Source organism: Rhipicephalus sanguineus, chromosome 1 (genome assembly GCF_013339695.2).
Source record: "Rhipicephalus sanguineus isolate Rsan-2018 chromosome 1, BIME_Rsan_1.4, whole genome shotgun sequence".
Classification (NCBI taxonomy): Eukaryota; Metazoa; Arthropoda; class Arachnida; order Ixodida; family Ixodidae; genus Rhipicephalus; species Rhipicephalus sanguineus.
In genome coordinates, this window is record NC_051176.1 from 25094116 (window position 1) to 25382473 (window position 288358).

Below are 288358 nucleotides of genomic sequence, written 5' to 3' on the forward strand. Positions count from 1 at the left end.
AAGATGTATATAATTATCAATTGTAGACAAATATGCCAGTTGCGTTTGGCAAGGTGCCCTTTGTTGCAATATTTGTGTTTGAGAAAAATGATGTGAAATATTTTTCCCGTCGTTATATTGTTTCCTGAAGCATACTGGTTTATATTAACAGAAGTTGTTGTAATGGTTAAGCAGCACTGTTCCAAGAGCTTTTTATCCACTGTGCGGGGGTGGCAAAAGCACACCTCAATTATGTGCTTATCTAAAGTTCATGTTTCTTTTGTGAGCTTTTCTTAAGGCAGCATGAAACTGAAAAAGCGCTCTTATTTGCAGGTTGTGCGACTAAGACGTAGCATTCATTGTGAGAGTGCTACTTTAATTTTATGAAGTAATTATTATGGGAAACAAATCTAAATTCTCATATGTAACTATGTGTGCAGAAGTTTAGAGAAGGCTGACAAAAGTGGTTAACGGTTTTTTCTTATGGCTTGCAGCACTACAAATTCAAACCGATATTCCAGGCATTGATTGGCTTTAACACGACTAGAATTACTTTCCTAAACGGCTCAAATTCATCATATAATACAATATGTAAAGCTCGGCATTATGGAGTGTGCACATGGGCCACACATACTCTTATTTTATCAATTTATGCATTTTATATTGTGTAGCAGACCTGATGTAATTTTCGTCATTTAAATGACCTATATCGTAATCTGCGTTCTCCAACCACATAGTGTTTACTAAGTACATAAGTTTCTGAAAGTTCGGCTTGCAATGGCACCATTACAGTTGTCTGCCATGAGCCGTTGCTCAGGTTATACTTGTTCTTATAGCGCAATCTGAGTCCATCATTCAAGGCCCTTGCTGGTATATAAACATAGACTTGCCTGAATACATTGTATGTATTGTGTGTGAGCTGTAAGGTCTGTGTGGTGCGCCAACTCATGAATGTTTTCTGGTATCCTTTACATATGTACCCGGTGATCTCACCTGTTCGTGGAACTGAAGCAGACGACAGCTTGCAGACGAAGATGGGAGCGTTCTACCTGTGAGCGTGGTCGAGCTTATATTTTATGGTAGGCATTTGTTTTAATCTTTACAAAGAGCTTCGACATGTTGCGCCTGCTCATGAACCTATTGCAACTTTTTTGAGGAAATTCTAAGATCAAAGAAACAAGACCCTAGACGTAACTCCATTAATGTATACTTGATGCTGGACTTGACCTTCTGTGTTGTTTTCCTGTTTTCTTACAGGATTTGCTGAAAGTTTCTATTGGAAATGCGATATAAGATGCAATTTTGACTAACTCTTAACTTCACAAAAGTGCTTTTTGTCAACTACCTGCACGGGGCCTTGGCAGTACATCTAAGTGTTCTAAGGTGCACGATGTGTTTGATAAAGTTTTCTTTGCAACTCTTATATATTTACTGCGATCTTTCGTGCAGGATACACATGCATGGATACACATACATGGATTTCCTACAAGGACCCTGCGCATCAAAAGCAATCTTTCATCAATGTTAAGTAGACAGATTAAACGAAACGAAGATATGACAGGTGTACACCATATTTTTCTTTCATTTAACCTCTGCATGTTTCCCAGTCAATAAATGTTTTTATCCATTTTCTTTTGTTGAGAAATGTCTTTGTACAGCACAAGTGTCGTAGAAGGTGCATACATGCACTTTTGTATGATGCTTGGCTGCATGTGTATCAACCAGCAAACACATTGTCAGGCACAACTAATATGTGATTCCGTACTATCATCCGGACATATCATAAATCTTATCATGCACTGTAATAGTTCTGTTTCAGGAATGTTATGAATGTCATTGGCCACGAAGCACAAGCTTGGCCGAGGGTCATTGCAAACAGGATGTTTCATACTCACAAGAAAGTCACTCATAAGGACACATTAGAATGACGGTGGCCAATATGTTTTTGAATGACATTATGAGTACATTAAAACAATTCTGAAGAAATACATTAGAGAATCAAATGAGTGTTGATGTCAAAGGTCGTTTCATGCTCACTAGACTATCACATGTTAATACGCATCGGACTATCACATGTTAATCCGCATCGGTCTATCACATGTTAATACGCATCGGACTATCACATGTTAATCCGCATCAGACTATCACATGTTAATACGCATCAGAATGATCGGCCAATATGTTTTTGAATGGCATTTCAAATACATTACCAAATTCTAAAGGGACACATTAGAGCGTCAAATGACTGAAATGTCAGAAGTCATTAGACTTTCTTTTTGAACTCGTCTCACATTTTCATAAGGGTGCATGACGGTAAAGCAAAGGTACTGCTGACAAACTTCAGCCACGAATATAGGCACCTCAACATGGGTGCGACGGTTGCCTACATCGACGAATGTGTAGTCGCCAGCGATGCTTTCGCCCTCTTCGATGCTGCCGAACCTGCTTCGACGAATAGAGGTCCCGAACCGGATTTTGACGTCAACCCGAGCCTTCCGAAGGTCAAGCAAGACCAGGTCAAAACCCTGCTCCTGCAATACAAGGACTGTTTCTCGTCGTCATCGCGGGTCCGACAAACGCCCCTTGCTAAGCACCGAATTATAACAGAAGAAAATTCTCGACCACTCCGACAGAGCCCCTACAGAGTTTCGACGCGAGAACGTGAGGCCATAAAGAAACAAGTGGACGAAATGCTTCGCGACGACATCATCCAGCCTTCAAAGAGTCCGTGGGCATCACCTGTGGTGTTAGTGAAGAAGAAGGATGGGACACTGCGCTTCTGCGTTGATTATCGGCGCCTGAATAAAATCACGAAGAAGGACGTGTACCCCCTCCCACGGATAGATGACACCCTGGATCGACTTCACAACGCGACGTACTTTTCGTCGATGGACCTCAAGACCGGCTATTGGCAGATCGAAGTAGACGAAAGAGATCGAGAAAAGACCGCTTTTATAACGCCCGACGGCCTCTTTGAGTTCAAGGTCATGCCTTTCGGTCTTTGCTCGGCACCTGCGACGTTCCAGCGCGTCATGGACACCGTACTGGCCGGATTGAAGTGGCAGACGTGCCTTGTGTATTTGGACGACGTCGTCGTGTTTTCCTCGTCCTTCGACGAGCATCTCCGGCGGCTTGAGGCAGTACTTCAAGCAATCAAGACCTCTGGACTGACCCTGAAGCCAGAAAAGTGCCGATTCGCATACGACGAGCTCCTGTTTCTGGGTCATGTGATCAGCAAGTCTGCAGTGCGCCCAGACCCGCGGAAAACAGCTGCCATCGCCGACTTCGCGCCACCCACCGACAAGAAGGCAGTGCGCCGATTTCTCGGCTTATGCGCCTATTACAGACGCTTCGTCAAAAACTTTTCACGGATCGCCGAACCACTGACGCTTCTCACGAAGGCTAACGTGGAATTCAGGTGGGAAACGGCGCAAGTGCAAGCATTTCAAGAACTTAAACGACGCCTGCAGACGCCACCCATACTTGCGCATTTCAACGATTGCGCCGATACGGAAATACACACCGACGCAAGCAGCGTAGGACTCGGTGCCGTCCTTGTGCAAAAGACTGACGGGCTTGAAAGAGTTATCAGTAATGCTAGCCGGTCACTATCCAATGCAGAAGCCAACTATTCCACAACAGAAAAGGAATGCCTTGCCATCATCTGGGCTACGTCAAAGTTTCGCCCCTACCTCTATGGCAGGCCCTTCAAAGTTGTCAGTGACCATCACGCCTTATGTTGGCTAGCTAACTTGAAGGACCCTTCTGGTCGTCTCGCACGATGGAGTCTCAGACTTCAAGAATTTGACATTACCGTCGTGTACAAGTCCGGACGAAAACACTCTGACGCCGACTGCCTGTCCCGAGCCCCCGTCGACGCGCCGCCGCAAGAGGACGACGACGACTGCTTCCTCGGAACTATAAGTGCCGACGACTTCGCCGAAAGGCAACGAGCCGACGCGGAACTGGGGGGCCTTATGGAGTACCTCGAGTGCAAGACCGCCGTTGTTCCGAAGGTATTCAAGCGAGCACTGCCGTCGGTTTTCTTACGGAACGGCGTTCTCATGAAGAAGAACTTTTCGGCACTTCGAACCGACTACCTTCTTGTCGTGCCCTCATCATTGCGACCAGAGTTCCTGCAGGCCCTACACGACGACCCGACGGCTGGGCACCTCGGTGTTTCCCGCACGCTCGCCAGAATACAGGAAAAATACTACTGGCCACGCCTTGCTGCCGACGTCGCCCTCTACGTTAAGATTTGCCGAGATTGCCAGCGACGGAAGACACCACCGACGAGGCCCGCGGGACTTCTGCAGCCAATCGAACCACCTCACCGGCCGTTCCAGCAAATCGGGATGGACCTACTGGGGCCGTTCCCGACTTCGACTTCCGGCAACAAGTGGATCGTCGTAGCAACCGACTACCTCACCCGCTACGCCGAAACAAAAGCCCTGCCCAAAGGCAGTGCCGCTGAGGTAGCCAAGTTCTTTGTTGAGAACATCGTCCTTCGACACGGCGCCCCAGAAGTTCTCATCACCGACAGAGGTACGGCGTTCACGGCTGACCTGACTAAGGCGATCTTGGAATACAGCCACACAAGCCACCGCCGCACCACCGCGTACCACCCACAGACCAACGGCCTCACCGAGCGTCTAAATAAGACGATCGCCGACATGCTGGCCATGTACGTCGACGTCGAACACAAGACGTGGGACGCCATCCTTCCGTACGTGACCTTCGCGTACAACACGGCCGTACAGGAAACGACGCAGATGACGCCATACAAGTTGGTCTACGGACGGAGCCCGGCAACGACGCTCGACGCCATGCTACCAAACGTGACCGACGAGGAAAACATCGACGTGACCACCTACCTACAGCGCGCCGAAGAAGCACGACAGCTCGCCCGCCTACGGATCAAGAACCAGCAGACGACTGACAGCCGCCGCTACAACCTTCGACGACGCCACATGGAATACCAACCCGGTGACCGTGTATGGGTATGGACGCCAATACGCCGACGAGGACTTAGTGAGAAGCTTCTTCGACGATACTTCGGACCGTACAGGGTACTTCGACGCCTCGGCGCACTCGACTATGAGGTTGTCCCTGACGGCATTACGAACTCTCAGCGGCGCCGTGCGCGACCTGAAGTCGTCCATGTCGTGCGCCTTAATCCGTTTTTTGCGCGTTAGCGATCCTGGGGACTCTATTTTTTTCCTTTGTTATTGTACTAATTTATTTGTGTATGCACTTGTTTTTTTTTCTCTTCTATGTTCTTTCACAAGCATCGGGACGATGCTTTTTCAGAGGGGGGCAATGCCACGCCCACTTCTTGTCTTGTTTTGATGTATTCGGGTTTGACCGGCAGGGACGGTTATCAACGCTCGACGCTGTCCGCGAAGTAGTGTTCTAGAAGCGTCGCGATTGTAGTAGATCGGTTTGTTAAGATTGCGCCCCGCACGCGATTGTTCCAGCTTTGTCTAGAGATTACGCCGCCACCAGCGATATTGCTGGAAAGTTCGATAGCGCCTGTTTAAAAGCCGACGCGCGTGACCGCTTGTCAGTTGATCGACGGTCGACGCTCTGTTCGACGCTATCAGTGTATTGCTGTAGTTTGACTTTCATTTTCCCGGCCACAAGTTCGGCCAAATAAAGTTTCTTCTCGGACGTGCTGACTGCTGTATTCGTCGACGTCACGACCACGTGACAATATGATCACTTTCCTTGCGTATCAATGTGTGTGTTCACGGTTACTGTGTTGGTTGAGACTCTGTATCAACTGCGGCACACATCCGCATAACCTGAACTCTGGTATGCGGGTATGTGCCACACGTGACTGAGAGAAAGGGTTTCATGACGTACGCGACATGTATTTTGCGTCATTCATGTCATGAACAGTGAATGGTGTTCGTCATACACCGGTCCCCTGCTGTGCCAATTTTGGTAGATTACAAGTTATGGAGACGACCAGGAGAGCACCCGGACGTAGGCGGCTAGATAGATAGATAGATAGATAGATAGATATATAGATAGATAGATAGATAGATAGATAGATAGATAGATAGATAGATAGATAGATAGATAGATAGATAGATAGATAGATAGATAGATAGATAGATAGATAGATAGATAGATAGATAGATAGATAGTAGGTAGATAGATAGATAGAAACGCCCAAAGTGCATGAGGTTCGCTAAGAAATGCTTCGCATTTAAAATCAGGACATTTATGCCATGTACGGCATGACTTACATGTGACACTCATGGTGCGCTCGCGGCTATTTCAATCATTGGATATATACCAAAATTTCCATCACGTGACGTGACTGCGTGATGAGCATAAGTGACAGGTCCTAACATGAAAATCATAACATGCATCTCATTTACGGTACGATTGACGCGGCACTGTCGTGGCGCGCTTCCGGCCGTTTCGTTAACTGGATATATACCAAAATTGGGATGTCACGACATGAGTGCGTGACGAATACCAATGACAGGTCATGCATTGTATATTAGAATATGCGTTTCGTTAGCATGGTATATACCAGTTGTACGCCCGTAGGCAGAATAAGTCGGGACGTGCCAGCGACGATCGCAGTCAGATAAAACCGCATCGCCGCACCATCTGACGTCGAGAGTGCACATGCGCGTCCTTTCAATTTCGCAGCCATATGTTTTTACTCGCTTGCAGCTGACCAGGTGATTACATGTAGCGTTTTGCGATAGGCGTCGCTTTCTTTGTTCAATCCGTGACGCGCTCAGTTCAACGGGGGCATGCATAGTGGCGGTGAGGTGCACGCGGCTCGCTTCATAGGCAACGCAGAGCAGCCGAACTTTTCGTTTAACGCGCTGGTGTTAAAACCTCCTTTCGCAGAAATTCCGCTGTCGGTGTCTACGTAAGCGTTGTTGGTAGTGCGCGAAAAATCAGCGCGTTCTGAGTAGCAGAAATGTGTTCAATATTACGCGCACAAACTTTCTTTTCCTCACGGCAAGTTGACGCTAATTATGGGGAAGGCGATGCCAACTAGGCCCGATCGTGTTCTACTCTTGGAGGCAAAGCTCAAGCGTCCTACTCGTGTTATCGTGGTTCGAGGAGCTCCCGCTTAGAGTAAAGAGAAACGGGGAACTTCTTCTCATTGATGAACACGCTGTGTTCTTTTGAGCTGTCACTCAGCTTTTTTGAGTTCATCACTGCTGCCACGTGTTTTTGTAACTTTCTGCAGCCACGCGGAACGCGTAGTGATTTCCATGCTCTCTATATGCTCGCCGATTACAGCGAGCGTTTTTACTTTTTTTCTAGTCCATTCGCCTATTTCGTTGCATGTGCAAGCTGATCTGCCTGCCACTTGTTGTAATATGTTATTAACCTGAAGCATTCTTTCGGCTCAACGCCTTTTCGTTTTCTGTGCCCTCGTTCGTGTTTCATTCTCATATGGTACGCTTCAACTAAAACGAACGTGCAGAGAAGAGAAGTAATGATGTGTGTGGCGCCGGTTTGCCACTGAGAAAAGATATGCTATCTCTTTTATTAGGGCATAGTACACTTCACCGCCACTGTGCCCTCGTCGAATTGAGGATCGAAGAAAGAAAGCGACGCCTAGCGCAAAACGCTACATGTAATCGCTGGTCCGCTGCAAGCGAGTAAAAAGATGAGATTCGCTCCGTGGATTTCATGAGCAACGGTTGCGTCGTCCGCGACGCCGAGCACCGCTCACCGATCGAGTTTCGACTCTTCGTGATGTCCTCCGCCTATCACCGATCGTCGTGCCGTGACGGTTGCTTCGTCCGCCAAGCAGAGCACCTCTCGCCGATCGTTGCCCCGTCCCTGAACTCTGCTGACCGGATCCCCCTACTCTTTCCTATTATTCTTTTAACCCCTCCTTATCCCTTCCCTCTGAGAGCTAGTGCTGAGGTCTCATCCCAGAGATAGACAGTTGTGGGGCTCTCAAATTTTCTTCTTTTCCTCTTTTTTTTTATTATAAGGAAAAAGATATGGCTGCGAGATTGAAAGGATGCGCACGCGCACTTTCCACGTCAGATGGCGCGGCGATGCTGTTTTATCTGATTGCGGTCGTCGCTTGCGCGTCCCGACTTATTTTGCCGACGGGTGTACATACGTGCATGGCCAACATGCCACAATAAACTACGTGGCATGACATGAATGCCTTCAATTACCTTAAAAACAAACAAGGCGATGTATGCAGCCCCTTGCTAACTATTTCGCAATTACATCAATTCCCACATTGAGTGGGGTCTGCCGGATTTTTTTCGACAGTAGTATAGCAGGATAGATAATACCTTGTTAGCAATTTGGGGTAGTTCTTGTTACCGCTAATTAGTAAATCCTTCTAAATACAAACAATTAGGAGTCTGCAGCTTAGTGGCGATATGTTTCAAACGAAAGGTATGAAGGAAAGAAGTGTTAATATCAAGGGCTCGTTTTCTTTGTTATACACAATATTAATGAGAACTAACAGACAATAATGCCAAGGAAAGTATAGGGGATGTTTTTAGTAATAAATGTAAGGTAATTGTGAAGAAAGAAAAGTGGACGAAGAGATAGCTTGCCGCGGGCAGGGACCGAACCTGCGACCTTCGAATAACGCGTCCGATGCTCTACCAACTGAGCTACCGCGGCGGCCATCCCCCCGTCCACTTTTTGGGGTATATGTGTGCATTTAAACGTGGGAGCGTCAGTCAGCGCCGCCAGTAGCCATGACGGCGAGTGTGGAACACTCTTTTTCTGCCTTGTTGGCGTCACGTAGCACGTGAACTTATTACGAGCTGGCAGCTGACCAATAATCCTTGGCATTATTGTCTGTTAGTTCTCATTATTATTGTGTATAACAAAGAAAACGAGCCCTTGAAATTAACACTTCTTTTCTTCATTCATAGCGAGGGTCTCGTTCTTGCAGACTTGATGCTTTCAGGTGGTATGCGAGGGATTATTGGTCAGCTGCCAGCTCGTAATAAGTTCACGTGCTACGTGACGCCAACAAGGCAGAAAAAGAGTGTTCCACATTCGCCGTCATGGCTACTGGCGGCGCTGACTGACGCTCCCACGTTTAAATGCACACATATACCCTAAAAAGTGGACGGGGGGATGGCCGCCGCGGTAGCTCAGTTGGTAGAGCATCGGACGCGTTATTCGAAGGTCGCAGGTTCGGTCCCTGCCCGCGGCAAGCTATCTCTTCATCCACTTTTCTTTCTTCACAATTACCTTACATTTATTACTAAAAACATCCCCTATACTTTCCTTTTGCATTATTGTCTGTTAGTTCTCATTAATATTGTGTATAACAAAGAAAACGAGCCCTTGAAATTAACACTTCTTTCCTTCATTCATAGCGAGGGTCTCGTTCTTGCAGACTTGATGCTTTCAGGTGGTATGCGAGGGATTATTGGTCAGCTGCCAGCTCGTAATAAGTTCACGTGCTACGTGACGCCAACAAGGCAGAAAAAGAGTGTTCCACACTCGCCGTCATGGCTACTGGCGGCGCTGACTGACGCTCCCACGTTTAAATGCACACATATACACTAAAAAGTGGACGGGGGGATGGCCGCCGCGGTAGCTCAGTTGGTAGAGCATCGGACGCGTTATTCGAAGGTCGCAGGTTCGGTCCCTGCCCGCGGCAAGCTATCTCTTCGTCCACTTTTCTTTCTTCACAATTACCTTACATTTATTACTAAAAACATCCCCTATACATTCCTTGGCATTATTGTCTGTTAGTTCTCATTAAACGAAAGGTATGTAAGAGATGGCAATTCTAGTTTATAATTATTAGTACTGGTGACTACATTTATTACGTTTCCGTAAACATTAATTTATTTACTCGATCGGGTGTCAATGTATACATACGAAATTGAAAAGGGGATGATGACTGCAGTGAGTCCTAATTTAGAATTAGCAATTAGGTTTCTTTAATTATCGCAATACGTGAACTAGAATTCTTAATCTGCATTCAGAGAGAGTAATGATTATCTGACCGCATTTAGGCACACTTGTGTCCTGATATGGGGGGAACTAATGAATCGTAAATATGAACTTAAGTTGTTTAAGCTCGTGCATAAAAGCTGTCATTGCAGAGGGACATGATAGTACATATGGATAATATTTCAAGTACAAAATAAGATAAAACTATAGATAGTAGTACTGTATCAGTAACTGCTATTATTGATAGATAGCAATAATTAGAGATCCGGTGTAATTAATAACTCATATTAGTAACACCTTTAGGCGAAGCGTGTAAAATAAAAAGTTTACAAGAGGTGACGATGATAACTCGTAAGGAATAGTTGTGTTATTTATGGTTAATTAGGAAATGTGGAAGTAATAACGCATTTATTAGACGATCTCGTGATGTGTCAAATGAAAACGGAGTGGGAGATCATGAATATATTGAGAATCTTAAGTGGTTAATTAGTAGGAAGATTATCCTTAACCATAATTAAGTGTATTTAATTACAAGAAATGAGAACGACTCAGAATAAGTAGCAGTTGATAAGATTTACTCAGCAGCAATTATTGATATTCGCTCCCTGATGTAGTAATTAGTGACCAATGTAAATAAGGAAATCACTCATTAGAAGCGTACCATTGAAAGCTGTCCATATAAGAGGATATGTATAGTATACGTAAATAGCACTTCAATATGCGGCAATATAATACCAGATAAGGGCAACACATAATTTGTAGTGTTAATTATCGATAATTAGTATCAAAGAAAATTTTGGCTGAAACCCTTGGCAAGTGGCCGATTAAATGCGTCAAGTGACAGTTGCCTAAGATATGAGGATTATGGTAACTGTACTGATTGTTACAGGTAATAACAAGAACGTGTACAGAACAAAGATTATTTCGGCATATACTTGTTACGTATTAAATGAAAACGTACAGCGTGAGTGTGAATGCATTAAGAGTCTTCTTTGCTCATTAGCAATTAGAAGTTCTTTATCCTAATTAGCAAATTTTGCGAAAAATTAGAATGATCCAGAAAAATTGGCAGTGGCAAAGAATTACTCAGTAATTCGGTGGATGACTGAGGAGGATTTATGCTTGCTTAAGTAGCGTCATTGAGCACCATATTTTCGTATGAACGCGTCGTTCTGCAATAACAAAGAATATCACTGTTTCGGCATAATGGATACAGCAGTGAATGCGAGATCAAAATGTTATACGAATTAAGGCTAGCAGATCACTCCTTTAGCATGAGACCTGACGTAACTCTAACAAAACGCTGGCGTAAGTAAACGGGGCCGCTGCAGAGAGGGAAGCGACATTCGTGCTAGATGAGGCTTCCGCGCAAACCTTGCGATGAAAACACAACACGCACAAAGGTATGAACCGTCGGCTGATCCCTTATGAAGATAAGGCGCGAGCGACCATGGGTGACTAAAGGGGGACCTTACGGGTGACCACGTCCGGCAGTTCAAAGAACGTAATTTCTCTTCCCGGGAATGCAGCCCCCCCCCTCCGGCACCCCTCCAGGTACCTTTCGCGCGACGGAGACGGCCGGCTCATTTCATCTCGGCTAGAGTTGCGGCCTTCGGCAGTGCTCGCGCGCTTGCACTCGCACATAGAAGATACGACGCGTGGGGTGATGCTATTGATTTGGACTTTATACGGAACATGACGGCGGCGGGAAAAATGAGCCTGGAGTGTTTATTAACTGTCGCATAAAAACACTAGATCACAGAATTACATCTCAAATCGCTTGGCAATTAAACGCCTATTCTCGACTATACTTTCTTTCATTCGTTAAATTACTGCGTTCTGTGTGAAGCAACTTCATTCGTTGCTCTGGTGAGAACTCAGCAAATAACACGCAGGGGCGCCTGCGCAAGGAGGCTAAAGTGGTTGCTTGGGCGAGTTGGTACGACATATTGGAGGCAAACAGCGCGAAAGGCGAAAGACCAGACAGAGAAGGACACATACATGTTTTTCTCTGCCTGGTCTTTCGTCTTTCGCGCTTTTTGCCTCCAATATGTCGCAAGGAGGCGTTTGGCGTGTAGCGACACCACGGACCCGAGCTAACGGGGGCTCTCGACCCTTCTTCCCATGCCTCGCCTTGCGTGGCTTTGCCGTTTCCGGGGAAAGGGGGATCCTGGTGGTTGAGCCCACACCAGGTGATTGGCGCTATTAGGCCCCCGGCAGAGGCAACCCGCCCCTTTGGCCCCGGATTCACGTAGACGGCACCGCCGGGGTGACCCACCCAGGGGAAATCGGCAGTCGCCTTTTCCTATCTGTCTCTCTGCGCACCTTCGCCTTGCACTCCCTATTTTTGGCTTTCCTGTCCTCTCCTCTCTTCCAGTAACTTCTTTTTCCTGGCGACAAGGGTTAACCTTGTGTGGGTACCCAACTTTGGCTACACCACATTTGGTTATAGCCACCACATTTGGTTATTGAATTATACACCGATACCATTTATTAAAAACGCGAGAGACTGACGCAGACACATAGGGCCCATTCGAACCTCATCGTCTTCTTCTTTTCTCTACGAGCCCCCATCCTTTATTAAACCACTTCTTTTTCTACATTCTCCCGGCCCGCCGAAACTGATGGTATTTCTAGTGGGTACAGTTTTTGCACAGGCCTCGTAATCTTTCCGCCTTGAGTTTGAACTCGGCATGCTCGTACCAGTCCGTCGCGTCCAGGATATACCTCTGTTATTCTTCCGAGTGGCCAAACACATCGTGAGGCATTGGGTTCCTCGACGATCACTATGTCGTCCACCTTTAAGCCCTTATCTCTCGCTGTTGGGTAGTGATGAAGTGAACGAAGCTCAAGTAAATATTCTTTCTTCCAACGAAGCCACAGGTGCTTGAGGAGCTTGTTCCTATGTCGTAGTTTTTTAATTAGGTTTTCCTGGCTTGTCTGCAATATTCGGCTCTGGCATTCCTCGCCGCTCTCCACCGGTTGAGCCAATAGAGATTTTCCGACTAAAAAATTGGATGGACAAATCGGAGCAGGTTCTCTTGCATCCGTATACATACAAGTCAGGGGCCTCGAATTGATTACGGCCTCCACTTCCGTCAGTAGTGTTCTGAGCTCTTCGCTATCGAGCGTTTGTTTTCCAAGTGTCTTGCGAAGCGCTGTCTTCACTGACCGTATCAATCTCTCCCACCATCCTCCCCACCATGGTGCACTAGGTACAATGAACTTCTATTCGATGCGATAGGAAGCAAGAAAAGTGGAAAAGGGGGATCCATTCATGACTGTCCAAAAGTCTTGCAAGTCTCGCGATGCTCTCTTGAATGCCAGGGCGTTGTCAGAGTAAATAGTAAGAGGAATTCCTCTGCGTGATAGAAATCTGCGAAACGCAAGGAGGAAGACCGCTGATGACAGGCCACTTGTCAGTTCAAGGTGTACCGCTCTGGTACTCGCACAAGTGAAAAGCAATACGAAAGTCTTCGCAGTGCCAGACTTCGACTCCCTTTGCTTGACGTATAGTATTCCATTACTGACTTAAGAGTAAACTCAAAACTGTCGCAGTTTGTATTCCACTGCATACCCAATACAGCCGTATTGCCCAATACAACCGTATTAATACCTCCATCTATCGGCTTTTCTTTCGCCAGAAACACTTCTTGGAGTGAGTCGTCATTGGTTCTCCATTTTCGAAGATTCATCCCAGCGTCATTCATGATTGACTTCGTTCTTCGGTAAACTTCAAGGGCTTCGTTGAACGTATCTGCTCCAATGAGCAAGTCATCAACATAAAATGACTTCTTCAGATTCGCCGCACGCTTCTCGTCTTCAGGACCAGCGTTGTCTAGGTGGTTATGGATAGTAGCCATCAGCAAAAATGGGCTTGACGTTGACCCAAAAGGCACGCGCGTCATGCGCCATTCGACAACGTTAGCGTTCTTCTCGTTGGGTGTCTTATCGAACCAAAGAAATCGAAAGGCGTCTCTGTCTGGCTCTTGAATCTCAATTTGCAGGAACGCTTTTTCGATGTCCGAGTTCAGGGCGAATAAAAACCATCGAAAACGAAGTAGCACACGCAGAAGCTCTGGATTTAGATTAGCTCCCTTTTCCAGACAGTCGTTGAGTGATAGTAGTCCTGGGCCATGGGATGATGCATCGAACACAACCCGGAGTTTGGTGGTCAGTGACTCTTCTTTGATGACCTCCCGGTGTGGCATGTAGTAAACAGGATGGTGATCGCGAACATCCTTGGGCACAACTTCTGCGTGACCATGCAACATATACTGTCGAATGACTGTATCGTAGCGGTCAAGCAAGCCTTCTTGTCGCGATAGTCTCTTCACCAGCTTCTGTAGACGGTTGACGGCAATGTCGCGTTTGTCTCCGATGAGGTGCTTGCATTCCTCTTTCCACGGCAAAGCGACAGCATATCGGCCATTGGACTTTCGTGTGGTCTTTCTGAAGTGATCCAAGGACTTGATTGCAGATGATTCATAAACGTCCTCAATGCCCATTGTTTCCAGTTCCCAGAAAGATCGTAAAACTTGAGAAGTCCTTTGATCTTCTACTTCGCTGGTGTCCACTCGCATAACATAAACCATCAAGTTAGTGCTGTGATCGAGAAAGCCTCTCTGACGAACCGGTCCGTGCAGTGTCCAACCGAAGCAAGTGTTGACGGCTGTGAACCCTTGAACTTTCGTGCTGCGAATGACTTCACCAGTCAGAATGTTCCACAGATAGTCAGATCCGATAAGAACACTAAGTTCTGGCTCTTCATCGACTTGTAGGATCATACGGTCGTCAGCCAGGAACTTGTTTTCCAAACGCAGCTGTTGTACGAAATGGCTGTCAGCTGATGGCGCAGCGATGTCGTGGCATATCACCGGAACAACAATAGCTTGTATACGGTAAAGCCCGGTGCCTTGTTGACTGCGTAAAGGTACTTCAACTATTTTCCGACGTTCAGCTCGAGAAGGAGATTCGCTGCCGAACGTGTTGAACGATGTCCTTGTCTCCCCTACGACCTTGAGACTCATCTTCATGGCTACTTCTTCTTTGATGAAGGACCTCTGGCTTCCACCATCCAGAATGCCTCTGACACAGCGGTGCTTGTTATTTTGGATGATCAAAGCACGAAAGGTCTGCAGATATACTTCAGTATCCTTGTTGTTTACTCGCTGCCCACTGCACAATAACTCTGTGGAATTTGACACTGCTGTTTCGGGGGAAACGAATACTGCTGTGCAGCTTCCTGATGAATCGGCATCGACCCGTGGTTTGCGGTACGATGAATCGCACATGCTTGTTGCATGCCTTCCATGGCAAGATGAGCACGTTAGTTTATATTTGACAGGCTCGTGCCTGGTGTCCCCTGGACGTGCAGCGAAAACATCGGTTGTCCTTGGAAAGTTTCTCCTTCTTAGAAGCAAGAGACAGGTGGCTGTCACAAGCACGCGTGCCATGCTTCTTGGAGAGGCAAAAAAAAGCAGTCCGCTTTCTTTACAAATGAATTGTGCAAAACCGAAGCCGTGGCACCTCTTGTTGTCGTTTCAGGTCCTTCACAACGTTTTTCGCTTGGCGTCATGCATTGCTCACGACTTTCCAACTCGACACGAATGAATGCCAGTAGTTCTTTCAACTTGGCATCTGAAGAAGCCGCTGCTGAAGCTGATTCAGACACAACTTGGGTGCCGCCAGATGAGTCACTCCTCAATGCTTTAGTTCGTTGCTCTCTAGTAAACGCAAGAACGATGTCGTACGGTAGAGCCTTTTGCAGTATGTCAGTAAGCATGGCGGAGAAGCTTAGCGTAGGCACGTTGAGAGAATTCAGGCAACGAATGTGCAGCTGTGTAGTATCGTACAGCCGTCTCAGACCTCGGACGTCAGTGCCTTGCATAACGTGACTAAGGTTCCTTAGAGCGGCTAGGTGATGCTGCTCGATTCGATTTCTGTCCCCAAAGCGCTCCTTGAGGATATCGATAGCGTCGTTGTAACAAGACTCAGATGTTGGCAGTCCTGCTATGGCCGCTGCTGCTTCTCCGGCGAGATATCGCCGCAGGTAGAAAAAATTCGTTGTGGACGAGAGGGCGTTATTTAGGTGAACTGTCTGCTCAAACTGTTCCCAGAATCCAGTCCACTCATTTATGTCTCCCTTGAACGTTGGCATATCGAGCTTGGGAAGACTAGGTCGACAGAAACTGCCTTGTAGAACAGCGTTATTCGTGACGTTAGGCTGCACAGGTGGTGCTTGCGAAGGAGTAGCGCGATCTCTCTCAACTCTTTCCATTGCCTCGATCCGACAAGTTAATTCGGCAAGTATGCTGATTGCCTCGTCGTTGTACTCGGCAGCAGTCGCATATTCGACTCCTAACTCATCATCCGGTATGTGTTCCTCGATCTCGTCATCGATCTTCGATAGCCTGTCGTTACTTGAAGAAAGACGATCACGCATACCTTTGAGCTTGGGAATGTCAACATCGGGCGTACTCAGAAGAGATCTGGCTTCCTGAATGACCTTGGTGTTCTGTGCTCGTCGGGAGGCTCGCTTGGCTTTCAGTCGATCCATTCTTTCAAGTTAGGTGCGTTCTCGCAGCTGGCTTGCACTGGAGTCAATCTCCGCGTCGGCGTTTATCGTTCCTCACCAGTACAGTGGCAGAGTAGAAAGCCCCTCGATGCATGCGAAGAGAGTACGACGTGTCCGCACGGGGTTTTCGGCACCAAAATATATTAAAAACGCGAGAGACTGACGCAGACACATAGGGCCCATTTGAACCTCATCGTCTTCTTCTTTTCTCTACGAGCGCCTATCCTTTATTAAACCACTTCTTTTTCTACACCATTGACTTCTCAATCATGCGAGAAGTTAGAACATATCAGTTATAAACACATTATGATCTTCTTGGAATCGCACCAACTACTATCTAACAGGCAGCATGGGTTTAGACGTGGCTTCAGTGCCACAACACAATTAGTCGAATTCACGCATGATATTTTTCTGAACCTTGATCTTGGCAACCAGGTTGACGCTGTATTTATTGACTTCTCAAAGGCCTTCACTATAGTATTGCATTCTAAACTCCTTGCTAAACTCGATGTCATATTAAGCAATCCTCTATTGGTTAGCTCGATATCTAGCTTTTTGTCATCCCGCTCTCAGTTCGTGTCTCACAGGTCAACCAACTCTACTGCCATTGATGTAACATCTGGAGTGCCCCGAGGGTCCGTTCTTGGGCCTCTACTTTTCGTAATTTACATAAATGATTTGCCTGTGTGCACCTCCTCTTTCATTCGTTTCTATGCGGATGATTGCGTTTTATAAGAAGTTGAAACACACGCTGACCATTACCACTTGCAGGTGTCATTTGCTGGTTTTTGCAATTGGTGCAGGACCTGGCAAATGAACATTAATTTAAAAAAAAACCGTACTCCTGTCCTTTTGTAATAAATCTCCTTCTGCAGGAAAAAATTGTAGAGCAGAGCAACACGCGGACAGACAGAGAGGACGGGACTGGTGCCAGTCCCGTCCTCTCTGTCTGTCTGTGGGTTGCTCTGCGCTACGATTTCTTCCTTCAAAAGTCATGAACCAACTAGCCCAACAAAACGTATTGCTAAGCCTGCTTCTGCTTTTGATTACTATTTCGATAACCGTGCAGTAAATAGGGCTTTTGATTATAAATATGTAGGGGTCATTTTTACTCATAATATGACATGGTCCAAGCACATTGACTATGTATCTAACAAAGCTATCTACGTCGCACTCTATCTAAATCTTCGAAGGGAACTAAGCTTCTCTTATTTAAATCACACATTCGCCCAGTAGTAGACTACGCATCTGTCGTTTCGAACCCGTACAAGCAGTGTGAGATTAATAGGATAGAAGCAATTCAGAAAAAATCGGTAAGATTCCTATGTCATCGCTATGACCGTGACTTTTCACCCTCTTCTACTCTTTCTTCACTGAACTTAACTTCGCTCTCTCCGCGTCGCCGAATAGAGTAATTAAAATTCTTGCATAGCATCGTGACGTCTTAAGTTAAACTATCAAATAACAACGACTACATAAACTTTGCACCTCATTCAACGACAAGAAGCTATCACAACTTAAACTTAACGCATTACTATGCTCGAACTAACATGTTCAAGTTGTTTTCCCCCTTCTATTGAAGACTGGAATTCGTTACCTGGTTCTATTCGTTCACGCCCATCGCCTAATTTTGTAACCGACATCCATGACATGCGTCTGTAATATACCCTCGTCTGTTTGCCATGGTGTTAGCTCTTGAGTTGCATTGTTTCTTTGTTCCATTTTCATTCACGTTCATCACATGTTTGTGCACTTTTGACCTTGTATAATGACACATCTGTATTATTTTATCTGTTTACATAATTTTCATTCTTGTTTGTTAAAATTCCACGTATCTTTGTACACCCACTCCTGCCGTAGCCCATTAGCGCTGTAGTATGTATAAATAAAATAAATAATAAAAATAAAAAGGGTACACACCGATGCCACTTTCCTGCTCTCGCCAAAAAACAAGGAAATGTTTCCGAAATTCCCTATCATCCATTGTGAACAACCATCCACAAAAACTCGAGCAATCTCTGCATTTCTTGTGGCAAAATGTTTAAGGTACACCATCGAAACAGGTTATAAAACCACAAAGCTGACAAGTGGTGACTTGCTCCTTTAACTCAAAGATAAAGACCAATATGACAAAATCGCGCACGTTGTGGCATTTGGTAACAACCCTGTCTCGGTTAGCGGTCATCGAACCATGAACACCGTTAAGGGCGTAGTCTCTGACGATGACCTAAAGAACTGACTGAAGAACTGCTTGATGGGTGGAGGGACCACAACGTAATCCATGTGCAACGCATCAAAATTAGACGAGAAAACACAGAAATCCCAATGAAGCACCTAATACTTATATTTAGCTCCACTACTCTATCCAACACCCTTGAAACAGGATGTGTCATGCTCCCTGTCAGATCGTCCATTCCAAACCCGTGACGTTGTTTTAAATGTCAAAGGTTTAGACACGCGCCCCAGAGCTGCCGAGGGCAGCTTACCCGCGCAACGTGTGGCAAAACGGGTCACTCTTCATACGACTGCAGTGATGATGTATATTGAGCGAACTGCGATGGTCCTCACCCAGCGTACTCCATAGCTTGCCGAGCCTGGAAGAAGGAAAAGTAAGTAATACCTATAAAAGTAAAGGAAAACGCAACCTTCCCTGAGGCGCGGCAGCGTATTTTGTTGACATTTTCAAACAGACCATATTTCGCCGAAGTGGTGCCACAGGGAGCAGCACCACAACGGAATTTTGCGGTTGCCCGGACCACGCGCAGCGTATCGACGCTAGCGCCTCCTGCTCCCATGGTGGGTGTTGAAAATGGAAGACAATGATGGTCTCACACCACGCGCCTGCAATCATCATTAGGATTAAGGTGCAATAAAGGGGGAGGAAGAAGGCAGCCATGCCATTGGTCTCTGTTCTTTATATTTATGATCGTGAAACCCGCTACTACGACACCGGCTTGAACTGAGACCGAGACGGTGACTCATGGATTGATGAGGCAGCGTCCGTAGCTTGGAGGTTTGCGAGGCGGGAGCTCATTATGGGAGCCCTTGCCCTTCAAGACAAGGGCCCGAGATTCGCAAGGCTAGGATAACCATAAAGAAAGAAGAATCACATCCTGTCAGCCCAGCCTTCGGAGCAGTCAACAGTGTGTCTGCCCATCTACTAGATTTTCTCTTTGGTGATAATTTCGAGATTCACGAGGCCAGGATGATCACGTTTTGCTACGATGACGCCCGTCCTGCTGGCCTAGCCCTAGAAGCTACCAACTGTTCACTAGTCGACCCGCTGTGCATACATGACGATAGTCAATTCAAGGGTCTCGAAGTCGGAATGCTGAAGCTTTTTAATGAGAGTAATCGTGAAGGCCCTGCCCTTGGATTACATTGCGCCACGCCAACATCGTCGATGTTAACGCGTAACGACTGTGCAATCACGAGCGCGAAAGAGACAAACACGATTGACGAGAACATGAAGCGACTCCAAGATATCCGAAGATCATTGCGTACAGCCATTGAAGTAGTCCTAATAGAAAGTGACATTGTATTTTTTTCTACATCACCGCAAATCGGCAAGCTAAAGGAATATTGCTTATATCTTGAATTGATTAGGCAGGAATTGAAGAAAGTGGACCGCCACATTTATGATGCTATACCTCTTGAAGAACTGGAAAGCGACGTCGAGAGTTGTGAAAACTTTGACTTCGACATCTTAAGGGCGATATCAGACCTTCAGCTTCGATTAGAAGAATTAGAGAAAAGACCGTTGTGCGCACTCGGACAACCAACAGGATGTTCAGGGACGAGGCTTAAGCCGAACTTGACTTTCTCGCAGAGCGAGAGAATGCCTATCAACGGCAACAGAGACAAAACTGTCAGTGCAAGGAATTCCGCTGCCAACTCGCTACAGGACCTAAGTTATGTAACTCTCGGAATAAGCTGTGCAGAAAATGAAAAAGTGATGTAAGCTCCTCTTGAGCAGAAGTTGCCTGAAAAAGTTCCGACAATTGTACCAAAACTAACGTCGTAGAACTTGATGCTCTATCGTCTGTCCTTTGTGGGAGCCTTGAAGACATTTCCAGTAATGCTTTAAGTGGAGCTCACGACATATCTGATACGACTGCGATACAAGCGTCAAACGTTTGTCACGAAGACCGAAGGACCAAGCCAAGGAAAAATGGAAGTTTTCCGAGAGAACAAGCACGCAAATACTGTTCGACATCACACGTGTGGATCACTATCAGCCGCACCTCGGCTATCCAGACGACAAGCCTGAAGGAGAGTGCACACTTCCGTGGTACGCGATTGAAGAGACGCCATCATGCTCAAGGCGTACAGAACAAAAGAACCAAACGAAAACACCTGACAGCTCGGAGAGGCAGAATGGTGCCATCGAAAGGAAAGAAATTCAGGAAGAGAATGAAACGATCGCCTACTCATGTCAGAGCCAAAGAAGAACTGAAAGCAAAGAAAGTAAGAGCAAGTAAAGACTTCCAAAGAGGTCACTTCATACCAAAACCGCGCGAGACACCTGGTGACCTAACGACATGCAAGCAGCTACTTCGTGTTGGAAGAGGACTGTAATTCGGAATCGCTCCAAACGCTTCAAACATCAATAGAAAAGAAAATGTCCTTCCTTATATTTAGAGAGTGTCGGCTTCATAGCGGGACTATGGACTGAACTAGGACTATAACGAACTGTGTTTTAGCAAGAACGTAAGGATCACCACTGCGCGTACGTGGATAAGCTGCAAACGGTAAATGGTGGTTAGTGCAGGCGATTGAGTATATCATAGATCCATAAATCTGCAGCCAGTGAACGAAAAGACAGCGCAACATGTTACAAGTTGTTACAGCGCAACATGGACACTGAAAAGTTAACAGGAGCACTTGATCGATACTACGACATTTTCGAGACGCTGTCAGATATATCTGATGTAGATAATCTGTGGGAGCAATTTAAATGTAAACTGTTTGAGTTACGTCACCAGTATGTACATTCATGGTTGATGTCAACGCGACGCAGCAAAAGTAAACCCTGGTTTACAAGAGATATACAAAGATTAACTCGCAAGCGGCAGCATGCGTACAATAAATTTAAAAAGAAACCAAACGAAGAGGCAAAAAAAAATTACTAATTATCACGGCAGAAATGAATGACGCCATAAAAAAGGCAAAGGCCAATTACTTTGAAACTCTAGAATTGAGGATAAAAAATCACCCAAAAGAACTGTGGAAAGTTTTCAAAAAAATGGCAAAGACGATCTAACCATGCCGACTATTGATGACAACGACACGTTTGTGTATAACAATCGAGAGAAAGCTGAATGCTTTATCTCTTTTTTTAGTTCGGTCTTCTCCAGGCATGCGCATACACTAGGTAAGGTTACTAGAAAAGTTTGTGGCGTTTCTATGAGCAAGGTTGAATTTAGTTTGCACGGAATCGAAGCCTTCCTAAAAAAATTAGATCCCACAAAAGCTAGCGGTCCAGACGACATACCGAATGCTTTATTGAAATTAGGTGCGCACTCATTATCTAAATATTTATGTCTACTTTTCAATAAATCGATAGAGGAAGGCTGCTTACCTTCTGATTGGAAAAAGGCACATATTGTGCCCATTCACAAATCTGGACCGCGTAACTTGGTTTCGAACTACCGTCCTGTGTCGTTAATCAGTACTGTATGTAAGGTGATGGAACATGTACTCTTCTCAAGCATAATGAAACATCTAAATGAGAACTCTTTATTAAACAACTGCCAGCATGGTTTCCGCTCTGGACTTTCCTGTGTCACACAACTAACAGAGTTGACTCATGACCTATCAAGTGCACTGGACAGAGGTGACACCATTGATTGCATATTTCTCGATTTCCAGAAGGCCTTCGATGTTGTGCACCATGATGCGTTAATAGAAAAGCTATCGTGGTATTGTATTGACAGTTCTGTGATTTCATGGATTAAAAATTATTTGCAGTTTAGGCGCTTAAGAGTTATAATTAATGGGGAAAAATCGGGCGAGGCTGACGTTACCTCAGGAGTGCCGCAAGGGTCGGTGCTTGGCCCCTTGCTCTTCTTCATTTATGTGAACCACATCAGTGATAATATTGTTTCTTCTGTACGCATGTTTGCAGATGACTGTGTGCTGTATAGAGTAATTCATGACAAAAGTGATTGTGCAATTTTGCAAGGTGATATAGAGAGGATTACACAGTGGTGCGCAGATTGGCATATGAAACTGAACGTTAAAAAAAACAGTACACATGTGTTTTTCTAAAAAAAGAACTCAACAATTTCACACTTTTTACAACATTAATGGAACACAGCTATTGTCCGTACGCGAATTTAAGTATTTGGGAGTGTTCTTTACGACCGATTTATCATGGACAGGACATATTGACTACGTTACTGCCAAAGCAACTCGTGTGCTCGGGTATCTCAAAAGGAATGCCAAACTATTTCCAGTCAATGCAAGGGCTCTGCTATATCTTTCCAGCGTACGATCAGTGCTTGAGTGCGCCAGTACGGTTTGGGATCCCTGGACACAAACGAACATAGACAAGCTTGAACGAATACAGAGTAAAGCAGTGCGGTTTGTTTTTCGAAACTATTCAAGGCAATTCAGTGTATCCGAGGCAAAAAAGTTAATTGGATGGGAAAGTCTTCAAAAACGACGCTGTACTCATAAATTGAAATTTTTCCATGACATCTACCATTCACGTACTGGAATCGACCGCGCGAAATATTTATGTATAAAAAGTCCTTTTTCCCCAGTTCAATTACAGCCTGGAATCGGCTACCATCAGACATTGCGAGGATAAGTTCAAATGCGGCGTTTGTCCAGGCGCTCCATGATGTTGTTGTATAGGCATAACCATGTTGTGATGTACTAGTATAGTTATGATCATGTTTCTCTTTCTACGCATGTAACCTGTATTTTTGTATTATGTACTTTATGTATCCCCCCCACTGTAATGCCTATGAGGGCGCTGTGGGTGTCTGATAAATAAAATAAATACAAGTAACGTGAATTCGATCTATCGCCCAGCCAGTGCGGTGGCTCTGCAGTGTTTTGTTGTATTGTGCCATCTTTTCCTTTTCGCTTCTTTGTCGCGGGCGGGAAGATGTTGAAAATGGAAGACGATGACGGTCTCACACCACGCGCCTACAATCATTAGTAGGATTAGTGTGTGGAATAAAGGGAGAGGAAGAAGGCACCCATGCCGTCGGTCTCTGTTCTTTATAGTGGGTGCAGCCAAGGCTGTCCTGCCTCCCCCAAATGGACCGCACCAGAGGCGTCTGCAACGTCTTGCCGCAGCCAGGGCTGTGTAGAGACAAAGGATGTCCCTTCGATATTTGGCATGGTAGGATCGAAGGCCTCGCATCTTGAGGCGAGGCCTAGACGGCGTACCGGTCGCCCGTTAGAGCGAGTGTCCAACGTTTCATCTCAACCCATCGACACTACACCTAGTGAAACGGTGCAGGCAGCGCCTAAGGAGCGGCGAGTCTCCCTCGGCGTCTCCAAGAAAGAGAAAACTACAATTGCAGGGCCTGAGAAGGCTCTGTACATTGAGTCAACCTCCTTTCTGAGACACACACGCAGAGCATAGGTTAATTTCAAGATGGATACTATAATTCAATGGAACGTCAGAGACCTAGTGCACAACCTCGATGACGTCCGAGAACTTCTAAAAAAGTTTCAAGCGAAAGTGCTGGGTGAGCACATTATTTATCGCAAAGATTGCGTGGATGCTGCTACATCATCTGGTGGTGTAGCCATCGTAGTCGATAAAAATATAGCTGTCCAGCATTTGGCACCCCCAACGGCCTTTGAAACAGTGGCAGTTCGAGCAATACTTTTAAATAACCTCGTTACGATATGCCCCTTATATATAGCGCCATATTATCAGCTCCACAAACACGATTTAGAATCAATAGATGAGCTCCCAGAGCCCTTTTTTATTTTTGGCGATTTTAATGCACACAATGTCCTGCGGGGCGATTCCCGCTGTGACGCTCAAGGACGTCTCATTGAACAGCTTCTTTTACCGTCCAGGTTATGTATCTTGAATACGCAGGAGCCCACGTGTTTTAGCCTTGAAAAGAAATCATACTCCGCGTTAGATCTTAGCATTCATCGCCGTCGCCTTTAACCTATTTTAAATGGAATGTTTTTAAAAGCTCATATGAAAGGAACCATTTTCCGATAATTCTAAGTACACAAACTCAAAGTAACCTTGCGCAGTCCCCTCGGTGGAAGGCTGACTCAGCTGATTGGGAACAGTACCGATATCTTTCTCGCGTGGCGTGGCTGACATGTCTACCCTAAGCAATGATTATTCTGTAAAATATTTTGCACTTTTAATTCTTGATGCCGCTTCTAAATGTATTCCCCAAGTTAACGGCGTGGATTCCAAGCGACGGGTTCCCTGGCGGAACGATGCATGCAGGAGTGCGCGGACGAAGCAGAACAAAGCATGGCGATTGCTCCGCGATTCCCCGACAGTAGAAAACTTGGGAAACTTCAAGCACATCAAATTCCAGGCGAGGAGAACGCGCCGTCAATCTAGACGAGAGAGTTGGAAAAAGTATATATGAAGTATCAAGTCGTACTTAGATGAAGCAAAAGCATGAAATACAGTAAAGGTAAACGGTCAACAAACGTATTCACTACGTTTGCTTGGTTTTGTTTCTTAAAACTAGCTTCTGTTGCTACGTATTCCTACAAAAAAGTAACGAATAGGACTTTTAAGGGCTCGTTTTTCTTTGTTAGACTCAATTATAATGAGAATTAAGACATTATTGGCAAGGAAATAAAGGGGTTGTTATTTGTAGCAATTAGGATATAAATGTGAACAAAGTAAAGCGGACGATAACTTGCCGCCGGCAGGGACCGAACCTGCGACCTTCGAATAAGGCGTCCTATGTTCTATCACTGAGCTACGGCGGCGGTCATCCTCTCGTCCACTTTATGGGGTATATATGTGCAATTAAACCTAGGAATGTTAGTCAGCGCCGATCGCAGCCATGGCGGCGAGTGTGGAACACTCTTTTTCTGCCTCTTGGTGTCACGTAGCACGTAAGCTTTTTACGAGGCGGCAGCTGACCACTAATCCCTCGCATACTACCTGAAGCAATCAAGTCTGCCAGAACGAGACCCTCGCTATGAATGAAGGAAAGATGACTTTTAAGGGCTCGTTTTTCTTTGTTAGACAAAGTTATAATGAGAACTAACAGACAATTGCCAAGGAGAGTATAGGGGGTGGTATTTGTAGCAATTAGGATATAAATGTGAAGGAAGTAAAGTGGACGAAAAGATAACTTGCCGCCGGCAGGGACCGAACCTGCGACCTTCGAATAACGCGGCCGATCCTCTACCACTGAGCTACGGCGGCGGTCATCTTCTCGTCCACGTTATGGGGAATATATGTGCATTTACACCTAGGCGTGTGAGTCAGCGCCGATCGCAGACATGGGTGCGTGGTACGGCGTGGTACTTTCCTTGGCGAGTTCTCATTAAAAAGTAACCTAAAATGTGAAATCTCGTTTCGAGTCGCGTATTCGCAAAAATCTCGGATACGTTTTTTACGTTTACGTTTTTTAGTTTACGTTTTTTTTCAATCTCGGGTGGTGGCGCTGCAAATAACTATGCTCGCTGTCAGATTTCTTCTATTTTACTTCACATTTTGCGTTACTTTTTGAAGCAACACGTAGCAACTGAATCTAGTTTTAAGAAACAAAACAAAACCAATACAGCTATAAAAGGTGACACTAACAATAACAAGCCAACATCCACAGCTGCGATTCGAACCTGGCAGGGGCGTAGCCAGAAATTTTTTTCGGGGGAGGGGGGTTCAACCATACTTTATGTATGTTCGTGCGTGCGTTTGTATGTGTGCGTGCCTATATACTCTAGCAAAACTGAAAAATTTCGGGGGGGGGGGGGGTTTGAAGCCCCCCAACCCCCCCCCCCCCCCCCCCCCCTTGGCTACGCCCCTGGAACATGGGCCTTTTGAGTTGGAAGTGGGCATTCTACCCTGAACCACTTCGGCGGAGCCACGCGCAACTCTTAAACGACGACACATTGTGGACTACCGATCGCAGCGCCGCAAGCAGATTGACCCAGTTTGGGCTTCACTTTTTGAAGCTCGTTCCCAGCACTCCCCTGTTCTAGTACACTCTAGTTCGGCGCAGTTTGTCATGAACGTTTGGTAATAGGCAGTCAAGCCAAGGAATGACTGTACTGCCTTCTTTCTTGTAGGACATTTATCAGCCAGAATCTTTTCCGTTGTTTTGAGAAGGGGTTCGACTGTAGCCTTCCCCATGCGATGTCGCATAAACATTACGCTGCTTTCTCCTACTTCGCATTTCGTTGGCTTCATCGTGAGATTGGCTTGTTTGATTCGATCAAACACTTTTCTGAGGGTGTCTGTGCGTTCTTGCCATGTGTCGGTAGCAATTACAACATCGTGGAAGTAATGATGAACATTTTCGACACCACCAAGTACATATCTCATCGGGCGCGCAAATACGGCCGGAGCCGTCTTGATGCCAAAAGGCACGTAAAGTGGTAGAGACCAGACATGCTGGAGGAAGCATGCTTCCTCCAGACATTGGTACTTGCTAATATCCTTTCGTGAAGTCAAATGTGGAATGAATCCGCTTTCGACCAACAAGCGCAAGCACGACATCAAAGCGTGGTATTGGCTCACAATCTGGGATGAGTATCTTGCTTAGTTCCCTGAAGTCTATGCAGAGCCGAAGCGTGTTGTCTACTTTCTTCACCACAACAATGGGTGCGTGGTACGGCGACAGACTTCTCAATGATACTCAAATTTAGCATCCCTTGCACTTCGTTTTCAACCTTTTCTTGCAAGGCAAATGGTATAGGATACTGAGGAACGTGCACCAGTTTATCGCATGTAAGACGAAGGGAACACTCCACGAACGCAGTCTTTCCAGCCAGGTCTGAAAAAATGTCGGTATACTGTTCCAATAAGGATTCCACTTCTTCAACCTATTCAGTAGTAAGGTCTGTGGATAGGTTGAGATGGGAGCAAAATTGCGTGCGATGCACGTTCAGTACTGGCATAGGATTCACTTCATCTCCTTGTCCTTCGGTAGTGTTTTCGTTAACCTCTGTGACAAATGACATCTGTTGCGGCTCGCTAGGGTCCCGTTCTTCGTACTTCTTGAGCATATTTATATGAAATATCTTGTTTTTCCCGAACACGTCAATGACGTAATCCACATCATGTCTTCGCTCAATTACTAGGAATGGTCCTTTCCATTGCGTTGCAGCTCATTGTAGTCGGTAGGCAACAATATGAGAACTTTATTGCCTGAACGCAATTTCCTAGGACGACTCTTCTTGTCGTAGTATGTTCTTTGCTTGGCGCCAGCTTTCTCTAATTGTTCGTGCGCGATCTTGCACGTCTCCTCCAGCCGATTCCGCAAGTCAAAGACACACGTGTATGTTGTCTGTATTACTCCGTCCAGTTTCTTTTCGTCCACAGCTCTCTTAATACTGTCAGTGGACCTCGGACATGACGGCCATAGATAAGCTGAGTGGGAGAGAAACCGAGGCTTGCATGTGGTACTTCACGGTACGCAAAAAGCAGCGGGGTGAGGTACCTGTCCCATGATCGTGGTTTCTCTGGGCACATTCTCCTCAACATCATCTTCAAGGTGCCATTGAAGTTCTCGACGAGGTCATTCGCCATGGCGTGGTATGGCGTCGCCTTGAGCATCTTCACGGAGGGAAGTCGACTAACCTCTTTCATTAGGGCGGACGTAAAGCTTGCTCCCTTGCCGGTGACTACTTCTTTGGGCAAACCACTGCGAAAAACATTTCTACAAGCGTTTCGGCAACATGAACGGCATCAACTGCAGGAAGTGCTGCAACATCCGGATACCTAGTTGCGAAATCAATTAGGGTAAGAGCATATCGGTTTCCCCGCTTTGACATTCGTGAAAAGGGGCCGATCAGATCCACTGTCACTCTCTCGAACGGTGTGCGCATCAGAGGCATGTGGCCCAATGGAGCGACTCCTATTTTTCCTTTAGGTGTTGTTCGTTGGCATATGTAATATGATTTTACGAAGCGCTTTACGTCTGCGTGTAAATCAGGCCAGTAGAACTCTTGCAAAATGCGATCGGTTGTTCTTTTGATTCCTTGATGCCAGCCATGATGTGTTCATGGGCAAATTCTAAAATATTTCGTCTAAACGCCTTCGGAACTAGCACCTGCTAAAATGTTCTACCTGTCGCAAGGCGATAACGACGCTAGAGCTATCCATTTTCTTCCACGAATTCATAGCTGTGACCACTTCCAGATCTAAATTCCCTTCGGACTTGTTTTAGCAAAACTTTGGTTTGGGCGAGCTGGTTCATCGTCGGACTTGTTTGGGGCAGCGCTAAAGAACACACGGACAAAGACACATAGAAGACGCCACGGGCGCTGACTTACAACTGAACTTTATTGCCTTTATCAATGCATTTATATGTGCCATAATCGCTCGCTGTGATAGCCACGTTGCCCAGAACTAACAAGCAGCGATAAACAACAATCTTAACAATCTGTTTAGCTATAGCAGAGGAATTTCACATGGAACATGCGTGCAAGAGAAAAAAAAGGAAAACAAAAAACAAAAAAACAATAACAACAACATAGTAAAATAACAACTGACGGACGCTTCGCGTGTAAAAGCATAAAACGATGAAAGATCACATGACAACAAGAGGGAAGTGCAAGTGAGAACCACGCTTAAATAAAACCTTTGAGATAATCAATCTCAGCGTCAGACAAAACGATTGAAGGCCTGCTAACGCAGTTGTCACCTGCCTTATGTATGAGAAAGGCTTCCATGATTTCGCGCTCGGTTTTATCTTTCGCTTTCTTGAGGAACTGTGTACGATGAAAATCAGGGGTACAACCACAGCGTTTGCAGTGCTCACCCAGGAATCCTCCAGTTTGATTGCGCACGTTCAAATTATGCTCCCTAGCTCTCTCGTTAAAACATCGGCCGGTCTGACCAATGTAGCGGCGACCACAACTCAGGGGAATGCTGTAGACGACATTAAAAACGCACATTGTAAACTTGTTCCGGTGTTGCGTGACGCAAACACGTCGCTTCTTACTGTTAGTCAAGGCACACAACTTTGAGAGTTTGCATGGACCGGAAAAAACAACCTGGACGTTGTGTTTGCTTGCTATTCGTTTAATATTGTGCGACACTTGGTGTATATATGGGATGACCTTAACCGGCATGTCCGCTTTGTTAGGCTTGTCGTTTGCTTTCGGACGTTTAATATTTTGCAGGAGGGACTCACAAACGGCAGTGATAAGTTCTGGGGGGTAACCCGCACGCTTTAGTCTCAGAACTTGGGCACAGAAACTGCTCGCCCAAACCAAAGTTTTGCTAAATTCCCTGTTCGCTTTAGTAAAAAGCAATTTCAACTTCTGGCCCTTCTGCTGTGCTTCAATGAGTTGCGCTTTGGTAATGTCACTCGACACAACTTCTGGGACGCACAAGGGACGCATCTTGTTTTTGTTGCTGAGCTTTGGCTTTAGGCGCGCCTGAAGCCTGTGGAGGGTTCCTGGTCACGTTCGTTCCCTTCCACAACTCCTCCTTTTCCTCAGTCGTAACGACTCGCTCCCACTCAAAATCAGGATCGTGTGGTCTTCTGACGCCTGGAAGGTTTCCTAAAACCACGCCGTACAGTGGGTGGTTCATACAAGTCACTTTTATATTGCCTGAAAACTAAGGCATTGTCACTTGTACGATGGCTTCGGGGAGGCGATTACTTGAAGCATCAAGGAAAACGACATTGCTTGTTTTGCCCGTCAAGCACTCCTCCGGAAGTAGTTCTCACCTGGCAGTTGCTGTATTGCAGCCTGTGTCGCAAAGCACGCGAACCTTTCGTCCTGCAATCGCCCTTCAACTACTGGCATCCCATCGCTTAGGAAAGGTAAAGCGTTTTTCCTGCTCTCGTCGTGGTTACTTGAGCGGCTAGTTTGCTTTCGTGGGCACTTTTATGTTTTGACCTGACGAGGTCCAGTCGTTTGTGCTTCAGTGAATGCACAGGACGAAGTCGGTTTATCGTCTGCGCGCTGACCTCTGCAATTTTCAGCTATGTGTCCCGGCTTGCCAAACAACTTGCATTTTACCATTTGTTTAGGTGGGCTGCGACAGCCAGGAGCCGAATGGCCGAATCGACTGCAGAGCATGCACTTCACTGGCTGTTTCCGGGGTGCTTCATTAAGTTTCCCACCGAAATTCTACCCGGTATCGGAATCTTTTCCTTTTTTTGCAAATTGTGTGCTTCGAGGAAGCGATCTCGTCAGCTTAGCGAGCTCGTCAAGTGATTTGCACTCTCGCTCCTTCAAGAAGATAACTAGTTTCGGTGGCAACAGCGTAGAAATTGCTCGGGGATTATATGATCACGTAATCCTTCGTACGTTTTCTACACGTTGGTCATGTCCATCCAGTGATCAAAATAACTCGCAATTCTCACTGCTAACTGCGTTCTAGTTTCGCCATCCCCAGCTCTTGCCTTGCGAAACTTGTCTTGGTAACCCTGCGCCGTAAACTGGAACTTCGGCAGCAAGGCTTTCTTCACCTTCTGGTAGTCCAATGAATTGGTGGCAGTCATCCTACCGATCACAGTTAAAGCGTCACCGCTGAGGCACATGCTCACAGCAAGGGCCCATTTCTCTTGCGGCCAATCCTGAGCGGTCGCTACTCGCTCGAACCTCCGCAAGTACCCGTGCAAGACGTCGTGTTTTCATCAAAGACAGGAAGTACATTCTGTGGGTTAAGCGGTGATGAAGCTCTGGATGCAGGCAGAACGTCATTATCGGCGGCCGGTATATTCCGAGCTCCTTCCTTTAGCTTGAGGATCACAGGCTGCCTCTCATCAGCTAAGCGCGCTCTCGCCGCACCTTCTTTCGGTGCCTCTTGTTCCGCAGCTCTCTAATCCCTTTGCTTTTTCTGCTGAGCCTCGACACACCTGCTCAGTTCCGCTCCTGTCAGCCAGAGTTGAATTCCTACAGCGGTAAGCTTTTGTAAGTCCATGTTGGAGTCCGAACGTGTACTGGTGCACGAGCGAAACTGCCTTCTTTTACTGTTATTGAGCGAATCCTGGCAGGCTCACCACTTTGTCATGTTATGTTTGGGTTCAGGATTCGCTCCAGAAAGCATGACGCAGCACGCATGTGGACAAGCACACGTAGGACGTATTTACACACACGAAACGACTCAAGGAATCGTAAAAAACAGTTACATTCGACATGCTGGCTGCTACGCGAGATAGTCAAACAGTGTCGTACAGTTTGTTGTCGGAGCCGACAAGGTCGCCGAGTTGAAGGCATCGTGCGTACGCCATCTGTCCGATGCCGTAGCTCGGTGCTTTTTCCTGACCGCGTACAGTCACGTAGTTCCGCTCCGCGGCCGTTGATGCCGGCACTCTGTGCCCAAGGGACCTGCTCCACGGTTGACGCCCTCGGCCTATGCGTGCTCGTGAGCCGAACCCTGAGTGTGCCTGTCTGCACATAGCATCAAGACTTGGCCCGGCCTCGTGCCCGGTCCCTGGCCCGATCTTCTCGTAGCGGAACAGGCGGGAGCGCTCTGTTAAGTCGAGGCAACAGGAGGTAGGGCTGCAGGTTCTCCCATAGACCGGACGCCCAGCGAAGAAGAGCGCAGCCCTGAAATCCGACTCTCGCGCACGGCCCACGCACTGATCACGCTTTATTGAGGCACGCCGCGCACACGATCGCCGTCCTCTTCGCCCCCGCACGGCACATACGCCATTCGGCCCCGCATGGCACACACTCCGAAAAGCCCACACAAGTCTCCACAGAAGTCGCCACAGTAGTTGCCACCGCACAGCGCGCTGTTTTGTTTTTGCCTATTTTAAACGCGTGCGCACCATATATTTTCACGCTAACTTCCTGGGAGCACATTTTGAACACACATGTACCCCTTCACACTACTCCGAAACCTTCCAAAGATACAAATCACGTATAACGAAACAGACGTTAGAACGTAAATGTTCAAAAATTAAATTAGGGGACCCTTAAGCTTCGCCTTTAAGAGTTGAACGCAATAGCGAAATCCGGCCCATAGTGCGCACTTCAACCACTAAGTGCATACTTATTAATATGTATTGTTACACACGCACGCACACAGACACACACGCGCGCGCGCGCGCGAATGGTACAGGTTTTTGATTTAAAGCAAGAGTCGCATGGCCTCCAAGATACACGACGCGCGCTCGCCATCTCGGAGGCCATGATGAGTCTCAATGCCTCACAGATGGCAGCACATTATCTAGCGTTTGCTGTTTGCTTGTTGATATGCTTTCCGCTAGATGGACATAGTTGTCCATCTTTAGAGCTTTTTGAAAGTCCGTGTGTGTTTTTAGCGGCGATGGCTGCACTATCCCGGCCTTTTTCGACATGAAAATAGGCATGCCTTAAATTGGCATGCATTACAAATTTTTAATATAAACACCTGTCGTCTTGTGAATAATTAAAAAGTTAGTCAACGAGTTTTTGTTAATTATTCGCAACAGTGTCATTTTAAATACGACAAAGTATTTCCGCCTCGATCCTGGGCCTAGACCTGAAGAGTGCTTTTGACAGTGTCAGCCATTCCGCCATTCTGAGATGGATATCCGAGCTCGACCTCTGTGAGAGGATTTATAACTATGTTAAAGATTTCCTCACTGGAAGGTAAGCCATCCTTCTAGCGGGCGATATCGCAAGCGAAGAACAGGAGCTCGGCAGCAGAGGGACCCCGCAGGGCTCGGTAATCTCTCCGATGCTCTTCAGTTTGATCATGATTGGCCTTGCCAAAAGGCTCCAAACAGTGAGCAACGTCAATCACACAATATATGCGGATGGTATCACGATCTGGTCCTTTAAGGGTAGCGACAGACAGATCGAGACGGCCCTGCAGGATGCCATTGAGGTAGTCCAGGAGTACCTGGCTGGCACCGGTCTTCGATGTTCTCCCAAAAAGTCAGAATTCTTGCTGTACCGGCCTACCCTCAAGGGCAGGCCTCCCAAGAGTTGCGTTAACACAACAGAAAACGAAGAGGTCCAATTACAGACCAAAGACGGGGGCACCATCCCTATTGTCAATCGCATCCGAGTCCTTGGAATGATTATCGAATCCAACGGGCTGAATGGTGAAACTATAAAGAGACTCACTCACAAGACCACCAACGCCGTCAGACTTCTCATTTGTCACATCGCATATGTAGCGTCTATGCACAATTGGTATAAAGGCGAAAGAATAAGATTAACACTATCATCCGCAGGGTATACAAAGTCGCCCTCGGCCTACCGGAATCCACCAGCACTGAGAGGTTACTCCAACTGGGGATCCATAACACTTTGGACGAGATAGCGGAAGCGCAAAGAATTTCACACCTCGAAATGCTCACCATCACCAGCACGGGAAGGCATATATTACAAGCGTTGGACATCACGTATCACCGACAGCACGGTGACAAGGCGGACATACCTAAGGGGATAAGAGAGAAGATACAAGTCACCCCGGTGCAAAGAAACATGAACCCGATATACAACCCAGGTCGCAGAAAAGCCAGAGCTACACTTCTACTGAAAGCATACTGCACGGATAAGAACGCGCGTTTCACTGACTCCGTGCGCTATCCGGACGGACGAGGGTTCACTATCGTCGTGATCAACACAGAGAAAACGACAACGCACGCAGCTAGTGTCAAGACCCGAAACCCGTAGGTAGCTGAAGAAACGGTCATTGCTCTGGCCATAACTGACGCTGACACTCAGACTGTACTCAGTGACTCGCGCACAGCTGTACGGAATTTCGCTAAGGGTAGGATTTCGATCGAAGCCCTTTGTATACTAGCGAATGCCGGCCATGTTTTTCAGGCTACCTTGATCTGGTTTCCCGCCCATATGGGCGAAGTCTGCCCGCATTTCCCCAACCTTAACGAGGCAGTGCACTCCGCCGCACGCGACGCAACAACCCGTGCGGGAGGAGCTGGCCTTGTCGAAGAGTTCGCGGACCAGAATCGACTTACGGGATGCAACGAACTGACCAAGACCTCCTACTTGGCCCGGCGATGCTACCCTCGACCTCGTGGCAATTTATGCAGAGCTCAAGCGGTTACCTGGAGACAGCTGCAACTAACATTTACCCTAATCCACTGCTATATCACCGAATATACCCCGAGATCTATAACACCAGCATCTGTAAGGTCTGCCAGACACACAGCTACGCTTAAGCATATGCTCTGGGAATGCGAGGCTAAAGCCAAACGTATTAATCCCGATGCTCTCTCGGCGAGGTGAGAAGCCGCTCTGAGCAGCTCCAAGCTCGCCGACCAACTCTGGGCAGTCCAGCAGGCCCGTGAAGCGGCGGAGAGGCAATGCCTTGACGTCCCGACATGAGAGACCTGAGCCCGGGCCGTTAATCTGCCGGACAAACAATGAAGTTCTTCCATCCATCCATCGACGTGGCGTTTGTGTGGAAAAACGACACGAGCCTTACCCTCATAGGATTTTTGGAAAAAACATGTAATAAAAAAAAACACACCCCGTATAATAATTGCGTATAACTAGTACTAACATACGGAGTTGAAACTTCCATAACAAGAAACTGGAGAAGAAAGTTAGTACCGCGCATTGTGTGACGGAAGAAAAAAATGACCCACATGATGGCACCGAATGATCACCAGACGGAATAGGCGAACAAACACGCGTTGCCGACACCCTGCATTTCTAAAAAAAAACGGTAGTAAAAACGTAGTAACTGCAGCATGCACTACCCCCTTGAAACGTTTATTATCTTTAGAGGAAGTTTTCTCTTGTAAAATGGTAAATATTGCCGTACTACTTAGCGTGCCAGGGGTAGTAGAAGTTACTACTTCCGTACGTGACGGGTTAGTAAACGTTCCTACCCCAATCGGCTGCGGTGTGTTATGCTGTAACTGTGACAGTGTTATGAAAATTTTACCCAAACTATGATTTTTTAACAATTTTGTTCGAATAATAGTTTTATACTAAGTCATGACACACGCATATGCAAATGGTAAGGTATAAAAACCCGGATGCAAAACATCAAATGCAAGCCCAAGTTCGTGGTCAGCTCACCTGTACAACCTATGCTACTCCAAAGTAGGCCTATATATATCGTTAGGGTTGCTGTAGAATGTGTTTCACGAAGGTTTCATCAAGACGTCAAAATGGCGCCACAGATTGCTAAAATTTGTGAGGTCATCATGGCGTCACAAACTCTGGCGTAAGGTCATGTGACGTAACGCCACACAATGCCGTTGTAGCGCCCTCCTTTGGGTGGCGAACAAAACCGGAGAGCGCGCGAGCTCAAGAGAAGAAAATAAAGACGGCGCTTCACTGCGGCACGTGAGGCCACGGCTCCTGTTCCCTCCTGGCGTCAATTTAGGTTCAGCGGTCACGTTTCTTCTTTCCTGTGACATAAGCCTACACCGTCATCACATGACATCGTAGCTTGGTCAAAGGTGGGCTGATCACGGAGGCAGCGCATAACCAGGTGAAGTGCCTCCTATCCTGGAGGCAGTGCGAAACCACGCTAGGTGCACAAAGCTTTCGGAGGGTGGCGGGGCAGGATTAATACATCTAGGGAGCCCACATGACCGGCCGTTCATTTAGACTCGCTAATACATCGACTGAAGAAAAAAAGAATGGTTTTCGCCTTCGAGTCGTCTTAGGTGAATGCGCAAGGCACCCTGTGATTTTTTGAGCTTGTCAGGGCAGTAAAGTTACCAGCTTTGTATTACTATTTCCCTGTAGGTAGTAACCGTTAGTAAGTGTCATGGTAGTAAGGTTACTAACTTGTCAGTTGCTAGCTCCAGTTACTACGTAAGTAGTAAATATTGTGACAAGTGCTTACTACCCCAGAGTTAGTAAGTGGCACTACTTTTTTTGATGAGTGCAGGTAACATCATAAGAAAAAGTGGATTTGGGCAGGTCACTAATGAGAAGGAAAGATAACTGATAGGCCGTTAGTGCGACGCAATGGATACCAAGAGAAGAGAAACGAAGTCGATGGTGGCAAAATGTTAGGACGGGATTATAAAGTTAAGAATGTCGCAGGAATAAAGTGCAATCAACTGTCGCAGGATAGGGGGAATCTTAGGTCGTTAGAGAAAACCTCAGTTTTGAAGTGGTCATTGAATAGGCTGACAGTGTTGATAGTTATGCTTATGATGCTCACAGAGGCTTTTCTTGAACTGACCGAAAGAGCGCTTAATTACAGCTGAATGAACGGTGTTTCTTAGTTGAATATCGAATTTATCTGGATTTACCGTAACCTAGCGTTCTAGCCTATAAACCCGGTGAAATACGTCAAATGAGTTAAAAGTCGATTTTTATTTGTCAACTCATAAAACTGCTAATGTAATCATTTACCCTCAATTACGTCGACAAAAATGAAAGCTCAGAAACTTTTCATTGAAACTCGCTCAACATTGTCTCGTGCACCGGTGTAATGAAAATGACATATGCAAGTATTAAGCATCCAATCATGCTGTGCATTCCTCGTCAGGGCGTCTGCGCAAGCAGGCGTTTCGTGATTGCATCACCACGGACCCGAGCCAATGGGGCGATTTCGACCCACGCCTCGCCTTGCGTGGCCTAGCGTGTCCCGGAAAAAGGGAATCCTTGGGGTTGAGCCAACGCCGGGTGATTGGACCTTTAAGGCCCCCCGGCTGGTTCAACACACCCCTTTGGCCTCGGTTTCACGTAGACGGCACCCATGGGCCGTCTGCGTGACCCATCCAGGGGGAATCGGCAGTCACCTTTTCCTGTCTCTTTCTCGCCACATCTTCGTCTCTCTAACTTTTCATCTTTCCTATCCTCTTCTCTCTTCCAGTGATTTCCATTTTTTTTTTTTTGGCGGCGAGTGTTAACCTTGTGTATGTGCCCTCTCTTGCGCAGATTATATTTGGCTATATTAGATGTGCACAGCTGGCGTTGGCATGCCTTATATCAATATAAGTGCTGTCGCGTCCCCATGTTGGGGTCCGCCATCACAGGGTGGCTGGCTGGCATGGCTACCGAAATGATACATAAAGTGTGGCCTAAACCTCATTTCCTTGACTTTATGATCGTCCTCTCCGAAAGAGAGGGTGCACTGAAGAGACTTTGAATGCCTTGCTGAAACAAAAATTAATTTTTCCACGCTTCCACGTGATCCACTGCGAAACAATCGAAAAGAACGCAAGAACGATTTCTCCGTTTGTTGTATCAAAATGCCTCACCAATACACTCGGTCAAGGTTATAAGGCCACAGAATGGCTAGTGGGGACCTTCTCATTGAAGTACATAGTAAGACGCCGTATGAAAAAGTCTCAAAACTTATCTCTTTTGAAAGCACCCCTGTCTGAATAACACCGCCCCAATCTCTCAACAGCTTACGAGGTGTAGTGTCAGACCAAGGCCTGCTCGACTTGACTGAGAGTGATCTCCTTGAGGGCTGGACTGAACATTATGTAACACACGTACGGCGAATTAAGATCAGACGTCACGACAAAGAAATCCCGACAAAACACCTGATTGTTAAACATTCCACAAGCACCCTACTACAATATCTCGAAACAGGCTACCTGAAGCTAAAGGTCAGACCTTATATCCCCAACCCGGGGAATTGCTTTAATGGCCAGCGTTTCGGTCATGGTTCTCAGAGCTGCCGCGGCCGTCAAACCTGTGCCAAGTGCAGTTCACATGATCGCCCTGCAGACGACTGTGTCGAAACTGCACACTGCGCGAACTGCGACGGTGGGCACCGCGCCTACTCTCGCACATGTCCTTCATGAAAAAAAGAAAAAGCAATAATTACACTCAAGGTAACAGAAAAAAATTCTTTTAGGGAGGTGCGCAGACGCGTTTCTTTTGCACAGGGTCCTTTGTCCGTGGACGGGGCAGTGACACAAAGGTTCGCAGCGGCCGCGCGTACCACGCACAGTGGACGGGCGACAGCGCCATCCGCCCCCTCGGCGGAAACAGCCCGTGCGGCTCCGCAGCGAAAAGGCATGCAGACCTCCGGATCTGCAGGCCCAGGGCTTTCCGTTCAGGCTGAAAGCCCCAAAAATCTGGCGCCCGTGCGCGTAATACGCGAGCGGTCCGAGGCGATGGACACAAATGCAAGCCTTACGGTGTCTCAGGCGCCGAAGGAAGTGCGCAGCTCGTTGGAGCGTGGCAAAAAGCGCATCACAGGGCCTGATAAGGGCTCTCTGATTTAGGGCAACAGTTCTTTCAGTACACACAGCACTAATTCGCATTCACAATGGATACACACAATATGCAATGAAATGCAAGAGGTCTTATTAGAACCTCCATGATATCCAAGAAATCTTACGCGAACAATCACCAAAAGTGCTTCGTGTACAAGAATCGCACCTAAAATCTAAGAACACAAATTTTCAACGCCACTATGTCATATTCCGAAAGGACCGGGATGATGCAGTGGCGTCATCTGGTTTTATAGCCGTTATAGTTAATCAAAAAGTAACATGCACGCATTTACCACTCCAAACTTCCCAGGAGGCAGTGACTGTTCGAGCAGCTCTTTTAAATAAACTCGTCACCACTTGTTCTCTCTACATATATCCACACTACCCCCTACACAAACATGAATTCGAGTCCTTAACAGATCAACTACCAGAGCCTTACCCGGTCACAAACATTCTATGGGGCATTCTATGGGGTGATTCTCGCTGCGATGCGCAACGTAGTCTAATCGAAGAATTCCTTTTTTCATCTGGCGCATGTCTCTTGAGTCAGGAAGTGGCAACATATTAAGGACTCGCAAATAAAACATCCTCGTCCATGGATCTCAGCATTACGTCTCCATCACTTATGCCACTAGTTAAATGGAAAGTTATTAAAAATCCTTGCAGAAGTGACCACTTTTCCATACTTCTGAGCCCACCAATAACGAATGAATGTCATCCACAGGTTCTCAAATGGCACATTGACAAAGCCGATTTGGAACAGTTTCGTAAAGTTACCTTTAAGTTGACCGACGTGTGTGATTTAAGCATAGGTGCAGTTGTAGAATACTTTCCAGCTTTTCTTACTGATGCTGCAACTAAGTGTATCCCACAAACATCTGTACTGCCCGGCAAACGACGTGTACCATGCTGGAACGATGAGTGCCGAAATGCGCGCGACAAGCGAACAAAGCACGGAGGTTGTTTCGAGACTTACCTACAGCAGACAATCTTACAAATTTTAAGAACATAGAGTCTCAAGGCAGGAGAACGCGACGACAGGCTAGAAGGGAGAGTTGGCAAGATTTTTAAACAGGTATCAATACATATACACATGATGGTAAAGTCTGGAACATGCTTAGTAGGGTAGCAGGAGGACAAGCATATACACTGCCTCTAGTAAACCCACAAGGCGACAGCTTGGTACACCAAGCGAACTTCCTCGGAACTTGAATGAGTTGAGCGCATACGAGGACACGGACAGAAGGAAGAGACGTACACACACTGGCGCTACTTACAACAATGGTTTATTTCATTCTCCTGCCGATTCATATACCAGTTTTGCGCACGACAGTCACGTGAACACTCTTTCATAAAAAACAACAATTTGATAACAACCAGGGAATTCACCTCACGAGAAGATAAACAGGGTGCACAGGCAATGACAAGCAAATTTAAAGGGGTCATTAACCACTTTTCCAAGTAATGATCTAATGACCTTATTATCGGAGTTTACTGCCTCCCGAATCGATTGCCGCAAAATTTTCTTGAATTCGTCAAGAATCAGCGGAGTTACGGGGGTTTGGCGCACGCTCTCAGCGCTTTCTCTCTTTTCTCGTGTCGACGAGCGCACTGGAAGCTAGACAGGGAGGGATGGCACGGGGGTAAGAAGATACGTCAGCGCGCGTCATGAAACGCGATCGCTCTCCCGCTGTGATTCGCACGCGCGAGTGCGGCTACCGTGTAAAGTTAGCAGACTGAGGAGTGCGGCGCGGGCAAGTGGCGGCCCCCCGTGGCAAGAAGCGCATCTCATCCGGCTATCGGCCAATAAGCATGCTACGCCTCCGCGACGTCAACGTGCAGGCGCCCCGCCCACCGACGAGAGTGAGAACGGGCCTCTGTTTGAAAAGAGGGCGCCTGAGGAAACGGCAACTTCGCGCTCCGCTTGTGGCCTTTACGCGGCGCGCACGACTGTAATATTTTGCAGAGCAGTTCATAGCCGTGTCAGCTTTCCGCAGGTTGTGTTTCTTCAACAAGCCCAAGGGGTGCTTCATGACCCCTTTAATGATTCATGCGCAGACAGTGTAATTCTTTAGCACTCAGGGACATCTTCTCGTGAGGTGAATTCCCTGGTTGTTATCAAATTGTTGTTTTTTATGAAAGAGTGTTCACGTGACTGTCGTGCGCAAAACTGGTATATGAATCGGCAGGAGAATGAAATAAACTATTGTTGTTAGTAGCGCCAGTGTGTGTACGTCTCTTCCTTCTGTCCGTGTCCTCGTATGCGCTCAACTCATTCAAGTATGACCAACCAACAAGCCCGCATCGCCACCCTCGTCGACTTCATTCCTCGGAACACATTTCGAACAAGTGTCCAGCTCGTCGCACTATTCCGAGGCTCTCAAACGGCACAAAACAAGAATATAAAAACAGAAATTAGAGCGGAAATCCTCAAGACGTGAGGCATACAATGAACATTTCTGCGTAGCTGAGCTACAGGCAACGCTAAACTGCTACAATAAATCTGCCCCAGGTTGTATTTGAAATGTCGAAACACATGCCCTCTAAAACTCAAAAAGCCCTCATTTCCCTGTATAATGCTGATTGGTTTACCGGCAAGATCCCTTCTGCCTGGAAAGAAGCCAGTATTATTCCGATTCTAAAACAGGGCAAGGACTCATCATCCGTCTCCAGTTACAGCCCTATAGCCCTAACAAGTTGTCTGTGCAAGGTTTTTGAAAAGATGATAAATCGGCGGGCCCTACATTTCCTCGAAGCAAAGAAATCACTTGACCCATACCACTGCGTTTTTCAAGAGGGTAGATCTACCTCCAACTACCTTGTACCTATGGAGGCCAAAAGCGATTGTTTCTTTCGGTGTTCCTCGATATTGAAAAGGCCTACGACACCACATGGTGCTTTGGCATACTGCGAGACCTCTCTCATTTAGGTGTATGACATAGGATGCTGAGCATAATTGAAAGCTACTTGTCCAATCGGACATTCCGTGTTCGAGTAGGCAATGTCTTGTCCCGAACATTTGTCCAAGAAACAGGAATGCCGCAAGGTAGAGTACTGAGTTGTACACGTTTTCTTAATAAAACGAATTCCTTGCGTCAGTGCATCCCGCGTAACATGTTTTATTGTACATGTGTCGAAGATGTACAGATAGCTTTTATATCGTGCAACCTTTCAACATGTCAGTGGCAGGTTCAGCTGAGTTTGAGCAAGGTCTCTAAATGGGCAGACGAGAATGAGTTTAAACTGAGTGCACAAAAAAGCACTTGCGTCTCATTCTCCAGATAGAGAGGCCTTCACCCCGATCCCGACATTGACCTACATGGTTGGCGTATGTCGGTAAAATGGGAGCACATGTTCCTAGGGCTAATTTTAGACACGAAAGTTACCTTTATATCACAGGTCAAGTATATCAAAATAAGTGCATAAAAACTATGACTATTCCAAAAATGTTGTCACGCACTACTTGGGGTAATGACAAGAAGTGTCTGATGAATCTCTATAGAAGCCTCACATGCAGGCGTCTAGATTATGGGGCGATAATTTACCAGTGTGCTACACCAATCGCGTTGAAGATGCTTGACCCTGTCCACCATTTGGGCATTCGTCTTTCTACGGGTCCTTTTCGCACCAGCCCCGTAGAAAGCCTCTTCGTCGAATCGAACGACTTGTCCCTCCAGCTGCAGAGATCTTACATGTCGTTTCTGTGTTATCTAAAAATGAATGCAGACAAGGAACACCCCTCACACTCCACAATTGATTATTTGTCGAGTTCTCTCCTTTTTGACAACCGTCTTTCGGCGAGACAGCCCTACTCACTTCTCGTGAGGGGTCTGACTGAGGGAACGGGTGTGCCACTTCCTGAACACGTAGGGATACGCAATATTTGCGGCCGTCGAACATAGCAAAGAGTTGAACGTGGAGTGGTATACACCGATTCCCTAAGCGTCGTAAAAGCTCTGAAATATCTGAAAAAGCATAAGAACCCTGTCCTGGTTTCCCTCTACGCACTCTTATGCGCGGTCTACGCACTCAAACGGCATGTCGTAGTGTGCTGGGTGCCAGGACACCGAGAGATCCAAGGCAACGTGTTCGCTGACCAGCTAGCAGCTACCGCCCACGAAAAGAGGTCCAGTGCATCCATAGCTATCCCTGTACTAGACCTAACAGCCTTCCTTGAACGAAAGCTCAGGGCTATACGTTATCATGCCGCACCTTGGTAATTGGCTGCCAGTATCAGTCACGCCGCACAGAAGCAACACTTACAAGGCTAAGAACAGAATACACACACAGTACACAATCCAACCTATCAGGTAGTGATCCACCCATGTGCGAGAAATGTGGTGAACCACTCGCCATGCTTCACATTTTAATCTGATGTAGAGAATTAGACACCGTTCGAAGAAAATATTTTCCATTACCCTACCGACAGCAAGTACCTCTCCATCTATCGATGTTCATAGGCTGAGAACCAGTTTTTATTATCAGTCACTGTTTACTTTTAAGGAGATGTCTGCTGTTTTCACGCAATTTACGCAGACAAGCCGTAGCACGACCTTTGAACAGAGGTCGCTGCGGCGGCTGCATATAGAAAGCACCTGCCTCGCGGCCCTTGGACTCAAGGGCCGTTGGCAAGGTATTCGCGTTGATGCATTATCTCCATAGCTTTATTAACACGACCACTTCATGACTTCACGTCACTCTCATGACTCTCATACTTTTATGTTTTACCCGCCTTTAGCGCGCGGAACGTTAAGGCCCCTATGGCAAACGTGCAGCACCTACAGGTGGCGCAAGAGTCCACTGCACCAATGCGCCGCCAGTGCCACGAGTGGCCACTTGCGGCCACTTCATCTTCAACTGGCGCTCACGGACAGTTCTCTGGGTCTGCTACGCCTGCGTTGCATTCAAGTGCGTTCGCGCGAAGGCGACAAATTTGATAAAACGGCTAGGCTTTCATAAAGTTGGCAGTGCATGGTTCTTTTAGGGCCTCAGGCGAAGAGAAGGGACAAATTATACGGAATCAATCATGTTATCGATGTGACAGAAACCACGGATGTGCGACGGAGTGTTTTGAAAGGGCGATTCGTACGGCCGGCCAGCGTAAACCTCGAAGCATAGGCCGTCACCATCGATCATGGGCCGTCATCAAGCATAGGCTGTCACCATCGATTCTTTCGTGTCATTTTGTCTGCTTATTGTTGAGTAAACGGTGAGATTTGTGTTTGACGTGCGTTAGACAACCCCTTGTCAGATGGGCGCATGTAAAACATACGATCGCCGAACTGCACGGGTTTCATTAGTAATGCGTGACAGTTCAGCGAAGTTTTTCGTGCTGTACTTCAGCTTCGTTCTTTGACGTTGCTGAGGCTGCATGAGTCATTGAGTAACTTTGTCACGTGCTAGCTTTGCACGCGAAATCTTAGCTGTCAGGTAGCGCTATAGAACGGCGTTGCGCGGCTTTGCTTGCACGCGCAGTGATGTTAAGGGCAACGGCAGTATAAGGGGAATAAATATTAGCGAGTAATAGCTGGGCACGTTTTCGAGCCAGCGGTGCGAGCGGGCGAGCGGGCGAGCGGAGAGGGCAGCGGAGCACAGCACGAAAGGAAGAGTGGGGCTCTTCGATTTTCCACTTCTGGCTACCCGCGGGCTGCCAGAGCCAGCCAGAGCGCGCTCGTTTTTCTCGGGTTGCTCCGACCCCCCCGCGGTGCACTTCCGGTTGGTGTTCGTTTTTCTCGGGTTGGACGGTTCTGGCGACCCGCGGGGAGCCCGAGGGTCGCCAGAACCTTCCAGGACAATTTAGTCGCGGAAGCTCTCTGGAAGGTTTCGGGCTAGCAGACGCCGAAAAGAGACGATACGCGCTCGCCGCCATCTTTGTGAGGACTCGACGGATTGCAATGCGGGCGCTTGCGGACTACACCTTTGCTTGTCCTTACGCTCGGGCCGCTCGGCGCCGTTCCGCCGTGCGAGATGGCGCGATTACGAGTGGCGGCGAGCATTTGGAGCTGTTTATTGCTTTTCTTACGTGTCCCGTGAATTTTCCTTCCGTGAACAACGCGGCGAACTGTGGCGTTCTAACCATTCTAACTGCGTCGTGCACATGTCCCAAAAGTTATGTACACATTCGTACGAACGCATGGAGACCCCTTTCGAGTTTATTTTTTCGTAGTAGTATTAGATTGTGGTGTCGTGTGTGCTTTATGTGCATTTAGCTGAGACGATTGTGATCGAACTACCTATTTCGCTCCGTCGTATGTTTGCGTGCGTGAACCCCGTCAGAACTTAACTATTTCAACTAGGTCTTCGATGTTGATAAAATGCACTGATCGAATAAAAGCGATCGCGGCACTGTTTTTTGTGTGATCCTTGTTGGTCGCGAACGGCGCGCGAGCGTACTTCAATAAGGTCGAAGTCTGGGTCAGTTGGTACATGACGCTGAGGCAAAAACCAGTCAAACATACATAAGGTTTCCCATAATGTGAAAAAAGTTGCTTTGAGACAGGGCGTAGATGTTGTCTTTTCGGCGCCTTGCAAACTTTCTGCGCTGTGTGCACGTGTCGCTCGCGGAAACACTAGCACTCCGGTGTGTTCTATTCGGCATAAAACCAAGTACACTACCTGCGCGAAACATGTTGTGTATGCGATTCCGCTAACATGCGAAAAAGTATACATCGGCCAAACTGGCCGATGCTTGAATGAACGACTGCGCGAGCACCACAATTCGTTGAACACGTCAGACGGGGCTAATCTTCCCCGCCACTGCCAGATCTGTGGTTGTATGCCGCTGTTTTCCAATGTTAAGATTTTAGGTAGAGGGGGTGGCAAGGAGGAGCGCGAAATCCTTGAGGCTTATCATATAAACACGCACCGCGATGATTGTGTAAGCAGTACGTCTATTTCATTACTGCAGAAGGAATGCGACTTCCTGTCACTCTGGCGGTAGATTCTTGGCCGTTATGTAGGCCAATTTCTGCTTTTGCTTTTTCTTGTTTTGGGTTTTGACTTCATGGGTTTACGTGATTAGCGCATGCGCCGTGGTTCTTCTGGGAGGTGCTGTCAGCTAATAAAGCACAGTTGCTAGTCCAGTCCTTGTGTGTGTCACTTCTTCCCCTTGTCCGGCGTCTTTTTGACTGGTTTTTGCCTGAGCGTACTTCGATCTACGGGCCAGTATATGAGGTATGGTATTATGTTATGCTACGACGCGTCTATGTGAAAAAACGAAGATGAATTCAGAAATGTATACATCCTTCTGTTGCTTATTTCATCGTCGGCTTTGTCTTTTTCCACCTCTTAGTAATAATTCCATGCAGTATGTACGCGGTTATCACCTAGTAGCTCAAATAAAAGCTGAGCTACATGAGATTTTTGGAGTGCCACTTAGGACTGGAAAAGAGGCTCAGGCAACATCTGCCAAAACGAGTCGAAGACGCGTCACACATAAGTTTATTTTAGATATAACGCGCACTCGTGGTACCCATACCGCCGCATGTCTCAAGTTATGACAAAATGCAAGCTGGTCAACGCGTGTGTGCGACGTAGTACGCGATAGATCCTCGAGCTCTTTTGGGGACACGATCACTTTCGCGAGATTTTCGCGTCGTGTTGTGCCGTGACTGTTACACGTACTAAGCAGACGTGAGCTGGTTAAGCCGTCAGCGGCGCGGTAGCTCACCTTGCATCGCTTTCGTGGCGCCGTGCGCCAGCTGGCTGTTTTGTTCGCGGACGGGGCGAGTTGCGCACGATTTTGCGAACGTACGTGATCGTATCCCAAATCCGTATGCTCGAGAATATCACTTCAGCTCTTCAGCAAATCTAGCCACATATTTTCAAGCGGGCAATGCAGAAAAACCAACGCGCACGCGGCGCAAAGTTTCGTTTGCTGCCACGGCGGTAGCGTTTGTTTACGTTTACGCTGGCTGTCCCAGCGTTCGATTTTGTAATCTTGGGACAGCTTCGGGTTGTCTCGGGCTTCCCACACACGTGACCAAGACGCTGCTTCCTGTCCCGACCGGAACTTGCTGGCTGACCCTCTGGCTATCTCTGGCTGCCAGAGAACTGCCAGAAGTCCGAAAATCGAAGAGCCCCAGTGTTAGCTGAGCGACGCCCCGCTTGTTTCAGCGGAGCGCACAACTGCGCCACCTGTTGAACAAGGTTGAAGTGAGCGTCGATCAAGCGGAGGCTTTGCTTCGTCACCTACCGAATAAAATTGAAGTTGCCGCAAAAAGGACAGCGCGAAAGGCATTTTTTATTAGATTTTAATCGATTTGTTGGAGGTGCCGCCGACGGCATGCTGCCTCCGCTTGTGTTGGGGCTGCCATCGTGGTAAACTCTCGAACGCTCGTCCGCTGCGCACGCTTCGCAGGAGACAAAATGAGCGGGCGAGCTCCCTCCGTAAAGACGCCGGCTTCAAAAGCGCACCACGCATGCGCAGTTAGCCTCTCCGGTCGTCCGCTGGGCGCGCTGGCTTGCAAACCAGCGCAGCTATTATTCTCTATCAAAATTCTCGTGGTCCGCGACGCATTTGGCCAGACATGAGGGACTCCTTCCAGAGTGTTACTTCTTACGAACTGCGCCGCTAGACGAACTGCGGTGCGGTGGAAAAACAGCAGCAGCGTACGAAGGAAAAATGATGCATCTGTCGATCGCTTTTCGCCAACAAAATGTAGACTACACAGTCGAGATCACATTTCCGGCTACCACTTGGTTCCGTCAGCAGTGTAAAAATATGAGTTATCTTGCGTGGAGCGTAAATTCAGTGAACTAGCCACATATGCTTCATAAACGTGCCCGCAGGATCACTTGCTTCATTAGCCGTACACTAATGCAGCGTTCCCGCCTGTTTGTGAAGCATGGTCACGGCGGAGAGCTGAAAGACTTTGTTCCTGGTGCGTAATTCTTATAGTTATTGGCACAGTTTGCGACACAGCAACTTATACGCGACACTGCCAGGCACCGCTAACAACCTGACACGGCTCCGCTCATGGGTCGGCCTCTGGGTCGGCTGCTGCGCGGAACACGCCAGTAGCTTTAGTTCACTCCAGCACCGCGGCGTCACCAGCTCAGTGCACGTTTCCTAGAGTTACATTTTGTTTCATTCATAGATGATGATCTACTGAATAAAAAGTGCTCGGAAAACATAAATAACGTAACAATTAATAAACAATAATAAAAAAGTGTCGTATTTTCTGCGTACAATTTAGAAATTCAGTTCAAATTTCACTTCTTCAAAACGGGAGAGCTCTGTGCGCAGAACGTTATGGAGCGCTACAATCACGGCGCGCTTAGGTAAATTTAAACTTTGAAATGAGGAGATTGTTAAAAATATAAAAAATCAAATTCATAAAAATGGTTGGCGTGATTACTACAGAATGGTTGACGTGATTCAAACGCGACTTGAGAGGTACGTAGTGAGGACAATATCCTGTGCATCTAACCTACGCGATCACCACATCTCTAAGCTCAGGTGCGTTATCATAAAAAGACTGATATTTAGCAGGTTTGTCTTGCACACAGTTGAGCATAGTACAGAAAGTTACCGCTCGTTTTCAATCATTCTGCTTGAATGCACAGTGCCACCTATGAAGAAGTAGAACGTGAAATTTTATATGAAAATATTTTTTACAAGAAAACTTATCACTGTTCGCGTAACTGTAGGATGCAAAAAATCTTGTTTTGAGAAAATGGCTTTGAAAATTGGAACCGAATGTACAGGGTCGACCACATCTAAGCTGAACACGTCATTAGTATTCAAACTGGTAAAACTAGAACGTTTCTTATACTTCACGAGTGCAATGCCCGTTATAGAACGTCTTATCATGGTGTCGACAAACATAGTAATGATTTTCCGAATAATGTATTAAACAACAGCTTCAATGAGGTCTTGAATACTAATAAGGTGTTCAGCTTAGATGTGGTCGACCCTGTACATGTAATAAAGAAACATGCAATATGTCTGAAATTCTCCAGCCTCATAGCTCCGGGTCTCCTGTGAAGCAGCACAATCTCCTTTTGAGCGACCTGAAGCATATATTTGTTCTAGCTAGTTTTGCATCTCCACGTGACTTTCATCCACGTGCTCGACAGCGAAACAATATATGCCAGTGTACTGCGCGAATGTTATTGTACACTAAAGAACACCACATGGTAGAAATCTCCGGAGCATGCCTCGTAATCATACCGTGATTTTGTCACGTAAAAATCCCATATATTGTTAATTCTGGCTTCGCAAGTTACTTGTTTATAAAGAGTATTTCGTTTTCCCAATTACCAAGTTGCAGCAATTGCTGTGACGTTGTTTGCAGTTAGAACATTCGTCTTCAAGTTTGGCGCTAAAAATGTTAATTACTACTTGAAAATTCACTGAACCCTTGCTCTCCTCGGAAAAGCACTGGATAATCATATTCTTGCTTTTGCTTTTTCTACCCGTTTTGCAGGCTTCCGTTTCTACGCCGGTGCCGTCATTTACATCGTCTGTTCTGGCGACAGTGTCTTCGCTTTTCGGTGCTCCAATACTGCTGACGCCTGCTCCACCTCCACCTGCCGGGGGTTCCTATGGGATAGTGCCACAGCTACAGCTGAGTATTGCTTTTGACGCAAGCAGTTCTTGTTCAGCTTTTAGAAATCGCTCAGCGACAGTTGCGCGTTGCTCTCCTGTAAAGTTATAGACGCGAGAAAAAAAAGTTTGACAACGACGGCTAAGCCTAACAAGTGCCCACCTTTTGTCGTGTCAAATGCAGAAAACTGTTGTTCTGTCACTGTTCAGAGAGTACCGTTGATGTCGAAGAGAAAGAAGTGTCCGATTGGCGTGCACCTCACTTTGACGATGTAAAAGTAGGGCATCTCTCGTGTAAGTATGCAATCTGTGAGCTGTGTACCGACGTCACCGACCTGAGCTAACGAAGGGTTTAGACCCCTTCGTACGCCTTGCTGACCGTGGCCTAGCCGTGTTCGGGCAATGGGGTATCCTGGGGGTTGAGCCGCGGTCGCGTGTTTGGAACTTGGAGACCTGCCAGCGGAGGCAACACATCCTTTTAACGCGATAGCGTTACAGGGCTCGTGTCGCAGAAATTCCGGTGTCGGTGACGGCGTCGCTACCGACGCTTGTGAGCGAAAAAACGACCGTGACCGAAAATCGAGGAAGATGCAAATAAATAAACAATAAAAATCTGCGGTCCCATTGAGGATCGAACCCGGGCCTTTGCGTGGTAAGCAGATGCCCTACCACAAAGCCACGATGTTACTTGCAAAAGTTTCGGAAAAAAAACACTATATATATAAATAAATGCCATGTAGTGGAAGGAGTCACCTTAACGCATTTTGTTCGGCAGGTGTCACGGTGAAAATGAGCAGATTCGGCGATTTGTAGGCGCATTGGCGAGGCCATCAAACTACGTTTTTTGCGCGACGCCATGCTTCGAAATAAGCCGGGATAGTGCAGCCATCGCCGCTAAAAACACACACGAACTTTCAAACAGCTAAAAAAATGGACAACTATGTCCATCTAGCGGAAAACATATCAAGCCAACTCCTGCTTTATAGAGGAGGCGTTGATCAATCAAACAGCAAACGTTAGATAATGTGCTGCCATCTCTGAGGCATTGTGAGAAATGTCTCGACTCTTGCACAAGGAAATGCTTTAGATCGAAAACCTGTATCATTACTATAGATACATCGCGGGCGCGCGCGCGTGTGTGTGTCTGTGCCCGTGTGTGCGTAAACATAAATATTAATAAGTATGAACTAGGTGGTTGAAGTGCGCACTAGAGCCAGATTTCGCTATCGCGTTCAACTCTTAAAGGCGAAGCTTAAGGGTCCCCCAATTTTTGGTTCGTGCTTCACGTAGACAGCACCGCCGGATTGGCGCGCCCGAAGAGAGTCGGCGGTCGGCTTTTGCGGTCTATCTCTTCCCACACAATATTAATGAGAACTAACAGACAATAATGCCGAGTGAAGTGCAGGGGATGGTATTTGTAGTAATTAGAATACAAATGTGAAGAAAGGAAGTGGACGAAAAGATAACTTGCCGCCGGCAGGGACCGAACCTGCGACCTTCTAATAACGCGTCCGATGCTCTACCACTGAGCTACGGCGGCGGTCATCCTCCCGTCCACTTTATGGGGTATATATGTGCATTTAAACCTAGCAGTGTTAGTCAGCGCCGATCGCAGCCATAGCGGCGAGTGTGGAACACTTTTTCCGCCTATTGGCCTGACGTAGCACGTGAACCGTTTATGAGCCCGCAGCTGACCTATAATCCGTCGCATACTACCTGAAGGCATCAAGTCGTCAAGGCATCGCCGCCGCCGTAGATCAGTGGTAGAGCATCGGACGCGTTATTCGAAGGTCGCAGGTTTGGTCCCTGCCGGCGGCAAGTCATCTTTTCGTCCACTTTACTTTCTTCACATTTCTATTCTAATTACTACAAATACCATCCCCTGTACTTCCCTCGGCATTATTGTCTGTTAGTTATCATTAATCCTTTTGCTCATGAGGTTCACAAAACAAAGGTGAAACAACTGTGCTGACAAAACCCAGATCATGCCAAGGGTGTGCTTGGCTGCCGCTGATCTATTCCCAGCGCCAAAGACTTATCGAGATAAGCCATTTCACTGTTTAGTATGGTAATAGACCGCTGGCTGGCTGACGGACGTGGGAGCATTCTTGTGGATATGAAAAGATTCGATTACTCCTCTCGTTAGCTTGTTTCGGTGCCGGAAAAGAACGGTGGTTTTGTGGAGTGCACCGGCACTGTCGACAGTGACGCGCGAAGTGCGCATAGGGTGCTCCCATAGCCTAATATTTAGGCAACGGCCCGTCTGGCCTACGAAACAATGACCACATGAAAAAAAAATGAGGTCAACCACGTTGAGCACGCAGAAAACAAATGCAATGCTGTTATTAGTGTTACATGTCTGCCTCGTCAACCCCTCGTTACGCAGTCATTTGTGAACAGCAGGGCATGTGAAAATGAGCTTATTCTTGGCATTGAAAACGACGTCGACATTGTATCGGGAGGCCACCTCCTTCAGTCGATGAGAAAGACCGTGTATATAAGTTATGACAGCAGATTTCTTTCTTTCCTCCACCAGAACATTGGGTTCGCCATATGTTCTTTATTTTATAAGCTTTTGGCATTTTTGGCTCGCTGTGGCGATGTTGCCTTCAGGGTAGGTTCAGGGTAGCCTTCAGGTTGCCTTCAGGGTAGGATACAAGCTAACGAGAGAAGTAATTGAAGCTTTCCATATCCACAAAAAATATCCCACGTGCGTCAGCCAGCCGTCTATTAACGTATCAAAAAGTGAAGTGGCTTATTTCGATAAATCTTTGGCGCTGGGAATAGATCAGCGGCAGCCACACACACGCTTGGAATAATCTGGGTTTTGTCACCACAGTTTCACCGTAGCTTTGTGAACCTCATGAGCAAAAGGATGCTTTTCTTATTTTGTTTTGTGGTTATTTATCTTTGAGGTGATACTTTTTCACCAAGTGTCGGTTCGTTGTTTGAACTAGAAAAGCGCTCGTCTTTTCTAGTTCTTGTGTATTTTGTGTGTTTTGCGCTTCCAAGCACCTTCATGGATCAGTACAAACTGCCCCAACTTTCTGTTTTTCTAAAGCTAATTTGTAGTACATAGGGCTCTTTCAGTCATTTTAATGCTCTATTGACTAATCCGGCCATTTTGTCGTCACTGATCGCAATTTACACCTTTCGAGCAAAAACAGCGTCGTGGTACGCCAAGGCTTCTTCGTGTCCATCGGAAGTCCTTTGTGGTCTTTGGTGCCCTTCTGTTGGTCACTACAAGAGAATGTGCCGGGTACTCAATGCTGAATTTTGGCATCAGGCCCGATTCATCAAGGACTGTCTACGCGTTGCATGCCACCTCGACGAAAGCAACAAGAGTGCGACAAGGAACTTCCTTGTGTGGACTAAGGTGTGCAACCAGACTGCGGAATGGCTCTGGCGCCAGGTACGCCCTTTTTTGCCTTCAAAAACAAAGAAATCAGCTACGGTGTCGTGCGGTGAGAATAATTTAAGCAACCAGTACATTCATCCAGAAGAGGAAAGTTTCCTTCGTTTTGGTCCGATGTTCTGCCTCGCGCCCCAGCTGCCGCCAGCGGAATCGCTCACGCTGTCAAGGACGGTAGCGACTCGAGTGGCTGAAAATTCCAGGCCGGCGTGCAATGGGGAATGTGTCAACGCCTTGTCAAAGCTACGTTGACCGTGATCCTGCAAAAAGAGCACAGAATCCATTGTCAAATGTCTTGAATCTTCTAGCCTCATGGCATTTGTGTCTGACAAAGAAGGGTTTTTTCGTCGTTATGACAGAAGGAATGTTCTCCGAGAAGGGAGCGGCAGCTGTACACAAGAACTTCCAGCAGACGTCTGAGAAGCCGCCGAAAGTGAGTGCTCGTGCCACTGATCTTTTTCTCGCTTCAAAAATTAGCAAGTGAAGTTAGGAACAGCAAGGGGTTGCTGATGGATGTGTTTTTCGCCGCTAAGACGCACAAACCCGAGGTTACATTTACAGCGATTGTTTCCGAGAAGGGTACCTGGCTCCACGCGGTGTCAGGTTGCCTACAGAGACACTTCGAGACTCTGCCAATCGAAGACCCGTTCCATGTTTCTCGTTCGTTGTCGGTTGTACAATTTTTGCGCCAGGAGAACCCGGTTGGAGGCAGCGCTTTTAGCATCGACGTAGAGAACCTTTATAATTCTTTGCCCCATGAAGATTTGTTGCTGAGCGTAAGGGAGTGTTCGTGTGGTAACAACGAGAATGAATATATTACTAGGCGTGGCATTTCTGTGGACTGTTTCCTGGAGCTGTTGTCGTTGTACCTCCGCTCTACGTTTATTTCCTGGAAGGGGGACGTATATGCTCAGCGTTCTGGTGTGTGCATCGGGTTTCGTGTTGCACCGATTTTGAGGCACATTTTCTTGCCTAAGGAAAGCCATAGATAGGGGCTTGTGCGGTTTGGCTGTAAAGGTGTTAAGATACGTAGATGATTACCTTATTCTCGTTGACGCTCTCAATTTCAGCCACAGGATAGTGGATGTGTTGAAGGTCTTCAATGAAGAAGGGCTTGGCCTGAAGTTTTCTTTTCAAACCCCCAAAGACCAGACCATCCAGTTCCTCGACCTGCATCTCGTGCTAAGTGGCTCGGACATTTGCTGGAAATACATGCCCCGTTCATCAAAAGCCCTGCTTGACTTCCGCTCTGCGCACTGCAAGCTGGTAAAAAATGGGATTGCTTTGTCTTGCATCCGTTCAGCGTGACCAAGCTATGCCAGCATTTAATGCACGGAAAAGTGAAAAGTGAAAAAGGAAGTGAAAAAAAATAAGGAAAAGTGAAAAAGCTGCGTAAGGCCGGCTACCCTGAAGGCAACATCGCCACAGCGAGCCAAAAATGCTTAAAGCTTATCAGAGCAAGAGCGTATGGCGAAACCAACGTTCCGGCGGAGGAAAGAAAGAAATGTCGTCATAACGTATATACACGGTATTTCTCATCGACTGAGCAAGGTGGCCTCCCGATACAATGTACATGTCGTTTTCAATGCCAAGAATAAGCTCAGTTCCATATGCCCAGCTCTTCACAAGCGCCTGCGTAACAAGGGATTGACGAGGCAGACATGTAACACTAATCACAGCATTGCATTTGTTTCGTGTGTGTGCAACGTGGTTTCCCTCATTCCTTTTTCGTGTCGTCATTGCTACGTCGGCCAGATGGGCCGCTGCCTAAATATTACGCTAAGGCAGCACCATATGCGCACCTCGTGCATCACTGTCGACAGTGCAGGTGCACTCCCGAACTCCACAAAACCACCGTTCTTTTCCGGCACCGAAACAAGCTAACGAGAGAAGGGTAAGGCGAGGAAAAACGCGACAAAAATTTGAAAATAGTGAATTTCTTTTTTTGTTTCACTCGTTACCATAAAATATCAACACAGGAACTTTCTTTTGGGTACACGGTATGTGCTACATAAATATGACCATGCTGTGACGGTTCAAAATAATATTTTAAAAACAAAGCAAAATGCGCCACATATCTCATTTTGCCCCAACCTGCGGGGCAAAACGAGAGGCTGCGTGAGGCCACACGAGACACCGTGAAAAAAAATTATTTTTTCAGTTCTTGCAGTAGAAGCGCTTCCAATTCACTCCGTGGGCCACCGCGCAGTCTTCATGCGCCCAGTCTTTGCACTCCACGCATTGAATCCACAAAGAGCCCGGCGCTGTGCTGCTCCGAAACTCCTGAAAAGCATTCAGTGCTTTTTCCATGTCGTTTTCCTCTCAGGAAACTCTAGATGATATTCTCTTGTACGTCCGCACTATCCTTAACAAACGATATCATATATAATGAGCGTAAATGAATGGTTCACTTAATCAGAAACTCTCTAATGCAATTCAATGCCTTTTTGTCGCGTTTTGCCCCTCTCACATGCCCGAATTCAAAAAAATTTCCCCTTTGGCCCACGGCACCAAATGAACTAAACTTTTGGTGGCATGTAGCTAGCAGTATAAAGTAACAACGTAAATGATTACATTGTTGTACTGATGCCGGAGTAGCTTCATGCACGGATCCGAAAATTTGGTCTAGCAGAATTTCCCCCCCTTTTTGACGGGTCACGAACACACTGACATCAGCCGCGCAATTTTTCCCGCGCGAACGCTGTGAGCAATCAACCAATCAACTTTTACACATAAAATGTCGAAAACTACCGGCACCTATCGCCGAAATAGAGAAACAAAGAAAATGTATTTTTGTATTAACTATAGAGGGCGGCAAAGTCAAAATGTCGCGTTTTGCCATTTATTGTCAGTAAAATTTATTCCTCCTCCCGCGTCTCAATTTGCCCCGCCTTACCCTAATCGAAGCTTTTCATATCCACAAGAATGCTCCCACGTGCGTCAGCCAGCCGTCTATTACCATACTAAACAGTGAAGTGGCTTATCTCGATAAGTCTTTGGCGCTGGGAATAGATCAGCGGCAGCCGAGCACACGCTTGGCATGATCTGGGTTTTTCCACCACCGTTGTTTCGCCTTACTTTTGTGAACCTCATGAGCAAAAGGAAGCTTTTGTTATTTTGTTTTGTGGTTATTTATCGTCGAGGTGATACTTGTTCACCAAGTGTCGGTGTGTTCTGTCACGCATGCGTTTTCCTATTGCTGTTGCTATTTGGTGTCGATAAAACCTCGCCACTTTCTGTTAATACACTTCAGTTTGAAGTGAGCGCTCGTCTTGTCTAGTTCTTGTGTATTTTGTGTGTTTTGCGCTTCCGAGTACCTTCATGGATCATTACAAACTCACCCAACTTTCTGTTCTTCTAAACCTGATTACGATCCGGGTTCGTTCTACTGTTGCTCATCATCCGAACCATATTTGCATGATTTGATATCTACCTCGGAGTCACTTCTCTTCTACTAGAAAGAGCAGAAAATTTGTTTGCGTACGCAACAGAATTGTCGAAGGAACTAAATTAGTGAGAGGGTCTCGCTACCGTTTCGTCTGCCATTTTCGCGAACAAGCCAAAGGAACCGCTAGCCTTGAGTCGCTGTTATGCAGGAAACGCAACATTAGAGCTTAGAGAACGTACTTGATGGTGCAAGTAGTTGATAGAAGTGCCCGTACTTTTAAATTGTCGTTTGGCTAGTTCGGGTCACCGGCGATCTGCGTTCCATAGGCACAGTCACGAAAGAGTTGATATCGCCCTGGCACGAGCTGCTCGCCTGCTCACAATATGCATTTTCACTTATATTCCACAATGGCTCTTATTATTCAAGGGAACTGTAGAAGGCTGACACACAATTCAGATTACATAGATGACATTTCAAGAAATTTCTCTCTTGTGGCCTTGTGCTTACATGAAACAGTTAGGCGAGAAAAATACGAACACGTCGAGCGGCCTCACCGTAGTACAGCAAGACCGTACTTATTCTAGCTGGCTCTCGGGTTGTGTATTCCGTGTTGTCCAAAGGTCTACTCAGTGAGACGTGAATAATTACGTGTAGGTCGCTGCTGTCACCATTGCGGCACCGACCCTTTATTGCGTCTTCATTCCACCGCATAATAATACTGAAGTAAGATATTTACAGCTAATTTAAAGCGGCTGCCAGATCCTTAGGTGTCAGCTCGTGATTTCAAGGCAGATAATTGATGTGAAAGAACAGAGCAAGAGGACAAATCCTGGTAGCTTGTTTCCGAAGAAACATCGTATTCATTCTAAAAGACAGGACGTGCAAACATGGACACGAGAACAAAAGTCAATACACCACAAACGCCCACTAACAACTAACTGCAAAGACGCACAACGGCGGAAAAGAAAGCACGAAAACTTATCTGCGAAAACCCAGGCAATCGGCGATGACTACCAATCCGGCGCACGTGGTGCTCTACGTCAGAGATAACTGTTCAGGTACTTGATTACTTCTTTATGCAAGCCAATCGACGACTGACGCACGCATGCGCTACCACTATTATCGATGTGCCATGGCTCAATCATTTGACGCGTTTCTTAATTCTTGTGCCGCTGCAGAACTGCGCATTCATAGAATTTTGGCGTGCACTTACACTCTTGGCAATGTAAAGAAAGATTAGAAGGTGGACCTCTGATTAGCGACCTCCAATGTTTCAATAATGTCTCGCTCACAGAGCGGCCGCGCCTGTCCTACGTAGAAGTGGTCGCAGCTAAAAGGAACCTTATACACTACACCTGTACGGCAATCAGTAAATTTGTTGGTGTGTTTTACGAAACCAATGTCGGCCCGCTTCCTGTCTGTTACTCGCTCATTCTTTCTCTGCAGAGCTGCACAAATCTTACCAAGCTTATTAGCAGCCGTAAAGGCAGCATTAACACCGTATCTACTTCCCACTTCCTTTATCCTGTGAGATACGCAATGAATGTAAGGAATACCAACGACACGTTTTTGCTATCGCTTTCGCCAACCATGCTCGGATTTAGCAAAACCGACTTTTATAAACGTTCAGTGACAGTGGCCACTGCAACGCGAGGATAACCTACATCTAAAAGACGCGTAACCTGTTCGGTAACAAAGTAGCTGACTGGGCTAGTTGGTTGCACATACTTGAAATAAACAGCGCAAAAACCGGACTGCCACGGCAAGGAAACACACAGGACAAGTGTGACTGTTAGTAATATGCCTGGTTTATATCATTGCATTTTTTTTTTGTTCTGTTCTTGTTTCTCGTTCTAACTTTCCGGTAAGCAGTTATAAGATCTTTCTTGTCAATAAAAATTCAAATGGAAATCAGCGCTTGTCCTGTGTGTTTCCATTCGGTGGCCGTCCGGTTTTTGCGCTGTTCATTTCAAACTGTTCGGTAAAGTTGGCACTCATTTTGTGCTCACACGACTTGGTGAGGGAAGACTTAAGGCATGACATGGCTATACCGTTTCTTAGCACCTCATAATTCTTTGGCAAAAAGTTCGACGAAACATACACGAAAAGTAACGAAACATACAGTGTACAAAGAAACACCTGCCTAAATGGCGGTCTAGTACGCCAAGTGCGCCCTCTACAGCTTCAATGCCTTCAGACTGTGAATTGTACGGCACGCGCACAAGCTCGCTGTTTGCCCGCAAGAGCTCCCATTCTTGCTGTATGGTGGCCCAGAGCTGGTGCATCATGGTAAAACTTCAGCCCAAGCGCCTAGCACTCTGTTTCAGCATGCCTCAAACATTTTCTATTATGTTTAATTTTTAGGTCGGGGCTGCGGCTCGACCACTCAAGCTGCATGACCGCATGGTCACCCAATAAGGCCTGCGCTGCTCGTGCAGTGTGGATGGGGGCGCGGTCATGCTGAAACCAGAAGAACCCATCCGGGAAGGGTCCATCCAGCGCGTAAGGCATGAACACGCGTTCAATGTGTCGACGTAGGCGGCCGCTGTCTTACGGCCTGGCCTACTGTGGATAGGCCCCAGGCACTGGTAGCTGACCGCGCCCCACGGCTGTGCGTCCGCTTGTGCGCCCATCCCAGACATACTGGTCGTCGTAGCTGAATAAATAAATGAATATGAGCCATCCCCGTCTGTGGATGCGCATTACGAACGAAGCTGTTTAGAATACGACACAAGCAAATTTTGTATGGAAGCCCTGGCTATGAACGCGCCTGTAAACGTTCACACCACTGTGCAAAGTTTATCGTAGCACGTCGCCATTAATACAACACCAAGGAGGGGAAAATTACGGTCCTTTTGCTCACCAATCCCAAGACCAGATTCTCCGTTTCGCGATACGCGTCGTGATTTTTTGTTATCCGTAGGCTTCACAACAGCACACAATGGTCGGTAGACAGCTTACAAACACCGCATGACAGGTGACTTCATCAAATGGATGGACGTCGTGGTGTCGTCATCGGTTACTTCACTGATGTCATAACTGAAATAGCGTGGCAATTCAAACCAATCTCTTCTAGCACAAACTTAGCCAACTCAGTATTATTGGCCTGATGCTTGAATATTTCTGCTGATCTCACGGTTTTTCATTCCTTCGGGAACGGTCCGCAAACGGTCCGCAAAGCGAATTTTCAGCGAGATAAACGAATACCCTAGCTATATACAGTTTTGCTGTGAGAGGCGAAGTGTTCTCCTTAACGTACGGTACGAAACGGGCTAACCGGTAGTGCTCAGGACGCCAAACTCTATGTTGGTCCCGCCCCGCGCAAGAAGTCCCTTCGTCGATAAAAACGACGTATTCCCAGTCTTCCGACGTCCGGTCATCGTGAGCTTGAGCACATTGCAGTCGCTGTTGACGATGCGACGCTTCCAACGCTGGCTTTCTCGCGGCGACATGGCTTTGGATGCTCGCGTCATCAAGCCTTCTGCGCACAGTGTCCGCACCATAGGTCGGCAAGCTCACTCATGAGTCAACTCACTCAGACTCAGATCGAGCCGTGAGTCCAGCTGAGGAAAACGTTTAGTGAGTCCCAGTGAGTTCGGTTGGAGAAAATATTTGTGAGTCTGAGACCGAGTAAGCCCTAAGCACAAAATATTTCTTGAGTGAGTCTGAGTGAATCCCATCTTCTATTGCCGACCTGTGGTCCTATCTACTCATCTTCAGCATTACTATCAGTCTTATATCGGCTTGCGTTTATACTCAAGTCCATTCACACATACAGTGGAACATTGGTAATACGATCACGGCTCGAAGGAATTTCGGGGTGGTACGAATTTTTCTGTCGTCCCGGCCAAGGTCCATTAGCCTGCAATGTAATGGAGTACGGTTGTTACGAACCGATTTTCACCCGGTGACGTTTGATACGAACGTACGCTACCACGCAGGTACGAACAGGTCCTGCTCGTGCTGTCGCGGAAATCAAGGCAATCACGCGCGGCCATGTGCGCCGCGCCGCCAGTTTGTCAGAACAGGCCATCAGCGGCGCGTTGTACCCTCCGAGACTGTGCGCGCGAATCTTGGAGGCCTCAATGCGCCTTCATGTACCTTCGCGTTTAGATTAGAGATGACGCTAACGCAGCGCGGGCTCTCTCTCTTTCCTTTTTTTAACGAGTAGACGCGTGCTGCTGTGCTCGAGGCAGCGTCACTGTACTTTGTTTACACGTGCTTGCCACGTAGATGCAAGCCATGTCTTCGCGAAGGAGCTAGGCATGGCAACATCAACTTGCACGACTGTCGGGGACGCGCACACCTGCCAACTCTTCGATTTCCACAGGGGATTCCCGAACTCTGAGTAAACCTCCCGATTGTGCGGGCACGGCCGTAAATTTCTCGAAAAACATCCAAAACATCTTACTGAAAAACCGAAAAGACGCGTACCATCAAGGAAAAAAGTAAGGACAGGACAGAAAGGGCGTCACTAGCAACTAACTTTATTCCCAGAACATCAGCATCATATATAACCACAGCGACCCTGCGGGCGCACATCGCCTCACAAGCTCGTCAGAAACCCGCGATAACAAGATTAACTAATCGAAAAATGAATCGATGAAACTAAATTCACCCCCACGCAGAGCAACAGATGTGTCACTAACACAGCATTCTTTCTTCTTTCTAATATAGTATGCTTCCATAATTTCACGCGCTAAGACATCGTTACTCTTTCCAAGAACGGAAACACTGGCAAACCCAGGCTCACACTTGCAGGAACCACAATGCACAGGCAAATGTGCTGAAAGTTTATTTTTCACCGAAAGTTCGTGCTTCCTCGTCCTGTCGTTTATGCACCGGCCTGTTTGGCCGATATATACCCTACCGCGACTAAGCGGGATCTCGTACACCACGCCAACCGAGCAGGCGACAAAAGGCCTTGCGTGCCTCTTCCCACACGGGCAGGGCCTCGGTGCAGAAGAAATGCGTGGGCACAGGCTAGCCAACTTGCGGGGCGCCGAAAACACCAAGGGTACCTTGTACCTGTTGGCCACATTCTTAAGGTTGTGAGCAACCTTGTGCACATATGGCATAACCATTGGCCTTTTTTCCATAGGCTGCCTATTTCTTCTCGATCCCTTCAGTTTCTGAAGGAGGGTTTCCGAGTCTGCAACGACAGAACCAGGGTAGCCGGCTGAATACAGCCTCGTGACCTGATTATTGAAACTTTCCTGCATTAGATGAGGACAAGATTTCACCAGCGCTCCTTCCAGGCACATGGAAGCAACGGCCCTCTTGACAAGTTTCGAATGCGAGGCATCATAAGGAAGAAGTGCCTTGCGTGAACGTGGGCAATATGCCCAACATATGTGCGTCTCCGAGAAAGTGAGGCGAGTGACGCCGAGTGACGCCCTTTCTGTCCTGTCCTTACTTTTTTCCTTGATGGTACGCGTCTTTTTGGTTTTTCAGTAAGCATGTACCAACTAGCCCAACAAAAAGTTCTATTATCCAAAACACCGTCGCGATAAGAAAGTAATGACAACGAAGGACAGCGGTCCCAAAATTTTCTGGCGTTCAATCGTGTGCAAAGCGCTCCATAAGTCATTTTCGCCGCAGCACTTTGATGTCATGTAAAACGTACTAAGATTTGGAAGGGGCTACTAGCTGTCACGGGTCACAGCACACCTGGGTAATTAATTACACACGCCCAGGCGCCGCATATTTACGAGTACAAATATGATCGTTGACATTCAAAAACATTACTCGCAATCATTTAGAACTGTTCATGACGTTGCTGCGTCCCTGAGAAACAATAAATGAAATCATACGCCACCTTTCTTTTGTCACATATTAATTTTCCATGTTTTCTGGTGATACGAAGTTCGGAAGAGACGAATATTTTTGGTAACTCAGCAAAATTCGTATCACCGATGTTTTACTATTTCACCTCACAAGAGTTCATTCGCCACCTCAATAATATTGATCAGATGTGTTAATTTGGGGGGGGGGGGGTGCCATGACCTCCACCCCCGCAAGCTATTTCACGGGAAGCTCTTGATGAAATATCTTATCATCTCTTAATGCTCTTAATATCTTATCCTCTCTTAATGCTCGGATAGTTCTATTCACAGTGGCAAATGGGCCGATTCACTACACCAGCAATTTTCTGTTGGGGCATTCTTTCAGCCATTAACACTATTTCAAGGCGTTCTTCCCTTGGCAATTTTCGAGGCATCTTTAACCGGCGATTCTTAGATACGTGGTTTTATATCAGCTCACGTGTCACACGTTCCAAAGCATCGTAAATTTCATTGGCTGTCAGCGCGGCTATATCAGCATTAGCGCTATCATGCTGTTCCACCTTGCTATCATCCTGAAGACACGCTACTTCAGAGCACATGAAAGAGCCATAGGTGGTCGAAATTCCCCGGAACCCTCCACTACGGCACCCTTAGCCTGTGTCGCTTTTGGGATATTAAATCCCATAAAACCAAACCAAGTTTGCGTAAACAGTCAGTTTCTTATCCGACAAAATGGCACTTAACGCTTTTCCCTTAACGATGCATGAAACCGGTTTTGTTTGCATCGCATCCATATGTTTTTTCTTCCTCAGGACACACGCAGATCTGACGCTCCGACACATCTTCAGTGCAGCGTGAACTCAACAGGAAGGCAAAGACTAAATTGTGAGAAGGCTCCGACTCACGCTGTCTGAAAATTAATGAATGGTAACTTGAACTACACCAACGCATTTCAGATTTATTTATTGCGCAACTTTTACAAACGTCATGAACCTGTGTTTCCTCTGGTTTTCCAATACACCATTGCTTTCGAGCGCCAGCTGTGATTATAAGCTCGAAAGGTGCGTGAGCTGGCGCACGCTATGGTTGGTTGCCGAGATATGCATACGGCAATAAATTTCATGGCACGCGTGAGAACGCAGCCACGAGCGAAACGTGGTGGAAAGGGACCTGCCAAGTGAGTATATTGCACCCGCAGAAGAAAAACAGAAATTTACCAGTGAAATCGACCCGCACCCCTTCAATCGTTTGCTGCTGCAAATATACCGTGTCCAACGCTTGGCGGCGCTGGCTTCAGTCGAAGCCGGTCAAGGCCACGCGGCGGAGCGTTCGAATTAACCGTGCTGACAACTGTAACACACACACACACACACACACACACACCACACGCACACGCACACGCACACGCACACACACACACACACACACACACACACAGACAGACAGACAGACAGGCGCGCGCACACGCACGCACGCACACACCTTGAACCCTCCACTGCAATGGTTTTTCGGTCACTATACCGTCATGTCTCTGTGTGTAAAGAGACGCGTTTCAAACGCATATTGAAATGCATTTTCTATATTACAAAGTCACTACTTGCCCGGAATTCAACACCGATAGTCAGTCAAGCAATAGCGTTTCATTCAGAGCCCATACATTACAGAAAACATTGCACAGCAAGTCAGCAACCCGAAGCAACTGTCTTCACGGCACGAGCTTATAGAGCATTACGCACCTTAGTCCGAAGCTACAAGATCCGTCATATAAACGTGTTCCGTAAGCGCTGTGAACACAAAAAATAGCAGCAGAAACAGTAAAATATGATAGCCACAGACGTTCCCTCGCTGATATGGGCTGCTTATGTATCTCTAATATGCTGCGAGTCTGGCAGCATGAACAGATGAAATGGCCGCATCTATATCCACGAAAACTAAAAATCCGAGCACTGCTCCCGCCGCCATGGACTTAAGGCGTTCCTACACAAACTGCTCAGGAGTTATTAACAACAGTCTTGGAATGCCGCTGCAATGCACAACAGTAAAGAAGGCACCGCCGCCTCATGTTATCTGTTGTTGTTTGGGTTTTCGCGGTAAATATAACATCTATAATTATTTATTTGCTCACGCTTTAGAAATTTCCATTTGGGGTAAATGCTGCGAAATGCTGACCCTCCTGTGTGTTTCCTTGTAGTGGCTGGACGCTGAAGCGCCTTCAAGGACCCAGTCCAGCTGTCGCTACTGGACTTCTAACTCTAACGTTTTTATTATCAATCGTAAGCGTTTCTTCTGGTTGGATAGCGTTGTCTTGTAACAGATGTTTTATTGTATTTATATTTTGCGCACTTGTACGGTGACTGACTTAATAGATTTTACAGCCTTGCTACATGCGAAATAACGTGCCAATGCTAGTTCATTACTATCATGTTTGGTACTCTTTTGTCATATCCGGCTTTTGGTCTAGTAACCAGCACATATTAACGAAAGTTGCGGCTCAGGTGTTCTCGGACAGCAAAAGGAACTTGCTATACAGGATGTCTTTTTTTAGACAATGCAGATTTTTTAATAAAAATCTTACGAGAGCAAGGCACCTGTCGTTCTCCCACACGAGCTTCACGTCGATGCGAAAATACTTAGCCGCAGGTAAAATGATAGTGTTGCGGTTATTGGACAAAAAATAGTCAATTTTTTAATGATTTATATCAGGGAAAGTATTTTTGTAACAAATTTGTAGTGGGTGACAATTAATGGCATAGCTATTCTTTAGGAATCACAAAGGTTGCACGTAGTTCGAGATATTATGCGTCATGGAATTTCAAGGGCAAAATCGAAATTGATCGCGCAAGGCGCGCACGAAGTGCGACCGTTCAGTTACGTCAGACCGGAACTACATGTTACAAGAGAGGGACGAAATTTGAATGAAGGCGCGCCGCGCCCTATGTTTTCGTGAAAAGCTGCAAGTCATCTCACTTCTCCGCGTATCGCCTTACTTTTGCGCGTAATGTTTGGTGCTTATACGTTTCTTTCGAACTGTGCACAAGAAAACCGCTATGTTACTCTTTTCTTAGTCTGGGAACCATAAAACTCAGGTGCCGCCACTGCGGCGCTTCTTCTTGCTGACAGGTAAAACGGGTTTTCGCGCTTCTTTATAGTTTAAGAAAGAAACAGATACGCACCACCCATCGCACGCAAACATTAGGCTGTCTTCTGGTGTATTTCAGAATGCTTGCCGATTGTTCTGACGAGATTCTGCTTCGGCACGCCTTCATTCAAATTTCGTCAATTCCCTGTCACGTGTCGTTCCGGTGTTCCGCCGAGCTTCGTGCGCGCAGGGCGCGATTTGTTTCATTTTCGCCCTTGAAACTTTTGGATGAATATCTCGAACCATGCGCAACTTTTGTGATTTCTAAAAAAATGGTATGCCATAAATTATCATGCACTGCAACTTCCTAATATAAACTGCACTCAAGTAAATAATTATAAATTAATTAACAAGTTCGTGTTAATTAGTTGCATCAACGTCATTTTAGCTCCGGGAAAGTACTTCCGCCTCGACATATATTTCAAGTGCGGAAACGACAGGAGCCTGATTGCCATTAAATTCAAAATCTCTATGGGCAAAAAAAACAGAAAACACCCAGCACAAAGGAGCAGCGTAGGAACCAGTGTTCGTGCCCTTAACTGCCTCTCTTTGTACCGCAGGAACATCGTCGCCACGGTGAATCTGTGCTGCCCGCTGGATCTTCGCCAAATCGCGCTGCGGGCGCGGAACGCCGAGTACAACCCGCGCAGATTTGCCGCCGTCATTATGCGCATACGGGAGCCCCGCACCACGGCACTATTGTTCCGATCAGGAAAAATTGTATGCACCGGGGCCAGAAGGTATTCATGCCCTTTCTTTTTCTGTTTCCTACACTGCCGTTTGTGGACGCCTCGCGTACTTCGGAACATGGTCTTCAGTCTTTCGTCTGTTATGTTGCTCTATCTTGCAATACTTGCTCTAGCCTAACTAATAACTGTGTCAATGGGGCCAGTTCGATGAGACTTTTAAACTATCAGACGTTACTTGGAGATATAATTTTACGTTGCGGAAAGAACATGAACATCGTGGATAATTGCGTATTTACGAGCTATGTACAAGTAATGAAATACCACATGAACCCGATGCCTGCGGCAGAGCGCTCCCAACCAGACTCCTCAAACAGTCTTCTTTCGTTCACCACTGTCTTCGTGTTTGGACCCACTTTTCGCTACACGGAAACTACACTCGCGGCTGCGAAGGAGCCATTTCGGCGCTAGCTTTCACAGCGGACTTCAGCCGACCGACATGCGCGGCTTCATGAGGATACGGGACACTAGTGGAGCAATATCGTAGTCAACATCGCCAAGCCGTCTGAGTATCGTGTGTGGCGACACACACTGCGCCTATTCCCGCGCAGCTTCCGCCTCGCTATCATTCGGCCCGGCGTAACACGGGTGGGGCCATATTCTCAGACGATCGCAAAAGGCGACAATCGCAAAAGTATCGCCTTTGGTGCTCGCTGATTGGCAGGGGCGTAGCCAGGAATTTTTTTCGGGGGGGTTCAACCATACTTTATGTATGTTCGTGCGTGCGTTTGTATGTGTGCGTGCCTATATACGCAAGCAAAACTGAAAAATTTCGGGGGGGGGGGTTTGAACCCCCCCAACCCCCCCCTTGGCTACGCCCCTGCTGATTGGCTATTGAGCAAAACCGGAAAAGTGAGGGCGCCATCTAGTATTTCCGTCGACGAGACGGTGCTCTACGGTGCTCCTGACATGCTTGGAATAAACGAACACACCTTATCACCGTGGGATGGCGGTGAAGTCTGGTATTTCAGTGACGTAGACGCGCGCTAGCTTCTAGTATTCAATCCTAGGTGGATGAGCGGAGCATTTTTTACGCTGAAGCATTCAGCGAGCATTACCTTGGGGCGTTTTCTGTACTCGTTCTTCGTCAGCGCCTGTTTTTTCGTGGTTTGAACGTTCCAGGAACATGAACCATGCGTAGCTCGCGTGGTTTATCGCACGCCGGCAACATCTTGAGATGTTGAGACGATGTCGCTACGGCGGCACACTACAGCTGAACCCTCTGGTACGCCTTATGATAAACTCTCAACGAAAATACATTTCACGCAAACTTGCATTCTTTAAATATTATACTGTGCATTGAACATTTCCACACCCAGTCAAAAAAATTCATGTGGTCCAATTGGAAAATTACCAATTGGCACCAACTGGTTTTCGACCAATTGGAATTTCGCCACCCATTGGAACGTACCAATTACATTCAATTGGTAAACCAGTTCATATCCAATTGGTAAACCATTTGGGTAGAGCTAGTGGTAATTGGTTGACCAGTTGATATAAACTGGGGCCCAATTGGTCAACCACTTGAACACGCGTGGTCATCCCATTGAAGTTAACCGGTGCCCAAATGGGTAACCAGTTAAAGTGAACTGGTGTTCAACTGGTAAACCAGTTAATCGTAAATGGTCACCCAATTGAAACTAGGCGGTGTTTAATTGGTTAACCAATTGAATAGATGTCATCCAATTGAAGCTAGCTGGTGCACAAATGGGTACCCAGTTTAAGAGAACTGGTGTCCAACTGGTCAGCCAGTTGAAGGTAGGTGGTGTTCAATTGGTTAACGAATTTAATAGATGTGGTAATCCAATTGAAGCTAACTGGTGTCCAAATGAGTAACCAGTTAAAGTGAACTGGTGTTCAACTGGCAATCCAGCTAATCGTAAATGGTCACCCAATTGAAACTAGGTGGTGTTCAACACGAAGAGCCTTTATTACACAACAGTTGTTCGGTGAAAACATCTCATACAGAGGGGGCCTAATAGTACAGCTCTACAATTCCTGCTACCAAGGGTATTCGTTGTCAAACTGTTGCCCGTTCTGCTTCAGCTTCAGGAAACGAGGTCACGGATATATTCCCGTTGCTTAGGGTTCTTTCTTTGTTCCGCGTTGCGTCAGCAATCAGACATGCTGTGTGAAAGAAAAATATGACAAGACGGTGAGGAAAATGAGCTACATGGCTATAGTACAGAGGTTAACACACTTGTCTAAAATGCTGTAACAGCACGCTGTTTCAGATAGCCCACGCTCGAGCATTCATCCTAAGCAGTCATGCACGCAAACGTCGTCAGTGCAGTCCAAAGCGCGCCGTTCAAGTGTTCTAGACAAGTGTGTTCACCTCTGCACGAAGGATGAAAATGTTCAATAAGGTGGTGCATCACATTGTAGATTGTATGAGCGGAAAACAGCAGGAATAGAAGGAAAGAACTTGACAGGACAGACGCTCAACTTCCAAATGCAGTTTATGGGAAATTTTTCTCACAAGTGCAGCCACCTTACCACAAGAAAGACAAGGCCAACAGGAAAGTTACTTATCCGAACTGTCGCCCTTTAACTATTTAGAAAGTGTATTTCTTTATCATTCAGCGCTACCGAGGGAGCACTGATGCACGTGGTTGTGTTCGCTTTAATCTGTACAGCTTCCCTGATTTCGGTGGTCAGTCTGTGTTTTGATTTGCTAAGAGCATTAGTGCTCGTAAACTACCGATCCCGCAATCTCTGCAGTGCAGATAAAGGTGCGTGCCACCTGCGAGAACCTTCCATGACAATGCATGTTCTCCGAGTCTGTCATTTAGACATCGGCCCGTCTGGGCGATGTATACTTTTCGGCAGCTCAACGAAACTGTACACGACCTCATCGGTACAGGGAACAAAGTGCGTGGCACGTGTTTTTGTGCAACCTTTCTGGTTCACATTTCCCTTTCTCTGATTTTTAACCATGGAGCACAGCTTGGCCAGTTTGCAGGGGGCTGTGAGCGCGACGTCAACCCCGTGCTTGCGACCAATCTTCTTCAAATTGTGCTACACAAAATGCACATAGAACATGACCACAATCTTTTCTGTTTTCCTTTTCTCCTGGGTGTTGGTAGTGTTTGTCCTCTTTAACAACGTGCCACCCACTGCAACTAGCAAACCGTCAGGGTAACCCGAGCTGAGCAGGCAACTCGCTTGCGGAAACTGTGTTTTATGTTATGCGGTAGTGCTGAATGATAAAGAAATACGCTTTCTAAATAGTTAAAGGGCGGCAGTTCGGATAAGTAACTTTCCTGTTGGCCTTGCCTCTTGTAATCTTTCCCTGGTGTTTTCCTCTAATGCAGTCTACAAGATGAAAATGTTAGCGATGTAACAAGACTAACCGCGTACAGTAGCTCCCACACGTCATGCTTGTTGCGCCCGTGTACATCCGCCGCAGTCGTGAGACAACACTAGTTAGGGTAGCGAACGAAATGTGCGAAAGCTGCTAATAATGCAACAATTGCAGAACTTCAAAAGTAAAATACTTACCTCGAGTGTAATGAAATCGGGCTGAATCCATGGACCGTTCCAAAATGAATATTTCAAAGACGCGGGATATAACATACGCCGGAGACCTGTGGCATGATATGTCCACAAAAAAGCCCGGTCGATCGCGATGACCATGCTGATGGCACTTGCCGCAACGCACGCACTGCACGCACTTATGAAAATTAAATTTTAAGATTATCGCATTTGGCAACAAACAGTACAAAATTTTGTAAGCAGGCATTGTTTTTTTGTTTTATAGGTTATTTTCACCTTATCTTACTGCTTCAAGTGCAACATTTTTGGAAGGGTTGTTAGAAACCAACGCTTGTTCAGCCGTTTTCTGTCGGTGTTGCGTTCTCGTGTCAGCGAAGTGCGGCGACTGTTCGCAAACTTCGCATCGTTGTAGAGTGCCTAGGCTTGCAGGTGGTATTTAATTGGTTGACCTATTGAATAGAAGTGGTCATCCAGTTGGAGCTAACGGGTTCCCAAATGGTTAACCAGTTGGTCACAAATGGTCATCCAATCGAAGCTAACTGGTGCCTAACTGGTGAGCCAGTTCAGTTAAACTGTCTTTCAACTGGTTAACCGGCTGCATATGGTCATCCAATTTATATATATATATATATATATATATATATATATATATATAATATTTATAAGAGCCTCACCTACCCTATTTCAGGGCGGCTATGTTAGTTACAAACAGATTGCAACTAAATATTTCAAACAATCAGTCTACTACAATTGGCAGTGCTTTTCCAATTCGAATGTGCACATCCAATTGGGAGGCCAATTGGAACGCACTGTTCCAATGGTTTTCCAATTGAAATTTGTGACACCAATTGGAAGAAGAAGCATTCCACTTGGGAGACCAAAGGGCCTTGGTCCTTGGTAACCTTTTCAATATTACCCTTTACTAAAAATGCACAAATTTACATTTAAAACAGAAGTTACAGGAATAACTTTCAGTACCGGTTCACAATATCGAGCGTTCTCACGCAAAAATAGAGGTTACGTTGTACAGTGCACGGTATACTGCTTACACAAAACGGCTTGCAGGAGATTTTATACGGCCAGCGCTCTGTGCCTCTTCTTTCCTTGGCTCTTCTTTCCTCGACACCTTCAGGAGCAGGGGCGTAGCCACGTTAGGGCACACCCGGGCCCGTGCCCCCCCCCCCCCCGAAATTTTTTTTTTGCCACAGCATACAGAGCAGAAAATGACACTCGACCACATCTGCCTGCTCGTCCCCACTACAGATCAAAGAGGTGCCCCCCCCCCCCCCCGAAAAAAATTTCTGCCTACGCCCCTGTTCGGGAGGTGTTACGCTCATCGCATGCTTTGATCAACCAGGTGTACCGCAGCAACGGAAGCACAGCCTTCCACTCTTTCGCACCTCTTGCTTCGCGTGCCTCGTGTTTTTTCCGCGCTTCCTTGTACGGTTTTAATACACCGTCTCTATACGCGCGCTAAGAAATGCCAACGTTTGAGGAAGGTGTCACATGGAAGGTGCTTCTCGGAACATACGTGATGGCCCATTGTAATAATTGAAGTAAATGGCTCTTATAGAACGTGACAGTTGCGGTGACCGAGGCCAAACGCGTCGCCTTCGCTCATTACAAGAGGGAGCCAAAAAAACATTCGCATATTCGAGGCGACTTGGAGTTAGCATGCACTACAGTAATGGTACTTAAACCGCGAGTATTATTAAAATGTGGTCGATTCCGTCAGTATCAATAAAGACCAGAGATTTTATAACAGTATCATGATATACGTGTCAGGCTATCCTCCTTTCGTCCAACTTCTATGCAGTTTAAGCATTATGTCGGCGTGAATAAGACACTAGAATTATTTTGCTCCTGCTGGTGCACTTTCATTGACTGTGTGATTCGTGCTTATCAAACTATGTGTTATGAGATAATAAGTACCAGTCGTCTATTTGTTGTAGGGCTATTTGCCATTTTGTTCACCTACAAAGGCGGTTTCAGCAAGGGAAACGTGGATACTGACAAAACATGAAGTTAGCAAAGCAGTGAAGCTGCTGAAGGCAGAAAAGAAGTGCGCGGAGAATTAACGTCGCTCCTCGCGGCGAAGAGTAGGCAAAATAGATATAAAAACCGCTCGCTATACGCCGCGTTCAAGGCGCATTCACACTTGAGAAGCGAAGAGAAAGCGAAAACGCCACATGAGCCGGAAAAGAGTGCTCCCTCGCGCCGAAAATGTTCGCATTTGTTCTGCTCCTCCTGCATGCCATCGCCGCCGCCGCCTTCGCCACTTCGAGAATGCATTCTATTTTGCCCGTTTCCTGAGCATTTAATTTCTTAATGCATGCAAAACACGGAAGAGAAATGGCTTTCACCTTTTCAAATTGTTGTTTCGGGAGATACCTCAGCAGAAACTACATAAGCGGGCACGCCAGCAGCAGCGGCGGCGGCGGATTCGCCCGGCTGTGTAAAAGCGAGATATGGGCGGCGGATTCGCCCGGCTGTGCAAAAGCGAGATATGTTGGGGCACGCCGACTCGCTGCTGCTTCACCTTCTGCGACTTCCCGTCTTCTCGGCAATCTTAATCCAAACCAGGCTCTCAAGGAACGCGTCCTTGTCGAGGCTGCGAGTTTTGCCGTGCTGCACGGGTAGTTTGCAATTGCGCCGATGCGAGACACCGCCGACGCCCTGGCCGCCATGTTGAATTTGCGGCCGGCCGTTGTTCACATCGCGGCATACGCTAATGCAGCCAAAGCACGGCTTCCCGTGAAGTGGAAAGGCGATCCGTTTTCGCGTGGCGGAACAATCGGTCTCGGACCGATTTTTTCGCATCGGGCTCGTCGCCTGGTTTTCCGACCGCTTAGGTGGCGGGGCGAGTGAATTTCCGGTGAGTTTTGCCGCTTTCGCCCCCTTCGAGGACAAGTGTGAACGCGCCTAAAGTCAGTTCTACGTACTTCTCGCAAAACCAAAGAAATACATGAAATAATCGCGTACTAAATAGCTGGCTGGTACGTGTGTGCTTATTATATATAAATGCTGAATCATATCATAAAATCACGCAGAAATGTAAATGTATGCATGCGCACAAAAACAATGCCAACAGCGCATATCAAGAGCCGGAATGCTATTTTTTCAAGAGATGCAAATTTGCTTAAACATCTACATAATTGGATCAAAAGAGGGTACTTGTTTAACGCAAATGGCACAACTCATAATTAAGAATATCTGTCAATCACCTGCTCTTCTTAATTATCGTTTTTGGGCCAGACCACACTTAAACGACACGATGCTTGTGGTCGAAAGTGTGACGTTATGATGCATGCAAGCTCTAAGCCAACTCCAAAGGACATTGTTTTGTGTTTTTTTCTTGCGATGAAGGAAGCGTACAACTGCCGTGCTCTATGCAGAAATCTACCAGAATTATTCCAAAGCTCCAGCGTGTGCATTCAGAAAAGAACGGGCCATATGGAATCCTCCGTGACAGTTCTCATCACTGTGTGTACATATTTGTACGCTACAAAATAAAGCCGCATAAAGAAGTACGAAAGATTAGGCATGCGCACAAAGAAGCACTAAAGGAAGAGCCACGCTTCCGTTGCTAGGCGACACTTGGCTGCGCCGATCATGCGCGTAGCGACTGGTCAGGAATGTGTCGCAGAAAGAATATTGAAAGATAAAACAGGCACATACCTTTTGTTAGGCGACACCTGGATTGGTGGAGCACGGGTAGACCAGTTATACTGAGTAGAGCCTCCTGCAAATAATAGGTGATCAGAGTCGTGCTTCTCCTTAAGCATACTCATGTGTGCGGTGTATCATAGCTGCTGGCACTCTGCGCATAAGCAGGACGATGAAACCCAGAGGGCAGACAAAAAGAGGGTGATTGTCACTCCTTTACTTTTGTCGCTCAGGTTGTGCGTGGAATGTCTGCATTTTTGTAATTCTGCTAACTCAGTCAAACCACTAACACAGACCACCAGTATGTATAACAATACACGGCTACTCCTCCGGCTTTCTCCTTTGCTGAAATCCAAATGCGCTTTCTTCATTTTGTTCAGGTGATATGTTTTTAATGGTTCAACAGGCAACTCTGTTTGAAAAACGGAAAGCTCTGCCCACGATATCACACCTAATTGCATGTTAAAACTAGTCTTTTTTTTTTCGTGGGTGCAAAACATGAAACTGAGCTAAAACAGCTTTTGCAATATAAGAGCAATGTTCGATTTTCCTCAGCATGCGCTGTAGAACACGGCTTGTGAAGGCGCACAACACTGTAAATAAACGAAAGGTTAATTTAAAGAAAACTTCAAAAAGAGGACCAAATCAAGCATTGTACAAAACTGCTGTGCATAAGGAATTGTCTGGAAAAAAATGCACAATTCAAAGAGAAGTCATATTTTATCGCTTTCATGCCTTCAAAGTAGAAGACGTTAAAGTTAGCGTGATAGTCATTATTACACACAAGTTTATTGATTACCTTTATGAATATTGATTCAGGGACTTGTCTAGATGACAGAAGGCCGCCGGTACACAAAGCGTTTCTCCTTGCTTTCCCCTGTGGTTAGAACAAATTTTTAGAAGCAGGTGGTCTGGATCTGCAGTCAAGCGCACGCACAGTCATGTTTCGGGATCTGCCCGCACAATCATGCTTCATCACTCACTATGTCAGTTGCGGTTTTCGCAATCTTCTTGCTGGGCAGTGCATCCTAAAAGGAGAGAACCATTATTTTACACCATCGCAAGGGCTACTGCCATACTGCACACAACTGCTGATAACATTAAATGTGACTCTTATTTACGCCCCCCCCCCCCCAAAAAAAAATAAATGGGTGTCACTTGACCGATACGTAAGCGCTTCTAAAATTGAGCATCCTCTCCAGTACCTTTATCGGAAATCAAAAATTCTCAATTGAAAACGCACGTTAAGCCCACATGTAATTTACCTCTGTTAAGCACGAGAGTCGGCAATACAATAATGTAAGTGACAGTTTAGTAGCAGAAACACGACACCAGGTGATTAGAAACAGAAATGTTACAATGAACATTTTTCAGTGACCATACTTAGCATTTCACGTGGAGCTTGAATATGTATGTACGTACCTAATAGTTTTCCTCGAGGGTTAAATTCATAACCTCGGCTGCACTTAACAGAAGGGCAGTTCATGACGTCGGCTGCACCGAACGTAAGACATATCGGCGTCTGCAAGTTTTCAAGCTGCCTGATTGGAGATGCTCACAGCATGCCTTGGGTGGGATGTATGCTCTAAACAGTTTAAACACAAAGCACTGAATATGGTAAATAATATTCATCTGCGCTGCATACGTACCTTTAAACATTCTGGCTTTGACATTTACATAACATGTATACCGATTCCTCTTTGCTATCCACAATGACATGTTGCTTCAGCCTAGAACGGAACAAGAACAAAAAAAAAGTTACGTTATTGCGAGAGAACAAAGTCTTATCGCCAAAGAACTAAGAACATCGAAAGACATACCAACCACACTGACCATGTCCTCCTTGGGACTCCAACTTTGCATGATTGCTGGCATTCATGTTATATGAAAAATCATTACGCCATAGCGTATCGCTTATTGCGTAACATCCAATTCTCAATTAGACGTAATCGAGCGACGCAGATCAGATACTGGCGATGACAATGCATTGCGTAAAAGCATGAGATTATTTTTCGGATACGACCCACCTCTTACGATAGCGTAAGCATGAGCATGATTTCAGGTAATCTTTATTTTGAATGCCTTACATTGTGATCTGTATGAGTGCAACTATGGAATGAGAATGACTATAGCATATTGCCACATGCGCTTCTTTTGCTATGTTTATGTAACTGGTCCGTTACACGTATAATCACTGTCTTGAGCAAACCGCGCCCGAATGTACCAAAACCTTGCAGATTATTTCGGAATCTTCTTATAGGCTTGAGTGCGCAAACGCGAACAGGTGAGATTATTCTCGAACTAACGCGGCCACCAGCGATAAGGCTCGAATGTTCGATGGCGCATGTATAAATGCCGACACGCCTTATCGCTGAGCAGTTTATCGACGGCCGACACCCTGTTCGCCGCTATAAGTCTACAGCGTGTATTGCTGTAGTTTGGTTTTCATTTTCCGGCCACAAGTTCGGCCAAAATAAACAGTTTCATCTTGAACACGCTGACTGCTGACTTCGTCGACGTCACGACCCCGTGATATCTGGTGGAAGTGCTGGGTATCGATCCCAGTACCTCTCGCAGATGTCACGAGGTCATGACGTCTGACGAACTATTGTTCTTGGGCCATGTCATTAGAAAGTATGGAGTTCGCCCGGACCCGCGGAAAACAGGTGCCATTGCTGCCTTCCCGCCGCCCACCTACAAGAAGGCTGTACGCCGATTTCCAGGTTTGTGCGCCTATTTTCAGCCGTTTCGTCAAGGAATTTTCACAGATTGCCGAGGCACTGATGCAACTAACGAAGTCCGACGTCAAATTCAGGTGGAAAACGGCGCAAGTTCAAGCTTTTCAGTAATTGAAAGGACGCCTGCAGAAGCCTTCGATACTTGCTTATTTCGACGAATACGCCGATACGGAAATCCACACCAATGAAAGTAGCGTAGGACTCGTCGCCGTCCTTTTGTAGAAGAGAGACTGACTGAGAAGAGAGCCACTCGCTATCAAAGGCAGAAATCAACTATTCCACAAGAGAAAAGGAGTGCCTGGTGTTACGAGTGGCGTCGGTGGCCGACGCGGACCCAGGGGGTAGCGTGGAACTGAGCGGCGGGAGTTGAACCGCAGGCCCAGGGATGTGCACAACAGCAGGAGGCCGAGGCAGAGAGACCAGCGTTGACGAAAACTTAACAGACGTTTATTTACTACATCGTAGAGGACAGGATCGTCAGAACGACATCTAGTTCGATCGATCCGTCCCGAGCAGACGCTCTGCTGCTCCTTAAATACGCTTCATTTCCAAGATAGAGAAACTCCTTAACTAGAAATGTCCAATCACAAACGTGCATGCTTTTGAAGGGTCCGTCCCTCCAACACATAGGTCACCGCCCCCAGGATCGCAAGCCAGGGACCACTGCACTCTACTCTCCACGTCCGACCAGTTCCGAAGAAAGCGGGCGGCAATGCCACTTCGGGGAACTGAAAACTTTTGACGAACAAAGGCACCAGCTTCCACCAAAACACACTCGTTGCAAACACGCGTTCCACGGAGGACACCCGGCTGAAGGACTTGATTGCAGTCACCCTTGCAACATACAGCCGGCATTCCTCGCCTACTGGAGAGGCCCGCGCGTAGCTGCCACCTTTCAGCCGAAGCGCCCAGGTGTAGGTGACCCCGGCGGCAGGCCGAGACCTAGACGTACAAAGGTTAACCACCTTTGTGGAGAGAGGTCGATGAAAACAATGCTGGTGTGCTGAAGCCGTGCACACCCCGATGCTGCTCTGCTGCATTCCTCTGCCACCTCCGGTAATCTGGAACATCTGGTAGCGTCGTCCAAATTTGGAGAAAAGTTCCCGCTCTCTTGGCCAACATTCTTTCTTGAAAGACCGCACATGTGTCAACCACGCGAGAACCACAACCGCCAAGCAGGCAAGCGCCCACACTCACCCTGAGAACCATCAGGCTTTTACTTCAAGCAAAATGACCTGTTCTCAATTACAATAGCAGCAGCAATTCCAACAACCCAACCTGAAATAGGCTGCTCAAATCCACAAAGACATGTCGTGATGAAGCACAACCACAAAAAAAAAACAATTGTAAACCTGTCACATAAAAAAGTGAAGCTAAATACACAAGCCAGAGTACCCGATGGCATCAAGTTCCCTAGAAACAACGACTTTTAAAACTACTCTTATTTAATTACACGAAGAACAACCAAGAACACAGGTTTCACATCAATGCTCCTTAAAGCCTACAGAAGCTATCCGTGCGTATTCTTTACGCTTACTCAAAACATAGCCGCTATTACCTACTTGAGACACTTCCTGACGCACTTGCGAACTCTTTCACAATTAGCGGTCGTACAAATCTTCACTCACGACTAAGGTAACTCATTTTACGCAGTTCTCAAGTGGGCCACTGCTTCTTCACAAGCTACTCTTAATATGGCGCCCACAACGATTTCGCAGAATGCTTATCGGCTCAATAAAAGAAAAACATGCATCGCTTAAAATACCAAAAGTAAAAACTGCTTATCTAAACAAACTCGTCGCCAGAGATAACAGAACAACACTACTTAAAATCTAAAATGATCTTGCCAAAAAAATCACAGCATATCCACGGAGTGAATGATGATGAGTGGGCGAAGCTGCGGAGGTTCATCGGTAAACCGTGAATCTTCCGTGAATTCTGCCCAGTACATCATCACCGACGTGAGATCGGGCGCGTTTATACTAAAGGTTCGATGAGTTATGACGACTTGCAGCTCACTTTAATTTTACATGTACGCTGTGAATTTTCATTGTTTAGAAAACCATTGCTTTAGAAAAATCTGGCGTCTTTCGTTAAGCAGCTGGCGTCTTTTCGTTTTGCTTTAGAAACATCTGGCGTTCTTTCGTTTTGCTTTTACAAAACATCTGGCGTCTTTCGTTGGTTTATTTCATCAATCAACGGCGTTTTGAACAAAATTTTTATTGTTTAATCACGCACAGAAGAAATCTCACCAGGCACAACCTTGGAGGTAAACAATGGCTGCTAATGGGAATGAGAGACAGAAGAAGTCGGGCTTTTAGCTAACACTTACACTTCTACTTCTACTAACGTTTCCTACTGGAACATGCCAATGGCTGCTAATGGGGAATGAGAGACAGAAGAATTTGGCTTTTAATTAACGCACACGCTGCGAATTTTTTATTGTTCAACAACGCACAGGAAAAATCTCCCACGGGCACCACCTTGGAGGTCAAAGCGTAAGACTTGTTACGGACTACGACGACGACGACGACTACGAGGGACGAACGGGTGCCGCCTTAACCCTTTCAGCCCTGGATTTTTTATTTTGGCCGGAGACATTTTTTGTGCGTGTTTACCTAATAGTTAGGACCTCAGAAGACCAAAAACGAAAAATTGAGCCAGTGGTGCAAGTATTTATGGAATAATTAGCATGGAATCAAATTAGGTCATTAGGGCTCGGCGGCCGTGAAATTAGGAAAATGGCTTCTTTATTACTGCTACTCACTAGAGTACACAGAATGTGAACCACGTCTCATTTTTGAGCGTGATACTTCTTGAAACAGCTTCTGTACGACGTCCCGAAAACGGCGCTTAGCCGCCTCACCTGACCCGCCTCGGCGTCACCCATGACTTCGGTCAGGCTTTTTCTTCTTTGTGGCTCCCAGCTCCGCAAATATGTCGCAACTTTGGTGTCAATCACAGCGGGGATCATTGAGGAAGTATTTTCCCAAGAATGAGCAGTTTTGCTTTCATTTTCAAAGTGCTAGGGGAACTTTTGTGCGGTGTCGTCAATTGACGACGCCAGGGCCGAAAGGGTTAAGGAGCTTCGCCCCTAAAAACCTCTCGACAAAATTTGTAACCGTCTCCGACAAGCTTCGTACTCGTGGCGGTCTTGGCGGCCTTCCAGATCGCCAGAGACCCCAATGAGGGCGCGCCATTAGCTGTACTTCTCCGTCACGCCTCATTCGGGAATTCAGACTGCTTCCTTCACAAAGGCGAATGGGACGCCAGAAACGCGGGGGAAAGAGTGGGAATCACCTCTTTTTGTTTGCTCTCGCTCGGCGCTCTGGTCCTCCTGCCCTGCGTCTAGGAATACCTCGACATGGTTGTCCCCGCAAACTTCTACCTGTCGAAGGCACCCTCTGTCGTTGAGATACGCATCGTTCTCCCCCGCTTCCCCTTCTTCGCCGCTTGGACCTTACTGCGCGCTCCGAATGGCGTTTCCCTGAACTGCCCGATGACCTGTCCTCTTCCTTTCTGCGCTGCGGCGGTCGCTTGCACCCGACTGTACGCCTCAAAGGGCGTTTTTTCAAACTTCCCGCTCCCCTGTCCCGTGTTTCTCTCTGCCGTGTACCACCTGTCTCAACACCTCGCGGCGCCGCACGAGTCCACTTTTTTTCTTTTGCGGCGGCGTTTGCGAAAATTTCCCTGATTACGGTGGACATCACACTGGGTTGCGACATCGGGATTTTCACAGCTCGCGGGTGCTGGTGCGCCATTTTCTCTATTGCTTAGGTCATTCGACTTCTCCGCTTCTTTGCACTGTCGGGCCATTTCATCTGTGCTCTCATTTGCAAAACTTAAAACTCGGCCCTTCTCGATAGTACCGCTCTCTACCCTCTCACACTCTGGTGTATTTCCTCCGCTATCAAAAGGAACTTTTCTAGAGAGGCGCATGTCACAACCGTCTCGCCCAGCACCCTCTACTCGCCGTTCACTGTCACCGCGACGCCTCTCACTGTGTCCGATGCGGCCACGTCTGGTCGCACGCGACAGGAAAACTAGTCGTCGCAGTTTACGAGGCAAGGGCTGCGACGCGATCGAACTGCGGAAGCCCTCAGCGACGCCCATCGAACGTGATAGACGTGTTTGTAGACGGTGTTCGTGCATCTGGCCCTTATCGACACTGCAGCCGCCGTATTGGTTACGGACGCATAGCTTAGCCGAATACTGCGAAAAGTGACGACGCCACTTTCCGGGCTCTCCCTCCGTACAGCCAGCGCCTAAAGTATTCACCCTACAGCGGTGTTCATAGCCCGCGTCAATATTCAGGGTGCTCTGTACACCGTCGAATTTAACATAATTCCTGCATGCTCTCACGACGTCATCCCCGGATGGGATTTTCTCTGCCGCCACGACGCCTTCATTCATTGCGCACCAGCCGAAATAGACCTGTCACCATCCTCTAATGTGACGGCGGAAGACAGTCCATCGGCTGCGAGCAAGGTACTCATTAAAGACGACATCAAAGTACCTGCAAACTCGTCAACGGCGGTGTCAGTCTACTGCGCCAGTCTATCCGACACCGTTGCACTCCTCTCGCCATATAACTGTACTTGCACGAGGAGAGGCTTGCTGGTGCCTTTCGCGACCGTTCAAGTCATTCAGGGCAGCACCTCTATTTTTGTCATCAACCCCTCCCCGTACAGTGTTACGTTGGTGCGAGGGGAATGTCTCGGCAGCGTGGAAACCCTCGAAGACGCACAAATTATGGACGAACCCGATGACACGCACGGCCGCAGTTCCAGTACGCTCAGTGCTGTTTCGACGTCTGGTTCATCACCCGCTGACGTGTTTGGTTCTTCCATAGCTGACAACCTTACGCAGGTCCAGCGTTCCCAGCTTCTGGAGCTGTTGGAAGAATTTCACTCTTACTTCGATGTCGCACAAACTTCTCTCGGCCGCACGTTGGCCGTTACGCACGGCATCGACACTGGCGCCCAACCACCACTGCGGCAACGTCCACATCGCGTACCTCCCACAGAACGCCGTGTAATCACCGAACAAGTCGACGACATGCTTCGACGCGATGTTATTCGACCCTCTAACAGCCCCTGGGCGTCTCCTGTCGTTCTTGTTACGAAGAAGGACGGTTCTGTGCGGTTCTGTGTGGACTACAGACGACTCAACAAGATCAGTCGTAAGGACGTGTATCCACTGCCGCGAATAGACGACGCGATTGACAGCCTGCAAGGCACCGAATTCTTTTCATCTCTCGATTTGCGCTCAGGGTACTGGCAAGTACCTATAGCTGATGACGCTCGACCGAAGACCGCCTTTGTCACGCCCGACGGCCTTTACGATTTCAACGTCATGCCGTTTGGGCTGTGTAATGCGCCCGCCACCTTTGAGTGCATGATGGATACCGTTCTGCGCAACCAGAAATGGCACATGTGCTTGTGCTACCTCGACGACGTCCTCGTTTTTGCTTCGGACTTCTCCACCCATCTTCAACGCCTACGGCATGTTTTGACGCGTATGAGCGACGCCGGTCTGCAACTGAATCTAAAGAAGTGCCGATTTGCAGCACGGCAGCTGGCAATCCTCGGCTACGTCGTGTCCAAGGACGGAATTCCTCCCCATACAGCCAAACTTCGAGCCGCGACCGAGTTCCCCAAAACTATGTCCGTCAAGGAACTGCGCAGTTTCGTAGGAATGTGTTCCTACTTTCGGCGCTTCATTCGAAATTTCGCGACTACCATATCGCCACTGACGAAGCTCCTCGGATGCAACGGTTCCCTCCATTCATGGTCGTCAGCATGCGACAACGCTTTCGCAAAGCTCCGTCGTTTGTTAACGTCGCCTCCCATACAACGCCACTACGACCCTACGGCTCCTACAGAGGTCCACACAGACGCTAGCGGTGCTGGCCTTGGCGCTGTCCTTGCGCAGCGCAAACCAGGGTTCCCTGAATATGTCGTGGCATATGCAAGTCGTACGCTTTCTAAAGCCGAGACCAATTACACTGTCACCGAAAAGGAATGCCTGGCGATCATCTGGGCCCTTACGAAATTCCGACCTTATTTGTATGGTCGCCCATTTGATGTCATCACCGCTATGCTGGTTGTCGTCATTGAAGGATCCCTCAGGCCGCCTCGCCCGCTGGGCACTTCACCTACAGGACTACGATATCCGCGTGCTGTACCGCAACGGACGCCAGCATGCTGAGGCAGACGCACTCTCGCGCTCCCCCTTGCCTGACGACAATACCCATAGCTCAGTGTCTCACAATGCCGTTTCTTCCATCGACATTCACACCATCGCTACTGAACAGCGCAAGGATCACTGGATTGCCTCATTGATAGATTTGCTGACTGATCCATCGGCAACACAATGCAATCGCGCGTAGCATCCTCAAGCCCACCATTTCGCCGTTCGCGACGACCTCCTCCAGCGACGCAATTACGGCGACGGCCGCCAGTGGCTACTCGTAATACCCCGCAGTCTGCGTTCTGACATATGCGAGTCGTTCCACTCTGATCTGCAGTGTGTTCGCTCTGGGGTATCGAAAACCTACCACCGCATTCGCCAACGCTACTTTTGGCGAGGGATGTACCGCTACGTGCAGAAGTTCGTTCGCTCCTGCATCGATTGTCAGCGCCGCAAAACTTCAATGCACCTGTCGCCGACAGGTCTGCACCCTCTACCTTGCCCTGACCGGCCGTATGGGCGCGTTGGCATAGACTTGTATGGACCATTTCCTCTAACGTCGGCTGGTAACCGCTGGGCCATCGTCTCTGTTGACTACCTTACGCGATACGCCGAAACTGCCGCCCTCCCAGCGGCTACAGCGCGCGATGTTGCCTCCTTCCTGCTGCACCGATTCATGCTGCGCCACGGTCCACCCCAGGAGTTGCTCAGTGATCGAGGTCGTGTCTTCTTGTCGGAAATCGTCGAAGCCATTCTCAAAGAGTGCAACGTTGTTCACCGGAAAACTACTGCTTACCACCCGCAGATGAATGGCTTCACCGAACACTTCAAGCGAACGCTCAGCGACATGCTCTCGATGTACGTCGCCGCCGATCACACCAATAGACCGATCTCACCGCGAGTTGCACTACGCCACCGCTGCCGCAGTGCATGTACTCGGTACGTTCAGCTGCATATGGCTGGTGCATCGGCGAGCTGCATTATCGAGCTTTCGGGGCCGTATTTGGATGAATCGCGGTGGTTGGGTTCACGTGCTGCATGCTGGGATGCTACAACACTAACCTGAAGCAAAAGGACTCGGATTTTACGTGTTTTCAAAGGATGCCAAGCTGCGACAGGAATGTGTGCGACAGTCAACGAAGTCGGACGGAGCGGCAACTACCGCGCACTTTCAATATTGTTCACCGTGTTTGTGAATTGTGTGTGTAATGCATGGTAATTTAGCAACAATCTATTGCGTCATAACAAGCATTCTGCGCTACTGATGTGCCGGTCAGCGACAGCAAAACTTCATACAACGTGTGCTCGATCCCCTCGTCGGGGCGATCGCCGCCAGCGGCGACAGGTTGGATACAACGTGTTTTCCGGGCAAAACAGGGATCGCTTAAACACATAGGATACAGCGACACCTAAACCGACCTTTCATCAAAAGCGATCACGACTGTGAAGTGTCTAGCGTGCACGATACCTGTGATACAAGCCAATCTTATGTTTACTGCTCGCGCCATGGAGTGCATGGCGAAAATTCGACCGTGCCGGCGTCGCAGCCAACTTCGCCGCCGGGATTTCTCTATTCTTCTCAAAATGTGATATTATCGCGAACGCAGCGTAAAGCAGCAACAGCGGTAGCAAAGCTTAGCTTCTTATATAAGCGTAGGCGGCGCTTAACGTACGTATACATGCAGCTTCGAAGCAGTATAGGCCTAGCGACGATATCGGCGCCGAGCAATCAGCTGAGGCTGCCGCCGCCGGCCTGAGCGGGCTACTGCTCATCCGCCACATTGTGTGTCGCCAAAACCTCTTACTTACTCATCCATCCCTTGTGCAGCAAGAAATATTTTGCCGTTCACAAGATTTCCGTGACGTTAAACTTTTGCAAACGGCATGCCGCCAGTCGTCGCCCCGCGGACGCGCTTCTAACCTGCTTCACGGTGATTATCTCATATTCATTTACGTTTAACGCATCACTGTGCTCCAAGTCCTCCGCTGACAACACAGTGTACGTACATTGAAAGTACTGCTTGAACAAAAAATAAGTGCAAAAAGCTTTCTTTTTTTTTCGTCCCGTCGGTTTGTTTTTTTTTTCCGTCTTCGTAGTCGCGGAGAGCTCTACGTTTGGGCAACTTATTTTCCGTACACTGTAACTTGTATCGCTCGCGTGCTGACGTTCACTAAAGATTTTTGCTCTCATGACGGCAGGAACATGATTTCTCGTCTTTATTTTTTTTACCTAAAACTTATTCAGCGAAGCGACGCGCGCCCATCAACACGGAGACCGACCTGCTAACATGTAAACGTTGTCTACTGTTCTTTTTTTTTCCCCTTAAAGCTAGGATATGCAGTGTAACCTGAAGTAAAATAACATACATGAGAGGTCCGGACACAGTTTAACATAGCGTTCAATTGTCTTCTGTGCCGAGGATTCATGCCAAACGACAATATACCTGAAGCACGCAGCAAGCAGCCGCACCAGCAGAGCTCAGAGTACTCCAACTAAGATGGCGGCAGTGCCGCTGTCGGAAACTCGCGCATGCGCAGATCATCTGGTGAGATCGGTCTATTGGGATGCCATTCTGCCTTTCGTCACCTACTCCTATAATACCGCCCCTCAGAGCGCTACTGGTTTCTCACCCTTTTTCTTATTGTACGGCAGGCACCCGTCCCACACAATCGACACAATTTTTCCATACAAGCCGGATCCGTCTGAGTGTGTGCCTATTTCTGCTACAGCCAGACTTGCTGAGGAGTGTCGGGAGCTTGCCAAGACTTTACTACGCATGACCAAGAGCGGCAGAAGAGCATTCGCGGTGACACCACCACTTCTGCGTACACGTTCCTCCCTGGAGCGCTCGTCTGGCTCTCTGTCCCTACCACTGCAACTGGCCTTTCTTCCAAACTGCTGCCCAAGTACGACCGCCCCTACCGTGTCGTCGAACGCACATTCCCGGTCAACTACCTGACCGAAACCATCTTCGGACATGCGCCGTCGAGGGTGCGACGTTGTCAACGTGGAGCGCCTGAAGCCCTACCATCCCCGCTCATAATGACAAGCAGTTAGATCGCCAGGCAGCTCCCTTTTCGTACCCGGGGTAATTGTAGCGAAGCGTTGGAAGTCTGCAATCGGTCGCCCTCTCGAGCGCTTTCTATTGGGTCGTCCCCTTCGACTCTTCTCTGACAGCACGCTCCTCGCGCTCAGAGTCCGCTCTCTGCCTTGACTGTCGCCGTTGTGCTTCGTCGACTAGTGCCGTCAATAAACGCCTTTAAAATACATTTATCAGGCGCGATTACACTATCCGCGACCTGTCTCTCAGTTTTCTCCGCAGAAGGCTCCGTGCGCCTTTCGCACTCGTAGAGGCGCGTACCTTTCATTTGTGGTACCTCACAAAACGCGGCTTTCTGCATCGCACTCGCCACTTCTTCGCACCTTTCGTGCGCAACACCTGTGGACGTCTGACGTCTCCGTCGCATTACCTCAAATTTACGCTCCAACATTTCAATCTCTTCGACTAAGGCTCGCTCGCGTTCTTCTCTTTCTTTCTCAAGTTTTTCTCTCTCCCTTTTTCGCTTACACTCTACCTTCGCACAATCTGAGAAACGCGTCCCTTTCTCTGTGTCGGTTTCACTAACAACGACCTGTCGCGCGTTTTTCTCCGCGGTAGGACATCTCTGCAAGTCACTGTTGCTTTGCTCTCTATTAAGGGTAATACCGAAGCACCGCAATAAAGCTGCCTTAGTTACTTCGTACATATTGAACTCCTTTTCGGGAAGGCGCCCTATCTTACCTGACAAGCCGCACGGAAAAACACTGTATAATGTAATAGACCAATAGTCACGGTCTAGCCCAGTTCCGTGCAAATCTTCTCGTAAGAGGTAAGGAAACGCTCTATACTTTCACCCTATCTGAATCGATGAATCCTTGAATTTACTTGATACCATTTCCTACGTTGCATTTCTCTTCTCCTTTCTTCACGTTCTCTTTATAGGCTCTCCTTCGCTTCCACTCCGCTAGACGCTTCGTTACCTTCACTACTACTTTGAGCATTGAGCAGCTCGAGTTCAAGGCACTTCATCTCACGATCCCCTTCCAAACGCCTCTTATTTCTTTCCTCAGCTTCGCGCCTCTCCTTTCTTTCTTCCTCAATCAGCTCTAGACACTCTGAGAGCTCGTCGTCGTCTGCCTTAAGGTTTTCAATAGCCTCGATAATCTCTGGCTTTCTCATTTGTTCTCGAACATCCAAACCCAGACTTTTAGCTAACTCTAGCAAAAGCGATTTTTATTCAGTGCCTTCAGATTCATGGTTGCTGCAAGTGCTCGTAACTTCATCGCTACTAGGACGCTACGTTCCCATGCACAGGTCAACGTAGAGTAGTTACCCCAAATTACGACTTTTCATACAAAACTCGAGACAAAGCCTGGTAAAATCTCAGTGAAGAAAAGTGAAGCACTCGCAGCACCCTGCAGCCATGATCTCAGCAGAGACGATCCCGATGCTGGCACGAGCTTGTTGCGACTTGGCGTGAGTAGAATCCCGTCGCTGCCATCCAGCTGTTAAGAGTGGCGTCGGTGGTCGACGCGGACCCAGGGGGTAGCGTGGAGCTGAGCGGCGGGGGTCGTACTGCAGGCCCAGGGATGTCCAGAACAGCAGGAGGCCGAGACAGAGAGACCGGCGTTGACTAAAGCTTAACAGACGTTTATTTACTACATCGTAGAGGACAGGATCGTCAGAACGACATCTAGTCCGATCGATCCGTCCCGAGCAGACGCTCTGCTGCTACTTAAATACGCTTCATTTCCAAGATAGAGAAACTCCTTAACTAGAAATGTCCAATCACAAACATGCATGCTTTTGAAGGGTCCGTCCCTCCAACACATAGGTCACCGCCCCCAGGATCGCAAGCCAGGGACCACTGCACTCCGCTCTCCACGTCCGACCAGTTCGGCAGAAAGGGGGGGGGGGGCAATGTCACTTCGGGGAACTGAAAACTTTTGACGAACAAAGGCACCAGCTTCCACCAAAACACACTCGTTGCAAACACGCGTTCCACGGAGGAGACCCGGCTGACGGACTTGATTGCAGTCACCCTTGCAACATACAGCCGGCATTCATCGCCTACTGGAGAGGCCCGCACCCGGGGCGTAGCCAGAAATGTTTTTCGGGGAAGGTTCAACCATACTCTATGTATGTTCGTGCGTGCGTTTGTATGTGCGCATGTATATATACACATGCAAAGTTTAAAATTTTCGGTGGGGGGGGGGGGGTTGAACTCCCCCAACTCCCCCGCTTGGCTACGCCCTTTCAGCCGAAGCGCCCAGCTAAGGGAAAGAACGGCAGGTGAAGGTGACAAATCCGTTCTCCGCAATGAGGGGGGGTCCAAGAAGCGGGAGGACTGGTTTGTGGATAGCTGGCCCAGGACCCTCGCGTCTGCTTTGTAACAGCTACTGCTGGCGCAGGACCCTTGCTTCTGCTTTGTAACACTGGCCATCATGCGGGTTGCATCCAAGTTTCGCATCTACCTGTACGGCAGGCCCTTCCAAGTTGTGAGCGACCATCACGCCTTGTGTTGGCTAGCTAACCTGAAGGACCCTTGAGGTCGCCTCGCACGGTGGAGCCTAAGACTTCAAGAATTCGACATTACCGTAGTTAACAAGTCCGGACGAAAACACTCTGACGCCGACTGCCTGTCTCGTGCCCCCGTGGACCCGATACCGCAAGGCGACCAGGATGATGACTGCTTCTTGGGAACCATAAGTGCCGACGACTACCCTGAACGACAGCGATCCGACCCGAAACTCAGAGGCCTTATGGAATACCTCGAGGGCAAGACCGCCGTCGTTCCGAAAGTATTCAAGCGCGCACTGGCATCGTTTTTCTTACGCAACGGCGTTCTCCAGAAGAAGAACTTCTCACCACTTCGAACAAAGTACCTTCTCGTGGTGACTTCAAAATTCAAAATTGCGACCACAAATCCTCCAGGGCCTGCGCGATGAGCCCACAGCAGGACACCTCGGTGTTTCCAGATCACTGGCAACAATACAGGAAAAGTACTACTGGCCGCGCCTTGCCGCCGACGTCACTAGCTACGTAAGGACGTGCAGAGACTGTCAGCGACACAAGACACCGCCAACAAGACCAGCGGGTTTTCTTCAGCCGATGGAGCCACCTCGACGACCGTTCTAGCAGATCGGGATGGACCTCCTGGGGCCGTCCCAATGTCGACTTGCGGTAATAAGTGGATCATCGTAGCTAACCTATACCTGACCCGCTACGCCGAAATACGGTCCCTGCACAAAGGCAGTGCCGCCGACGTAGCCAAGTTATTCGTTGAGAACATCGTCCTAGGTCAAGGCGCCCCAGAGGTCCTCATCACGGACAGAGGTACCGCCTTTACTGCTGACCTAACTCAGGCAATTCTGAGATACAGCCGGACAAGTCATCGCCGCGCAATCGCCTACCACCCATTGACAAATGGCCTCACTGAGCGTCTAAACAAGACAATCGTTGACATGCTGGCCATGAACGTCGACGTCGAACACAAGACCTGGGATGTCATCCTTCCGTACGTGACCTTCGCATACAACACGGCCGTGAAACGACGCAGATGACGCCCTACAAGTTAGTCTACGGAAGTAACCCGACAACGACGCTCGATGCCATGTTACCCGACATCCCCGACGAAGAAATCCTCGACGTCACTGTTTACCTTCAGCGCGCCGAAGAAGCCCGACAGCTCGCCCGCCAACGCGTCAAGAATCAGCAGATGACCTACAGAAGCCGCCGTTACAATCTTCGACGACGCTTCGTGGAATACCAGCCCGGCAACCGTGTTTGGGTCTGGACGCCGATACGCCGACGTGGACTCAGTCAAAAACTTTTTCGGCGATACTTCAGGCCATACAAGGTGATTCGACGTCTCGGCGCTCTTGATTACGAGGTTATCCCCGACGGCATTACGAACTCCCAGCGACGACGCGCACGACCTGAAGTCGTCCATGTCGTGCGCCTTAAGCCGCTTTTTACGCGTTAGAGAACTTGAGAACTCTACTTTTTCCTGTGTGATTGTACCTTATTTGTGTATGCACTTTTTTCCCCTTCCGTGTTCTGTTACAAGCATCGGGACGATGCTTTTTCAGAGGGGGGCAATGTCATGCGCGCTTCTTTTGCTATGTTTATGTAACTGGTCCGTTACAAGTATAATCACTGTCTTGCGCAAACCGCGCCCGAATGTCTGGAAACCTTCCAGATTATGATAAGCAGAGGGGCGCGATACAACGGTGCACAAAAGGAAAAGAATGTACACGGGACGACGCGCTACTAGCAACTGAAAATTTTTTTTATTCAGGAATGACATATTTATCCCACGTGCAATCATGTCAACCCCAACGAGTCAACAAACTGATAAGTATGTCTTTCCTGAATAAAAAATTTTTCAGTTGCTAGTAGCGCGTCGTCCCGTGTCCATTCCTTTCCTTTTGTGCACCGTTGTATCGTGCCTCTGCTTATCATGAACCAACATCAACTCGCCCAACTTTTTACCTTACTGACTTCCAGATTATTTCAGAATCTTATAGGCTTGAGCGCTCCAACGCGAACAGTTGAGTTCTTTCTGGAACTAACGCGGCCACCAGCGCTAAGGCTCTAATGCTCGTCGCCGCATGTATAAATGCCGACAAGCCTTACCGCTGAGCAGTTTATCGACGGCCGACGGCCTGTTCGCCACTATGAGTGTTCAGGTGCCCCAAAAGTAAAACCAGAGTCATTCAATTCTCTTTATGGTCACGAAACTGCGCCGTCACGCTATGGGCGAGCTTCATACGCTGCTCGAAAATGCCGCAACGCGCCGCAGCTGTGCCACAGAGACTAGAGTTACTGTATAAGCTACCTTTAGGTAGCAGAGTTGCGCATAGTTCTGGCTAGCAACCACAGCTATGCGGTGAAGTAGCACTCCGTTTGTGCAGGCGACATGCCTACCGAGTCGGCAAGTAACATGTCTGGCGTGTCGAAGACCGGCGATAAATATTGACTATCATTGTCTAGTTTTAATTCAGTTCGCTGCAGTGGCATCGTGGAAAGATGCAATTGGCCCGAGGGTCAACTTCACCGCAATGCATGGTTGCTAACGGCGTTTGGAAGACAGATGCGCAACTCTGCTACCTAAAGGTAGCATATACAGTAATTCTAACAGAGACGATCGTCTGCGCCGTCCGCGTATTGAAATACTCGCGCAGTGCGAGACAAGCTGCTGGATATGATATGTTTAAGTTAGCGTAAGTGTTGTCTCAGGACTAGGATGCCTAACAGATGTTGCGCACCGGGGCGCCGTTTAGGCTACAAGGGAACAAGGAAGGTGTTGTTCTTTTATTTACCATTAGACAAGCAGCAACGCGAGAAAGGGAAGCGGGCCATACTGCAGCAGGAAAGTGGCGATTTTAACTTTGAGTCGGAAGTATACACATGTATGTGCGAACCATTTTGACGCCTCGGACATTGTCACTGCGTATGACTTTAACATCAACGGCGACTACGTGTCCCTGAAACGCTACAAACCAACGCTGAAGGCTGACGCTGTTCCAAGGATTTTCGAAGGACTTCCTTCGTACCTCACGAAGCGTGAACCTCGATCTCGCTCATCGACAATGCGACCACCATGCAAACGACCACGTGAGTCGTCCTGTGAAGAGCTCCGAGCATCGCCGACCCCTGTTTTTACCGCATCGTAGCCACACGAATGGGCGTGTAACAGCTCGTATTTTTGCCTATGTTTACAACTGGCACCGCTGGCACTTTGCTGCGAATGCACGGTGCTTAATTTGATGGAAATTTTAAAAAGCTGTACCTGTCGCAGTGTCGTAGCGTTGAGACGAAAGGAGCTTGCGAGGCCGCAGTGGGCACATTTTGACGGGGTCGCATGCAACAACACCAGTGCGCTGAGAATTAGATACATCTGAAAGGACCCTAGGTGGCAAAAATCATTCTGAAGTCCCCCGCTATGGCGTTCGTAATTATTGTTTTCCTTAAATATCGTTCGTAAGTATTGTTTTGTTAATCCCCGAATGTTCGTATTTTTTGGGCTGATACCACCGCGAGCTGCATGGCTTGAGATGAAGGAAAGAATACTTTTAAAGGCTCGTTTTTTGTTAGACACAGTATTAATGACAACTAACAGACAGTAATGCCAAGGATAGTATATGGGGTGTTATTTGTAGTAATTAGAATATAAATGTGAAGAAAGTAAAGTGGACGAAAAGATAACTTGCCGCCGGCTGGGACCGAACCTGCGACCTTCGAATAACGCGCCCGATGCTGGTTTTTTTTTCTTCCTCCCGGATGCAAATTTTAAAACAGAAAACGCGTTAAGGAATGTATTTATGCATGCCGAGTGCTAAAAGTAAAAATGTGAAAGCAAAGCGACCGTTGCGGAAGTTTAGAAAGCAAAACACCGGGGCTGTCCCACACACAACCCCAGCGATAGCAGCGTTCGCATCGCCTCTCAAGCACAGCTGCGCCTCTGGCGACGGCCGCTGGCTCCATATGAAACTGACGCGGCAGTTTCGTGGCCATCAGAAGCATCGAATGACTCTGGTAAAACGGAGCATGCCAGCTGTGGCCAAACTCGGGAAAGCTACATGCCAGCGCGCTCTATCAGCAGACGCGCTGCAGATAGCGAGCGTGCGTCGGCACATCCGGCTGACGCATCTCGATATTGCGACGCGCGCCTTATCGGCGCCTAGAGCAAAGCCGCGCTGCTACCATGACTGCTCGTCAGGGGAGAAACTGGTGGCATTTCTGGCGAAGCAGAAAGCGCACGCGTCCCAAGTTTTATTCACGACGAGGGAAACAAATGCATAAAGCACTGAAGGTGCCGCTGACGGGCAGTGATGCTAGCAGCGCGACTTCGCTTGAGCCGGCGATAAGGCGAGCATCAGAATATCGGGATGGGTCAGCCGAATGTTTTGACGCGCTCTCGCCATCTGCAGCGCATCTGCTGGTAGAGCGCACTGCCATGCACTTTTTCTTAAAGTCACTGGAACGGGAAAAGTACCGCGACCGTCCTGCGCGCCGCCATATTTGGTCCAGCGCGGCCGAAGCGGCGGCGGTGCGGTGTTGATTTCACGTGGAGTAACGCATGTTTTACGCATTGCGTGCGCTTTTGCAGCCCCGAGAGAAGCATACCGTTGTTCTCTGACTGATTAGGAAAGAAATAGCGCTTGCCTAGATGCGCACGCACGCGTACTCACGCGATAAAGAAATACGAACTGCGCGGCATTTACGCGCTCGGCTGTCTGCATTTATTAAATGCGATGCATTTCTTAGCGAATTTCTGCGACTTTGTACGTATCTATCTATCTATCTATCTATCTATCTATCTATCTATCTATCTATCTATCTATCTAGCCGCCCCCGACTTTGTGCTGTCCTGGCCACTTCGTAAATGGGATGTACACCAAATTTGGTATGACATAACATGACTGTATGACGAATATAAATTACAGGTGATAACATGAAAATAATGACATGCATGCCATGTACGGCATGATTTACATGCCACGCTCATGGTGCGCTCGCCGCCGCTTCGATAGCTTGATACACAACAAAATAGGTATGGCGTGACAAGAGTGTATGACGAACATAAGTGACTGGTTATAACGTGCAAATCATGACAGACATGACACGTAAAACATGATTTACATGACATGCGTACCATTATTTTCATGTTACCGCAGGGTATTTATGTTCGTAATACAGTCACGTCACGCAATACCGATTTTGGTGCATATCAAGCAAGCGAACCGGCTGCAAGAGCATCATGAGCATGGCATGTAAATCATGCCTTACATGACATGCGTACCATTATTGTCATGTTACCGCAGGGTATTTAGGTTCGTCATACAGTCACGTCACGCAGTACCGATTTTGGTGCACATCCAACAAGCGAACCGGCCGCGACAACATCATGAGCATGGCATGTAAATCATGCCTTACATGACATGCGTGCTATTATTTTCATGTTACCACCTGTTATTTACGTTCGCATAACAGTCACGTCATGCAATACCGATTTTGGTGCATATCAAACAAGCGAACCGGCCGCGAGAGCATCATGAGCATGGCATGTAAATCATGCCTTACATGACATGCATACCATTATTTTCATGTTACCGCAGGGTATTTATACCGATTTTCGCAGTACCGCAGTACCGATTTTCGTGCATATCAAACAAGCGAACCGGCTCCGGCTAGGCAAGTTTAGCTAACGCTACAAAAGGTGCATCAACTCGCAAAGTGTGCTCCTCACACTTCACTGCGAGCGCCTACGATGAAGGAGTTGCACTGAAGGGGACAGCGGGCTATAGCCGCCGACGGCTTCGTCTGGACGCGGTGCCTAGCTGCGCTCTGCGGGGTGGCCAGCGGCACGGCAGTGAGGTGAGTACGTTCTGGGTCTAGAGTTATGCCAGGACGTTTTTTTTTTTGAAATAGAATATCGGTGGTGTCAAGGGTAGGCGCGATAGCGAGTGTCGCATGACGGTCCTGGAATTGGCAGTAGCTGTATTGACATCAGCAAAGTAGTCGCACCCGGGCGCACCACGATGCCACTACGTATGTTACTGGGTCCCCAGTGACAGGGATGAACGGCTGACACCAGCTAGTGAAATACGTACGGCGAGTAACGCTATGGGTGTAAGTTGCGCCACTTACGTCGGTCATGATCATGAGCTTTTGCAATTTCAGTCACATTCAGTTTGTTATAAAGCAACAGTCACTTTCACTTTGTTATTAGCCCGTCCAGAAGTAAAGTGAGCGTACATGTGTCATCCATGTTGTGTTGGCCTCGTTTAGTTTGCAGCTGTGAAAGTGCTCGTTTGTTTAGCTTTGATAAAGTTGCACACGTCAGCATTGTAATAGTTGTTACTGTGCAAGCAGCATTTCTTTAGCGGTGCATTTCGATTTTTATGACTCAATCCCTGAGACTGTGCTGTTCTATGCAACCCTTGATATAATTTCAACTTGCAGGTGGCCAAGTCAACTGTCGACCTTCCAGCATCGATGGATGCATCGGAAGAGTTCGTCCAGGTACGGATATCGTACACGACGCTCATTATCAAGAAAAAAACTGCAGCAGGGGGCCAGTTTCCTTTTTTGCTTCTAAAATCGATATCACTGTGAGGCAGTTGTAATATGCAGTGCACTTGTAAACATCAAAGTGAAGTGAAATTGTGCTTCGTGTTTAAAATCTGTTTTATGTGGTTTAGCAGAGTACTATGTTGGACATTGTGTACAGCTAGTCTAGGTAATGTGGCATATTCTAAAGAAATTTGATAAAGAAGACAAAGAGCAGTAAACGTTCAGCTAGTTTCATTTCTGCCAGCAGTAACTAATTTGTTTTGCCAAAGATAAAACGAAGGCACAACAAGGTAGTTAACATTATCTTGTTAAGTAGTAATGGAACAGTAATAGTCATTGCCTTTTTTGCAAATGTGACCAGCTTCGAGCAGCTCTTGTAGCAATGCTTTCTGGCCCTTCATCATTACTATGTCCTAAAATACCATTACAGAGTACTCATACGGAAATTTTGTATCTCAATTTTTTCTGGCATAAGTCGCGTAATGATCAACTTCTTGTGGCCAGAAACTTTGTAAGCTTCAGAATGGAATGGGGAACGTGTTTGGAGATGTTTTTTATAGCACCCATTCACAGCTTTGCTTTCATAAACACAGACGGTGTCCGCCGCGGTGGTATAGCGGTTACGGTGCTCGGCTGCTGACCCGAAGGTCGCGGGTTCGATCCCGGCCGCGGCGGTCACATTTCGATGGAGGCGAAATGGTAGAGGCCCGTGTACTTAGATTTAGGTGCACGTTAAAGAACACCAGATGGTCGAAATTTCCGGAGCCCTCCACTACGGCGTCTCTCATAATCATATCGTGGTTTTGGGACGTAAAACCCCAGATATTATTTAAACACAGACGGTGTTATCTGGAATGTAACCATAGCTTGGCATGTAACAACAGAAAATTGACATGCATGTGGAAACAGTGGCGAGTGAACATGACATTCGATTGACTGAGCTGGAAAAAGTGTGCCTGAAGTTAGTTCAGCACACTCGAATGCTTTGCAGCGCGGTCTTCTGTGTACGTGTAGTAGCACACACAATCTGAATCCACTTCTGCCACTGAAGTCTATCAAAGAGAAATGCATGCATGCCTACAACGAAATACGACTTTGCTGTACCTGCACATTGTGCATGGTCAGTGCCACAAAGTCAACGCAGACGCTGTGTGCAACCTGCAATTTGGCACAACAAAAGCTGTGATAGTGACAGAGGGATCATACAACTGTGAAAGGGAACGCATGTAAGGAGCACGACAGCCAGCACAAATTCCTCATGTAGGTGGGTGTTAGTCGTTCACATTCATGGATTGTTTTTGTTGCAAGGTGGTGCATTGTCGGCTCAGTTGGGCTACATGCACAATAGATGTCTGTGTTTTGGGCTATATTTAATGCTGATATTTTGTAGATACGTGCTTGTCTGCATAAAATCATCCTACCAGTTTTATTTCCTTCAAACTTTTGTGTCAATCCTCCTTTTAGAATGATGTGGGTTCACACTTGATGCCTTTAGATTGCACATTGTGTGGCTCTGTACAGGTGTTTCGGTACACACACGTGTAAGGAAATCACCAGGGGCTATTGTCAGTTTTAGTTACTTCTCTAAAGCTCTTGCATTAACAAGAAAGGTGATGGCTGCATTAGTGCGTCTTCCATTTGTATGTACAAACAATAATCTGAATGCTACACATACACCACACTAAAGAAAAACAGCGCACAAAAACACGCAGACAAGAGAGGGTGCTGCTGTGTCTTCCTCCCTTTCTGATCTATGCTTTTTTTGTGCGCTGTTTTTCTTTTTTTCTTCAAGACTGAATGCGTACGGACTCGCCCAACTTGTCATTTTGTTACATGCTACACACCTTGGAAGTTCGGGCATCCCTTATCACTACAAGTGTGAATGTCTGTTATATTTACATTCTTTTACAGGACGCCTTCCCAGTACATCAGCTGGAGGAGCAATGTCTTCCAATGGATACGGAGCACATTTTCCCTGTAAGACTCACTTATCCCTCGATGAGTTACGCGAAAAGATTATAGTTAGGAGGTCAAACTTTGCTTGATAGATGTGCACTAATTGAACCAACATGCTAAGGTGATGAACACTGTCATTAATTTGAGTGGTGCAGCATTGCCATTCCTCGAACGACACTGTTTGATGAAAAAGATGCAGTGTTGGTTCACAGTAGTGCACCTTCCTGCTGACAGTGGCACCTAAATGCTGACAAATGTGTAAAGCCACATTGTAGCAGTTTGTGTGTCCCTCTCTGTCATTGCGCCATTTGTCCCACTTTCATGTATGCTGTCACATGCTACAGCCACACTCTACGAGACACTGCACTCTGCAAAAGAACTGTGGTATGGAAAGTAGTAGTAATAGCCGAATTAGTTTATTAAATGAAGAATACTCAAGAAATGAACGCATGCTAATTTTACTAAGGAAGACAATGCTTGCCAGCAGCACTGTGGTGCCTGATGCATTTTTTAAAAGTATTTACACATGCAATAGCTGAAATATTTTGGCATATGACGTGCATTTACACTGCTGTCATAATTTTGGAATAGTTCATATTTCAAACAAAATGGAAGCCATTGGAACAATACAGAAAATATATTTTTGTACCATATCATGAACTCACCATATGGAAATTCAAAGCAAACTCTATATTCAGCAGACAGGATTGGAGTTCACAGATCAAGCACATAGAAGACATCCTTTTTGCATTGCACCTTGACAAAATGGTAACATGTACCATCTGTTGTGAGCGTGCTGGAAGACGCACATGTTCAATTTACATTGTTGGCATGTTGCAAGTGCATTGTGTACTTGCCAACCTGTGTACTTTGCCAACCTTGTAACATGTGTACTTGCCACCCTTGTAAATCGGTGTTTACAGGTTCTGTTACAATGTCACTAAACATTATCAGGAATTAACGCCGAAGCGAGGAACACAATCGGCACCTGCCTAAGATGTGCTCATAAATTACAACAATGCTTTTTAGACATCTCTGCAAAAAAATATCGCAATATGTTGCTTTGCATAAACAGCACTAATGTAAACGATGTGCAGTGCAATGCAGTTTTCTAATGTGCAGAGATACATAAATAACTCATGTTCTACACAGTGCTCAAGAAAAAGCTCACTGCCCAGGCAAAGAAGACCGCCTGCCAAGGTTTGCAAGAGTGGGTGCAGCCAGTAGTTAACCATCTTTACTGGTGTGTGGCTGTCAGTCGGGGTGATGGCAAGCTGCTGGCGGCCATATGGAAGAGTAAGCTAAGTCCATTTTATTGCGATAGCAATTATATGGACAGTCTTGGCTGGAAAATGTCCGTCCCCGTCGCCGTCATGCACCGTATATGTATAAGTATGTATATATATACATAAAAGCCCCAAAGAAAAATAATTCGGAAAAATGCTTCCGAAGCGTGGACTCGAACCAGGGACCTCTTGCTCCGCAGCGAGTGGCGCTATCCACTACGCCAGGAAACGCAGATCCTCCACGTAGCTAACGGCGAGCGTTATATACATACCCTTTACCGCTGGACGGACTCAGAGACGGCAGGCGATAATAAGCGTTTCTTCATTACCAGCGAGATGGCGCTAGCAGCACGACGGGCGCATTTAAAAGTCGTCGTCGAGCTCGCTCGCTTCTTATATTTGCGCAGCGAGAACATTGCCCTTCCGTTGTCTGCTCGCGCGGTTTTCTCGCGGTGACGGGAAGAGGAATGTTTCACGCTTTCACCGTGATGTCCGCGCTCATGTTACCGAGCGTACGAAAGTCACTCGAGCTGAAGGGACGCCGCTAAACGAACGAACAGAAGATGAGCGCGAACTATCAAGTGTCACAGCTCGACAGTTGAAGCACGCTAGTTTCCTTCGCTGCTTCGGCCGCCTTTGCAACAGGAACGCTGTTCAAACTGAGAGTATACATTGGCGAGCCTCACTTCGTATAGCATTAATTTCTTGCTATCGCATTCATTGCTTCGCCCTTGCGGCGAAACTGTGACTTTTTTCTTTTATGTTTTCAGTTATACCGTATAAGTGCATGTAATCAGTGCACATGTTCCCCAGATTTGGGGTAAGGAAGTCGAGGTTGCGGCCATTGTGCTTCAACTCTGCTGCCATGTTACTGGCTGTGTCAAAGTATACTGTGGTTCGATCAAAATTGCGAATTTGAGAGAGCAAATGCTCATGGTCTCTGCGCTTATTTATAGCGTATTTGTAAAAAACGAGCAGCTTATTTTCCTACCCTGCGTATCATTATTTTACTATGAAAAAAGTCTACTCTGCATGTTATTAAAGGCATTAAAAATATCAAAGGCATCAAGAAAACTGGGTCTTGCAAAAGCTGGAGCGCCAGGGAAAACACCCAACACTTGCCATGCAAGCACTCACCTTCAAAAAGTGTGCGGTTTAATTAACCGAAAGTGGAAGATCGTGTACTGTTTTATTAGAAAGTAAATATTGTACTACGTTTCACAAATGTGGATTGTAAAGTTTGGTGTTAAACTAATGTCTTGTGTTGCCAGTTAGGACAGTGCATGAAGCGATTGAGTATGTTCTTCTCTCTAACATAGTGAAACGTTTATGCGAGAACAATCGCCAGCATGCATTTCGCAGTGAATTTTCCTGTGCAATCTACACAATTGACTCATCATATGGCAAGGGGGGAACAATTGATCGTATATATATTGACTTCAAGGAGGCCTTCGACACAATGAGTGAGGAATATGTTACGAAGCAATGTCACGACCGCAACTTGGAACTGCATGTTTGTGTGGTAATAAAGTACCCTTCCCACAGACATTGACATGTCATTCTGTGAAAGTAGTACACATTTTAGCATTGGATTCATTCATTGCTAGCTTATAGAGCAATGTATGTATAGGCAATATTAGCGTGATAGCGTTAAAGAGCTTGTTTCGCAGAAATTCCGGCGTCGCATCGTTGGTTGTCATCTTGTGAGATAAAAATTGAGAAACAGACAAATAAAATAATACAAATTTTCGGGTCCGAGTGAGGATTGAACCAAGGCTCTCTGTGTGGCAAGCAGGTGTTCTACTCCGCAGCCACACGCATGCTTGGAAATACTTTGAAAAGAACTGTGCTTTTGCTGCCTCCAAGCACAAACTTGGCAGTGCTGCTTTATTGCGCAAAAGTGTAACAAATGTGAAGAAGAGAACAAAACTAGCACATCGTGTTTTTCACTGCAGACGGCTTTGTTAGGCTTTAGAAAAATGGATGAAACCTTTACTTAGCTTGTTCCAAAATATTATTGGGGGCATTTTCATTACTGATTTCTAAATACAGATTTTACATATATGCGGCCATTATTTCAGCATATATTTTATAATGCGTAATCTATTATTACGCACTCGCTCTAAATTGTACACAGTGCCAATTTTCTGAGCTATTTCTCTTTTTTCGCACTCTCCTGTATGTGAATGTATGCATATTTAGTCGACTTGCAGTCTGACTAATGAAATTCTTTCAAGCTTGCTAAGCCATGTCATTAATGTGCACCATGACCACAGAGAGCCATATCCAATGTGCCTGCATGATGACCTAACAAATGGCAAGCGGCTCCTTCCAGGTAAGGTTATGCGTAATATTATTCATGAAGGGAATGCTTCAAGGTTCAAACATTCTTAGGTACTCCTGCAGACGCGAGTCTTGTCGCAGTAACGTCTCAAGGGACCACTGCTAAAGAACCTGAAGCAGTTGTCGTCATACGCCAATACCTTCAGCTTGGAGTCATACCATAGCCTGAGGATAAGATTTGCCCCCAAGGTAAATCTTATCAGGATTCTTCTAAAGGATTCTAAAAATTTAGAATCCTTCAGCCCTGCTGCTATGATGTCAATGTATGTTTTTGCCACGTGAAAGCATTCATAGCTACTTCAGGCAAAGTCAATATTGTCAGCGATCTTAAAAGGCTGCTTTATTTCCAGAACACAGCTTGCAGCCCTCCATCAAAACGAGAATGTAGGCCGAGAACAGGCAACAACAGAATCTGGAGCGTTAAGATGGAAAAGGAAAACGCTGCGGGCAAAAAAGGGTGAAGAAGTCGTGTGCCCTGTGAAAACGAAGCCAACATATGGTATGTATCCTGCAGAGCAGCATGTCGGGTGTAATTGCTCTTCTCCATGCGGTTTATGTCGGCAAGCTCTTGACACAGATGCTGGATGTATTGTTCCCCATGCAACTTATGTTGGCAAGCTGCTGCAATAAATGATGGATGTATGCGAGTCTTCTCCATCGCTCCAAGCATCTGGAAGAGAAAGAAAAAAAAAGGCACCACTTCTAAAACACGCACGATGATTGACCTACAACAGCCAAGGAAAGGAAAAGCCGAGTTGATCTCCGCACGACAGTCTCGGTTCAGAAGGGCTGGAACGTGAATTTTATCGGCCAGTACGATTTCACAATTTTATAGGGGTCCTGCAACACTTTTCCAAGCAGCCATGGAATGGGTTCACTGAAGGAGCTTATCGCCTCACGAATTCACTGCCGCAAAAATTTTCAGAATCCGTCTAGTAAGAGCGGAGTTAGAGTTAGCCCAACAAACATACCGTTTGTTGGGTTAAGTGTTGCCTCCTTCAGTTTTAGTGGTCCAGTGGCAAGTAGTGTAATTACAGTAATCCCTCAAAAAACGCAAATCTCTTAAACGGAACTGCTGCTTAATTGGAACAAATGGTTCTAATATGACTGGTTTCGTACTCAAAGTCAGCAACCCTGTTCATCTCTCAGTAATTGTAACTCCTATTAAATAGAACATATTTTCCTGCTCCCATAAGGTTCCTTTTAACGAGAGTCTACTGTAACCCAATTTCTGCAGACACATACTTGTTTATGATGATATTTTTTTGGCACGAGGTGAACAAGGAATGATTTGCTGAACAGCTTTGTTGTTGAAATAGTGCAGAATAGAGCAACCTGGAGGGTGCCAGACTCTGTTGAAGAAGGGGAAACTGAAGCGGCATTGAGGGCACGGAGGCGCGTGCACATGGACTGGCAATGAGCGGACGTTTCCCTTCCATGTCTGGGGAAGCAGTCATTTCATAACATTTGTTGGCGCCGCGAAACCTGGGACGGCCCCTCTAGAGATGCCTTCACGTCACGGCCATGGCAAACTCAGACCAGCAGCGCAGGAAGCTTGCATCACTAGAGCACTGACACTTTAACGGGCCAGTCATTTTGTAACATTATTCTCCACACGTAGTTGTAGAATATTCTATCTACCTCATGATCATCAATCGTGTTGGTTCATTTCTTTTACAGTTTTTAGTATTTTAGTTTGCTTCTCTACATTGCCCAAGTAGGCCCAAGATAGCGCCACAGAGCAACTCTTGTGCACTTCATCACTTGTCAGTGTTGAGTCCATATCGAGAAGGAATGAGGCCATTAGCTTCCGGGTGGTAGGCCTGGGTATACACTCTACATGCACTGTACTCATTGCAACTACACTAGTGCCTTGTAGGATATATTCGGTGTATTAAAAAATGTGGGCTACAACTTTCATAAAGCCACATTGCTTCGTTTTGGTGCTGTGAATTTGTGTCCACGTGTAATTTGAAACTTATTTGCATAACAGCATGCTTATGTGTGTTTTCAATGAGGGAAACTGCGCTGCCTATTGACATGTTTTACACAGTGCCATGTCTGCTTCTACTGTCTGAGCATTGTGCCATGTTTGATAGGTGCAAATTTTGGAATGCTTGCAAGCAGTAAAAGTGCATTACACGATATTACGGACACATTATGTGCCTCAGACCACAACCTACTGCTTTAAACAATGATGTGCTTATATCAACGGAAAGTTTGAAACATTTGCCATACGTGAGGGCACACATCTTTGTGCCAGGGTAGGTGGCAAAGAAAAGGCTGCCCACACTGCTTTCATCAAATGTTATGGAAGAGTAGCACTTATTCTTGTAAAGAGCTTGTTTGTGTGTTGATGTGGTTTGCACTTGTGTACATGTAATACATATTGATACGAACCTGTGACTTACATGATATCGTTGGGATAAACATTGTGGTGCCATTTGGCTGCACTGCAAATAATTTATGCTGTGTTTCTAATTTATGACATGCTATTGTTCTCCGAGGCTCACCACACACTTTTATGTATCTTGCTCAATTCTGCAATAAATTTTCTGGTGCGAAGAATGAACCAGCCATGTACTGCATATCTGACCGTTCATTACCCATGACTGTATACTTCCTGTTTTAAAAACATTTTGCACTAATAATTACATAACAGCAATTTAGTTATACATTCTATGTGAACGATTTTAAAATTAATGTAGTTACCATAAATTACCGTCTTCAACTGACTTGCATGCTTTCCTCTAGCCCCAAGAATATCATGTAACCTGTTGCACTAGGGACCTTATTTTGCCTTCCCATCTGTGCAGTAAAGTAGCCATGACAGAGTGACGGGTGCAACAATAATTAAATGCCTACTTTAATTGCAAAGGTAATCCTCTCTGCAAACTAGAGGTTGCAAATAAATTTCAGTTTCTTATTCACAATCGCATGCATTTCCTAAAGGTACGAAAATTGTGAGGATGCCATACCATTGCCAGTCCAAAGCATATCTCATAAATCTGGGTACTTGAAACCCTGGTAGCTTGCTGACGAAAACATTTTACGGATCATCGAGACCGCACATGCAGGAATAGTCTTTCTGTTCCTGGGCCCAAGCCTACCCTACATACATCGTGTGAATTGCCGGTAGGCCGTATATCGATACTTCCTGCAAAATTGCCGAATATACATACCATCACGACCACACATTCACACCCCCCTCACATTCGCTTCCTAATTGCTCGCTTGCTTCCCACAAATGTTAGTATGACTCTTTTCAGCCTAGTGTGGCACCTGAGGGCAACAAGAAAGCTATTAAGAGGCATTAAACTTTTGTGCTCGCTTTTAGCATGGCATCTGACTCGACGTCAACTTTACCATTTATCCCGGCCGTGGTGGCCACATTTGGATGGAAGCCCATGTGCGTGGATTTAGGCTCTCGTAGAAAAACCCCAGGTGGTCGAAATTGCCGGAACCTGCTCACTACGGCGTCTCTCGCACTCATAGCGTGCTTTTTGAAGTAAAACAACGTAGGCTTGACATTTGCGTTATCTGCTGGCGCTATCGCGACGAAAAGAAATGCAAACAGTGCGGCATCTGCACATACTGCTGTTTCGCATTTCTCTTCAGCCGTTAGTAGCTGGAATGATAATCATAATAATAAAAAAACTGCAGTCATACATCGTGCAACCGAGCAGGAAGACCACAGCGCGATGAAATCGGCGCGCCGCGCTGTTCTCATTTCTGTCAATCCCCCCATTACGTGCTCGCGTATTGAAACGACACATGAAAACTTTGAGTGTAAACGCTGGCCTGCATATAAATTCTCGAGTTAAACGCGTCAAGACCCCGCGAATCTGGCCATTAAAAGTAATGTTGGCTTTGATATAAGCGCTTGAGTTGAAATTACGCCAATATAAAACGAGGGTACAGAATACCATGTAAACAAAAGCACGTTGACTGTGTAGACCTAAGTCCTCGCGTGTCAATCCATGAGTGCCGTGCATGAAAACTTTGCGGACACGCACCTAAACACGATTTGCGTGGTCTCGTGCACAATAAGGAAACACTACGCGGCCTTGCACGATAGCGACTAAACAGTTTGCGTGCACTAGTATATTAGTTCAATGCGTCCAAGACGTTCAGCACTACAGTATTAGAAAGCAAATATTACTCGTGGACGTCCACAACGGGCTCCTCTCCCCTTTGTCGAAGCTCACAGTAGGCTACTCGGAGCACCTCAGTGTCTAAGCACATGGTGTAGAACTATTCATCTTCGCATATGCACTCCCCATTCCGTTCTGTGCATTGCCGCATTTCCCGGCAGCATAGACGCTCCGGCGCAGTTGGCATAGGGCGACAACGGCACCTGCGAAACACACAACGCTCAGTTCGGCGCAGTGCTGTCAAAATTAATCAAAGCTTACCAACCAACGCGTTCCGGGTCATCGGGCAGTGGCGGTTCGTCCGGGTCATCAGTCTTGCTCACGCTGCGCGGGGCTTAGCGATGCACTCTCACTTTGCAGTGGCGTGTCCTCCTAAGGCACGACATGCAACGTATCGCTCCGCGCAGGAGTTGGCGCTCGAGATCTGTCAGGTCGTCCATGCTCACTACACAACAAACCGTAGAGCATCTGCTATCCGACGCACGTGGTTCGTCGTAACCATGGTAACGACGCCGTCAAAAAGAGCGGTAGCAAGGTACTGTGTGTAGGCCACCATGAGGTGACATTTCCGGTAGGTCTTTATGAGGCGCGCGCGGTGATTGGGAGCGGTCTTTGACGTCAGCAGGAGAGTGAAATACGAAAGGGAACGTTTCTCGTCGTTGTCTGCTCGATAATAATAATAATATCTGGGGTTTAACGTCCCAAAACCACCATATGATTATGAGAGACGCCGTAGTGGAGGGCTCCGGAAATTTTGACCACCTGGGGTTCTTTAACGTGCACCTAAATCTAAGTACACGGGCCTCAAACATTTTCGCCTCCATCGAAAATGCAGCCGCCGCGGCCGGGATTCGATCCCGCGACCTTCGGGTCAGCAGTCGAGCGCCATAACCACTAGACCACCGTGGCGGGGCGTTGTCTGCTCGAGTTTTGAACTTTGAGGACTCATAACTTCACTTTTTGTGCCCCAATTTACATCATTCTTGTTGCATTTGTCTCAGAATTCATTACTATACGCATTCCAGTGCTAAACAAGGTGGTCGCAAAACTGTCGCAATGCCCCTTTAAGGTAGGTCACCACTTTCAAAAACGTATTTTCTCGAAAAAAAAATTTTTTGGATTCGACACTTTCAAGCTCTTTGTCTACACGAGGATATTTAGAAAAAAAGAATTACGAAGTTATCTGGAGCTGTTCGAATGTTAGGACCATTTTTCCAACCCCTTGTAGCCGCATTCAAACCGAAACTGAAGTTTTCCGATTTCACAACACTTGCCATGTCATCATGAAAGTTTTTCCTTATACATATTACATAATCCCAAGTTGTCTAAGTACATTCCTAAGCTTGTGGGGCATGTTTTCGATTTATTTGAAAATTTCCACTACACGGCTGCGGCACTCTGTTATTTGCGCGCGTTTTCGCTCGGCTGTCTGTGCTTTTTCGTACACCACTTCGAGCTTTTGGAGTTAGTTCTGGCCTTTCAAGGAGAAAGTTATAGTACTCCATGAAATGTGGCAATGTATAGGACGAAAAAGAAGCATCAACGCAAGTTATGGAATCAGCATACCAAGCGTGGACCCGCTGTGTCGCATGTAGGTGACAGTGAGCTGGAGACACAAAACGAGCAAGAAAAAATCCATGTTCTTCAGCTCGCTCAAAAGGAGAATGCGCCGCTTCAGAGGAGGTCTCAGGCTATGATCCTGGAGAATTTCACACATATTGAATGTTTCTTTATTATATGGACATCCCATTCAAATGTTTAAAGGCATTTTTCTCAAAACATGATTTTTTTGCATCTTACGCGAATAGTGATAACTTTCCTTCTGATAAACACTTTCGCATACAATTTTGCGTACTATTTCTTTATAGGTTGAGCTGTGCATTCAAGCAGGATTATTAAAAACGAGCGGTAACGTTTTGTACTAGGGCCAATTGTGTGCAAAACAAACCTGTAAAATATAAACTTTTTCAGTCTTTTTACGATAACGTGCCTTAGCTTAGAAATGGGGTGATCATGAAGGTTTGATGCGCAGTATAGTGTCCTTACTACGTACCTGCCAACTAGAGTTTCAATCGCATCAACCATATTGTAGTTATGACTGTTGGCGCAACATGCACATTTTGATTTTTATAAATTTTGTTTTTTACATTTTTAGCAGTTTCATCATTCTAAAACTTAAATTTACCTAAGCCCTACAAGCCAAATCTATAATTATAACTTTCATAATTATGGATTATAACTTTCATAATAAATGTTTCGCTCCGAACAGAGCGAAACATTTCCAATATGTTGGTCGCTCGCCGCAGCTGCGGCGAGAGCGATCGGCCGTTTTTTTTTTTTTTTTGTTTTGTTTTTGTTTTTTTGCTGCGAGCGAATTCGCAGCCTGAAAATCGCTCTGTTTTGTATCATGTGAAACGGCCTTAACGCCATCGTTGCTGTGCAGGACCGCATGTTTAGCATGACGATGGTTTCTAAACATGTTGTTCCGTCATCATTACTTGTGCGGTGAGGAACGCGGAGTGCACTGTTCACTTCTATAGGATGTTACAGGTTTGATGAGCACCTCGAAACGAATGCTTTTCGCAACGTCGAAGAATTTCTGAACAACGACGCGTTCGGACGGTAATGGTCAAGTTCATTGGCAACTCAGCGACGCGGCTTGTGGAGGCACGTTTCGCTTCCGCTCGTCCAGCTTCTTGGCAGCATGCGGCCACAAAAGTTGCGCTACGTGCATCGCATATCAGAGAAATTATGCTTTTATTTTGATCTCGACGCTTACAATTGTGAAAAGCTTGCTGTACAGATGTTAACCAGCAGAGCACGTTAATGAGAATCGCTGCTGCAGCATATTCACCGACGCTGTCACTATCGGCGCTTTCACAGCTTTCAATGTCCAGTGAAAAATCCTCGTCGTCAAGGTGCACCCTGTTTTTGAACAGCACTGTCAAAATCAATCTAAAGAATTTGCTTCCCCGAGAGCTGCCTCGCCTTCTCCGCGTTCTGGACTCGGAGAACACTGCTTGCAGTGTGCTGCCACTTATCAACAAAGTAACAAACATGCAGTGCAGCGCTCGCTACGAAAGTAACACACGGGTGAAGGACGACGTTGACAGCGGGGCTGTCGAGCAAATTTTGCCAGCTGGGCTCCACTAACGTGGATATACACATATTCCGTCAATCAATCAATTAGGTTTGATCTCCGTCGAAACTCGTCAACTGAGGAGAACATTGAGCCCGCAACGCGGCCGGTACTTGGTCGTAGTTCACGATAGCCGTGGAGCGAGCGCAGCCTCGAATGACTGAATGGTCGCTCGCAAGATTCGTAAAGCTCTTTTTCTGACAAAATGTAAGGCGTTTTAGTTTAGTGTATCACCTATTCATTACGAAGGCCCTGATATTATACAGCTACATAAGAGGACATTGCGAGCTCACGCGACACGCCGCGTATAATTTTATGGGTTTCATACACTACTAAAACACCGACGGATATTATATACAAGCGAAATAGCGCGAGTTTCGACAGAAAAATACAGAATACTAACACTTCACTAACCTTCGTGGCCACAGGGAACTTTGCATTGGCAGCACAACGTGCCCAGGTTGCTTCACCACGTATTTTCACGAAAACTTCACGTCTCGCAACAAAAAATGAACTTTATCTTGTCACGGACGGTCGGTTTGTTCAGTATTCGCGAAACATGCAAACTCGTAGTGTTTCCAACCAACGCGTTGACAATCGTGCTATTACAGCCGAACTAGGGAGTGGCTGCCGGTTTTTCCTCTGTTAACCCTCCTCCTGACATCCGCTTGGTGGCGTGGCAGTCTATGGGCATTGCGATTACGGCAGGAGCAGGCTGAAGGGCACGAAAATTGACATGCTTGTGTTCCTTAACCAGAATGCTTGGCTGACAAAATATAATAACGCTATGGCGGAAAGGAAGCCATTACATGTGGCGGAACTGCACAGCTTCAAATATATATTGCATTCATTATTATTTCAAAATAAAGAGGTGATTAAGTGAGATTAATAATTTTAATGTGTGGCAGGTTAATTTGAATATGAATTTACTGATGGACATATTTTCACCTGTTCACTGCCAAAATAATTTATTTCTTCCCTAGTGACCTTGAGTCTCTGTTACCCAGAGCTTTATTCAGCAAGCTGCAAGTTTTGCGAGGCCAGGGCAACCCTCGAACACATGTTATGGGAGTGTGACAGAGGTGGGGTTCCAGGCGGAGACGCAGCCTCGAACCTAACGCGCAGGGAGTCTGCACTGCTCAGCTTCGCCCTCGAGGACCAACTCTGGGCCGTCCAACGGGCCGAGGCACCACCAGAGCTCAAGGGCTCGTGGCCGACGCCTAGGTGGTGATTTTAGTCCAAATTCCCGAAGAACTCGCCGGACTTCTTTTATTGCGATAGGAATTATATGGACAGTCCGACTGATTCTTGCCGTCGCCGCCGTCATGCACCGTGTATATATATATATATATATATATTTATATATATATATATATATATATATATATATATATATATATATATATATATATAAAGCTACAAAGAAATATAATTCGGAAAAGTTTCCTGACGCGCGGAATCGAACGAGCGACCTCCCGCTTTCCAGCGTGCGGCGTTAGACGGTTAGGCCACCAACAGCACCTTCTGTCAGCGTACTAACGGCGAGCTATTTATATACAACACCTACATCAGCATGCTTTCTTAGTTACCACACAGATGACGCGATGTGCGCGCGTGGCGCGCTTTAAAGATCGTCGCCCCGTTCCTGCGAACGCCGTTACTCTTCGCCCTACAGGGCGTGGTCGCCTTCGTGCGCTTATCTCGAGGAAAGAAGGGGACGGCTGGTGGGGGGGGGGGGGGGGGAAGAGCGGGGGGTTGTATGTCTTGTGCTTTACCCTCGATGTCCGCGCTGAAGTCACAGAGCGTACGAAGGTCGCTTCGCTCAATGCAGCGGCCGCGTTTGCGAAAGGAGCGCGCTGTTCAAACAGAAATAAGTAACAACTGCGGCCGTTCGCGCTCGTCCTGTGTGTACCTGTTCGTTCGTTTCGTGCGCCCTGCTTTATGTTTGAGCAGTGCGCTTCCAGTGTCGAGCTGTGACGCATGATAGTTCGAGCTCGTCCTGTGTGCCTTCTTTTCGTGCGTCCTTTGGGCTCGAGCGACGCGCTGGCAATTTCGAGCCGCTTTCCGTTCTTCGCGTTACATTCCAATTTATTGCTATCGCATTCATTGCTTCGCCGTTACGGCGAAACTGTGACCTTTTTTAATAAAGTTTCTCTCTCTCTCTTTCGCCAAAAAAATATTCATGAATTAAACGAACTGAGTATTACCGATAGTAGGCAGTCGCAAATGTTTTAGCAATACCGCCGACCCAACAACGGTTTAATGATTCACGGCACTATCGTTAGTATCATCGGTAGTTATAATACTGATGGTACTATCGATTGCACTATTAATAATTATATTCGTAGTTTACGATAGTCGTACTATCGATAGTTTCTTTACCCTATCAATAGTTGGAAAAAGCTATCGATGCTATCGATAGTCAATTTATCAATAGTTTTGCATCACTAATGCTGACCCGCAAGTCGAGGGATGAAATCCCGGCTGCGGCGGGCGCATTATCGATGGGCGTGAAAATGCCTGAGGCCTGTTTCTAGGATTTAGGTGCACGGAAAAGAACAGCAGATGGTCAAAATTTTCGGAGCCCTCCACTACGACGTCCCTCTTAATGATATCGTGGTTTCGGGGCTTAAAACTCCAATAGTTATTATTATAGGGGTACTGACACAAAATTTCGCGGCCGAGATAGCCTGCTGGATCGATTCCCGTGTACGTGCGTGTACCATCTGCAAAATATCGACAGCGAATAAAGCTCGGAAGGTATTTTATATGAATTTTGAAGTTCGCGAGCGCGATCCAGCATTATAGGCCGCACTTGGTGCATTGACACCCTCGGAGGTGACCCGAGGTGACCCCCCTACTTCCCCTACGTAACCGTTGCAGCCGGTACAAGTTATGATGACGTCGTAGCCGCCATTTCTGTTTTGACGCGCTTCCCGACGAATCGCTCCTCGCCAGCGGGTCAAACCTGAAGTGATTCGCCATGTCGAAAATTCCTTCCATCCCCGCCGCAAGAAAATCGTCGCCATCACACGACGATGAGCCCGGCGATGACAGACCGCGGGGAAATGCGTCACTGTTCTGTGTGCTCACGTGACCGAGCGTTTCACTCGCTAGGTGGTGATAGTTGCACCCGGCGGCTTGTCGTTTTTGGACCTCTGTCAAACCGAAACTGAGGCTGTGTCGGTAATGAGGAACTTTTAATTAGTTAGCTGTCGCGCGCTGCAGCAAACGATGTGCTGTGTTATGACTAACAGGCCCCCAGCAACACATTGCAGCAAAAAAACGCGGGGCGAAAATGTTTGTGTTATTATTATTATTATTATTATTATTAATATTATTATTATTATTATTATTATTATTATTATTATTATTATTATTATTATTATTATTATATCATTAGTTTTTATGTTGGTATTCGTCTTGCGGCAGACTCGACATCTCATATATGGTGACCCGGACGAAAGACATACCGCACCGCCATGGCCAACTCGGAAGCCCTTGCCGCTCTTCGCGAACAACAACAAGAACTTTAACAGCAACTGCAGGCCCAGCAACAGGAGCAATCTGGCAATGCCTCCACAACCCTGGCCGTGCTTGCCGGCTCCGCTGAGGACGTCAGAGCCCTCACAGACGGCATCCCGCATGTTCCTCCACACGACGTCTGGCGTGCCGCTGCGAAGCTTCCGCCCTTTCGGGTGGACTCGCCCGAGGTATGGTTCGCCGAAGTCGAGGCACACATCACACAAGACCGGACCAACTACGACCACCGACCGACAGTTCAAAGTAGCCATCATCTACCAGCCGCACTCGACCTGGCTCGAGGCTATGGCAGCCGTCGCCCTAGATCTTCGCGCCACCTTCAAGTCGGACATTCAGGCTACACCCGCTGAGCTTGTCAGGGGGCAACCACTCCGTCTCCAGGCGAATTTCTTGCTGCATTGCCATTCATCACCGCGACTTCAGATTCCACCGATTTCGTCGCCCATCTCCGACGCACCATCGCCGCCCTACGCCCGTCACCTGCAGCTGTGAAGTCAAGCTTTCCAAAGATACAAAACAAGAATCGAAAAACAGAAACTAGAGCGCAAGTCCACAAAACACGAAGCATACAATGAACCTTTCTGCATTGCTGAGCTACAAGCATCGCTTAACTGCTGCAATAATTCCGCCCCAGGCTCCGACCGTGTTGTATAAGAAATGCTGAAACACCTGCCATCTGAAACACAAAAAACCCTCCTTTCCCTGTATAATGCTGTTTGGTTTTCCGGCGAGATCCCCTCGGCCTGGAAGGAAGCCATTATTATTCCAATTCTAAAACAGGGCAAGGACCCATCCTCCGTTACGAGCTACAGGCCCATTGCACTAACAAGCTGCCTGTGTAAACTTTTTGAAAAGATGATAAACCGCCGACTTATACATTTCCTCGAAGCAAACAAATCACTTGACCCATACCAGTGCGGTTTTCGAAAGGGTAGATCTATCTCTGACCACCTTATCCGCATCGAGGCACAAATTCGCGACGCTTTTGTCCACAAGCAATTCTTTCTTTCGGTGTTCCTCGATATGGAAAAGGCTTACGACATCACATGGTGCTTTGGCATACTGCGAGACCTCTCACACTTAGGTGTCCGAGGAAAGGCTGACCATAATCGAAAGCTATTTGTCCAATCGCACGTTCCGTGTTCGAGTGGGTAATGTCTTGTCCAGAATATTTGTCCAGGAAACTGGAGTGCCGCAAGGTGGTGTCCTGAGTTGCACACTTTTTATTATAAAAATGAATTCGCTACGTCTGTACATTCCACGGAACATGTTTTACTGCACATATGTGGACGACGTGCAGATCGGTTATAAGTCGTGCAACCTTTCAATGTGTGAGCGGCAGGTCCAGCTGGGCTTGAACAAGGTCTCTAAATGGGCAGACGAGAATGGGTTTAAGCTGAATTCACAAAAAAGCACTTGCATCCTATTCTCCAGAAAAAGAGGCTTTCATCCCGGTCCAGACATTGACCTACATGGTCAGCGTCTGTTGGTAAAAACAGAGCACAAGTTCCTAGGGCTAATTCTAGACACAAAACTTACGTTCATACCGCACATTAAGTACATAAAAAACAAGTGCATTAAAACTATGAATACTCTAAAAGTGTTGTCACGCACTATGTGGGGTAGTGACAGGTAGTGCCTGATGAACCTTTATAAAAGCCTTGTACGCACGCGCCTAGATTACGGGGCGATAATCTATCACTCTGCGACACCAAGTGCCTTGAAGATGCTTGACCCAGTCCACCATTTGGGCATTCGTCTTTCCACGGGTGCTTTTCGCACCAGCCCCGTAGAAAGCCTTTACGTTGAATCGAATGAGTGGTCGTTACACCTCCAGAGATCTTACCTATCTTTTGTATATTTCCTCAAGGTGAACGCAAACAGTGAACGCCCCTCACAAACTGCAATTAATGATTTGTCCAGTTCTGAACTTTTTCACAACCGACCTTCGATAAGACAGCCCTACTCACTTCGTGTGAGGGGCCTAGCTGTAGAAACGGGTGTGCCACTTCTCGAACACTGTCTAATGGCTCCCGCTCCACATCTCCCGACGTAGCAGTGGCAGCATATAGATTGTGATGTTTCTTTCCTGGAAGTAACTAAGCACGCGCCACTTGCACATATTCGTACACACTTCTTCGAACTCCAGCACAAATACACTTGTCCAGAATTCCTTACAGACGCCTCAAAGTCCGATACTTCTGTGTCTTACGCAGCCGTTGGTCCATCTTTTTCCGATTCCGGTATTCTGCACCCAAATTCAAGTATCTTCACAGCGGAAGCTTACGCCATACTTGCGGCCGTTAAACACATACAACAATTAAAACTACAAAAGGCAGTGATATATACGGATTCCCTAAGCGTGGTAAAAGCTTTAAAAACTCTGAAAAAACACCAAAACCCTGTCCTTGTGTCGCTATACTCTCTTTTATGCACGATCTACTCTCACAAACAACATGTCGTAGTGTGCTGGGTGCCAGGGCACCGCGAGATACAAGGAAATGTGCTGGCGGACCAGCTAGCTGCATCCGCCCACGAAAATAGTCAAAATACATCCATGAATATCCCTGCACTAGACCTAAAACCTTTCCTCAAAAGAAAGCTCAGGGCCTTTTGGCAAAGCACATGGGACAGGCATACACAAAATAAGCTACACGTTATCAAACCACACCTTGGTAGTTGGCCGCCAACATCAAAGTCACGCCACACAGAAGTTACACTTACCAGGCTAAGAACAGGACACACATACAGTACAAACTCATATCTTCTGCCAGGCGACGATCCACCTTTGTGTGAGAGATGCGGTGAAGCACTCACTGTGCTTCACATTTTAATCCATTGTAATGAACTGGACATGCTTAGAAAAAAGTACTTTTTACTTCCCTAGCGACAACAATTACCACTTCACCCGTCAATGTTTATCGGTAGGGAACCGGTTTTTAAACACCAGTCACTGTTCGCGTTTCTAAACGAAGTCCATAGCTTTCACATCACACACCCAGGCAGTCCGTAGCACGACCTCTGAAAAGAGGTCGTTGCTACGGGAGATACATTAGAGAAGCACCTGCCTCCCCGCCTTTGGCCTCAAAGGCCTTGAGGAGGTATTCGTGCTCACACCATATCCTAGTTCTTTATCATGACGACCATTTGTCATTCATTCTCTATGCACATGTTTCACGTCACTCCCATGATTTTATTACCTATATGTTTTACCCGTCTTTAGCGCGAGGAATTTTAGGCACCTATACAGCCACTTAACACAACCGTTGTACACTTTCGCTATCTGGTCGTGGCGCTCTTTGGCCATCACATGGCCCTTGCGACAATAAGCATTATATATCATCATCAACCTACAGCTCACCTCTGTCAGCCAGCACCTTTCGTCTTCAAGGAGCTATCAACGTGCAAGCAAGCTTTCCCCTGCGACGCCACCGTCCACAGGTCTTTCCAGCCACGCTACAGTGGATCCTACCAGACTGTCCATCGCGACGAGAAAACACTGGACCTTGCGCGTGAACGGGACCGACGTCCGCGTTTCTATTGACCGGCTGTAACCTGCCTATGTACAGGATCGTCCACTCTTGGTACGAACACGGCGCAGACTGGCCGCGCTCCGCGAAGCGCGAGAGCTCGCGGTGCGACCAAGCATCAAAGCTATTCATCACAGGCGCACCGGGGCTTTGTTTTGTTTCAAAAGCGCGGGAGCGTGCCGTGCCTGTTTTCTGTGAAGCGCCTGAGATAACCTCGAAGGCGTTGCGGGAGTGCGCGCTTCGCGCACTACAGGTTGCTGTGTAGCTGCAGCTTTTGACAACCTTTTCATTATTTTGACAATCTTATCATTACCTTTATACCAGTTAAATATATGCGTTATTGCAAACTTCCGAGGAGCTGTTTCGCTTGGTTTGTGGTGTTTCAAGTCAGGAAACGACTTTGCCATTGAGAGACGCTCTAGAAGATTGTTCCGGTGCGGGCCATTTCGACAACCCGAGGATGTTTAACGTGCACTGAATTTAGGTGCCCACGGGCGCTTTTGCCTGTTTCGCAAAGGAAGATTTAATATTATCGGGTGGATTTTCATGTCTTCATGTCTCTTCGCCTTATAATATCAAACCTTAGGAAAAGCAGGCCACACGCGAATGTAATCTAGCACGAAATATTACAGTTTCAGTGCCTAAATAGCAATAAAATGTTTGTTGCCAGCCACCATGCTGCCTGTAACCTCCCGTAATCTTGTTTAATGCAGTGAGCTACATTTCGCATGTCCCCATAAAGCTGTGTTGGCGAAGAGTTTTAAGCTGGGAGCACTAGAATGACTTCCCCATTATAAATGATGAGAAATCGTTGAACGTGGAATATCGCTAGAGGCAACGTTTCGACGAGCGGACGTTTCTTCACTGAGGCAGGGGGGCGCAAAGGAAGCCTTGACATCCAACAAAGGCTTGTCCGAGTGACATTTCGTGTTTAACAATTTGTTCAAGCCTCCATGTTTCCCTCAACTTCTGTCTTGATTGGATAACCCTTTGCAACAGTAGCATTACGTTCTTGTTGCAGAGGCATGAGATTTCGGTCAAATATTTTGTCACTAAACGTGCTTAATAATGCCAGCAATGCTTCGCATATCAAAACAAACACTTACATTCGTAAGTGAAGACATCCAATTTTTCTATATTTACGTAATGCGCTGTTTATTTCCATGAGGTCGCTGTCACATACAAAGTTGCGTAAAGCACTTCACTAGACTGAATCCAAAAAACGGCAGGAAGTGGAAGATGGAAGCTGCGATGAAAAAATCCGTAAACAGGGGGTGGGTGCTCGAGCCAACGTTTCGACAAGTGGACTTGTCTTCTTCAAGGCTGGAACTGATTTCCTTATGTAATCCTTATGCAATGCGCGAAATAAGTTCCAGCCTTGAAGAAGACAAGTCCACTTGTCGAAACGTTGGCTCGAGCACCCACCCCCTGTTTTACGGATTTTTTTCTTCACTAGATTGAGGAATTTAACATGCAGATCAAGTAAGAAGAGCAATAGTCCATATCCGGGCACATGGCCTTACCACCTGGTGTTGTAAGACATCCCATATGCTTCAGAGCACGCACGCAAAAAATAAAGCATTGCTCCGTGAGCCTCGATACGTGTAGTCAAGTTATCAGAATGCCCCACTGCCGTGGCTTAGTGGTTAGAGTGCTCGGCTGCAATGAGTGGAGAAACCAAATTTGATCCTGGCAGGCGGTGCCGTGTTTCAATGAAGGCGAAATGCAAAACCGCCCGTGTGTACGTAATTTCAGTGCACGCTAAAGATCCTAAGGTCTCAATGGCCGGATCCCCGGTTGTCTCAGTCGCAAAGTTGTTTCGTGAGTTTAAACGCCACACACCAAGCGAAACCACTCCTCAGCAGTTTGCGGTAATGTATGCATTTAATTGGTATTTTGGTACTAAAAAGGCGGGGACTGTTCAATTGTCAAACGCTGGAACTACACAGCACGCTGCAATACGCGAATCGTCCTTTTCCACAACGCCTTCGCTGCTTTCTCGATCTATAAGCATGCAAATAATTAAGTTTGCTTCACAGCAAAAGAGGCACGGAACGCTCCCGCGCTTTTCAAACGAAGTGAAGCCCCGGCTCCAAGCGCCGGTGCGCCTGCGCTGATTAGCTTCGATGCGCAATCGCACCGCGAGCACTGGCGCTCCGTGGAGCGTAGCCACAGGGTGCCTCGATGTGTGCACTTCCTCCACTACAGACACTGCTTTTGGGGGCGCCATATTGGTTCAAAGTTCCCGTTCGCTGGCACTGCCTGGCGCGATTTCAGTGAAATGCTCGGCAATTTGTCTGTTTATCCCTTCTGACGGTAGGGCTTCCTCACATATCGTTAGTAACCAATAGGTTAGGCATTTATTACTAAACGGGAAGCATTTCATAGCAAACCATATGCATTTTGAGCGTATCTGTCTAACTGGCCGCCTAGGTCTTCGTGTTCTCGCGGTGATTACTTTGACGCACGCCAAAATTGGCGTGGCATGCGAAGAGCGTATGACAACCATAATTCACTGGTCATAACATGAAAATCATGTCATGCATCTCACGTACGTCATGACATACATGATCCGGTCATGATGCTCTAGCGGTCGTCATGGTGGACTAGGCGTCGAAGAGTTTTCGCGGGAAGTTTTGGCGGGGCCTGGTGTCTTGGTTAGCATCGCGATGGCATGTCTGAGCTTCGCGTTGTTTTGGCGGAAACGGGTGTCTAACTTCACACGTCCAGAAAACGGCAGGAAGTAGAAGGTGGAAGCTGCGATGAAAAAATCCGTAAACAGGGGGTGGGTGCTCGAGCCAACGTTTCGACAAGTGGACTTTTCTTCAAGGCTGGAACTGATTTGAGAAGGAGAAGACAAGTCCACTTGTCGAAACGTTGGCTCGAGCACCCACCCCCTGTTTACGGATTTTTTCATAACTTCACACGTGTTCGTCAGTGGTGCTTTGGTCGGGTCAATCCGGATGAGCTTAATCCGCGCTAATTCGGATGGGCTTAATCTGGCTGTACTCAGTCATAGAACTAGCTAAGCAAAATTGACTTGTTCATAATTACATTCATCGAGATCAGCTTAATCCGGATCGACCTAATGTGGTCATTACTCAGTCACCGAACGGCTACGCATCTCTACTTACTGAAATTTACTTGTTCAAGATTAGTTGAATCTGGTGTAATGAAGGTAGTGGACACGGGGCTGGAGCAAGGGAGAAGAGAAAGACGACACACTGTGGTCGCTGGCCTGCTTTGTTTTAGCCCTTTTCCAAACTAAACCACTGCTTCGTCGGGTCAACTCCTGCTTGAAAAACACCCCATTTGAACTGGTCGAGGTGCGGGGTACCATCTGGTCCTCACCCCGGAACTGCTGGAACTTCGCAGCCGGGCACTACGACGACCTGTCGCGATGAATGATTCGGGACCGTCTCAGGGCACTCCGGATCCCGCCGTGCACCTCTCTTCTGCCCTGGTGCACTCGGGCAACGTGATGCCCCCACATTTCGTGGTACCGACGACCAAGATGTCGAAGATTGGATTGCCGAATACGAACTGGTGAGCGTTTACAATAAGTGGAACACCAGCGAAAAGCTCACAAATGTGAACTTTTACTTGACCGGCGTCGCAAAACCGTGGTATAGAAATCATTAAAGCGATTTCTCTACCTGGTCAGAATTCGCAGCAACCCTCACGGAAGTCTTTGGCCGTCCTGCTGTGCGTCGGCTTCGTGCTGAACAGCGCTTGCGTGGCCGCGTACAGCGAAAAGCTGAGACTTTTACAAATTAGATCGAAGATGTGCTCTTCCTCTGCAAGCTCGTGAACTCCACTCTGTACGAAGCAGGCAAGATCAAGCACATCATGAAAGGCATCGATGACGGTGCATTCCAGATGCTTGCAGCAAAAAGTCCGCAGACGGTCGCCGATGTAAATCAGCTGTGCCAAAACTACGATGAGCTGCTTAGGCAGCGCGTTTCCACACGTCGCGCCGCTCAAGACACAGCGGATCTTTCATCTGTGAACTTTCGCCATGACACCACCGACCACTCAGCTTTAATGCCATTCATAAAGCAGTACATTTGCGAGGAGGTTGCACGGCAGCTATCTATAATCACGAGATCATCCGAGCCGCTTGCACCCTTTTCACCAGGGGCGTAGCCAGAAATTTGTTTTCGGGGGGGGGGGGGGATTCAGCCATACTTCATGTATGTTCGTGCGTGCGTTTGTATGTGTGCGTGTATATATACGCAAGCAAAATTGAAAAATTTCGGGGGGGGGGGAGGATTGGAACCCCCCAACCCCCCCCCCCCCTTGGCTACGCCCCTGCTTGTCACCTTCCCTTCGTCACGTCATTGAATCGGAAGTTGCCGAGGCCTTGCCACCTAGTCCTGCTCAACCACCTGTTACAGTACCACTGACGTATGCACCCGCTGTTGCTCGGCCACGTGCTTCACCGTCTCTGACTCCATACCAACCAACTCGTAACGTTTACACGTCGTCGCCAACTGCACGCCCGTTTACCGCTTCCTACTCAACCAGCAGTGCTCCTGCCATCAGCCCCTGGCGCACACCTGATAACCGGCCCATATGCTTTTCATGTGGCATCCCCGGTCACATAGCCCGCTACTGCCGCCGTCGCAGCTTCCCTTCTCGTGACAATGCCGGGGCCTCCAACTACATGCCGGCTGAACCTCGATATCCGTTCCTGCCGATTCTTCTACGGGCATACCTCCCAGTCGCCGACCATTCGACTCACGCCGTTCGTCTTCACCCCGTCGCCGATCAATTTCTCCAATGTTACGCCGTCACAGCCCACCCCGAGGGGAAAACTGACAGGTGCAGTTCCGGAGGCAAGAACTGCGTTGTCTGCGAATATTTCAATACCTAATTCCTGTCCCTCGAACGAAATCGAACTCTCTATAGATGGCGTTGACGTTCACGCACTTTTTGACACTGGAGCTGCCGTATCTGTAATTAGTGAAAAACTCTGCCGAAATCTGAACAAAGTAACCACTCAACTTACCGACCTATCTTTGCAGACAGCCACGTCCCATCATGTTCAGCCTTCAGCATCGTGCACTGCGCGAGTCATCATTCAAGGTGTCCTGTATGTCGTCGAATTTGTCGTTTTATTCCGTTCTTCGCACGACGTTATTCTTGGGTGAAATTTCCTTTCGTCAAATTCTGCTGTGGTCGACTGCGCTCGTTCTGAACTCACGTTATCTGTGCCGTGCTTGGACTCCGATGATCGCGCTTCATTTAAAGCGTTTGCTGCTTCTGACGTCGACATTGCGCCTTTCTCAGCCGCCCTCGTCCCGGTATCATGTGCCTCTCCTCCGGAATCACCTGCTTTGTTTATACCATCGGCCACTTCTGTGCGCCGTCGAAATTTCTTGCTTCCGTATGCCGTCATCACTTTTCTGCGATGGTCACGCTGCCATTTATGTGTGCAATTCCTCGGATGGCTCACCATCACTGCTCCGCGGATAATGCCCGGGAAACTACGAACTTTACGTCTGCGTTCACCCGGCTACCATACCTGATCCCACGGCATCCTTCCCGATTTGTGCTGTCACCTCACCCACTGCGGCTAATAATGTTGTGGACGTCTTCTCCGGTGCCATTGTTTTCGAGCTCACACCAACTCAGCGAAAAGAGATCATGAACCTCCTAGAGCGTTTTCGCACTTCATTCGACCGTGACCAGCCATGCTTAGGCCGAGCATCCGCAGTCGTTCGCCGCATTGGCACCGGGCAACAAGCCTCTCTAAGACAACATCCATATCGTGTGTCATCTGCTCAACGCCGCGTCATCGACGAACAAGTGGACGACATGATGAAACGTGGCATCATCGAGCCCTAAAACAGTCCCTGGGCTTCAGCGGTAGTCCTCGTCAAGAAAAAAGACGGGTCCATCAGGTTCTGCGTGGACTACCGCCGACTGAACAAAATAACGCGCAAAGACGTATACCCTCTCCCTCGTATCGATGATGCCTTGGACTGCCTGCAGGTTGCCGACTTCTTTTCTTCGTTAGATTTACGCTCCGGCTATTGGCAGGTGCCCATGGCAGAGGACGACCGCCCACAGAGAGCCTTTGTAACGCCTGATGGATTATATGAATTCACTTATGCCTTTTGGCCTCTGGAACGCGCCTGCCACTTTCGAAAGAATGATGGATACAATCCTGCGAGGTTTGAAATGGAACATCTGCCTCTGCTATTTGGATGATATTGTGGTATTCTCAAGCGACTTTGCGTCCCACCTCAGCCGCCTCGAGCAAGTCCTTACGTGCCTTTCCACGGCGGGACTTCAACTTAACTTGAAGAAATGCCACTTCGGAGCTCGCAAGCTTATCATCCTAGGTCACGTAGTTTCCAAGGACGGTATCCTTCCTGACGCTACAAAACTTAGTGCCGTTGCTGCGTTCCCGAAACCAACCACAATCAAAGAGTTCCGAAGCTTCATAGGCTTATGTTCCTATTTCCGCCGCTACGTCCGCAATTTTGCCTCCAATATCGCCCCCTTGATCAACCTTCTTGCCGGCAGTTCTGATTTATCAGCCTGGTCGCAGGCGTGCGACGATGCATTTCAGGAACTCCGACGCCTCCTCACGACGCCTACCATATTGCGACATTCCGATCCGTCTGCTACAACAGAGGTTCACACGGACGCTAGCGGCGTCGGCCTCGGTGCTATACTTGCCCAACACAAGCATGGCTTTGACGAGTACGTCGTTGCCTCTGCCAGCCGCACCCTCAACAACGCCGAGAAGAACTATTCACTTACTGAGAAAGAGTGCCTCGCCATCATTTGGGCCATCGGAAAATTTCGACCTTATTTATATGGACGTCCGTTCGACATTGTGACTGACCATCATACGCTATGCTGGTTATCTTCGCTGAAAGATCCGAATGGTATTCTCGCTCGTTGGGCATTACGCTAGCAGGAATTCGACATCCGTGTTGTTTACCGTTCTGGCCGGAAGCATTCCGACGCAGATGCCCTATCTCGCTCGCCGTTTGCTTCTGAGCCTGTCTGCTCATCTATCTGCGCGAGCGGTGCCATGGCCATCAACATTTCTGACTTCCCTTCCGAGCAACGCAAAGACCCTTGGATATCTTCGCTTTTGGACTTTCTCTCAAACCGCACGGCCGCTCCCATTTCCCGGACGCTTCGCCGCCAAGCACAACACTTCGCTGTTCGGTATAACCTGCTTTACCGCCGCAACTACAACTCCATTGGCCATAAATGGTTGCTCGTTATTCCTCGACATCTCCGATCTGACATCTGCTCCACGTTCCACGATGACCCGCAATGTGGTCACGCCGGTGTGTTAAAGACATACACTCGCTTGCAGCTTCGGTACTACTGGCCCGGTATGTACCGTTTCGTTCGCCGGTACATCAGGACTTGCCCTGCGTGCCAACGACACAAGACGCCCGCTCAACATACCACCGGTTCCTTGCAACCGTTACCATGTCCCGCCCGAGCTTTTGATAGCGTCGGCATCGACCTCTACGGTCCGCTTCCCTACACTCCTAGCGGCAACCGCTGGATCATTGTCGCTATCGATCACCTTACGCGGTACGCTGAAACAGCTGCATTAACTTCTGCTACCGCAAGAGACGTTGCCAGTTTTATACTGTAAAACCTTATCTTAAGGCATGGATCACCTCGGGAGTTACTAAGCGACCGCAGCCGAGTTTTCCTCTCCGAAGCTACTACAGCGTTGTTGAGCGAGTGTCGCATCATACGCCGCACCACCACGGCATATCATCCGCAAACTAATGGAATGACAGAGCGTTTCAATCGTACACTTGGTGATATGCTGGCCATGTACGCTTCATCCGACCACTCCAACTGGGATAGCATACTGCCTTTCGTCACGTATGCCTACAGCACTGCAACGCAGAGCACCACTGGATTTTCGCCTTTCTTTCTTCTTTATGGACGCGAACCGTCATCCACAATGGACACAATTCTGCCTTATCGGCCGGATCCTTAAGAGTTGACAACTGTCTCACGAACAGCTGCAGATGCTGAAGAATGTCGCCAGCTTGCTCGTGCATTCACGTCCCAAGACCAGACACGCCGAAAACATGGCCATGATGCCTCGACTACGCCTACGTACTTTGCTCCAAACGCATTGGTGTGGTTATGGGTTCTCTAGACTCCTTCGGGACTCTCCCACAAGCTTTCTTCGAGGTACCACGGTCCCTATCGGGTAGTACAACAAACATCCCCGGTCAACTACCTCGTAGAGCCGCTGGACGCATCTGCGGACAAGCGCCGTCGTGGACAAGAAATCGTGCACATCTCTCGGCTCAAGCAGTACCATGACCCTTCTGTGTACACTTGCCCTTAGGTCGCCAGGATGGCTCCCTCATTGCCCGGGAGTGATTGTAATGAAGGTAGTGGACACGGGGTTCGATCAAGGGAGAAGAGAAACACGACACACTGTGGTCGCTGGCCTACTTTGTGTTAGCCCTTGTGCAAACTAAAACACTGCTTCGCCGGGTCAACTCCTACTTGTAAAACACCCCATTTGACTGGATTAGATTCATCCGGGCTTATCCAAATTGGCTTAATCTGGCCATACTCAGTCAAAAACTGGCTGGGCAATCTCAACTTGCTCAAAATTGACTTGTTCAGGATTATATTATACCGGATTAGCTTAATCCGGCGTATTCCGGATCCATGGCGCGGAGTGCCTTGCGTGGTATCGTCGAGGACATCTTCCTACCGCCAATATAAAACAGCCTAGTCTCGGTACGCACTTCTCTTCTGGCGATGTGTTGGCATCGCTCGTAGCAGCGCCAACTTAGCAGACGGGCGCGCACAGGTATTACCGGCAAGTTTCACGAACGACCGGCGACACAGTCGTAAAGGTACCGCTATAGCATACTAGCTGAAATCCGCAGAGAAGACTACTTCGTTGTGAAAGGAAAAGCAATGACTCAAGCGGCAACGTGTAGACCGGGTGTCAATGTTGGTCAAAATTGAACGCCTACAGAAAGACACCACCTTATGAAACTGCTTGGCCAGCCTGACTGTTCCTCATCATCGGGGCAAGTCCGTCAAATGCCGCTGACAAAGCAGTGACGGAGGAGACCGCTAGATATAATCGATGGGATACGTGTCGCGCAGATCGAAAAGAACGAGAGTTCATACAACAGCAAACCAGACAGACGCTACAAGGTCATGTAATACAGCCTTCAAAAAGTCTTTGGGCATCACCCGGGCCTAAAGTCTCGCTTCATTGGAGGGGGGGCCCTGACAGGGCGGCGACCCCCCCCCCCCCACACACACACACACAAACACACCACACACACACACACACACACTATATATATATAGAGAGAGAGAGAGAGAAAGAGAGAGAGAGAGAGAGAGTCCACATACGCTGGAGCGGCCATGGACGCCAACTCCTCCATGATCACGTCGCGCAAAAGAGTGCTGGAGGCGTGAGGTGGACTCGGGGTCCCTGATAGGCCAGAAATTGTAGCTCTTCCCGTATAATCGCGCGGATCATAGCACGCAACGAGGGATCGGCGGTGGCGGTGTTGTCAGGGATGTCCGGCGGCAACCGCTGGGACTCGAGTTCCTCTAGGCGTTGGCACGTGGCAACAACGTCGGTGACTGTTGTCGGGTTCTGAATGGCCAACGCATTGAACGCGATAGTGCCGATGCCTTTCAGCAGATGGCGAACCCTCTCTGATTCGGTCATGGAGGTGTTGAAACGTAGGCAAAGAGCAAGCACATTTTCAATGTAAGAGGTGTAAGATTCGCCAAGTCGCTGCTTGCGAGCGTCCAATGTCTTCTTTGCGAGGGCAGAACGAACTGCCGGAGTGCCGAAAATTTGGCGAAGCTGCTGCTTGAAATGGGTCCAGTCCGTGAAATCAATTTCGTGATTGAAATACCACGTTTTCGCTACGTCCGTGAGGTAGAAAGAAACACGGTGAAGCTTGGCCGGATGATCCCAGTTTGTTGAACTCACTCGGTCGTAGTGATCCAACCAGTCCTCCACATCTTCACCTCGAAGTCCGGCGAGCATGGGGGGATCACGCTGGTGTCCGCTGATTATCCAGGGTGGATAGGCCACGGTAGTCGGGGCCGTGGAGTTATATGCAGGTGCGCCGGTGGGCTCGTCCTGAGGCATGTTACCGGACACCTGGTACAGACGGCGACCTGAGCGGAGCTCCAGGAGGTAGAGCAGGTTGGGAGAGGAAGGAAGATCGCTTAGCAGCCTCCACCACTTGTGACGCAACGGTTAACGCGACCTTTATTAGGCCCCGAAGGCACGGTGAAGCGACCACACCCGAAGCACAGATCTCACAACCAAGCAGCTTTCCCACCACCGATCAAGACGACGAACACCCATGATGATGAACATGCATGAAGAGGGTAGATGTGTCTAATGAACGCCCACAATATATATATATATATATATATATATATATATATATATATATATATATATATATATATATATATTATAATATGGGTCTTTTCATGCCAAGTGTCCCAAATGTGGCGCTCTCACATCGCAGATTTCGCTGATACAATTTATACCATTTTCCTACACCGAATGGAGTATCGTGGCACAACATTTTTGCTCGAAACAAATTTTCAAAACTGTGGCGCAACCTCAAAGTTCGCTTGCTTTTGTTGAACTGTGCCTAATAAACGAATGTATATAAACTCTATTTTTGTTTTTTGAGCTTCGAAACAGCGCTTGCGCTGCTACAGAGGTTCTGTTTAGTTGTGCTATTTAACATTTCCGAAATTTTTGTTTAGCTGCCAGCAATGTATCTTAAAAAGAACGAAAATCTTCAAAGTTCGCGATTTTTTCTTAAGGTAACTGAAACTCTCCCGAAGCAATCTTAATATTGGTGTGGTTTTGAGGAAAGTGTTTTTTCGTACAGAAATGTTTAGCGGTGAAATAGACTTTAAATCTTCGCAAGAAAAATTGAGAAATCAAAGAAAATGTAGGATTTATTGCACATTTAACCGTAATTTTTGTACTGATGCGGTCCAAGTAAAAATCCTCATGATCCGGCGTTTGGTAGAAGACTTCATGGCTAAGTAGAGAAGAAAGTCTATTCAAATCACTTTTTGTTTTAAGGAAGAAAATAATTTTTGAATTTTGCCCCTCTGAACGCACCCTGCATATCTTTGTTGCCACTTCGCCGGAATGCACGTGGTCGCCCTTGCGCCTGGCACTCGTCACAGGAAGCGTCAAGATGCGAGATGCATGCAGAGGCTCGTGAAAGCCCAAAAGTCTTGTCGCCTTGATGTCAAGGCGACGAGTAATGAATTCGCATTACATTGCGAGCTCGCTTGGCGGGCCCAATGGGAAGTATGTACGCCGGACAGCAGATTACGGTATCGTTGGTACATTGTGCTACAGTGTGGTCTGCACAAGTAGAATGCACGAGAAAAAGTGTATACAGTGTGCGTTATTTCTTTCGTTATGTGCATACTCGTTGTGCAGACGACCCTGTGCATCCAGCAGTACGATGGCACCTGTTTCTTTCTTTCTTTGTTTTTCTTTTTTTTATCTGATGCCCCATCAACCGAATAATTGCGATTAAACCATTATTCCACAAATGGGAGAGCTATAATTCCTATGCGCAAAGCACTACTGCCAGAAAAAAAGTCAACTCCAAAGCTTGTCAAATGGGTGCCGCAGTGCTACAGTGTACCTGCCGAGGGGGTCCGAGCACCTCCTTAAAAATTGGAGGGGGGGGGCCACTGAATTTAAGCCCTAGGCATCACCAGTGATGCTTTTAAAAGACGGCAGCTTGCGGTAGTGTACTTATTATAGCGAAATGATTCACGTTAGAAGGAAAGATGTTTATCCTTTGCCTCGAATTTGCATGCTGTTTACTGTGTACGTTGAAAGCAGATACAACCAAGTAAAGATAGATGAATGCGATCGAGAGAAGACTGTTTTCCAGACGCCCGGTGCGTGTCAGAAAAATGTCAGGAAATTCCTTGAGTAACATCTTCGAGTGGCGTAAAACACACAGTAAGCCGCTGTTGTAAGCAGCTCACAGTGCGCCCAAGGAGCCCCGATACGCATAATCTTTGATGCGCAGAATTTTATATATATCTGTTCTGGTATTGGCGCTCGAGGCATAACGCAATACAATAGCAAAGTTTGAAGGGGCCCCATTTGTGCATTGGTTAGAAATTCAGTTAATCAATGATTCTACAAAGTTTCAGTTTGTCCTGCGAAAGCGTTCTGCCTGAGTAAGGAATTGTTGCAGGTCCTATTAACACGAAAGTGTTTTTTATGCCTGGGTCCACCAATACTTCACTGACACATCCGTCACATAAGCGACGTCGGTAAAATGCAGCACACGAACAATAAAAACGAAAGGATATGGTTTCGTTGATTTGGACGACCTAAGTGTCGAACCCACGACCTCTCGGTCCGCGACGATAGGTATCGGGCACTACCGACGCACTTCCACTAGGTTTCACAGACGCACGCTATATCTCTCACACCTCTCACAGTGATCTTTGTTGGCGGGGGCGGTGTGGCCGTCTTGGAGCGGTGAAACGAAACGCTGCCTCGTGACACTAACGACAGGGCAGTAGTCTCAGCGCAGCGGAGACTAGCTCTACGATTTCCACTGCCATTTCCTTTCAGTAACGAAATGGAAGTGCAATCAACTGCTACTGCGAAGACGCGGTTGTCTTTCGTGTTACACCGATTCCTATGACTGAGGAATCAACGATGTTTTTATTATTTCGGAATTTGGAAGTTCAATATTTCGGAAGTGGTTGAAAAATGTATAGGGCTGCAGCAACTTGTGTGTTCTTTTAGTTCTGTTTGATTTGCTAGCGCAGGTACGCCTCTTAAAGTCACTGACGCTGAGGCAAAAACCAGTCAATAAGACGCCGGACAAGGGGAAGAAGTGAGACACACAAAGACACACCCAGTCGTTGTGTGTGTCACTTCTTCCCCTTGTCCGGCGGTCTTTTTGACTGCTTTTTGCCTCGGCGTCATGTACCAACTGACCCAGACTTGGACGTTAAAGTCTGTGCTGAGAATAACATCATGAGTATTCGTTCTTTATTCTTTATTCTTACATATCCCCGCTTTGCCGTTCCAATTGTGCATGATCTTTTCAACAAGAAATGTCCTCCCGCGAATATAAATTTATTTTTTTTTGCATGGCGCCCCATTTTTAACAATATTTATCACCATTTCGCAGTGAACTCCAGGCCCGTACAGCAGCGAGGAAGTTTGCGCGCATCGCACAGAAATTGGGCTACGACGTAAGTTGATTTCTTGCTCGGATTTTTTTTTTAATTTCGAATTAGTTTCCAGAACTGGGTAGGGTATTGTATATGTTCCATTGTGAATGCTAGGTGTTTTTTTATTAATGATTCGTGACTACTCAAGAAGTTAGAAACACCAAACTATGTATGTCCCGCGCAAAAGTGGCCGAAGAAGACATCACTGTTGATTTGATCAATGATGAAGGAAGGATTCTACATTGCAGGAATTTGCGACAGTCTACAGGCAATGTCGTAAGATCTCAAGTGTTCCAGTGAGCTGGAAAAGCACGAAAAGTATATTACACAAGAAGGAAGACTGAAAAGACCTGAATCAATTGCGACCCATTAGCGTACTTTCAGTTTTATGCAGAATATGTACAAACGTGATGTGAAACAGGTTGATAACAACGCTATATTTGACCAACTGTTACATTGTGTTTTTTTTTTGCTTCGCACAACGTGCAGGTTCTTTATTTATTGAATGTCCGAGGCGTCACCTCAAGACACTCCCCAAAAGCACGAGACCCCTTGCAACCCACATTTAATAACAACGCTAAAACCAGAACACACAACACTAACAAAGACGGAAGTTTACAGTATTCCATTACCGAACCCTACAGCTACAGCAAGGTCACTGAGCGACATGCTCCGTTCCTCAACACTCAGTCTATAACGGACCGTTGGTCGCGGTGATAAGTGAAGGCAGGGTGCTGATCTCACCAGGGTCAGTGAAGATGCCACGGAGCGAAGTATGTAGCTGATGCAGTTGCCGTTGCCGTCGAAGCTGAGCCGCTCGATGGCCCGCTGTATCGGCAGCCTCGTTGATGAGGAGACGATGTCGACCCGCTGGCTCCGAGAAGGGGTTCCGGCCGGACAGCCTCCTTCGAGCTCGAGCCCGAAGCCCGACTGCTCAAACCTGTCCACGGGCTCAGGAACGTCGGACCAGGAGCAGCACATGAGCGACTCCCAGCCCAGAACAGCAGCCGGTAGCCATGGTTACCCTCAGGTCACCGGTCGAGAGTGTTAGGGGTCTTGGCTCGGGTCCGAAACCCGACGGCCGAAACGCGTGACCCGTCTTCCTCGCTGCCTCCCAGCTACTGCTTCTTCCTCTTCGCTTTCCTCTCTCTCCGCGTGCTTCCGAACAATCGCTGTGGCTCTCTCTCATTGGCATTTCACTTTTTTATTCTTTTGGCTCTTCTAGACCCGCACAAGTTCCTCTTTCCGTCGTCTTCGATCTTGGTTCCAGAGCGCGCACTTCACCAAATTCCGCGCACTTCACCACACCAACCTAGGGGCACTGTACAAAATGCTCATATGCTGGTGATCAATCAGGTATTTGAGAAATCTGCGTAGCACAAAAATACACATTCTATATATTTGACAGATTACGAAAATGAATTTGACTCAGTGGAGATAGCCGCAGTCTTAGAAGCGTGGCGTCATCTAGCAGTACATGAAACATTTTATACATCTTGGCCAACAATTGCACACGTACCTTGCTGCTTTCAAAACAAAGCAATAAGTAGCGATTGAAGAAAGCTTCACAGAAGGAGGTGCGATCTATTCGATGCTGCTCACTGTACGCCTAGAATGAGTCTTCAAACGACTGTATTGGGAAGATATGGGAATAAAGGTTAACGGAGGAAACAATATTCGGGGCTGACGTAAGTGTCGTTCAGTAATGATGACGAAGCATTGCAAAAAAAAAAAACATGGCTGATCCCTCTGTCATAGGAATCGATATAACACAAAAGTAAAACGTGTCTTCACAGACGTAGTTGAGCATTTGTTGTGCATTGTTTCGCCCCCAGGGTGAAGAAATGAATGCTATAGCAACAAGTTGTAATGTCACGCGAAGAACGGCAAGCAGCTCGAAACTTGCAACGCGCTGCTCAAGCAGAAATGACGCACGGAACGAACATACACACGATGAGCGCGAACTAACAACTGTCACAGCTCGACAGTTAAAATGCGCTGGGCAAATACAAACGAGGACGCATGAAACGAACGCACAAGTATACACAGGACGAGCACGAACTGTCACAGTTGTAACATATTTGTTTGTGAGCAGCGCACTCCTTTCGCGAAAGCGGCCGCTGCAGTGAGCGAGGTGACCTTCGTGCTCTCTGTAACTTCAACGCAAAGTTGCTGTGAGTGCGCAAGACGTACAAGATAAGCGCGCGCGTAAGAGCGACCACGCCCTGTAGAGGCGCCCGTCGCAACGCGCGGGGCGACGACCTTTAAAGCGCGCTCTTCGAGCCCTTCGCGCCATCTCGCTAGTGATAACGAAAACACGCTGATCTACCCGGATCTCTGAGTACCGCCACCCGCACATGATGTATATAAATAGCACGCCGTTAGTGTGACGAAGAACGTGCCGTCTGTGGCGGAGTCGTTTCGAGCTGCGCGCTGGGGATCGAGGGGTCGTAAGTTCGACTCCCGGTGACGAAACTTTTTCTTCTAGTTTTTTCTTTGTGATCTGTTAGTCCAGTGCCTCCTCTATTTTTCAGTGCCTGGGCGAACGCTCTCCTCGGGCCGTCGAGCGCGCGCTCCGCGTCTGCTCGCCGCTGCCGTGTGGTGGCGCTGTGCAAGTAGACTACGGGAAGCTGGCGCTGAACGGCCGCGCGTATCAAGAAGCTCACGAATTCGTGTTTGCATCCGAGTTTAATTGCATTTGTGCTTCTTGCAGGCTTTCACAGGTACAGGGGGATGGAAAGAAACGCGAACGTAGCGGCGCGCTGTTTTCATCACGCTCTAACCGTGGTGTCAATAAGAAGATGCTAGATGATCTTTTATTGTTTCATGGATGACGTCGTGTTCTCATCCGTCATTGAGGCTATAACCACTTAAAAATAGATGCGAAACGGCAAAGAATGCAGATGCCGCATGTTCGCGTGTCTTTCCATCCCCGCTGTAAGTATTCCGCAGGCAGACTGTCAGGCCGTGCTGCCGGTTGGATACTTGCACTCGAGTTTGATAGTATTCGCGTTTTATTTTCTATTTCAGTCTATTGCAACCGCACCAATGCCGTAGTATGTCATACTGTTGTGTTCCACTCTGCAAATGGAACCAAAAGAAATCACGATTGTTTTTTTTATTTCCCCTTATTGATAAAGAAAAGAAAATCTCACAGGGTTCCTTATGCACTCATCTAAGACGACTGAAAGGCGAAAGCCATCTTCTTCTTTTTCTTCTAGTCAATGTATATAATATTCCCTGCCTCCCTCCGAGATATTTCTGCGCCTAACGTGGTTTTCGTACAGCCTCTAGGATCGGAGGCAGTGCAAGCTTTCTGCACATCAGCGGAGGCATGCACTGCCTCCGTGATCGGCCCATTTTGACCAAGCGAAGATGTAATATGACAACGTCACGTTATGTGACGTCACGACGATGTCGCAAAATTTTATTATCTGTGACGTCATATGATGACGTCATCGCGTAATTATTTTTTGGATCACTCGTGCTGACGCCGCCGACGGTCAATTTTCGCGTTTGATGAGGCATCTAAGGCTTTCGCCTTAATACACTGTTCGGCTGTCGTTCCATGAAATTCCAGCTGCCGCTGGTGTTCGGTAGAGGTGGCTTGCAGTAATTAGGCGGGATAATTGGTCTCCTAACACATCTTCAATCTACACTAGAGTATGCAGCCGTCGTTTACGACGCGAAGATTTCATAGAATATAAGAAGCGGCGGCTTAGGAAGGATGCAGTAGCGTCACTCATTACAGACTACCCTTCACGTTTGCAGCCCAAGGTAACAACTGAACCAAGCATGGCAAGTATCCCTAAACGTGACCGTGTTGCGTCCGAACAGTCAACGAATGCATGTAGTACCAGTAGCAACGCTGACTCGCGATCGCCGCCATCTGCATGCAGCGCTGACATTAGGTCCCGAAGCTGAAGAATCGGAGCCCATGGACAATACATGCGCTACCGGCGAAACAACCGACAATCATTATGTACATTGTCACTAGAAGCAGCTTAGTGACATTTCATGCTATTTAGAGCATGAACTCGTGGCTTGCGTATAGTGTGCTACACCAGTAGACGGTAGCACGCATCGGGGAACTTTAAGCGCCCAAGCTTTCAGTATCAGCTCTCGGCAAATGCTGCTTTCGAAAATCGACTTTCAGACAGTCAATAACCGACTCTCAGTCAAGCGAACGTAACGGTGACAAAACAATTTTCCGCGCATCACTGGCATGCACTCTCTGGAATCGGGCTAGCAGACGACGCGCGGAATCAAAATGCCGCGGAAGACACATGCCTTCGAAATGGGCTGGTTGCCCAGAACAAGTGCTTCATGATTCCAGTTTACAAGTTTTCATTATACTTTAAACAACGCGAATACAGCCGAAAACTGAACCATATAGCTGCTTCGAATGCGGCCACGGCATTCATTTCCGCGAGAGAGGACGCGACGGCTAGTCTACTACGGTGGCGGCGCCCGGCGTCTAAAAGCCGCACTAACGCCGACCGTCGGTTCCCATTGCGTTCCGCTCCTTCGCCCAGGCACAGAAAAATAGAGGAGGCGCTGGTAGTCTTTCTATTTTACAACGTCATATCCCTGACGGAAATGCGTCAGTGGAGCCGTGGTGGACCCTGGCATAAAACACTTTCGTGTTAAAAGTTCTTCAGGTCTGAAACCAAGGAATCAGTAAAGTAGGGCTGAATATTAATATTCTCAAGACAAAGGTCATTATTAATAGGGCTGCAAAAGAAAACTAGCGAGCAATTCGGAACCAACACTTGGAGTCTCTACGGGAGTCTGTGTGAGGTCGACTACTGACAGGGGAGTCTGCTCATGAAAATGTAATTTACCGAATAATAAGGAAGGGTTCAAGCGCCCAGTAAAGGCATTCCCAAATATTCGCAGGCAATCTGCCGCTTCTTGCGAAGGGGAGCGCAGAAGCAGTTCACAAAAAATTACGCAGGACAGGAGAGACGCTCACTTGCAAATAATTTTTATTATAAAAAGCTGGCCGCGTACATGCGTGCTTCTTTGCAAATGCCGTCGAAGGACGATAGTCTTCTGCCGGCCGTACTACATGAGTCCTGGTCTCATCCGCGGCCACCCATGATGCTGTTCTCGTACCATTTCCGTCCAGGCATGATAAATGCAATGGAGGTTTGTTTGAACAGATTTCATTTTATCGCATTATCACTACTGGCATGCCATGTGTTCGTACCTCCACGACATGTCAGCAATGTTTGGGTCGCCTGTGGTGCTGTATACCATGATAGTTTGCAAAGAAGAACCATCTGTGAGACATGAATGTATTTACTGCGTGGAAGGCTCAATGGCTCTGCGCATGTACTACTGGTGCATCGAAGTAGGTGCTGATGTGGTTGGGGGTCTGCTCATAGGACCGGGGAGCAGCCTGGCCTCAAGGAGAAGTCGAGCTCAGGAGCCGGAGCTGATAACAGGAACGTTAATTTACATGATGAGCTGGTAGCGTGTCGTAGCGTCGTCTAGCGACGCTGCGTCGCATCGACCGTAGCCTCGACGTGGCCTGTCGAAGCCTCGTGGTAGCTTGTAGACGCTTGCTTGGAGCGTCCCGACGCTCGCGTTATAAAGCCTGGGCCTTCCCATGATTCTCTGTTGGAGAAAACAATGAAGTCCAAGACAGTCCAATCAACACGTCGTCTTCGCCTCCGCCCACTAAACGAAAAGTAAGCACCGCCTCCTTCGCACTCCAGGAAAGAGAGAAGCGACGCATCTGGATGACGGACGCTGCATTTCTGGAAACAGGCTGCGTTGTCAGGTGTGCTTTCAGGTGCAGTCGTTCCTTGCATCGATATCACCGTCGGCGCAGCGGACGGCCAGCTCCTAGTCGGGTCACCATGCCACAAAGGAACCATACACACAATGAACGGATTACTGCGGCGCACATTCCTGAAAATTGGCCGTGACGTCAGGTGTGTTGACAGCCTTGAAGGGTTCAGGACACAATTGCAGTGTTGTCGCCGCATCTGGTACGTTTCGGTGAAAGTTGAGGTCGAAGAAAGCAAGGCTGATGCCGCCATACCATTCCGACGATCCAGCGGCGCCAAGCCGTGAATTCGGATCGTAACAGCGGCTTCCCATCTCCGGTGACGCCAGGGTGTGAGGTATTGATAAAATAGAGGAGGCCCTGCGTGCGATATGGACGCCATCTGGCAGTGGCGTAGGGAAACATGAGCTTGTGCAGAACCCAGGCCCACTGCCAGGTGCCAGCACCATACCGTGGGCAGAGGGCTTTTTCGTGCATAGCCTCGCATTTTCAGCGCAGGCTAAGAAACACTAGGGTCTTCAGAATTACGTATCTATGTATTTTCTAGTAAAGTAACACACCACCTATTACTGAAGTATTGATGTTGCGCCTCAGATATCAGTAATATTTGCTTTTTGATCGAAAATATTCACAAGTAGGAACGCAGCTACCAGTTCAAGATGGCTGGGCGTTCAGCAAGTGCTTAAACTTTGGCCGAGTGGCTGAATCGTGTGACAGACAGACAGACCAAAATTTCTGCGTTGAAGTATCCCAAGAAAGACTATCGTCTTTAAAAACTTTCGACCACCAAAGATTCTGCGCAAGCGCAGGCACAAGTAACTTATGTCCACTCTAGGAAGTTATTTGTAGTAATTAGGATAGAAGTCTGAACAAAATAAAGCGGACGAAAAGATAGCTTGCCACCGGCAGTGACCGAAACTGCGACCATCGAATAATGCGTCCGATGCTCTACAACTGAGCTACGGTGGCTTTCATATCCCCGTCCACTTTATGGGGTACATATGTGCATTAAAACCTAGGAGTGTTAGTAAGCGTCGATCGCAGCCATGGCGGCGAGTGCGGAACACTCTTTTTCTGCCTGTTGGCGTCAGTATCACGCCTGTTGGCGTCAATATCACGTCAATATCATGACGCCTGTTGGCGTCACGTGACAATATCAGCTACCTCTGTTTCTTGCCTTACCGATACTGCTCTCTCTCGCTCTTTTAAATGGGCCCCGCAACACTTTTCCACGCAACCATAGAGTGGCTTCAATAAACGAGTTTATTGCCTCACGAATCGACCGCCGCAAGAATTTTTAGAATCCGTGAAGTACCAGCGGAATTAGAGATTTGGTGCACGCTGTGTCCTCTCTTCTCTCGAACAGACGAGTGCGCTGGAAGCTGAGCAGGCAGCGATGGCACGGGGGAAGAAGCTACGTCACGCGAGCGTCACGACCATCAGCACTTTTTTTTTTTCTTCTAACGCGCGGCTTACTTTCAGTGTGATCGCGAGCTCGCGCCGTGCTGGCCTCCTGCGGCGGCCTCGGCAAGGTCGATCCAAATAGGTCGCGAAGTTTCGGGCGAAACGCGGTTCTGGACCTATTGCCAACGACACCAGCAAGGGGCCTTATGGGTGCTGCGATTGAAGCGCGACTATGTTTGGAGGGAACAAACACTAATAGTCAAAAACCAAGTTTTATTCAAGGGCGAAAGAATGTTTCTGAAATGACATTTAGTTTCCGAACAATATTATGTAGTGCAATATGCCAAGAATGTATCACAATGTTCAATTATTACGCAAAACCTATTTCATAGCGCCCCCTGAAGAGAGGCGCACATCATTCTTATTTAGTTCAGCCCTTGCGGTGCATGGAGAGACGCGCTCGTAAAGTTCGTCTGCGTCGACACGCCCCCTCACCTGTTCTGGCGTTTCGCACTTGCGTGCGTTCTCCGAATTACTGTGGCGAGAATTTGATTTTTGCTGTGCGCGCAGTTGCGAGGTGCGTTTCATCGTTCGTGAACGTGTTCATTGCGGTGTTCAACGAGCAGCGGGACGACGCGGCAACCATTTAACGCTGAACTGCTTTCCTCGGTACTCGTGGAAGCGATGTGGTGTTCAAGGATGCAATAGCAACACGGGTACGCCTGGCGATGCATCGCTTTTAGATAAGACACCGGGGCTGGCTTGCGACGATCTTTTACCAGGGCTGGCTGATGAATACCATACGACGTTACGATCTGGCGTCTGATCCGACATGCGGTGCCGCGGCGGGCGCGGCATGTACGCCAGAAAAGCAACGCCGGTCAACATAACCACAATGCAAACGCATCTCAGGCGATTCTCGCACTTTCGCTTACCTCGGTTGCACTTTAATGTAACAGTGAAAAGTTTTCGACGCTAAAATACGCTTCTTCAACCTTCACCAGCCACTTGCGCCGAGATCGGTCGCACTCCATATGACCCGTACGACTCCCAGCGAAGGTAGGCCTAGCGCCTCTTCCGAGACCGTGTGTACATGCTGTCGGCGCTTCCGTGTTTAAGGATACGCAATTCGGACGTGTAAGAATGAGTGTACAGTAGACCTTTAGTATCGGTTAACCTGAATGAATCATTTTTTCTTGCGTACGGTGTCCGTACAAGAAGCGATGGGCATCTTACGACGCGCTTTCAGCAAACGCACCCCGGCAGCCACCGAAAGCCGCCGGGCGCACTCGCCGGCACATCGCTGACGCAGACTTGTCAATTAGTACGCCTTGTTGAACTCACATGATGGCATACTTTCTTGCACGTTCAATTTGGTGTTTGGCGATTGGTTATGTATATAATTGCAGCTATCGATTGAGATGCAAATCACTACACTGACACGGCCGCTGTACTTGTGTATCGTCGATTGCGCGAGAAAATACGCGTTATTCAATGTCATTCGTGGTCCGCAGCTGTTTGTGTGTTATGGAGACGCGAATTTTATTTGGAAAGGAAGATAGCGTCTATCTTCAGTATGCGACCCGTAAAGATGAAGGCGAGCGGTGAGCTCTGTTTTGACTAGTCTTTTTACGGCAAGAGTGTTGCGCTGGAGCGTGGCGGATTGGTAGAGACTTCGGCTGAGGATCTGATTCCTCCTGCCAAACGTTTTTCTTTTTTTTTCAGCGCTCTTTTTTTATATTGCAGTAATGCTTTAGTGTCAACCTTATTCCAGTGGCAATTAGGCAGGGGCGGCGCCCGGGGAGGGGGGTTATGGGGGGGCTGGAGCCCCCCCGAAATTTCCACCTGCCCCCCCCCCCCTAAAGCAAGCATAGTCAAAACACAATGTATATGTGCCCAGCCTTCCTGCCCCCTGAAGGAACTTACTTGTCGTGGGTGCCCCCCCCCCAGTAAAAAAATCCTAGCGCCGCCCCTGCAATTAGGTTGTGTCGTAAACTAAGTTGGCAATGTGTTAGAAGTTGCCGATGTTCGAGACTTCGAAGCTGCCTCTGTTGGCGTTTCAGAAACCAAAGGCTGAAGATCACAAACACTTTCTTTTGTTATTACTGAAAGCTATCTATCCTATTAATTTGCACATTAAAGTGACATCTGTGGCGTCTACGCTCGGAGGATTATGGTTAAGAGACAGTTATATATCGCTGTGCGGCGTCGGCCAGAAGCTCCCGCTAGTTTGTACTCCGCCTGCTTGGGAGGGAGTTCCCGAACCTGTTCACGCTACGTCGGGGCGGGAGTTCCGTGGATTGGGAACTCTATCTGAGTAGCGGAGAGTTCGCGATCTCTTTCACTTTGCCTTCAAGGAAAGAGTAAGTTCCGCGGCTAACTCTCCACTACTCCCCCACGGCGTTAAAGAACTCTGGCGAGAGTATACAGTCGCTCTACTCTTGCAGTACTCCCTCTACATCTGTGAGTGTGCTCAATGTTGGTAACTCCTATCTATTTTAGATTTCGTTCAAATGAATGTTAAGTTCATGTCGTTTACCAATGACTACGGTACGTTTTTAACGTTTTTATGTTCTCATGTAATACTGATTTACTGCCTTTGCAGTTTTTTGTTGGATTATTCATCTACTTCTGTTGTACACGTAACATTACCTACAATTGTTCGTGTTTTTTTTTCTTTTTTCCCTTTTTTCATAAGTCTTATGAATGTGTATCACTATGTATAATGATGCATAAAGACCAGATCTTTTCATGTTTTTCCTAGTATTCGTTACATTTGTCTCTTCCTGTTAAAAAGTGCATTCAAATCAAATGTTTTATTTCCAGCAAAATCAATTTTTGTGTTGTTGCTCATTTTTGCTGCTGGACTTTGTAGGGGGCCGGAGCTTTGTCAAGCCGCAGTATTGCGGCTTTTTTTCCGTCATCCTCATATTTCTCTATAAGAAATAAAACTTGATTGATTGATTGTTGACTGTGGCGCAAAATACATTTCGTGAAAAAGGGGCGTAGAGAAAAAAAGAAAGTCAAGCGCCAGCGCTCTTTTAAATGGGCCCTGCAACACTCTTCCACATAACCACAGAATGGCTTCAATAAACGAGTTTATTGGTTCAAGAGTGGCTCAAGAGTGTCTCTGCGTCCCTTTTCCACGAAATGTATTTTTCGCCACAGTCAAGTGTACCTAAGCGGTGTCCTCAGTAGCATCGACAACCGATCGGCGGCGTTTTCGGGCCATGCTGAAAAAGTCTTGCAAGGTCCCTTTGATGTTAGGCCTGTCATTTTTCGTTGCATTGCGCGCTGCGTGCTCCTCAACGTTTCCTGAAAGGTCTTTCTTCCTAGTTTTAGACAAATGTGTTAAAGAAGAGGTATTCAATGACTGTACAGTTTCGCTTTGACAAGATCAGTAGATTAACACATAGTGAGTTGTTCGGCTAGTTCGTTCAGTATCTCGCGAAGGGGAGCGCATAAGCGGTTCAGAAGAAAGTAGACAGGACAGGAATGACGCCCACTTGGAATTGAATTGCAAGAAATTCTTGAGGGGGGCAGATTAACAATAATGCAGCCATGTGTGTCAGCGCGATGTCTGTATATTTGATGGTGAAGGAATAGAAGTTCCATTCTAGTACTTAAATTGCTCAGCTGAATGAATAAATGCACCCTATCCAAGCTACATTTCTTACTTTGATATCATACTTCCCTGCAATATGGCAATATTTATGTGATCTTCCTAGAGTGAAGTAAAGGAGATGTACTTGAAGGGCTCGTTTTTCTTTGTTAAACACCATATCAAGGAGAACTAACAGACAATAATGCCAAGGGAGGTATAGGGGATGTTATGCGTAGTAATTAGAATACAACTGTGAAGAAAGTAAAGTGGACAAAAAGATAACTTGGACGGACTGAATGCACCAGAGTGCCTGCGAATGAAGTCCAGCATTTTTGCCGCCTTTCCGGTTACGTAGTTAACCTGCTTCTGCCACGATAATTCTGCGCGATAATTCTATTTCTTGCTGTCCTTTCGAAAACATATCAGCGGGGTTAGATAATATGCAAGACTATATGCAATGTTCTGCTAGCGTGCCTGGACAGCCCTGGATAGGTCAAGACGCTCGCCTTCAGATCGTGGGTACGCGGCTTCGAATCTCGCCTCGTTAAAGAATTTTTCGCCAAGAGTTTTTCTATCGTTATTTCCTTCTTTTTCTACGTATTCGTTCTCTTGCCCATAGAGTTACTGCATCGTGCGCCGTATGAATCGGCACGCATGTTCTGGGAGCCAATCAGAACATGTAGATGACGACAATGATTAAGAGGATGAAGAGAGCGCGTGCCGGTTCATAATGGTAGTTTCTCTTCGCTCTACACAGACTAACGGTCGACTTACACAGCTCCGCTCGTAATAGCCGTGGCGCAGCTTGTCTTCGGTGCTCCAGTGGTTGAAGGTGACGACACGGTAGTACGTGTCCAGCCAGCTTTCTGGGTCTTCATACGATGACCCGTGGAAAGTCGGCGGCTCCCTAGGTTGCGGCATCACAAATGCAGTGCGGGACACAGTAGTCGTCATCGTGGCAGTTGTGTTCATCGCGTAGCTCTCTTAATGGGTAGAGGTCCGTACTCCGGCTGCATACCTGCGGCTAGCTCGTTGCTCCGAGGGGGAGGGGGAGCGCTGGTGTCATCTTCATGTTTTGGACTTGGTTCACGGCTTTTCGTAGTCGTCCGGAACATGGAACCAGCACCTCTACCGGATGTCACGTGGTCGTGACGGTGAAGGACGCAGTCGGGTTGTTCAAGAGGCAACTCTTTATAGCGCAAACTTGTGCCCAGGACATGCAAAGTGAAAGTACAAGCAATGCACGCTGTACAATGATAGGGGCAGTCGTTGGTCGTCGGTAAAAACTGCTCATCTGTGAAACGCGTCGGCTTTTATGCATGCCTTATCCAACCTTCCAGCTTTATCGCTGGTGTTAGCATTAAACCTATAATAAACTCGGTCACGATGACGATGATGATGATAATTCAGGCACTTCGCTGCGGAAGCGACGGACCGTTTGTCGTCAATAAAACGTAGTTTGTCCCACACGCAGTGAGCTTAATATGCAGTGAACAAGATGGTTGCTGATCACGGTGCATGCGTACTAGATTCATAGGATAACCCTGCGACTGGACAACCGCTAACTTCCTGGGAAAGAAACGGATCACGCTGCGCAGATCTACCTGACTCTAACATAACGTGTCATCGGAAAACACAGAGGAAACTCCTACCGATATTCAGGTGCTTGTCAACGGCAGCGATGAACCGTTTCCCGTCACTAAACCGTGTTTTTCCCTCACACAGGCTGGTGTATTTCAATTCTGTATTGCTCATCATCGAATAATCCTGCCGCTACCAAGTAACTTTGAGTACTATTGCATTTGTGTATGCTTGTGCTCACATGATGACCGACACATGCATTTGCCTTGCTTGTAAAAAAACTTCCTGATGACGGCCAGTTCGCTCACTGCACAGGCTGCGAATTTGAGTTTCATTGCGGTGACTGCTCAGGTTGTTATAAAAAAACCCGGGAAAATGAAGAGCGCCAAAGGCAGTTGGAGCTTTCCAACCTGCGTGGGAGCTCAAAGAAGCCGGCAAAGGAGCTGTTGAAAGAACATGAGTGTGAATATGCGGGCGAAGTGTCCACCATCAACGCAAAGCTGCCAGCCCTTACGAAAATGAGAGCACGTTTTTATTGCTGCTACTTTGCATGCGACATTGAAAGGTGTCGAAGCATCGCTGGAAAAAATGTCTAGGAAATACGATGACATCCTCGACAATAAAAACACAAGGACAAAGACATACAAAGTCTTACAAAGTGGCTTACTCACCTGGAAGGTAATCAGCTAAATTCTGAGGTTGCCAGTTTCTGGTTACCACTGATGGTCTAGAACAGTACGGCAGGCGTCAAAACACGGAAATTCACGGCTTGGACTGTCCTGAAAACGAAAATCTACTCACACTTGTTAATGAACTGCGGCGGCAGCATTTTTGATGGAGGCGAAAATGTTTGACGCCCATGTACTTAGATTTAGGTGCACGTAAAGAACCCCAGTTGTTCAAAATTCCCGGAGCCCTCCACTACGGCGTCTCTCATAATCATATCGTGGTTTCGGGACGTTAAACCCCAGATATTATTATTATACTTGCTAATGAGCTGGCAACTGAACTTCACCAAATTGCCCCGAATGATGTAGACGGACTGCACAGACTTCCCGAGAAACGCGGCAAACCGCCCGTTGTCTTGGTATGTTTTCTCATTCGGGCAGTAAACGAAACATCCCTATTGCAAAAACCAGCGCCGTTCCAGTACCCCCAGCGTGATACCAGTACGTTTTCTGGCACTGGATCGCACTGGAAAAGCTGGTATACGCTCGAATTCACTGGGACGCCGGTGAAAGCACTGGTAAAGAGCTGGGTCGCACTGGTAGAGGCACTGGCTTTGCCGCTGTGACGCTGGTGCTCACTGGGAAGCGCTGGAGACGCTGGAATTTTTACTGGCGTGCGCTGGCACATACTGGAGCCTGCACTGTTTCTGCCAGTGCCGCCAGGGGAGTGAAACTTCCTACACCATCCATGGAACGCGATATTCGCTCGCAGCGCCAGACGAACGCCTGGTGTTTGGGGGCGGTACTAAAACATGGCGGCGCATTGCAGACACGCACTGGGGGACGCCATCTTGATGAGGATCCGACTGGCGGGGGAAGGGGGGGGGGGGCGGCGATTTAGCACCAATTTCAATTGCGATGCACCAGCAAGTCAAATTGAGCGAGTGGAAGGTATTCAGGTGGCGAGCGTGCGACCTTCTTCCTGTTGCGCAACCCGCCACATGATCAAAACGGCAATCGTTGCGTTCCGACTGATGTAGATTTGCCCGTCCACCTACTTTTGCACTACTTATTCTAAGTAGGACTTTGTTTTTGTTTACGTGTACCCATAAATTAGACAAGAATAAAGAGCAGAGTATGTTTCAATGTTTTATTGCCGAAACGTATCATTCATACAGTAACTCAAGTATACAGTATATTTCAAGCCGGAAAGCAGAAAATCAGAATGTAATAAATAAATCGTGCACGTGCATGCTCAATTAAATTACACAGCTACTGCTGCAACCGCATCCTGATATTCCGTGCAAGCGTAGAAAAACAAAACGAGCAGCATGCAGATCGTACCGTTCGTAATTTTATGCCGGTGTGGCGTGAAAATTTTCGACACCACTCTGCACAGCATGATTTGTGATGACGGCGTGAATCGATTCATGACTCTGTTTCGCTGAAGCCTGCAAGGGTTTCGCTGAAACAAGCTTTACGGTGGTAAAAGCGGCCTTTGTGACACCGTAGACCGTAGCATACATGGGCGCCGACAAGAAACGCCCCTTTTTCGCCGTGAGAGATAGGGCGGCGCAGTTCCCGTTTTCCACTCCGGGTGGCGCTCATATTTTCGCAATCTCGATCTGCAACCTTTAGGTTCTCTTGCGTAGTAAAAACTCAGGAGTTAATAAGTAACCTGGTAATAAATATAATATGGAACAATAGCGTTCATTTATGCTCGTAGGTATAGTACAGCCCCCAAACATTGGGATCGCTGTGGTCACGGGACAGAAAAACCGCGAAGTTTCATCCCCCTGGTGCCGCGCGCTGCTTTCAGTATCGTGCGCGGCGGAATGCTTTGGTATCGTTGAATATCGAATGTTTGATTCGATGGTACCGCTAGATGCTATCCTAACGGGTCCCAAACATGTGTCACACATTCTAGCTTGGCAGAGAAAGACGATGAGAGGCGCACTATTTTTATGATATACGTGATATATGAAATCACGGTCACATTTCAATGTTTTCCTGACAAATGTGGAGAAAAATATGTTAATAACTAAAAGTAGCCGACACTGATCGTTTTGTTTCTAGCACGCTTGTTTTTTTTATTCATGCAGTGCCAATAACGTCGTTAATTTTTGCGGAGCACGTAGCAGCAATGAATACACATATTGTGCATGCCGCGCATATATATCGGTTTTGCACCCATGATGTGTTGCGGTAATGACTTCATATTGTAATGTTTATAAGTCTGGAGGCGTCGGTCTGAACATACAGAGCAAATCGTTACATCGCCGTGCAGTTGGCAAGAAGTAAACGAGCTCTGGCTTCGCGATCCCTCCCAACGGCGCCAAAAAAACAGCCGTCGTTAGATATCGCCACACCGGAAACGCATCTCGGGCAATTCTTGCACTTCCACGTACTTCAGCTATACGTTAGCTAACAGTTAAAAAGGTTCCAAGGCCAAAATGCAGAAACTTCAACCATCGCAACTCGTCTGCGCCGAGATCGGTCCTAACCAGTGCGGCTCCCAGCGAGCGTTAGGCCTAGCGTACCGACCGAATCCGTCTACATGCCACCGGCGCTTCTTGGTTTAAGAACACGCAATTCCAACGTGTAAGAATTACTGTAAAGTATAGTCTGGACATCCGTTAACCTAAATTAACAATTTTTTCTTGTGTACGGTGTCCGCACAAGGAGCGATGACGAGATGCGACGCGCTTTCAGCAACGAACGCAGGCTCACCGAAATCAGCCGGCCGCACTCGCCGGTACTTCTCTGACTCATACGTGAGAACACATACGTGTCAACTGGTACGCGTTAGTAAACTAGCACACCGGCATCTTTTTTCAACGAATTGTATTTGGTTTTGCTGAGCGGTTTTATAGTTGTAGGTATCGATAGAAGTGCAAATCAGAATACAGCCACGCCCACCCCTAGTAATATTGCCACGGGCGTTTCTTATTATCACTTTGGTTTATTCGTTTCTCGCCCACAAAGACTGTCAGCAACGCTCAGCGCAAACCGCGCCTCATTGTTCGAGAGGCTTCGCGATCATTGTAGATCGTTTTGTTAAGATTGCGCGCAAGGCGCGCACACTGGAGCCTATTCTAGAATTAGCACCAGGGGGTCGGAACGGAACAAAAACCGAAAACGAAAAACGAAAAAAAACGATATTCTGGACCGGAACGAAAACGTAACCGAAACTTTATCTATTATTTCGTTCCGGAGTGAAAACGAAATTTTTTCAATCGTTTTTCGGTTCACGAGAAAACTTCGCAATCCGGAGCAACTGAGCTCGTGCAATGTTAGCATATCTCAGGGTACGGTATTAGCGCGTACCTCAGCCAGGAATTCCGAAGCAAAGATATGTTGAAATTGTGCGAAAAACGAAAACAGTGGCAACCAGAGATGTTTATATTAACGCAAGTGGATTTTTGCGCGCCTGTCACGCAGGCCAGCGTAGAGAGAGCATTGTCGGCGCTGAAGTTTGTTACAGTGAAACCTCTTATGAGATCACAACAGCTGATTTTGGCGCCATAGTTGTCCACCGCCGCCGGTGTCCGTGACCGCTATCGCGTGATATAAAAAAAATAAACGAGAAACAAATTTCTACGATCGGATGGCATTTCAACTCGCGCCCACTGCGTGGCAGTCGGGTCTTCTACCACAGTGCCACGCTAGTGCTTCTATGCTTGCGAGGAGCGCTTCACAAGCGTGAGTGCTGACGAGCAGTGCGGCCCAATGTTCCGTATTCGATACAAAAGCACAAGGTGCCCGAGCGGTGCTCTGTTCCAATTAATACCAGCAGATCTAGAGGGTCTTATTCCTCATTAACCAAATCTTATTTTTCTCCATATTCACAACCGCTCCAGACGCGTGGCAAAACTGCTTAGTCTTCTTGAATACTACTTTTTTCAGCATAAAAATAAGCTACGTCGTCATTTTAGCAGCAACACATTTAAGCATAAACAATATTAAAACAGCACCATTCGTTCAAACATGCTGACCATGCAAATACTATAGGTAGCGGGAGAACTGCCCCTATGGGAATTAGTAGGGTGGTTGCACTGCACGAGATATGTAACCAAGCTAATATCCCTCTACCTTGGTAACCTGTTTTGCGTACTCTTGCAGTTCTTAATGCATCTGATGACATCAGCTTTATGGGGCGTTCATTCTTAACTCAATAAAATTATCAAGATGCCTTTCTTACGTGGAAGAATGACATTGATGGAATTGAACTGCCCTGCCATTCCCGGAGTGCGAATGGGCTAAGTTTTTTCATTCCGAGGAATTGAAAGAAATCGAATTGCGGCAAGTTCTAATTCCCCGTAATGGAATTGAAATAGAATGGAGGCGCACATTCCGCCACACTGCTTCCCACCCACTGCAGTGCTCGGCCATAATTCTTTATCATCATCAGTCACAGCGCAAAGTGCACATAATGCCTTACAGATGTGTAGCGTGTACCACGAGACTCCGAAGAATGACGAAAAATGGCATAGTGGGAACTTCTCTACTTCAGAAGAATTGGGATGATTTATGGCGTAGTAGATACCTTGCATTTGTACTTGTATTATTGCCCCAAGAGACTCTCCATCGGGCTCTACAAAGTCCGCTCTTCCAGCTTTCGTTGTGACTGTGCTGCGTGTTCCGCGCAGGCCTGGCGATCTCTTAATCAGAACAGTGGTCTCGCACATCAGAGAGTACACTCAATGACGTGCTGCTTCTCAGATCGTGCTCACTCCCTTGACACAAAGCATTGAGACCACTAAAAAATTCGTATTTGTCTTTTGAGAAAATAAATACTATGACTTTAAAATTAATACTGACTTGTGCTAGTTGGTAGAAATTCCTGGTAGAGTTACTTCCGCTCCTCTGAAGAACGTATTTTACCCTTGTCCCGCTTTCCTAAGAGCAGGGCAAGTAACTACATCAAAAATCCAATGTTCGTTATGATTACCTTAACTTCAAGTTTTTCCATTAAAAAAACCGTTACGAACCGTTACGGAACATTTTTTTTTTTCGTTCCGGAACAGAAACGGAACGGAACTTTTTGCGGTGGAACGAAACTAAAACCGAAACGAAAAACGTTTCGTTCCGACACCCTGATTAGCACGACAGCCAGCGATAATGCTGGAATATTCGACGGCACATGTTTAAATGCCGACGCGCTTCGCCGCTTGTCAGTTGATCGACGGACGACGCCCTGTTCGCCTGTTCGCCGCTATCATTGTACAGCGTGTATTGCTGTAGTTCTAGTTCTCATTTTCCGGCCACAAGTTCGACCAAATAAACAGTTTCATCCTGCAAACGCCGACCGCTGTCTTCGTCGACGTCACGACCACGTGACATCTGGTGGAGGTGCTGCTTCTTCCATGATCCGGACGCCACCGCGGAGCGCTGACCCAAGCCCAAGCCGCGACGAGGACGACGGCAAGGAAATCCCGGATCGTCGAACAAGCCGCAGGCAGAAGGGACTGCAGCCAGAGCACGGGCTCCTTCCCGAAGAACCCAGGCAGCCGCAATCTCAACATCGACCACAGCGACTATGACCGACCACGTGCAGCCTGCGCCAATCCTTCTTCGCCAGCCCAAGGAGCCGCCAACCTTCCGCGGATCGTCGTTCGAAGACCCGGAAAGCTGGCTCAAAGCCTACGACCGAGTCGCCCTTTTCAATGCCTGGACCAGTGAAGACAAGCTACAGCATGTCTACTTCGCCTTGGAGGACGCAGCTAGAACCTGGTTCGAGAACCAAGAGCGAACCCTGACAACATGGGACGTTTTTCGCACCAGGTTCCTGGCAACATTCACCAGCGTCGTCCGCAAGGAGAGGGCCGAGGCTCTGCTCGAAACCCGCGTGCAGCTGCCTAACGAAAACGTGGCACTCTTCACAGAAGAAATGACGAGACTGTTCCGCCACGCAGACCCCGAGATGCCCGAGGAGAAGAAAGTGCGCTTCCTCATGCGAGGAATCAAGCAGGAGCTGTTCGCGGGACTGATCGGAAACCCACCCAAGACCATCCAAGAATTCCTGGCGGAGGCAACAACAATCGAGAAGACGCTCGAGATGCGCACGAGGCAATACAACCGCCGCATGCCGACGACGAACTACGGGGAAGCACATGCGCTGGGCTCCGACGACTTGCGTGAGACGATAAGGGCGGTCGTGCGCGAAGAGCTCCGAAAGGTCTTTCCTGCATCGCAACCCCAGGTGCATTCCATAGCCGACGTCGTTCGCGAGGAACTTCAGCATTCGCTGGGAGTTGCTGCACCGCCGCAACCTGAGCCGGAAGCCATGAGCTATGCTGCCGTTGCACGCCATGCTGTCGCCACTCCGCGCTATCACCAACGCCCCGCGCCGTCGCATTTCCGTCGCCAGACACCGCCGCCACCTCCGACGCTATCCCGCCCGTCTGCAAGCCAAAGCTACACCCCCCGAAAGACCGACGTTTGGCGCGCCCCTGACAACCGCCCGCTCTGCTACCACTGCGGGGAGGCCGGCCACACGTACCGCCGCTGCCAATACCGACAGATGGGGCTACGCGGATTCGCCGTCAACGCGCCGCGCCCGCAGCCAGGCGAACGGCCTCGCGACATCGACGACTATCTCACCGGAGCACAGCGGCAAAAACGACGACCTTCCCGCTCGCCGTCGCCCGGCCGTTACATGTCACCGCACCGCCGGCAGTACACTGGCCCAAACCTGGGCCGGTCGCCTAGCCCGTATCCGGAAAACTAAGGGCAGCAACCGATGGAGGTGCGGTTGCTGAACGACGAAATGCTGAAGATCCTCCGCCGTCGACGACCACGCCGCGACGAAGTTCCGAGCCCCCGCCGCACGCCGAACGACGTCCTGAAGACGAAACTTTGCGACCAGAAGCAGACCTGACGACGCAACGCGGAAGCAGCGGTGCAAACCGACGTAGCCGTGACCCGACGCCGCGACCTAACCGCAACGCAAGACGGCGGACTAGCGACCTCGACGTTCTGATCGACGGCCACAACGTCACTGCTCTCGTCGATACTGGAGCCGACTATTCCGTCATCAGTGGGCCGTTCGCAGCACAGTTGAAGAAAGTTAGGACTGCTTGGGAAGGCCCCGAGATCCGGACCGCTGGAGGCCATCTGATAACGCCGATTGGTGTCTGCACGGCGCGAGTCACCATCAATAACCGGACTTATCCTGCGAGCTTTGTAATCCTACAAAACTGCTCCAGGGATATGATACTTGGAATGGACTTCTTAAGTGACCACGGCGCCGTCATCGACCTGAGGTCTGAGTCGATAACACTGACCTCAGACAAAGCGCTCCCGCCCCACGCGATGCCAGGCAACCATGCATTGAATGTGATAGAAGAGCAGGTGACCATTCCGCCGCGCTCCAGCGTCATTATTTCCGTCGGCACCGAAAAACCTGCGAACCTTGAAGGCGTCATCGAGGGTGATCAGCACCTACTCTTGAACCGTCAAATTTGCGTCGCACGAGGTATAGCCGAGCTGCGTGACGGTAAAGCAAAGGTGGTGCTGACAAACTTCAGCCACGAATATAGGCACCTCAACTTTGGTACGACGGTTGCCTACATCGACGAATGTCTAGCCGCCAGCGATGCTTTCGCCCTCTTCGATGCTGCCGAACCTGCTTCGACGAATAGAGGTCCCGAACCGGATTTTGACGTCAATCCGAGCCTTCCGAAGGCCAAGCAAGACCAGCTGAAAAGTACTGTTCCTCGTCGTCATCGCGGGTCCGACAAACGCCCGTTGCGAAGCACCGCATTATAACAGAAGAACATTCTCGACCACTCCGTCAGAGCCCCTACAGAGTTTCTACTCGAGAGCGCGACGCGATAAAGAAACAAGTCGACGAGATGCTACGCGACAACATCATCCAGCCGTCCAAGAGTCCGTGGGCGTCACCCGTGGTATTAGTGAAGAAGAAGGACGGGACCCTGCGCTTCTGCGTTGATTATCGGCGCCTGAACAAAATCACGAAGAAGGACGTGTACCCCCTCCCACGAATAGACGACACCCTGGATCGACTTCACAACGCGACGTACTTTTCGTCGATGGACCTCAAGACCGGCTACTGGCAAATCGAAGTCGACGAGAGACCGAGAAAAGACTGCCTTTATAACACCCGACGGCCTCTTTGAGTTCAAGGTCATGCCTTTCGGTCTTTGCTCGGCACCTGCGACGTTCCAGCGTGTCATGGACACCGTACTGGCCGGATTGAAGTGTCATACGTGCCTTGTGTATTTGGACGACGTCGTCGTGTTTTCCTCAACCTTCGACGAGCATCTCCGGCGGCTTGAGGCAGTACTTCAAGCAATCAAGGCCTCTGGACTGACCCTGAAGCCAGAAAAGTGCCGATTTGCGTACGACGAGCTCTTGTTTCTGGGTCATGTGATCAGCAAGTCTGGAGTGCGCCCAGACCCGCGGAAAACAGCTGCCATCGCCGACTTCGCGCCACCCACTGCCAAGAAGGCCGTGCGCCGATTTCTCGGCTTATGCGCCTATTACAGACGCTTCGTCAAAAACTTTTCACGGATCGCCGAACCACTGACGCTTCTCACGAAGAATAACGTGGAATTCAGGTGGGAAACGGCGCAAGTGCAAGCCTTTCAAGAACTTCAACGACGCCTGCAGACGCCACCCATTCTTGCGCATTTCGACGATTGCGCCGATACGGAAATACACACCGACGCAAGCAGCGTAGGACTCGGTGCCGTCCTTGTGCAAAAGACTGACGGGCTTGAAAGGGTTATCAGTTATGCTAGCCGGTCACTATCCAAGGCGGAAGCAAACTATTCCACAACAGAAAAGGAATGCCCTGCCATCCTCTGGGCTACGTCAAAGTTTCGCCCCTACCTCTATGGCAGGCCCTTCAAAGTTGTCAGTGACCATCACGCCTTATGCTGGCTAGCTAACTTGAAGGACCCTTCAGGTCGTCTCGCACGATGGAGTCTGAGGCTTCAAGAATTCGATATTACCGTCGTGTACAAGTCCGGACGAAAACACTCTGACGCCGACTGCTTGTCTCGTGCCCCCGTCGACGCACCGCCGCAAAACGACGACGATGACTGCTTCCTCGAAACCATAAGTGCCGACGACTTCGCCGAAAGGCAACGGGCCGACGCGGAACTGGGGGCCTTATTGAGTACCTTGAGTGCAAGACCGCCGTTGTTCCGAAGGTATTCAAGCGAGGACTGCCGTCGTTTTTCTTACGGAACGGCGTTCTCCTGAAGAAGAACTTCTCGCCACTTCGAACTGACTACCTTCTCGTCGTGCCCTCATCATTGCGACCAGAAGTCTTCCAGGCCCGACCCGACGGCTGGACACCTCGGTGTTTCCCGCACGCTCGCCAGAATACAGGAAAAATACTACTGGCCACGCCTTGCTGCCGACGTAGCCCACTACGTTAAGACTTGCCGAGATTGCCAGCGACGGAAGACACCGCCGACTAGGCCAGCGGGACTTCTGCAGCCAATCGAACCACCTCACCGGCCGTTCCAGCAAATCGGGATGGATCTACTGGGGCCGTTCCCCATGTCGACTTCCGGCAACAAGTGGATCGTCGTAGCAACTGACTACCTCACCCGCTACGCCGAGACAAAGGCCTTGCCCAAAGGCAGTGCCGCCGAGGTAGCCAAGTTCTTCGTGGAGAACATCGTCTTGCGTCATGGCGCCCCAGAGGTCCTCATCACAGACAGAGGTACCGCCTTTACTGCGGACTTAACTCAGGCGATCTTCAAATACAGCGAGACGAGCCACCGCCGCACCACCGCCTACCTCCCGCAGACCAATGGCCTCACCGAACGTCTAAATAAGACCATCGCCGACATGCTGGCCATGTACGTCGACGTTGAGCACAAGACGTGGGACGCCGTCCTTCCGTACGTGACCTTCGCTTACAACACGGCCGTCCAAGAAACGACGCAGATGACGCCGTACAAGTTGGTCTACGGAAGCAGCCCGGCGACGACGCTGGACGCCATGCTACCCAACGTCACCGACGAAGAAAAATGTCGACGCCGCCGCTTACTTACAACGTGCCGAAGAAGCTCGACAGCTGGCCCGCCTGCGCATCAAGACCCAGCAGCGCACCGACAGTCGTCGCTACAATCTTCGACGACGCTTCGTCGAGTACCAGCCCGACGACCGTGTCTGGGTATGGACGCCAATACGCCGACGGGGACTTAGTGAGAAGCTTCTTCGGCGATACTTCGGACCGTACAGGGTACTTCGCCGCCTCTGCGCACTCGACTACGAGGTTGTCCCTGACGGCATTACGAACTCTCAGCGGCTCCGTGCACGACCTGAAGTCGACCATGTCGTGCGCCTCAAACCATATTACACGCGTTAGCGAATCTGAGGACTGTCATTTTGCTTTATTATTGTACTTTCTTGCTTGTGTTTATTGTTTATTGTACTTTGTTGCTTTATTCTTGTTATTTATTGTTGCATGCATTGGCCTCTTCTGTTTTAAGCATCGGGACGATGCTTTTTCAGAGGGGGGTATTGCCACGGGCGTTTCTTATTATCACTTTTGGTTTATTCGTTTCTCGCCCACAAAGACTGTCAGCAACGCTCAGCGCAAACCGCGCCTCATTGTTCGAGAGGCTTCGCGATCATTGTAGATCGTTTTGTTAAGATTGCGCGCAAGACGCGCACACTCGAGCCTATTCTAGAATTCGCACGACAGCCAGCGATAATGCTGGAATATTCGACGGCACATGTTTAAATGCCGACGCGCTTCACCGCTTGTCAGTTGATCGACGGACGACGCCCTGTTCGCCGCTATCATTGTACAGCGTGTATTGCTGTAGTTCTAGTTCTCATTTTCCGGCCACAAGTTCGGCCAAATAAACAGTTTCATCCTGCAAACGCCGATCGCTGTCTTCGTCGATGTCACGACCACGTGACAATATTGTCGCTCGCGCGAGAAAATTACTCTGTGTGAATTCATGTAGGCGCGTGTTTATCGAACGAGTATTCATAAAGCTTCTGTACATGTTGATCATTAGCAAGGGCGAGAAACTGTTATTAAAAATTGGCAGTAACAGCCGTCAAACTGTACCCTGCTCCTCGATCTATTAGATAGTTTTCGGAGTTAAGAAGGGAATTCTTAAAGAAACTTAGCGCTCTTGCCACTTTGGGCATTTCATTCGTTGCCGGCAACTCTTTGTTTGTGTCTAATAAAGAAGCAAGCTTGATTTGGAAAGGAAGATCGCGTGGTCCTGGAATACGCAACAGCAAATTATGAAACGAAACGCTGTCTTACTGTATTGACTAGCCCTTTTACAACTGTGTGGACATGTTTCAGCGTGGCGCAGTGGTGGAGTACTCGCTTCGAGACTTGGAGGTGGCGAGTTCGAGTCCTCGTGGTGGAGCTTCTTTTTTCTTTCATACGGCTTTTTTTTGTCTTTTTTATTGCACTAGTGCTTTCTATAGACGTCAGACTCTGCCCAGGCGGCGCTGCGAAAAACACCGCCACCAGCGCCCTCATCGCAGCCCTGGCACTAACTCGGTAGTGCAAAGAGAGCCGTCCGCAAGCGAATGTGCATAGGCCACAATATATCCCTCCTCTTTCGTTGGTGTCGAGGCGCCGTTTCCTGAAAATCAAGGACCTGGAAAGCTTCTTCCGCCAATCCACGCTTCAGAAACAAAGGAAACTGATCAAAGCGAACTGCGAGTACAATGCAAAATAAGTTTTAGTTATTCCCGCGCGCTGCAACTCGCAAGTACAAGCGAGCATCACACGACATCGAATTCGAGGCAAGCCCTCCCACATCCGTTCTCTAGCACCTAAATGCGTTAAAATCGGGTATATACGTAATGCCACAGCGATAAAGCACATACACGACCAATTTACTTAGCTATGCATCTTACGATCAATGGTACAAAACTCCGTTCGTCAGAGACGAATGGGCCCGGCGATTTTCGCCTTTGCAGTTGCATTCTCCGTTAATTCATCTCTCGCTTCCTGTGCATTGGACTGTTTTATTACGCATCCTCAAATGGTCTCTTGGTGGTCGTCTTCCGGTTGTGTGTACTGCAAATGGGGATACGTGCGTCCACTTTCGCGGGGTACAACCAAAGGCAAAACCGTGGCCTCCGAGATAGCTACGGCAACCGCGGAGGACACGGGCGAAACAAACCTGAAGGTGGTCACGACCAACATTCTGCGATTTACTTGTATGGCGCACGTGTTAGCCAGTTAGAACCAGAACTCTGAGCCTTCAAAACGTACGTCAGCGATGATGTGTTGTGACGACCAACTCGTCGCGGTGTGCGTATCACGCGTCTTCAGCCTGCCTCTAGCTGCTCACTTCGTGTTACACGACAAGCACCGCGGTCAGAGCCTCTGCTGAGCTTCATAGTCAAGGTTACCACGGTTCTCCATCAGGGCTACGCAAAACAACAGCAGCGCAACATTATCACACTTTCTCATGCGACCGGCTGTGGAGAACGCGGGTACTTCGCTTACCGAACACGCTCGCAACATACCATATCCAGCGCTCTCGCCTTTCTTCTTCGTACGACAACTATGGCAATCGTTAAAACTGAACGTTGTCATTCAGTCTTTTACGTCCGTGGCAATTCATAACGCAACAGTGCGTCTTTTGCGGCGTTTCTTCGTAGCGTGCGGAGGGGTCTCGTCTGCTGCTGTTTTCGCCGTCGTTCTGGCGAGTGATCCAGCAAGCACTTCACGACGGTACGGTGGTGCGTCCGACTAGCGGAGAGCAATTCACAGCTTTCGTTCTGTGTTAAATGCGCAAACACACGCGATATTAAGCTCAAACGTTGTTTCGCACTCGCTAGTTGCACCTGGTCCCATAGCAAACTGTGCGAGGGAGTCGGTCTACGCACTACTCAATACTTCTCCGACAGGTGGCGCCACACGTCCCGGAAACTCCAGAGTCTGACGTCTATATGACTTTCTTTACTAATATATTTATGTAGGGGACGCAGGCACCACCGTTTAAACGCTGTAGAGCTGTTTTGCGCTTGAGTACCCAGCGCCTCCCAGTAAAACGCAGCTCCAGCGGCCAAGTATCCAGCGCGACGCTGGGGCCATAATCAGGCGTGGCACTGGACGCTGGTACCCAGTGGCGCTGGGTTTTGCAATAGGGATGGCAAGCTCAATCTAAGGAACTAAGAGAAAAGCGAGGAGGCGTTCGTTTTTTGCGATAACCTCAGGGCTTACAATAAACTGTTACTTTGCCTGACGCGCACGAAAAGCGCCAGAATGGTTATCAGTACACCTGGCAGTTAAAGAACAAGGTTCTCACTAGAAAATACGCACTTGGTAGGGCTATTATTATCACATGTGAGGAAGATCTTACTAAAGTTCCGTAAATCATGGAGGCTTTCTAAGTCCACTCGTTCAATAAGAGTGTCTTACACTACAGAGAGACCAATAAAAGCTCTTTCTCTCTATTTCTTTTAAATGCTCGCAGTCTCAGGAACAAATTTGATGAACTAGCCCAGCGCTTAAGCGACCTTCATGAATCCTTGTACGTTGTAACTTTAACAGAAACATGGTATCATAATGGCTGTGATAAGCCAACCATTGATAACTATAAAAACATACCATGTCTCGAGCACATAAACATGGAGGCGGGGTATGCGCGTGTATCAAGAAAGGTATTGCTTATTCTAACATAGCCTAGTAATGTGTTACCAATAAATAATATTGTCATCATTATTTTGTACCGTCCGCCAATAAAGATTTTTACAGATTTTTTGAAGAGGCATTCCACTATTCGTTGACAAATGCCGGAAAGGTATTTACATTGGCGATATCAACAATAATTTGCTCTCTACTCAAATGTTATCAGTCGATATTCTTGTCATGATACACAGTCATGGATTTGAAAATTGCATAACCCTGCCGACAAGAAGGAACAGATAATTCAGAAAGTCTGACGAATGATAGCGCTGAGAACATTTTGCAGGCATCTTAACGTTTAAGTGATCATATGCCTTTTTTTGCATATTTCCTTGCCATTGAAAGTGCAATCCACAAATCTCTCCGTCTACTTTTGTTCGGACGATTGGTGTGGAAAGCCTGACACATTCTCAAGATAATGTATCCAACAGTGATTGGAGTAGTGTGAATGAAGAAAACGACCCAAACATATCATTTTAGTTGTTCATGAGTATTTTTACAGCGATATACAAAAGTTTTTCCGAAGCAACCATTCGGGAAACAAAAAAACGCAAGAAAACATGGATTTCCCAGAGACTATATGAAAGAATCGTCGAGAAAAACCGTTTATTTGCGCAGTTCATACCGACAAAGGTGCCTAATTTGTTTGTTGAGCATAAAAATTTTGAAATAATTAGGAGCAGACATTAAGAAAGCACGAAATGAATATTACTTAAATTAGTTCGAGACCAGTCATTTCTCAAGACAAGCTTGGTCTATGTTCAAACAATTAATTGGTGATAATAAGCATCGCATTACACACATTTCACGTATGAAGGAGAAATCTTACTGTGTTAATCTAGCATATATACTTCTTGCGCATTTTTAGCTGCAGGTACACCAAATGAGCCACATGACTATTCCATAGATCTAGTGTGTTTCATGTCGGGAACGTATTCCAAATCTATATTTTTATCGCCATGCAGCGAAGATGAAATATTTTGTATCATGCCTTCTCTGAAGCCCAAGTGTAACCCTGGTACAGACAACACAATGAAAAATCCAGTTAAAGTAATCGGTGATATAATTGCGAGTGCCCTGGCACATATTCGTAACGTCATGCTGACCACTGGTTCATTTCCTCATGACGTGAAACTGGCCTGTGTCAGTGTGATCTACAAGGGCGGTAGCAGAGATGACCTAAATAACTATAGGCCCCTCTCTGTGCTCTCAGTTTCTCCAAAAGGTGTTGAATATGTAATTAACAGTCGCCTATATCGTTAGTTTCCTATATTGACATGTTGCTAGACCAACACTTCTGGGTTTAGAAAAAACAAAAATTCAGAATCTGCCCTAATATGTAAACAAAAAAAAATGCCCGACCACTTTAACCAACAATTAGGAACAGTAGGTATATTTTTGAATTTGAACAAGGCATTTGATTCTGTAGCCCATGACACAATAAAAAAATCCACAGCATATCCACGGGGTGAATGATAATGAGTGGGGCGAAACTCCGGAGATAATCATCGGTTAACCGTGAATACTCCGAGCGAAAGTGAAAGCGCGCCAACAGCGAGCGGATTTTATGACAATGGTCCCCCTAGCGTACGTTGCCTTCCACCAATGACACACGCCATATGTGAATCTTCCGTGTATTCTGCCCAGTACATCATCAACGACGTGAGATCGGGCGCGTTTATACTAAAGGGTCGATGAGAGTCATGGCGACTCGCAGCTCACTTTAATTTTACATATACGCTGTGAATTTTTATTGTTTAATCACGCACAGGAGAAATCTCACACAGGTGTAGGGAAGAAGAAGATCATATGCGGCAGTGGGCCACGACCTTAGCTGAAAGAGCCGAGGGCGAGCTGTTGGCATTTGGACTGTGATTCTTGTGTTAGTTTTCGCCGCCCGCCTTCAGCGTCCGTGAGCCTGCTTCTCAAGTGCTACTTGTCGCCAATAAACTCCGTTCCAGAGTGGTGGAGGTGCTGGGTACTCAACCTGGAACTCCGAAACTGGAGACTGCCCGTTCCCCCAGAAATGGCCGACGAAACCACCCAGCAAGGCACGGCCCAACCTCCGATGGTCATCGTGCCCACTGCGCTGCGCCTGCGCGATCCACCTTTCTTTGACGGCACCGATTAACAAGACGTTGAAGATTGGCTGTCGACATTCGAAAAAGTGGGCGCGAGCAACATGTGGGACGATCCGTCGAAACTTCAATATGTGTCCTTCTACTTGAAAGAGGTCGCAAGCCTCTGGTTTCAGAACCACCAGTCGGAATTCGCCACTTGGAGTGCCTTCAAGCAACGCATTGCGGATGTGTTCGGTCGCCCCGAGGTACGGAAGCTCCGTACTGAACAGCGCCTTCGAGGTCGTACACAGCTGCAGGGAGAACGCTTCACAAGTTACATGTTACATCGAAGACGTGCTGGACTTGTGCAATCGCCTTAACCCTTCGATGAGTGAAGGAGACAAGACCAAACACATCTTGAAGGGGATAGACGACGACGCCTTTCAGATGTTGCTGGCCAAGGACCCGCGGACCGTGTCTGAAGTCGCCACTCTCTGCCAGAGTTTCGACGAACTGCGGAAACAACGGGTCTTGGCGCGGCGAGCAGCGGCTACAGACAACACTCTGGCGGCGTTGACCATCAGTGGTGAGCACAACACGCTGCTGTCAGAAATCAAACCATATGTGCGCGAGGAAGTGGCTCGACAACTGTCGTGCCTGTTGTACTTACCAACAACTGAACACGCTACTGAGCGTGTCGCGCCCGCCATCCGACAGGTTATACAGGAGCAGGTCTCCGAGGCACTGCCGTGCGCCTCTCAGCCAACACCTGTCGCCGCGCCACTGAGTTATGCGGCCGTTGCTGCTACGCCACCGCGACCTCTACCTGTGTCGACTGCCCAACCTGTGCGAGCGCCAACGACGTCATTTCCTGGTACACAGCAGTGATATAACGGAAACCCCTGGCGCACACTTGACAATCGCCCAATCTATTACGCATGCGGGTACCCAGGCCATGTCGCACGCTTCTGTCGCCGGCGCTTCGCAGCGACCCCGCCTGTAACGAGACATTCCAACTACTCTTTCCGGGCCCCGTACGACGCGCAACGAGAACTGCCCCCTCAACGTGACCGACTACCAGCTGAACGTGACCCGCTACCAGCCGACCGAGACCGCCAACCTGCTCACGAGTACCGATCATTCGCTCCCCGTCGCTCACCCTCACCACGGCGCCGTTCTCTGTCACCCCTGCGTCGCCGACCGAACCCCCTGGAGACGGAAAACTGACTGCCGCAGCTCCGGAGGCACGAGCTGCGTCGTTGTCACATTGTACAAGTCCTCGCCTGTCCCCCGCCAATGTTATGGAAGTGTTTGTCGAAGGTTTACGAACTCTCGCGCTTGTTGACACCGGTGCTGCCATATCTGTGATGAGCCGAAAACTTTGCCGCTCTATACGCAAAGTAACGACGCCGCCTTCCGAGTTTTCGCTGAGTACAGCGAGTGCGCAACAAGTTCGACCGGTTGGAGCATGTGCGGCCAGTCATCATTCAGGACGTATTGTATGACATAGAGTTTCTCGTGTTGGCCACGTGTTCTCACGACGTGATACTCGGATGGGATTTCTTGTCGCGTCACCACGCCGTCATTAACTGCGCTCGCGCTCAGGTGGAACTTTCGGCGTTTTCCGATGCCCCGTTCACTGACACCGAACTACCTCACATTGGCAAGCTCCGTGTTGCCACCGACACTGACGTTCCTCCTCTCAGTGCCGTCATTGTCCCTGTCTATCGCACTGAATTTTCTGGCTCCACCGTTGTGTTCGCGCCATCTGACGTTTTCATTCGCCGCCACGGTACGTCTCTGCCATATGCCCTTCTGCCACCGCACTAAGATGCGACTGGAATTGTCGTTTGCAACCCACGCTTATGCCCCCTCACCTTACATACTCACGAGACGCTTGGCCACGTTCAGCCTGTACACGACAATTGTATAGTGCCCATTGAATCCCACGAAACTGGCCCAAAACTTCAATTGAACGCTGTCACACCTCGTTTTACGCCGGATGCCATCTCCTCGGATATATTCAACCGCTCCATCGACAGCAAGCTTCCTCCGGATCAACGCGAACAGCTTATCACCCTTCTGGATGAATTTCGAGATTCGTTCGACCTTCCGCAGAAGGCACTGAGTCAAACGAACACAGTTGCTCATACAATCCATACTGGAACTCACCCTCCTTTGCGTCAACGGCCCTACCGGGTATCACCGAAGGAACGTACCATAATTGCGGAGCAAGTCGATGACATGCTTCAGCACGGCGTCATCACGCCTTCTTCCAGCCCCTGGTCTTCCCCTGTTGTACTAGTTAGGAAAAAGGATGGTTCGATTAGGTTTTGTGTGGACTACCGACGACTGAACAAAATAACGCGGAAAGATGTCTACCCTCTTCCTCGCATCGACGACGCCATCGATTGCCTACAATGTGCCGAATTCTTTTCTTCACTGGACTTGCGTTCGGGTTACTGGCAGGTCCCGACGGCAGAGTGTGACCGACCCAAGACAGCGTTCGTTACGCCAGGCGGCCTATACGAATTCACGGTAATGCCATTCCGTCTGTGCAGTGCACCTACAACTTTTGAACGGATGATGGACAGCATTTTACGCGGCCTAAAATAGCAGATATGCTTATGCTGCCTTGATGATGTCGTCGTCTTTTCCCCAGATTTTCCTACACACAACGACCGTTTGCGCACCATTCTTCAGTGCCTTACTAAGGCAAACCTTCAGCTTAATCTGAAGAAGTGCCGCTTCGGGGCTCGCCAACTCACTATACTTAACCATGTTGTGTCGAAGGATGGAATCCTCCCGGACCCGGACAAACTTCGTGCAGTAGCCGAGTTTCCGAAGCCGACTTCGCTCAAAGAACTTCGGAGCTTCATCGGCTTGTGCTCATATTTTCGTCGTTTCGTCCGTAACTTTGCATCGATAATAGCACCACTTACGCAACAACTGGCTGGCCCCGCTAATCTATCTAACTGGACCACAGCATGTGATGAAGCCTTCCGTACACTGCGCCGCCTGCTTACGTCACCGCCCATTCTGCGCCATTATGACCCAGCTGCTCCGACTGAAGTGCACACAGACGCTAGTGGCGCTGTTCTTGGCGCGGTACTCGCGCAACGTAAGCCCGGCATTCCAGAGTACGTCGTCGCATATGCTAGCCGCGCACTCACAAAAGCGGTAGTTAACTACTCAGTCACCGAGAAAGAGTGCCTCGCAATTGTGTGGGCGTTAAGCAAGTTTCGTCCATACTTGTACGGACAGAGCTTCGACGTCGTAACCGACCATCACGCACTCTGTTGGTTGGCTTCGCTAAAGGATCCCTCAGGTCGCCTTGGACGTTGGGCTCTTCGCCTACAAGAATTTGACATTCGCGTCATCTACCGCTCAGGACGAAAACATTCTGACGCGGACGCACTGTCCCGATCACCAGTGAGATCCAACACAGACACGCACTCAAACGCCAACTTTTCCATCTCTGCCATTTCTGTGCCGAACATGTCACTTGAGCAGCGAAAAGACCCATGGATTGCCTCGCTGCTTAACATCCTTTCCGACACTTCAGCGTCTGCATACCCTCGTGCCCTTCGCCGCCAAGCCTCACATTTTGAGATACGGGACGCGCTATTATACCGCAGAAACTACCAAGCGGATGGTCGTAAATGGCTCTTGGTTATACCAAGCCACATGCGGTCTAACATATGTGCGTATTTTCATGCCGACCCGCAACATGCTCACGCTGGCCTGTTGAAAACGTATCACAGGCTCCGCCAGCGTTACTACTGGCGTGGTATGTACACCTTCGTCCAGAAATACATTCGGTCCTGTCAACTATGCCAAAGACGGAAGACATTTGCCCATTCACCCGGATTACTGCAGCCTCTACCGTGTCCTGCACGCCCTCTCGACCAGTGTTGGCGTTGATCTGTATGGACCCCTTCCGTACACTGCGGCTGGCAATCAATGGGTGATTGTCGCCGTCGACCATCTCACTAGATACGTTCAAACAGCGCCGCTACCTTCTGCTAGTGCTCGTGACGTTGCCAATTTTGTCTTACGTCGCTTCGTCCTCCGTCACGGTGCACCACGCGAACTACTGAGCGATAGAGGGCCAGTATTTTTATCCGAAGTTCTTCAAGAACTCCTTCGCGCTTGCCGCACGGTTCACCGCACCTCTACAGCCTACCACCCGCAGAACAACGGTCTAACTGAGCGCGTCAATCGAACACTGGGAGACATGCTCGCGATGTATGTCAATTCGGACCAGTCTAACTGGGACGTCGTTCTCCCATTCGTGACCTATGCATATAATACCGCCACGCAGTCAACCACAGGCTTCTCGCCTTTCTTTCTTTTATATGGTCGTGAACCATGCCTCACCCTTGACACTATTTCACCGTATCGCCCGAACGCCTCCGAATTCAGCCCTGTTTCTGAAATTGTACAGCACGCTGAAGAGTGTCGTCAGTTGGCCCGCTCATTCACCTCGGACAAGCAAGCCCAAGACAAAGAATGCCATGACCGCGACCAGCAAGTCGAGACTTTCGCCGTAGGCTCGCTCGTCTGGCTTCGACTGCCCTTTCACTCCCCCAAGTATCTAGGTCCTTATCGCGTCGTGGAACGTCGATCTCATGTGACGTACGTGATCGAGCCGGTCAACCCATCTACAGACAGGCGCCGCCTTGGTCGCGAGACTGTCCACGTGAGTCGCCTCAAGCCATATCACGACCCGTTCGTCCTTCGTCACCTTGACTCGCCAGGCTGGCTCCTCTTTGTCGCCGGGGTAATTGTAGGGAAGAAGAAGATCATATGCGGCAGTGGGCCACGACCTTAGCTGAAAGAGCCGAGCGCGAGCTGTTGGCGTTTGGACTGTGATTCTTGTGTTGGTTTTCGCCGCCCGCTTTCAGCTTCCGTGAGCCTGCTTCTCAAGTGCTACTTGTCGCCAATAAGCTCCGTTCCACAGGCACTACCTTAGAGGTCAAAATCCAGTGCCTATAGACCCTTTCGCTGTTTGCAAACGCAGCTGCTGGACGGCTTCCGGTTTCGTGCGCCGGCGTAGCCTACAAGCATTCACGCGGAACAAAAACCTTAGCGAGTAGCCCGCACATTTTCAACACTTCTCTTCCTGTGTCTGGCCAAATATTTTAAATAAATAATCCTCTAAGCTGCACAAAAAACATTACAAGAGTCAGTCCTTCACTTTAAGCGCCTTCTTTTTACCTGAAAGCGGAAAAAGAGTCTTTCCTTAATCTGGCACAACTTTAAAAAATTACAGCATATCCACGGGTGAATGATGAAGAGCTTGGGCGAAGCTCCTGAAGCAATCATGGTCTCGGGATTCGCTTCTCGTTGAGCGCGTTTCGCAGCGGCGTCCTTGGCGCGCACCGTCACGGGATCCGCCTGGCTGCCGCCAAGCGAGCGCCCGCCGCTGTGCATCGTCCATGCTCCGCCAACGATCCGACACTCACTGTATCGACACGTACGGCGACGATCCAGGAGAATGAGAGAGGAGCTCGCTCCCCGCACATCCCCGCGCAGCCCGCGCAGCAGCCAATCGGAGAGCAGCGGCACTTCCAGCGCCATCTAGTGTCGATTCACAGAAGCGCCATATTGCACACAATTCTATTGGACCAACGCCATCTAGGAAATGAGACGAGAAATGGTGATGACGACACAGATTGTGTACAGCGCCATCTAGAATATCGTCCCTGAACTGCAGTTTGTATGTACTTCTATGAGACAGCGCCATTTATTGCATCATACGGGGGATCTGTTTACGCCGGACAACGGAGACGTGACAAGGTTAGACTAAGAGGAGCTACGTCCCTAAAACACGCTTTCTGCTTCGGTGTTAGAGAGTGATAATTGAGGTCACCGGAAGTTTCTTGGGGTGCAACACGTGCTGCTGCTGTCGCAATCTTGAAACAAAGGCGAGTATATACGGGGTGGTCAGTGAACGGTTGTGCAGCGCGGGCAGTCGGTTTTTTTTTTTCAATCGGTTTTGCGCGAGCAGTCGGTTTTTCATAGAGCACGCATCTGCAACGCAGCGAGCGCGGAGCGTCGGCGTCGCGAGGCGAGAGAGGGGGGGGGGGGTCTTTACCGATCGGCGCTCGCCCGTTGCCGATCGGGCGAGGTGGCTACATACTACTACTGCTACAAAGGAGCGAACGACCCACACCCTAAGGAGCTTCGCCCCCAAAAAGGAAATTGAGTTATTCCGGTATCAGAGGAGTTGCGTTAGACTTACTCAGTAACTATTGAAATATTCACCAACAATTCACTTCTGCAAATAATATTAAGGCAAACACAGGAATCATCTCAACAGGCTTACCACGAGGGTCTATAGCTGGTCCCGTCTTATTTTTAATATATATCAACGGCATAGCCAACGTACAAAGCACTAACGACATTGTGATTTATGCTGACGACACGGATGTATTTTTCGCCGGACAGAATTGTCAAAAATTGCAGTATACAGCAAACGCATGGTTATCTGAAGTAGCAATATCGCTACAAACAATCGGTCACAATAAAACGTTACTAAAACAGAGTGTGCACTATTCAGGCCTAAGAATAAAACCATTCATAATGAGTTCTGTTTAAAATATCGCGGAAAGAACATTCCACGCGAATCAAATGTCTTGGGGTTGTATTTCATGACAATAAGTTGTGGTCAGAACTAGTCAATTATTTAGCCACTAAAGTTACTCGCTCTATAGGCATAATAAACATATTACGTTATGCATTGCCGGTTAGACTAAAGCTGCTCTTTATTGTACTACTTGCTTGCTTACTGTCATTTCCATTACTACATACTTGCATGGGTAGCGCTGACACAGACTAACGTAATGAAGCTTTGAATACTCAAAAAAGAGCTGTACGTTCTATTGAAAATTTGACAATTCATGAAAGCACGAAAAATACATTTCTAGACGCAGTCTGTTGAAGACTTCACAAACATATCTAAAGAAATCATCAGTTCTTTTACACAATCTTCTCAAAAATGATAAAAAGTGTTGAACAATGGTATCTAAATGTTAACACATCTTACAATTTTCGACATAAATTCTATGACTTCGATACAGCACGAAGAAATTACGGCCTTCAAAACTTTCGGTTATTATGCCTCGTACCTTAAGTGCTCGTCCAAAAATTGATTTTCTAATAAGGTAATATTCAAACTGTAACCTTCCTTCAACTATTCTAAACAGTTTGCTATTAGCAGAAATGTAAAAAAAAACTTAATTTTGTCTTCTTAATATGGTAATATTGTTATGATTTTCGTGTCTAATAAATATTTACCAGCCATTAATAGCTGTCTTAACCTACTATTGTATATATGTGACTGATGAGATATACTTCATTTTGTATTTCTTATTATTGCATTTAACATGAGAGATGCTTTTATTCGATGCAGTGACTTCATAGATTGTAAAACTGACACATTGTATAAGATTGTATGGTATCACCACTGAATAAATTTGTGCAAAATTCATGCTGCCACATGTACATGAACCACCGAAGTGAAGTTGGGCCCTCATCAGGTGTATCGTAACACTCTTAGCCCAATTTCCTCGGTATGCAGTTTTCGCTGTACACCGGAATAAAGCTTTAAAAAACTCGTGGTCTGTGCGTGTATTCTTAGCAGAACAGTCTGTGAAAATTGCGAAGTGTCTAAATATTGTGGCGCGTCCTGCGACGAGCGGTGCTAAAAGTTTTTGTGGCTTAAACCTGATAACATCAAAAAAAAAAAAGCGCGCGTGCCAATATTCTAGATAATGCCAAGCGAAACGAACGTAACTTGGCAGGCCGCATAATGCATAGTACAGACAACTGGCATCAGAGCAACGGAATGTTTATGAACCACCCCTCGGGCTTGCTGAGAAAACGCATCTTGTGAAAAGCAGACACTGCTATGAACTACTGAGCCAAATCTTGCAGTCGTGAGTGGCAAGGAGAGTTTGCAAGCCGAGCGCGAATTTGCCATTGTCTCAGGCGTCCTCTATTCATACACGGACCTGTGACCACCCTTTTCGGTGCTACCGGCGCCTGCTGTATGACGTCGAACAACAGACTGCATGCTATTGGCCAATAGCCGATATAAATGAAGATCGCGGATAGGATCTGATGCACTTCTTGCCACGGGCTGCCGTTACGTGCAAAGCTGCCCTCCATTGTCTAACATTACACAGTAGCCACACTAGCGAGCATAGAATTCACAAGGGGAGACAGCGATCGTGTTTCATCACGCGCGCTGAAGTAACTTCTCTTCCCCCATGCTCTCCCTCTCTGCTTAGCTTCTAGCGCTCTCGTCGGGAAGAGAGAAAGCGCTCAAATCGCGCGGCAAACCGTTGTAATTGCGCCCGTTCATGATGGATTCCAGAAATTTTTGCGCCAATCAATTCTAAAGGCTATATTTCGATACCGAGATCATTCGAAGAATACCTGGAAAAGGTGTGTCATGATTTCTTTAAGGCAAAGGGAACAGAGGGCGGCAGCGAATCAGATAAACCGACGAAATCAAGAAGTTTGTATGGATGAAATGGAATCATATCACGCATCATTGGAAGGGAATTTCAAGGGACCGCAAGAACTGTGCGAATTAACCGAATGCCGAACTATCTAAACTATGAAGAAAACAATAAATGAATGTCTGTCACATCAATGCACTTTTATTTTCTTGAGGAATATGCAAATTGAGTAGTTTATTGCGTAAAGCAGTGCAAAAGCCGCAATTTTCGTCATTTGCGAATTCGCTCACAATGTCAACGCGGGTTCAAGACCACGTGTCTTAATCCGAAACGTGCTCTGAATCCATATCCTATTATGTACCAACAACGTGATTGTGGATGGCGACCGCGCCTTTCTGAAGCTGTCCGCGTACGCCGTTTTCGTTCATTTCGGCCACGCATTTGCGGCACTTCGCGCTTGTGGCGCTCCGAGTATCGTCCGAATTAACTGGGTTGCGGCCAAATATGACGGAATTAACGAGTGTTTGATGCCATTAAACAATGCATATACTGGCCGCGACAAGTGAACACGTCCGAATTATCTGATTTTCCAAATTAACGAGTGTCTAATTAACGAGCTTTTACTTTATTTTCAAAATATTAATTGTCTCACTCTATGTCCAACATTTGTCTAGCTTTAGTTAATCGACGGACATGCGTACACGCTAAAACAATAATGTTTAGAGCGCGCGCGCGTGCTCTCTCTGGAGTGTGCGATCGAGTGTCGTGAATTTAGTTCATATAACTGTATCCAAAGAACTTATCATTCGCAACACACTATGACGTTAGTATTAGTCTGATAATCAGCATCAACCTACTCGAGCAGTCAGTTCTTCTATATGGGCTCGTACCGCTCCGCTGAAATCCGTCACAAGCGGCGCTAACAACGCTCAATCTCGGCGTTTTAAGTGCGGAGCATTTTAGGGACCCGGCTTGTCGTCCATCCATGCATCTCATGTGGCGTGATCACGCTCACAGTAAGGGGCTCAATACAGGCCATAAGAAGGCTAACAATGCTCAAAACCAGGTTAAAATGAACGAACAAGATTTAAAATAATAGAGTAACAGAATAACAAAAAATTAATGGCAATAATTAACTTGAAATTGCTATAAATATTTTATAAACTTGAGGCTGGCTCCTGTGCCGCGCAAGAGAGGGCGCGACCACCTCGCCGAGCGAGCGAATGCTCCTCCCGTTGCTCTTCGCCGGCGCTGCGTCGCTATATCTGATGGGGGAAATACCCTGACGGAACTTGCTGCAGACGACGCGTATCTCAACTGCCGCACCAAGCAGGACATCGATAGCAGAAAGTAGCACACATGTCCCACGCCGAGTTTGGCAATCTCCCTAACAATACTCTACTCGCGCCGGGGAAACCCTGCATGCCTACCTGAAACATTGGCGTCATCTACGCTTTGGCAAACGGAGCAATGGGAAGTCCACCAACGGCAATCGATGGGTGCCCGTGTTACACACTTCCTGAGGTTTCGCCGTAGTGAAGCTGCCATACGTTTTTTTTTAGCTTGTGATTTGTGTATTCGAAGAAGCACATATGACCTCGCTTGAGTCAGTTATGATTGGAACGTTATGATTGAAACTACATTGGAACGGCTAAGAAATTCTTCGTAATTGAATATCCACGTTCTTCACAGCGATCGTGGCACGCGGAGTACAGCTCAAAGGCTAACGGTCAGTTCGGATACATATTCGGTTCGGAAGTACTGCGGATGTAGTACGCGGAACATATACAAGATTGACAGAAAATACACCCAAACGGGTGGCGAAAACTGGTGTTCAATGCGCAGTTAAAATGTACGATATTAACTACCTTCTGCTAGGTTGTCGCGCGCACGGAGAGACAAAGCCGCTTAACTAAACGAGAAAATGAAAATACCGGCCATAGGAATGAGTTATAACACGAAGAAAATGTGGTCATTGATGCGTGGTGTAGCGCTTACGTGTCAGGCTCCCGATCTAAGCTGCCACGAGGTGGTGGGCTCGAATGCCGCTCGATTTTTCTTTTCGCGGTTTTTTTTTTCTTTTTTTGTCGCAGTGCTCGTGTTTTAGCCATAACTACGATCTGAGCATGACCAAAATTCCCACAACAAATTTAAAAGCCCGATTTCGGCCCGGAACCGGTGTCCCAGTGTACCGCGCACCAGCGTCCAGTGTGCCTCGTGCAGTGTGCCAGCGTCCCAGTGCCCAGCACCACACTGGTCCTATAATCATGTATGGCACTGGGACAGCGCCACTGGTTTTTCCAATAGGGTGGTTTGAGGAAGGTGGCCAAATGGGCAGACGAGAAGGGGTTCAACGCCATTGCACAAAAAAGCACCTGCGTCCTATTATTTACAAAGAGAGGCCTACACCTCGATCCCTATGGTCACGTGGTCGTGACGTCGACGAAGGCAGCAGTCAGCACGTCAGCACGTCATGAAACTGTTTATTTGGCCGAACTTGTGGCCGGGAAACAGAAAGTCAAACTACAGCAATACACTGATAGCGGCGAACAGAGCGTCGACCGTCCATCAACTGACAAGCGGTGAAGCGCGTCGGCATTTATACATGTGCCTTCGAATATTCCAGCGTTATCGCTGGTTGCCGCGCAAACTCTAAAATAAGTTCGAGTGTTCGCGTCTTGCGCGCAATCATAACAAAACGATCTACAATAATCGGGAAGCTTCTCGAACAATGAGGCGCGGTTTGCGCTGAGCGTTGCTGACATTCTTTGTGGGCGCAAACCGAATACAGCAAAAGTGATAAGAAACGCACGTGGCACTATATTCACCCACAGGGTAAGCATTTGCCTGTACAAACACAACGTAAGCTCATCGGCTTCATTCTGGACACAAGGCTAACCTTTGTGCCACATTTAAGATATCTAAAAAAAAGTGCTTGAAAACAATGAACATTCTAAGTGTTGTCACGAACTACATTGGGCAGTGACAAAAAGTGACTGCTGAATTTGTACAAGAGCCTTATACACACGCGTCGAGACTAAGGAGCCACAATTTATTAGCCTGCCTCACCAAGCATCTCGAAGATGCTGGACCTTGTCCATCACTTGGTATTCGTGTTTCTATAGGTGACTTCAGGAGCAGCCCACCAGAAAATCTTTACATAGAACGAGACAAGCAGTCGCTTCTTATGCAGAGATCATACTTATTCTTTGTGTACTTTATGAAAGTGAGTGCAAACGATGAACGCGTCACATACCATATCTAGAATGACTTGTCCAGCTCAACCCAGTTTCATATTTGTCCTCGAGTGAGAGAGCCCTACCCTCTGCGTGTGAGCGATCTGGCAGAGGATATGCGCGTCCCATTCCATCAACATCAATTGATGGCTCCCGCAAAGCAGCTCCCACTATGGCAGTGGCGGTTTATAGTGTGTGGAGTCTGTTTTATGGAGGTTACAAAACACGCGCTCATGACACATATCAAGATATATTTTCTCGAACGGCAACACAAATACACTTACTCGGGATTTTTCACAGGCGCATCGCAGTCTCATGCTGGCGTGTATTATGCAGCGGTTGGCCTAGTTTTTTAGTATGTCGGTGTTCTGCGCCCAAGCAAGCATTTTCACAGCAAAGGTTTACGTGATACTGGCGGCAGCTACACACATTAAATACTAATAATAATATTAGCTGGCGTCCCAAAACCAAGATATGATTATGAGAGACGCCGTAGTGGAGGGCTCTGCAAATTTCGACCACCTGGAGTTCTTTAACGTGCACCTAAATCCAAGCACACGGGCCTCAAACATTTTTGCCTCCATAGAAAATGCAGCCTTCGTGACCGGTATTCGATCCCGTGATCTTCGGGTCAGCAGTCAAGCTGCATAACCACTATACCTACATTAAATACCATAGTAGGAATAAGAATGCACTCATATTTACCGTTTTCTTAAGCGTCGTAAAAACTTTAAATACTCTCAGAAGGTACAAAACTAATGTGTTTGTCTCGCTCTACTCACTCATGTGCACTATTTACACAAACAAACAGCATGTAGTAGTACGCTGGGTGCCCAGGCAACGTAATGGCTAACGTGCTTCCCACGTCAGTCCATGCCAACGCTCCGAAATCATCTGTAGCTGTCCCTGTAATGGACTTAAAGCTTTTCCTGATAAAAGAATTAGGTGGTTACTCGCAGCGCTTATGGAATCAAGAAGCAGCAGTTATGGGACACACAGAACACACATGCACACCTTTTGTCCGGTGGCGATCCCCTTCCTCTTACAATGTCCTCGACTGAAGCCAATACGACGCAAAATTTTTTATTACCCTGCCGGCAGCAGGTTCTAGTTCATCCTTCGGTGGTCATTGGTAGTAAAACTTCTTTTCAACATGAATCATACTTTTAGCCCCGCTTCCTTTTTTCCCGTCCTTACAGGCGAAGTTCCATGATTTCAAGGTCCAGAACATCGTAGCCAGCTGCGACGTTGGCTTCTCCATAAAGCTGGAAAGCTTGGCCCTCAACCACGCGCAATTTTCGTGGTACGTATACCAAGTGCTCGTTCATTTCTGTTTTAAACCACAATGGAAGTGTTCTTATTTTGACGCTAGAGCAACTTTCTGTTTTGTTTTTCCGTACTTTACATATAGCGCAGTTCTGTCGATGATTTTATGCGTCATTTTGCTATATAAGTTGGTATTTTCTATTTCAAAGTTTATGGTAAACAGTGCCCCCGGCCGTTGCTTCACAGGACGACGTAAGAGGATGTTTTCACAACAGCACGAAATCGGTCGACAGTGACATCGCCTACGAGGGGACAGGCATTGCACTTGTCACTGCAATCCGCTTCTGCTCCCCTCATAAAATATCTGAAAATTAACTGGCCCAAGATCTTAGCGCATTTATGACTCCGGTTACCACGTCACAATGAAACGGAGACTAGCATGAAAGTGACAGTGCCACGACACAATTACTACTTTGTGCAGACTTCTTCATAAACTATTCTCTCGGTAACTTATTTAGTTTTGCTGGAAATTACATTAGTCTTTGCTAACGGGGGGAATAATATACGCCTTTGGGACAGAGCATCATCATTTGTAGACGAGACTTGCTTTTGCTATTTATGTTCACTATTGGCAAGGCAAAGACGGCAAACACTTCTGGAAATGGTTCGTCGATTGCATCGTTAGATTAATTTTGTCGGTTGTCGCGTGCTCACTCTACTTTATCGTGTCGCCATTTACCATGATGGCTCTTCTCCGCTATTAGCCAAGCTTCACTGGGGCAAATCAATTTTAAATGCAAAAGAGATGTAAGAGCAACTGAAGAAGTTATTTAGCACATACATTTAACCAACATAAGAAGGTCTTTGTTCATGTGCTTCTGCCCATGTCTGTGCGGATTTTATGCCACTTCTTAAATTACGTGTTGTGGAAGCGGGCTCACTTTATTGAACTCCAAGTTTTAATTCATGCCCTACCATCGCTTGACACAGTATCCCGCAATGTAAAATGGCTGCTTCTATGATTTGCTTTTGTGCTGTCAAGACCCGTTCTGTGTATGCATTATCCGCTGTTCACTTGCTAAAGCCAGCCTTTGAAAAGGCAGACCGCGATGTGACACAATGATCAATAAACTTCCACTCCATAGTGTAGGTCCGCTGACAGATGAATCACTGCGCTTTTTATAAGTTAGAATATAAAGGTTACAGTGCATATCGCTGTGCTGTCGCCTCTAAAATGGCACGCTACTCTCAATGTAACCTCTATGTTAAACGGAAATGAAGGAAACACAAAGATAAAATTGTTGTAACAGCCACGTAACTTATAAATTATAAGTTACCTGCCGTTTAATGCTGTCGTAAACGTTAGCGTGATTAGAGTGGAGGGTTGGCAGGTCGAAAAGACAAAACAATAGCCAACTTCAGCCGCGGGCAGTAATGTAACCAGAAGGAGCCACACCTGCGTCAAAACAACTGCGACGTTTTTATTTAAACGACTCAATGCAAGAGCCCTTTCTCGAAAATGTAAGCAAGTACAGCATGAACACTTCAAAATCAGAATTGCTTTGATTCAAGCACAAAGTGTTGACTTTAGCAATCGTTTCGTACAGGATGACTAAGTTTCTTGCGCTGTTGCAAAATGACACTTTCTTTACGCGTCTTGCATGATTTTTCCTAAAAGAACTAGAAGTAACAGCCTTGTGGTGACAATAAAATTGAGTAATGCATGAGAGCGCTCAAAATTGGAGCTGCCGACATTGAAGCGTAAATTGTAATAATTACGCAAGATACCCAATCTCATCTTGCGTATGACGAATCACGAGCAGTTCACATTCCCGAGTCGGAGTCAGTACTTACTTCTAAGAAATAACACGTACGGATAGTGCGTCAGACATTCGGTTTCTAATGTCGATGAGTGCTAAGCGTCCTGGAGCTGGTGGGTCAATTCTTGCAGAAACACCTGAAAAGCCTCCCAGTCCAAGACCCTTACGGTGTTCACTGCGCGTATGACGTCGCGCAGGTGCTCGACGAAGGAATTCCAGGAGCTAATTTCGCCTTTTCAATCGACGTTGAAGATTTATTCTACAGCATTCCACATGACGAACTGCTTTTGGCGGTACGCGATGTAATAGAACTCTCGGGCCGATCGCCTTCCAGAATGACTGTGGTGTGTCTGTTGATGCCTTTTTAGAATTGTTGACGATGTATCTGTCATCCACGGTTGTAGAGTTTAAGGGGTCGATGTTCTTGCAAAGAAGGGGTATTTGCATAGGGTCAAGCGTTGCTCCTGTGTTGTGCAATATATTTTTAGCTCGTTTTGACAACTCGCTTCGGGGCTTGACAGATCATGAACGTGTCTGCCGTATCTTTAGATACGTCGATGATTTTCTCATTGTTTTAAAAGTGTCTTCACCTGACTCCTTACCTGGGGTTGTACACCAGGTCGTGGAAGCTTTTGAGGCTTCCTCTGACGCTCTTAGCTTCACCCATGAACTTCCATGCAACCGGTCCATCAGATTTTTTGAGCTTCAATTAATCTTTCATGGTGATGACCATCTTTGTTGGTGTTTTATGCCTAGGAGTAAGAAAGCTCTTTTGCCGTTTGGGTCAGCACATTCAAAGATCGTTAAAAAAGGCATTATTTCAAACTGTTTTTTAAATGCGCTGAAAAAAAATTGCGCTCACGCTATGAAGACCAGCCTAGACAACCAGTTCGAGAGGATGGAAGCTGCTGGTTACCCTAGGGATCTGCTGTACGCGGTGGCAGAATCTGTGCTACAAAAGATTAAGAGGCCGCAAGATAGCACTGGTCTGCCAGCACAACGCATTCAAGAGAAACCGTTTGAAATTCTACCTTACATACATAAGGTTTCACATAATATCAAAAAGGTTGCCGTGGTGCAGGGCGTAAATATTGTTCTTTCAGCTCCCTGCAAACTTGCTAGCCTATGCTCACGTGTGGCTCGTGGAAAGACTAGCAATCCGGTGTGCACTACGAAGCACGAGCGTTTTTTCGCGAAATGTGCCACACGTGTTGTGTATAACATCCCGTTGACCTGTGATAAGGTATACATCGGCCAAACCAGCCGATGTATTAATACTAGGTTGAGTGAGCATCATGCTTCTTTGAGTTCGAATGATGGGGCGAATCTTGCACGTCACTGTCGGGAATGCGGTTGCTACCCGCTTTTCAGTAATGTAACTTATCTGGGAAGAGGAAAGGGCAAAGAAGAACGGGAAATTGTGGAGGCATACTACATTAGGAAAAGCGGAGATAGATGTATAAGCACACCATCAATTTGCCTAATTGACAAGGAATTTAGTGTGTTGCAACGATGGCAAGAAAGATGATTGTGTAATCTCTTTCACCGGGTGACATTGTAGGTGATACAGACGTGCTGAACATGCGTTGTGAGGTTGCTCGGTGGAATGTTTTTCTTCAATAAAGTCACAGTTGTTAGTTCCAGCGGTGTGTGTGTCTGCCTCTTTCTCGTGTCCCGTTCTTTTGCCGGCTTTCGTCAAGTGAATGCACAGGAGAAGTTGGCGGACATGATGTCTCAATTTTTCAATAAAGACCAACCAATGGAACTTTTTCACACCATCTCTTGGCTATTGGTTTATTTGTTGACTGATGTGCATGGCAAGTGCAGCTCGAATGTTCTTGCCAGTAGCAAAGTGTGCATATGTGGTGTGCGCTGGTTGCTGAAATACTTCGTCATGCAGCTGTGATTCATTGATACATTGCTGCGGCATAGTGTCATTGTAGTGCTCTCAAATATTATTGAGCACACGGCATGCCCTTACAATAATCCGCACATGGCTGATGTCGCACTCCATCTGCTTCATTATGAACCTGAAATAGACTTTCAGCCGTCCAAAGTCATTTTCCACTATTCTGGTTTTTGATAATTGGTAGTTGAAGTGTGTCTGCTCACCAGAAGAGCTTGTGCTGACAAATGACTTCATTACATTCGGTGTGAGGGGAAACGCCTGATCGCAAAGTATCAGTGGCGGCACAGCAACGTTGCTTAATGTGGTTTTTCACTTCCTGAAGATGGGTCCTTCAATCAGGCGCGACAGTGTTGACTGATAATACACATGTGCATCATGGCATCTTCCTGATGACCCAAAGTTGATGAACCGGAACATGTAGTTGTGGTCCACCAGTGCGAGCAGAATCACACTGTACCTGTAAGACAATGCAGTAGTAATTCAATGGTCAAGAGCAAAAAAAAAACTGGATAGCTTATAGTGGAAGCACGCATGACGAAGCAACGTTTTGTAGAAAATGAAGTAACAGCATTATATAGCAATGAATAGTTTATTGTTAGTAGTATACTCAACAAAATACAGTTACCAAGGTCATGTGAGGTATGTGCAACGTAACCTGGATTCAACAGAGCTCATGTCTAGATATTTCATTTCTGTGAAGACAGTTCTGGGTAAATACCCATTACAAGCTCAGAATAAATGGCATTTTAAATGCGAAACATTTCTTAGTGAACCTTTGGCACCTTCAGCGTTTCTATCTACACATCTATCTATCTAGACGCATACGTCTGGGTGCTCTCATGATCGCCTCCTTAACTTGGTGTAGACCAAAATTTGCATGGGAGGGTAAGAGGATTTGACGAATATGACTGTCGGGTCATTACATTGAAAACGTGAAAATCCTGTCGCGTACTTCTTCAAACCCTTTCCACTGGACACGTGTGGCACATACCCGTTTACCATGGGCCACGGTGTACGGGTATGCGCCACAGGTGACTGACAGTTTATATCTACCCAGGAACGGCGAGAACAGACATTGGTAGCTTAAATGCGAGAGCGTTAAGAAAAACCAACATCGGCAGCGTTGACCGGACGAATGGAAAAAATGAAAATTAGGATCCCAGCAGGAATCGAACCCAAGCATTCTGCGTGGCAATCAGGTATTCTACCACAGAGCCACGCCAGGTCTATAAACTGGTTTGGAAAAACAGTCTACGCAGGCGTAATATCGATGCAACGTCAATTGTGGTTGTGGTGCTTGCTATCTAATTTTACATAACACCAATAAACAATACGTGATACTCCTACGATGTGTACTCCTACGATGCAGGCATCACATCAGATTAACGTCTGTAATTCCAGTGTTGGCTCCGCTTTTGTAGCAGTCTAATAAACATTACATTTGTATTCCTATGATTCAGCAAGCTATATTGAAGCATTGCTCGACCCCGGAGGAATACATGAACGAAAGTTACGTATGATATTCACATCACCGCACCGTAAAGTGCACTTAGTCCGCCAGAACGACGCAGTGTCCTCTTCATTTCTTACGAGGCTGGGCGATGGCCTCATGCTAACCGAGGATGATACCATATTGATTGACAGCCGATTTTTAGACAAGACTACGTAGGCCACATACGCCCAGGTAGTCTACGAATACGACAAGCGCCATCCACTGACGTTGGTCTACGTAGCACTATCCAGACCTACCAGTCTCGACGGCCTATACCTCACCTACGCGAAGGGTGACTTCGGGTTCAGAGATGTCGCCGGCTCTATCGACAGACAATTTGTCGACAAAATGACAGAGGCATCCACGAATTCCAACAGCTGTATTATACCTCATACTTCACTACACATGGACCCCTCGTCACCGCGATCACGACCGGATCCTATAAAAAGTCATGACCAGCTGCTGGTCCTCACAGATCAGGGAGATGATTTATTTTTTATTTATTTATTTATGAATACTGCAACCCTAGTACGGGTTTTTGGCAGGGTGGATATACATTTGCTACATTTACAAATCGGCAAACAAATAAATATAAAACAGCTAAGGTATTTATACGCTTTCGGAAGAAAAAAAGCAATGAAAAAGACAATGGTTTGTAATAAACAGGCATAAGAGCAAAAAAAAAAACAGCGCTACATTTAAGATGATCACAAGTGGAGAATCGCTACAGTGATTAAAATAAATAACAGTAGCACATGTAATAGAATTCCGACATTCACTGCTGGAGCTGCGCAGCAAAAAAGGTTTACGGATGACTGGGAAACTTCGTTACTAAGATTATTCCATTTGGTAATTATCCTAGGGAAAAATGTTATTTATTTATATTTTTTTTATTTATACAAGTACCTGCAGCGCCACGAGGGCATTATTACAGGGGGGCAATTCAGGAAAAAATAGATACAATAGCAAAATGTATGTAAATTCACATACAGACATGAAATTGTGAGCAAGCGATGGACTCTGCGTGGAAAATTGGCAACACATGCGAACGAAGAAATCATTTTGAGTGCAGACGCGATTTCGTCAAAAAAAAGTATCAGCAAAAGCAGGCAGACAGGTAAATAATATCTCACGGGAGATCAGAATGTAAAAACGATTGGAATTCGGATAATGTTTCACAATGAGATATCCCCTTTGGAAGTCTGTTCCAGTACATGGAGGTGTGAGGAAAAAAAGAACATTGAAACACATTCGTGCGGCAGCGCATTTCCAAAACCTTACATTCATGATTACTACGTGTAGAGATGAAGTGAGGGGGGAAATGTACAAGTTTTTATTCACTCCTGTGAGATCAAAGTAAATTTGGAAAAAAAGTTCCAATTTAATGGTTAGGCGGCGTTGAGATAGGGTTTTCCAACCAAGGTTGTCTTTAATTAATGAAATGCTGCTTTTATAGGTGAAATTACCAGTGACAAACCTGGCTGTGCGATTCTGGATACGCTCAAGTTTATCAATAAGACATGAGGTGTCGGGGTCCCATGCTGCGCAAGCATACTCAAGAATTGGACGAACATACATATTATATAGTTGTTCTTTAACACTGTTAGGGGCATTGTAAAAATTGCGTCTAATGAGGTTAAGCATCCTAGAAGATTTTAAAGCGACATGTTCAATGTGTCTAGTCCAGGTCAGATTTTCTGAAAAATAATTCCCAAGATATTTATAGTGTTGCACCCGTTCAAGTGATATATGATCCAAATAATAGTCAGATCTCACAGGGGAACGTTTGCGGGTGAAAGATATAAATTGACATTTAGCACTGTTCAAAGACATACACCATTTGCCGCACCAATTTTGAATTGTGTTTAAATCGATTTGTAGACTATTAACATCATGTTCGTTTGTTATATTCCTGTAAATGACGCAGTCATCTGCATATAATCTGACACTGCTTTGTAGACCCTGTACGATATCATTAATGTAAACTAGAAATAACAGAGGTCCTAAAACGGATCCCTGTGGCACGCCAGAGGTAACGGTTGTTTCAGTTGATTTAACACCATTAATCAACACATGCTGTGTCCTTCCGGAAAGGTAATTTCTAATCCAAGCTGCTATAGTAGGATGAATACAAAGAGATGATAATTTATACAATAACAAATCATGGGGAACAGTATCGAAAGCCTTTTTGAAATCTAGAAAAATGCAGTCTACTTGAAAACCAGAGTTGTAGGAGTAAAACAGATCATGGCAGAATTCAACCAATTGCTTTGTAAAGGACAAGCCAGCCCTAAAACCACGTTGAGCGTATGAAAAGAAACTATTGTTTTGGAGGTGTTTCATCACAGCACTGTAAATTATGTGTTCTAATGTTTTGCAGCAACCAGAAGTGAGATTGGCCTGTAGTTCTGTATAGAATGTTTCGGACCACTTTTATGAATGGGAACAACAGCTGCCGATTTCCATTGGGTTGGGACTGAACTGCTGTGTAGAGATTTGTTACACAAGATGACTAAGAAATTGGCAATTTCCTCAGTGCATGCCTTAATTACCTTGGTTGGTATGCCATCTGGGCCTCCAGATGAATTGTTTTTTAGGTTATTAAGCAGTTTAAGAATACCATTATACCTTGCAGTAACTATGGGCATATTCTCATTGTGTAAATCTGGCGTTGCAGGAGGTAGATTAGTGGACATGCTAGAAAATCTCGATTTTAAGTAGGAATTAAAAGCGCAAGCCTTCTCGTGATCATCAAATACTGCTTGACCGTCGACTAATAGATTGGGTATCGCGCTGACCTCCTTGCTGTTAACTTTAATAAATTTCCAGAAGTCTTTGGGATTTTCTTTGAGCCTTACATCGAGCGAAGAAATATATATCTGTTTTTTCACTTTAATCGCATGCTTTATTGTGTAGCCTAAGTTACGCATTTCTTCATAAACAGTCTGACTGCGATGTTTTAAATACGCGGCATATAGGCGGCGTTTTCTGCTAATCAAAGTTCGAATTTCCTTGTTTATCCATGCTTTGTCATTACGGCGACGACTGGTCAGGAGTTTGGAAGGAATGTATTCTTCAACTAAGGTCATCAGTTTACCTCCAAAGGCGGACCACAATTCATCAATGTTTAGCGACTCGGAGAGATTACAGAAATCTGGATAAAAAAGACAAAGTTCTTGAGATAACGAGGCATAGTCACCTCGGTCATAATAGTATACTTTTCGGGGTTGTTTGTGAGCTGCTCTTAGTGACGTAATATTGCAAGTACCAACGACGCAGTCATGATCACTAATACCTGGGATTACAACTACATCACGGAGCAACGACTCAGAGTTAGCAAAAACGCGTCACATAAAACGTCACATAAAAACGCGTCACATGTTTCTGAGGGCACCTCGTGCCCTCAGAAACAAATTGGCTGAGATCATTAGTCATGACAAGCTCCGAGAAAGAACAGGATAGTGAACCAGAGCCGGAGAACTCGGATCAACAGTGCTCCCACGTGAATTTAACATTACCGCTTTTGATCCGGCGGTTGATCGGACCAGCAGTTCAGCAAATCACTGTATACGGTCACATAATCCCAGACGAGTGTTGAGAAGAATTGTTTGCATAATCCAAGCATACTAACACCTCAGAATTTCCGAAACTATTGTGTGCGTGGCAGTATTATTTTGTTTAATTTTCCGGATGTATTAAGTGTTTCTTTAGATAGACAGATTTATCTAAAGTCTCCTGTAGCAGAAAGCGCAATTCTGTCAAATCACCTAAATAATCTGCAAAGGCAGACATAACTTGTACGATAAACGACAATGTAGTTAGTTAATTGAAAACGTCCTAATTTAACTTGTAATCTTCGGGACGCGTGTTTTAATCGTGGAGTCTACGCCAAGTTGTAATGAAGCTAGAACCATTAGCGTAAATTATTTAGCACCGATGTCTTGGAGCACGCGGTGAAAACAACGAACGTCTTGCTCTCGTGCATCACCTTTTTCACGGTAAATCTTCCGTTCGGACGGGAATTCGCCCATTATAAGCTATATTATCCAAACTTTCTACAGCTTACTGAACTTTCGCTAATAGTGTGAACTTCCACCTTCTACCTTGGGAGATTTGCATTGCAAGAATGAGCAGTAATCACCATCGTATCGCGAAAGAGCGGGTACGCGGCGGGCGCAGAAAAAGGCGAGCCTCGGCAGCGGAGCAAGCGAGTCCTTGCCGTGACGTCACATCGCCGCGACTGCCGCGCCGCTAGTGTTCGTTCTCGGGGCTAATAAGGCACTGCGCCGTGTCGCCTAAAGGCAGACAGAAATTAGGTGCCTTTTTCCTTTTCCTCCTGAACCACCAAAAGAAAAAAGCCGTCATGGGATTACCTTGGCCTTGTGAACTCTGCTTCTGAACTGCCCAGCTGTGTCGGTCGTGTGTGCGCGTATTGTGCCTGCTCCTTGCCGCTGGACGTGAAATGCGTGGTTTGACGACAGTGCAATATGCCTTACTGCGGGTCTTACTGCGGGTGGGATATGGTGTGACACTGTCCCAGCGACTGAAGCGAGCCTGCCGCTGTGTATATTACCAAGCAGATGATGGGCACGCTGCGTTCGCGGTACCATCGGGAGCACAATGGTAAGTAATACTAATGTTTCCTCTGTTCGCGCGTCCTTATCGTCGCTCGGGCAGCTGAAGGTATCCGCCTGTACATTGCGTCGAGTGAAAAGTGCAATGAAAAATCGAAAAAGAAAGAAAGAACAGACATTAAGCTCACATAGCGACGATGTGTAATGCGTGTTCAGAAACTCCTGAGAATATAGCACATGCTTCGCACGGCCAGCTAATCAATCGATTCGCGAGTGCGCCTTGAAAAAAGATGTTTGTACAGCATAATTTCCTTCCTTACGATAAAGCATAAATGAAGCAGAGTGCTTTCAAGGAGTTTACACGAAAGCAAAAATAAAAAGCCTCTATTATCACGCTGTTATGCAAAGAAATGTGCATTGAGGCCAAATTTCGTTTCTGTTTTTGCTGTTTTCATGCTTGATTTGCTTGTCTTGGTCCTCCGTCTCGATGTCAATTTGTGCGCGTTGACATGTGGCATAATCGTCACATAATTATGACCATATGATGAAACATAATTATGGCCATATGATGTGACATACGTCCGCTAAGTGACAGTATGTGTTGTGAAGAACGTGCATTTTCTGGTAGTGTCACTTCATTAGTCACATATCAGCACTCGACCTTTCCAGGATTACATATGCATATTTATGGCCTTTAGGAGATGTATTAGTTATGCAAGGCTATTTTATTCACATTGATATAAGCCAGTTGAACCTGTTGAACCACCTCGTTGAATCACCTTGTTTCTTCCCTCTGGTTATTTTGTTTTGAATTATGTTGCCATAGTGTTTATTATCTGTACACAGTATTCTCACTGTTGACACAATTTCTGACAAGGTTAAAACGCTGGCATTGTGTCCAGGTCTTCTTTACCAAGTTGCCCAATATTCAGTCCTAAACAGAGCAGCTCGGGTTGATCAAGAATCTAGTGTCCAATTGTTTAAATACGAAGTTAACCTCACTGACATTAACACCCCTTTACACTATAATGATAACTTGACTGACATCGAAATCTACCCAAATGGTGGTACACAGGACGAAAAGGACAAGAGTAACACTTCTGGTGTTCTTTTGCATTTCTTTACCTTCGTGTATTTTTCGCCCTGTGTACTTGAAAAGTTGACAAGGAACTACTTAGCAGCCTCACAATTTTGCATTTGTTTCATGTTTTGTTAAAAGGTCGGCTGAAAGTATAGTGAAGTGTGAGTCCTTGGCGAGAAATTCATTTTTATGGACACAGAAAGATTAATGAACTTCTTTCTTGTATCATTTTCAGGAAGACATTTCTGGCAAAGCAGCAAGAGTTGCTCGCCCACTGCTTATGTACGAGACAGTGTATTTTTATTTATTTTTTTTTATTTATTTTTACATACTGCAGCCTCAATGAGGCTATTGCAGGAGTGGGAAAAGAAAACAAAACAATAACAGCAAATCAACATTCATGAACATGCTTCCAGAAATTCTTTGATTGGTAAGCAACGCACACTTCCGGGCAACAAATTCCAGGCTTCTATAGTTGCAGGAAAAAAGCTATGTTGAACTATTGTGGGAACACTCCACTGTGCCTCACTGTACACTATCTCGAACATCTCTTACATCTTACAGCATTTGGGTAAATACTGGGATTGATGCAGAGTGTTATGCATGATACTGCATGCAACCTTTCCAGTAGCATGTGCATTTGAAAATTTTGCATTGTTCAAAATGACACTTCGTGGAACCGGCTTTATTCAGAAACTTTATCCTAAAATGGACCGTTGGGCGAGTTGATGTGTATTCATAGTTAAAGAATGTGCAGAAAAAACCCCCACAGCACAGAGAAATGAGAATGAAAGGCACAGGATGATGCGCTACTAGCAACTGAAGTTTAATGCAAACCTTTTTAGGTACCTGCTGACCTTTTAATAAAAAGAAATTCAATCCTGCCTGCATTTTATACACTTGCTGGGCAAGAAGTCGGAATTGCCAATCCTTGCCAAAGGGTCTCATTGGAGGGGCCGTAACTATTAGTGCAACGACATTATGCAACATGTTTTTAATGATTGTGAAAGCTGATGTGGAGGAGAATAAGTGGACAAAGTTTAAGAAATTTAAAAAATGGGTTTTTTTTTTTTAATTGTCGTCAGAAGTTTTCATTGTTCGGTGTTTTCTTGAAGTTAGCCCGATCATATCTCTTTACTGAAAAGTTATATAAATACAAGATTTGGCAGTTTGGTAGATAAGCATGCGAAGAACGTAATGCAGAATTTTTGTCGCTCTGCTACAAGGCATTTTTGAGATAAAGACCTTCAAAGTAAAGAAAGTTTTGCCGATTGGGCCATTTTTGAGGTTTTTTATAAAAACATCTACACTACACATAAAAACTGAAAATACCTGAGCAGAAGCAAACACATGCATATATTTAGGTAAATAAATTTCAGCTACCTAACTTTAATATATTTTGTGCAATTCATAACGGAAGTTGGCCAAAACAGCAGAGCGGATGAGCGCTCCACTCCACCTCTTCGTCATTATTGATTTCCTGTGGTTCGAAAAAATTTTTGGCGGCAAAACAAATTGCGGATCTCTTCTTTCCACTCATCAGGCAATAATATATAAAATTTTGAAATAAATTTGAGAGGTCGACCAGCCATCGTTTGTTCGATCTTACGTGGAATCACCCTATAGGAATTTTTTAATTTTGGGCACATTATTGCCTAATTGCAAGCTCATCTTGAAGCCATAATGCTGGGCTTAATTTTCAATGTGGTAATTATGCATAAGCCATGATGTGAGGAATTAAATATGAAGAACTTTAAGTTGCAGATGGCACTAGCTGGCATGGCTAACATAGATGTTCTAATTATTCATAATAGAAGTATTGGTACATTGTAGTCATGTGATAACGCCGACAAGTAAACATAATTCCAGAAATTTACGTTAGTTTTCAGATATCTGTGAGCAAATATGTGCATCAATATATGAAGGTCGCGTTGTCATTTTGCGGGCATTGCTGAATGCATTTATAAATTGTGGTAACTGGATCTACAATCAATTTTAGACTTTTCTGCAGGAAACTCAACTGTATGATAATGTGCGACATGTTTTGATGCTATAGTGCAATCTAATGCAGTAAAAATACTAGAACATGCCTATCTGCATGGTTGCACATTTCTCAAAAGTAAAGCTAGCCCTATTGTAATAATTTAATTGACTTCATGCGTAGGTTGACACCAAGTTCTTTGTGCATCCCATTTCTTTGAATTGTGCTTAGATACTGGCACTGTGAAGTGCGCATATCAACATGCATTATGACGAGGTTTTACACACTACATTCATGTTGCTTTACTGCTGTGAATTATATATAGTGCTTGGGCTATACTCTATATGTTGTTCCATGTCTTCAGTATTGGGTGGAGGTTCTGTGCACAAAAATGGAAATATACATATGCTTACACTGACATGAGGACTGCTTCTGTTTTGATTCCAATAATATAGTGTAAACACTGTTTCTTGTATCAGTTGAGGTATGACTACCTGTCGTGCATGCAAATGGAAGAAAGTAACTTCTGCATGCAATACAAATTGGTGAAACACTGCTCGCTCAATGTAACGGCCTGTGTTTTATTACGAAACAAGTAAAACAGATGATTTCCACGTTAGAACACATTGTGGACGAGAAATAGGTGACAGGCAGTTAGGCAACAAGTCATCACTGTGTTCTAACGTAGGTTGGGTGGTATTTCATTAATCGTAACATAATTGAAGGTGCCTGTTGTATAAGTAAACTTCAACATAATGTGCAGGTGGACGAGGAAGTGCACATATGACCGAGTTTTTCCAGTTTTGTACCTATTTGGTATAGTCCTCGTGTTTCTTTTTTATGTATGTAACATTCTGAAAACCTGTCTACTGCTGTGAATATAGCATACTATAGCAATTCAAGCGAACCATTATTTTCTGGAGAACAGCTGTTTCATTGAGGAGGACTGTAATACATATTTTTTTTAATTGGTTCTGCGTCATCAGTGCACGGGGAATGCCAAGTACACATGGACGTTCGCAAGGGTGAAGTGCAAGTGCATTAACTTTTTTATTTGGCGGGAGACATGTCACTGGTAAATTTGTGGATGTTGTGCTTGACCAACGTTACAAGATTAGCTTCACATCGGGGCACGCTTTTGGCATTCGCTTTAACGCGGTGGTGTGATTCTTAACAATAACGGTTAATTAGTAAGATAGTAGGTAGTCTACGAGTATGAAAGCCAGTAAATACAAAATATCAGTTATAGAGAACCGCTCTATGCCACGCTAAAGCGCGAATTGCAAATAAGTGCTCATTGCGGATAGATTATCGTTCAGCTGCTCAGAAGGCGCTGTTGCCCCTGCGTGCAGCTCGCGACAGTAGGCGCGCTTTAAAAGCACCTGATATAGACGCGTTACAATATCCTTGTAACTGTGGCGTCTGCGTGTGTAACTTTTATATGCTATGGGAGCGGCAGCCGCGAGCGCACCGAAGGTAGAAGAAAACGATGGACACGGACTCGCTCGCGGCTCGCGCTCAGTGGCCATAGACAGAGAGTCGCGGCCGAGTCTTGAAGTGATAAAGACGTGTTGCTCAGTGCACGGGGAGATCGAGCGGCCGTGCTCAGCGTCTCGTCCTCGTCTCTGAGGGGTTCTGTGCGGCGGCTGGCCCAGACCCCTACAATGCAAACACAGGCGGTCTTAGAACAGCTCAGAACACGCTGCTGCCACTGGACGCGTGCAGCTCGCGGCAGAAATTACTAAAATTGCCCCACAGCATACGCCCATGAAATGCAGATACGTTCGGCCAACTGAAGTTACCTTTGTCACGCTGGCATCCACGAATTTCGGGCGAGCGAAGCATTATCGATAAATGGAGAAGCACTCAAGAGGGCACACGTTTATCATTTTTATAACGGCACGACACGACGAACCGAAGAATTCGGAGCCGAAGGTGTTCACTTCGGCCTGCATGACACCCCACAACTTATGTAGCTTAAACACAGGCCGATGGTTGTTCTTTGAAGACGACTGGAAGCAAAAGTACTCTCAGTGAGTTGGCAGTAGAATTCAGGTTGTATTATTTCAACCTTACCGCTGAATCCATCTTCGGGATATCTTCGACGTGAAGTGTATTATCCAAAGGTCAAAGGATCGTGTGCATTCTCTGTCAACAAAATAATAGTGTGAAAACCCTCACCTATAATTCAACCCTCATGGTTCACGAGAGGCCGCTCTCCGCTCTGTAACTTAAGAACTTGCTTGCAACTCGATCTGTGCACGCACTGATCAAGTCAGCACGAGATCCGTGTCGTTAGACCTCAACGCCACACACAAGTTTGTAAGGTTTGAGGCGAGTTATGACGTACGAGACTACTCAAAACAAACGAGGCACAAGAAACTGCGATACCGAAAAGGTCGTGTGGCCAAATTTAAGTTACAATCGAACGTGCGCGGGCGCACCGAGTTCAGCAGACGACAGTTGGCTTCTACCGGAAGTGAGTCATCTTTTAGAAAACTGGCAACGAAGTTTTTCCATATTTCAGCCTGTTTATTAACTGTTTATTTCAGCCTGTTTATTAAGAACTATTATACACAGTGTCAACGGGAACAAGCGCATCTGATCCAAACACCACTCTTTATTTATGTCGGCTATTGGCCAATAAGCATGCTATGTCTCTTGCGACGTAAACTGGCAGATCACCGACGAGAGTGAGAACCGGCCTCTGTTTGAAAGAGGGCGCCTGAGGAAACGGCAACTTCGCGCTCCGCTTGTGGCCTTTACGCGGCGCGCACGACTGTAATATTTCGCAGAGCAGTTGACAGTCGTGTCAGCTTTCCGCAGGATGTGTTTTTTCAACAAGCCCAAGGGGTGCTTCATGACCCCTTTAAGAAGGCAGGAGAGGCCCCGCCCAGACGACCGAAGCGCGGCTGCCGATCGCCTACGCGACTAAAGGAATAGTCGCGCTCATGCACGCGCCGATCTTCTCCGAAGGCGGAGCCACCGGCCGTACCGCTCATGACGCCAGGTCGCGAGTGCGCGCCCATTGGTGCAGGCTTGTGTTCATCCGCCTTTGAGACGGAAATGCCGCTGCCTTCTAAAGTTGTATCCGACTATAGATAGATAGATAGATAGATAGATAGATAGATAGATAGATAGATAGATAGATAGATAGATAGATAGATAGATAGATAGATAGATAGATAGATAGATAGATAGATAGATAGATAGATACTTTTAAAGTCGCAGAACTTCGCTACGTAAGAACATTTAATTGCCACTAGGAATACCAATGAGAGCTTCACCCGAGTCCCGCCGATTCCTGCATCCAAAAGCGCAGCACCCCGGCATTCTTCGATGCCTTGATAGACTTGTGATGTAAGTCAAAACGATGCCGAATGTCATGATGTTCCTGCACGCTTTTCTCAGGCTATAAAAACAATCGCCCTCCAAAGCGCCGTGCGGCAGCGGAGACACTAGCGAGGCGTGCGAACTGGACTATTTATGTGGCGAAGCCGCCGAAGCGCGCGGCGGCGAAGAGAAAAGGAATGTGGTACTTTTCCCGTTCTAGTGACTTTACGTAATCGTGGCCGCTCCTGCCACCTCGCGGTAGGTACCGAAGTTCAACGCAGCGAGTGCATGGCGGCGGCGCAGCGTCGTTACACCTATACTTCTAACACCGTGGGCAAGAAGACACAATCTCCCTAATATTATACATTGCCTGCTCAAAAACGCCACGCCTGCGCGGAACACGCAGCACCGTCACAGCTAAAGCTGGAAAAGTGGCTCGTCCAGAGCCCGTTGTGAACTCTCTTGGGGAACTACTACAAGTAAACTTGCAGGGCATACACTGCGCCTTAAATCATAATTTTGCGAAGTAGAATAATTAGGAAGGAATAAGAATGAAGAATAACGCTTTACATCTGAGGAGCCTATGGTTCGCATAGGACATTGTGAATTTCGGCATTAATAACAACACATTTTAAACACTTGAAAACCTTACGAAGGAAGCTTTAAATTAGGGTTGAAGATACATATGCAAAGGACAAAAAAGTAGGGCTCTATAAGCAGCCGAGAAAAAAAATAAATCATTTCCAAACATCATTGTAATCTGCTGTTTAAAGTTATTGGACGAATGCGCTGTATGAATGAGCGTAACTTAGCGCTGTGTTCGTGTCGTTCCTTGCGGCCTCTTTTCTGTTGCGCTCGAAAAACTCCGAATAGATTACCGAGATGCCCAGCCAAACGATATTTCAAGGTATATTTCAACAATAGAGACAACTGCCTTCTACCGGCATGTAAGGGTAGCAGATCTGCCTTCTACCGACGTGAAGGGTAGCAGATGTGTGATTCAGTATTTCATCACTGAATTATCGTACTTCCAGGCGAGTTCGTTGCCGCCCGCTTTCACTACTGCACTTTTTGCACGCTGTGCAGCTACGAGCCTGAGCTGTTCCCGGGACTGGTGTACCGCATGGTGAAGCCCTGCATCTTGCTCCTTGTGTTCGTATCCGGAAAGGTGGTACTTACCGGTGAGTGTAAAGAGCGGAACTACAAGTACCACATTCCTCTGGGTCACTACAGGCATTTCGCTTTCAGTTATTTAATGTTAATATTTGAGGCTAGCATCAAATGCTGTTAGGGCTTTTTATGTATGTTAAATGTGGAGCATTTCCTGGCAAAGGCACTTGACCGCGTCTGTCCGTCTGTCTGTCCGTCCATCTGCCTTTCTGTCTGTCCGTCTGTTCATCCGTCCGTCTGTGTCCGGCGTATGTTGCGCAAATGCAACAATGTGCAGTAAAGGGTTAAGTTATTGGACGAATGCGTTGTGTGAATGAGCGTAAGTTAGCGCTGTGTTGGTTAGAGTCCGTCCGTCCGTCCGTCCGTCCGTCCGTCTGTCTGTCTGTCCGTCCGTCCGTCTGTCTGTCTGTCTGTCTGTCTAACCGCCTATGCTTGGGTTCTCGTCTTCTCGTTCTCTTACCTTTGCATGTACCAAAATTGACATAAGGTGACACCAGTAGATGACGAAAATGAATGACAGATCATGAACTGAATAACGTCAAATGCATGCCATGCACGTCATGAAACCCACTCCCCCATCAAGAACAGCGCATACCCGCGTACCATGGCCCGGCGTATGCGGGTATACGCACATGTATTTGAATGTACATTTTATAGCCCATACCAAGCTAGGAACAGCTAGAATAGACACTGAAAATTTTATAGCAACATACTTTGCGTGGGTTAAAGAAATTTGCATAGCCTGTGTTATAGCTGGATATTTTAATGTCCACACCTCACAAGCGGACAATTGCAGAGAAACGTGCAGCGACGACCCTCACCAAGGAACTACACGGTATAGGTAATGAATAAAAGGCTTCAGAATTCGTTAATGGGGGCAATCGCCGGGCAGATTCCAAGGTCTGACGACCGTCTCCCCCACCCGGAACACATCACGGCAGAGCGGACAATTTAGGAGTAGGTCCTGTTAGTGCGGGTTTACAATATTGGGGAAACCATTGATCGAATTACGCTCAAATGCAAGCTCAGGAACTCGAGAAATTCAGGAACACTTAAAGTCCTTTCATACTAACCAGGCTTGTCCAGTCCAGTACGGGGCAACTTTCGGCGCTTCTCGAACATTCCCATTCCGAACACACACGCACGTCACCCCGCGTAAACTGTAGCGCTAACCAGGGATGCTCCTTCGGTAGTTTGCGATTACATGTCTTCAGACTAGTCGCTCATCTCATCGCCAGCCCTTTTTCCTATATCACCTATTTTATATTCAGGAGCGGCATATTTCCAAGTCATTGAAAAAAGCAAGAAATTATTTCTGTGTTAAAAAAAAAGTAGACCGCATTTACATTTCAAATTACAGTCGAACACGAATATATCGAACTCGAATGGGATCGCGAATTAGTTCGATATCAGAAAAATTCGATATAAAAAATAAAGTCCCCGAGACCTTAACAGTGGTGGACGATCACCTACAATCGGCGCATTCAAGAATTGACGACTAATTCCGCACACACGATGCAAGAGAACGTCTTATTTGCGTGAAGAAAATCGCTTATCTTGGCCTGCTTCTTCGTCTTTGAAATGAAGTTGACGACGCTGGCCTCGATCTTATCAAGGCTGTCCAGGTGCGACAGCCCGGTTCCCTCCATGTCGCCGCAACAACGGTGAATCAAACCGAAGGCTGCCGTCATTTCAGCGGCGGAGTATGCGCGTGTAGCCACCGCCTCGTCCGGACAATCTTCTTCGTCACTTAAGCTGTCGGCCTGGGCATCCTGGATCCCTGCGACCGCAGCTACAACGGCTTCGTCAGCGAGGCTCGCAACAGCCTGAACGTTGCAGTCCGCTTCCTCAAAATCGTCCGCAGACACTTCGGGTGGAACGGCAGCCGGGAAGAGGGACGACAACTCGTGAAATGCGTCGTCTATGCGCTTGTCGTCGCCGTCTTCACTGGTTTTCGCAAGTTTCGCCGTCACAAAGCCTGCCTTCCGGAAGCAGTTGGCCACTGTGCCCGTCTTCACGTCTCGCCAGGCGCCCGTCACCATTTAATGGCACCAAGCAGGTCAACCTTCAGCCCACCTTGAAGGACTTAATGAAATCGTCCGCAGACACTTCGGGTGGAACGGCAGCCGGGAAGAGGGACGCCAACTCGCGAAACGCGTCGTTTATGCGCTCGTCGTTTGCCAACGATGTTCTAGCGTTGCTTAAATCGGTGAAGCCACCCGGCGTTGTCGGCGAAATCGTCTTCGCCGAGTGCGGCGGCAAACCATTTGGCCTTAGCCATCAGTATTGGGTCATCCACAGGAATGTTCTTCGCGCGCACTTCTGAAACAGGCATAGAGCGCCTTTTCTACTTTCCCGTGGGCACTAGCGCGCACACGACATGCTCCCGACGTTCGCTGCTCCGCCGCCTTTGCCTTGATATCCGCCTTGTTCTTAACAAGGTGCTCCGTGGTAACCCGATGTCGTCCGCCACCGTCGAACTTTTAGGGGCGAAGCTCCTTTGGATGTGGGTCTGTCCCTCCTCTGTAGTATGTAGTGGCAGTAGTAGTACGTAGCCACCTCTAGTTCTTGGAGTGTTCACTAGCTGGCGCTGTCGTAGCCACCTCTAGTTCTCAGAAAGATCCCTAGATGGCGCGGAGGCGCTCGCTGCGTTGCAGACGCGTGCTCCAGTCGAAGGAGCTCGCGCGGCGTTCGATATATCCGATGGCGGGTAAAAACACCGTTCGATATAAACGTGCGAATTTCTATACTTTTACAAAGTATTGTCAAGGGGATAATTTACGAGTTCGATATAGCCGAAAATTCGATATATGTGGGTTCGATATATCCGTGTTCGACTGTATCCACCTATTGCGATTCTCCCCCTTTTTAGCACGGTTATTGAAAAGTGTATTGAAAAGCGCCGAACTAAATACTACTTCAAGTTTAACATTATTTCCTCAAGTACGTTCCGCTTCAGGTCAGCATATTGGACTGACTAGGCTATACTTTCTTCACAGATAAAATAAGAAGTGCCATAGATGCCGGTTTCTACGCATTATCAGTTTAGATTGACCTGTTGAAAGTGACTGAATCAATAAATCATACTGCCAAACTACCAGTAGGTGTCGATGGGCTAGCATGGAACTTACAAAAAGTTATTTAACACACACAAAATGCTCCAACACATACAGGGTGTTTCAGCTAAGAAGCACCAAGTATTAAAAAATTAAATATAAGTGCTACTCGTCTCCAAGTAGCGCAGTATTCTTCTGAGTCATATAGAGCACGTCAGACTATTTCTTCCATGCGGCCAAGCTCGATAATTAACAAAGATTGCTTATTTACCTTTTTAAATAGTAACTCTAGAGAAAAGTCTTCAATACAAAAGTTGTAAAGCTTGTTCAGAAACATCGAATTTTTTAATCTATGCTAAGACAACTCCCCTGCTTAATTTTTGGCGGCATTTCTTTAAGTGCGAGAATTTCACGAAATACCACGTGACTGCCGCCTAACGCGCGGCGCTTTTAGTGTCCTCAAATGTAAGTTTAACGAATTATCAAAGGCAGCTCCCCGCACGAAGGTCGATTGAGCAGGCTACGTGTGACTGCGATGGACGCTAAATGATAATTGGGGCATACTGTTTAAATAGAAAGAATCTACGAAAAAGCGGCCTTCACGTGTGAGTGAATCTTCTATCTCGGTCCTTCATCGCGCTGTCAAGCTCACCACTTCCAATGCGTTTCTTCATTGGTGCGAAAAGAAAAAAAAAGATGCCTACGCTGCATCAAATGCTACCTACGGTCTCGTGTGGCATTTGCTCCATGGCTGCCGCTTTTTCGTTGAGGACTTTTTTGTTGTTGTTGAAACGTTATGCTCCTTTTGTCTCTTAACGTCCACCGCAGTCACCAATAACCTGCTCCATCGATCTGCGTGCGTGCAGATAAATGGATAATTGATAATTATAATTTGATAATTGATAATTTGTTCAACTTACATTTGAGGGCACTAAAAGTCCCGTGCGTTTGGTGGAAGTCACGTGGTATTTTTCAAAATTCGCGCTCTTTAAAAAAGGCCGCAAGAAAATTAAACAGGGGAGTTAACATAGAGTGAAAAACTCGATGTTTCTGAAGAAGCGCTACAAGGTTTGTATTGAGAATTTTTCTCTAGAGTTACTATTAAAAATGTTCGTTAAGCAATCTTTGTTAATTGCCGAGTTTGGCGGAATGGAAAAAAAATATTCTGACGTGCTCTACATGGCTCAGAACAATACTGCGCTAATTGGAGACGCGTAGCGCCTATGCTTAAAAAATACGTGGTCCTTTTTAGCTGAAACACCCTGTATAGCACCGCAACAGCATTTATTTAATCAGGCCGTCGGTATATATTCGTTCAGCTCATTCAGTTGCTGTGTTTCTAACGTACTTCACAATCACAGGAGACTTCCACTTCACATTCTTGTTAAATATAATTTATTTGTAGTGTTATTTAAAGGGACACTAAAGAGAAACAACGAATGAGTTCAGATCGATAAATTGTGCACTGAGAACTCTAAGGTCGTTAATTTAGCCGTCATAGGTTCATTAATAGAGGAGAAAATCAAGTTCAATTTTTCGGTTTTAAATTCCGCGCCGAAATCTCCCCGCATGACGTCACAGAATTCAAAGCGAATCATATTTTGGCGTTACTGGCTCAAAAAACTACCCAAAAGTTGGTATGTTAAGTCTACCCCCTCAGAGGACAATGTACTTCAGTTTTACCGATTAGGAACTACGTAGACCTTAGCAGCCGTCGAAACATGTGACGTCACGGCGAATGGTGCGGAAACTTCAAAGTGGTGTCGCCACTCACACTTGGTTCTTGCACGTTTTCTGGCTTACTATAAGTGTCTTCTCGCAGCAAGCGTGGTGTTTCTGGTATCGTGAAAGCGTACTTTACTAATATGAGAAAAATCGTTTTGCTGTTTAGTGTCCCTTTCAAATAATATACAATCTTCATCCAGTGGACGTATTTCCGGAGGCTACTCTAGTTAACATCAATCGCACATGAGTCTCAGCTAAGAACAATATATTATTGCAATTATTCCGTACTAATTATGGAAAACACTTTGGTTATTTCCCATCATTGTCGACATGGAACGGCCTGCCTCTAAATGTTAAACAGTCTTCATTGTTAGCACTTTCTTTAATTATTCGCATAATCTTGTTTTCACTTCTTCTACTGCTCTAACTTCCATACCTGCTGATGTTTTTTTCTTTTTTTTTTTGCTCGTCCGTTCATCAATTCAACATCATTTGTATGCTCTGTTATAAAATGGTTTCCTCTGTTGTGAAACACACGCCATCCGCAGGGGCTAAGCTGCGGGAGGACATCTACAAGGCATTCGAAAACATCTACCCCATCCTGAAGAAATATCAGTCCATGTGAAACGATTCTCGCAAGGCTACTATATTGAAATAAATTATTACAAATGCAGATCGCCATGGCGACCTCTCGCGACGAGTCCGTCATTTACTCCTCTCGTGTTTCACCATCAGACCGTAGGTGCAAGAATATGCAGGTGCTACAGAACGTCATTTCTGGAGCAGTGGTACTTTGCTCTTTTTTTTCGAAATGTAAACAAAATTTTTGCTTAAGCTTCTACCGAAAGTAGTAGTTTGAGACTAGAGCTAAGGGTTACAGCCATTACCGAAGAAGTTTAATAAGTGTGGTCGAGTGCGTTCGCGCGAATATGGTTTCATACCCAAACGGTATATGAAAGCGAACTTGAAAGAAGCTAACATGGCGATGGGTGCATAGCTGCTGGGTACTCTTAGATACGAACTGCGCACCATTTCAGCATCCAGCTTTTCAGCGGATAAGTACGGCATTCCCTCAGAGGCATGGGAGTGTGAGTCATCCTGTGAGCCACGCCTTCGCGCCGGCGCCGAGGTGGTTCATGTTCCCCGTTCATCGACCCGGGGACGATGGCCTCGCCGTGATGCAACATGATGCAAGGAGGCATTGCATCTCTAGGCGCGCGCTCTTTGGATCAACGCCGCAAGAAGTACAGTCCCCCGGCAACACGGCTCTGGGTCTCCCATAGGCCGAAAGTGACGCCACCTGTTTGGGACTGCCGATTGCACGAACATGACTTCATCTGGCCCAAGTTCTTGATTGTCTGGAAGTGACGTGTTGTAAAGCTCTCTAAGAAGCACAAACATCGAAAGACGGGTCGTCTTCTCCTGGCCGTGCTCCGCAGCATACCATATGCTGCCGGCCGAAACTATGTGTATCTGCAGTCTTTTCACCATATTCTATTAATTCACATAATGTAAATAAACCCAAGTTTTTCATCGTGCGTCCGCATCATTCACGACCAACTCCCGCACCTCATCGGCGAGATGCCATAGTACTCACAAACCATTTTTAATGCCGACCTGATGCACTCATCTGTCATTAAACTCCGTAGACATACGATGCCCAAAGTTCCCTAGGAATACATGCACATGAGAGACATAAATGAGAATGTGCGTGAGCGCTTTTTATTACAGAAGTACTACGACTTCTAATTGCAGTTGCTAATACGCAGCACGTTGTAGCACAGGCAGACAACGTTAGCTGTCCACCGGATTTTCAGTGACCTAGAGTGCTTTGCAGGATGGCCCGAGTTTGGCGAAACTCGGGATCTTTCCGAGCTCTGGCAACACCCCCTTTTGAACTAGCTAATAGTACGAGAAGGTGAAATTCATCCCTCAACGCGCGCTCCGTTCCATTGGTTACGATGGAACACGGCGTCACGTCAAGGGCGGTCGAGAAGGTTGGGTGGTGTCGTCAAACTTCTTTCATTTGTTTGTCGTTCCACTGAGTGCAGAAGTGCACCCATGCAAGAAAAGTGGCAGAAAGCTCTACTAACTATATTTTTATGTGTGCGCGGGCCGTTTGAATTCATTTTCAAGCGTTTAATGTCTGCACTTAGTATCCTTTAGGATAATAAGCACCGTGTCCTCTGAGATTAGTTCCGACCGAGCGCCTTATAACACAACGGCTAGAGCTAATCGCCGAGGCCACGTGTATAATCACCATGGTCGGCCTGTACATTCTAGCGCGTTGCTCGGCCGGCGCGCGCCCTCGTCGTTCTCTTCTTCATCGTCTGCTCGCTCCCAGAGCACGTGCGCCCCGCTGATTAGCTAATTGGCTGGGCGGTATACCTAGCTAAGTCAGGACGTGCTATGACGAAGCTGATTAGGCCAAATCATGCTAAGGCCGAGCTAAGCCACGTCTTACTAAGACCTTGCTAATGAAGTCGTGTAAAGCTAGGAACAAGGTAATTAAGATCATGCTAACTAACACGACGCTAATTAGGAGCAGGTAATTAAAACCAAGATAATCAAGACCTTACTTACCGAGGTCGTGTTAATTAGGGTCCTGCTAATTAGGATTATGCTAATTACATATGTACTATTCAGGACCTTGCGAATTAAACCTGTGTAATTAATGCTGTAGTAATTAAGACACTATAAAATAATGTTAACACGACGCTAATTAGGAGCGTGTTAATTAGGGTCGTGCTCATTAGAATTATACTAATTACCTCTGTACTATTCAATACCTTGTGAAATAAACCTGAGTCATTAATGTCGCTGGAATTAAAACGTCAACGATTAGTGCTAATTAACACGACGCTAATTAGGGGCGTGTACTTAAAACCAATATAATGAAGACCTTACTCACTGAAGTCGTGTTAATTAGGGTCGTGCTAATTAGTATTATGCTAATTACCTCTGTGCTATTCAGGACCTTGCGAATTAAACCTGGGTAATTAATTCCGTGTTATTAAAACATTAACATTTAAGAAAGGTCATTCAATATCATGTTAGTTAAGACCTTCCTAATCAATAGCACCAATATTAAAACAGAACTGACACGGTCATTACTCCGAAGCAAACCAGCATACTGAGTAGACGAATTCATAGTGCAATAGCGCAAAAACACAGGGACACAGGCAAGAGAGACGATACAGGCGCTAACTTTCAACTGACGTTTATTTTTTCAGAAACACACAGATTTGCTGGTATCAGGGCTGTGACTGGGAAAGTGAAAAAAAAAATTTTTTTTGTCTTTTTAAATTTTTTTGTTTTTGCTGTCGGACGGAGTCACTGCGCATGACCAGTTGTTTGTTTGTATGTATATATGTGTGTTTCTGAAAAAATAAACGTCAGTTGAAAGTTAGCGCCTGTATCGTCTCTCTTGCCTGTGTCCCTGTGTTTTTGCGCTATTGCACTATGAATTCGTACCAACTAGCTCGGCTTTCCGTACTACTGAGTAGACGAGCCACGTAAAAAGCTGGAAGAATCTAGGTGATCACAAGCTCCTCCGATGGCTTCAGCCTTCGCACAAGTAGTGCAAGCTGACCAAAGTATGTTATATGCAAAGAAGCTGCTGAGTAGCGTCCACCGCATAAAACACTTGAAAAGCACACCGGCACTATGACAGTTACGAGATGAACTGGGGCCTTTTCAGAATCAACGAGTTTGTGCCCGAGTTTGCGCGTCAGTCAATTTGATTGACAGACGGCCGCGGCGAAGATGGGGTCCGCCCACTGCGTTTCCTCTTGCCGAGGAACAGTGCTCACGACGCAACGCCAGCGGCACGATTCATCTATGAGCCTAATCGCACAGACTATGCACACACGCACGAAGAACTAAAGGTTATATCATCACGTGGGTACGATGTCTCGCATTCACTTTCACCGATCTCATGACGTACCACTCACAGCTATGAAGCAAGCGCTCCTGGTGGGATTTTCGGCGAGAACTGTTTACTTGTTTACTATTTACTTGTTTGTGGAGGCATTGTTTCTACCGATTCGCTACTACAGAAAAATCTTCAGACGTGTAATGTAAGTATAGCAGTAACCTGTCCATTTATTTATCTGTAATATTCCAGAGAAGCGAAACGAGCTGCACCAGAGGGCTGCGCGTGCGTCCTTGTTGCCTTCGAGAGTGGAAATTTCCATGCTGCAGGTGGAACGAAAGAATTTTCCGAAAGAGGACAAACGCCCACAAACACGTCCGTGGGAGGCGCGATGATCGGTTGGTAAAAAGATAGCGCAACAATCATGCTGACGTCGCTGCACTGTCAAAATGTTGACTGAGTGGCGGCGCTGACACCTTCGCACGCGGTGTTCCTTTGAAAACCGCCGCAAATGCCGCACATGCGCACGTGACGCCATGCTCGTTCTTGTAGCCGTTTTTATCAACGCTGCTATCGCGTGCTCCGCACTGTCTTCCTGTCATGACCGCCGTAATGCAAGCTCGGAGCAAACTCGTGTGCCCGAGAAGCTCGGGCCATCCTGCATAGCACCCCTAGACTGGACACGTCCAATCAGATCGGTCGCCAGTGCTACCTGTACTGGAACAATTCTACGTGGAATGGAAGCTGGAAGTTGAAAACTCGTTCGGCTAAGCCACTGCGATCTGTAGCTTGTTTAAAAGAAATGCAACAAATTACACACTTGACGCTTGAATTTGTCTGAAAACGATCCTTAGGACTTGCTTTACCTGCTCAACGCGTTTGTAAAAAATCGCCAAAGCCGTTCCAGTTTCCCTTCAACACCTAGTGCCCATCTGTTAAAGGTAACCTATTTCGGTATTTTATGAAGGCCATATTAAGAGGTTGTTTGCCTTACACACACCCCGCATGGGCGTCTGCGAAATTGGGCGTTTGGTGAGCGGCGTCACCACAGACCCGAGCCAACTAGGGGGTTTCGACCCCATCCCACGTCTCGCTGTGCGTGGCTTTGCCGTGTCTCGGGAAAAGAGAATTCTGGGGGTTGAGCCAACATTGGGTGCTTGGACCTTTAAGGCCCCCCGGCATGGGCTACCAGTTGTGTAACGCACAAGTTTATACGCAGCGGTTACAGAGGGTGAGCTGTAAATAAGCCTTGGGCAATTTTGTGATCATGCATTTTGGCAGCGTTTACAGTGCGCACATTCTACAATTAGCACCACACTCTTTTATTCTTCGTGTCCATTTATTTCTGCTGTGTATGCGCGCTGTCAACAGCGTCAATATGCTTTAACTTCTGATGCCTCTAATGTAATTTTTATGGTTACGATTGGCTTATTTGTTAACTACTATGTACGAACACAAGTCAGAAATAAAGGAAATTTTGAGAAAACGTACATTTCTTCATGATATAAAACTCAAACATACGTTATTTTTGTTTACCATATGAACCGTTGTATAGGTCAACTCCCCAAGTTCAGGTGACAAAAAGAAATAACAAAATTGTAGTGGCTTAGCTCGGCTATACCAGGATATACGTAGCGTGAGCTAAGGTTTAGCTGAATATTCATAGCTATCCTGGTTGTCTAGGATTAGCTTGAATATCATCTTTACTGCTGCTTAAATGACACACACACACAGTATACGCATTATGTGACACATCTATATTTATTTTTTGCTCAACGCCATTTCTCTGTTGCCACAAAGACTGCTCCGTGGTCAGTGTAGTAACATGCTGCCGTGTCTATGGCCTCAACGTTCCGCGCAGCGTCAGACATCATCATCATCATCATCATCATCAGCCTGTCTACGCCCACTGCAGGGCAAAGGCCTCTCCCATGTTCCGCCAATCAACCCGGTCCTGTGCTTTCTGCTGCCACGTAATACCTGCAAACTTCTTAATCTCATCTACCCACCTGATTTTCTGTCTCCCCCTCACGCGTTTGCCATCTCTTGGAATCCAGTCAGTTACCCTTAATGACCACCGGTTATCCTGCCGACGTGCTACGTGCCCGGCCCATATCCATTTCTTCTTCTTGATTTCAACTATGATGTCATTAACCCCCGTTTGTTCCCTGACCCACTCTGCTCTCTTCCTGTCTCTTAAGGTTACACCTATCATTTTCCTTTCCATCGCTCGCTGCGTCGTCCTCAATTTAAGTTGAACCCTCTTTGTAAGTCTCCAGGTTTCTGCTCCGTAGGTAAGTACCGGTAAGATGCAGCTGTTATATACCTTCCTCTTGAGGGATAGTGGTAGATTACCATTCATGATTTGGTAATGCTTGCCGAATGAGCCCCAACCCATCCTTATTCTTCTAGTTATTTCACTCTCATGGTTCGGCTCCGCGGTTACTACCTGTCCTAAGTAGACGTACTCCGTTACAACTTCCAGTGTCTCGCCACCTATCGCAAAGCGCTGTTCTCTACCAAGATTGTTCCACATTACTTTAGTTTTATGCATATTAATTTTCAGACCTACTCTTCTACTTTCCGTATCCAGTTCAGTAATCATGAGCTGCAATTCGTCTCCCGCGTTACTCATCAATGCAATGTCATCAGCGAATCGTAGGTTACTGAGATACTCTCCATTAACTCTTATCCCTAGCTCTTCCCAATCTAGGGCCCTGAAAACCTCCTGTAAACACGCGGTGAATAACATTGGAGAGATCGTGTCTCCCTGCCGTACGCCCTTCTTTATTGGGATTCTGTCGCTTTCTTTATGGAGGACTATAGTGGCCGTGGATCCGCTGTAGATTTCTTCCATTATGTTTATATAGGCTTCGCCGATGCCTTGATTCCGCAGTGCCTGCATGACTGCTGATGTCTCCACCGAATCAAATGCCTTCTCGTAATCTATGAAGGCTATGTATAGGGGTTGGTTGTATTCCGCGCATTTCTCTCTCACCTGCAGCGTCAGACAGCAACTAGGCAACGGAGGCGCACAGGTGGGTGCGCGCAGGCGCCAGTAAGTCTGCCGCGGCTATGACGTCACCACTCTGGAATGCGCAGATCGGCGAGGCGCGCGCGGCGGCGGCGGCTCCGGTGCGCCGTGTGACGTCACTGCTCCTCGCGCGGGCAGCACGGCTCTCGGACTTCCACGCGGAAACTGCTCCAGCTCGGCCAGTGTAGCTAACGCTACAAAACACAACATCGCCGAAATGCATTTGTTTTCGAATCGGCACCACTCACCCATCATCGGAGCACCCCTCAACCACCATCGGAGCTGCTCCTATTTGTCAGAAGCATCATCACTGGCTTGCGAAGACAAGCGTTTCTCGCTGGTCGCCTCCCACAGTGCGTCGTCTTCTGTGCCGTCCGCCGACTTGCTGATACAAAATTTCTGAAAGAATTTTCCATCATGGCATCTGGCCAGGGCTGGGCAGTATCGCGATACAAGAGTATCGCGATAGTACTTCAGAAATACTTTTGAGTATCTGTATTTCTGTATCGAGATACATTTGAAAAATGTATTTGTATCTCAGTAGTGAAATACTTTTGCGATGTATCGCTTGTATCGCGATACAATGCAGGACACGGGTATCTCGTTATATTTTCTTTTTGTCGGAAATGAATTGACGCGTGTTACCAAGGGGGTATGTCAGTATTTTTTTTTTTCATTTGTTTTCGTGCCAAGACAACCAAAGGCGCGCCGCCGGTCGCCGACAGAAAGGGCGGCGATGGTATCCCCTCAAGCACAGAATGGCCCATGTGGTAAAGCGCGCGACGCCGCAGACGGCAGAATCGCGGAGGCAGTGCTGCCGGCCTCTGCCGACGAAAGTCGATGTCTCTCAAGGCCAGTGCAGCTCGCCTAGTCTTTTTTGGGTGGCAAACCATTAATTCGTGACCTCCCGCGCGGATACCTCCTTGGAACAGCGGCTTTGCAATGCTTCGCGTGCGTTCAGTTCTCAAAGCGGCAGCACTTCTAAAAGCAGTTCCCATAGTCGCGGCGGAAGTGACTAGAAGATGTCGCGCTTTGTCGCGCTTTCAGCCACCTCTCCAGCGTTTCGGGGTGCGTTCCTAATTGATCACAAGCATGAAACGGTCTTTTGTGTTACTAGGCTCCCCCACCGCCGGAGGCGACTTGGCCTGTTGCGGCTTGCTGAAATGGGTGCTGGTATAGCGTCGGTGGTGGTGACACCTTTATTGAAGAGTGACCCTTTCGGCCCAGGCGACGAGTGCTTGCTGTAGTTTCTGATGGGACGCTCTGAGCAGCTGTCCCTGATTCCACGTCTGTTTAGACAGATTGCAGGAGGGACTTGGGAGGGCTTACACCCTCTCACCCCCAAAGAACGTGATTTTAGGAAGCCAATTTTTGGATTGTGCAGTTTCAACATATTGGGCTCCATTGCGCTTATATAATTATGACCGGCCTATATGGGCAGCAGAATCCCCAGTCGTCTGACCCGGCGCCGACCGGGCCAGACGGCTGAGGATTCCGAAGATGGGGACCGACTTCTGAGCGGTCAGAACAACCCACGTGAGGGAGGAAGTGTTTCGGTATCTAGATGGCCCGAGAAGAGATGTCGCCGCGCTCCAGGGCTATCCGGCTATGAAGGCGGTATTTATTCACTATAACACGAATTTGTGCCCGTCTGCAGCGCTAGATAGACTTTTTTTTTCTTTCGCGAGTCTTGTGCTGAGGCCGAATCAACGCTGTCTAGAAAACAGTCTACTTCAGAAGCTCAGTTTGCTTAAACTATGCTATATCTAGCATAGCTCATTTAGTTGTCACCAAGCATGTCGATTTCGGTGCCCAATTCTTGTTACTGTTGCTGTGAAATAGCGTACTTTTTTATTGCGATTGATATGTGTAATTCTGTCATTATGACTAATTATGTACTTTGTAAGCCGCCCCTTCCCGTCTTTGATGCCGTAATGGCGCTGATAGTACTGTAATAAACAAATAAACTAAGAGTTTCAGTGCACTGCAACTTTATTTACACCATTATGCTGCACCTATATATGTCTGCGGAGTACGAGCATATTTGAAATAAAAAACAAGTATTCCAGTATCTGTATTGCTGTATCTGTATTCCGGAATACCTTTTTCTTCCTATTGCGAAAGTATCCCCGGAATATCCCGTTACGCTAAAGGCAAATGTATCTCAGTATCTGTATTTTAGGCTTCCAGTCCATGTATTTCGATATCTGTATTCCGGAATACGTTTCCGAGTATCTCTGCCCAGCCCTGCATCTGGCAAAGAACGCCCGGCGGAAAGCACCCAGCGACAGGCGGTCGCAAGTGGAGGCCTCTGTTGGCACCATCGGCATCTTCGGGTTGTCGCCGGACATCCACTCCTGGTACTTCAGCTGTGCTCTGTCCTTAAAAGGCTTGTTCAGCACAACGTCGAGCGGTTGGAGGGAGGATGTCATACCCCTTGGCATCACGACGAGATACATTCTTTTATCGCTGAGTGCGCATTTCACAGTATCTGTCAGGTGGCTGCGAAACGTATCCAGAACCAGCATGCTGCGAGGACTCAGCAGTGCACTTGGCCGACCGTTCCAGACCACTCGTATCTATTCCAGCATCATGGCCTCATCCATGTAACTGTGGCGACACACTGCGCACAAACCGGCGCAGCCTTCGCCTCGTCACTAGCTAGCCCGGCGTGACACGGCTGCATGCTGCACCACGCCTCCGCTAAGGTACAGCGCCACCGCAGCGTCACCGGAGGCTTACGTCACTGACGCTGGCTATAAACCCAGCTGCCAAGCTCGGCGGTTATCATTCCTTCGCTACCCGACTGAGCGCAACGTTGGTATGCTCACCCCGCTGCTGCTACTACACTTAAAGGTCAAGAAGGAAGCCGACAGATGGATACACGGAGTGCGATAGGTTTCAAACAGGAGAAAGTGCCTCAGAGCAGGCTAGGCGACGTTTCGATAGGTGGACCTATATCTTTGTCAAAGGCACCTTATCATCCTTCGCGTGTTAGTTTTAAAGGGTTAGTGCTGACGTCATGTCCAGCGGTGGCTCTTGTCGCTGTTGCTAATTGAAGCCTGGAAGGAGAAAACTAGAGAGAGGAGTGTAGCCCTTGCCACATCATTTCAAGAAAGTTTGCGACACCGGCGCTCTGGAGTCAGGGGAGCTGCAAAGAAGAAAAAGGAAGAAAGAAAGAAAAAGGAGAGAGCAAAAAGAAAAAAGGCGAAAAAAAAAAGAAAAATGGGGGGGGGGGCGGTCTACCAAAGCGAGGGCCGTAAAGGCACGACAAAGAAAAGAGCGGAGTATGAAATCTACCTGAAAAGGCAGCAGGGCGGCGCGTCTAGAAAAGAGCGGAGTATGAAAGCTGCCTGGAAAGGCAGCAGAAGGACGGTGCGTCTAGACATCACAAAGGTCTGCATAAGAGGGTGGGGGAGGCAACTACAGGCGGGGAAAGCGGGCGGCGTACTTTTAAAAGCCCACATTGATATTGAGTGGGGTGTCTGAAAACCACCTGCTTAATGGGTGAAGTCATTGGCAGACATACGCATCAGGTGTCATCGATGGCCTCAAAAGTTGGGCGGCAGTCCAGTAAGTAGAAAGGATAAAAAGGAGAAAAAAGGGAAAAGGGCCGGGGGGAACAATCGGAATAAGGCACAGAGAACTTCTTGGGAAGGCGAAGACTGTGACAATGCGGGGCAGGAGCGATCGTAGAAGCGCGTAAAGGGGAAAGGGAACCGTCGTCCGAAGGTTTTAGAAAACGAAGGCTACTTAGGAGTAATATATGTATTTAAATATGTACCCCATACATACACATTTATATATGTAAAATTGAAATATTTAAAAAAAAGGAACATTGTTATTCTATTGTGGAGGCTAGTAGGGATTTTATGTGGCGAATAGAATATTGGTCAAGGTTGTTTGAAGGCTGAGCGTACTTTATGTCTCCCAATATTTCAAGAATCATGCTATGGCTTTTAGTGATTGCAAATTACCACGTGCTAGATTTATTCCTGATGGGTGTAGGGTTGAAATTTGTGTATCAAATACGATTCCATGTCTTTCCTCTCACGTGGTGACCGGAAATTTGTTTGTAGAAAGTTAAGTTTGGCTTGATTGAAATTGTGGTCTTGTTGGTTGAAGTGGCTGGCTACTGCTTTTGGTAAATTGTGCTTTGTGTCTGCGCGGTGGCCGTTCAGTCTTACATAAATTGATTGTCCAGTTTCGCCTATGTATTGTTTTTTACAGGTAGTACATTCAATGCAGTAGATCAGGTTGTTTAAGGTACACGTGAAGTTTTTTATTTATTTATTTATACATGTACCTACAGCGCCCTCTAGGGGCATTGTTGTAGGGGGGTTTACAAATCAAAAGTACATACACGTCAAAGAAAAGAAATTGCTCAGTACGGAACAACACAAATCAAAATAGGTAAACCTTGTGAATGTAATCCGATGCTGTGCTTTTTACGTTGGTGGCTGTCTGTATATGTTTGCATGTCGAGCATCTCGAGCGCCCACAGGGACCAGATGTTGGTGTAGTTCTTGTTGCGAGTTTTGCATGAACGAGCATATCTTTAAAATTGGTGTTGTGTCTGTAGGCGACCTTAGGTGGTTCGGGGAAGATTTTTTAAAGTTTCTGGTTGGTTGTTACAATTGGATAGTATTTTGTGAGGATGTTGTTTATGTTCGGAAGTGCGTTTGAAAATTTTGTAGTGAGAAGAGGCGTTGTTGTTGTTGTGGTTTTAGGGCGTGGTTTGAGTGTCTCAGTGCGGTCTAGTTTTAGTGCGTCCGTGTAAGCCTTATGAAGGAACGCGTTGGGATGGCTTCTGTTTGCTAGTGTTCCTTTTAGGGTGGTAAGTCTGTTTACGTGATCCTCATTTTCTACGCATATGCGACGTAACCTTGTTGCCTGGTTCTTGAATATGCCCTGTTTACAATGTTTCGGGTGGTGGCTTGTACAATCTAGGTATTGTTGCTTGTAAACTGGTTTTTTTATACAGAGTTGTCTTCAATATGCCATTCTCAAAATATATGGTTGTGTCAAGAAAGTTGATGCGTTCAGCTAAGGTCTCGGACGTGAACGTTATTGTTGGATGAAAGGAGTTTAGGAATGATGTAAATTTAGTTAGATTGTCCTTGCCATGGCCGTACATTATAAGTATGTCATCAATGTAGCGAAGGTACGTGCGGGGTTTATTCGCGCAGCGAGACAGGAAGTCTGTTTCCGGAATTCCCATGAATATGAACATGAGTTCCTTGTATTTGAAGGTAGTGATTTTCTTTAAATACAAAATAGTTGTGTGATAGTACTACTTCGAGTAATGATATGTATACTTCAGTAGAATGTACATTATGTCGGGATAAGGTTTGCATTATTGAAGATAGGCCCTCCGGGATCGGAATATTCGTGTATAAAGCGGTAACGTCTAATGTGGCGAGAGTGGCGTTTTGTGGTAGTGTGCCTTTGCTAATAATCTCTTCTATTAGTCACAGGAGGTGTGGAGTATACCGTACAAATGATGGAAATGTCTTCGGAATGTCAACGAGAAAGTGGTTTAGGAATTCGGAGAGGCTGTCGGTTGGGAGGCTGTTGTTTGATACTAATGGGCGCCCTGGTATATTGGCAGCGTATAATTCGGTGGATGGTACTTTGTGAAATTTTGGGAGGAGGTAAAACCGCCCTGCTGCTTCGTTGTTTGGTTTCAGAAACTTAAATTCTGATGGAGATATTAATTTATCAGCAAGGAGGGATCTGAGTGTGTTGGTGATTGTGAGTGTGTATTCTTCTGCTGGATCGTTGTCGAGTTTACGGTAGTGTTCTGGGTTATTCAGTTGTCTGTAAGCCTCGTGCTTGTACTTCTGTATTGGCCAAATGACTGCTTCCCGGAGAGCCTAACTTCAATAAAGCAAACCTTATCCCGATATAATGTACAGCATTCTACTGAAGTATACTTATCATTACTCGAACTCGTACTATCACACAACTATTTTGTATTTAAAGAAAATCACTACCTTCAAATACAAGGAACAAGCATGGGTACCCCTTTCGCACCCACTTATGCAAACATATTCATGGGAATTCTGGAAGCAAACTTCCTGTCTCGCTGCGCGAATAAACCCCGCACGTACCTTCGCTACATTGATGACATACTTATAATATGGGGCCATGGCAGGGGCAATCTAACTAAATTTACACCACTCCTAAACTCCTTTCATCCAACAATAAAGTTCACGTCCGAGACCTCAGCTGAACGCATCAACTCTCTTGACACAACCATATATTTTGAGAATGGCATATTAAAGACAACTCTGTATAAAAAACCAGTTTACAAGCAACAATACCTAGATTATACAAGCCACCACCCGAAACATTCTAAACAGGGCATATTGAAGAGCCAGGCAACAAGGTTACGTCGCATATGCGTAGAGAATGAGGATTACGTAAACAGACTTACCACCCTAAAAGGAACACTAGCAAACAAAAGCCATCCCAACGCGTTCCTTCATAAGGCTTACACGGACGCACTAAAACTAGACCGCACTGAGACACTCAAACCACGCCCTAAAATTACAACAACAACAACAACGCCTCTTCTCACTACAAAATTTTCAAACACACTTCCTAACATAAACAACATCCTCACAAAATACTATCCAATTCTAACAACCAACCAGAAACTTTAAAAAATCTTCCCCGAACCGCCTAAGGTCGCCTACAGACACAACACCAATTTTAAAGATATGCTCGTTCATGCAAAACTCGCAACAAGAACTACACCAACATATGGTCCCTGTGGGCACTCGAGATGCTCGACATGCAAACATATACGGACAGCCACCAATGTAAAAAGCACAGCATCGGATTACATTCACAAGGTAACATCGAACTTCACGTGTACCTCAAACAACCTGATCTACTGCATTGAATGTACTACCTGTAAAAACAATACATAGGCGAAACTGGACAACCAATTCATGTAAGACTGAACGGCCACCACGCAGACACAAAGCACAATTTACCAAAAGCAGTAGCCAGCCGCTCCAATCAACAAGACCACAATTTCGATCAAGCCAAGCTTTACATTCTACAAACAAATTTCCGGTCACCACGTGAGAGGAAATACATGGAATCGTATTTGATAACACAAATTTCAATCCCTACACCCATAAGGAATAAATCTAGTACGTGGTAATTTGCAGTCACTAAAAGCCATAGCATGATTCCTGAAATATTAGGAGACATAAAGTACGCTCAGCCTTCAAATAACATTGAACAATATTCTATTCGCAACATAAAATCCCTACTAGCCTCTATAATACGCTAACAATGTTCCTTTTTTTGAATATTTGAATCTTACATATATAAATGTGTATGTATGGGGGTACATATATGTACATATATAAATCTTAAGTATCCTTCATTTTCTGAAACCTTCGGACCATGGCTCCCTTTCCCCTTTGCGCGCTTCTACGATCTCTCCTGCCCCTCATTGTCACAGTCTTCGCCTTCCCAAGAAGTTCTCCGCGCCTTGTTCTGATTATGCCCCCCGGCCCTTTTCCCTTTTTTCTCCTTTTTTTTTCCTTCTCCTTACTGTACTGCCGCATAACTTTTGAGGCCATCGATGACACTTGATGCGCATGTCTGACAATGACTTCACCCATTAAGCACGTGCTTTTCAGACACTCCTCTCAATATCAATGTGGGCTTTTAAAAGTACGCCGCCTGCTTTCTCCGCCTGTAGTTGCCTCCCCCACCATCTTCTGCAGCCCTTTGTGATGGCTAGACGCGCCGTCCTTCTGCTGCCTATCCAGGCAGCTTTCATACTCCGCTCTTTTCTAGACGCGCCGCCCTGCTGCCTTTCCAGGTAGATATCATACTCCGCTCTATTCTTTGTCGTGCCTTTACGGCTCTCGCTTTAGTAGACCCCCCCCCTTTTTTTCTTTCATTTTTTCTTTTTCTTCTTTGCAGCTCCCCTGACCCCAGAGCGCCGGTGTCGCAAACTTTCTCGAAATGATTTGGCAAGGGCTACACTCCTCTCTCTAGTTTTCTCTTTCCAGCCTTCAATTACCAACAGCCACAAGCGCCACCGCTGGACATGACGTCAACACTAACCCTTTAAAACTAACACGCCGAGGATGATAAGGCGCCTTTGACAAAGATAGGTCCACCTATCGAAACGTCGGCCAGCCTGCTCTGAGGCATTTTCGCCTGTTTGAAACCTATCCTACACTAATAAACAGTATGTTGGGATGCGTCCTTCCATCGACACGGCGTCCCACACCTGGTGACCCGGAAACCGAAAGAACCGCACCGCCATGGCCGACCGGGAAGCCCTTGTCGCTCTTCGCCAGGAAGTGGAACAACTTCAGGAACAGCAGCACGCATGCAAAATGAACCGCATTCGCCCGACGATTCCGTACAGCCTCGTGTGGACTACGCCCCGCAAAGCTCCGTTCCAGCAGTCGCTGTCAACGCAGGTGCTGCTACCACTGCGGCCGTTGCCGACCTGGACGTGTGGCGTGTCACTGTCATGCTTCCGCCATTTCGTGCGGACTCGCCGGAGGTATGGTTCTCCCAACTTGTGGCCCAGTTCTCCCTGGCGCCCGTCACACAAGACCGGACCCGCTACGATTACGTCGTTGCCCACATGGACGCCCGCTACGCAACGAGGTCCGGGATATCCTTGCCAAACCACCAACGGCCAGCCTGTACGAATACCTCAAGACCGAACTCATCCGCCGGCTCTCACTCTCGGAAGACCGGACAGTGCGACAACTTCAGTCCGTAGAACTTGCCGAGCGCAAACCTTCGCAGTTACTCCGCCACATGCGTGCTCTCACGGGTAACAGGAAGTCCAGGAATCTTTCCGGAGATCACTTTGGGGCTCCAACGACTTCCACTGCACGTTCAGGCAATTCTGTGGGCTCAGCTGACGCTACCTCCCGACCAACTTGCCGAGATCGCTGATTGGGCATGCGGAAAATGCCAACGGCAGCTCGTAGAGACGGCCGTAAGCTGCCAACCCGGAGGCCGTCGCATCTTCGTCACCGACCAAATCACGAAGCAGCGGTTCCTTGTCGACAGCGGTTCCGACATTTGCTGCTACCCGCGATCCCATGTTCAAGGTCCTCGTCCCCCTACGTTTTTCGAGTTCAGTGCGCCGAACCACTCCACAATCGAGACGTACGGCTCGCTCCGGATGCACGTCCAGCTCAGAAACTTACGCCGCGACCTTCACTGGAATTCGGCCATCGCCGACGTCGCCAAGCCACTCATCGGCTCAGAATTTCTGGCCCGAGGCATGGCCCCTCGAGGGAATAGCCGCGGAACACGTCGCCTCGGCTTTCTTCACCGGCTGGATTGCTCGTTTCGGCAACCCCGCCGCGTAACCACCGACCGATGACAACAGTTCGAGTCGCACCTTTTCAAGCTCCTCGGACTGACCATCGGATTTGAACGCTTGAGGACCACCAGTAACCACCCCTGTGCCAACGGAATGATCGAGCGTTTCCACCGACAGTTCAAAGCAGCCATTATGTGCCACCCGGACTCAACCTGGCTCGAGGACATCCCAGCCGTCATCCTCGGTCTTCGCGCCACTTTCAAGCCGGACATCCACGCTACACCAGCAGTGCTCTTCTACGGGGAACCACTTAGTCTCCCAGGTGAATTTCTCGCTGCACTGCCATCCAGCACTACGACATCCCACCGACTTCGTCGCCCGGTTCCGACGCACCATCGCCGCCTTACGCCCGTCAGCTGCAGCCCCCCACAACAAGCTTACACCTTTCGTGTTCAAGGAGCACCGTGCACGCACGCTTTCCTCCGCGACGACTCCGTCCGTAGGCCTTTCTAGCCACCCTACAGCGGACCCTACCTGGTCGTTCATTGAGACGACAGAAAACTTCACTCTGCGCATAAGCGGGAACAACGTCCACGTCTCGATTGACCGGCTCAAGCCCGCATACATCGCTGCGAGTGAACCAGGCAGCGCCACTCCATCCACAGGCATCTATCCACAGCCGCCGATGTCGCGGCCCGCTCCTTTCACGACACGCTGTCGATGTCTGGTACGCCTCCCAGATTTCGACAGACCCTGAGGGCTCTGCACTCCGCGGGGTGCCTGATGTGGCGACACACTGCGAACAAACTGGCGCAGCCTCCGCTTCGTCACTAGTCAGCCCGACGTGACGCGGCTGTATGCTGCACCACGCCTCCGATAGGGGCCAGCGCCACCGCAGGGTCACCGGTGGCTTACGTCACCGACGGTCGCTATAAACCCAAGCTGTCAGGGGAGTGAAACTTCTTTTACCATCCATGGAACGCGATATTCGCTCGCAGCGCCGGACGAACGCCTGGTGTTTGGGGGCGGTGCTAAAACATGGCAGCGCATTGCAGACAAGCATAGGGGGACGCCGTCTTGATGATGACTCAGCCGCGGGGGGGGGGGGGGGGTGGATTTAGCGCCAAATTCCATTAGGATGCACCAGCAAGCCAAATTGAGCCAGTGGAAGGCATTCAGATGGCGAGCGCGTGACCTTCTTCCTATTGCGCAACCCGTGACATGATCAAAACGGCAATCGTTGCGTGCTGATTGATGAAGGTTTGCCCATCCACCTATTTTTGCACCACTTATTCTAAGTAAGACTGTTTTTGTTTACGTGTACACTCAAATTAGACAAGAATAAAGAACAGTGTTTGTTTGAATGTTTTATTGCCTAAACCTACCATTCATACAGTAAAAACACAACTTGAATATTTTACGCTACTGCTGCAACCGCATCCTGATATGCCGCGCAAGCGTAGAAAAACAAAACGATCAGCATGCAGATCGTACCTTTCGTCCGCCGGGATCCGAAATAATTTTGTGCCGGTATGGCGTGAAGAATTTCGACACCACTCAGCACAGTACCATTTGTGATGACGGCGCGAATCCATTCATGCGTTTGTTTCGCTGAAGCTTGGAAGGGTTCGGCAGTGTCTCTGAAACAAACTTTACGGTGGTGAAAGCGGCCTTTGGGACACCGTAGGCCGTAGCATACATGGTCGACAAGAAACGCCCCTTTTTCGCCGTGAGAGATAGGACGGCGCAGTTCCCGTTTTCCACTCCAGGTGGCGCTCGTATTTTCGCAATCTCGAACTGCAACCTTTAGGTTCACTTGCGTATTAAAAACTCCGGAGTTAATAAGTAACCTGGTAATAAATATAAAATGGAACAACAACATTCATTTATGCTGGTAGGTAGTACAGCCACCAAACATTAGGATCGCTGCGGTCACGGGACAGAAAAACCGCGAAGTTTCATCCCCCTGGTCAAGCTTCGAGGTTATCATTCCTTCGCTACCCGACTGAGAGCAGCTTCGTTATGCTCGCCCCGCTGCTGCTACTACGCTAATAAATAGTCCTTACGTTTTATGTTGGGATGCGTCCTTCCATCGACACGGCACCCTACATAACCCTTTATCTTCACAAGAACGAGAACACTGGGCGGGAACGTTTCCTTCGGCAATGTTTTTTCTTTTGAAAATGACGAAGGGTGGCAACATTCTGCCATCTGCCGTGTAAGCCAACATTCTTGGCATGGCACCGCGCTCCGTGATCGTGGTCGACAAAGGGATGTCAAACCACAGAGCCTTATTGAAAGAATCTATATCTACGGAGTCCGCAGAACCGGAATTATTGGAATATGGAATGCCGTATCATAGGGAAATCCATAAGATGCGGTAATCCGTATCATACGGAATACCATAAGGTATGGATATCCGTATCTTGCGGAAATCCATAAGATGCGTATATCCGTAGCCTGCGGAGATGCGGTACTGAAATATCTGGTCCTCCATCGTGCAGAAAAATCGGTGGATATCTTAATAGAACTGAAATGTAGGTATATACATGCAGCAGAGTAGTGTATATATTGGTAGCAGAGTCGCTCACAATGTGCCTTGGTCCATGGCAAATAGTAGACCTGCTCAGCTAATTATTTATCACAATAAAATTCGTGATACGTATTTTGGCATGTGTTTGAATTGGAAATTTGTTTGGTGTTATTGCATGGTATTCTTCAAGTTATAGTCTGTACAACCAGATAAAGCCATGTTTATGAAGTAATTAATTGGAATCAGAACGCATTCCTTTCAGACATCATTAGAAAAGCCTGAATCAAAAAGCCAGTTACTCATATGTGTTACTTGCACAGATTCTGACTAAGTAATATTAGGCTGCAAAAAGCTGCACACAACAGTTGATGGTTGCACACGCAGATGAACCACCAACGATTTATTCGTTCGGCCTTCTGATGACTTTCAGCTTGCCCGCCAGGTATCGGTACACGCTCCCTTGGAGGAACACGTTTCCCACCCGCTCGTCCGTGTGGAAAGCAACTGAACTAGGCCAGAAGTCAATGCTGTGTGAGCAGAAATTTTCACACTGAGTACAAAGACTGAAATATATTGCCAACTGGAAAGTTAGTCGGAAAGACATTGCAAGGAAAGAAATGAAACGGCCCTTTTCGACAACTTCAATGCTTGTATATTAGCCACTATATACGCGAACTTTTATATATGCTCGATCAAAGAACTTAGGTGAAAACGCGCTGTGTCTGAAAACGTAATTTCGTTTGAACGATGACAAAGGAGCTGAAAACGCGCAAAAATCCAAATCCACAAAGGAGCCTCATCTTTTCTGCCGCCATTTTTTTGTGTTCCAAAGCTCAAAAATTTCGCCTTTATAGTGATTCGGGGTTGTTTTAGTATATACAATGTGTATTTACAAAGAAGAATTGGTAGAAGAGTCAAAATGGCTGACCAGCACACTCGCGCGCCAGTCAGGCTGTTCAGCCTTTCGTCTTCCTTCACTTCATCTCCGTAACAATATTACCCTCCTCCTCACATACAATGGTTGCATTAAAAGGCATAAAAAAGAAAGCAGGTCTGCCGAATTTCATTGTGTTCACGGACCTCTGATTAGCCCATGCTACAGCAATACGCCACCGATGCTTTGGTGGCAACCGGTGCCACAGGTTGGGAGGTCACCTATAGGCCTGCTCTGAAAACGTCGTTGATCCGCTGTCTCATAGTCTGATAAATCTGAGACCGTAAACAGCGGCAAATTGGCACTCACCCTAAAAAGTTCAAAACTAGGACAGCGCAGCAGCATACAAAGAGCAAAGCAAAACCTTCATTTGATAATGTGTAGTGATAAAAAGGAGGCACCTATTTCAAGACTCAGTTGAGCTGGCAAGAGTGCCGAACGAGAAAAGTTCAGTGTGTCGTGCAATCACACACCCCATCAGCAATTTAACGAGGGCAACACAAAACAATGCGTTGTTGATTCATGCACTATACGCGGCAACAGAAAGGTTGCGCAGGTGTGAGCAGTGACGATGCACCTGCGCTCGTTCGCGCACCTCACCGTGCGACCAGTTTTCTTGGCGTTTTGAAGTACGATGCATACTAATCTCAATGTTGGAGAAATAACAAGAGACAGTGTGATGCTCGACCACATACTCAATAACCACTAATGGCAGTTGTGGAATTAACATACAGGATTCATGGTAAAACGGCACAAAGCAAGGTGCTACTGCACTGATTCGCACAGTGGCTGTTTCGCAAGACAGACATGTGGCAGTATAACTGCCATCGTGCAACGGGAAGTTCTGGGTGGGATCATTACGTCGAAAAAAGAATTTTAGAGAAAGATTTCATTACTGCGATCGTTATGCAAGTAAATACAACATGTGCAAACCGTAGCTAACACTAAGCAGCCTAGAAAGAAAAAGCATAACAGTGACATATTGTGGCTTGATATCTACGAATACAAATTGCAGTGAGCAGTGTGTGTGGCACAAGAAGAGACATTTGATGTTGCTGCTGTGAGATTGTCAATTTTTGTATTTTCTTTGGCGAGTATCTGCCAAGAAATTGATGTGGGCGTACATAGGCCAAAAACTGCTGAAGTGTCAGTGAACCATCATGTCCTTGAGATTAAGCCACCACATCCATCAACAAGCACTGCTTTGTTGCCTCCTCACTGAGCTTACGACAAAATGCCACTCGATGTACATTGAAATGGTGTAAACATCGTGTACTCTACACTCGAACAAAGGAAGCAAAGAAAGGAGTGCCAATGCAGAGAGCAACATTGTTAGAAAACATGGCCACCGCATCAATTTCAATAATGCCTGTGTGACTGACACTTAAGCTAATCTCGTGAAGAGGCTTTAGTTAGAATCGCAAAACATACAAACCATGCCAGGAAAACTTAGTAAGCCCAAGGGAACGTTCGAACTGTTTTGTTTTCAGCACATCACCAAAATATGCATATTTTCAGAAATGTGCACGCAGGCAGGGCCCAGCGCATGCAAACTATCACAAAGAACTATCAAAAGAAGCTATAGCATAGCGCTATAAACAATAAACATTCACTCTTGTACAGAAAGACTGAAGGAACACTGATGCATCCATCCCCTTGTGTACGTGATACACTTCAAGCTCTTCACATGCTAATGTTTCCCTGCTTCTTCTTAGCCACGCGTTTATCCAAATAGTAGTGCGCAGCCACACGAAGCACAATGGAACGGCAGGTGTGAACCCACACCATTCTTAATCGATAATAGAGGCTCCCTTAGGTGATCATTGATGCAGCTGCCGGTCTGGCCAATATATGACTTGCTACACCTCAATGGAATTTCGTAAACAACGCCCACCCTGCAATACAGAACTGGTTGGCAATCATTTACAGTTTTTTAAACATGAACCTCTTACTAAACGCTATACATTCGTGTTGAATGTACAGCTCCTGTGCCCATAAGGACCTTCTGCCTTATGAACCTGCTCACTCGAAAACCGTGAAAAGAGCTATGCGAAACTGTATCTCCAGTCTGCGTTATTGAAGTCGTGCGAGCACACTATGGACGACAGTTTCTAGTTACAGATTTCAAGGCTGGTTGCAGCCAGCTACCTTCGATGGTCTTGACCAGTGTATTCGAATCTTTGCTCCGGAAGTTGAAAAGATGAAGCAGGCAGCCCGATGCCGTGCAGAAAAAAAGACTACTGGTTATTTACAGGCACAAGATTGTGCACAATTTTGAAAAAAATTGCAAACAGGTATGATGTCCTTGTTGTTTTCTGGGCACCTTCACAAAAAGTCAAGCTTTCGTGTAAATAGAATCCCACCAGGCCAGTTCTACGTTGCATGGTGGGCGTCGTTTACCAAATGCCATTGAGCTGTGGCTAGTGGTACATAGGCTATACCGGCCGCTGCATTATTAATCGCCTGAGGGACCATTCATTATCAATTAAGAATGGTGTACGTTCACACTTGTCTTTCATCGTGCTTTGCGTATTTGGGTGATGTGCGGAAAATAAAATAGTTGAAGTCTGGAGCCCTATCCTGTCTTCGCTCGCATTTCTTCCTTGTTCTCAGTTGCGCCAAAAATATTTCGCTTAGCTTTCTACCAACTCACTCAACGTTACACTTTGCGTTTGAGAGCACTGGCAGACAGTGCACCGCCAAAACCCCATATGTCTCAAGGGTGATTCCACGAGAGAACGAACATGCATGTCCGGGCGATATCTTTATTTTGTCTGTTTTTATGTGTTGTTTGGGCACATTCAAAGCGCATGGAACCGAAAATTTTGTTTCCAGAAAACGCTCGTAGCACGGCACAAAAATATTTGAAGGTGGCGGCGCAGGCGTTCCTCCTTGCTTACCACAATATTTTCCGATTTCACAGCCGAATTTCATTAGAGTTATAAACGTGTCAAAACTTTCTGCTGCTGGTTTTAATACGCATCACTCATAATTACATCCATGCTTGCCTTATGCTCTCAGCGACAGAGAAAAAATGGCAAACACGGCCCAAATAAAAAAAGTTTGCCAACTTTGATGTGCCTTGACGCGTTTGCTATTTTACAGAGAAACTTAAAAAAAGTGTCAAATATAGAACAAAGCATTTGCAACATTTCTGTAAAAGATGTGTTTTCTGCAAGCCGCGCAAACGAAGAAAAACGTAATTGAAGAAGCGAGTTTTTTTTTAAAAATGCTCATTTTGGAAAAAAAAAACTGAGGTCCAATTTTGACAATTTTTTTAATCTAAGAGCGCTTAGGTAAGTCAAAACACTGTCCTCACAATATCACAAGTCCTCATTTGCTTTGTTCGCAGATTGGAAAATATTGCGGTAAGTAAAAACAGGACACCGGCGCCCCCACATTAAAATATTGTTTTTCCCGCTGAGAGCGCTTTTTTAGGAATTTCGACGCCATGGACACTGAATGTACCCACGCAAGACATTAAAAAGCCTGACAAAACAAAAATATCGATCGCATACGTATGTTCGATCTCTAGTAGAATCACCCTCAAGGAATTACAGATAGAGGCGTGGCTTCCAGTTTCTTTAATGGCTTTTATCACCAGGACTAACTTTGTACTTAGTCGTTGCTGTGTGCTCTGACAATGCTTTTAATGTCACTTTTTTTATCCGCATCGTTCCTATGTTGGCGCTACTGCTATTAAAGTTGGCTATCTCTTTAATGTGGACACGTTCTCCTACCTAGTCCGCTCTGGAGATGTACAAAATTAGAAGTATCTTGGCAGCTTGTCCTTTTCTTTTACGAGTGCGTGCAACAGTTTGCACATGGGAACTTCAGCACCCACAATGTTGTATTTACACAGCATGTGTGATAATATCTTGCACTTTAAGAAAGGGAGCGCAACTCTCATATCAAAAACTGGGAGGCTGGAAATGGGAAAACGCTGTCCCAGAGCTTTCATGAACTCGGGAGGGTAGCCTTCATCAAAAGGTCCTGCCTGCCTGTTGGAATTCTGGTCATCAGATTTCGTGCAAATGCGAGTGGTCCAATAGGAAGGCAAGTACTTTCCTTTCGTGAGTGTCAGGATGTACGGGCATGAAGTCGAGACAGTCAGTATGCGTACTCTTTTTGTAAACGTTGAAAGAATGTGCCAAGTCCCTTTCTTGAAACACATCCAAAAAGCTGGCATGTGGTCTGCCCCATCGCCACCGTGAACTGAATAGGATCTGCTTGATTGTTTTGATGCATGGTGACAGCTTCTAAATGAGAACACTTAATCACGCAAAAAAATTCTCCATGTAGCACACAGACTCTTGGTATTGGTTCAAAAGTGAGAGCGTTATTTTACAGCCACTGCATTGTCAGATTAGCAGCAGCCACCAAGAGAGAGAGGCAACCATTGAAGAGAAGTGTACTTGCTCTTTTACAACCATGTCAATGCGAATGAAAGTGCACAATTCTGTTCACTTCCATTCGGACTAATACGACCACTGAGGTGCATGCTGCTGCTCTCGACACTGGTGGACCCGACAAGAAAGGTCTCAAATTCATGCTCCCGACTTGAGGAGGTAGGCAAGTACAGGCAAGTACACGGCAAGTACACGGCAAGTCGCGTACAGTCAAGTACGCGACACACCAATGGGTGCCTAAGTGACCACTGCGAATCTGATGATGCAGTGGCTGGAAAAGCCTGCCCTCGCTTTTCAGCCCAATATTAAGTAGTCTGGTGTATTATTTAGACTATTCTTTTTTCAGTGATTAAGCTTGCTGCCCTACAAGCTTCAACACGCAACTAAACTATCAAGATCTATTAGGTGAATAGCAAAATGGCGCGTTGTCTGCTACGGTAGTTCCGGTTCGAGGCCGAGCTCTTCGCTGCTTCAAGGTGCCTGCTGTTCAGTGTAATCGGGGTGAACACACGTGAAATTCTGTGAGGCGTTTTTTACCGGTTGTCGAGTGATTGTGTTCTTGAATTCTCCTGCTAATGGATACAAGATACTTCGCAGTTTATAGAACAAAGTGATAGATAGAAATGGGCAAACACGGTGAACGGTGAGAGGCGGGTCTCGAGCGCAGCATGCGAGTGTAGATATACGGTTATGCTTTAAAACACGCCGCAATAGTTTGAAAAAAATAGCTTTATTTAGTAGATGAGCACAAACGGTGCCTACCTTAAAATCGCTCACACATATGAGCACACGTCAGTCAACATACGTAGGTTCGGGAATCATTTAAATACTTCAGACAAAAGTACACGTACAATGCCCGATCAAGTACGCCGATACAATATACTTGCACTGCATATACTGCATCGCCCCTACTTTTAGACAACTTTTTTAAAACTGCTCAGTGCGTAAAAAGCCAGTGGTACAAAACGGCCGCTCAGTTACTGATATCGTACGACGTAAAACTACCGTAGTCACTTTTCAAGCAACGAGTTGCTTAGTAGGGCGTCTCTAGTAATTCGGAGACTTGCAAGCGGGACGTGCCAATACCTTTTAGCGGAACATGAAAGACAAATTTATGTTGAGTGGGCAGCATTTTGCATGCACTAAAACACGATGCTCGAATGCGCGAGGGAGCGACATCTCGCGTGAAGGAAGGTTTGGAGGTGCTAAAGAAAAGCTAGAAAACTGCGAGACTTAATCGTTCGCTTTTAGCGTAAGAAACATTTCACGATTGTCATTCATCATATCGAACCCCCGATGGCATCTTTGCAACAGGAAAGTAAATAGATACTTTTACGAGTTCAGCAAAATGAAAACAGATTGAGCGGATGTTTTATGACACTGTGATGTGCAACAAATCTTTACAGGTCACAAAACATGTGATAAAACACCCTTTGCTGTGAAGCAACATGCATTTATCCGGGGTGCATGCCACTTGAATAAATAAATGACCGTTCGCACCTTTAAACGATCCCGTAGTGATTGCATTTGTTATTCTACTAAGCTGCACATCACTTCAATGTATTATGCAGCAATTTGTGAAAAAATGGGACCGCGACTGCTAGATGGAACACACAGAAAGCGACGGCACTAGCGACAGTGCCTGTTCGGCGGCAGGACGTCTTGAACTGTGGAAGTCGATGCAGCCGGGTGCGTTAGCCCAGAATCCTTTGCGGGAGCCATGATTTTGCTATCCACCTATTGAGGTCACAGGATGGGCGGAGGCTGACTAGAAACTGCCTTTTAAGGATGTGTTGGCAAAAAACAATAGAGCACTTTTCTTCTACGTTTACAGAAAGAGTACATACATTGGCTGGTACTTGAACGTTTGGCAAGTGTCATTCTAACACTTCCCAAGATCAGTAGTTGTCTCTGTCTTGGATCGTTATGTTGTATTTGCGCGAAACCTGAAGAACTGACTTCCTGTATGTAGGAAACCCAAAGAGACTTTCCGACAAACAGTTACACTGCTGCGTTCATGAAGGCTGTGGTAAAGTTTTTCCAAAACCTCCCAGCCTGTCAGTGCCCAACAGAAGAAACGTGCTTCCATACCTCAAGTTCACGGGTTAAGTAAGAGCTCATCATGTGTACTGTGTAAATATGACGTTCAGTTTGCTGACATTTCTATGTACAAACTGAGGCATGAACTCATAAGTGGAAAGGGCAAGCTACCATAAGAAGACTTTCCTGATATTGCTTACAAGAACCCCTGTGCAGACTGGGAGAGCATGTACATAGGGGAGATGGGCCACATTAAACAGCTGCTGTGTCAACATCAGAATGATGCGGATAAAAACAAATGGTGTCAAATGCTCTGGCCGAGCTCACAGCAATGACTGAGCACACTAGCACACTTACTGAGGTCTCGGACAAGGCCACAGTAATCTGCGACGACAGCTGTGGCCATCTGCAACTCTAAACAGCAGCTCCTCTCACGGCCACTAACGGCACCGGTGCAAAACGCGACACTGCCTGGCAAGGACATCTCCACACTTGTCACCCTACTCATTCTAGACATCCTGGCTCAATCTCAGTGTTTTTGCCTGTAACAAAAAGATGATTCAGGGACTCACGCTGCAGTGCATGAAGCTTCTCTAAAGATGATGACCTTCCTCTTTAATGAAACAGCAGCACGGGAAACCAGAGATGATGTAGTTGTGCAGGTTATCGACGCACCACGGTGCCTTTGCTCTTTCTCTCCAAGAGAGCCAGGGAGCCCTCGGTTTTTTCTGGAAGCCACTGCCACTTCTGGTTTTCCATTAAAATTCCTCGGTCAAGGTCAATCTGCACAAGGCCGCACATAAGGTCTATAAAACTGCAAAATGTGACATTGGAGTTTCTGTATATGAAAAAAGAACGATTTTCAGGAGGAAAATTGAGACATCCTTTTTTTAAAGGTAGGGTACGCCTTTGGGCTGGTTGGTTCATATTTCAGTGGAAAACAGTGTAAAAAGACGGGACAAGAAAGGAAACAGACCATGGCACTGACTAACAACGAAATGTGTTTTAGTCTTCCAGTCAGCACATATATACTGCACCACTAACGCAGTGAAACAACAGAAGAAAAATTGCACATCATATCCCCCTACGGGCCACCATGGTGGGATGCGAAAGCATCGCGGGGGGTGCGCATCGAGTTTCCGTTTCTCTTATGTGACTTATGAGACGGTGGTTGTCGAGGCGTTTGAATTAGCGCTTGCCGACGCTGACGTTTACTTTCGGCTTCCCGAGCCTTCCTCTGCTCCGCGGCGGTGGCGCTGCCGCTGCAACTAGCGCCGACGTTGACATTGTTCATGGCGTTTCGCACACCGTTGCACAGAGAGAGAATGACGGAAGCACAGCGAACGCGCGCTTTCACAGCCTCGCAACTTCGATATTCGCTTGCCGGCGTTGCCGTTTACGTTCAGCTTCGCGAGCGTCCATAGCGCCGTTGCGAAGGAGAGTACAAAGGGAGCGAGCGCGCGCCGCATTATATACGAGCGCACAGTTCTGGCGGAGAGAGAGAAACGGGAGAGGAGAAACGAAGCGAAGGCAGTGATCACGCACTGCCTCCGCTTCGTTCTATCATACGAGTTATATCATCTTCAAAACTTTTTGTCAGTGCTCTTTTAATACATAACACTTTGTGCCATCTTTTTACATGTAAGTCAGTATACCACTCAACGCAGTCAAGTGTATATGAGCTGTGCCACTGTGGAACCCAGAATGTCCCACATCGCAGAGCTCAAGCCGAATGTACAGAGTAACCCTAGTTTCACGCTGAACAGCCATTTGTATTTGTTTTTTGTTGTTTTTTTATACTTCTACTTGCCACCAAGGCATGTACGCTTTGGCCTATGTAATACTTTCTGTATGAAAGTATAACTTCAGAGATTACTCAGTCTGAAGTTAAGAAAACGTATTTAGTGCCGCTTGATATAACCAGCCCCCGTGCAATAGCAGAATGACTGATTCTCCAATACAAAAGTTGCTGGCACGAGAAGAGGCAACACTGACAGTGGCACATTCTGCTAGCATATGCAGCTTTTCTGGACACCAGCGGTTTAGTTCGCGCGAACGACACCACGTGGCGTATCGACCTTAAAGACTGGGTAGTGGTGCTGCTAGAGGACGGACGTGTTTTTCGTGGGCTCCGGAATGACAGCGTCAGATAAGTGCTTTTTTTTTTTTTTGCATGATTCGAGCTTGTTTCTTTAGTTAAGCCACTAGATTGCAGCTTAATAGAGCTTACAACTTTGTGCTGTTGGTACAAAGTGGTGTGACAGTCGCTTCGAGTGTTTTTTTTTTTTAATATTTGTTTTTTTGGCCACCACGTGGCTGAAAGGTGCACAGGTGCTTTGAAGTGTAACATACTTGCGGAGTTTTGTGATATCATTTGGCTTTAAGTGTATCTAATCTGCCGCGTGAATGCTCTATAGCCATGGTCAAAAAGACCGTAAAGTGTTCAGGATGCGGAATGGGGCGGAAAATAGAGGTTTGTGAGGATGAGACGACAGAGAGAGCTGACGCCAAGTGTAAGCAATGCGAGTTAGAGGCGAAGATGGAAATAATGATGGCCGCCCAGAATGAGCTCAAGGTGAGAATCTCCGAGCTGGAGAAAGCGGTAGCGACAGAGCGGGAAAAAACGATGGCTATGGCGGAAAGGCTTAAGTCAGCCGAGGAGGGATTGGCAAAGGTAGCCATGCCAGCAAATGTAGCCATGCCAGCAAATGTAGCCACGGGGAACAGGGAAGCAGGCGACAGCGGGAAAAATGGGGCATCGACCCCAACAGTGGTAGGCGCGAAGGGGGAAACAGGTTTGGAAAAGACAGGTGCAAGGGACACAGGACCCACCTTCCGCGAAGTAGTCTTGGGAACGGGAGGGGACAAAACAACAGCAGTAGCACGCGCTAGTAACAGGTGCAGTGGCCAGGTGCGGGAGAGTCCACCAGAAAAGTCGGATCACGTGATAATCGCCGGGGACTCGAACTTAGCTACATGCGCAGAAGCAGTCAAGGAAAGGGTGAGAGGCGACAAACGAGTTTTAATAGGAAAGTTCCCGGGCCATAGGCTGGGATCAGTGATGAGACAAGCTAACGCAAAACTCGCAGCTAAGTCTAATGGACGTAACCTCGTGATAATCGCGGGAGGTCTAAACGACGTCTTGAGTAACGAATCAGCCGAACTAGCGACCACATTGGCGAAAGGGGTCGATGACATGCGCGCCATTTCCCCTCAGGTGCAGATAGTGGTATGCACAATACCGGAGGTACCGGTGCGTGACGGCAACCTGCAAAGAGCGGTTGTCGACGCAAACAAAGAGATATGGCAGATGAGTAGAGAGAAAGGCATCGAGGTAGTGGAAATAAACAGAGAGGTGCACAGGTGGGGTGGTTTTCGAAGAGACGGAATACACTTCGATAGGAGGCTTGGCCATGAGGTGGGTTGGCGTCTTGCAGGACGCGCAGTAGCTTTTTTGGGGGGCACGCGGGCCCTTCGGTGCCCATGGTAGCTTGTAATGAGGAAAACAACCAGGGGGACTCTTTGACAGGTAGTATAGCGAAAAAACAGAGAAAAGGTAAAAGAAGGGAGAAGGCGCGTGTTGCAATTAGTTACATTAACATGCAGGGTGGCAGAAAAAAGGCAAAATGGTTAGAGATTGAGGGACAGTTAAACAAGGAACAGATAGGTGTTTATGCGGTTACAGAAACACACCTTAGAGACTTGGAAGAGCCACCACATATTGAAAATTATGTTTGGGAAGGATGTAACAGGATCACATCAGAAAGGAGAGGTGGGGGGGTTGGAATGCTAATTCATAGCAGAACAAAATGGGAGAGAGTGAAACAAACGTGTTCAGAGCACATGTGGGTTTCGGGCACAGTAGGTGGAAAGAAAACGTGGCTAGGTGTAGCTTACTTGTGGACAGGCAATAACTGCAGAGAAAAGAATCTGGAGATAGTGAAATGCATAAGCACCGATATTAAAGAATTTGGTCATGATGCCGAGATAATCCTTCTAGGGGACATGAACGCTCACATTCATGACCTTGACGGATATTCAGACACCAATGGCAAGTTATTGCTAGATCTCTGCGAGCAACATAGTCTTGAGATAGTTAACGTGGGGCCTAAGTGTGAGGGGCAGATCACGTGGGAAGTCAGAAACAGGCAATCGAGCATTGATTACTGTCTCATGACAGAAGGAATATATGACAAACTTAGAGAGATGAGAATAGACGAAGAAGGCATTAACAGCTTGGGTAGTGATCATAAACGCATAATATTACAAATGGGATATAAAACTGAAAATAAGAACATAGAATCAAAGTTTGGCAGCTCGTATCTAAATGACAAACAAATAACAAATATAGCCGCAAGAGTCGAGGAAAAAGTAGACGAACTACCAGGCAAAGACTGGAAGTATAGTGAGCTGCTACATGTAATCACGAAAGAAATGGAAATAGAGAAGAAAACTATTTGTTGGAAAGGAAAGAAAAAGCCAAAAAGTTGGTGGAACAAAGAAATCCGGGAAGCGATCGAGATGCGACGTCAGGCATCACGGGAGCACAGACAGGCAAAAAAGGAGAAGCGGCCACAGGACGAAGTCAACCAAATATGGGAAATATATTTAGAGCAAAAATCCATTGTGCAGAAATTAGTCGAGGCAAAAATTAAAGGTGAAAGTGAACGCTGGATGACAGAGATTCGCGAAAAGAAGAAGGCCGCGCCTAGGATATTTTGGAGCCACCTAAAAGCGCTGGGTAGGAAGTCTGTCACAATGCAACAACATATGGTAGATGAAGGAGGAAATAAATTGGAAGGATATGAAGCGCTAGGTTACATCCGAAAGATAACAGCCGATTCGTTTAAAAAGGTCCCCCAGGGGATTCCCCCGGTGAGTAAAAGTACGCAAAGGAGTGCAACCGACGAAGATGTAGTACTAGAGAATTTCAATTGGAAGAAGGCCGAAGGAAAAATTCCTAAGCGCACTACTCCGGGCTTAGATGGGGTTCCCGTCAGCCTCATTAACGAACTCGGACATAACACTAAAGAAGCACTGCTGAAAGCCGTAGAAAAGTGCTTACAGGAGAGGGAAATACCAGACAGTTGGCGAAAAAGTAGAATGAACTTAATCTATAAAGGCAAGGGAGAAAAGGATAACATTCGCTCGTATAGACCGCTAACAATTACATCGGTGCTATACAGGTTGGCGATGCAGGCAGTAAAATTAAAAATAGAAGCGTGGGTAGAACAAAATGATATTTTGGGAGAACTTCAGAATGGATTTCGAATCGACAGGCGGTTAGACGATAATCTGTTTGTTCTTACCCAGTGTATAGAAATATCTAAAATAGAAAACAGGCCCTTATACGTAGCTTATCTAGATATCACCGGGGCGTATGACAACGTTAATCAGGAAATTTTGTGGGATATATTGAAGGAAGTGGGCATAGGTGACGACTGTGTACAGCTTTTGAGGGAAATATACCGAGGAAATACAGTTTGTATAGAATGGGAAGGAATAAGTAGCAAGGACAGCGTTGAAATTAGCAAGGGGCTGAGACAGGGATGCCCTTTGTCCCCGCTGTTATTCATGCTGTACATGGCGAGGATGGAAAAAGCGCTAGAAGGTAGCAACATTGGATTTAATTTGTCACACAAACAGGTCGGAGCGATGGTTGAGCAGAAGCTTCCAGGTCTATTTTATGCTGATGATATTGTCTTATTTGCGGACAGTCAAGATGATATACAGCGACTGGCAGATATATGCGGAAGGGAGTGTGAGGCGCTAGGACTAGGATTTAGTGCAACAAAATGTGGATTGATGGTATTCAATGATCACGGAGACCATACGGTATTAATACAGGGCCAAAAAATACCGAGGGTAAGCGAGTACAAGTACCTCGGAGTATGGGTAAATGAGGGGGATAGATATATGGAGGTACAAGAGAAAGCATCGGTAGCAAAGGGAAAGAGGAATGCTGCAATTATGAAGCACAGAGCTTTATGGGGATACAATAGGTACGAGGTGCTTCGAGGGCTGTGGAAGGGTGTGATGGTTCCGGGGCTTACATTTGGGAACTCAGTGGTGTGCATGAAGTCAGAGGTGCAATCAGGAATGGATGTAAATCAAAGGACGGTGGGCCGCCTCGCGTTGGGCGCTCACGGGAAGACGACAAATGAGGCGGTAAAGGGTGATATGGGATGGACAGGCTTTGAAGTGAGGGAAGCGCAGAGCAAAATGAGATTCGAAGAGAGGCTGAGGAAAATGAAGGAGAGTAGATGGGCAGAGAAGGTTTTCAGGTATTTGTATAGAAAAAGCGTTGACACGCAGTGGAGAAAAAGAACTAGGAGGCTCACCAGTAAATATACGGCTGGCAGTGCGGGCGATATGGCAACAAGGAGCATTAAGCGGAAGGTCAGAGAGGCGGAGAGGACTTATTGGATGACAGCGATGGAAAAGAAGCCGGCTCTGAGTAACTACCGAAAAGGAAAAAACGAAATAAGGAGGGAAAGGTTTTATGATAATTCAAGGGGAAGCGCTTTACTGTTTGAAGCAAGGTCGGGCTGCCTTAGAACGCGTAGTTATAAAGCGAGATTTAGTAACGAAGAAGAACAATGTACATGCTGCGGGGGAACTAAGGAAACGATGGAACATGTACTGATTGAATGTGGCGATATTCACCCAGGTATACGTGTGGGCACGAGTCTACATGAAGCCTTGGGTTTTAGGGACAACAATGGAAAGCTGAACACGTCCGCGATAGAAATAAGTAAGAGACGGTTAGAGTATTGGTGGCAGAAAAGTAGAGATAAAGAACAAAAATAAATAATGGCGGAAAAATAAGGTCATTCTGCCTTAAGAGGCAGAGAGATGGACCGTGTATTTATATTTTTTGGTATAATAACATAGATTTAATCAATGTAGATAAGGTATTAGGCCAACATGAAACAAGGAAGCTTTTTTTTTTTTTTTTTTTTTTTTCTTCGAGCCTGGTGGCAGACATGTCACCGCCCCGTTTTAAAGGGGACGCTCATAGCATCCATCCATCCATCCATTCAAAAGTCCCGCTATGACGTATGCAGTGACGCGGCACTAAATAAAAGAGAATAAAAAGAAACGGTACAAACGCCCCGAGGCTGTCGCTTCACGTCAGTGCGCAGAAAATAGAGCGCTGTGTGTCGGCGTTATCTCGACGGCGACTACTGGCAATGAATTGACAGTTTTTCTAGACGTACCGTGCCAAATGTCTGGCCGTAATAGACGCACCCGCGATGCATCAACAGAATCGTGGGTTTTTATTTGTTTGTTTGCTTTTCAGTTTCTTGCGCTGCCGTACCGGTAGGATCTTGGAGCAGGGGTGCTATCGCGGAACGATTCTATTCTTTATTCCAACGCTTTTCGTGCTTTTCGCGCTTGGCCGGTGGTCAGAACGACGGTCCCTCCGCGTTATCAACGCGATCAGCCAGCCGCGAGTGGTGGATGATAAGAATAGCATAGAATATGGCATTGGAATCGGAAAAAGCATCGTTCCGCAGCATGCTGCCTTCCGAATTTCTTTTTGAGCTAGCGAGAGCCATTGTGTTTGGGTACGAACAGTACATTGTGGTTGCATAATAACTGAATTTCCTTTGGTGTACCACTTAGGTGTAGCTCGTTTGCTCCTTGCGTTACCTCAAATTAAAACTGGATAAGTCTGAGAGCGCTAGGAATGAGAGTGAAAAAACGAAGTTAAAGATTGTTTTTTTTTCATTCAGCCTTTATTGAAATGTGGCTGCCACCGCCGGCTTGGCGCCGTCGAAGCGAGTGTGCAAAAAATGATACAGTCATTGAACGATGATCTTGTACACAGGAAAATGTGAACTTGGTTAGACTCGTTTTTGTTAGGAATGAAAGTATAGTACAACACATACGACCGACGTGTTCTGTAATAACCTCTAGATCTGCCGTCTATCCCGCCCATAAAAGGCACCTATCTATCTTATTGCATTTCTTCTTTTTCTACAGTAGACTGACTCATATGTTGGAGTTGATTGTCTTGAATCCTGTTGGCGCAGGTACAGCAACAGGTTACTCTAATGGGCTCTCCTGAAGCTCTCCTTTCATGTTCTGTAGGCGCAGTCTCTTTCAACTTTGCACTTCAGCAAGCACAAAGTCGATCATGAATCACCTACTGGCCCAATCGTCCACTTTGATCAGCACAAAGAAATTCAGAAGAGCGAATTTTGGCGTTTTTGCGCTGACAACAACGATTGTTAATGCAACATAATATAGTAACTGTTCCTACAATCTCTCAAAATCACTTCTTTATTCTGTATCATTCCTGATGTACAATACAAAATGCATTTGACTTGCTCAACAACGGGTCACAAGACACATCAGAGAAAAGCGAACCCTTTTTTTCCCCCTTCTTTCGTTCACTCAGCGTATGAAAATTTCTTCAGTTGGGAGTGGAGTTCCTTCTGTTGCCACGAAGATGTGCAGGCGTTCCATAGGAAATCTTAAGCCTTTCTTTCCAGGAGGTTCCCTTAAGAGAACAATGGTGTTTATGCTCACAGGAATTTCGATTAGTAGTTTTTTGCTCGTAGCAATGACTGAAAAATACCAGTCTTCAGCCAGATAAAGCCTAGCGAAATCTGCTTTTTCCCTTAATATCTACTGCTTTTCAAGCAGTAGTATTCTTCCTCTGAAAGCCCAACGGAAAATGACCCATGTCGAATATAATGATTACAGCTCCGCTCGAAGGGGTCTTCAAAACCGGAGCTTTTTTGTACTTCATGATGCAAAACACCAGCCGCGTATTGAATCCTGAAATCTTCTGGCTTGATAGGAATATCAAAGTTCCAAGGACATTCCTGGTTTGGATTCCTTTTTGGCTCACACCTGTAGGCTCACCTTGAAAATCCCTTCAACTGTATCAGGTAGCCTTGCCTCTGTTATAGAAAGGGGAAGCATAGTAAAATAGACTGTAAGAAATTAATAATTCAATCGGAAATTTTACTGCAACAGAAAAGTTGCAATAGAAATACGCGCAAAAGCGACTAAGAAAAATAATAATGTTTCAGAGGACTCGATAAGTGGCATGTACCTTCGACTTTTTTTAATAGGGATATCTGCACGCAGGTGTGAAGCCTGGTTAATGCGCATCGATAGCACAGTGCTATCATAGATGCAAGCATTTTAAAAAACACCCTGTAGACATGGTATTCCCTCTCAGCTTTGTCTGAGTGAAAATAGCTAACAGAATTTTTTCCTGTCAATCTGGTAACATGTTATTTTTTTCTTAGATTCAGTTTTTTAAACACGCGTGTGCTGTACAGCGCAGAGCCACCATTTAGGGAAGATTTTGTAGTGACACAGAAATTACCTCCTTGATAGTGAGAAAGTTCAAATATATACGCACAATTACCTTCTCAATGTTTACTTATGGACAAATATTTGTGAACGTAGAACTTGAGGTGAGCATGAGTGATGTCACGTCGTTTTAGAATAAATGCTTACTCTATGACTATATACATTCGCGACGTGCTTTCTTAAACGCACAAGACTCTGGTGGGAGACTAATGGCTGTGCATTACAGTGACATAAACGAGCTGTTTTTTTCGCCATATCATTAGGACTTGTATTTTTAAATTGCGGTTTGAAAGTCACGACAACGGCATGTCGCGTTGCCTGACGGCCAAGCCTTTATAGTGCACGAATTAAATGTTCAGAATGCTGCACGCAGTCCGCTGCTTGCTATCTAGTAAAAAAACTGTGCTTAAAATTAATCCGCACCTAGGCATCCTCGCTTTATTCTGACCCCGCCACGGTGGTCTAATGGTTATGGCGCTCGACTGCTGACCCGAACGGCGCGGAATCGAATCCCGGCGGCAGCGGCGGCGGCTGCATTTTCAACGGAGGCGAAAATGTTTGAGGCCCGTGTACTTAGATTTAGGTGCACGTTCAAGAACCTCAGGTGGTCGAAATTTTCGGAGCCCTCCACTACGGCGTCTCTCATAATCCTATCGTGGTTTTGGGACGTTAAACCCGAGATGTTACTATCATTATCGCTTTGTTCTGTGCTTACAAAATGGTAAAAGGAGTTGACGTTGAGAAGCGGCGTTGCCTTCGCGACTACTAGTAAACGCATGTCGAGCAACGGCGCATGCTCGCGGCGTTTTCTACATTGAATGAACTTGCAGGTAGCACACATTAAAAACGGGAAAAAATGCCTTCACTAGCGTGTACTAGTATAACATATATTAGTTAAAACAAACTTCAACAGTAAAGCAAAATAACCACAAAACTTCCGGCCCCTGACCTCGGCCCCGGCGGGGCGCATGCCGTGTGTACGAGCACTCCCCGCGACAGTCTGTCGGCCACTTCCGCATGGCTGTCCACGGTCCCTTCTTTGCTTATTCCTGACGCGTGGAACATGCGCGCTGCCACCGGAGCAAGCCTCGTTTCGCAGCTGTTGGGGGCGAGGGGGTTTATGGGCGGTGATTCATTAATGGTTCAATGGGCCGGTTCTTTTAGAGTAATGGGTATAACTTAACGGAGGCGTTGTCAACAGCGATATACAGATTTTTTATAAAAGTCCTACAACAACGTCTCTTGTCGTTTTCGACACGACCTCCACGTCGAGGCGGAAATACTTTGCCGCAGCTTGCATGACACTGTAGCGACTAATTAACAAAAAAATCGTCAATTAATTTTTCAATTATTGACTTCAGGGCAAGTGTTTATGTTACAAAGTTGTAGTGCTTGCCAATTTATGGCATACTTGTTCTTTAGAAATCGCGAAAGTTGCACATAGTCCGAGATATTCATCTTCGAACTTGACGGGCGAAATGGAAACTGATCTCGCCTCAGAAAACGTGCAGCCGCTCCACGCAAAAAAAAAATAAAGAAAATAAAACAAGAAAGAAGAAACGGAAATGATGTCAGAAAGCAAACAATAGCAAAACAAAAAGTGGCTCCGCCCCCGTACCTCAAGGCACGTCCGGAAAGGCAGACCGAAAAACTACAAGCAGCGCTCGGAGCAGGCAGCACCTTAATGTTTGGCCAGCTTCGCGATTGTTATCAATTGTTCTGTTAAGATTACACGCAGCACCAGAGATTACTCTGGAAGGTTCGATCACTGATGTATAGACGCTTTTCCGTAAGACATGTGCGCGACGCCAACTCGAGCTAATAAGGAATGTTCTGCTTTGTACCTGGTAACATGTGCAGTCGCGCTCAATATGACTTGCAACACGGAAGCACGTGGCCTCAGGAGATCAAAGATTGCGCATGGCTTCAACGCCACCTATTTCTAAAACCAAATGATATTTTCTGTAATGGGAATCATCCCCAATCGCAAGAACAGCATTTATTTTATGAAATAAAGGCCACTTGAAGCCTTGATCAGTCTTTGAGCTCGTGAGGCCTCCCGCTCCAGCGTTGCAAGTCATATTGAGCGCAACTGTACTTATGATAATGTCAGAAAACGTCGGGTGCGTCGAGCCAACCCTAGCGTATTCGACCACTGCAGCACAGTTTGTTTAGTTGTTCAAGAGACAAAGCTGCTAGGTTAGAAAAATAAAAATAAATATTTTGGGTTTGATATCCTAAAACCACGTTATGATTATGAGGGATGCTACGGGAGGGCTGTTGAAATTTTGACCACCTGGTTGTGTTGAGCGTGCACCTAGGTCTAAGTAGATGGGCTTCTAGTATTTCACAATCATCGAAATCACCGCGGCCCGGATTCGATGACCCTTCAGGGTCAGCACTAGAGCACCATGGCTACTAGACCACCGCTGCGGGTAAAAAACGACAACGTTAGCAGCTCAATATGGCCACATCGAAACCTGCATGTATACACAGGTAACCGCCCTATGGGTATCCCCCTCCGATAAAGTGAGACTTAAAGCCCAGAGTGTGAAGAGTGGACGATAAATTCGGGCATTATCTGTTCGGGAGCAGATTCACCGTATTAACTTATAATGCTGCCTGGACGTGGATGTTTTCCAAGTAATAGCTCAAGTACAAATTTGTCCGGTTGTTTATCACGCTACAAGAATGTGATTTCGACGTGCGACATCACGATGGGATCTCGAATAACATCACCGATGCCATCTCACGAAACCCACTCGTGCCATGGAAGGAAACAGGCAAACCACATATATTTCGCCCGAGTACTTATGCTCGAAGCCCAACAAGAGGACAAACGCTTAGCGCCAGTCATTGCCTGATCACGCTACAAGAATGTGATTTCGACGTGCGACATCACGATCGGATGTCGAATAACATCACCGATGCCATCTCACGAAACCCACTCGTGCCATGGAAGGAAACAGGCAAACCACATATATTTCGCCCGAGTACCTATGCTCGAAGCCCATCTAAGAAAAAAAAGAGTATGCGTGACTCTTTTCGGCGAGTTCTGACTTGCCACGTATAGGACTCTCTTTAAATAGTCACGGTGACTCTCTTGGTGGGTCAGGGTCGGCATGCTCTAGGAGAGTCCCCTGACCCTCTAGGAAGGGTGGAAAGACTCTCATCCGAAGGATCAAGTTACCACTTATAGGGAATCAGACGACTCTTGCCGGTAACACTCCTACGGGGGTCAAGTGAGCCACACCGAAGCGTCAAGAGACTCCACAAGTATTTTAAGCTACTCCTTTGACCCTTGCTCTACTTTTGCGCGACTATACCGTTTAAAATAGTGGAGTATTCATTTTAAGCAAGTGCAATAATACTTGCCGTTCTGCCCAGCGACAGCAAAAAAAAGAATAGTTCAATTTTAGCATTATTTTAATAAAACTCGTCAAAACAACACATATTTTCTAGCAAAGTTATATAGAAAGCGCGAAAAGATGCATGGTCAGTGATTTCCAATTAAGAAGTTAAGGTATTCCTCATTTGCATGCTTGTATGAGTATAGCCAACTAAAATGTGTGACTGTGATGCGCAGTGTCATATGGTGCTAAATAAACAGCAGAAATTGGCATCATGTTTCCATATTTATTCTTATGATTAACAATAAATCAAGAAGTGGTGACGGCTGGAGACATCAGACTTGTGGCTTGCTAGGTTGTCGCTCCTGTTCAGCATGAGCACCATGAAAAACGGCATCTGAAAATAAGAACGCGATAATATGATGAGAAAATGAAATTGCAGTAAAGGTTTGCAAAACCTAAACAATAAGTGGTTCACACAGACATAATAAAGGCTAACAACAAAACAACAAATGCAAACAGGCATGGTCAAGAACCAAGTTTTTTGACGTCGAGATCAGACATGTCATATGCTAGAATTACCGCACATAGCTCCCACAATAACGCACACTCACTCGATTCTGTAATAACGCCCAACGTCATCGCAGTGTATGCAAATCACGAAAACAGCAAACAGAAACGAGGGAAGAGTGCACGGCCGCGGCCGCACCAACGCCCGCCGTCGAAAGTCTAGAGCTTCTTCACTTTACCGGTGAAGCGTGTCCAACTTGAATGACTACCGCGTACGTTCTGGAAGCACCGTACTATATCTGCACCTCAATCTACCGTCTTTAAGCCAACAAAAACCATTATATATAGTGCGTCTGAGCGTTCTGTACACAGGCATTTTTTTATCACGTTCCCACGCGCCGAAGCACGCTACACTCAAGGTCGATGGAAATGTTATGAAGTAGACTAAAGTGCATCTCAAAACGACATCTTGCACATTCAGTAGCGCAGACACAACGTGCGATCAGCAAAAAATTACCCTTGATAATTGTTTGCATCGCTCACTATAAGGGAGCTTGCACAGCAACGCGCATAGCGGTGGCAACTCGTTAACTGACAGCTTTAGTTGGGCATCCGCAACAGCCCTGCGGACACAGGCTGCTGTTGGAAATGGCTGGCAGATAACTTCCGCAGAGCTGCTGCAGACGCCCAGCTAAAGCTGTATAATTAGTACGTACGAAAGCAGTACACTCACCGTTAACTGGCGCCCGTTGTTCCTGTCCGCAGCTCCAGGAATACTCCGTCCTCCAAGCGTCAGCGCGTCACTTCGTGCACGGAGCCGGCGTCAACACCACCACCACAGAAGACGCGCATGAACAGACACACTACCCGCGCAACCAACACGCAACGAATTCCAAGACAGAAAGGAAAACAGAAGCGGCACTGGCGGCACGCCACCCCGGCGCCGTTGTGGCGCGTTGCCTCGCCTCCGTCGCCGAGCCAACGCGCCACAACGGCGCCAAAGGGCAAGCGCGCGATATGTATGGCGTATACGGCGCCGCCGCCAATCGAAACGCGCTTCAGGAGCGTCCCGTGACTCCAGTCGAATTGCGAACGCTCTTTCTCTGCCTGTACCTTCCAAAAGGGGTCAAATGGACACCCGAAGAGAGTCACGCGGCCATGACCCTCTTTTGACTCTTTTTTTTCTTAGAGTGAAGAGGGCAAACGGGCAAACGCTTAGCGCCAGTCATTGCCTGATCACGCTACAAGAATGTGATTTCGACGTGCGACATCACGATGGGATCTCGAATAACATCACCGATGCCATCTCACGAAACCCACTCGTGCCATGAAAGGAAACAGGCAAACCACAGGGTCATTCCACGCCAAACGTCCCAGACATTGCGCTCGACCCTCTCCAATTGTATTGTAAAAAATTGTGGACGTTCATATCAGTGCACTATTAGCCCTCGGAAAGTATTTTTTGGAAAAAAAATTTTTCTTGTCTGTTACAGTGATTTGAATTTTGCCGTAGTGGGTGAAACATAGGTTGCGAAAAAAATACTCTAAAAAATACAATACTTTACGGAACGCCGTAAATATCTGCTGTTTACTTGAAAAGGAATGGCACTACCTTATTATCGGCCATTGACGATCACTACTTTGTCTCAAGGTGTGCTTTGTCGTGAAGCAATGCTGCAATTCTGCGCCCATTTTGATTATTTTTTTAAATTTCTACGAATATTATAGACATAATAGGACTATATCACATGGCTGGATAGTTGGTAGTAAGCGTGTCAAAAAAGTATTGAAGTCGATGACCGAGTAGTTTCGAAGTGGAAGGGGCGCAAACATTGAAAAATGTGTGAAATGCTCCACGTTCAGGCACATGTAGAGTGGTGATGCAGTCCAAGTAAAAATGCACGCTTGGTCTCGTTGGGAAGAGTAAACAAAGGAGATTTATTTGTGAAAGTTTAATCGGAGTGTTTTTTGTTTTTGGCGCAAAACAAAATTTTATGTTGAGCATTCGCGGCGTGCCTGGGCGCGGGCCCGTAAGTCCGCTTCACTGCGCCGCCACTGTTCCTTGGGGCAACGGAAGTATGCAGCGCCCACGCGGGTGGCACGATCGTGTGCTGCTGTGAGTTTTCACGTTTCGACACGCATTCTTCGGCTTTCCGCAGTGCCGCCGACGAAGTGTCAGGGAAAACGAGTGATGGTTCGTTTAAAATATATTATTATATAATAAAAGCGGCTAACAGGCACCGGGAATACACTTATAATTCTTTTTTATGGGCAGCTCGCTTGAACGTGACGCGCGCCATTCGTGCCTCGCAGCCGAATGGTGCTACGTATTCTTACGCTCGGATCTTCGGCAGAGGTGAACTTTGCTCCGGTGATCGCGTCGCCGAGTGAGCACGCGGCACTCGAAGGTTCGTCTTTCGGCCGCATCCCTTGGCAGCGAGTAAGATAAACATTTCGAATGGTGAGTATACTGCTATCGTGTCATATTTTAGACGGAGAGCCTGTACAACAGAAACCGAAAGCGATTAATTTACAAAAATACGAAGCCGCCTTTAAGGCGGCTTCGTCCTTTTAAATGTCTATCGCCTTCGCTTAGTAATCGCAAGGCGATTACTAAGATGAAAGCATCGCATGCAGCGTGGCAGAAAGTTGAGCTATCAGCAAGGTTTGAGTCTACAATCTCCCTCAAAGGTACGCGCACGCTTCACCTTTTCGTGCCATCATCACGTACTGACCACTCTTAAAGCCGGGCTCACCACCTACTCAGCAACACAGGCATTTCAAGTGGCGAAGACCATACGTGGGCAACGGAAGTAAGAACTGCAACCTCCGCAGAGATCGAAAACACAACCCAAGCTCTGCGCCTGTCGTACGTGTGCATGCAGTGACGTGGCAATGAAATCGTGCTCTGCTCCGACTACTAACCGGCAGCCTTTAGTGTCCTTCAAAAACATTCTGCCAGCCATATACACTGTTCGCAAGTTTTCAGCAACGTGAAAACTCACAGCAGCACACGATCGTGCCACCCGCGTGGGCGCTGCATACTTCCGTTGCCCCAAGGAACAGTGGCGACGCAGTGAAGCGGACTTACGGGCCCGCGCCCAGGCACGCCGCGAATGCTCAACATAAAATTTTGTTTCTCGTCAAAAACAAGAAACACTCCAATTAAACTTTCACAAATAAATCTCCTTTGTTTACTCTTCCCAACGAGACCAAGCGTGCATTTTTACTTGGATTGCATCACCACTCTACATGTGCCTGAACGTGGAGCATTTCACACATTTTTCAATGTTTGCGCCCCTTCCACTTCGAAACTACTCGGTCATCGACTTCAATACTTTTTTGACACGCTTACTGCCAACTATCCAGCCATGTGATATAGTCCTGTTATGTCTATAATATTCGTAGAATTTAAAAAAAATAATCAAAGTGGGCGCAGAATTGCAGCATTGCTTCACCACAAAGCACATCTTGAGAAAAAGTAGTGGTCGCCAATGGGCAATAATAAGGTAGTACCATTCCTTTTCAAGTAAACAGTAGATATTTAAGGCGTTCCGTAAAGTATTGTATTTTTTAGAGTATTTTTTCGCAACCTATGTTTCACCCTCTACGGCAAAATTGAAATCACTGTAACAGAGAAGAAAATTTTTTTTTTCCAAAAAATACTTTCCGAGGGCAAATAGTGCACTGATATGAACGTCCACAATTTTTTACAATACAATTGGAGAGGGTCGAGCGCAATGTCTGGGACGTTTGGCGTGGAATGACCCCACATATATTTCGCCCGGGTACTTATGCTCGAAGCCCAACAAGAGGACAAACGCTTAGCGCCAGTCATTGCCTGTATAAGGAGTGCAGATGCAAACCCGATATTTACAATACGCAATCACGTACATACTTTACCATCATGAATGGCACAAGGACTTCTCGGAAAAACGACACCTCCTCGCCGTTCCGAAATGTTTTCGTACAGCAATACTATAAGCCGTTCGTGATGACTCAGAAGGAGGGCACATCGGCCAATGATCCATGCTCCATGAGCTACAAGAACCCTTCAGGTGGACGAACATGTAAAGCAATGTGCGCACTTAAGCCACCTGCTGCGAAGCGCGTCAACAATATAAGCGACTGCCGGGGCGCCATTCTGGGCTGCTAACACAGATAATGCCCGATAAAATTTCCATGCAAGGCACTATATATATATATATATATATATATATATATATATATATATATATATATATATATATAATGTGTGTGTGTGTGTGTGTGTGTGTGTGTGTGTGTGTGTGTGTGTGTGTGTGTGTGTGTGTGTGTGTGTGCGCGTGCGTGCGTGCGTGTGTGTAGTGTGATGACAGTGGCGTCGTTCTGGAAACCGTGGAACTCCGGTAATTAGCGAACAGTCGGCGATGGTGTGGCGGCAGCCGAAAATCCGGCGTATGCCGACGCCAAGCAGCGCAGTTGGTATGTGAGCTTCGTGAGGGCACACCGGAGATCTCTACGGCTCTGGACTGAGCTTGCTTCAAGGTCTTGTGAGGCAGCTGCAGCTGAAAGGGCCTTCATTGTGCATAATGAAGGCATAGCGGCCGGATACAGCTCGGAGCACCGCGCTATCGGGGCGTTAATCTCGTCGCGCAGTTGCGCGATGGAACGCAACAGCTCCACGGCGCTGTCGGATGAGGCGCAGAAGGAGCGAGGACTCACGTCCGCGAAGTATGCGGTGGTAGCAGCACGTCCAAGGAAGCCTGAACGGCGTCCCTTGGATGCTCACGCGTTGGAGCAGTCCTGGGCACGGGGTGCATGTCACGAGAAGCGTATGCGAAGTTTGCAGACGACTGGAACCCATGCGGATTCTCAGACGAAGGTGGTAGCATGGTTCCTGGCAGGTCGTACGCTGGAACCACCGAAGAGGCATGGACGCCGTCCGCGGATGATTCGATGCGTGGCGGCAGCAGCGGTCGAGTCGTGGAGTTCATGATCGAGGAAGCGTGGACGGCGTTCCTTGGATGGAGAGACCCGTGCTGCCGACGACCCTCGAGGGCAGGTGGCTTCATCTTCAAGGTTCGATTCGCGTCGTAGGCTGCGCCATTGTAAGGAACGAGACAGAGACAGCACCCGTTTGCTTGCTTTCTTGTTCCTTGCATTTCGCTCACACCCACAATGGGGGATTGGCCAAGAAGCCGGCGGTTGCAGTCAATTGGAACATTGGGTTAAAAAAATAAAAATAAAAAATCAGGGAAAGGGAAAAGTGGCTTTTTTTTCAAGTAGAATAAGGCGATTCTCGTGATACGAGAAAAGGAAATAAAGAAATAAATAAGATTTTGTTCTGGGGGAGGGGGGGATGTGAAACAATAAATTCATAAACAATGGATTAGCAAGGTAATCTCGTTGTGTCAATCAGGATTTCGCAGAGGGCCCCGCAGACGTTGTTTTTACTGAATTCCAATGAAGCAGCCCCAAAGGAGAGGATATTTAGAGTATTTAGTGGTATTCCTAATTTTTTTAATAAAATCCTGGGCCAGCTGTTCTATACTCTGAACCTCCTCTTCCTCTGCTTCGATCTAACTGCCCGCGCGCCCGAACTTCGAACGACGCCGTCGACTGGGTGGCGACCGTAAACGCAATCGGAGCTCGCGAGTGCTGGACGGATCAGCAAAAGTGGTGCGTGGCCATAGACCGCCTTCGAAACGGTGCCGCGGCGTGGCACAGGTACGAAGGCGTGCGGCTGCAATCCTGGGCCGAGTGGAGCACCAGGCTCATAGCTGCCTTTGTACCGATTGACTACCACCACGCTGCCACCTCTCAGTCCAACCTCACCGTTACCGAGGATGGAGCTCTGAAGGGGCACCACCTCGAGGCTGCTACTGCGCAGTGCAGCTTACCACCACGATAAGTCGAGACAACATTCTCTCCACAGCAGTTGGTAACGCGTCCCCAAGCTCATCTTTCCTTCGGGACTTGGACGTGCCGGCTCCTCTAGTGCTTCACACGCTACCGATTCAGAGGGCGGACGAGTGCATGGCCATCAGCAACGTCTCTTCAGACTCGTCGGAGCCACATCCCCGACTTCAAGAGCAAAAATTGGCCGCGTGCGCAGATGCCCACCTTGTGCTAAGCGAGCCAGAAAATGTAGCAGGGGAACCCAGAAGAACAGCGCCGGAAGAGCCACCTATACCACCTCCAGAGCCGTTGGGCATCGATGAAAAGAAAGAGAGTGAGCGCGCCGTTGCTAACGTGCAGAATTTGGCTGAAGAAAAGCATTTTTCAGTTCTCCCAAAGCCACTGAATGTTCGAAACGAATGTCCGAACCGTCTTTCCGATGCTGACAATCATGTGGATGTAACCGAAAGGAAGCCAGCCCAAGTGCCTCCCATGGGGCCTCCTCGGATGTTATTCCGGCATCCTCTTCCGGGCATGCTGCGTCCACCATTACCTCTGCAACAAAGCCAAAGCCGGCAGCCAGAAGCATGTTTTACGGGTCAGATGACGTCGCAGCGTGGCCGAGATCGACCACTGCGATGCAGCCAGGGTCGCCCACCAGAGACACTGCCGGCAGCTCCGCGCGCTCGCAGTCATGGCCGAGTGTGATGACAAAGACTCCGACGTTCGGGCGCGCGGGCAGTTAGATCGAGGCAGAGGAAGAGGAGGTTCAGTGTATAGCACAGCTGGCCCAGGAACGGGTGCTGTCTCTGTCTCGTTCCTTACAATATATATATATATATATATATATATATATATATATATATATATTGTAGTGAAGAGAGGACGACGAAGAAACACACGAGCAAGCTAGCAAGCAAGCAAGCAGTGTCAACAGTAGCAGGAGACTCCAGCTCGCGCTTGCTCGGATTTTGGCTGCTTGACGCCCGCCGCTCTCCGACGCCCTACTCTAGACGCCTGCTGACATTACCTGAAGACGCGTCAATAAATAACGTCACATTTGGTGGAGGTACGTGGATTCCCAGTACCAACCTGGACCTTCGCTCCCGGAAACTCCCCCCGGTTCGTGACCACATCGCCACCATGGCCGAGGAGACCCCTCTCCAGTCGAGACCTTCGGCAGTCCACGTCACCTGCGGCGCCGTGTACCGCCAGCGAGATCCACCCATCTTTACCGGCTCAGGAGACTCGGACGTGGAAGAATGGCTCTCGAAATACGAACGTGTGAGCGCCAGCAACAAATGGGACGACCAAATGAAGCTTGGTTACGTCCAGTTCTACCTTGCGGACATCGCCCAGCTGTGGTATAACAACCACGAGAGCGACATCACCACTTGGTCCGTCTTTAAGACTTCCATTGCGGACGTTTTCGGTCGGCCATCGGCTCGCAAGCTTCGGGCAGAGCAACGCTTGCGTCAACGCGCGCAGCAACCCGGTGAGAACTTCACGGGCTACATTGAGGATGTGCTGAACCTCTGCAACCGCGTGAACTCTACCATGACCGAAGAGGATAAGATCAAGCACATCCTGAAGGGCATCGAGGACGACGCTTTTCAGATGCTCCTCGCAAGGAATCCCACCACAGTCGCTGCACTCGTCTCCTTGTGTCAGAGCTTTGACGAGTTGCGTCGGCAGCGCTCGATCGCGCGCCAAGCCCTCACGACGACCGAGACGCTATCGAGCTTGCACGTTATTGCTCGCCCTGCCGATCAGCAGCCGCTTCTATCCACCATCAAGGAGTTTATCCGCGAAGAGGTAGCGCGTCAGCTTTTACTACTACCTCTCACGAACGAGCCAGTGCAGACTTTGGCCCCTGACCTTCAACACGTCATTCGGACCCAAATTGCTGAGCACCTACCACCTTCTATACCCCAACAGCCACTCGTCACTGCGCCGCTCACTTACGCAGCTGTCGCTGCTCGGTCCCCTCAGCAGCCTATGCCGTATACCCGACCTGCGATGCCAACCCCTGCAATGCCAACCCCTGCGATGCCGACCCCTGCCTCGCCGCTGACCACGACTTCTTCGCCGCTTCACTACGCGGGGCCCTCGCCTTCGTTTTTCCGCCGTCAAGACGTGTGGCGAACGCCGGACAACAGGCCCATCTGCTTCGCCTGCGGTGTCGCTGGACACGTCGCTCGTCACTGCCGCCGTTGCCCATCTTCTTTCTTCGACACCGTGGCCACACCTGATCCCTCGTCGTCACGCACACCACCCAGGTACGCCGCTGATAATCGACAATCCTTCTCCAATCGTCGATCACCATCTCCTCGACGACGCTCTCTGTCACCCATGCGTCGTCGCTCAGCTACAGAGGAGGGAAACTGATTGCTGCAGTTCCGGAGGCAAGAGCTGCATGCAAGTCGAACTGCCCAAGGCCTCCATGTGTTTCTCCGCCAAATGTTATAGACGTCGATGTCGAAGGAACCGCCGCCGTTGCGCTTATTGACACAGGGGCCGCCGTTTCCGTCATCTCTGAGACACTGTGCCGCAAGATAAAGAAGTTGACGACGTCGCTATCAGGACTAATGCTCCGTACTGCCAGCTCACAGTGCATTGCGCCGTCAGCTGTCTGCACTGTGCGAGTCACCATACAAGGTGCACTTTACGTGATCGAGTTCTTTGTGCTACCGTCCTGTTCCCACGACATTATTCTCGGTTGGGACTTCCTATCGAGTCATAGCGCCATCATAGACTGTTCTCGTGCAGAAGTAGCTCTTATGCCGCTGCAGACCTCTCTTTCGTCCGACCCTCCCCACAAACTAGTCGTCGCTGAGGACACAGATATACCCCCAAACACGTGGACCGTTGTAGCACTGACCTGTACGACGGCACCAAACGGAACAGCACTCTTTGCCCCGTCGGACGTATTTCTACGTCGTCGCGGCTTACGACTGCCCTTTGCAGTACTATCGATTAATGCTGGCGCTACGATAATGCTTGTTGCCAACTCGCTGACGTCCTCCGTTACCTTGCTTCGCGGGGAATCTTTGGGCCACGTACAAGACGTCGACCTCTTGCGTTCACTGGACTTCTCTGAGGACCAACACCACCTTCAGATGAACGCCATGACGTCCCCTGTTCCCAACTCTTCAGCCCCAGATAATTTCCGCCCTTCAATCGCCGACGATCTACCGCCATCGCATCGCAGCCAACTGCTCGCCCTTTTGCAAGACTTCCGCTCGTCCTTCGATTGTGTCCAGCCAACCTTGGGCCGCACGACGAGCGTCGCACACCACATCGACACCGGTTCACATGCTCCCTGTGATGTGCAAGTGCGCGTTTGAAAAGGGCGCGACGCAAACACAAACCGATCAAGACGACGACGATGACTCGCGACCGTAGCACGTGTGAGCGTGAATGATTTTTCGTCCAGTGGAGAGCCGCCACGGTGTTCTGGAAGAAAAGCCACGGGTGTACAACGGCAAAGCGAGGAGACGTGGCCGGGACGTGACCAAGTGAGGAAGGCGACCAGGGCGCGGGAGTGGCGGCCGGCAGAGTTCCTGCGTCGAGGCCGCTGCGGGCTCCCACCTGGGCGCGTACCCAGCTTCTTCAATCGTCTGGCGTTGGCCAGACACACGCTGCACATCGTCTGGCGTTGGCCAGTCAAGACCGGCGTCTCCCGCTTCAAACCCAGTCTGCGGCTGGCGAACGCCGAAGGGGCGTCCGGCCGTTGACCTCGACTCGCCCCACGCTTCTGTCCACCCGAGTGAGCGTCTACCGCACCTCTAGCCGTTGGCGTCTGCGTGAGTTCGGCTGTGCCTTGCCTTCCCCGTCTCCGCTACAAGCTCCGTGTCTCGATGAACGGTGACACTGCCTTTTTCTCTTGTACTTATCTTCTGTGAACTGTTCGCGTCTGTTAACATTTTCCTCCTCTTGTTAACTTCTTTTCCGCTTGCATTTTCTGTACTTTTCTCTCTCCTTCGCTATTCATATTTCTGCTGTGTAAATACATTGAGTGTTTGGTTTCTGGTGTGCACAAATGGTCTCGCCTCCTTTCTTGATGACGGTTATGTCATCAGTTCAGTGTTTACCGAACCTACACGAGAGCGTATCGAATAAATAGCCTCGTGACACTCCCTTACGCCAACGACCCTATCGAGTTTCCGCGGCAGAACGGCAAATCATCAACGAACAAGTCGACGACATGCTTAAACGCGCAGTGATACAGCCGTCCCAGAGCCCCTGGTCCTCTCCTGTCGTACTTGTGCGCAAGAAGGATGGATGAATAAGGTTCTGCGTTGACTATCGCCGCCTCAATAAGATTACTCGAAAGGATGTGTACCCGTTGCCACGCATCGATGACGCCCTCGATTGCTTACAAGGGGCAGAATATTTCTCGTCTTTAGATTTACGCTCCGGTTATTGGCAAGTACCGATGGATGTCACCGATCGTGCGAAGACTGCTTTCGTCACTCCTGATGGACTCTACGAGTTTAACGTCATGCCGTTCGGATTGTGCAATGCCCCAGCTACCTTCGAACGAATGATGGACAACATCCTTCGCGGCTACAAGTGGAACACCTGCCTTTGCTACCTCGACGACATCGTGGTCTTTTCTAGGGATTTCCCTACTCACCTTGTGCGCCTACGTGAGATTTTGACGTGCCTCGCCTCAGCTGGTCTTCAACTCAACATCAAAAAGTGTCATTTTGCGGCGCGCCAGTTGACGATACTGGGTCACGTCGTCTGCAAGGAAGGCGTTCTTCCGGACCCAGCGAAACTCCGGGCCGTTGCCGAGTACCCCAAGCCCACTTGCATGAAGACGCTTCGAAGTTTCATTGGGCTGTGTTCCTATTTTCGCCGATTTGTCCGCGACTTTGCTTCCATCATCGCCCCTCTTACCAATCTTTTGACAACTTCTAATGGCCTGTCTGCTTGGTCAAGAGAGTGCGACACATCTTTCGAAACGCTACGGCGCTTACTGACATCGCCTCCAATACTTCGGCACTTTGACCCTGATGCGCCAACGGAAATCCATACTGACGCCAGCGGCGTCGGCCTTGGTGCAGTACTGGCTCAAAACAAACCGGGATACGAAGAATACGTCGTCGCTTACGCGAGTCGAACTCTCAAGAAAGCGGAGTGCAATTATTCGGTTACTGAGAAGGAATGCCTTGCCATAATTTGGGCTTTGGCTAAGTTTCGCCCGTACCTCTATGGCCGCCCTTTCGACGTCGTCACGGACCACCATGCTCTATGTTGGCTCTCATCACTGAAAGATCCGTCGGGACGCCTCGGTCGTTGGGCGCTTCGGCTGCAAGAGTATGACATTCGTGTTGTGCACCGATCGGGCCGCAAGCACTCTGATGCTGATGCGCTCTCCCGCTCACCGCTAGCGTCCGACACCGCTTCTCCATCAGCTTCCTTGTCGCCAATCGACGTCACAGACATGTCGTTGGAGCAACGCAAGGATGCGTGGGTTTGCCACATGCTCGACTTTCTGGCTGATCCATCGGCTTACCCCGCTTCAAGAACTCTTCGTCGCCAAGCGCCCCATTTCGCTATTCGAGATGGTCTCCTCTATCGGCGTAATTACGCGTCTGATGGTCGGAGGTGGCTCCTTGTGATACCTCGACACATGCGCATGGAAATGTGCGCTGCTTTTCACACCGACCCGCAAAGCGCTCACGCCGGCGTTGTCAAGACCTACAACCGCCTGCGTCAGCGATACTATTGGCGCGGACTCTATTCATTTGTTTGCAAGTATGTCCGCACTTGTACCGCCTGTCAGCGATGAAAGGCTCCACCCCAACGACCAGCCGGTACACTTCAGCCTCTCCCGTGCCCGGCGCGTCCCTTTGACCGCGTTGGTATTGATTTATACGGCCCGCTGCCCTCGACCACTTCTGGGAACAGATGGATTATTGTCGGCGTAGACCACCTCACGCGTTACGCAGAGACTGCAGCTTTGGCCACAGCAACAGCCAGAGAAGTTGCGTTTTTCATTCTACGCAACTTCGTCTTGCGCCACGGCGCCCCGCGCGAACTTTTGAGCGACAGAGGACGTGTTTTCCTCTCCGAAGCTATTGAAGCATTGCTCGTTCAGTGCAATATCGTTCACCGCATGACGACCGCATATCATCCACAAACCAATGGCCTAACCGAAAGATTTAATCGCACTCTCGGTGATATGCTGACGATGTACACCGCATCCGACCAGACCAACTGGGACACCGTTCTTCCTTTCGTGACATACGCGTACAACACTGCTACGCAAGCCACCACAGGATTCTCACCGTTCTTTCTTTTATACGGACGAGAGCCATCATGCATGCTGGACACCATGCTTCCTTACACACCTGACGCATGTGAGTACAGCCCAATTTCCGACTTTGCCAGGTACGCAGAAGATTGCCGACAGTTGGCCCGTTCATTCACGACAGAAGACCAAGGTCGCCAGAAGCTTAGGCGCGACGACGACGGACCTCTTGCTGCTTTCAAGAAAGGTGCTCTCGTCTGGCTTTGGGTACCGCCGAACACTCCTGGACTTTCCTCCAAGTTACTAGCCCGATACCACGGCCCCTACCGCATTCTTGCTCAGACTTCTCCCGTCAATTACGAGGTCGAGCCCCTGACACCATCTGACGACTTGCGCCGTCGCGGCCGAGAAATCGTCCACGTGTCTCGCATCAAGCCATATTATGACCCCGCTATCTTGTCAACGCCTTAAGTCGCCAGGATGGCTCCGCTATTCCCCGGGGGCCAATGTAGTGAAGAGAGGACGACGAAGAAACACACGAGCAAGCTAGCAAGCAAGCAAGCCGCAGTGTCAACAGTAGCAGGAGACTCCAGCTCGCGCTTGCCCGGATTTTGGCTGCTTGACGCCCGCCGCTCTCCAACGCCCTACTCTAGACGCCTGCTGACATTACCTGAAGACGCGTCAATAAATCACGTCACATTATATATATATATATATATATATCACTCCCCCGCGGAAAAGGAGCCATCCTGGCGACCTAAGGAACAGGTACAACTGGTGGGTCAGAGTGCGGCTTCAGTCGATCGACGTGAACAGTCTCGCGGCCGCGACGACGGCGGTCCGTAGATGATTGAACAGGCTCAATAATATAGTTGACTGGGGATGTTTGACGTAGGACGCGGTAGGGGCCTTCGTACTTAGGCAGTAGCTTTGTGGAAAGGCCAGGAGCAGAGGAGGGAACGCGAAGCCACACCAACGTTCCAGGCGAATATGACGGAGTAGGCAGGTTTACGTCGTGACGGTCCTTCTGGCGCGCTTGGTCTTGGGCGGTTAAAGAACGCGCGAGTTGTCTGCATTCCTCGGCATAATTGGCGACTTCAGATAAAGTCGTGGATTCTGAAGCGTCCGGGCGGTACAGAAGAATGGTATCCATAAACGAGGAAGGTTCACGGCCGTAAAGAAGGAAGAATGGAGAGAATCCTGTCGTAGACTGAGTGGCGCTATTGTAGGCGTACGTAACAAAGGGTAGTATGCGGACCCTGTTGGTGTGGTCAGCGGACACGTACATGGACAGCATGTCACCCAGTGTGCTGTTAAAGCGCTCAGTCATTCCGTTGGTTTGGGGATGGTACGCGCTGGTTGTCCGATGCACAACGTTGCATTCACGAAGGAGGGCTTGCACGGCTTCAGAAAGGAACGTACGTCCGCGGTCGCTGAGTAGCTCGCGAGGTGCGCCGTGGCGAAGAACGAGTTTTGGAAGAATGAATAAGCCGACTTCACGTGATGTGGCCTCTGGCAGCGCTGCAGTTTCAGCATAGCGTGTCAGGTGATCAATAGCGACAATCACCCAGCGGTTCCCGTCAGGTGTGTAGGGAAGGGGGCCATACAGGTCTATGCCGATGCGATCAAAGGGCCGGGAGGGACAAGGCAACGGCTGTAGTGGTCCAGTGACTGTGTGCGCTGGGCTCTTCCGGCGTTGACACTTGGAGCACGAGCGTACGTACTGTCGGACAAAGCGGTACATTCCACGCCAGTAGTACCGCAGCCGGAGGCGTGCATACGTTTTTATTACGCCGGCGTGGCCGCACTGGGGATCCGCGTGAAAGGAGGCGCAGATATCGGCCCGTAGCTGGCGAGGAATCACCAGCAGCCATTTGCGGCCCTCAGATAGGTAGTTGCGGCGGTACAGGAGCCCGTCGCGTACGGTGAAATGTCGAGCTGTGCGTCGCAGCGAACGAGTGGCGGTAGGTGGAGATGGCCGAGACAGGAACTCCATGATAGAGACTATCCAAGGGTCCTGGCGCTGCTCAGATGGCATGTCAGCGTATGTAAGTGACGCAGAATCGTAGCTGGAAACAGACGCAGTTCCGTATTCATGGGGAAGAGGAGAGCGGGAAAGAGCGTCGGCATCTGAATGTCGGCGGCCTGACCTGTAGACGACACGGATGTCGTAGTCTTGGAGACGTAACGCCCAACGAGCTAGACGACCAGATGGGTCTTTGAGTGACGATAACCAGCAGAGGGCGTGGTGATCAGTCACAACATCAAATGGGCGGCCATATACGTAAGGTCGAAATTTCTTGATTGCCCACACGATGGCGAGAGGTACGGGGATCGATACCCAGCACCTCCACCACTTGATGGTATGCGTTTAACGTTGAGGCAGTAACGCGTTTATTAGAAGATTGCAGCAGCTGAAGCGATCAGCGGTCCAAGCCGAGCAAGCGCGAGCACCAACAACAACCGTCTTCGTCTTCTTCTTTCGCTATATATATATATATATATATATATATATATATATATATATATATATATATTGTAATTCAAAAGAAACTTCTGAAGGTCCGGTGCACGTGTAGTTGAAGAAATGAAGGAGCACACTTAGGAAAATTGCATATTTTTACTCATTTACGTTTCGGCCGTGGCACGGCCTTCGTCAGAATGACGAATGGCACGGCCTTCGTCTCATTCTGACGAAGGCCATGCCACGGCCGAAACGTAAATGAGTAAAAATATGCAATTTTCGTAAGTGTGCTCCTTCATTTCTTCAACTATATATATATATATATATATATATATATATATATATATATATATATATATATATATATATATATATACGGTAGAAAAACAGGTCGACAAGCGTGCGAAACACAAGTTTTACTAACGTTTCGGCAGGAGGGCCTGCCTTCGTCAGAGTGAATGGTTACAGATGCCATGCAGGGCACATGTATAGAGCATACTTAGGAAAATTACATGTGCACGCTTAGGAATGATACATGTGCCCTGCGTGGCATCTGTAACCATTCACTCTGACGAAGGCAGGCCCTCCTGCCGAAACGTTAGTAAAAATTGTGTTTCGCACGCTTGTCGACCTGTTTTTCTACCGCATTTTCCACCGGATCCATTGAATTTCACCCCACCATATATATATATATATATATATATATATATTACAACAGGTATAAGCCGGACAAGGATGAGAGGAAGAAGACGTGAGTTGGCGCAGTCTACCGACGCCATCATTACGCGACGATCAATCTCCCCTATAAATAACCACGCTTAAACCTCAACATTAACAGTATTCCGGTGGAGGTGCTGGCTAGTGCGACCAAAACGACGGAGCTGCTACCGCCAGGTCTACGCCGAAGCCGACTCCTCGTTCAGCTGCCTCAACACTGCCGGAGATCAAAACGGTCCAACAACGTGATTATTTGCTTGCAATAAAACAGGAAAATTTGGTTGTCGAAGAAATGTTTTAGGCGCTCGATCAAACTTTTAAATGCCTTAGGCATATAGGATATAGAAAGACAGACGGGAAACGCTCCATTTTTGAGACGCTGCAAATCAAACAAATCGCACCATGTCCTTCAGGATGAACAACTATACTAGCCCTGAAAGGCATGGATGTCAAACGCAATCGGAAACGGTCCGTCCTTGCAGCTGTTTGTATAGGAGCTTGTCGAAGTAGACAAAAGGCTTTAAAAGGGTATGGGCTTGAGCTTGTTGGTAAGGATTCATGGGTTCGAAACAGCGCGTAAACTAACGAGGACACAGAAAGAAAGACAGGACCAGGCGCTTACACACACACACACACATATATATGTGTATATATATATATATATATATATATATATATATATTACGCGCACACGCGAGGTTTAAAGGGGCTGTTTAACTAGCACAGAGACACAAAAGACCGTGGTGATCGCAGGAGCAGTGTCTTCATTCTCTTACCGCTTCTCTCGCCTTTCTCTCGCAGGGCCACCTCGTAACAATATATATATATATATATATATATAGAGAGAGAGAGAGAGAGAGAGAGAGAGATAGATAGATAGATAGATAGATAAGGACCCGACACGAGCAAGCAAGGCTAGCTTGATCTGTTCATATAGCTTGATGAACCATTACAGTAAAACCACGGTGATACGATCGCAGCTCATACGAATTTTGGGGTGATACGAATTTTTCTTTGTTCCCGGCCAAGGCCCGTTGGCCTGCAATGTAATGGAGTATGGTTGTTGCGAAGCAATTTTTACCCCGCGACGTTTGATACGAATGTACCCTACCGCCCAGGTACGAAGAGGTGCTGTGGCCGCGCTGTCACGGAAGACGCACTGTGATGTGCAAGTGCGCGTTTGAAAAGGGCGCGACGCAAACACAAACCGATGAAGACGACGACGATGACTCGCGGCCGTAGCGCGTGTGAGCGTGAACAATTTTTAGCCCAATGAAGAGCCGCCACGGTGTTCTGGAAGAAAAGCCACGGTTGTAGAACGGCCAAGCGAAGAGACGTGGCCGGGACGTGACCGAGTGAAGAAGGCGACCAGGGTGCGGGAGTGGCGGCCGGCAGAGTTCCTGCGTCGAGGCCGCTGCGGGATCCCACCTGGGCGCGTACCCAGCTTCTTCAGTCGTCTGGCGTTGGCCAGACACACGCTTCTCATCGTCTGGCGTTGGCCAGTCAAGACCGCGGCCTCTCCCGCTTCAAACCCCGTCTGGCGAACGCCGAAGGGGCTGTTGAGAAACGGGTGTCTCAGCTTGCGACTGCTTCTGCGCAGAGCTGATAGACGGAGCGATCAAGGCGACGGTGAGTAAGGCACATTTATATACATATATACAGAGGCGTTACATATTCGGCGCTGGGGCCGACAGCTTATTGGGCTCGCACAGCGGTGCGACGACGACCCGGGACTTCTTCGTTCGCTGTCTCGCTGTGTCTCTGTCTCCGCGCAGCTTGGTTCTTTTATAGCCCTGGGCGATCGCTTGCATCAGCCAGGAGCGCGAAGCCTCCAATCAGGAACCGCCGTTGGTCGCTGGCTCGAACCGGATCCGCGGATGAGAGGGCTTGCCGCACGTTGCGGGAGAGATTTCCTTCGGTTGCGTCAGACGCAGCGCCGGAGTTGCTGGGGATTGCGTAAGGCTCCCGCCTCGTTGCATCAGCTGGTGTTGACGCTGGTTGCGTCAGACGCATCGCCGGAGTTACCGGGGATTGCGTAAGACTCCCGCCTCGTTGCATCAGCGGGTGTTGACGCTGGTTGCGTCAGACGTTTTACCAGCTTGAATGCCTTGTCGAAGCAAGGAAGTTTGGGTTGGGAGCCCTGGCATAACAGGGCGTCTGGCCGTTGACCTCGACTCGCCCTACGCTTCTGTCCACCCGAGTGAGCGTCTACTGCATCTATAGCCGTCGCCGTCTGTGCGAGTGCGTCTGTGCCTTGCCTTCCCCGTCTCCGCTACAAGCTCCGCGTCACGATGAACGGTGACACTGTCTTTTTCTCTTGTACTTAGCTTCTGTGAACTGTTCGCGTCTGTTAACATTTTCCTACTCTTGGTAACTTCTTTTCCGCTTGCATTTTCTGTACTTTTCTCTCTCGCTCGCTATCTTTATTTATGCTGTGTAAATATATTGAGTGTTTGGTTTCGTGTGTCCACAAATGGTCTCGCCTCGTTTCTTGATAGCGGTTATGTCATCGGTTGAATGTTTACCGAACCTACACGAGAGCGTATTGATTAAATAGCCTCGTGACACGCACCAAGCACGTGCGAGCGCGGGAACGCAAGCGCGGGCACCGCCAAATCGTCAGAATGACGTTGTAAGAAAAATACTTCTCTTGCGGTCAGAATAACCCTTCAGAGACGCGTCACGGCTTCCGAGATTGTGTGCGCCAATATTTGAGGCTCTAATGTGCCTCCGTGTGCGTTAGCGTTTCCATTACAGGGGGCATTGGCGCCCTGCTTTTTTTTTTCTAACGCATCGACGTGGGCTCCTGTCGTTGTCCTGTTTGAACACGTGCCTGCCTCGTGCACCAGAAATCCTATGAAAGGAGGACCAGGCCCGAAAGAAGGCGAGGACGGTCTTGGCAAAGGAGTCAGGCCTCACAACGTCAACATGCGCGACTGTTGAGGTCGCACTTGTGCAGGCACGGCCGTAAATCTCCCAAAAACATCCCCAACACCTTCGCGATCATGAAAGCATAACATAGGACCACGGTTCTGAAATTTTGTGGCCTTGATCTATCCCGTCAAAGCACTTCTTCCGTCACTCTCGCCGCAGTACTCCTGTGTCATGCGAAAAAGCATGCTAGAATTCGGACGGGGCTACTGCTGTCGCGGGTCACAACGCACCTGGTTCATTAAAGACGCTCTTACGGGCCGTATATTTACGAGTGCTGGTATGATTGCCGACACCTAAAAACTTAACTGACAATCATTCAGGGTTCTTCCTGACGTTGCTGCGGTCCTGAAAAACAATAAATGAAAAATGTACACCAGCTTTTTTTTGCCTTTTTTTGTCGCATTATAATTTTTCATGCTTTCTGGTGATACGAATTTTGGATGATACGAATATTTTTGGTGGTCCCGTGAGTTTCGTATCACAGAGGTTTCACTGTATTGGGTTTCGCGACCCAGTGCGAAAGACAATAAAGTGAGCACGGAGTACTTGGCTCATTGAATCTGTAATGCGAAAAGCGCTTGTTAGTTTTGAAGTCTTCTTTCGGTCTGTTTTCATTCACTCTGCTGTACATTGCTGCTGACAAGGGTAGCTGTTCCGAACAACTCAGCAGTAAATACAACATGCACCTGTCCATGCCTGAACATTCCTCTTAGTGATTGCTCTTTCAACGGCGTGAAGTGGCGTTGCGGCAACAAAGGCCGTGTGTCATCGGCTAATATAACCCGATGAAATTACCTATGCTGGTCAGGAAAGCAGCATACAATGAAGAACGCGTTGAAAGGGTGTGGTTTCGCCTCACAAAATTAGTCCTGATATCTTGCATGCTTCTCGATTGTATTATCGCCGCGCGCTTGGCACTTCCAGATCACGAATGGCATGCACGTTATCAGCGTGAGACAGCATTCTTCATAGGAAAGTGGCGACCGCCGAGAATTCAGTAAAGGAAACTCAAGCCAGCAGCAAAGCAGCCGGTGGAAGATCTCTCCGTCGTTGCCATGGCAACGGCGCGCGGCCGCGCTTTGTCGCGCTTCCGCGTCTGCTTGCCTACCGTTTCGCCGTCTGTTCCGCGCATACCGGTCCCCGCCGCCGTCGCCGCCGGCCCGCTCCACTCGGCGAAGGGCGGGAAAGGGGGGAGGGAGAGGGGTTATTCATACCTTATGTATGTTCGTGCGAGCGTTTGTATGTGTGCGTGAATGCAGACACAAGCCTTAAAACTTTCAGAAGGAGTTCAAACACCACCCCTCCCCGGCTACGCCAATGTTTGCTAGCGAGGAGCACATCACAGCAGGGCACCATCTCTGACGCCTCAAAGCGGCAAATGTAGGTGTGCGCACACCGTTGCCGACACCCTTTTCTAACAGTCGAAGTCGCCGTACGCCGTTTGTTTTTGCCAATAAAATTATCATGTGTGTGTGTGCTTTCTTTTTTCTTAAGCAAAGAAAAGTCTTGCGTTCGCATGTGCAATTGCTTTTATTGGTACCCTCGCTGTGAACAGCAAAAGTGGAAGCGAAGTGAGCCGGTTCGCAGAGGCAGCCGGCGTCGCAGTTAATCTGCGAAATGTCCTTGCTTCATAGCCACGAATCTAGCGAGTTGTCTGTAACTATGCCCTGCTTTGCAGAAATGGCACTTTTATACTTGCAGGCAATCTTTTCATGCTGTCGTGAACGTCGATACATGCAAATAAATGCATTATTGTAACTTCGTCCATAGAGATCAGAATGGCGACGAAATTTTGGGGATGCTTCAGTGGCGTGAAGTCACGCTTCTGCCGCGATGTGATTGGATATGGCGACGCAACATTACGTCCCATGAAGCTATGCCGCGCTTCTGCCGCGGTGTGATTGGATATATGGCGATGCGCCAGTGTCGCCATATCCAATCACACCGCGGCAGAAGCGCGGCATAGCTTCATGGGATGTGACTTTTTTTTTTTTCGGTGCGCATTTCGGATGGAATACCGAGGACAAAAACTGTGTTCGTCCTCGATGTGTTCTATGTTATAACTAGGCTCTCTGCTTTCTAATAAATCCGAAAAAAATCCGATAAACACTCGCCGGTAAAATTTTTCACCATTAGGAGTTATCTGATAAGCTCCACTTTTAATGGCATTTATGACCTTGTTTCGTTTTTTATCAAAAGAGCATGTTCTAAGTGGTCATTGACACGTCGACCGGTTTGGCTGACATAAACTTCACCTTAGCGACAGTTTTGCGGTGCAAGAAGTCATCTTGGGATTCTACGGCATCAGGCTGATGGAGCTCTTGGACTCTTCTGAATCAAGTGTCCGGTGGCACGCACGATGCCAAGCAGGGAAACACTATATCAGAAATAACTACATGAGGTCAGTGCGAGAGACACTGCGTCGATAAGCTCTTCTATGACAGACCGCACCATTTTCATCATTATCGACGAGTCGCCGGGACTTCGCGGAGGAGGAGCAGTACCGGTGCGTACAACCTTCTGCGACAATGAGCTTCCTGGACGTACGACCATCATGATATACTCTCAAGTAGTTCAGCAGTGGAACGAAATAACATTTGGCATGTTGATACAACCCCATCTTCAGAGGCCCAGAATCATCACTCGAAAGGAGTGCGCTTCCATCAGTGACAACGACCTCGTAATTAATAAGAACTTACAGACGATAATACCAAGGGAAGTATGGGGGATGTTATTTATAATAATTGGGATATAAATGTGAAGAAAGTAAAGTGGACGAAAAGGTATCTTGCCGCCGGCAGGGACCGAACCTGCGACCTTCGAATAACGCGTCCGATGCTCTACCACTGAGCTACGGCCACGGTCATCCTCCCGTTCAAATTATGCCGATCGCAGCCGCCACGGCTGCGATCGGCGCTGACGAACACTCCTAGGTTTAAATGCACTTATATACCCCATAAAGTAAACGGGAGGATGACCGCCGCCTTAGCTCAGTGGTAGAGCATCGGACGCGTTATTCGAAGGTCGCAGGTTCGGTCCCTGCTGGCGGCAAGTTACCTTTTCGCCGCCGCCATTGAAGACCGCAAATACTCTCGCCGGTAGGCACTCCTCACCAATTCCTTCAACTGTTTTTGATCTGTGCATGTCCCTGCCCTCAAAATAGGGTAGCCGACAACACAGGTTTCCGGTTTACATGTCCTTCTTTCTTTCGTTCTCCTATAGCGACGGGTACATGTCGTGCGGCGAAGCTTACACTTGAGGGAAATAGCGTAATCAGGTTTAACAAAAATAACATTGGGGTTTCTGCAACTTAAGTTAGGCCCTCGTTCGCTCAGATAACATTTTCAACATGATTGAACGGTAACTAATATGCTTGTCCTGCCGCACAAAATAATCTGCACTTTCAGACCTGTTACAGGCCATTTCTTGAAGAAATGTGTGATGGGACAGTGGTACTGTTGAGCTTACTTGCTGCTAGGTGGTAACTCAAATTTGATTGCTTTGGTGTGCTATGCGGCCAGTCTACGTCATCGCAACGATGGTATAATGTGTAATTTGCGACGGTATCGGGTTTCCTACTCGTTTGTAAAAGTACGTTGGGGTGCGAAAAACATTTTTACTGTAATCAATGTGTATTAAGCCCGACTGACCACCTCGCGTGCTATCCCACGTGGCAAATGATAAATATGACACAGTGGTCGTACAAACACAACTAGAAAACATAAGTATCCCCGCTTACTGTGCAGCCAGAGAAGCAGGGAACAGCGCGAAAAACGCACGGACCAAAGCAACCAGACAGGACAGGCTGAGTAACCTCGAAATCAACATTGCGAAGAGCTGGCAATTAAGCAAACGACAACGCCTTCAGTATCTGTCATCGGCTGAGCCAATACGCACGGTAAAAAAATCATTAATCAATAAACACGTTTGGCTGCCCTTTCAAATTCTCCGGTGAAGCCGGGCACCCTGTTTTTCAAGTCTAAAAAGAGCCTTTGCCAAAGAATGAGGGAATGACTAGGCTCTTTTAGAATATGGGTCACCGGTCTCATCTTTATCGCCGTTAAAGGCTCCGATATACTCCAGCGCAACGTCGACGAGCGCGCGCGCGCGTCACGGCGACGTTACGTCAGCAAAAAACTGCCCTCTATAGTCCGGCGTCGGCTGACCGCCGACGCGGCCGACGGCTCCTGGCGCGCTAGGGCGTCGCTCGGCGCCGAATAGACCCTGCTGCATTTCGCGCCGGCCGCGCCGGACTCGCATGTACAGGAACCTGCTTCGCGGGTTGTTTCGTCGGTTCCCGACAGGTGGCGCGGGCGTTCTTCGCTTTACCATAGAGTACTATAAAAAAGGTTAAGAGAGGACACTCCCGTAGGCCCCTGCGGCTGATTTGGGTTCGCAGCGCACCAAACGGAAGTGGGGAATCCTAACAGCCGCCTCAGAGATCAGAAATCGAAAAAAAAAATTAAAAATGCCGATCTCAGAGGCCATTATTTAGCTATAGGTAAAATTACACGGCCCCCGAGACCACTTCTGTTCGTGTGATTGTCTCGGAGGTTATATATATATATATATATATATATATATATATATATATATATATATATATATATATATATATATTTTTTTTTTTCTCTCTCTTAACGCGTTACATGCATAAGTAGCTTCGTGTAAGCCACACCGCCAGAGCAGCGAGCACACAATGTCAGTGTTTATGCAGACATGACAATCGGTGGGAGAGACGAAACATTTTATTTCAAGTCAAATTCTCAGTAAGCACATACAAAAGATGGGTGCACTGCACAATGCAAGACAGCTGCCACATGTTGAGAAATTGCACAGTAGGAATAAATAGGCGATATTTAGAAAATTGCCACAATACAATAAAAGTGCAGAAGCCAGCATTAGCATCACAGAGGAAAAGGGGATTTCAGAGTGAAAAGGGGACGATTTTTCAGAGTGAAAACGGGCCACTCGATTTAAGCGAATGAAGAATATGTATGACCATCCAAACACTAACTGGCTGAACGGCAAAATAGTGCGAAAGATACGGACATACTTTGATAGTTAGCTAATGACAGCCAACTTCAAAATTAGATCTTGGAAATGTGCAAAGGGCTACCTGTCGTCTCGCGGAATCCTGAACCACTTAGTACCACGCTCTCTCCCTATCCTTGTTGTTGCACCACGCAGCGCAGCAGTAGCTGCCGTACTACTTGACTCCGGACGGCATGACCTGGAAAAAGAGAAAAAAGTTTACCGTATTTTCTCTGGCCTTCGCACAAATTGTCTCCGACGCACTTCTCAGCGCCCTTTCGCGAAAAACAGTCCCAAGCAGTTGCCGCAGTGAAAACAAAGCAACCTTCGGTGCATGAACTACTGAGGCAGTATTTAACGAGAATATTACGTCGTAGCCACGGCCAACGAACACTGTTCTCATTTCTCAAGTTCTCTCTAATTCGGCTTTAACATAGGCGTCAAGCGAACTGCGAATACCACAAATAACGATTCTAAGCATAACTGCACTCTTTCACACATTTGCACACCCATGCAGTGAATTAGAACTGCGTGTAACGGCATTGTATGCACAAAGAAAACCTTACGACGCAAGCGGCGACTCATTTTTGGCGCCAAGAAACGATTTCTTTGCTAACGTGCTGCGCAGCATTTCAAGTTGCTATTTCTTAATGCAAAGCAATTCACGAGCATCATACGCGAAGCGTGAAGCACAAGGAAGCTTTCGGCGCTAAAACACAAAGTGCGTCAAATGTCAACTTAAAGCTGTAGCGACAAATACATTGCAAAGTAATGAAGGGAAAAAAGAACCTAATGAAGGCGTTCTTACCAAGCAGCCGCCAAGCAGAGTGACTTCCCGGCAGACGATCCCAGCGAATTCCACGGAGCAGGTAGAGCCAATTTTGTATGCGTCGCCGCTCATGCCGCGTCGTCTTGCCATGCCGGCAATCCTGACCATATATGGTCATGACAGCTACCAATCGATGATTTCGAACTGTCCAATCGTAGACGATAAAGACGGATTTAGAGCCGCACTGCGAGCCAGCGGAAGCCACTGCCGCAGCCACATAGTCTGACAAAGACAAGTAGATGTATCGTGAACCAGAAAAGGTACTGCAGTAGACAACTAGTACGCGCGTTCTCTTGGAAACAGGGAGTGACGTGCTGCCGTCTAACGGCTGGCGAGAAGCTGCGTAGCTCCGCCGCTTTTAGGCTCGTGTGTCCACTCTTGTCATTTTCTGTTACTCTATGGCTTTACGGCTCATGCGCTCCATTAGACGCGATCGCACCGGCACGTTGGAGCCGGCTCGACTGTAGCGGAGACCATTTTGCGCCTGGCGTAGCGTCGCCGGCTCGGCGTGACGAAACGCAATTGCCCGCCTTCCGTGAGCTTTATCACGTGCTTTCAGACCACACTTTGTATCGCTCGAATTGCGTAGGCGTCGTCGCACGACCTTCTTTGCCTCTCGTCAGACTTCCTTTTCTCCACCCTGGTTCTTTCTGCAGCGCGACTATGCCAATAATGACGACGGGTCTGCATAAACAGCTTCAATGTAAGAGTGACCAGTTGGCGGTGAAATCCACTAATTCTCATTGTTGACCAGTGCGCGTCATTTAATGCAAGGAGGAAGAGCCATATTATTGTGCACTTGCATTATCTTATTAAATTACTATGGCTGCGGACAGCCACCGTTAGCCGACGCTTAGCTGACAGCGGATGTCGCCGAATCCTTCCATGAGTAATGTCGCATGTTCTTAATGACAACCATGTTTGAGAGTATAGGTGAGTGTACTCATGAGGAGGGGAATGTTTTTCAGTATGATGTAAAACAGGTTCGTCAACGGTGAAGAAATTCATCGGCTTTATTGAAATATCGCTAGACGTCGGTTAGCTATGAGCGTTGCATCTGTACTTTCAATGTGCTGCACTATGATATGAACCACTGGTGCTTTGCAAAATCAAAGGACGCCTTCTATAGAAGAGCAAGCAGCCTGGTAAACAAACTACTATTTTTGCATAGGTTTGCTGAATTTTTCAGTCGCTGTATTTACGGCAGGTTAGCGGATAATACATTTTTAAGCGCGCTTGCCTTTAGCGCATCGCCCCGTATAGAGCGTTGCGTAGGTGGTGCTTCTTGGGTGAGGAGTGCGTTGTGCGCCAAACTTAGATTTAGGTGCACGTTGAAAGATCCCTATTAGTCAACATTTTTGCAAACACGACTAATACAGCATGGCTCATAATCATATTGTGACAGGGGCACGTAAAGCTCCATAAGTTATTATTATATGACAACGGAAATTAAATAAATAACAAGCTACGTTATTTAGTCATTGCAATGGAACTTTAGCAGATACAATATATTTCCGCTTTGACGTAGAATTTGTCGGTGAAGAAGACGGCTGCCCTGTCGCCATAGCATTTTTTTATGAAACACTCTGTTTTGTCTAAAAAGATCCCCATTTAAATAGACGCAAGTCACCGTTTGTTCCGTTATTTTTTGCACTTTCTGCTAGAGAAAACGCTGCAGTAAATTCATATGAGATTTCATATTAACGCGATAGCGCTACAGAGCTTGTTTCGCGGAAATTCTAGTGTCGGCATCAGTGAAGGCGAACGTTGTGTTAGCGAAAAATCATCTTGTCCGTGATCGAAAAATTGAGAGATATGCAAATAAAATAAATAATAAAAATCTTCCGTTCTAGTGAGAACTGCACACGCCGTCTGCGTGGCAGCGCATGTACTATTGTGAGGCAGAAGCGCGAAACCGTGCCAGGCGTGAAAACATGTGAATTGCGCAACTACGCGGTGTTTTGAAGGCCCACCCATTACGAAGCGCTCAGACAATATATTTATTCATCTTCATAAGAAAAAGCATACACAAAGCGAGAAGCATTGTAGGTTACCGTGTTGCCATACAGGCGCGTAGTGGGCCCTTCGCTGATGCGTACAAGGAAGAATTATGGCGTAGTGGGCACCTAACAACTATACTTGCAGCAGGCATTTTAGGATAATTTGAAATAGCCATTGTTACGCGCACAGTCATTCGTTACTTTACGGCACAGCTGAGGCATGTGCCGAGTTCCGAATCCAGGCAAGCAATGGAGAATGCGATGCGCACGGGGCCCGATTATGTTATCGCGTTCTAATATTGTATGCGAAGCTCCAGATTGCTCCAATTTCTTGTTCAGTGAGAGAAAACAATTCAAACGACGCCTTCGAAACAACGCCGCAGAAAGAGACCAAAGACGAGCATTGCACGCGTATGGTATGCTTGTGCACTTCAGATGACTTGGCCATTTTTTTTCTAACAAGATTATGCGGCACGCGCCTTGGTTCTGACGTAAAAGTGCAGCCATCTTTATTACGTCCCGGTGAGCTCGTGGCCTTTAATGCTAATAAACTTCTCAAAACAGGCTTGGTTCTTAAAGACACCTGTGCCATAAGTCTTGACGTTAAATTACTTCAGCCGTGGCAAAGTATGTTGCCCTTTGCTTGAAGTTCGTCTCAATAGATAACGGTTCCTTCGTGTCTGCAGACTTTACAGCGAAAGTTGTAATTACATCACTACAACAGCCGTTTTTGGTGGCGTAGTTAAGCGCCGCCATCGCCGCCATGGCTGTCCTTAATAGCTATGGAGCACAGGGGGAAAAAGAATCCGGGATGGAGTGTGGTTTCAATTTGAGTGGAGTATTCCGCCACAGAGCTCCTTGGTGCTTAGAACTACCTCACAGAACCAACCTATACAGGCGTCACTCCGGGCAGGGAGTCACGTCGACAGATGTAATTGTGCTCGGAACCGTGAGCATATAAAATCTCCCTGCTATTACCATGAATGTTAAAAAAAAGTTAGTTTCATGCGTTACATTACGCATGGCTGGACCATAGGTATGATTTTTTTTGTTTTTATTTGCAGGTCTCACCAGACTGCACGTCACTAGGTGCCACTTGGCCTGCTTCTCAACAATCAGCTGCTTGTATCATTTGTTGGACACTACCAGAGAGGAGCGCCTATTTTCAATGTTGCGCACATCCCCCTGTCGAATTCCTGGAGAAAATGGGGGACCTTTTGAGATTCACCCTGTCGGAATCAACGCTGACGGTGACTTTCAGCACAAGGACTGCGCTGCAGTTATTCAAATCACAAAATGCATCAGCAAACCCGTGCACCATGCTCGCGGAAGCCGCCAGAAGTATACGCGAGTTCCTCAATGCGAGCTCTGCGAACGCTGCATTAGACGCACAGCTGAAACGAATTCATCGGACTAAAAATGCGTTGCGAGGACGACAAAGGGCGCAGTACAATGAGAAGGTACATGAGGTGAAGCTGGCTACGAACATGCCACCATTTTTTGTATCGTCCCAGGAGTCAGACCTTCCAGAAACCCGTGACAGCCACAATGACCAGCTTGAAGGCATCACGTTTGCTCAGCCACCTGAAGATGTTCCGCGTTATACTAAAGTGACCGAAGATGAACCTCAGCCCCAATTTTCAGGAAGCCATGAAATGGCTACTACGTCCAATCAGCCCAGACAGCAAAGACTTCTCGTGAGCGTGGGTGAAGGCTCATCGAAAACTGACAAACGGCATTTGAAGTCTCTAGCGCAAGAGGCAGAAGGCGCCGTTGAAGCCGCACCATCGCCTTACGGACTTCATGTATCTATCCTCTACCTTCGTGACGAACGGGATCGTTGGCACGGGATATAGTACAACACGGAAAGACCCGCCGATGTTTACCTGAACGTAAAGAAGCCGTTCCTTGCGAAATATAAGGACACAGCTAAACTGCTGGAACTGGACCGGTGTCGCACGAGAGAAACTGCCGTTCTCTTGGACAAACACCTTGTCAGCAAGACCTTCTGGAAGGAAATGGCAGCACTTTTTTCGGTTCCGTCATGGGGTTTCATTCAGGAAGTCCAAGAATCACTTGAGAGCAGACTTGAAATGCAGAGAACTCCAGGCGCTGCTCCCGGAGCATACCTATCGTTCGCTGAAGAGCTCCGCTTCGCAATCCTCGACACCTGCAAGCGTGAAGGGAAGTCCCTGACAGAACTGATTCATGAACAGACAATGGTAAAAATTGAAGGCGATGGGTGCAGAGTGAGCAGCACGGTGTCTTGGACAACCATTTTATTTGTACTTATTAGACACACGTCAAACGGGCTTCAGGATCCGAACCTGCACAGAACACTTCTTGTGGTCCAGAATGAACAGCCATACTTTGCTATTCGTGAAACCTGTGGTCCACTCTTCAATGAAATAAGTCAGGTTGCCGAGAGAGGTGGGCTGGAAGTTGATGGGCGGTTTTTTCCTCTTACGCTTTGCCTCGGGGGAGACCTCAAGTTTTTGTTGTTGGTATTTGGAATGAAAGGCGCCTCATCCAACTTCGGCTGCCCATTTTGCTTAGCAAACAAGCATGAATGGTCAGACGACACTCTCAGCGGGGCCTACTTTAATGGGGCAGCGTTAGTGAGAACACAGGACAACCTCCGCACGCATGCCGAAAACCTCATGTTTGGAGTGCAGTACGTACCTCTCATCCGCATCGAGCCCAAGCTAACCTTCCCGGACACAATGCACATGCGAGTACGCGCACTAGATCGTCTGCTGGACAATGTTCCTCAAGAATTTGAAGATATGGACTCGAAAGAAGGTGTCTTTACTGGCGTCACAACCACCAGTCATGTAGACCAGTTCGTTCAGCTTGTGCCACAGTGCGGCGTCCAGCTTCACATCCTAAAAGATGCATCTCACAAAGGCCGTACGTTCACAGCCCTGACCGGAAACGAATCGAAAACTTTACTTTGCCAGCTTCCCGAGAAAATGAAGAACCTTTTGCACGCCGACACTCGTGACGACGTCATTTTGCCGTGGGTAATGCTGCGGTCAGTTTTGGAGACCTTGAGCAGTGAAAAAGCAGGCTCAGATCTGGACACTCACTTGAAAACCTTTTGTGAGACGTTCGTGCGACTCGGTGGCTCAGCAAGAAAAGGGTATGGTCGAGAAAGGTTCACACCATACATGCACATTTTGTGGCACCACGCAGCACAGAAACACATGGAAGCGGACGGCCTTGGCAAGTTTTCGAGTCAGGGGCTTGAGAAGAATAACGACATACTGATGCATTTGTACCATGCACGTTCGAACAAGTGGGGCTCTGCTGCAGACGCTGTGAGGCTGTATAAAAGGCTGGAAGACTCGAGCTGCGAGCGATCTAAGCGGCCATACAACAAAGCCGACAAAGAATACTGGCACGAGGGTGGCATCGTCGAGTCCAGGAAACGGCGCCAACGCATCAGTGTCGCACCAAGTACAAAGACTCCAGATGCGCCTAACTTCGAGAGCATGACACCTGGGGAGCTGAGAACTGAACTCGCAGCTCTAGGCGTTCAGAGAACTTCAAAAAATTTGAAAAGGCTCCGCATGATGGCGTCTCAAGCTGCCAAAGGTAAAGAGAGCCAGTAGTAGGTTGCTTGAAAAGGCTAATGAACCACTTTTTCAAGTAATCGTCGAATGAGTGTAGTATCGGAGATTATTGCCTCACGAATCAATGGTGCAAATTTTACTCAAATTCGTGAAGAAACGAGTGGAGTTACAGTGATTCACAGCCTGCTTTACGCGCTTTCTCTCTTCTTTTGTCCACACGACCGTGCTGGAAGCTACATAGGAAGCGACGGCAAGAAGTGAAGGAGTTACCTCAGCAAGCGTCATGACCTTTTAGCGCTCGTGATGGATGCGATCATTCTCTCCATTTGGGATTCATATGCGTGAGTGTGGCTCACTGTCTATTGTTAGCAGCCTATAGAGCGCTGCGTGTGTGCATGGTGGCAACCCGTGGCAAGAAGCGCATCTCATCCAAACGCGGCTCTTGATTTACGTCGGCATGCTCTCTGCTGCTCGTCGTCGAACGCCGGTCGCTCCGAAGTGAGTGACCACAGGCCTGTGTTTGAATACAGGGACCTTGAGTCAGCTTGGCCTGGGTTCGAGTTTCTCTGTCAGTTTCACTACTGGAAAGAGCGCAGAAAAACGACAGGACCACGCAGGCTCACGTCTGGACCGACACCTCAACCTGACAGCCTCCCTTCACAGCCGCGATCGATGCGTAGGCGTTGTTGTGGTCGAAATTGGTATCCGCAGCTACTCTCAGTGTCCTCTCGAAGTCCTTTGTAAACGCAGAATATATTGCAAATTGTGGACAGGGCCTGCCAAAGGCTGCCGCTACGTCCCACTTCCCACGCACCTTAACCCATGTCGAACCTGTTTTACTAGTGTCATTCACGCTGTCTTCTTTAGGCTTCATTGTGGACGACGGCCTCATCATCACCCGCAAGAACTTCCTCCGGAGTCGTGAGAATGCGTCGTTCTGCATTTCATGCCACTGAGGTCTTTTCCTTCGGCTAGTTTGATACAAGACGTTGTGAACAAGTTACGAAACAGCGATTTTGGCTAGTTCGTCAATGTTAATTTTCTGAAGAAAAGCAGCGCACCCACACAAACAAAGACGTCGGCAAGAAAGAGAGGTTAGACACACAGCGTTGCTGTCTGCACAAAGGCTAAAATTGTGCACAAGGCTAACGTATGCGATGGGTGAAGTGCGCACGTGAAACTCGTGTTGCAAAGGAGGCTAAACAAATGAGAAGGCGGAAAATACAAGATAAGGCAGGCATTAAGCAACGAAGAAGCACCAGGCTCGAGCACGCGTGGCGCAATGACCAAGTGACGTAAAGAATGCGCGACTGTTTGGTTGAACTAAACATCGAAGCATTGTGCGCAAGCATATTCGAGAGCCACCGAGAACGTCGAATGTGATTCGCACTTCGTAGAACGCACAAGTATGACGGGCACTCTGCCTAAAACGACGCGTATTGCAAAGCCAGGCTGGCCGAAACAATAGTACAAGTGCCGCGGACAGCCTAACCAGACGCTGGGACCAAATCACCCATTGAGTCACTGGGACCTAGTGTCCTTTCTGAACATAGGCGAAATTTCGATAGGTCGGGTGGAAATGCTTTCACAGTAAAAAAATTGAAAAGCCGCAGAAATGCGGAGTGACCACTCAGTGAAAACCGCAAAAATCCAAAAGAAAACCAGACAAGAGAAAGGAAGGCTCGCAGGAGAGTTTTACTAAAAAAAAACGTGAAGCGCGTTTTAAGGAGCGAAAGAGTTGCAACAAGGAGAGAGAGGCACTGCAGACAAGACATATGCATAGGGTTTCAGGCCCAAGCACACAAGACTAGCACAGAAACTAGAGTTCTCAGCCAGGGTCGAGCCGACGCTTTCCTCGGTGGAGCCACTGCGTAACTGACCTGCGAGCCATCTACATATGCGCTCGCGAATTCGCGTAACCGTTCACAAAGTGAAAGCGGCTGGACAACGGCCTCGAGCTTTTCAGCTTTCCGCCTTCGATGCGCTCATCATCAGTATCACCTTTTGCTGCATTCTACCCACGTTAAACTTCAGCTGCGTTGCATCTACCTCACTTTGGGTTGTCTCCGGCATGACCGAAAAACTAGACTGTGCTCAGTGCACTCTACTCATCACTTCGCCTATGCTTACTCATGATGTTTAAGACAGACATCAGAATGCATCTTTCAATACCTAGCGTCATTGTATAACGTGCTGTATACAGTAGCTTTCGCTATTGTTTCCTGTGTTGTTTGAGTGTCGTTTTATTTTTGTGAACTAAATGTTCCTTGTGATGAGTGCTAACGGATTCGTCTTCACTTCGGTCATCTAGGCATACATCTTAGCATCACGCCTGAACGAATATACATTTGGAACTGTATATATAATCTCAGGCGCTTACACTGTGTTATGTGAAGTACTCTGTGCATTCGCACTTTTGAATTATTCTCATTTTGCGCGCACTGTCTGCCTCGCCTTAATGTCCTTTAGCTTTTTCACTTTCTTTCTATCGTACGATGTCCTACGTGCGCAGGATCCTTCATTAGGGGCGGCGAAGTCTCACCACAGCGCCAACCTCTCCCCCACTTGGTCGAGTTCGAAAGAAAACAAGTTTCGCAGTTGATTAAAAAATGAAAATGAAGCGATGACGTGCTTCCCACAACGCCTTGCCTTTGGTCCCCTGCTTTACGGGGGTGAAGATCGGTAGTAAACAGATCTTGGAATGCATAATCAGTAATTTTTGGCGGCCATTATCGTCAAAAACCTACATGGCCATCCCCATGCTCTTTATCTATAAGGATGTCTAAAGTGCACTACAAACCGCGAAACATAGAAGTCACACTGGCTCACACACAGCGATTTTACTTTTCTTAAAATGGCGCTACCAACTAGCCCAGATTGCCACCTTGGAGAACTTGCACTTCGAACAGTAACTGGAAATGTTTGACTAAGTGAATTTATGGGGCAAACTTGGCGCCCACCCCAAATGAATAGAGGGGGGGGGGGGAGGGGTAGCCCATGCCCTCTTTGTGCGCATGCCTATGTTTCTCTAAAAACAACACAGCATAGTACAGCAAAATACCAACGCAACAATGCATGTGAGAGTGACAAGTAATAAGCTTGCTTGCCGTAGAGTTAGCTACAGGTGCGCGAAAACAAACAGGGTCTTGGATGGGGGCGACTGGTCTGAGAAGGTCATTCCAGTGTTGCAGTGCTGGCGATTTAGTAGCACTAGGTCGTCAAGAAAGCGAATGCATGGTGACCGCTAGGAAAGTCGATCGCCCGCCACGGTCGTCTAGTGGTTATGGCGCCCGACTGCTGACCCGAAGGTGACGGGATCCCGACGGCGTCGGCTACATTTTCAATGGAGGCGGAAATGCTTGAGGCCCGTGTACTTAGATTTAGGCGCACGTTAAACAACCCCAGGTGGTCGAAATTTCCGGAGCCCTCCACTACGGCGCCCCATGTAATCATATCGTGGTTTTGGGACGTTAAACCCCAGATATTATTATTATTATTATTATTATTATTATTATTATTATTATTATTATTATTATTATTATTCGGAAAGTCGATCTCTGGTACACTGGTTCTCGTCTGCCACTCGTGGAATGCGGACACAGCGCACACGATTCGTAAGAACAGCACGTGATTCGCGGCAGGAAGGTGAAACAACTTGCCTTCCCATGCCCGACATCATATGCGAAGGCGTCGGGCCTGCGCAGTACGGCGTCCTTGTATTGAGCTTATGTGCCTGTGAAGAGGTTGTGTATGAAGAAACTTTTCGTGTTGCCCTGTGCGCACACACAGCATGCTCGTACATTGAAATAGTACGCGAATGTGAACTGCAGACAACTCGCAGGGTCCCTTATGGACTCACCTAAGGCGACTGGAAGGCGAAAGCCATCTTCTTTTTCTTCTCAGTCGATTGCATTGTTCCTGCCCCGCCACCCTCCGAAAGCTTTCTGCACCTTACGCGGTTTACCACTGTCTCCAGAATCGGAGGCGCCTTACCTTGTTTTGCACTGCTTCCATGCTCGGCGTAACGTTGACCAAGGGTGCTATGCAGGTTGGCCCGAGCTCCTCGGGCACACGAGTTTGCTCCCAGCTCGCATTACGGCGGTCATCACAGGAAGACAGTGCGGAGCACGCGATAGCAGCGTTGATAAAAACGGCTACAAGAACGAGCATGGCGTCACATGCGCATGTGCGGCACTTGCGGCGGTTTTCAAAGGAACGCCGCGTGCGAACGCGTCAGCGCCGCCACTCAGTCATCATTTCAACAGTGCAGCGAGGTCAGCGTGATTGTCGCACTATCTTTTTGCCAACTGATCATCGCGCCTCCCATGGGCTTGTTCGTGGGCGTTTGTCCTCTTTCGGAGAATTCTTTCGTTCCACCTGCAGCATGGAAATTTCCACTCTCGAAGGCAACAAGGGCGCACACGCAGCACTCTGGTGCAGCTAGTTTCGTTTCTCTGGAATATTACGAATAAATAAACGGACAGGTTACTGCTATACTTACACTACGCGTCTGAAGATTTTTCTGTAGTAACCAATCGGTAGAAACAATGTCTCCACATACAAGTAAATAATAACATTTCTCGCCGCAAATCCCACCAGGGGCGCTTGCTTCGTGGCTGTGAGTGGTACATCGTGAGCGCGGTGAAGTTGAATGCGAGACATCGTAGCCACGTGATGATAAAACCTTTAGTCCTTCGTGCGTCTGTGTATAGTGTGTGCGATTAAGCTGATAGATTAATCTTGCCGCTCGCTGGCGTTGCACCGTGAGCACTGCTCCTCCGCAAGAGCAAACGCGGTGGGCTTACCCGATCTTCGCTGCGGGCGTCTGTCAAACAAACTGACTGACGTGCGAACTCGGGCACAAACTCGTTGATTATGAAAAGGCCCCAGTTCAACTCGGGACTGTCATAGTGTCGGTGTGCCTGTCAAGTGTTTCATGCAGTGGACGCTACTCAGCAGCTTCTTTGCCTATAAAATAATTTGGTCAGCTTGCACTACTTGTGTAAGGCTGGGGCCATCGGAGAAGCTTGTGGTCACCTAGCTTCTTCGAGCTTATTACGTGCCTCGTCTACTCTGTATGCTTGGTCTGCTTCAGAGTAATGACCGTGTCAGTTCGGTCTCAATGTTCGTGCTATTGATTAGCTAGGCCTTAATTAACATGGCAGGGAGTACGTTATGCCTTAATTCGTAATGTTTTAATTAACACGGCCTTAAATTATCAGATTTCGTTAGCAATGTCTTCATTATCACGAATGTGCTTAACATAATGCTAATTAGAGTCATCATAATTACGGCGTACTTGACGAGGAAGTTAATAATTAGCTTGGTTTATTTAGCGTGCTCCTAATTATCGTCGTGTTAATTAGCATGGCCATAATTAGCTCAGTCTTAACTAACATGATACTGAATAGTCCTGTCTTGATTGTTAATGTTTTAATTATCACGACATTATTAACTCAGGTTTAATTCGCAAGGTCCGGAATGATACAGATGTTATTAGCATAATCCTAATTAGCACTAAAATAAATAACACGATCTAGGTGAGTAAGGTCTTGATTATCTTGATCTTAATTACACGCTTCTAACTAGCGTCGTGTTAATTAGCATGGTCTTACTTTGTTCTTAGCTTTACACGGTTCATTAGCATGGTCCTAGTGAGACGTGGATTAATTAGCTCGGCCTTAGCATGATTTGGCTTAATCAGCTTCGTCATAGCATGTCCTGACTTAGCTAGGTATACCGCCCAGCCAATTAGCTAATCAGCCGGCTGCACCTGCTCATGGAGCGAGCAGACGATTAATTAGAGGACGAAGAGGGCGCGCGCCGGCCGAGCAACGCGCTAGAATGTAGAGGCCGACCACGGTGATTATACACGTGGCCTCGGCGATTAGCTCTAGCCGCGGTGTCGTAAAGCGCTCGGTCGGAACTAATATCGGAGGCCACGGTGCTGATTACTCTAAAGGATACTTAGTGCAGATATTAAAGGCTTGAAAATGAATTCAAACGGCCCGCGAACACATAAAAATATAGTTAGTAGAACTTTCATTCACTTTTCTTGCATGGGTGCACTTCTGCACTGAGTGGAACGACAAACAAATGAAAGAAGGTGCCTCTAGTTTGAAGACACCACCCAACCTTCTCGACGTCCCTTGACGTGACGCCGCGTCCCATCGTAACCAATGAAACGGAGCGCGCGCTGAGGGATGGATTTCACCTTCGCGTACTGTTAGCTCGTTCAAAAGGGGGTGTCGCCAGAGCTCGGAAAGATCCCGAGTTTCGCCAAACTCGGGCCATTCTGCATAGCACCCCAAGCTACGATGTGATGTGATGACGTCGGCATGTAACGTCACGTGACATCACTATGCCGCCACGATGACGTCGTAAATGTTGGCGATCTGTGACGTCGTATGGTGGCATCATCACGTGATGATAATTTGCAGCAGTCGTGTTGAGGCCGCCGACGACGGACGGAGGTCAGTTTTCGCGTTTGATGAGGCATTCAAGGCTTTCGCCTCAATATATTGGGCCTCTAGGATTAGACATACTTATAAAACTCTCTAATGCATTTATTTCGCTGTCAGTACCTAACCTAGTGGTCTAGTGGCCGTCGTACTCGAATACTGACCCGAGGATCGTGGGAGAGATTGTCGGCCGCGGCCGCCGCATTTCGGTTGAGGCGCGAAATGCTTGTGGCCCGTCTACTTAGATTTAGGTGCAGGTTATTAAAGAACACCAAATGTCGAAATTTCCAGAGACTTCACTACGACCTCCCTCATAATCATGTCGTGGTTTCCGGACGTAAAACCGCAACAACTTCTATATCAAACACGAAAATTGACCATCAGCGTCACGCGTTCGGCGGCGTGAGTACGAGGGACGCAAAAAACTATCACGTGATGACGTCACCATGTGCCGTCATCTTATTGTGACGTCACATGATCACGTCATCATAGGATATCGTAGCTTTGCGGTGCCTCCGTGATCGGCCTGCCAATCACGGAGGCAGTGTAAAAACGGATGAGATGCAGAAAGCTTGCAATGCCATCGATCATGAACGCATTGTAAAGCCACGTTAGGTGCAGAGAGCTTTCGGAGACGGGCGGATTAGGATCAATGCATTGACTGAGGACATAGAAGACGACTCTCACCTTCGAGTCGTCTTGGGCGAATACATACGGGAGCCTGAGGGTGTTTTGTACAGGGAATTCAAAGATATGCAATCAAATGAAAGGCCTACTTATTTGAGAGGTCACGGAATGAATGCGCTCTATGCAGCCCGACCAGCAAAATTTTGGTAGTCCTGATAAGGGCTTCAGATCCAGCTTTCACGGACATGAGCGTTCAGTTCGCGTGTCTTACATCACCTAGCGCATGACCTTTATCTTTTTGAATCTCGCGCGCCGTCGGGAGTTGCGTCATGGCAAGAAAAGAAAAAAATAAACAAAAGAATATATCGGCAGGTCACACGTACCATGGGAATCGATGTTATGCGAAGCATGCGGAAGGAAAGTGACTGTGGTGTATTTTTTGAATGAGCGAGACGTCACAAAATAACGCTAAAGATATCTACAGTACTCACGAATTCGAATGAGAGATCAATTTTTTTAGTATAAGGACTGGCATGAGTAATTGCCCGAGATAATCACGTCATGTCGTGACGAATCTGTTCTCTAAAGATGTTGGCTCTGATCTACGCACTCAAATGGAAATTACGCCAATATCACCCGAACTGAATACGGTGGAGGCCAAAGTATGTGCGTTACTTAGACCTAAATTTTCCTGTTTTAATACGTGAGTACTGTACACATGTTGTATGCACAAACATATGTTGAACAGTCGCATATGTTTTTATAGCCAGCTGTTTCAAGTTTCGTAACGGTGCCAACTGCAACATGGGTATTACCAGAGTCATTCAATTCTCTTTATGGTCACGAAACTGCACCGTCACGCTATGGGCGAGCTTCATACGCTGCTCGAAAATGCCGCAACGCGCCGCCGCTGCGCCACAGAGGCGATCGTCTGCGTCGTCCGAGTACTGAAATACTCGCGCAGTGCGAGACAAGCTGCTAGAAATCATATGTTAAGTTAGAGGAAACGCTGTCGCAGGACTAGGATGTCTAACAGATGTTGCGTGCCGGGGTGCCGTTCCGGCTACAAGGGAAGCAAAAAGGTGTCGTTCTTTTGTTTACCGTTAGACAAGCAGCAGCGCGAGAAATGGAAGCGGGCCATACCGCTGCAAGAAAGCGGTGATAATTAACTTTGAGTCGAAGTATACACGTGTGTGTGAGCGAACCATTTCGACGCATCGGACATTATCACTGCGTATGATTTTAACATCAACGGCGACTCCGTGTCGCAGAAACGCGACAAACCAACGCTGAAGGCTGACACCGTTCGAAGGATTTTTGAAGGACTTCCTTCGTATCTCACAAAGCGCAAACCTCGATCTCGCTCATCTACAGTGCGACCACCATGCAAACGACCACGTGAGTCAGCCTGTGAAGAGCTCCAAGCGTCGCCGACGCCCTCTTTAGGCCGCACCGTAGTGCGTGTCGTGCGCAAACGCCTGGTAAGAAAGGGACCAACGGGGAGTGTAACTGCGCGCCGATCACCTGCTAAGTACTGCACTGCTCGGCCCTGTCGGCTAGACGAAAACAAGTCATATCGGTTGTACGCCAGAGTGAAAGAAGCTGTTATGAGAGTCAAGTGCAACTCTCGCCGGCGCACGCAGCGAGCGAGCGAGCGCGCTAACCCACGTTTCTTCCCTATCGAGCTTCCGGACCCAAACAAGTGCAAGCCTTCGAGCCCGGACGCCACGGATAACTCGCTTCAATGTACCGAATGAGGAAGAACTACGAAGAACACTGCCAGCGTTAACAAAAGTAAGCTGTTCGTCAGCTGTTGTATTCCCGCAGAGTTACCTGCTACAACTACGAAGCGATACGAAGTAGGCTTCGCTACGTCGTCGGCACCTAGCCGGCCGGCGGCCGGTGTGAGTGCGTTGCCGGTGCAGGTGAAAAAAACGTTGCGAGAATATGCTTCACAGAGAGTAATGTCTTCTGGAATAAAGTACAGGTCAAACTGTGTCTTTCTCTACATGCCACAACTGTTGTCAAACATCTAGCGTGAAGGCGAGACGAATCAACTTGCGGCCGGCGGCATACAGCGAGCGACTTACGAGCATGGTGAAACAGCTGTGCCTGCGGATGGCAAAAGTCATACAGAAGCCCCTGCTAAGGCGTTCGTAATTATATATCTTGGTATTCTGTCGTTAATCCCCGAATTTTTGTATTTGTTCTGCTGATACCACCGCGAGCTGCATGTTTTAATTGAGCTGGTTTTTTTCCTCCCGGGTGATCATTTTAAAACAGAAAACGCGTTCAGAAATGTATTTATGCATGCTAAGTGCTAGAAGTAAAATCGTGAAAGCAAAGTGACCGTTGCGGAAGTTTAGAAAGCTTAAACACCGAGTCTTCCCACACACAACCCCAGCGATAGCAGCGTTCGCATCGCCTCTCAAGCACAGCTGCGCTTCTGGCGGCGGCCGCTGGCTTCATATGAAACTGACGCGGCAGTTTCGTGACCATAAGAAGCATTGAATGACTCTGGTATTACCAACACCAGAAGCGGTAAGCTGATACGCAGCGCTTCTGCTTGCGACAATGGCAGCCCTGGATGGTGCTACCTGACCAACTTCAGTGGATGGCGCTTAAGTACAATTGCCGGTAAACCGACGTGACGCCTGTATCATAGGAGTACGTATATAATGTTTGTAAAATTCGATAACCAACGCTGCAACCACAATGGATGTTTCACCCACATTGCGCCAAGTGCAGGGTGTTTTTCCAAAGCAGTTTCGAGACCTGGCGTTGCTCTGTGATAGAATACTCGATTGCCACGCAGAATACTTGGGTTCCATTCCTGCTGAGACCATGATATTTAATCTGTGTATTTATCGGGTCAACGCTGTCGATGTCAGGTTTTCCTAACGCTCTCGCATTTAAATTCGCAATGTCTGTTCTCGCCGTTCCTGGGTAGATATAAACTGTCACTCACATGTGGCGCATACCCGTATACTGCGGCTTGGGGTATGCGGGTATACTGTGTATGCGGGTTGCTCGTTTGAGAGCCATGTAAACCAGGTCAATTTAGGCCACTTTAGATGTACTATTATGTGCAAATAACATGATTGCGATATCGTTCTTCATTGTTGAGTTATAGAGTTCTAACTTGACGGTTTTGTTTGACTTTTCGCGAGTACTTACGTTCGCGGCGAAATGTTTTGGCAGATGCGCAGAACAAAATGAAACTTGGGGTATTTTCACGCTATTTACCCTAAAGGCATTTAATTCGGTGGAGACATCAGCAGTCATGCAGGCACTGCGGAATAAGGGCATCGACGAAGCTTATATAAACATAATGGAAGAAATCTACAGCGGATCCACAGCCACTATAGTCCTCCATAAAGGAAGCGACAGAATCCCAATAAAGAAGGGCGTACGGCAGGGAGACACGATCTCTCCAATGCTATTCACCGCGTGTTTACAGGAGGTTTTCAGGGCCCTAGATTGGGAAGAATTAGGGATAAGAGTTAATGGAGAGTATCTCAGTAACCTGCGATTCGCTGAAGACGTTGCATTGATGAGTAACGAGGGAGACGAATTACAGCTCATGATTACTGAACTGGATACGGAAAGTCGAAGAGTAGGTCTGAAAATTAATATGCATACAACTAAAGTAATGTGGAACAATCTTGGCAGAGAACAGCGCTTTGCGATAGGTGGCGAGACACTGGAAGTTGTAAAGGAGTACGTCTACTTAGGACAGGTAGTAACCGCGGAGCCGAACCATGAGAGTGAAATAACTAGAAGAATAAGGATGTGATGGGGCTCATTCGTCAAGCATTATCAAATCATGAATGGTAGTCTACCACTATCTCTCAAGAGGAAGGTATATAACAGCTGCATCTTACCGGTACTTACCTACGGAGCAGAAACCTGGAGACTTACTAAGAGGGTTCAACTTAAATTGAGGACGACGCAGCGAGCGATGGAAAGGAAATGATAGGTGTAACCTTAAGAGACAGGAAGAGAGCAGAGTGGGTCAGGGAACAAACGGGGGTTAAGGACATCATAGTTGAAATCAAGAAGAAATGGATATGGGCCGGGCACGTAGCACGTCGGCAGGATAAGCGGTGGTCATTAAGGGTAACTGACTGGATTCCAAGAGATGGCAAACGCGTGAGGGAGAGACATAAAATTAGGTGGGTAGATGAGATTAAGAAGTTTGTAGGTATAACGTGGCAGCAGAAAGCACAGGACCGGGTTCATTGGCGGAACATGGGAGAGGCCTTGCCCTGCAGTGGGCGTAGACAGGCTGCTGCTGATGATGATGATGACCCTAAAGGAAGAAGATTTCCGGAATAAACCAAATTCAGACTAACATCGCAGCGGCGGGTGTCTTTTGCATTCATCTGAAAACAGCAGAGCCATGTTTCGTGCTTATTCCTCCACCGCTGTAAATATTACATGGACGTATCCCTCTCATGCCGGCCATAACCTGAATAAAAATGGTTTTGTATAAGTTGTGCTGTGTTCAAAGCTTAGTAAAGCCTACCATGGGTGCTATCGCGATGACAGGAAACGCGAACACTGCGGAATATGCATGATGTGCCGTTTCGCATTTAAGTTCAAGCGGCTGTAGCCTGGAGGGCAATGAAAAGCCGATAGTGTCATCTACGATACTATCAAGGATCACTCTACCATCTTTTTATTGCCAGCAAGGTTCGGTCGCGATGAAAACAGCGCGCCGCGCTGTTTGCGTTTCTGTCCATCCCCCCTGTACATGCAAGGGAGAATTGCCGTCTACCTGAATGGAGCATGGGGCTACAAACGAAACCCACACTTGTTCATTTCTGAGAAAGGTCGTCTTGATCCGGCATGAATTTTTCGTCCATGTGACAAGTGAGCTACACAACCGCTCAGCGTTGATAAAGGCAGCGCATGCATTTTCTCTTCCACCTGATTTAAGGACCACCGTTAATTGGCAAGTCATATCAATTTGCCGTTTCGGAACGATGTCAGACGGCGACTGCTTGGCTACCGTGCAACAGAGTGAACATGAGCGTAGTGTTTTGCTTTATCTGCCTGAAATTGCCTTCTTGTCAAATAAAATCACTAAGAGTCCAATGGGAAATGCGCTCTCACTTAATTACAAATTTCCGTACCTCAAGAAGGAATGTGGTTGGATACAACATTGAAGGCTGTCCTCGGTCGCCAGACAACCAGACCGCGGCAGCCGATGACCTCCGCGACTACAAAAGTAGTCCCGCTCATGCACTCTGCGATGTTCTCGGAAGGCGGGGTCATCGGCCGTCCGGCTCATGACGTCATCCTGCAGGGCATGCCCATTGGTGCAGTTTTGTATGCATCCGCCTTTGACGAAGAAACGACCTGGACTTCAAAGTTGTCCTACTATATTTATAAAAAACGCGCTAAACCTCTTTTGGGTACACAGCAGATACACATAAGGAATGTTATCTTGGTACAAAATTAGAATCCGTGGACCGCCAATTGCAGGCAGAGGAAAGAAGGGCTGCATGAGCCCTTTCACGGGCCAAAATGTGCGAACACTTGCAAAACTATCTGCGTAAAACAATCATGCTTTTATTACCTGACCACACATTTTAGGTAATACACTTATTCGCGTTCTTTTATGATGTGCCTCCACCCTCGGTCGCCATAAAAATTCGCCGCCGCTCAAGAGGAAAAACTCAGTCCTTCCTTGCCCGACGTCTTCATCATCCGCAAGGTTGCTTTCACCCGCACTGGAAACGAAATGCGGGTGTGTTCCTCCGAGCTTGTTTTTTTGAGATTTGCCAACCGTGAGGAAGAGGAAGCTTGCTGAAGTCTTCTTCTTCACATAAAAGCCAGCCACCTTCAATCTTTGTCCCGGAGTCATTGATGGCCCAACTAAATATGTCTAAATCGAATGGGAGTACCACTACCCCGCTGGAATGCCTTCTGCGTTGAAGTTTCTTCTACACTTCGTAAAAAAGTATATCAGCTGCATGCTGTAAGCGTCTGCTGTCAGGTGGCCAAGACTCTTCGAAACTCCGCAGGCAGTCCCTGTTTAGGTTACGTCTTGGTTCAAACGAACACTCCCACATGGAACAACCTTTCCAGTGAATAAGGCAGCCCCTTCTCTGAAATGTGACAAATATATTTAAAAAATGGCCATCACCAACTGAATGCTCACGTATGCAAAACCATTACCATATACACAACTGGTAAGTACAAGGAAAGGATAAGGAAGGCCTTCGTAGAATAAAATCTAATGTTTGACGAAAGCTCACCTGGCCCGACATGATCATTATGACCTATGTAAAAATACGTACACCGATCACCACAAAAGTAGAAGCTTGGAAAAACGTTCGGCTACCGAGCAGGAGTCCTGTTCCGAATAATGCAGCTCAAGTTCACGCGCAGTTAAGTATCAATAAAGTTGATGCAGACAACTAGCACAGTTTGCATGATGTCGTCGTTCATATAGAGAGCGTCTGCAAAGTATGGCTGTCTTTTTATTTATTTTTTTTTCAGCTATGCATGGTGTGTCGATGATAAACATGGCGTGGAAAATTCTGTTCATGCAAGAACCATACATACGCGCCCGAGGCGCGTGTACGTAGGTTTAAATTGCGTACCTTTTCTTTGAGGACCAAAGGCACATGACCATGTTTCTATTTATTTGTCAGACCGCCTACGTCGTGGTGCCCTCGTCTCCTGACTTCATAGTTACCAAAATTGGCATAGGAGGATATGAGTGTATGTCGAACATGACAGATAGGTGATAACATAAGAAATTTCGTCAGGCACCATGCATTGTGGCTATAGATTTCAGGCGAAGGAGCAGGCCAGTAACTGTTTATGCTACACTTTGAGCCAAGTCTTGGAAGAATCCACGCCTTCGTGCAATTTGAGTAGTTGGATGCAAATCGTGAGCTCACAACGCTCGTTGACTGCAATGGCGTGTGAAAGGTAGCTCATTGTGAGATGTAACGACGGCAGTCTCGTTACAGCACAGCCGTCACTTTTATCGGAACGAAGGGTTAGCAGCGTTCTTACTCATGTTCTTACTCAGCAGCAGCCATACTCATGCGGGGACGAGCAACTCGAGACTATAGGTAGTTGAGTCATGGGAGTAGATACGTAAAGTTTATTATATTGTTATAAAGTGAATAGTGAACTTTGCAACAACAATTGATTGATAAGTACCACCACCACAACTGATGTTAGGCAACCGTTGGTGTAATAAATTTATTCACGATCGCTCCGCGCAATTGCTGGCTGAGGGTAGTTGCAACACGTGTTTTCGGAGTTTATCTACTACTTTACAGTCGCCAACTATGACAAACGGCATGTATTTTTCTTGTTTAACCTACGCAGTGTCATACACTATCCACTGCGTCTTTTCGCTGTCGTGGGTTGATATTCACTGTTAATCACCTTTGGCGCACACCCCCCGCTCCTTGAGCAGTGGTAGACAGACAGACAGACAGACAGACAGACAGGCAGGAAGGCAGAGACAGACAGATAGATACAGACAGATACAGACAGACAGACAGACAGGAAGGCGGAGGCAGACGGACAGACACATACAGACGCAGACAGACAGACAGACGGACAGACAGACAGACACAGACATGCAGGAAGACAGACAGGAAGACAGACAGACAGGAAGGCAGACACAGACTGACAGACAGACAGACAGGAAGGCGGAGGCAGGCGGACAGACACATACAGACACAGACAGGCACAGACATGCAGACAGACAGACACAGATATACACAGATACAGACAAAGAAACAGTCAGACGGACAGGCAGACAGGCAAAGAGAGACAGACAGAGAGCCAGACAGACAGACAGACAGACAGACAGACAGGAAGGCAGAGGCAGACGGACGGACGGACGGACGGACGGACGGACGGACAGACAAACAGACAGACAGAGACAGACAAACAGAGAGACGGCAAGGCAGAAACAGAAAAACAGGAAGGCAGGGACAGACTGGTAGACACAGACAGACAGACAGACAGACAGACAGGAAGGCAGAGACAGACAGATAGATACAGACAGATACAGACAGACAGACAGACAGACAGACAGACAGGAAGGCGGAGGCAGACGGACAGACACAGACAGACAGACAGACGGACAGACAGACAGACACAGACATGCAGGAAGACAGACAGGAAGACAGACAGACAGGAAGGCAGACACAGACTGACAGACAGACAGACAGGAAGGCGGAGGCAGGCGGACAGACACATACAGACACAGACAGGCACAGACATGCAGACAGACACAGATATACACAGATACAGACAAAGAAACAGTCAGACGGACAGGCAGACAGGCAAAGAGAGACAGACAGAGAGCCAGACAGACAGACAGACAGACAGACAGACAGACAGACAGACAGGAAGGCAGAGGCAGACGGACGGACGGACGGACGGACGGACGGACAGACAAACAGACAGACAGAGACAGACAAACAGAGAGACGGCAAGGCAGAAACAGAAAAACAGGAAGGCAGGGACAGACTGGTAGACACAGACAGACAGACAGACAGACAGACAGACAGACAGACAGGAAGGCAGAGACAGACAGATAGATACAGACAGATACAGACAGACAGACAGACAGACAGACAGGAAGGCGGAGGCAGACGGACAGACACATACAGACACAGACAGACAGACAGACGGACAGACAGACAGACACAGACATGCAGGAAGACAGACAGGAAGACAGACAGACAGGAAGGCAGACACAGACTGACAGACAGACAGACAGGAAGGCGGAGGCAGGCGGACAGACACATACAGACACAGACAGGCACAGACATGCAGACAGACAGACACAGATATACACAGATACAGACAAAGAAACAGTCAGACGGACAGGCAGACAGGCAAAGAGAGACAGACAGAGAGCCAGACAGACAGACAGACAGACAGACAGACAGACAGACAGGAAGGCAGAGGCAGACGGACGGACGGACGGACGGACAGACAAACAGACAGACAGAGACAGACAAACAGAGAGACGGCAAGGCAGAAACAGAAAAACAGGAAGGCAGGGACAGACTGGTAGACACAGACAGACAGACAGACAGACAGACAGACAGACAGACAGACAGACAGACAGGAAGGCAGAGACAGACAGATAGATACAGACAGATACAGACAGACAGACAGACAGACAGACAGGAAGGCGGAGGCAGACGGACAGACACAGACAGACAGACAGACGGACAGACAGACAGACACAGACATGCAGGAAGACAGACAGGAAGACAGACAGACAGGAAGGCAGACACAGACTGACAGACAGACAGACAGGAAGGCGGAGGCAGGCGGACAGACACATACAGACACAGACAGGCACAGACATGCAGACAGACAGACACAGATATACACAGATACAGACAAAGAAACAGTCAGACGGACAGGCAGACAGGCAAAGAGAGACAGACAGAGAGCCAGACAGACAGACAGACAGACAGACAGACAGGAAGGCAGAGGCAGACGGACGGACGGACGGACGGACAGACAAACAGACAGACAGAGACAGACAAACAGAGAGACGGCAAGGCAGAAACAGAAAAACAGGAAGGCAGGGACAGACTGGTAGACACAGACAGACAGACAGACAGACAGACAGACAGGCAGGAAGGCAGACAGAAGCGGTCAAAGAGCGTTTGGTTCACAAATAAATACATTGCATTTAATAACACGATATATCCCGGTCGCGTACGTCATGAAACCCTGCCCTACCGTCACGTGTGGAGTATATCGTCATACGCGTCCATCCTATATGGGTCCATGTGCCACAGGTTATCGTAATATAAAAACGCTTACATATGCTGAACAAACTGCTGGAAAAACTATAGATGACTTTCCGCGGCGACGCGCGGGCGTAGCAATGTTTGATAACATGATCGTGACTGGCCTTGGCCCAGCGCCGGGGCTGTGGCCCTACCACACAAGCGGGTTGTGCCAGGGTGTAAGCAAATCACATGCTTGCGCAGCAAAACATAGTTTATATTTATTTGCCTAAACGTTGACAAGGTATAAACGTCCGCGTTTGTTTTGGCGCGTGCTACACCACAGTGATACGCGACATGTTTATCCTTCTTCACATTTACGTCGCATGCCTAGAATTTTTGCATAAGTAACCACCAGATACTGTGGTTACAAATGAACATGGCAGACCCATGCCGACGCGACCGCCGGTCCGAACTCGCGCTTGCTCTTTGCCCTCTGTCCTGACAGCAATATTAAATTGTGAGATCGGCTACCGCTTTGTGTAATGTCAAGCTGGGGATAAACAATCAGGTATGTTTTGTTTTTATTACTGACATCAGCTGGTTGTTCAGCCACGCCTGCTAAGCCTAGTCTCCGAGGATTTGAAAGTAGATTGCCGAAACAGCGCAAAATTCCGACGAATACAATAATCTCGGAGCTTGAAGACGCAATATAAAGCAAATAAAGGTGTACGTTCTGAACATAGGGGCTACACAGCACACGGCGACAACGTGACAAAATTGAGGTGGAAGGAACCCGCTTCCACGGGTGCAGTTATAATGTATTTCTTTTTCCGCTTCCGTGCGCTCGCTTTTACTGGTCCAACGTGTGTGCGTAGACGCTATGGGGACACCGAGCAGACGACACGGTGCGATGAAGACACATTGAGCAGGGCTGCCCAAGGCCACGTTCCAGGGACTCGAAGGCCATGTTGTGGTGGCGCCATCCGATTTGAATTGCAGAAACCAAGTGCGGAAAATCAACTATAGTCTAGCGTAGATGTTTATCCTTTGCCCCGCATCGACGACGCCCTAGACTGCCTATCCGCCTCGTGCATCGGTATGGTGGCGCCACCGCTCGGCTCCCCTGGTGACTAGCGAGGAGAAAGGAGGATGTGCCCTCTCCCAACCCCCCATAGGATCCCATGCATTTTGAATGAAGTTTGCAATTCCGTTGCGCAGAAACAAACTAGCGCCATCTGTTGACAACACGCCACACCGACGATGCAACACCTCTTCTTGCTTCCACCGCTCTGCAATGTCGTTAGTTAACCTCTCTCTGCTTTTTTATATTGTTTTTTCGTTAGCGTAGCAGCGCGCGGGGCTGTTCGCGGAGCGCTGAGACGAGCTGCGAGCGCAGCGTTGCGCTGGTGGGACCCTTGCTGTGGTCGTGCATTGTCAATAGGTTTGGGCGTTTTTGCGGTTGTGTTTCAGTGCTCTCTAAATGTAGGACCGCGAGCCTTAATTCGTTTATTTTCGCGGTTAAACGCCGTTGTTGTGGTGACGCCTCGTGCATCGGTATGGTGGCGCCACCGCTCGGCTGAGGCGGTTGTACCCTCTCCCAACCCCCCATAGGATCCCATGCATTTTGAATGAAGTTTGCAATTCCGTTGCGCAGAAACAAACTAGCGCCATCTGTTGACAACACGCCACACCGACGATGCAACACCTCTTCTTGCTTCCACCGCTCTGCAATGTCGTTAGTTAACCTCTCTCTGCTTTTTTATATTGTTTTTTCGTTAGCGTAGCAGCGCGCGGGGCTGTTCGCGGAGCGCTGAGACGAGCTGCGAGCGCAGCGTTGCGCTGGTGGGACCCTTGCTGTGGTCGTGCATTGTCAATAGGTTTGGGCGTTTTTGCGGTTGTGTTTCAGTGCTCTCTAAATGTAGGACCGCGAGCCTTAATTCGTTTATTTTCGCGGTTAAACGCCGTTGTTGTGGTGACGCCTCGTGCATCGGTATGGTGGCGCCACCGCTCGGCTCAGGCGGTTGTACCCTCTCACAAACACGGCCGGTCTAGAGGCGCGCGCTCACTCCTTCCCTTACGGCCTGAGCAGCCGCCGGGAGTACAATGGAACTTTTTCTATACAGTCACGACGGCGCGCTCCGCGTGAGGGCGTCGCGAGCCAACCGCCCAAAGCGCGTTTCGCCGCATGGGCTTCGTGTTGTAAACCAGCTGTGCCCGACCAATTTCTCGTGCTAATTACTTCTTTCGGTTGTAGCAAGCGGTGAAGGAAGTACAGGTGCGTGTGGGGACAGTGCCTTTCTCGGCACTCGGCCATAGAAGACGCACACGCAGCGCTACTAGCAACAACAACATTTTTTAAGACCCGACCACCTTATATTCGATGGAGGCGAAAATGACTGAGGCCCGTGTGCTTAGATTGCTGTGGCTGCAAAATTAATTTTCAGGCTACATTAAGCGCATCCAGGATTCTTCTGTCGCCGCTGGCGTTGGGAACTTTACAGACAAGACGTACACTGTCCTGCTTTTCACCACGAAGTCCACAGTGCAGGCAGTCCGATTTCTTCTGAGAAAAGGAGTAAACTATGTGCTCACGAAGAAATTTAACAGTGATCCTACAGAGGCGTTGTTTGCAAAATTGAGGGCAATGTGCGGGGGCAATGACGCGCTAGACGCAAGAGCCGTCGTAGCTGCTTTGACCCACATTGTCAAGGAAAAGGCGCTACCTTGAAAAGACATGCGCATTCGCGACGAAAACGTTGAAGAAGCGGCGGTGTCTATTCCAGAAGATGTTCTTTAGGAACTTGAAGCTCTGCGAGAACCTCCTCGCAAACCACCAAACTCTGTTGCCTATTCAGGCTTGGTGTATGTAGGTGGTTACATTGCCAAACTCATCACTGATGTCGGTTGCGAAACATGCGCCGTGCTATAGTGACGATAAACAAAACGAGCAGTCCTTTGTATCATCTTCTCCATCAGCAAGAAGCCTATGATCTACACTACCCAAAGCAGGAGTTACTATCAATGCTGGACACAATTGTGACGTTCTTCGAGAAAGCAGTCAAATATCTTCCTCCAACGAAAATCCTCGAGACTCTGCAATTGACTGTTGAGCCATACCTTGAAGATTCACCACTTCTGGACTGTCCGGAAGGTGTGGACAAGAGTCACGCGAGAGTGCTGGCTCATATTATTTCTGAGAAGTTTCTCCGGATTCTTCTTATTAACTACAAAAAAGTTAACAGATCAGAATGACAGGCCTTCCGGTTTTATTCACAAGCCCTCGCGGAAGCATATCAGGCTGTGACAGACTTGACTCCTTTAAACTGTGATCGTTACTACAGTGTTTTACCAGCAGTGATTTTTTTTTCAGTTCTCCATGCGCATATTGTTGTAGTACCAAGGAAAACATTCTGTTTCCCATTGAAAGGATTCTCTGAAAGTTTTTTATGTTTCCTCTTCGTCTGCAGCGTGGTCGTCCCCATTATGCAGTGACTTTTACTTTTCTGAAGTATTTGTTTCAATATTAAAGCGCGAATTAAGATATATGCCTCCAACAAAAAAATGTGCAATTTTGTTATTTTCAAGTACAGCGACGGCCGGCACATACAGTTGAAATAAACATTTCCTAAACCATGATTAAACCGTTTCCTCAACCAAATGCAATGTTCATCCTCTTACTTATTCTCGAAGTTACAGAAACCTAAAAAAAAAAAACAAGGCTGTGTTATAACCGCGTCGATGCCTTGCCGAGCAACAGAAGCGGGCTTCTGAGCGGCCTGCGCCACCACTTCTGTAAAGCGGAATTTACCAGAGTCATCATATATACTTGCTACCATGTTTCTATCGCATTGGTACCATTAATACCATATAGAGTAACTTCAGAAAGCGCCACGGTAAGTCGGAAGTTGAGCACTCCCTGCGCGCTAGCCTCCGCAACGGACGGGAGTGAGTTAGAGAGCAGTTGGCTCGGAGCGCCCCCACGAAATTGCGGCCATAGGTAGCAACAACCCCCCGTGCGCATGCCGTAAAGGAAGGAGCGAGCGCGCGCCTCCAGACCGGCCGTGTCACAAACCCCCATAGGATCCCATGCATTTTCAATGAAGTTTGCGATTCCGTTGCGCAAAAACAAACTAGCGCCATCTCTCGACAATACGCCACACCGACGACGCAACACGTCCTCTTGCTTCCACCGACTGGCCATGCGCCAAGCTAACTCCTCTCTCCACTTTCTTTTATTTCTTTCGGTGGCCGTGAGAGCGCGCGCTCTGCACTGTGCAGTTTGTGCAGTAGCGCACCCAAGACCGGCTGGGCTCGTCGCTTTCGTCGCGTCTACCTTGAACGTTGCGACGTTAATATTGCGTTAAGGCGGTGGCCACACGTCAGACGATGAGCCCTGATTTCGTTCAGCTGCCATCTCATCAACAGCAATGTTTCAGACGCCTCAGCTGTGTACTTTTGTCCGTTGGTTGCTGGACAAGATGGCCTCCTGCAAGACCGCGTTTTTCCAAGTCAGCTGTGTGTGTAGTTCTCGGCGTCGCAGCAGTTTGATGATGCGAGGACGTCAACTGGTGCTACATCGTGGGAACCGCTGAGGTGACTGCAAGCTTGACGACATTGTGCCAGAATATTCTAGCGTACTGTACGCGCACGATTGTGCTACACTTAAAATACCGCGCTTGGCCTCGCGCGTCAACCTGGTACGCCTGTGTGCAACAAGTGTGTTGTTATCGTTGTTGCGTCAGTTAATATTGAATTGCAATTGGAATACCGTTTTTGCAAAGGTAAGTGAAGCTGTAAGTAGTTGTCCTGCTATATGCTCGCTACTCCGCGAACATTACTTCTAGAATCGCATTTTATTTTGAGCTGCACGTACCAAAGTAGAATGTAGCATACGAGATACATTGCACGCGTGCGCATTTCCTGTATAAATCTGAGTAATGCCACGCGTGCGCATTTCCTATATAAGTCTGAGTAATGCCATGCTCAATTTAAAGCGCATGTGTTAGAGGATTGTGGCTTCAGTGGTGAAAGTGATTAGATATTCCGAAATATGTGATTGCAATGCAGTTAGAACTTTCTCATATGTTAACGCGGTCTGTGAACAAAAAAAAAACGCTGTGTGAATGTTTGTTGGTCATTTGCTAAAGTACTTTCACGCATTATTATGCAGCTGTGTGACGGCTGTTAAAATGTTGAGCAAGTTAGATTTTGGTTTTGTTGGCCTAGTTGAGTGCTACGAGTGTTGGGCGAAGAAAAAAACGCGTGTCTTATGTGCGTTTCTTAAGCAGGCATACAGCCGTAATAGTCATTGTTCTTGTACTGTTTGGGCTGTTCAATAAAACAAGAATGCTGTTTTGTACTGCAACAGTTTTTATTTCATCTCTGTTAATAGTTCACGCAAACAACTTGGACGCATGCACGTAGGAAACGTACGCAGTGCATCGCGCGCACGCATAAAAAGCGGGCCTGTCATTTTAAAACAAATAATATAGAATAATCGACGTAACAGACGGCATGGTTGTCTAGTGTAGCAGCGTCGGTAGTACAAATATCAAATCAGAATGAAAAATGAATAGAAAAACGGCGAGTAACAGGCGCTTTGCCCACGGCTTCTATGAGCCGCGCGTATCCACCTTTCGCCACCGTTCGCCGTTGGTGGCGCCACCAGTACAACTGAAAGCAGCAGCGCACGAGGCGGATATGGTGCTACTTATTTTTCAACTATCGACCTTCGGTCTGGCTACTGGCAGATAGCCGTCGATGAGATGGACCGCGAGAAGAGCGCATTCTTCACTCCTGATGGTCTTGATCAAGTTCAAGGTGATGCCCTTCGGTCTCTGTAATGCGCCGGCCACCTTCGACAGAATGATGGGCTCATTGCTCCAAGGGTTCAAATGGTCCACCCGCTTGTGTTATCTCGACGACGTTATTGTTTTGTCACCCACATTCGACTCGCATCTCGATCGTTTAGAGGCAATTCTTGACGTTTTCCGTAGAGCCGGACTTCAATTGAACTCCTCCTAATGCCACTTTGCTCGTCGTCAAATCACCGTGCTTGGCCACCTCGTCGATGCCACGGGCGTGCGCCCAGATCCTGAGGAAATTCGCGCCGTTACAAACTTTCCTGTTCCGAGGTCCCTAAAGGATGTTCAAGTTTTGTGGGGCTGTGCTCCTATTTCCGGCGCTTTGTTAAGGACTTTGCGACCATTTCACGCACCCTCACCGACTTTTTGAAGAAAGGCGCCCCTTTTTACTGAGGCCCTGATCAAGCCTCACCCTTTTTCTCAACTTACGACCCTGCTTACCACTCCGCCAGTCTTGGCCCACTTTGACCCATCAGCTTCAACCGAGGTCCGCACTGACGCCAGTGGGTACGGCATAGGAGCAATGTTACTGCAACACCAACGTGGACACGACCGTGCTATAGCCTCTGCAAGCCGACTGCTATCAACCGCCTAGCGCGACTATTCAATCACAGAGCGCGAGTGCCTCGCTCTTGTGTGGGCAGTCGCCAAGTTCCGTCCATACTTATACGGGCGCCCATTCCGTGTCGTCACCGATCATCGCGCCGATCTTGCTCGCTGGGCGCTACGCTTGCAAGAATACACGTTTTCTGTAACGTATAAAACAGGGCGATTGCATCAGGATGCGGATTGTTTATCCCGCTACCCTGTGGAGGAAGCAGCCGATACTGACACCATCGCAGACGTTTTTAGGGGCGTAGCTCCTCTTAGTCTAATCTTGTCACGTCTCCGTTGTCCGGCGTAAACGGATCTCCCGTATGATGCAATATATGGCGCTGTCTCATAGAAGTACATACAAATTGCAGTTCAGGGACGATATTCTAGATGGCGCTGTACACAATCTGTGTCGTCATCACCATTTCTCGTCTCATTTCCTAGATGGCGTTCGTCCAATAGAACTCTGTGCAATATGGCGCTTGTGTGAATCGACACTAGAGGGCGCTGGAAGTGCCGCTGGAAGTGCCGCTGATTCGTTTAAAAAGGTCCCCCAGGGGATTCCCCCGGTGAGTAAAAGTACGCAAAGGGGTGCAACCGACGAAGATGTAGTACTAGAGAATTTCAATTGGAAGAAGGCCGAAGGAAAAATTCCTAAGCGCACTACTCCGGGCTTAGATGGGGTTCCCGTCAGCCTCATTAACGAACTCGGACATAACACTAAAGAAGCACTGCTGAAAGCCGTAGAAAAGTGCTTACAGGAGAGGGAAATACCAGACAGTTGGCGAAAAAGTAGAATGAACTTAATCTATAAAGGCAAGGGAGAAAAGGATAACATTCGCTCGTATAGACCCCTAACAATTACATCGGTGCTATACAGGTTGGCGATGCAGGCAGTAAAATTAAAAATAGAAGCGTGGGTAGAACAAAATGTTATTTTGGGAGAACTTCAGAATGGATTTCGAATCGACAGGCGGTTAGACGATAATCTGTTTGTTCTTACCCAGTGTATAGAAATATCTAAAATAGAAAACAGGCCCTTATACGTAGCTTATCTTGATATCACCGGGGCGTATGACAACGTTAATCAGGAAATTTTGTGGGATATATTGAAGGAAGTGGGCATAGGTGACGACTGTGTGCAGCTTTTGAGGGAAATATACCGAGAAAATACAGTTTGTATAGAATGGGAAGGAATAAGTAGCAAGGACAGCGTTGAAATTAGCAAGGGGCTGAGACAGGGATGCCCTTTGTCCCCGCTGTTATTCATGCTGTACATGGCGAGGATGGAAAAAGCGCTAGAAGGTAGCAACATTGGATTTAATTTGTCACACAAACAGGTCGGAGCGATGGTTGAGCAGAAACTTCCAGGTCTATTTTATGCTGATGATATTGTCTTATTTGCGGACAGTCAAGATGATATACAGCGACTGGCAGATATATGCGGAAGGGAGTGTGAGGCTCTAGGACTAGGATTTAGTGCAACAAAATGTGGATTGATGGTATTCAATGATCACGGAGACCATACGGTCTTAATACAGGGCCAAAAAATACCGAGGGTAATCGAGTACAAGTACCTCGGAGTATGGGTAAATGAGGGGGATAGATATATGGAGGTACAAGAGAAAGCATCGGTAGCAAAGGGAAAGAGGAATGCTGCAATTATGAAGCACAGAGCTTTATGGGGATACAATAGGTACGAGGTGCTTCGAGGGCTGTGGAAGGGTGTGATGGTTCCGGGGCTTACATTTGGGAACTCAGTGGTGTGCATGAAGTCAGAGGTGCAATCAGGAATGGATGTAAATCAAAGGACGGTGGGCCGCCTCCCGTTGGGCGCTCACGGGAAGACGACAAATAAGGCTGTAAAGGGTGATATGGGATGGACAGGCTTTGAAGTGAGGGAAGCGCAGAGCAAAATGAGATTCGAAGAGAGGCTGAGGAAAATGAAGGAGAGTAGATGGGCAGAGAAGGTTTTCTGGTATTTGTATAGAAAAAGCGTTGACACGCAGTGGAGAAAAAGAACTAGGAGGCTCACCAGTAAATACACGGCTGGCAGTGCGGGCGATATGGCAACAAGGAGCATTAAGCGGAAGGTCAGAGAGGCGGAGAGGACTTATTGGATGACAGCGATGGAGAAGAAGCCGGCTCTGAGTAACTACCGAAAGGGAAAAAACGAAATAAGGAGGGAAAGGTTTTATGATAATTCAAGGGGAAGCGCTTTACTGTTTGAAGCAAGGTCGGGCTGCCTTAGAACGCGTAGTTATAAAGCGAGATTCAGTAACGAAGAAGAACATTGTACATGCTGCGGGGGAACTAAGGAAACGATGGAACATGTACTGATTGAATGTGGCGATATTCACCCAGGTATACGTGTGGGCACGAGTCTACATGAAGCCTTGGGTTTTAGGGACAACAATGGAAAGCTGAACACGTCCGCGATAGAAATAAGTAAGAGACGGTTAGAGTATTGGTGGCAGAAAAGTAGAGATAAAGTACAAAAATAAATAATGGGGGAAAATAAGGTCATTCTGCCTTAAGAGGCAGAGAGATGGACCGTGAATTTATATTTTTTGGTATAATAACATAGATTTAATCAATGTAGATAAGGCATTAGGACAACATGAAACAAGGAAGCTTTTTTTCTTCTTTCTCTTTTATTTTTTTCGCCTTCGAGCCTTGTGGCAGACATGTCACCGCCCCGTTATAAAGGGGACGCTCATAGCATCCATCCATCCATCTCTCCGATTGGCTGCTGCGCGGGCTGCGCGAGGATGCGCGGGGAGCGAGCGCCTCTCTCATTCTCCTGGATCGTCGCCGTACGTGTCGGATCGTTGGCGGAGCATGGACGATGCGCACCGGCGGGCGCTCGCTCGGCGGCAGCCAGGCGGATCCCGTGACGGTGCGCGCCAAGGACGCCGCTGCGAAACAGGCTCAACGAGAAGCGAATCCCGAGACTATGATTGCTTCAGGAGCTTCGCCCAAGCTCTTCATCATTCACCCGTGGATATGCTGTAATTTTTTCTGTGTCGCAGCTGCTCCAAATTGGCGAAGAGCAACGCCGGGATGCATCTTTACGAGCCATCATTGACCAACTTGAGTCAGCACCTCGTGACGCGCCTCTACGAATGTATCTCGTCAAAGACGGGATCCTATACCGCCGCAACCTCGATCCACTCGGCTCCGACTTACTCCCCGTCATACCGGCACATCTGCGTTGGACTGTCCTTCACCAACTTCATGACACTCCCTTGGCAGGCCACTTGGGCGTTTCCCGCACATGCGACCGTGTACGTCGTCGGTTTTTTTTTTTTTTTTGGTCTCGCCTTGCCCGTTCTGTTCAACGCTATGTCGCCGCTTGTGAGCCCTGCCAGCGCCGCAAAAAGCGGTCTGCCCTTCTAGCTGGCTGCTTTCAGCCGATCGAGGTTCCCGCTGAACCTTTTTTTCGAGTCGGTCTCGATCTGCTTGGCCCTTTCCCACTCTCCAGCTCCGGAAATAAATGTATTGCTGTCGCCACAGACTACGCGACGCGGTACGCTATCGTACGAGCACTTCCGACGACTTGCGCTACCGACGTTGCGGACTTTCTGTTGTACGACATAATTTTAGTGCACGGAGCCCCACGCCAACTTCTCACTGACCGTGGCCGCACCTTCCTCTCAGCTGTCGTTGAAGAAATCCTGCGGTCTTGCAATACCAAGTAAAAGTTTACAACTTCGTACCATTCACAGACGAACGGTCTCACGGAGCGCCTCAACAGGACCATAACCGACATGCTCGCGAAATACGTTGCGGCTGATCACCAGGACTGGGACATTCATATGTGACGTTCGTCTACAATTCCTCGCGTCACGACACTGCCGGCTACTCGCCATTCTATCGCCTATACGGACGAGAACCCGCAGTACCCTTGGACACTTTGCTGCCCTCCGCCACTGAATATGCCGCCGAAGCCATCGCCCGCGCCGACCACGCGCGCCAACTCGCCCGTAACCGCCTATAAGCTTCGCAGGAGCACCAAAGACAGCTCTATGATTGTCGTCATAGAGACGTGCACTTTTCCCCGGGTTCTCTTGTGCTTCTCTGGTCATACACTCGGCGTGTGGGGCTTTCTGAGAAACTGCTGTCACGGTACACTGGACCATACCGTGTCGTTCGCCAGGTGACTGACGTCACGTATAAGATCATCCCAGCTGATACAACGACGTCATCGTCAGCTACGAGCGACACCGTTCACGTGGCTCGGCTCAAGCCTTATTACCCTCCTTCGACCACAAGTCTGTAGATCTAGCACCGAGACGGTGCTTCTACCGCCGGGGGGTTATGATACCAGACAGCGTGGCTGTATGAAAGAGGAAGACGACGTCGCTTTCTGGTTGTTGCTGGACTGCCGCCACCTTGTCCACCCTGCGCTGTGCATTGTGAATAGTTATTAAACAAGCTACCTGTAACAATATAAAGCTACCCCTCCTAGAGGAGGCGTTGATCAAGCAACCAGCAAACATTAGATAATGTGCTGCCATCTGTGAGGCATTGTGAGAAATATGTCTCGACTCTAGCACAGGGATGTGCATTAGATCGAAAACCTGTACCATTACTATAGATACATAGCACGCGCGCGTGTGTGTGCCTGAGCGTCTGGGCGTCTGTGTGTAACAACAAACATTAATAAGTATGCACTTAGTGGTTGCAGTGCGCACTAGGGGCCGGATTTCGCTATCGCGTTCAACTCTTAAAGGCGAAACTTAAGGGTCCCCCGTTTTTTTTTTTTTTTTGCCGCTGTATAGTACAAATTCTACTGAAGCAAGAGTACTCGTGTCGGCGCCCGGCGGGTATTAAATCCCAAATGATTGGGATTTAATACCCTCTTGTGGGCAATGTAAAATGGTAAAGCCAAAGTAAATAAAAGCTCACAATACTACAGTATTCTTATACAGCTAATGAGAAGC

At 47.5% G+C, this 288358-nt stretch overlaps 1 protein-coding gene across 1 annotated transcript; it reads left to right on the forward strand.

Moving 5' to 3' along the window:
• Nucleotides 1–65496: 65496 nt before the first annotated feature.
• On the forward strand, nt 65497–191728 carry LOC119389854 (uncharacterized). The gene is made up of 5 exons (XM_037657259.2): nt 65497–65765; nt 127150–127213; nt 168873–168976; nt 186216–186310; nt 191629–191728. The coding sequence occupies exons 1-5, from the start codon at nt 65497–65499 to the stop codon at nt 191703–191705; spliced, it is 609 nt and encodes a 202-aa protein (XP_037513187.2). The 3' UTR covers nt 191706–191728.
• The last annotated feature ends 96630 nt before the right edge of the window (nt 191729–288358 follow it).

What these genes read in the sequence shown, in the direction of transcription:
- LOC119389854 (XM_037657259.2), top strand. Translation starts at nt 65,497, where the DNA reads ATGGGCAAAAAAAACAGAAAACACCCAGCACAAAGGAGCAGCGTAGGA. An exon ending in CACAGAAATTGGGCTACGAC is followed by an intron (nt 127,214 to 168,872) that starts GTAAGTTGATTT and finishes CCGTCCTTACAG; the next exon opens with GCGAAGTTCCATGATTTCAA. An exon ending in CGGAAAGGTGGTACTTACCG is followed by an intron (nt 186,311 to 191,628) that starts GTGAGTGTAAAG and finishes CGCCATCCGCAG; the next exon opens with GGGCTAAGCTGCGGGAGGAC.